Source organism: Astatotilapia calliptera, chromosome 11, assembly GCF_964374335.1.
Source record: "Astatotilapia calliptera chromosome 11, fAstCal68.1, whole genome shotgun sequence".
Taxonomy (NCBI): Eukaryota; Metazoa; Chordata; class Actinopteri; order Cichliformes; family Cichlidae; genus Astatotilapia; species Astatotilapia calliptera.
Genome location: NC_137432.1, coordinates 9,603,547 through 9,872,325, shown reverse-complemented (window position 1 = coordinate 9,872,325; position 268,779 = coordinate 9,603,547). Strand labels below are relative to the sequence as shown.

At 42.1% G+C, this 268,779-nt stretch overlaps 19 protein-coding genes and 2 long non-coding RNA genes across 33 annotated transcripts; 15 read left to right on the top strand and 6 right to left on the bottom strand.

The window, feature by feature from the left end:
* Window positions 1–35,387: 35,387 nt before the first annotated feature.
* Window positions 35,388–41,590, top strand: LOC113032256 (uncharacterized). The gene is made up of 8 exons (XM_026185052.2): window positions 35,388–35,545; window positions 37,611–37,823; window positions 37,919–38,281; window positions 38,941–39,153; window positions 39,249–39,611; window positions 39,718–40,086; window positions 40,782–40,857; window positions 40,961–41,590. Exons 1-8 carry the CDS (start codon window positions 35,476–35,478, stop codon window positions 41,394–41,396), a joined length of 2,103 nt encoding a protein of 700 aa, XP_026040837.2. The 5' UTR covers window positions 35,388–35,475; the 3' UTR covers window positions 41,397–41,590.
* A 4,181-nt stretch (window positions 41,591–45,771) lies between these two features.
* On the top strand, window positions 45,772–54,311 carry LOC113032255 (CUB domain-containing protein 1-like). The gene is made up of 9 exons (XM_026185051.2): window positions 45,772–46,054; window positions 46,507–46,722; window positions 46,818–47,180; window positions 47,287–47,655; window positions 48,549–48,740; window positions 49,557–49,916; window positions 50,016–50,372; window positions 52,040–52,127; window positions 52,327–54,311. The coding sequence occupies exons 1-9, from the start codon at window positions 45,985–45,987 to the stop codon at window positions 52,694–52,696; spliced, it is 2,385 nt and encodes a 794-aa protein (XP_026040836.2). The 5' UTR covers window positions 45,772–45,984; the 3' UTR covers window positions 52,697–54,311.
* clec3ba (C-type lectin domain family 3, member Ba) lies at window positions 53,965–55,741 on the bottom strand. The gene is made up of 3 exons (XM_026185053.2): window positions 55,341–55,741; window positions 55,133–55,231; window positions 53,965–54,938 (listed from the first exon to the last, which is right to left on the bottom strand). Exons 1-3 carry the CDS (start codon window positions 55,435–55,437, stop codon window positions 54,538–54,540), a joined length of 597 nt encoding a protein of 198 aa, XP_026040838.1. The 5' UTR covers window positions 55,438–55,741; the 3' UTR covers window positions 53,965–54,537.
* Window positions 55,742–57,347: 1,606 nt separating this feature from the next.
* fez2a (fasciculation and elongation protein zeta 2a) lies at window positions 57,348–64,315 on the bottom strand. 3 transcript variants are annotated; one of them, XM_080307770.1, is made up of 10 exons: window positions 63,850–64,308; window positions 62,484–62,592; window positions 62,182–62,298; window positions 61,886–62,018; window positions 61,533–61,792; window positions 61,307–61,387; window positions 60,844–60,919; window positions 60,707–60,772; window positions 58,849–58,874; window positions 57,348–58,428 (listed from the first exon to the last, which is right to left on the bottom strand). In XM_080307770.1, the coding sequence occupies exons 1-9, from the start codon at window positions 64,182–64,184 to the stop codon at window positions 58,864–58,866; spliced, it is 1,188 nt and encodes a 395-aa protein (XP_080163896.1). In that variant the 5' UTR covers window positions 64,185–64,308; the 3' UTR covers window positions 57,348–58,428; window positions 58,849–58,863. The 3 variants fall into 3 exon arrangements, with proteins under 3 accessions (XP_080163896.1, XP_026041525.2, XP_026041526.2); XM_026185740.2 differs by lacking the exon at window positions 58,849–58,874 and having other exon boundaries at window positions 63,850–64,315; XM_026185741.2 differs by lacking the exons at window positions 58,849–58,874; window positions 61,307–61,387 and having other exon boundaries at window positions 63,850–64,309.
* An 11,318-nt stretch (window positions 64,316–75,633) lies between these two features.
* Window positions 75,634–82,890, top strand: ubxn11 (UBX domain protein 11). Of its 4 annotated transcripts, XM_026184409.2 has the most exons (14): window positions 75,640–76,706; window positions 76,809–76,849; window positions 77,219–77,314; window positions 77,427–77,527; window positions 77,622–77,673; window positions 77,755–77,834; window positions 77,916–77,982; window positions 78,076–78,293; window positions 78,379–78,456; window positions 78,530–78,653; window positions 78,744–78,847; window positions 79,913–79,986; window positions 80,373–80,516; window positions 80,604–82,890. In XM_026184409.2, the coding sequence occupies exons 1-14, from the start codon at window positions 76,636–76,638 to the stop codon at window positions 80,773–80,775; spliced, it is 1,422 nt and encodes a 473-aa protein (XP_026040194.2). In that variant the 5' UTR covers window positions 75,640–76,635; the 3' UTR covers window positions 80,776–82,890. The 4 variants fall into 4 exon arrangements, with proteins under 4 accessions (XP_026040193.2, XP_026040192.2, XP_080163900.1 ...); XM_026184408.2 differs by having other exon boundaries at window positions 75,634–76,706; window positions 77,916–78,293; window positions 78,530–78,587; XM_026184407.2 differs by having other exon boundaries at window positions 75,636–76,706; window positions 77,916–78,293.
* On the bottom strand, window positions 81,627–94,233 carry cep85 (centrosomal protein 85). 3 transcript variants are annotated; one of them, XM_026184403.2, is made up of 14 exons: window positions 94,082–94,233; window positions 93,127–93,185; window positions 92,891–93,022; window positions 88,252–89,039; window positions 86,331–86,461; window positions 86,111–86,228; window positions 85,809–85,994; window positions 85,199–85,351; window positions 84,949–85,103; window positions 84,723–84,840; window positions 84,258–84,308; window positions 84,055–84,162; window positions 83,679–83,922; window positions 81,627–83,564 (listed from the first exon to the last, which is right to left on the bottom strand). In XM_026184403.2, exons 2-14 carry the CDS (start codon window positions 93,164–93,166, stop codon window positions 83,401–83,403), a joined length of 2,388 nt encoding a protein of 795 aa, XP_026040188.1. In that variant the 5' UTR covers window positions 93,167–93,185; window positions 94,082–94,233; the 3' UTR covers window positions 81,627–83,400. The 3 variants fall into 3 exon arrangements, with proteins under 3 accessions (XP_026040188.1, XP_026040190.1, XP_026040189.1); XM_026184405.2 differs by having other exon boundaries at window positions 83,679–83,817; XM_026184404.2 differs by having other exon boundaries at window positions 94,026–94,173.
* Window positions 94,234–99,473: 5,240 nt separating this feature from the next.
* On the top strand, window positions 99,474–109,339 carry wdtc1 (WD and tetratricopeptide repeats 1). The gene is made up of 16 exons (XM_026184135.2): window positions 99,474–99,614; window positions 100,122–100,264; window positions 100,346–100,429; window positions 100,528–100,574; window positions 101,681–101,792; window positions 103,492–103,679; window positions 104,637–104,819; window positions 104,964–105,058; window positions 105,161–105,276; window positions 105,368–105,443; window positions 105,522–105,618; window positions 105,712–105,882; window positions 105,980–106,215; window positions 106,455–106,620; window positions 107,505–107,697; window positions 107,856–109,339. Exons 2-16 carry the CDS (start codon window positions 100,199–100,201, stop codon window positions 108,051–108,053), a joined length of 2,028 nt encoding a protein of 675 aa, XP_026039920.1. The 5' UTR covers window positions 99,474–99,614; window positions 100,122–100,198; the 3' UTR covers window positions 108,054–109,339.
* Window positions 109,340–109,874: 535 nt separating this feature from the next.
* LOC113031761 (transmembrane protein 222-like) lies at window positions 109,875–116,256 on the top strand. The gene is made up of 6 exons (XM_026184140.2): window positions 109,875–110,059; window positions 110,232–110,316; window positions 110,626–110,657; window positions 110,759–110,855; window positions 111,127–111,257; window positions 114,649–116,256. The coding sequence occupies exons 1-6, from the start codon at window positions 109,941–109,943 to the stop codon at window positions 114,734–114,736; spliced, it is 552 nt and encodes a 183-aa protein (XP_026039925.2). The 5' UTR covers window positions 109,875–109,940; the 3' UTR covers window positions 114,737–116,256.
* Window positions 115,884–117,881, top strand: LOC113031759 (trophoblast glycoprotein-like). Its single transcript, XM_026184136.2, has 2 exons — window positions 115,884–116,143; window positions 116,390–117,881. Exons 1-2 carry the CDS (start codon window positions 115,884–115,886, stop codon window positions 117,351–117,353), a joined length of 1,224 nt encoding a protein of 407 aa, XP_026039921.1. The 3' UTR covers window positions 117,354–117,881.
* Window positions 117,882–119,786: 1,905 nt separating this feature from the next.
* On the top strand, window positions 119,787–123,446 carry kdf1a (keratinocyte differentiation factor 1a). Of its 2 annotated transcripts, none has more exons than XM_026184139.2 (4): window positions 119,787–119,902; window positions 120,484–121,514; window positions 121,918–121,992; window positions 122,695–123,446. In XM_026184139.2, the coding sequence occupies exons 2-4, from the start codon at window positions 120,503–120,505 to the stop codon at window positions 122,778–122,780; spliced, it is 1,173 nt and encodes a 390-aa protein (XP_026039924.1). In that variant the 5' UTR covers window positions 119,787–119,902; window positions 120,484–120,502; the 3' UTR covers window positions 122,781–123,446. The 2 variants fall into 2 exon arrangements, with proteins under 2 accessions (XP_026039924.1, XP_026039922.1); XM_026184137.2 differs by lacking the exon at window positions 119,787–119,902 and adding an exon at window positions 119,912–120,184.
* A 2,567-nt stretch (window positions 123,447–126,013) lies between these two features.
* On the bottom strand, window positions 126,014–127,345 carry nr0b2a (nuclear receptor subfamily 0, group B, member 2a). The gene is made up of 2 exons (XM_026184878.2): window positions 126,713–127,345; window positions 126,014–126,597 (listed from the first exon to the last, which is right to left on the bottom strand). The coding sequence occupies exons 1-2, from the start codon at window positions 127,245–127,247 to the stop codon at window positions 126,356–126,358; spliced, it is 777 nt and encodes a 258-aa protein (XP_026040663.1). The 5' UTR covers window positions 127,248–127,345; the 3' UTR covers window positions 126,014–126,355.
* A 3,803-nt stretch (window positions 127,346–131,148) lies between these two features.
* Window positions 131,149–131,977, top strand: LOC145431745 (uncharacterized). The gene is made up of 2 exons (XR_013912029.1): window positions 131,149–131,185; window positions 131,509–131,977. It is a non-coding gene; the product is annotated as an uncharacterized LOC145431745 (long non-coding RNA).
* A 6,015-nt stretch (window positions 131,978–137,992) lies between these two features.
* Window positions 137,993–142,971, top strand: gpatch3 (G patch domain containing 3). Its single transcript, XM_026185683.2, has 7 exons — window positions 137,993–138,441; window positions 139,930–140,390; window positions 140,549–140,723; window positions 141,933–141,992; window positions 142,074–142,195; window positions 142,285–142,412; window positions 142,754–142,971. Exons 1-7 carry the CDS (start codon window positions 138,027–138,029, stop codon window positions 142,944–142,946), a joined length of 1,554 nt encoding a protein of 517 aa, XP_026041468.1. The 5' UTR covers window positions 137,993–138,026; the 3' UTR covers window positions 142,947–142,971.
* Window positions 142,972–143,460: 489 nt separating this feature from the next.
* On the top strand, window positions 143,461–148,807 carry gpn2 (GPN-loop GTPase 2). Its single transcript, XM_026183749.2, has 5 exons — window positions 143,461–144,267; window positions 144,422–144,578; window positions 144,858–145,018; window positions 148,097–148,227; window positions 148,416–148,807. The coding sequence occupies exons 1-5, from the start codon at window positions 143,848–143,850 to the stop codon at window positions 148,486–148,488; spliced, it is 942 nt and encodes a 313-aa protein (XP_026039534.1). The 5' UTR covers window positions 143,461–143,847; the 3' UTR covers window positions 148,489–148,807.
* On the bottom strand, window positions 147,867–153,150 carry LOC145431744 (uncharacterized). Its single transcript, XR_013912028.1, has 2 exons — window positions 152,872–153,150; window positions 147,867–148,306 (listed from the first exon to the last, which is right to left on the bottom strand). It is a non-coding gene; the product is annotated as an uncharacterized LOC145431744 (long non-coding RNA).
* Window positions 151,162–168,349, top strand: arid1aa (AT-rich interaction domain 1Aa). 4 transcript variants are annotated; one of them, XM_026183746.2, is made up of 20 exons: window positions 151,162–152,404; window positions 154,761–154,979; window positions 155,069–155,668; window positions 155,775–155,870; window positions 157,564–157,804; window positions 158,769–158,858; window positions 158,944–159,114; window positions 159,674–160,007; window positions 160,150–160,295; window positions 160,406–160,491; window positions 160,609–160,818; window positions 160,929–161,133; window positions 161,312–161,438; window positions 161,535–161,704; window positions 161,792–162,002; window positions 162,824–162,949; window positions 163,629–163,722; window positions 163,946–164,789; window positions 164,952–165,082; window positions 165,170–168,349. In XM_026183746.2, the coding sequence occupies exons 1-20, from the start codon at window positions 151,490–151,492 to the stop codon at window positions 167,024–167,026; spliced, it is 6,873 nt and encodes a 2,290-aa protein (XP_026039531.1). In that variant the 5' UTR covers window positions 151,162–151,489; the 3' UTR covers window positions 167,027–168,349. The 4 variants fall into 4 exon arrangements, with proteins under 4 accessions (XP_026039531.1, XP_026039530.1, XP_080163898.1 ...); XM_026183745.2 differs by having other exon boundaries at window positions 161,294–161,438; XM_026183748.2 differs by lacking the exon at window positions 151,162–152,404 and adding an exon at window positions 152,478–152,729 and having other exon boundaries at window positions 161,294–161,438.
* Window positions 168,350–169,363: 1,014 nt separating this feature from the next.
* On the top strand, window positions 169,364–172,231 carry pigv (phosphatidylinositol glycan anchor biosynthesis, class V). The gene is made up of 3 exons (XM_026184443.2): window positions 169,364–169,726; window positions 169,890–171,056; window positions 171,147–172,231. Exons 1-3 carry the CDS (start codon window positions 169,664–169,666, stop codon window positions 171,426–171,428), a joined length of 1,512 nt encoding a protein of 503 aa, XP_026040228.1. The 5' UTR covers window positions 169,364–169,663; the 3' UTR covers window positions 171,429–172,231.
* Window positions 172,232–173,595: 1,364 nt separating this feature from the next.
* zdhhc18a (zDHHC palmitoyltransferase 18a) lies at window positions 173,596–181,983 on the top strand. Its single transcript, XM_026185293.2, has 9 exons — window positions 173,596–174,203; window positions 174,292–174,452; window positions 174,736–174,885; window positions 176,377–176,514; window positions 176,603–176,654; window positions 177,172–177,274; window positions 177,387–177,499; window positions 178,581–178,686; window positions 180,279–181,983. The coding sequence occupies exons 1-9, from the start codon at window positions 173,971–173,973 to the stop codon at window positions 180,615–180,617; spliced, it is 1,395 nt and encodes a 464-aa protein (XP_026041078.1). The 5' UTR covers window positions 173,596–173,970; the 3' UTR covers window positions 180,618–181,983.
* Window positions 181,984–194,446: 12,463 nt separating this feature from the next.
* Window positions 194,447–198,966, top strand: tent5ba (terminal nucleotidyltransferase 5ba). Its single transcript, XM_026185287.2, has 2 exons — window positions 194,447–194,845; window positions 197,165–198,966. Exons 1-2 carry the CDS (start codon window positions 194,696–194,698, stop codon window positions 198,191–198,193), a joined length of 1,179 nt encoding a protein of 392 aa, XP_026041072.1. The 5' UTR covers window positions 194,447–194,695; the 3' UTR covers window positions 198,194–198,966.
* Window positions 198,967–220,089: 21,123 nt separating this feature from the next.
* Window positions 220,090–222,383, bottom strand: LOC113018501 (uncharacterized). The gene is made up of 2 exons (XM_026161568.2): window positions 221,143–222,383; window positions 220,090–220,686 (listed from the first exon to the last, which is right to left on the bottom strand). The coding sequence occupies exons 1-2, from the start codon at window positions 222,305–222,307 to the stop codon at window positions 220,172–220,174; spliced, it is 1,680 nt and encodes a 559-aa protein (XP_026017353.2). The 5' UTR covers window positions 222,308–222,383; the 3' UTR covers window positions 220,090–220,171.
* Window positions 222,384–230,545: 8,162 nt separating this feature from the next.
* Window positions 230,546–241,290, top strand: tcea3 (transcription elongation factor A (SII), 3). Of its 2 annotated transcripts, none has more exons than XM_080307766.1 (21): window positions 230,546–230,779; window positions 231,514–231,576; window positions 231,663–231,768; window positions 231,900–232,005; window positions 235,655–236,143; window positions 236,226–236,336; window positions 236,539–236,640; window positions 236,742–236,813; window positions 236,923–237,030; window positions 237,135–237,200; window positions 237,359–237,418; window positions 237,571–237,642; window positions 237,760–237,816; window positions 237,913–237,975; window positions 238,097–238,171; window positions 239,172–239,332; window positions 239,441–239,502; window positions 239,664–239,813; window positions 239,922–240,068; window positions 240,708–240,779; window positions 240,890–241,290. In XM_080307766.1, the coding sequence occupies exons 1-21, from the start codon at window positions 230,711–230,713 to the stop codon at window positions 240,896–240,898; spliced, it is 2,220 nt and encodes a 739-aa protein (XP_080163892.1). In that variant the 5' UTR covers window positions 230,546–230,710; the 3' UTR covers window positions 240,899–241,290. The 2 variants fall into 2 exon arrangements, with proteins under 2 accessions (XP_080163892.1, XP_080163891.1); XM_080307765.1 differs by having other exon boundaries at window positions 237,132–237,200.
* The last annotated feature ends 27,489 nt before the right edge of the window (window positions 241,291–268,779 follow it).

The window sequence follows — 268,779 nt, the reverse complement described above, 5'->3', positions numbered from 1 at the left end:
AAATAAAATTAATTAAACACACCATTAAAAGAAGTTCACTATTCACTCCTTAACAGCGGCCTCCCATGGACGAACGTGATAGAGCCTGCCTGAAACTAGGAGAAAATTTGAAACGGGAGTGGCATTCAGGGAGGGAAACGTGGGTGTACGGGGCGCGGGAGCCAACCCTGATGCGCGGCCTGTGAAATGCGACTCAGGGGTACTCTGGGACCCCTGGGGTCTGGAGCTGCCCTGAAGGGGAGCACAAGGGTTAAGATTATTGGAAGTAAAAATAACTTGAACTCCAAGTTTGAAAACACAACTTTCTTTCTTTCTTTTTTTTTTTTTTTAAATAAAGCTCTGACTTGTATTATGAGTATGAGTCTGTGGTCTGGGAGAAAGTCCTGTAACTCTCTGTCTGCAAAATACAGTATATAATGACCAATCCTGGGCAATTAATTATATAGTTACTTCTTCAAACTCAGTTTGGCAAACAACAAAGTTTTTTTGCAGCTATTTGTTTTTAACTGCAGCCAATGCATTTTTAAATAAACATTTCAAACTATTTACAGAACAATCAGGTGTTCTGCATCAAATTTGATGCCACACAAATTATTTGTGCCACTCCAAAAAAATCATTTCTGTCCACTATGAGATAAAGGAGAACAAGAGCCTGATACCTGCAGGCCTGACAACAGGAGATGTATCACTCCTGTAACATTCAGCAGTCGCCTCATTGTTCTGACACACACAACAAAACTATTGACTACACTGCACACTAACTACACAAGATTTGCTCTAAACCAGGGGCGGAGCGTGGGGGTGGCTTACTGGGCTTAAGCCCGGGTTGTTTTGTCAGAAGCTCGGGGTCTTTTGGAGTGTAATTTTTTCATAGTTAGATGCCTGGCTGACAACTGTATAAAACAAAAAGTACACACAATATTCGAAGCACATAGTGCACACTGTGGGAATTTACGACTGTGCGTGAATCCCCCGATATTGGTATGATCCAAGCTCAGGCACTAAGCGACTGAGCGAGGGGGCGGGGCAGCTGCTGCTTGTGAGTGTGCTGTTGGAGAAACGGAGCCAGCCATACTAAGGAGAGCTTAAGTTTGACCAGGTACCAAAGCAAATCATTCGTACTGTACAAATAATGTAAATATGACGGTGCATCACGAAAGATTGATATCAAACTGATCACTTGACCAATATTACGTTGCTTGCTCTTCAAGTGAATCAACAAATGGCGAAATGAAAAGCCGAACAACAAAAATGCTGTTTCTTTAGAGAGTCTTAGCTTACGTGTGTTTATTTCATATTTTCAGTTCTTACCCTCCCCGACTAAATCGGTTTCAGTTATGTACTGAAATATAAGAATGGACATTAGAAGCTTCTTTCAAAGAAAAAACTCAGGTAAATGTTATTTTATATATTATGCTTTGTATGTTGTTCAGTATATTTCTATGCAAAACAAGAGGGATTTCAATACACAGCAGGATATTCACATTTGTAACCAGATATTTACATACACTTTAGGGAGAAAACATTTTTACTGTACAACATCAATTTAGAGTAAACTTTTGTTTTAGATAAATATTGAAATATATTTTGAATTAGTTAAATGTCAGAATAAAGAGAGAGAGATCTGTCTATTTATTATCACTTTCATCAAATTTAGGAGTACATATACACTAAGTTTATTGTTAATTAATAAGAAAACTCCAGACGATTCCATTCTGTCACGATCTGGTTGTAGGGACTCAAGCGCAGAGCGGTAGATGTCTCCAAAATACAGTTTATTTACAGTTCCAGTGCACAATATATATACAGTGAAGGGAATCCAAAACTCCAGGGAATCACAGGGTAGCTCTCTCACACTCGCTCACGTCTTCTTGCCCACACTCACACACGTTCACACGGCAGGGAGGTCGCAGGTCCGGGGGGGAGGTCTGAAGCAGAAGAGAAGGGAAGTCACAAACTAATCACAAATCACGAAGCACAAGTTCACAAGAGCTGTGAGAACACTAACGTCAGTAGTACAATCATCCAGCGACGAGAGGATCTGTGTTCCAGCCTCAAATAGTGCTCCCGGTGATGACAGGTGATTGTCGTCAGGTGTGTGGGCCAAGGGCGGGAGCCCACAGTGAGCTCCACCCAGGCAGAGAGGGAGAGACCAAAAGTATCACCGTATCATAGGTACTCATGTATCTCGTACCTAGTGTTTCTTTTTAGGTTTGCTATTTTTCAAATTCTACATTTATTAAGTTATGCAGGCTTGTTTGCTCAACAAGGCTAAATAATTATATAAACTTTTCTCGAACTAAATAGTGTACTTTGGTAGAATTAAAAAAATAAGTGTAGTGCAGGTCTATGATGATTTTTAGTGCTACTATCATCTAGTTCTGATTCTGGTTCTGTCTTGGTTAAATCCTAAGTAGTCCTGATTTTGAACTGTTGTAGTCCTGTTTTAATTCTGGATCAGTTCTGGGTCTGGTTGAATTGGGGTTTAATCCTCATGTCTTGATACAGCCCCGACTTTGTTCTGCCTTGCTGCCTAATTAAAAAACAACTTTAAGGTGTCCTGCACATGTGATATATATTTTTCCCTATATGAAGTCATTCTTTTTTGAACAAAACTCAAAACAGAGGCAATTAATCTTTCAGTCATTTCTACCCCCCCCCCAAAAAAAAAAAAAAAATCCCACATGCATACTACCCTTTAGGGCTAAGCCCCAGGTGTTTCAAATGTCTGGCTCCGCCTCTGCTCTAAACGTCTCAAATCTCTCGCATTTTAAAACACCACCGTAACTCCTAAAACTTCCCCCCGTTTCTTAACAACTAGATGCCACGTTGCCATATTATTTTTTGATTGGTCGACATGGTACTTTCTTGGACGAATAGGAAAGGGGGAGCGGGGTTTTTTGTTTTTGCTTACAGGTGGAGTGTGCTTTCGAGCCTTTTTTCTTATAAAACGCCGTTTTTACCATATAAACAACGATAGTATTCAGGAAGAAAACCAAACATTGCATATATTTTTATCACAACTCTGGTTTTACGTGGCCCATCAACACAATTTAAAAACTGGTATAAAGTCCACACTTTTTCCGTCACTATGGGATAAGGTGGCATCGTTCTAATCCCATACGGGAGCAGCCAGTCACTTACTGACTAACACTGCAAAACAGAATTGTTAAAGTTTTAATTTTAATTTCAATTCAGGTTCAATTTTTTTTTTGTGCGCAACGCAGATTTTCTGTGCGCAGAGACCGTGCCAGCAGTGCGCAATTGCGCACGTGCGCAGTTTAGAGGGAACATTGGCGGCAACAGGGAATGAGAAGGGGGCAAGCGGATCGTTGAGTGAAACTGATAAAACAGAATTGGTTTGTAAAAATGGTGCAACATCAGTGATGTGGAATTGGTTTGGTGTTTGCCCGTCAGATACCCACCAAAGCACATTTTTTTGTAGAACATGCAAGCGGGCAGTCATTATCCGGTCGTTAAGTCTAACGTCACTAGCCGTGTCTGGGCCAAAACTCCGCTGCAGGTCCATATATCAAACGATCACTATGGCATTACTGAGAGTTGAAAAACTGTCTAAAGTCTTTCATCTTTAATAAAATGATCAGCGTTCTGCTCTACCAGGTGTAATAATTCAGTTTAACATCCAGGCATCCATGAAAACGGAATTTATGACATTTAACGGAGTTAGAAGTTAGCAGGAAGTTAGCTCGCTAGCTTCTATCTAAATACAATATAGCATGTCCTGACTGCAGGGTTTTGGAAACAAATTAAAACGTACAGCTCTGTTATCACTTCCAACATAAATGAAGACAGAAAACTAAACAGCAGTGACGTTTGTAGGGTTATTGTAGTTGGGCTAGCTGGTATGTAGTGATGTGCTTCGTGATCGCTAGCGACACAGCTATGTTAGCATAACATAAACAGTGAAGCTGCAGGATGAATGCCAACAGTTTTCCAGGATGCTGTAAACGGACCAAACTTCAGTCAGGAGAACAACTGAGATAATCCATCCACAATACCAGGTTATCATTAATATACTGCAACAACATGGGAATAGAGCAGCTGTGACAGAATACAGCATTAATGAATCAATGGTACGGAAGTGGAGGAAGCAAGAAGAATGAGTTGAATAAAGTTTGATTTATCTGACTGCTTCGTTTTGTTAAATACCTTCTCCAGGAACAAAAGACAGTACACAGCTGTTTCACACCTTAAGGTTCACACTCCCTTGCTACCTACCAGAGTCCTCGAAGAGACAAAAGATTCTTCCTGTGAAGTTGTCTGCTTCCCCCAACTTCCCTACTAGACCCCCACCATTTGTCTTACTGTATGAGTATGAGACATGTTAAAAATCCAGTGGCACCAAGGTATCATACAATAAAATAATGTGATTAATACATAAGTAAAAGAAATTCCTATACATGCCCCTTCTTGATTTCTTGTTTTAACATGTTTGTTACACTTACATGTTTCCAATTTCAAATGTTAACACAGATGTTCAGTGTCAGGGTTTCTGGGTCATTGACCCAGTATTTTCAGTTCACGTTCACTGTTTATCTACTGCCTGTTCCACTTCCTGTTTTATTGTGTTAGCCTTGGTCTGTGTGCATTATGTTCAGTCCTCTTCCCATTTATCATTAGTTCATTATGTTCAGCTGTGTACTCACCGGTCTCTCATTATCATCATTATCATCAGTCTGTGTATTTAAGCCCTCTGTTTCTACTCGTTCACTGTCGTGTCGTTGATGTACATGTGATGTTCCTGTCGTCTCCCCGTATGTATGTTCAGTTAGTCAGCCAGCCATTCATCCAGTCTTTCAGTCAGCCAGTCCTTCGTTCCTGCTTTGTTCATTCACCCGCTCCAATAAATCCCCGTCATTTCTGTACCTGCGAGTCCTGCGTTTGGGTTCCTTCTTCCTTGCCTCCACACAACGCCTGACATTCAGAGTAAATACAGATTGTAGTTTTTAAATGTGCCTTATAATCCCGTGCACTTTATGGTCTGAAAAATACGTATTTGACTTTTTTATTTGGCACACTGCAGTTTAATTTTGCAAAGCACCTCTTTTTAACTTTAGTGGATATTATACATGGTTGTAAGCAAGGACTGTTAAATTTTTATATAGCTTTAATGCACATAAAAAACAGCTGCTTGTTTAAGTGAAAATAAATGGATGGTTTTTCTGTGCTAGTAAAGTTGTGGAGTTGTATTTTGTCTCACATCAATTATATCGTCAATTATGTCATTATCGCAAATTTTCAAATATATATCGTGGCCATATCTCCCTGCTCTACTGTACACCATGGAGCGAGATCAGCATATCCATGATATCTTCTGCTCCCAGAGTTTCCCAGTTGGGTCACACTAAAATGTCGGCAGCATCAAACTAATCTAACGGTCATCTACAGTAATTCACGGGTCATATCTATATGATTTTACAGAAAATCATCCTTATCACTGCCAACTATTCCAGAGACGTGAAAAACTACATTATAAAGAACAGAAAACTATAGCGGTCTAACGCAACACTGTTGTAATAGAGATAAACGTGTCAGTTTGTCACAGATCAAAGTGTAATGAATGTGATTGGTTGAACAGGTGTTCGTGATCTGTGTTATCTGCATTTTCATCTATTCTTTCCAGTGAAAGGGATTTCTTGTACCACCGTGTGTTTCAGGACTTTACATAATTTACATAATATAACGTACACGGTGTTTTTTTCTGTGCTTCTGCAACCTTTTCTTAGGTTTTCCTATAAGGTATTTGTTATTACTTCACTTTTTTTTTTGTCTTTTTTGTTTTTGTTTTAGTGGATTCCCACTCAGCTAACTCGGCCATTATGCACTACCCAGTAAACAAAATGGCGGAACAGTATCTTAAATGTTACTTAAATTACAAAGCTTAAATTAAAACAATTATTATTTATCAAACTTTAAGTTATTTATTAAACACTCCGTATGGCTAGTATCCCCAAATATTTAATAATCCTTTCTAAAAGTACACAAACTTTGTTCTTTTCAATTAAATAGTGCATGTTCAATGTATTCTTGAGCAGTTAAAAATTCCACTAAAGTAGTATTTGCATATTTTTAAGTATAATCAAATTTTTATAGTTTGCGGGTACTTTTAATTTGGAGATTTTGGCACTTGTTTTGAATTCACTCCTTGAAAGGAGTGAATTACTTCATTTTATGCTTTTTTTTTTACTGGTAATCAGTGTATATATATTTATTTAGGCACAGGAGGAAATGATCAATTTTAAAATTTAACATTTATTTAAATTTCATCTTTTATGTGAACTATAATGCCAACAGTGTTCTCTTCACTTCACACAACTCTGACAGTTTTGCTCCTCTGGCTATGACTGAAGAAGTCACTTGGATGAGTGACGAAACGTTTCTCCAACTGAAAATGTCCAGATGAAGAGAATCAACCTTTTGGGATTTACTTACCTGGATGATTAAGCACACATCAAGACATTATTTTATTAATATCTTTAAAATGATAGCAGCACAAAAAAATATTTTTGCAGGACAAACCAGCACAAACGTAGCACAAACATTTGACATCAAATTTATTTGATTTGGGTAATCCGGGGGGGGGGGGCTGGTTGACCTTTTGACCTTTACATTTTCATTAACATCTTTAAAACAGAAGCAGCACAAACAACAATTTTAGTAGCACAAACCAGCACAAATGTAGCACAGTTGATTGACACCAGTTTTGTTTGATTTAATTAATGTGGGTGGGCTGGTTGACCTCTGATGACCTCTAGAAATTTTTATTAATGTCTTTAAAATGATAGCAGCACAAACGAAAATTTTTGCAGCACAAACGTAGCACAAACGTTTGATACCACTTTTGTTGGATTTAAAGAAGGTGGGGTGCAACTTCACTCACATTGTGTTCACTAGGTGACTTTAATAAGCCGGTAACTTATTAAATCTATATTTTATAGGAAGTACATTATTGATAAATGTGGTAGTAAACAGTTAGATAATAAGTCTGTTAAATTGATTTTGTGGCTGTTTTCCTACATGGGCCCAACCCAGTGCCAGAAATTAGCTAATTCAAACAAGAAGTAAGATGCAACTTCAGAACCCACTGATAATGCCAACTTTTTAGCTCATGTTGTCCTCATGTTGTCCCCACTAAGAACTTGAAAAATGGAGCCCAGGTGGGTGTAGTGTACTTTGCCTTGTTGGGCCCCATTTAGTCTTATTAAATTGGGCCATTATGGAATCTGTGGACAATCCCACTTAAAACCCAATTTTTTGCCTATGTGGTACCCACCAGGGTTTTAATAGTTTTGCAATTTTCATTAGTTTTTATTTTTATTTAGTTTTGACTTCAGAATTTCAATTTTATATCAGTTTTAATTAGTTTTTACCAATTGTTTGCTAGTTTTGGTTTTTTTGGGGTTTTTTTGAAAATCCCTAGTTTCAGTTTAGTTTTTTATATAAAGCATAGAACTGAGGCACTTCAAATAATTCCATCCCAATAACACCCACCTTGAAATATGTCAAATACAGGAGTTTACAATAAAAAGATCTGGTTTCAAGCCACGGCAGAAGTCCTCCAGGATGCTCTTTATGTCACGGCGAAACAGGGAGGACTCAGGCACAGACTGAAATCACAGAGAACTGAACTTTATTTACACACTCCCGGTGCACTATATACAGGTGAGGAGGAAAGGGTCCAAGGTTCCCAGGGGTCCACGGAAAAATCAGGAAAACGTCCGCACAGCTCCACACGAACAGCACTATGGGCAGAAATCTGTGCCATCAGAAACTGAATTTGAATAAGTTAAATTTGAATTTGAATTGCTCAGATTGAATCTGAATTGTAACTTGAATAAATGCTTTTGAAAACTGAATTTGAATTAGTCTAATTTGAAATTGAATTTATGGTTTGAAAATGATCATCACTAAATTGAAATTGAATTTTATATTTTGAAAATGAATTGATTTGCTTTGAAACTGCATTTTATCCTTTAAAAATTCAGCTCTCGAATAATTTCAGTTTCACTTCTCACCATTCAGTTTCAGTTCTACAATTCAATTTCAGTTCCAAAATTCAGTTTTTTGGAACTTACATCCGGTTCCGGTTCAAGCGCAGATTAATAGAACTACGTTTTACTAGCGGACCGAAAGTGTTACTGACGGGAATCTACAGCATCTTGAGCTGAAGTAAGACTCTCAGGTTGGTAATAAATGTATTACATGTATAAGAACAAGCATCATGTTAACAAATGATAGCCGTAAGGTAACTTTTATGCTTATTGTAGCTGTTAGCTAAAAGCGCTAATTTAGCGGAGTTTGCCCTGAATTCAGCTTTGACAACAAATATGATCGACTGTTTCTAGTAGAATTCCAAAGTTGTCATCTTGGACCCTCTCAGAGTACCCCCTCTGTATGCTTGCAGACACCCCTACAGTAGGGAAACATGCAAAACGGTGTCCAAACCTTTTGTATTTTAGCTTTATTTATGTCTTACACAGCATCCCAACTCTTTAGCTAACTTAATAACTTTAGCTAAAGTGAATAGTTAGTCTAATTCATTAGTGCAGCATTACTGGATCACCTCTATTTGAAGTGATATAATATGATATACAACTATCACTGAAACAGCAAACTTTGTAAATAAGCAAACAACACTTCTCATTCTCTAAACGTTTGGCCACAGCTGTAGATTACACTATCAGCGCTTGTTCACTCTTGACAATAATTACATTTCAAAATTTACTTTGTGCATTTACAGGTAAACAATATCTAATATTTTATCTAAATGACTGCTTTGTCTTTGAAAAGGGTGAAGAGCCTGAGGCCGGTGACAGTCCAGTTCTACTCTAAGTACATCCTTACAGTGGCTCACAGGACAAGGCCACATTCTTGTCCTGCCAGAAGAGAAGAGAAGAGAAACTTCAGAGTCTTCATGCAGTTCAACCACACCTGTCATATTCCGTATGACAGGGGTCTCAAACTCCAGTCCTCAAGGGCCAGTGTCATGCAACTTTTCCATGCCCTCGAGGACTGGAGTTTGAGACACCTGCCGTATGGTGTTCATGCTGTTTTCTACCCCACAGTTACAGCATGTCTGACTGCCTGTTCAGCATATGCAAAAATATATGAGTTGAAGCATGTGATGACTAAGGCCTTCCATTATGGTGTTTGTCATCACATGTCACAGACATCTGGATGATCATTTGGAATAAACAACACTAAAAACTTGTTACTTCATCTTTTATCTTTATTATTATTGTTCTTATTTTACATTTTTCATTGTTAGGCATTGGGTTTATTTGTAGTAGTCCTTTCCAACTTCTTTCCCTCTTCCATGTTACTGTGTCAGCTTGTCAGCATCTATTTGGGTTTGGAAGTGGAACAGAAAGTAAGGAAATCCAAAGTGCCATTAAAACCAGGAGAGGTTCTTATATTTCAGAAGAAGGGATTAATTCAAAAGAAATGACCTCAATGCCATATTTTATTTAGGAACCCTAGAGAGCACTTTGCAAAATAACACATTCTTATAATTTCACCCTCAGATGAGCCAAGCTACAACTGTCAGGGAAGGTGATGTAGGTACAGAGCATGTGAGAGTGGTTAAGTTAATGTCTCTTGTCTAGATGAAGGCACAAGAGGGATCAATGGCAAGGCGTAGAGATTCAGTATCTTCAGTCTTCAGTGGACACTCCATTTCTGGCACAAAACACCTGTAAAAGATGGTCGATTTAGGAGGTGACCCGACAACTTCAGCCTGTCAAACATAGTAATGGAGCAGTATGCTTTAAAAAAAATCTAATTAAGCATGCACTCAGTACCCTAAGAATTATTATGGTAGTTAAACACAGTGATAGTTGTATATCATATTATATCACTTCAAATAGAGGTGACCCAGTAATGCTGCACTAATGAATTAGACTAACTATTCACTTTAGCTAAAGTTATTAAGTTAGCTAAAGAGTTGGGATGCTGTGTAAGACATAAATAAAGCTAAAATACAAAAGGTTTGGACACCGTTTTGCATGTTTCCCTACTGTAGGGGTGTCTGCAAGCATACAGAGGGGGTACTCTGAGAGGGTCCAAGATGACAACTTTGGAATTCTACTAGAAACAGTCGATCATATTTGTTGTCAAAGCTGAATTCAGGGCAAACTCCGCTAAATTAGCGCTTTTAGCTAACAGCTACAATAAGCATAAAAGTTACCTTACGGCTATCATTTGTTAACATGATGCTTGTTCTTATACATGTAATACATTTATTACCAACCTGAGAGTTTATCCGCTGGTCATTCGACATGACTAATGACTTCTGAAGTCTTACTTCAGCTCAAGATGCTGTAGATTCCCGTCGGTAACACTTTCGGTCCGCTAGTAAAACGTAGTTCTGTTAATCTGCGCTTGAACCGGAACCGGATGTAAGTTCCAAAAAACTGAATTTTGGAACTGAAATTGAATTGTAGAACTGAAACTGAATGGTGAGAAGTGAAACTGAAATTATTCGAGAGCTGAAATTTTAAAGGATAAAATGCAGTTTCAAAGCAAATCAATTCATTTTCAAAATATAAAATTCAATTTCAATTTAGTGATGATCATTTTCAAACCATAAATTCAATTTCAATTTAGTGATGATCATTTTCAAACCATAAATTCAATTTCAAATTAGACTAATTCAAATTCAGTTTTCAAAAGCATTTATTCAAGTTACAATTCAGATTCAATCTGAGCAATTCAAATTCAAATTTAACTTATTCAAATTCAGTTTCTGATGGCACAGATTTCTGCCCATACAGCACTCACTCGAAAAGGTCCTTTTCTCACACACGCCACTCTCACTGCCGCACTCACGAACAGGCTTCGGTGACCAAACTTCCAAAAAGGCCATGAAGGACCTGTACACAGAGATCAGGAATTAACACTGAGAAATAACACGATGAGTACTCAAAATTGGCTTAGGCTAAAGTAGCACTGACGAGCGTTACTCAATAGTCCAGCGACGAGGTGCTCTCAGTCACTGCCTTAAGTAGTGAGAGCAAACGAGGTGAGGAGCCACAGGTGATTGCTTGCAGGTTGTGAAAGCTAGGGGCGGGAGCCCACAATGAGCTTCGCCCAGGCAGCGTGTAGAGAGTGAAAGGAGAGAGAAAACCAAAACACACACACACAGGGCCAGCCGGGCAGACACGAGGACCATGACATATTATGCGCGTCACAAATTAAAAGCGGACCAGGTGGTGGCTGGACTCTGCGACTGGTGTATGTTTCCTCCATGCCTGACATGATAGCTGGAAGGTTCTCAGCTGAGGGCCGCAATCTTTTGATCAGGGTGACCCACTCATCTCTGCTCCTGGTATTCCCATCCTCTTGCCTGAGCTTCTTGTCTTCACCACGATCATCTGTCACTTTTCGCTTCCTATAACATCTGTGCCCCTGTTCAAAATTTTGTCTAAGGTTGCGCAGTTTAGTCTCTAGGAATCCATGTCAGTGAACAACACTTCGCATCTCTCCTAAGCGATATATACACACCTGGATGGGGGAAAAGGCACGGTCAGGATACTGTTTCTTGACTTTTCCAGTGCCTTTAATACCATCCGGCCCTGTATGCTTCAGGAAAAACTGAACAGGATGGAGGTGGACCCCTGCCTGGTGGCTTGGATCTCCGACTACCTCACCGACAGACCACAGTACGTCAGGCTGAAGGACATCACGTCTGACACTGTGGTCTGCAGCACAGGAGCACCACAGGGAACTGTGCTGTCCCCTCTTCTCTTCACCCTGTACACCTCTGACTTCTGCTACAACTCTGAATTATGCCATATTCAGAAGTTTGCAGATGACACGGCCATCATGGGGTGTATCTGGGATGATCAGGAAGAGGAGTACAGAAGTCTGGTGAGGAACTTTGTCGCATGGAGTCACACAAACCACCTGCAACTCAACACCTCAAAGACTAAGGAACTGGTTGTGGACTTCGGGAGGTCCAGAGAAGGTCCACTGCCGGTTCAGATAGAGGGGGAGGAGGTGGAGGTGGTCAACAAGTACAAGTACCTCGGGCTGTGGGTGGACAATAAACTGGACTGGTCATGCAACACAGAGCACCTGTATAAAAAAGCCCAAAGCCGACTGTACTTCCTCAGGAGGCTGAGGTCTTTTAACATCTGCAGGAAGCTCCTGAGGATGTTTTACCAGTCGGTGGTTGCTGGAGTACTTTTCTATGCTGTGGTGTGCTGGGGGAGCAGCACAGCAAAGAAGGACTCATCCAGGCTGGAGAAACTGATCAGGAAGGCTAGCTCTGTGGTCGGCATGAAGCTGGACACTCTGGTGACAGTGGCAGAGAAAAGGACATTAAAGAAACTGCTGGACATTATGGACAATGCCAGGCATCCTCTGCACACGGCCATAAACAACCAGAAGAGTCTGTTCAGTGACAGGTTGCTTCTCCCCAAGACAAGAACTAACAGACTTAAAAACTCCTTTGTCCCACACGCCATCAGACTGTTTAACTCCTCTCTGGAGGGGAGAGGGAGGGGAAACAGGAGGACAAAGGAGGGGGGAACAACTAAGCTGTAGTGCCTCTTCACCTCACTGTACAATACCTTGTGCAATACTTTTGTAAATAGTCAACAGTGCAATAGACTCAATACTTGAAATGTGCAATTCACTTGTATTTTTATCTTTTATTCCTATTTATTCTATTTATCCCCTTTGTATATTTTATTTATGTTTGTCTCTGTATTTATATGTGTGTGTGTGTGTGTGTGTATATATATATATATATATATATATATAACAATTCTGTAACTTCGGTCGTTGCTGTGCTTTTTTTTGGAAGTCGAATTTCCCAGAGGAACCCACCCGAGGGATTAATAAAGTTCTATCTTATCTTATCTTATCTTATATGGGTCACAGCTGAGCAATTTCAACTCAGAAAAAAAATGCTCCTAATAAATAATGAGATAAAAGTTAAAAGATACAAAATTATCAAGTAGGAGGGGATGAGTGTAATTATTATAGCACGCAGTGGAATTTATATTATTAAAATGCTCAATTTACTTACAAATCCTTCCCTCTTTCCTGCCACTCGGACACTCAGAGTTGGAAGTGTTGATGATGCTTTTTGCTACAGTCAGCTTCTCTGCACTAAGAGGGTAACTGGAAAACAAAGGTACCCTTTCTTACTTCTGTGCACTTCAACATTTTTAAAGAAAAACACTAATTGCAAAATTTGAAGTGCAGTAAGGTGCTATACTTACTAACCACACCTCTCCACCAAATCCCCTATGCATGTCTTGACAAGAAGCTTTCTCAGTGGCACTGACAGGGTACCTGTAGTCTCATACTCCTTAAGAATCGGTGGGGCTTTCCTCTTAAGTAGTGACTTTAGGGGTTGAGTTTGTTCTTCGGTGGCAGTGGTAGACTGTGTAAAGGCAACACCAGACACATTACCTCTCTGCAGTAATATTCAAAGTCATGACAGCAAATTACCACAGAAGGTTGAGTTTTTTTTATAAAAGCTGCAGCAGAAGAAGGTGGTTTCTTAATCACTGTGATTATGGTTCAATGACTAAAATAAATTCTGAATAATAATTAAATTGATTTCAGACTTGTAGTTGCTACTTGGCAAATAAATCTGATCCTGGCTAATTGTTAATGACTGTTGAAACACATTTTATGACTTAGCAAACGCGAAGTGTACCTGATTTTGACTAGTCTCCCCAAGAGAGGTTTCCATCTGTGGTCCTCTGGCCGACAGGAAGATATGGAATCTATCAAAGTCCTTAATGTCTACCTCACTGTCAACGTCAATCAATTCCATGAAATCAGTGTTATACTTCAGCAACCTATCAAGCACACAGCCCACGTGCTGAGCTTGGCCCTCAGCTGAGAACCTTCCAGCTATGGATAGCTTGCTGTATTTCTTGTGCTTCCCTTGTTGTACTACCCTTTCTTCACTTTTCTGGAGCCCTGACAGTTAGCTAACTTCCCTGCATGATGGGATTTCCGGCTCTTTTTAGAGAACTGGCTCTTTCGGCTCGGCTCACTAAAAAGAGCCGGCTCTTCAGATTGTTTTGTTGCTTTAATTAATTTATTATTAACAACAATATAAAATTATGCACACAAGGAATTACTACAGTTCAACTTTTAACTATTTAAATTTTCAGCTTTTTCCTTTTAAACAAATTTAAAATGAAACAACACAAAACAATGCAAACCACAACACAATTAAATATAAATTATAATATGAAAACAAAAAGAAGATGCACATTCTCTGTCATATGTCATATCCACCCCTCACAACTCATCAGGAAACTGACAGACCTGGGCATCAGTTCCCTCATCTGCAAATGGTTACTGGACTTCCTGACCAACCGCCCCCAACATGTCCGGCTGGATAACCGCTGCTCATCTACCATCACAATGAACACCGGTGTACCACAAGGCTGTGTGATGAGCCCTTTCCTCTACTCCCTCTTCACCCACGACTGCAGACCTGCTGATGGTTCCAACACCATCATTAAGTTTGCAGATGACACCACGGTGATTGGCCTCATCAGTGACAACGATGAGGCCGCCTACAGGGAGGAGGTGGATCGTCTGGCTGAGTGGGGCGACAGAAACAACCTGCTGCTTAACACCGAGAAGACCAAGGAGCTCATCGTGGACTACAGGAGGAATGCTGACCCACATCCACCCATCCACATTAAGGGGACGGCTGTGGAGCGTGTGAGCAGCTTCAAGTTCCTGGGAGTCCACATCTCCGAGGATCTCACCTGGACGACCAACTGCTCCAAGCTGGTCAAGAAGGCTCACCAGCGCCTCTTCTTCTTGAGGACTCTGAGGAAGAACCACCTGTCCTCAGACATCCTGGTGAACTTCTATCGTTGCACCATCGAGAGCATCCTGACCAACTGTATAACAGTCTGGTACGGGAACTGCTCTACCTCGGACCGGAAGGCGTTGCAGAGGGTCATGAAAACTGCCCAGCGCATCGCCGGAGCACCACTTCCTGCCATAAAAGACATCTACAGGAAGCGGTGTCTGAAAAGGGCTGGGAAAATCATCAAAGACCCCAGTCACCCATCACATGGACTCTTCACCCTGCCCTCTGGGAGGCGCTACAGGAGCCTCCGGACTAAGACCACCAGGTACCGGAACAGCTTCTTCCCCACAGCTGTCAGACTCCTGAACTCTGCCTCCTGACAACTGACCCACGTTAACACATGGACTGAACATACACACACCCACAATGGACAACTGTACCCTCAAACACACAATAATAACATGGACTGAACCACCACTCACAACCACTAGCACTTTATATAGCCTCTGTAGAAACTATCTACACCCTCACTTATCTTAACTGCACTACTGTATAGCTCTGTGTAAATAATCATTCTGTACATTCGATAATCTTTAATCCTACAACTTGCATAGTTCCCATTTCTGTATAGCTGTATATCTCAGATTCTGTAAAGTTATTTATTTCATATTCTGTATAGTTTTTCATATTTATATCCTGTTCATATCCTGTACATAGCTTGTACTCACTACAGCCTGTACATACTTATAGTTATAGAATATTCACAACATACTTCATACCGTGTACATTATAACATACCATAATAGACCCATTTCTGTAATATACTCACATATCTATATTATTGCTAATATATATTGTAATATATCTATATCACTGAAGCACTTCTGGATGGATGCAAACTGCATTTCGTTGCCCTGTACCTGTGCATGTGCAATGACAATAAAGTTGAATTCTATTCTATTCTATTCTATTCTATTCTATTCTATTCTATTCTATATGGGCCTGCATGAATAAACTTTCTGAATCCTTTATCATCTGCAACTGAAAATGATTACTATACCTTTCTGATGTGACGTTGTTGACCCTGGCTCTCTTTCTCCCTCCTGCTCTGTTCCTGTGCTACTGCGACTATAACTACCGCCCCTCCCCCCTCTGCCCAGTGCAAAGCACAAGGCTCGCATGCGGAGTGAAGCAGAAAAAAAATGCGAGACAGACGGGGGGAGAGAGGGGGGGGGGGGGGGACGACACGCCTCGCGATAAGGAGTTGGCTCGCGTTGTTCACGTCAAAGAACCGGCTCTAAGAGCCATTTCGTTCGCGACCGACACATGACTACTGCATGCTACCTTGATCTTGGCCTGTAGTCTCCTTCTACAGAAGGGCACAGCTGATCACAGCTTTCATGTTGTAGGTCAGCTGGTTTGTTTCTGTCTGTTTCCCCTGACGTTGCATTCAAATCTTCTAGTAGACCTTCAGATGGTACTTCACCTAATTGGTCATGGAGGGTCCAGGTTTTTAGCTTAGCCATTATACTATCTCTCAGGTCAGCTGCTCTAGCGCCTTCAACGCCTTCAATGTGCCAGTTGTACTTGGGGCTTGGTACCCAATCTTCGGTGGGGATGATGATATCCCCCCCTGACCTGACATGCTGGTTTCCCCTTGTCATAACAATTATGCTGTACCTCATCAATTTCTAGTTGTGATAGCAGTTGCTCTTTCCTAATGTTGGAACACTGAGCTACTAGTTCACTTTAAGTCTAGATGTTGGATACAGAAAACAACATAGGTCTCACAGCACCCTATTCTCATCCCTTCTTACCTTATCCCTTCTTGTTATAACAACAAGCTAACAGAACCCATGCTCTATGGAGGTTTTTAAAACTAACTTGAAGACACATTTATTAACCCTATCCTACATGTCTTAATTCTATGGCTTTTAGTTTTTAAATTTTTGCAGTTTTTAACTTGTATTGTGTCTTTTACCTGTATTGCTATGTATCACTTTTATTTTATTTATTTCTTTAGTTGTACAGCACTTTGTTTGAAAGTGCTTTATAAATAAAGTTATCATTATTATTATTATCAGTAAGCACAGAAAAGGAAAAAACAGTGTCTGAGACGTGAGAGCAATGTTTGCTGATTATATGCTATGCTGCCTGTAAACTCCAAACCTGAACTGAGGAGAATAAAGTTGCCAAAAGGAGAATGGAGTCATGTCTCTCTGAGGGTGCCACACTGGCCTTTGAAGTAATTAAATCATTGCACCGATTACTAATATATTTTAGTAATAAGTCACTTTCCAAATCTCATGTTATTTCATGCAAAAGCATTACCAACTATTACACTTTTAAAATACTAATCCGATCTTTTTTTTCTTCATCATTTTTTAGTCAGGTAGATTTTAACCCTGTCCATGAACTCCTGGGTTTGGGCTCATCGCATTGCCTGGTCTGCAGGGGTTGAGTCACTCTTTCCCACTCAGTGAGGACGCTTTCCAGGCCCCCTAAGACAGTACTGGTACAGTGTGCAGGGACCAAAGAGCACGTTCATTCCCAGCCTGAGATCAGTCAGCAGCATCCTTGGGATGTTGGGTTAAACTCCCACCAGCTCTGCTATTTCATCCATGTAACAGAGTCCACCTGGATGGTGTGTATCTGACTGGTGACATACCTGAAAATGAATTTAGGTCGAACATGTGCAGAACACAAAGTGGCGTGTTATAGAACCTATATATTTAAGCAACCACAAAATCAAGTAAATCTACTTTGTTACCTTTGAGTCATGGCTGCCGGCTTGCACTGTATAGCTTTTAGCATAACAACTACAGAAGGAAGCTTTATGCAGCCTGTTAAAGAACACAACAGTTTTCTTTAGTTTACTTTAGTAATAATGAAAACCTGTAAATGCCTGAGTTAAGAGAAGTATTTTAAATTAAACTCTGACCTTTGAAGACACGTGGTACCCACCTGGCCTGCAACTCGGAGATGGGCATAATAGCTCCCATTGGCTGCACTTTCCTCTGGAAACTTCCAATGCCTGAAGAAAATAAGACACAATCTTCCTTTCTGTTTCCATGACAGACATAGTGTCATGGCTGCAGCAGCAGTCGTGTTGTGTGTGGAAGAAAAGGACCCAAAATGCAGGCACTGGCTTGATGCGAGTGAGCATTTTATTTACATTGAGTGATGTACAAACAGAAACGTGGTGGTAAGGACAGCACTAAGACAACGACCTAAACTGGAGAAAACTTATAAACCCAGAACACTCAATATAGAGGGAGAAAGATGGGTTGAAGGCAGAGAGAAGCGGAGAAACACCAACTAACGCAGATGACCTGACATCGAGCACGCACTATAAATACACACAGAGGGGAATGGGGAATGGCAAAACAGGAGGGAGGTACAGCTGATCCTAATTGAAATGATGAGACAAGAGACACGGACCTATAAAGTAAAACAGGAAATATACGCAGACAGTGAACAGCGGAAACACATGGGCAGGGATTTGATGTTCCCAGGTAATTTAATGTTGCAAGGCAACATTCTTCCACAAAATGCTCTTGGGAGTAATGTGACTCAAAAATGCATATAACCTCTGCATTTGCTTTACTAATGATCTGCATTGTTAAATAATTTTGTTTGGTTGTGGAGACATGCATCGACAGACATTTAGTCAGGTGATAAGATCAACTCAAAATAACTCAAAAGGCAGCTTTATTGCTGAACACCAGAAATACAAAACTAACTAGCTAACTAACTAAACTGAGAATATACATTGAACTAAACAGGCAAGCAGACAGAACACATGGCCACCTCCTCCAACTTATCCAGGGAAACACCAAGGTGTCCCCAGGCCAGCCAAGAGATATAATCTCTCCAGCATGCCATGGGTCTGCCTCCCAGTGGGACATGCCCGAAACACCTCACTCAGGAGACTCCCAGGAGGCATCCTTGTCAGATGCCCAAACCACCTCAACTGGCTCCTTTCGATTTGGAGAAGTGAAGTTAAATTTGAGAGGTTCGACAGTTCCATGTATTGGTTTTTCTAACAGGAAACATGCCTACATTGTTCTGATAGTTTTTTTATTTTGCAACTACAGTTTTTTTCTCTGACAGAATTTATATTCCTTATTAATTATTATAAGTTAACATGTTTTTTTACTTTTAAAGGGTGTGATCATGATAAAAAAAAAAAAAATCCAGTACTGGTTTATGTTTCACAACCTTTTCACAGTAAAGAAAGGGGCTGGTTGACCTTGGATGACTCTAGAAACCTTTATTAACATCTTTAACATGATAGTAGCACAAACGTAACACAAACATTTGACATCAATTTTGTTTGAACTGAAAAACGTGGGGGGGCAACTTCACTCAGGTCACCGGTGTTTATATTAATTTGGGGATTTAAAAATGTATAAAATTTTGTTATTATACTTCTGCTGCTTAGTCTCTTCTACACTGCTAGAGTTGTAGTTATTAGAACAGAGGACACAGAGAATACCTGTTCAATCAATCAAATTTATTTCACTTTGATCTGCTGACAAATTGAAGCAATTTTCACATCTCCTTTGTTAGGCTGTGGGGCAGGAGACTTTATACTTAAATGTATCCAGTTTAAAGTTACAAAGCTCTAATGTGCAGCCATCACCTTAGATATAAACAACAGCACTAAAAGTGCACTCATTGATGAAAAAAATTTATCAACCAGAATAACAAATATCTGCAAATTAGTCTCGTGCACTTTTTATAACAGTGTCACATTTTGGGTTTTTAGTGAACTCTGATCACCATCATGTTGTCATTTAAAGTCTCTGATTGGGGTGGATGACACTCATAGGGATCATTTTCTGTGGAATGACACTCTACCATCTCTTTCATTCAGATTCCCGTGACTGACTATCTTGAGCGCCATTGTTAGGGTAAGTGAAGCCAGAAAATCGATCGATACCCTGGGTTTAGTGAACATGCTTTTTAGCGAGGGCCTGTGGTTTTGGCAGAATCCAACTAATGTAAAAAGGGGTGCTTCACAGTACGCTTTTCATACACAGTGCCACCTACACCAGAGATATTATGGCGAGTAAAAATCTGTAAAGAATATAGAAAACATAGCACTTAAATGCAACACTGTTGTAAATGGGAAGGTATAATTAATGCTGCAAATCTTGCGATTTAGTGCACAGAGCTTTAAATAACCACTTTAATTCCAGTTAATCATTTTATGCTGAGTGCCTCCTCACTGCTCTTGTTTATTTCTTAAGTGAAGGCTGCATATTAGACTCTTAAAACTGGATACATTTAAACTTTAAAGCTGATTGAACAGGCATTCTTGGTGCGTGTTAAAGAGCAATATAAAAGGGATTACAATCAAGTCTAACAACATTTTATGCACTTTCTAAATAACCAAATTAATACATACATTAATGCAATGCACAGTTTGGACTTCATTTAGTGGTTTTAGTAAGGTAGACTTAAGCTGCACATACAAGAAGTATTCCCCCAGCAGAGAACGTATGCTTAAATTACACTGTTGAGTGGACCAGTATCATCACATTAGGGGGCCCTGTGGAACCTTATTCTTTTAGATTTCTGGTATCACACATTTGATCTGACGATCTTTATATTTTGCAGTGGTCAATTTGAGAAAAGCACACAAAACTTGGAGGGGAGGAGTTATTTTGTAATTTGTAAAAGCTCAAACAATGTTTGTCATTAAAAAAATACACTTATTACTTACACACACCTGCTGAAAAGAGGTGCAGATACTGGCAACTATGAAGAAACATATCAACCTGTTTCAGGACACAGAGAATCCCAACATCCCACTGCTCTCATCACAGAAGGGTCCTCCACTTCCCAACAGGCCACCAAGCAAGATACGACCACCAGTGGACAATACGGTTTACCAGCCTAAGGATCAAAGTGAGGACGAACAGCGCCTGAATCTGGGGCTTCGACTGGAGCTAGAGGGAAGCAACGGAGCAGAAGACTGAACTTAGCTTTTTGATTTTTCTCTTGACCCATTTGAACTTTGGGATATTCATTCCCTCTGTGATTGATCGCTGTTCAGCCTCACAAAGCACCTTTTTTGTTGAGTGCAGCTTTTGCACTAAAGTGAGGCACACACAAACAGCCCCGTCCAAACCTCTCTGGAGCTGTTACAACATTTTGTCTCAGATTAAAGGCTCTTTTATTGCGAAAGTTGCAGGTAATCATTTCCTCCATACAGGTTTTAGTTATTATAAAGAGGTCTTCTGCTGCTTTCAGGCAATTAACATTTTCCATTTGTGATATTTTTAGATTAGTTAGTACAGAAGCTACGGTGTGCTTTTTTACATGGTAGGTGTCTCATTTTTGTGATTTTTAGTTAAAATATATAGAGGCTGCTATTACACATGCAGTATGCTGCATTTTATAGCCTTTTTAAAGTTGTTTTCAGTCATTTGTGTTACAGGAACAGATGCAAACTGAAATCAAGCATTTGATCTGACTGATGTGCTAGTAGTCAAAGATTTTTGTCTGTGTTCATACAGACATATTTCAGCGTTTGTTGTGAGGACAAAAAAACCCATTACCTTGGATCACAACAGCCTGTGTTGATCACAGCGAGGTGCAACAATAACTGCACACATTGACTTGCGTATATCAGGAGCTGAATTTGACAAAACATATTTATTTCTTAGTAAGGTCAAACATATTGCTTTTTTTGTCACGGCTCGTAGGATGAGCTGTATGAAATTATTTAAGGACCCAAAATGCAAGCACTTCAGATGTGAGGAAGCTTTATTAATGGAGGTGGAACAAATACACAATGCGAAAGTGGCGAAAAACAGAACTGAGTAACCTAAACTGGGAAAACTAAAGAGCAAACCTGAAACAATAACCAAACGGGGAGAGGGACAGAGATACACAGAGAAGCCACTCAGGATGACGGCACAGATGAACACAGACAAACCAGCAACAGCAGGAGAACACACAGGGCTTAAATACACACAGCTGTAATCAAGGGATGAGAGACAGGAGGCGAACACACCTGGGAGAAATCAGAGCTGACGGGACAGAGGAAACATAACCTGAACACACTCACATGAGACAGAGACCTTCAGAATAAAACAGGAAACTCACAGACACAGAGAACCAGACACTGAACTGAACAGACAGATTCACAAGCAGACAGCGTGACACCAAAGACAGACAGAGGGAACAAAGAGAAGTGGGAGCAGGCAGGCATAGAACAAAACCCTAACAAATGGCAAACCTTAACAAAAGATATAATAGACTAAACAAGCACATAGAATATTATAAAGAAACACAAAACACTGAGTCGTCAGACTCAGGACCATGACAGTTTTAATGTGTCGTGATGGGATGAGTCCCTCATCCTCATTAGAGACCAGGAATAATTCCCCTGTAATTAAACTGTATTTCAGTGTATTTTATTTAAAATTGCAGTTTAGTTATTTAACTACAATAACTTAAAAGCAGGTACACTGGAATAATGGGGTGACAAGTCAGGTTTTTACAGGAAATGGGAATTATTTTACACAAGTAATTTTAAAAAGTGCATGAGTAATTTTAAGTATTACAGAATATCAGGTATTTTAAAGGAAAGGGGAGAAATTAACTACATTTAAGTAGTGCATAAAAGTCCAAAAGTCATTTTAAGTATTCAATTTCATTGTAATTTTGCTGAATAAACAATATTTTACCCATTTTACCTCATAAATGGACTGGGTTTTGGGGCTATGGACCATATTATGGAGTCACTTGACCTTGTCTTACATGATATTTATTGTTTTAGTGTGCATGATGGAGAGTCCACTGTGAAACTATTCTTTCATATTTATTAATATAAAAATTATGTAGTAATTTAAACTGTTCTTCCTTTTCTACTTTTCAATATATTTATTCAAGCTTTCAATATATTTTCACAGCGTTGTCTCCTCTGAATAGGATAGAACACTAAAGCTTTCTCCTTCCAGCAGTACAGACAACAAATGCGGATAAAAGTTTTCAGTGGTCTTAAACTTGTTTCTCTTTCCTACAGCAGTTTTAATACGATCCACCCTCTCATAACTGTGAATTAATGGTATTAATGGCATTATTTTTGGTTGATGTCAAAAAGTTTGTCAAACTATAAAACAACAAGAAAGATTTTTGTTAAGTAAATATTAGGGCTTTACTTTCTTCTTTTTTTTTTTTTTGGCCTGTCCCGTTTGGCTCTTTTGCATCAGAATTATTGTCTAAAGGCAAAGAAAGATGCCCAACAGATTTACTTTACCAAATTGACCATCCCAGCCTTGCCGTAATGGTCCATTTGATTCACCTTTTATTGTTTATTTTATTTTCACTTACTGAATACGGGACAGACTTGACTGGGGGAAAGAAGGGGAGAAAGAAAGAGGGAAAGAGAAACAGCTGAGAAGAGGGACGGGGGAGAAGGGCAAAAAACATAAACCAACAGAATGAGCAGAAAAAAAAAAAAAGAAAAAAAATGCATATATCAATCACCTGGATCACCTGCTGAGAAAGAAAAAAGAAAACAAGCAGAAGAGAACAAGAGTAATAGAATAAACAACATCACAATGATATATGGGAATATGACAGTAAATACTAAATGTTAAACATTATTGTGCAGCACATAAGATCAACAGAACACAGTGTGCTTTGAAGTAGGAGCCAAAAAGGGTGTAGTTTGTGGGTGTGATCACCCGTGTGTACACCTGTGAGCATGGACGCGCTTGTTTTTTTAAAAAGGTTCCTTCATGTAATGATCTGCTAGATGGTGTGGGGGGGCCACAGCCCCGTCCTCCAGGGCATGAAGCAGGTATGGAGGAGATCAAAACTCCAGACATCCAGAGGCCCCCAGAACACAAGAGACCAAGGAAGACCAACAGAGGGGCAGCCGCGCCACTGTCCCAAAAAGAGCTGAGGAGAGTCCCAGATGAGGGCTCACTCAGCAGCCGCGGAGCAGAAGCCAGGGGGGGTTGCAGTGACACGCCCGTGAGCTCCGCCGGCAGCCAGCCGCGCCTGAGTGACCGAGCCCCAGGCCGAGAGGCCGGGGGCACCCCACCTCCGAAGTGGCCCGAGCGAGCCCCAGGCTCCAGGCCCCGATAAGCGGCCGCCAAGGAGTGAGCCGGTGTGTACCTGGACGCCCATCCCCGGACACAAAGAACCACCAATGCACCGATGTCTGAGGGAGTCCGCCACTGGCAGGGGAAGTGGTGGTGGGTGGAGATAGGCCTCCAAACCTTGGAGGGCCTGAGCTGTCCCCAGAGAGGTGGCGCCTGACACCCAACCTGACATATAGACACAGACATACAGGCACACACAGACACAAACATCCATTCCCACCCTCATGCTCTCATATGCACTTACTCCACACTCAACCAACGTGGAGACAGACATAAAGAGATGCTGTACACACGATCACACTCCCCAAGCGTGCTCTACAAACCGGGTCTAGGTACCCTTGCCCCTGGAGGGGGGAACTGCACCCAGACCCAGGTGGTGTTACCCTTTTCCCTGCGGTGGGGGGAGGCAGACCGCCCCGACTCCGCAGCAGCAGGAAGGCCCCACACTCCAGACCGCAGTCGGACGGCCAACTCCTCCTCCTAGCCCCCCCGCTCCAGCAGGTCGCAGAGAACGGGGGTGAGAGAAGACTCCAAACCTCCCTCCACCCGCTCATTGTAGTGTTGATGCATGTGTGTTCTAAGGTGCAATTAAAACCCAGGAGGGCATGGAGCTACCTGCCAGAGAGCAGCAGGTAAGCGCATAGTCCCTCCTGCTAGCCCTCAATGTCTACGTGTATTCAAAATTGAGAGGTGGGCAACGACGCCAGGGGTGAGGTGTACACCCTGATGGTAATTTGGATTCCGTGTATCGTGCCCACCCCCAAGATCCTATATGTATGTGTAATGAGAGTGTGAGTAATGTGAATGTCTAAGTTGTGGGATAAAATTGAGGCAGAGGCAGCCAGAAGGGGACAGGGGGGTAGCCTCCTCTGCACCCTGGTGACATACCCCTACTCCAAGGTCCTGCATGTGTGGGTGGTTGTGGTGGAGCGGGAAGAGGGAGGCAGCTGGAGATGGGGAGGGAAGGAAGGGAGGGGCAAGTGACCCCTCCCTGGGGCCAGCTCCCCCGCTGACCCCAGTAGGCACCCCCATACTCCGCGACCCGCCAGGGAAAGGGGGCCCAGGCCCATCCAGACCGGGGCCCAGCGCAGCAGCCCCTCCCGGCCCCACAGAGCCCGGGACAGTCCACCCAACCCCACCACAGAGAAAACTGCACCCACCCCACCATCCATTCTTCTTCCAGACTACATAAGACAATAAACACCCAGGCTGAGATCTTCCTCCACCTCTCCTGTATCTCCCCCTCCTGTAGAGAGAGCCCCTGAGGAGAGGAAAGCTCCTGCAAGATGTGACAATCTCCCCCACCAGTTGAAGAGCCCCCCAGGTGGCTCGATGCACCGGCGGCACCCTGCTCCAGGGCTGGGCCCCCATGCACCCACCCGCCCACAACCCCGGCAACACATCAACCAGGACCCAAGCCCCCGAGGCCCGGCCCGGGCCCCAGCCCAGAGATGGAGCGCCCCCAGAACCTCACGCCCATCCCAGACCCTCCCAGGGGCAGCCAGGCTACCAGGTCAGTAACCCACGTCCGTCAGCACAGACCCTCCCCTAGCCCCGCTGCACGACAGTCACCTGAGAGCCAACAGAGCCCCTAACCGGACATGACCGCTACCCCAGGTTGAGCCCCCCAAGGAAGATGCCTCCAGGGAACCCCCCGACGCCCTAAGCTTGTCCCTACCCCCACACCAATCACAACAGTGAAGGCGGGACCAAACTATGACCCCCCACCCCCACTAGGTGATGGAGCTGATCAAAGGAGCCCAGAGCAATTGATCTGATGTGGTGGCAGAGGCTGTATCAAGACTAATGTAATCTAATAGATAATTTCTATATTGGTTAGAATTAAGATTATTTTTATTTTTCCAGTTCATGAGGACAGTTTTCTTGGCTATGCATAGGGCAGTGAAAACCATATGGGCTATATTCTTTTCTGAAGTGACATTATCTAAGCTGCCCAACAAACACACTAAGGGGGAAGTTGGAATGTTACATTTAAGACACTTCGATAAGTCTTCACATATCTCGCGCCAAAACTTCTGAACTGGTGGACAGAACCAAAGAGCGTGGATATAATTGTCCGGTGAATTGGTTTGGCAGTGTGAGCAGTTGTTGGTAGACGTAAAGCCCATCTTGAACATCCGATGACCTGTATAGTGCACTCTATGTAATATTTTGTATTGAATTAATTGAAGACTGGGATTTCTAATTAGATGAAAGGTTTTTAAGCAAATCTGAGACCAGAAGTTTAGGTCTAAGTTAACTGATAAATCCGCTTCCCATTTTGCAATAGGAAGTGATATTTATTCATCTGTTTTAGAAAGCATTCTGTATATTTTGGATAGTAATTTGGGGGTTTTAAGAGTAAGAAATTGAACCACACTTGGTGGTGTTTGTAGTTCAACTTGACCCGGTTTAAATTTCTTTTTTACTATGGATTTAATTTGTTGATATTCTAAAAATCTTTTCTTGTTGATCCCATATTGTGTAACTAGTCCGTCAAATGAAATAAATTCTGTTCCTTCTAGTATATGTTCTAAATATTTGATTCCTTTACCACTCCAATCTGAAAAGTTTATCATATTATTGTTTTGTAATATGTCAGGGTTGTTCCAGATAGGTGTACGTTTGCATGGGATTAATGAAGATGCCGTCAATTTTAGAAACCACCATGCTGTCAGAGAAGAGCTGATGTTGATGCTTTTAAAGCATTCATGTCGTTGGATGTTTGAGCTGATAAATGGTAGGTCTGAGATCTCTAGATTATTGCAAAGTGCTTGTTCTACATCTAGCCAAGGTTCATCTAAGAGGGTATGTTTTAGCCATCCTGAGATAAACTGAAGCCTGTTGGCTAAGAAGTAGTGCTGAAAGTTAGGCAGTTCTAGTCCTCCTTTATCCTTGGTCTTTTGTAGTGTTTTTAAGCTTATACGTGGGGGTTTATTTTTCCAAAGGAATTTGGACATACATGAATCTAGAGATCTGAACCAATCTTGTGGCGGTTTAGTTGGGATCATTGAGAATAAATAATTTATTTTTGGTAAGACCATCATTTTTATAGCGGCAACCCTTCCCATGAGTGATATGGGTAGACATTTCCATCTAGCCAGATCATCTTCTACCTTCTTTAAAAGTGGGATATGGTTTAATTTAGTTAGATCTGCAAGCTTGGGAGAAACATTAATACCTAAATATTTTATATTTCCCGATTGCAGTGGTGTAGAAGAGGAATTATGGAGGGAGCAATTAATCGGTAGAACTGTAGATTTTGACCAGTTAATTGAGTAATCTGATATTCTTGCAAAAGAGTTTATCAATTCAATCACCCCAGAGATATTGGTTTGTGAATTTTGGAGAAAGAGTAACACATCATCCGCATAAAGGCTGATTTTATGTTCCACGTTCTTGCATTTTATGCCCTTAATTACTGAATTCTGTCTAATTGCTGCTGCTAGTGGTTCAATAAAAATTGCAAATAGTGAAGGGGAGAGTGGGCATCCCTGCCTGGTGCCCCTCAAGAGACAGAAGCTGGAGGATGTCTGGTCATTTGTTCTAACACAAGCTGTTGGGGAATTATATAATATTTTTAACCAGTTTATGAAAGAGGATCCAAAACCAAATTTGTGTAAAGTTGCAAATAGAAATTTCCAGTTAACTCTGTCAAATGCTTTTTCTGCGTCTAAAGAGAATATTGTAGTTTCTAGGTTTTTACTGTATGAGTAGTCTATCAAATTAAGTAATCTACGTGTATTTGTTGATGAGTGCCTACCTTTTATGAAACCAGTTTGGTCAGGATGAATTAAGAGGGGGGTTATTTTCTCCAGTCTCTTTGAGAGAGCTTTGCAGATTATTTTAAGGTCTACGTTTATAAGGGATATTGGACGATAGCTTGAGGGATATACAGGGTCTTTGCCTGGTTTTAGCAGGAGATTAATGTTTGCAGAATTCATATTTGATGGAAGTCTGCCCTTTTCTTTAATTTCCAACAACGTTCTGTAGAAAACTGGTGCTAGAATCGACCAGAATTCTTTGTAGAATTCTGCAGGAAAGCCGTCTGGACCTGGAGCCTTATTATTGGGCATACTTATCAGGGCTTCCTGGAGTTCACCTGGTGTCAGTGGTGAATCCAGTGCCATTGCTTGAGTGTCTAATAATTTTGGAAGAGTTATGTTGTCCAAAAACTGATCAATTTCTTTTTTAGATGGGTTTATTTGTGGTGAATACAACGTTTTATAGAAATCCCTGAAAATGTTGTTTATTTGTATCGGATCATATATTGTGTTCCCAGATGAATCTTGAACAGCACATATAGTTGTTTTTTCTTTATTTATTTTTAGCTGGTTTGCTAGAAATTGACCGGATTTATTACCATGTTCATAATTTTGTAGGCGTAGTCTTTGTACTAAGAATTTGGTTTTTTTTATCAATTATCTCATTTAATTCTAGTTTTGTTTTGCGTATTTTGTTCAATGTTTCCTGATCTTGGTGGGACGCGTAGGCTTCTTCTAGTGATTTGATGTTTTTTTCTAATTCCTGAATATTTTTGTTTTCTTTTTTCTTTTTATGTGATGAGAAAGAAATTATTTTACCTCTCATCACAGCTTTCCCTGCTTCCCATAGAACAGAAGCTGATGTTTCGGGAGTGTCATTATAGTCCAAATATGAAGTCCACTCTTTTTTAAAATATTTAATAAAGTCTTCATCTTTAAGTAGTGATATATTAAATCTCCAGTTTTTTCTTGGCGTAGTATTATTCTTGTGCATTAGTGTTAAAGATACAGGACCATGATCGCTGACAGCTATAGGATGAATCTCAGTGTCTGAAATGTTGTTCAGCAGTGAGCTGCTGACCAAAAAATAATCCAGACGAGAGTAGGAGTGATGGACATGTGAGAAAAAAGTATATTCCTTACTGGTGGGGTGAAGGGAGCGCCATGCATCGCAAAGACCAAAGTCGCTCATATACTGTTTGATTATATTTATGGACTGCCAATTACGCTGAGTTCCCGCTGTATTGAGCCTATCCATGTCTTCATTTAGTCCAAGGTTGAGGTCGCCTCCAAGAACAAGTGTGCCATCTAAGTGTTCAGAGAGTGCACTGAAAAAACCGTGAAAGAATGAGGGATCATCAACATTTGGACCATATACACTTGCAATACATAGCTTTTTATCAAGTATAGATAGTTTAATGATTAAGAATCTGCCCTCTGGATCTATAACTGTATCGAGTACAGTGAAATTAATATTTTTATGTATTAAAATTGCTACTCCCCTTTGTCTAGAATTATAACAAGCTGAGAACACATTGGGAAACTCAGGTGTTTTAAGTTCATTCGAACCTCTAAGAGGTCTGTGGGTCTCTTGTAATAGGACAACATCTGCCTGTAGTTTTTTGAGTTGGTTAAATATTTTTAACCTCTTTTCTCTGGAGCCAGCTCCATTTATATTCCATGTAATGAACCTCAGTGTACCCATAGATGTTTGTGTATAACTAGGGATGTATGCTGTGTGCGTTGCTTAGACAGGTGGAGAGAATACGTCACTTGTTCATAAATAAAGAGAAGGAGAGAGAGAAAAAATGTGTGGCGAGATGCTCCCTGAGTCTGATTTTTAATTCCCTGCCGCGGCTTTTCACATGTTGCTTTTGTTTGAAGTGGCCGAATTTGGCCACGATAGGACGTGGTCTCCCGGCCGTAGCCCGAATGGGGCCGAGGCGATGTACCCGATCGAAGACGATGTTCTTCACAGTGTCCTCCGGCAGCTTCAGGTGGGTTTTGATGAAGCTTTTTACCGTGGTCTCCGCGTCCTCTCCAGCGGCTTCTACCAGATTATCACGCATGCTACGAGCTTGTAGATCGATAACTGTTTCTTTTATTTTTTTTATTTTCTCTATTGAGCTGGGTAACATTATCTGTGAGACATTTCACCGACTCCCTTAGCGTGGCATTTTCAGCAGCAAGCGTTTCCACCTGCTGCTGGCTGTACTCCAGGGATTCTCGCAAGCATTTAAATTCTCGGTGAAGAATCTCCACCAAGGACAGCCTTGCGTCGAAACTGGACAATCGCTTGTCGATTGACTCCAGTATGTCGGCAATATCTTTGCCGGCTGGCGATGTTGAGCCGGGGGAATCTGCCGGGCGTTGTCTTTTCGATGACGGCGTCTCAGGTTTGGCCGGGGAAGCTGCACACTGGGTCTTCTTCATCACGAGATCCTGAAAGCACTGATCAATATAATCTTGGAGAGTCTCTAAACTCTCCTAGTTGTTCTCCAGGGTGTTGGAGATTATTTAGACAAATAGTGTTAGTTATAAGATAATTGATAAGTGTATTTGGTATTTGGGCTTTACTTTCTTACATTTTATTGTCAAATGTTTGGCTGATATCTGACCGTGTTCATCTCGGTCATTTATAATAAATTATTCATAATTTTAGAAGTCATAACACTTTGAGATGATCCACTAACAAGGTCCTCCTCCTCGACCTCTTCCTTTGCATGTCTTTGGATCCATTGTTTCAAAGCTGAATGAGCTGACTTTGGCTTTTTTGTCTATCCATCAAAGTTTCTGATTTGGTGTGTGATATATTTTGACTCCTAGTGTTTCCACTTTGTTAATTGTGTGTAATTGAGCTAAAGCTGAGCTGATGTGAGTTTATTGACTGTTAGTGCTTTCTGAGTGACCACATGGTGTCAGCACTGATAAATGTAGGAATTCGTGTGTAGAGTTTTGCAGTAAGTTCACTACATCTGACTCATGTGGTAAAGCAGGGGCATAGTGGGAGGGGCTTTGTCTGGGTGGGACACCATTTCAAAAGTGTGTGGCCTAAACTATTCTCTCCCACAAAACTTACAGTTCAGAGGAAAAAGCGTTCACACACCATACCCAAGCGTCAATATCAGTCAAACGTAGAGCACACTCTGATGACTTAGTGTCTCACATAAAACAACACGTCCCTCCAAATGAACACTGTCAAAGTCACTGTGGCTTTAGCATTAGCTTTAGCGCCGCTGATGTAAGAGTCCGAAATTTCTGCATTGGTAAGTAAGGGTTGTTGCACAGCGGATTCCCGATGGGGACTGTGCAGCGCAGCACTGATTAGTGTTCCAGTTTAAAAATAAAAGCTGCCAGAAAGCAAAACATGGTCCTTTTTAGTCTAAAATGTCAATGTTTCAAACCATATTCCAGGATTCTTAGTTCACCATTTATGAGGTTTCCCAAAAAAGGAAAAGACAGATCTGAATGTTTGAAAATGTTTTTGAAAAAGTCTGTAAAGATTAGATGAAAAATTCTCAAAGGATAAATTAAGTTAGTTCATTCTTTTGTCACATAAGTTGAAAAAAAAAAGGTTAAAGAAACAGTCAGGACTGGTTGGGGATGAAGGTGAAAAAAGAAAAAGGATGAAGAAGGAAGGGGAGAGGTGTTAGAAGATGCAGGGAGAGAGGGCAGAGGAGAGCTGAAAATTAAGATGGAACAGAGGTGGAGGAAGAAGAGGCTACATCAAGAGAGGAAGCAGCAGTGTCCCTCCTCCGGAAGAAACGGAAGCATTTTTTCTGCTTTTTCAGGCACTTTTCCATCAAACAATCATGGCTTCCATCATCTGGCTATGTGCGCTTTTTCCTCCAGGTTGAGGGTTTTTGAACTCATCGATTGTTTCGCAAGATTCAAGATTCAAAGTGTTCGTTGTCATGGGTACAGAAGAAATAGCATATTTCTGTGCAATGAAATTCTTGCTTTGCTGTCAATACACAAATGCCAGTTAAGTAAGGGTTAAAGGAACAAAATAAATAAGGATAAAAATAAGATAAGATATTAAGATAAATACAAATGTAAAAAAAATAAGGATAAAAAATAATGAAAGATAAATGAATAAGTACAAAAATAAGTAAGTGAAGACAAGTGAGGTATGCAGATGTCGATGTAGATGGATGTACAAAGTAGCTTAATGTGCAAAATGAACTTAGTGTGCAAAGTGTCCTGATATGCAAATTGCAGTTGAGGTAGGTCAGCTGTTCAGGAGTCTCCTGAACTCCTTCTTTGCAGTGGCAAAGAAGGAGTTGTTGAGTCTGGATGTTCTGGATTTCACACTTCTAAACCTTCGTCTCGAGGGCATACGTGTGAACAATCCGTGTTGAGGGTGTGTGGGGTCTTTAAGGATGGAGGCAGCTCTCCTCTGGACTGTGATGGTAGATGCTCTGCAGAGAGGGCAGTGGAGTCCTGATGATCTCCGCAGTTGTTATCACTCTCTGCAGGCGTTTGCGGTCCATAGCAGTAGTACTGGTGTACCATGCAGTGATGCAGCTGGTTAATGTGCTCTCCACAGTGCAGCTATAAAAGCTACTGAGGATCTTGGCCAACATACCAAATTTCCTCAGCCTCCTCGGGAAATACAGCCCCTGCTGAGCGTTTTTGACCAGCTGTGTGGTGTTCCGTGTCCAGGTGAGGTCCTCATTGATGTGGACGCCCAGGTACCTAAACCTGCTCACCCTCTCCAATTCACTCTCCCGGATACACATCGGCTGGTGAGGCCTCTTCTTCTTCCTCATGTCCACTATCATCTCCTTTGTTTTATTACGCTTAAGGGTAAGGTTGTTGTCCTCACACCATGACACCAGACCGGCCACCTCTCTCCTGTAAGCCGCCGCGTCCCCACCAGTGATGCGACCAATCACTGCAGTGTCATCCGTCAACTTCAGTAAGCTGTTGTCTTTGTTGGAGGCAACACAGTCGTGGGTGAACAGGGTGTAGAGGATGGGACTGAGGATGCAACCCTGTGGTACGCCAGTGTTTGTGATAATAATAACTGAGGTCCTGTTGCCGATCCTGACAGACAGAGGCCTGCCAGTCAAAAAGTCCTGTAGCCAGTCACAGAGGGTGGGGTGCAGGTCGAGTGTAGACAGTTTGTGGATGAGTTTGTGAGTGTGTTGAAGGTGGAGCTGTAGTCAACAAAGAGTACCCTGATGTAGGAGTCATTACTCTCCAGGTGGTAGAAGGAATAGTGAAGGGCAGCAGCAATGCCATCCGACACTAGCAGCACCCGAAGCAGGGCCGAAGTGTTTAAGTGTTCACCGGAGTTTGCACCCTTGGCAAGCGGACTGAGGTATGTGATGAGAGGTGATCTGTTGTTATATTTTATTTAACTGAACTGTGTAACCCCTGTTTGAAACCCCTTTTGTTTTATTTAATCTGTGACTGTATATCTCAGAATTACTTGTTTGAACTTACCTGAATTAACTTAAGCTCATTGTTGTTATTGCTCATTGTTATAGTTCAAAAGGACTGTACAGGTATAAATTTTTTCTTATTTTATAGTTTTCACGGTGCTCAACGTCCAGAGAATGAGTCGTGTGTGGTGAGGAAATAAATGGCTGCACCCGTTAGAGACTCTTCTGTCGTTCTTGATGCCAAGGGCTGCTACAGGGCCGGTAGGCATACTGCAGGGGATCCAGAGTGTGTGCAATATTGCTCTTAATGTAGGCCATCACCACTCTCTCAAAATCACTTTGCAATGATTGGAGTGAGTGTAACAGGTCTGTAGTCGTTTAGGCAGGTGGCTGGGCTATTCTTGGGGACAAGGATGATAGTTGTGGTCTTGAAGCATGTGGGAACAATGCTCTGGCTGAGGGAAAGGTTGAAGATGGAGGTGAGAACATCAGCCAGCTCGTTAGCACATGCTCTAAGGGCTCGTCCAGGGATGTTGTCTGGTCCTGCTGCCTTGCGGAGGTTGATCTTCCTCAGGACCTTGTGTACTTGGTCTATTGAGACCGCTGGCAGGAGAGAGGGTCAGGTGATCTGGGGGTTCTGGAAGGTCTTGGAGGTCTGGGAGATCTAGGAGGTCTGGTGGGTATGGGAGGACGGGAAGGTCTGGGAGGTCTGGGGGTCTCAAAGCTGGTGTAAAACACGTTGAGATCATCTGGCAGTTGGCATATATCACAGCATTCAGGGCCTTTATAAGAACAGACAAAATTACTAAACTGAATCAATTTCAGCTTTCATTTTTTATTATGTATATTTTAGTAATAATTACATTTCATTATCTATATCTTTACCAGACATTTGCCACACAGGTGTAGATACTGTAAGTGCAGCTCTTTTCACCTACCTAACACTGACAGTCACACACAAACACATTGTATTCAACTAGAAAATCACGAAAAACATAAACTTACAGCTTTCACAAAAATATCGTCAATGAATGTGGACAAAGCAGAAGCAATGGTTGACTCTGACATGTCGATTCTTACCAGTTTCTCTTTGCTTTCTCTCTCTTGTTGAACGAGGAGTTGGCTGAAGAAAACCCGCCAGTGAGGAGGTTAGGTTCAGACTCTGTTACCCTGGTAACTGACTCAGAGTTAAAGTTTAACTTAACTTTCTGGAACTGAAAACCCGAGTTTCCCTCATCTCGGGATTAACAAACTTGGACTTAGCTAAACCTGCTTCCTAGAATAACCCCAGTAATGAATCTACAATGAGCTTAAAACATGTTGTGGATGAGAGAAGCAGTGAAAACACAGCACTTCAAGCCGGAGAAACTCAGAACATAACAGGCTCTGTTTTAGTTTATAATCTGTCAGCTGTGGACTCTGTGAGAGTAAAGATTAACTATTAAAACATAATGTTTTATGAGCATACTTTAATGCATATATAACAATAACAATAAAATAATTCATTATTAAGTTGCATTTTAGAATCGAGACAAGCTGGGATACATTAACAATACTGGGAAATAGTCTGAAAGTTTTACACCAAACTTACAAATAAAATGCCATTTGCCACTCAAAGGTTTCCATTTGTCTCTGTGCCACTTGGAAATGGGTTGAGCAGCATGTACCGTATGTACGGTTACTGAGATACTGTAACACATCCTGACTAACCTGTTTGTCCTGTGAAGAGAAACTAAAAGTCAGGGTTTTTTCCTCACAGTTGAGCAACCACACAAGGCTGTTTATCGTTTGGGGGGGGGATTTCTTCATAATATAATTTTAGAAAGCTCAAAGATCGTTTATGTTTCCACATTGTAAATCTTTCCAGTTGGGAGTAACCATATTTATAGTTATCAATTTCTTATTCAGCAAATACCTCAATATATCCTTTGGGTTACTGTTTTGCACTCAACGATCTATTAAAAGATTAAAAAACTTCACAAGAAACAGAAGACAGTCACAGGTGTTAGGCGTCCTGCTCACATTAACTAAGGCTCTATAACAATGCGATCTTAAATCGTGACATCTTTATTGAAATGACGTGATTAAGGGTGAGTTGCCGTTTCAGGCAACAGTTCTCGTATATTAGCTTCTTTTTTAAAAATTCTCCATGATACTTTTCAGGATTTTATTTTTTACTGGGCTACAGGGCTGTCCTAACGCATCTGTGTCCTATACCTGCCAATATGGTCCTCCTGACCGCGCCTTTAATCTTTACCTTGCGTAAACACTCCCTCCTTGCTGGCACACTTTCACAATTAGGAGTCAACAACAACTAGCTGAGCTTCAGTTAACACCCCAGGATTGAAGGTTTCAGAGCGTCACTGTAGGGCAGCATGTCCGTATCAACAGGCGCGGCCCTTCTGTGGATTTTACTTCTTACATTCACTGTCTCCACCGTGTCAGGTAACCTGAAACTTAAATATGAACCAGTGGGAGAGATTTGGTGTGGTGGTGGATCTGTCCGTTAAATACTGACACTAATGTCACTCAGAAGCTGAAAACAGCTGAAGCAAGAAAATCCCTTTCAAGAAGCTCTCAGAGCGTGAGTGTCAGGTGATACTGAGTACGGCTGTTTTCGGTAAATCGCCACGCCATATAACGAGTCCACAGCGGAAGTGGTCAACGGGAGATCAGTGGGTATGAATCACCACTGACTGATTAGTTTTCGAGAAAATAGCGCAGCATTTCCCGGAAGATCTCTGAGACCTCTGAGTGTGGACATGAGACTTTTGTTTTTAATGGCTTCCAAAGTCTTTGTGTTTCCCTGATGAACAGCAGAAATATACAGATTCTAAAACGCAACTTAATAATGAAAAATTTTATTGTTATTGTTTTATACGCATTAAAGTATGATCCTAAATCATTGTGTTTTTATAGTTAATCTTTACTCTCACAGAGTCCGCAGCTGACAGATTAAAAACTAAAACACAGCCGGTTATGCCCCGAGTTTCTCTGGCTGAAAGCGACGTGTTTTCACTGCTTCTCTCATCTACAACATGTGTTAAGGTCGCGATTGTTTTATATATATATATATATATATATATATATATATATATACAATACTGGTTTATGTTTCACAACCTTTTCACAGTAAAGAAAGGGGCTGGTGGACCTTGGATGACCTCCAGAAACTTTTATTGATATATTTAAGATGATAGCAGCACTAATGAAACTTTTTGTTGTAATTATTAGAACAGAGGACACAGAGAATACCTGTTCAATCAATCAATTTAATTTCACCTTGATCTGCTGAGAAACTGAAGCAATTTTCACATCTCCTTTATTAGGCTGTGGGGAACGAGATGTGAATGCTTAAATGTATCCAGTTTAAAGTTTCAGAGCTCCAATGTGCAGCCATCACCTTAGGTATAAACAGCAGCACTAAGAGTGCACTCCTTGATAAGAGAGTTTTATTAACCAGAATAACGAATAGCTGCCAATTATTCTCATGAAGCTGATTGAACAGGCATTCTTGGTTCATGTTAAAGAGCAGTATAAAAGAGATTACAATCAAGTCTAACAACATTTTATACACATTCTAATTAACCAAAATAATACATGGCATAATACATACAGGCATTCCTATGACAATGCAATGCACAGTTTGCACTTCTTTTAGTAGTAAGGTAGACTTAAGCTGTTCCACATGTCCTGTGGATCCCTATTCAAATTGAATTCCTGGTATTGAATTCGGTTTATCAGTTGGAAAATCTTGCACCAAAAGTCTGTTTAAACAAATATACAGAACAACCTGCTTTTTCAAAATTACATCAATTCAAAATCATGGATGTGGAATCTGTCTTCAGTGTTTAGGTTGTTAAAGCACTGCAGATTTCTCATATATAATACATACATAATTCGTAGTAATTATCACTGGTTCAAATTCACAGCTTAAATACAAGGTTGTTGTTATTCTTTTTTAACTCACTTTTTCTTTTACTGAAACCCCGTTGATAACTACAGGGACAACCTACTCCATACCTTGTGACAATCAGCCCCGTAATAGATTTATTTTATTCTCTCAGGTGCAGACTCGGTGCATACACAGAAATTTGGTAAGAGGTCAGCAAATAAAGTGTAGGTGTCCTGTTTTATGATCATATAATGATGACTATAGAACAATAACAATTTGCTGCAATAACAAATTACTGATCCTCATTAGGGAAATACAAATACTTTAGATGCCATCCATTCTTCCCACGTAGATCCAAATGATCTTCCAGGAATGGTGAAGCTATTTACCGAAGTACTGCAGCGATTTTCTACCTCTTGATCTCTAATCTGGAATCTAACTTGTTCCACAATACAGAGCTGCTTGGTTATAGGAGAAATCATCTGTCACTGCAGTTAGTCATATTTGTGAATTTTATCTCATCGAAATGGTAATTTCACTCTGTTATTTCCAGATATAATACTGGACCCAACATGTTTATCCCTTTGCTCACTATAACTCTCTGTTTGCTTCCAGGGGCCCAGAAGTTGACTCTCACTGCTGAACCAGGAGCCACCATAAACATCAGAAATAATAATAAAGTCAAAGGTTGCCAAGTGTGTACAAGATCGATTATTAAAAAATGCAGTATTCAATCTCTGAACTCATTCAGTGGAAGTACTGTGTCAGTGGCGCTTGAATGCTCCAGACCTCAAGATGTATTCAGTATAGAAATTGTACGGCATATAAGTAAGTGTCTGTGTGATATCTGATTATTTTATCAGTGAGACTGAATGTCCTGAGTGGACTAACACAGCATGGGTGGATTCATTGTCTCTTTTCAGCTTGCACCACGGAGTCATGCAGTGGCCACATCATCCAGACTGACTTCAGCTCAATTGATGCGCTGCGTTTTAACCGCACGTTTACCTGGAATCTAGCGGCCGCAGCGCCAAAAGCTTTCCAAATAGATTTCACTAACACGGGTCTTAAACTGATTCATCCATCTGAGAAATGTCCAGACAGACACACCTACACCCTCCAGGCCTTCCAGTCTACGGGCAGTGCGGCTGTGGAGCAGTACTGCAGAAGTGGCACCATCAGCAGTGCTCAGATTTTGAAAAGCGGCAGCTTTTCTGTGGACGTCCCAGCAGAGCAGAAGCTGCAAAATGACAAGTTTGATGTGACTGTGCGGGAAAAAATCAAGTGTGAGTTTAGTTACAGTCACTTTTTTGTGTTTCTTTTAAAATGTAACAATTTTTGTTTTCATTTTAATTAAAATTTTTTTTTGTGTGTGTGTGTGTGTGTGTGTGTGTGTGTGTGTGTGTGTGTTTTATACCTTGTGACAATCAGCCCCATAATAGATTTTTTATTCTATCAGGTGCAGACTCTGTGTATACATAGAAATTTGGTGAGAGGTCAGCTAATACAGTGTAGGTGTCCTGTTTTATGATCATATAATCAATTTTGAAAAAATGTTTGCTGGCATAAAAAAATCTAAAGAGTAAAGCTGCATGTAATAATTTGTATTCATTACTGATGCTCATCAGGGAAACACAAAGACTTTAGATTTTAGATTCCAACGAATCTTCATTGAATGATGAAGCTATTCACTGGAGTACTGATTAGCTAGTACGCAGTGATTTTATACCTCTTGATCGCTAATCTGGATTCTAACTTGTTCCACAATACAGAGCTGCTTAGTTATAGGAGGAGACAAGCCGTAGGCTTCATCTGTCACTGCAGTTAGTTGTATTTGTGAATTTAATCTCATCTAAATGGTAATTTCACTCTGTTATTTCCAGATATAATACTGGACCCAACATGTTTATCCCTTTGCTCACTATAACTCTCTGTTTGCTTCCAGGGGCCCAGAAGTTGACTCTCACTGCTGAACCAGGAGCCACCATAAACATCAGAAATAATAATCAGGTCAAAGGTTGCCAAGTGTGTACAGGATCAATTATTAAAAAATGCAGTATTCAATCTCTGAACTCATTCAGTGGAAGTACTGTGTCAGTGGCGCTTGAATGCTCCAGACCTCAAGATGTATTCAGTATAGAAATTGTACGGCGTATAAGTAAGTGTCTGTGTGATATCTGATTATTTTATCAGTGAGACTGAATGTCCTGAGTGGACTAACACAGCATGGGTGGATTCATTGTCTCTTTTCAGCTTGCACCACGGAGTCATGCAGTGGCCACATCATCCAGACTGACTTCAGCTCGACTGATGTGCTGCGTTTTAACCGCACGTTTACCTGGAATCTAGCAGCCGCAGCGCCAAAAGCTTTCCAAATAGATTTCACTAACACGGGTCTTAAACAGATCAATCCATCTGAGAAATGTCCAGACAGACACACCTACACCCTCCAGGCCTTCCAGTCTACAGGCAATGTGGCTGTGGGGAAGTACTGCAGAAGTGGCACCATCAGCAGTGCTCAGATTTTGAAAAGCGGCAGCTTTTCTGTGGACGTCCCAGCAGAGCAGAAGCTGCAAAATGACAAGTTTGATGTGACTGTGCGGGAAAAAATCAAGTGTGAGTTTACATTCATTGTTTTGTGTTTCTTTCAAAATTACAGTGTCATTTAACAATTTTTGTTTTAATTTCAATTTATTTGGTGTGTTGTGTGTGTGTGTTGTAGCTCTTGCCCGAATTTCTCTGACTTTACCAAAAGGGACCTCTTCCTCAGAGCTGCTCTCGCCAGACTACCCAGAGAGCTTTCCTGATGACGACACCATGGAGTGGTACTTTCAGGTCCCAGACAAACACGGGGTTGATCTTCAGTTTCTAAACCTCACACAGCCAGATTGTGTGAAGAAGGAAGTAGCAGTGGAGTACCACCAGAAAGGCAGGGTGACATCGGTTCTGGGGCTAAATGACACACAGCCGCTCCAGAACCAGGGAGACTTTTTGCTCACGCTGAGGAACTGCGAGATGGAGAGAGCACCTGCTGATTCTCCTGGACTCACCTTCACCCTCAAGGTGTCTGCTTACCCACCCCGTTCAAAAGGTCTGAAAAAATAAAACGGCACTGACTTCAATGACAAAAAATATATATATATTGTGTCAATCCGAGATTAAGCACTCACTCATTCATAGTTTGTACTTTCATTAACAATAAATACATGAGATGTTATTCCGAGTTACTCCCGGGGAAAATATTTGCTTTTGGAAATCTAAAACTGCTTTAATCGATTTTTGCATAAAGCTCTGTCATTGCATAATGTAGAAGATGTTTGAAGTGATGACCACAGAGAGCGAAAACAAGGCCCCAAATGTTACGTTTTCTTCCACTTATGCAGTTCAGGGTACACCCTGGGGAGGTCACAACACTGTGTTTGAGCATGACTCCCCAGAGCAAACAGGTTAGGAAGGTATTTCAAACTTGCCCAACAGCTGGAGGCTCGATAGTCTGGGTAAAACCTCGTCATCACTAGGTCCAGATTTTTCCAAGACTTTGGTTTATGACAAAAAGAACTGCAGCACTGTGACCAGATCACATCAGCTTGATAACTTTAGCATTTGGTGTAAGGCACCACAGGAATATGAGGCTGTAGTGTAGCTTCACACTCGGGAGGATAAACGATAATTGAACGATTTTTCAGCTTCAGCAATTCTGTTTATTGTTGAATTCTTTTTTACAACCACTGCACAGTCGAAAATGTGATCCAAATGTTAACCAAGTTAATTGTTTCTCCTCTATAGCACCTTTAACCATCATCCTGGGTGTAGTGGCTACTCTGCTGGTCATTTCTGTCATAGTGCTAGTTGTAATGATTAGGTGAGTATTTCTATTATTTAGTGTGTTTTCAAAGGGGATGACCAATCAATAGCTGAATAAAACAGAAAATAATCCCAATCTTCTCTTTTTTCCCGCCAAACAGGAAGAACAAGAAGAAGAAGAAGGAGAAGAAGAAGAAGAAGAAAGGCAATTATGAAGTTGCTGTCTATAATCCTAATGGCATCAACTTCTTACCAGGATACGAATCCCCAGACGTGCTGGGGACTTGTAAAGATGATGAGTCCCATGTGTATGAAGAGATTGATGACACTCTCGTCTACACACACCTGCTGAAAAGGGGTGCAGAGACTGGCAACTATGAAGAAACATATAAACCTGTTTCAGGACACAGAGACTCTCAAAAGCCACTGCTCTCATCACAGCAGGGCCCTCCACGCCCCAACAAGCCACCAAGCAAAATCCTAACCCCGGTGGACAATACAATTTACCAGAATATGATTTACCAGCCTAAGGATCAAAGTGAGGACGAACAGCTCCCGAATCTGGGGCCTCGACTGGAGCTAGAGGGCGGCAACTGAGCAGAAGACTGGACTCAGCTTTTTGATTTTTCTCTTGACTCACTTGAACTTTGGGATATTCATTCCCTGTGTGATTGCCTCACAAAGCACCTTTTCTGAGTGCAGCTTTTGCACTAAAGTGAGGCACACACAAACAACCTGTCTGCAGCTGTTACAACGTTTTGTCCCAGATTAAAGGCTCTTCGATTGCAAAAGTTGCTCTCAATCATCCCCTGTAGCTGCATCTGACATAAAACATATTTATTTCATAGTAAGGTCAAATATATTGCTTTTTTAATGTGTCACGATGGGATGAGTCCTTTGTCCTCATCGGAGACTAGTGGCATAATTCCCCTGCAATTAAACTGCATTTCAGTGTATTTTATTTTTAATTTCAGTGTAGTTATTTGACTGCAATAACTTAAAGCAGGTACACTGGAATAATGGGGTGAGAAGTCAGGTTTTTACAGAAAACAGAAATTATTTTATTTAATTTTAAGTAGTGCACAAGTAATTTTATAAAGTTCATGACTTATTTATTAGTATTACAGAATATCAGGTATTTTAAAGGAAAGGGGAGAAATTAAGTACATTTAAGTAGTGCATAAAAATCCAAAAGTCTTTTTTTTCCTTTTTTGCCTGTCCCGTTTGGCTCTTTTGCATCAGAATTATTGTCTAAAGGCAAAGAAAGATGCCCAACAGATTTACTTTACCAAATTGACCATCCCAGCCTTGCCATAATGGTCCATTTGATTCACCTTTTATTGTTTATTTTATTTTCACTTGCTGAATACGGGACAGACTTGACTGGGGGAAAGAAGGGGAGAAAGAAAGAGGGAAAGAGAAACAGCTGAGAAGAGGGACGGGGGAGAAGGGCAAAAAACAAAAACCAACAGAACGGGCAGAGAAAAAAAAGGAAAAAAATGCATCTATCAATCACCTGGATCACCTGCTGAGAAAGAAAAAAGAAAACAAGCAGAAGAGAACAAGAGTAATAGAATAAACAACATCACAATGATATATGGGAATATGACAGTAAATACTAAATGTTAAACATTATTTTGCAGCACATAAGATCAACAGAACACAGTGTGCTTTGAGGTAGGAGCCAAAAAGGGTGTAGTTTGTGGGTGTGATCACCCGTGTGTACACCTGTGAGCATGGACGCGCTTGGGCTCACTCAGCAGCCGCGGAGCAGAAGCCAGGGGGGGTTGCAGTGACGCGCCCGTGAGCTCCGCCGGCAGCCAGCTGCGCCTGAGTGACCGAGCCCCAGGCCGAGAGGCCGGGGGCACCCCACCTCCGAAATGGCCGGAGCGAGCCCCAGGCTCCAGGCCCCGATAAGCGGCCGCCAAGGAGTGAGCCGGTGTGTACCTGGACGCCCATCCCCAGACACAAAGAACCACCAACGCACCGATGTCTGAGGGAGTCCACCACTGGCAGGGGAAGTGGTGGTGGGGGGAGATAGGCCTCCAAACCTTGGAGGGCCTGAGATGTCCCCAGAGAGGTGGCGCCTGACACCCAACCTGACATATAGACACAGACATACAGGCACACACAGACACAAACATCCATTCCCACCCTCATGCTCTCATATGCACTTACTCCACACTCAACCAACGTGGAGACAGACATAAAGAGACGCTGTACACACGATCACACTCCCCAAGCGTACTCTACGAACCGGGTCTAGGTACCCTTGACCCTGGAGGGGGGAACTGCACCCAGACCCAGGTGGTGTTACCCTTTTCCCTGCGGTGGGGAGAGGCAGACCGCCCCGACTCCGCAGCAGCAGGAAGGCCCCACACCCCAGACTGCAGTCGGACGGCCAACTCCTCCTCCTAGCCCCCCCGCTCCAGCAGGCCGCAGAGAACGGGGGTGAGAGAAGACTCCAAACCTCCCTCCACCCGCTCCTTGTAGTGTTGATGCATGTGTGTTCTAAGGTGCATTTAAAACCCAGGAGGGCATGGAGCTACCTGCCAGAGAGCAGCAGGTAAGCGCATAGTCCCTCCTGCTAGCCCTCAATGTCTACGTGTATTTAAAATTGAGAGGTGGGCAACGACGCCAGGGGTGAGGTGTACACCCTGATGGTAATTTGGACTCCGTGTATCGTGCCCACCCCCAAGATCCTATATGTATGTGTAATGAGAGTGTGAGTAATGTGAATGTCTAAGTTGTGGGATAAAATTGAGGCAGAGGCAGCCAGAAGGGGACAGAGGGGGGGGGGGGGGGGGGGGGGTAGCCTCCTCTGCACCATGGTGACATACCCCTACTCCAAGGCCCTGCATGTGTGGGTGGTTGTGGTGGAGCGGGAAGAGGGAGGCAGCTGGAGATGGGGAGGGAAGGAAGGGAGGGGCAAGTGACCCCTCCCTGGGGCCAGCTCCCCCGCTGACCCCAGTAGGCACCCCCATAATCCGCGACCCGCCAGGGAAAGGGGGCCCAGGCCCATCCAGACCGGGGCCCAGCGCAGCAGCCCCTCCCGGCCCCACAGAGCCCGGGACAGTCCACCCAACCCCACCACAGAGAAAACTGCACCCACCCCACCATCCACTCATCTTCCAGACTACATAAGACAATAGACGCCCAGGCTGAGATCTTCCTCCACCTCTCCTGTATCTCCCCCTCCTGCAGAGAGAGTTCCTGAAGACCGGAAAGCTCCTGCAAGATGAGTCATTTTAAGTATTCAATTTCATTGTAATTTTGCTGAATAAACAATATTTTCCCATCTTACCTCATAAATGGACTGGATTTTGGGTGTATGGACCATATTATGGAGTCACTTGACCTTGTCTTACATGATATTTATTGTTTTAGTGTGAATGATGGAGAGTCCACTGTGAAACTATTCTTTCATATTTATTTATATAAACATTATGTAGTAATTTAAACTGTTCTTCCTTTTCTACTTTTCAATATATTTATTCAAGCTTTCAATATATTTTCACAGCGTTGTCTCCTCTGAATAGGATAGAACACCAAAGCTTTCTCCTTCCAGAGCAACGTCCAGCAGACAACAAGTGCAGATAAAAGTTTTCAGTGGTCTTAAACAAACTTGTTTCTCTTTCCTGTGCCAATTTCAATACGATCCGCCCTCTTTTTTCTTTTCTTTTCTTTTTTTTTTTTTTTGGTTAAGTAAATATTACAGCTTCAAGCTTCCCATCCAAGAAGCTACTCTAAGCGAGCGGTGAGTAACGGGCAGAACAATTACATTCTTTTCCACTAGAGGGCAGTACAACTCCTTGCTCCAATTAAATGGGTTGCCAGAAGAAGACAAAGAAGAAATTACTACAAATGAGACCACGCAGCACGTGATCTGCTGGCCGGACTGACCAGTTTATCGTGAGGACAAAAATGAATTTTTCTTTAACTTAGTTTGTCACAGAAGGACGTTTGTAATCCAGAGGGGAAAATTATTATGATTAATGTTCCCAATTACTTCATCTTAATAAATAAATACAACACAACCTGCGTTTGCCTCTTTGATCCATTTCTTTGTTCATACTCAAATACCGTGAACTGGCTTTTGAGTATGCACAAAGAAATGAACACATCAAGCTGCTTGTGCCTTTATATGTTCTGCCAGTTCTTTCTCTATATGGTCGTCAAAGACTGGACAGGCAAGTGCAGTTCCTTTATATCCTTTAATGGCCTTGTTTCTTTTCCATCTATCTTTTTCTTCTCCATAGATCGTTTTAATGTCATCCTGCATATGTGCATCTTCTTCGCCACCTGAATGGACTTCCCCTTCTCCACCTTGCTCACTATAGTTCACAGCTCTGTTTACGTCCTCTAACGGAGTGGAAGCTCTGCCTGTCCTCCACATTATAACTCTGTGGCATAACTACAGGCGTATAGACTCAGTGTGGCTTACAAAAGGACTAACACATTTGTGAAATGTTTTCAAACTTGTTTAAAACAGACAAAATAATCAAAATACCTTGATCACAGAAATTTTACCTGGAAAGGCAAAAATCACTTGAACTTAAATGTGCTTAATTCTCATGCAACGAGGCGCTTCTTTGCAGGATGAGAAAAATGTCGGACTCTCCATAAATGTGCGGTCACATGATCAATTTCTTCCCTAGAAACAGGGTGTGGCACAACTCCCTCGATCTGTTCTGCTATTTTACACTCGATCATAAAGATTTTCACATGAAACAGAAGACAAGCACAGTTGTTACTAATCGCATTCCTTAAGTCTAAAAGCAGTGCAGGCTAAATCTAGATTTTATTGTCATGAGAGGACTGAGCCTGTTTTATCGTTTCCGGTAATATCATATATCAAACTCTGCATATTTTCCAGAAATTTCACTTTATTTTAGCACTTTTGTTCTACATCACGTGTCGTAACGCGTCAGCACGCCTACCTGCCAAGATGGCGATTCTAGCCACGCCTTTAAACATCACCTGGCCTCAACACTCCCTCCTTGCTGGCACACGTTCACATAGGGAGTGGACTCGTTGTGTCAACAACTGCTCCGTGAGCTTGATGTAACGCAGAGGAAAATGTGGCGTCCCAGCTCCAGACAAGAAGCGATGAAATGTGTCCGCTGATTTTATTTTTGTTTTTTCTCTCAGGATTGAAAGTTTCAGAGCTTCACTGTAGGGCAGCATGTCCGTATCAACAGGCGCGGCCCTTCTGTGGATTTTACTTCTTACGTTCATCGTGTCCACCGTGTCAGGTAATCCGAACCTTAAATATGAACCAGGGGGAGAGATTTAGTGTGAAATATTGGTGGGTTGGTGGATCTGTCCGTTAAATATTGACACTGTCTTCACTCAGAAGCTGAAAACAGCTGAAGCAAGAAAATCCCTTTCAAGAAGCTCCCAGAGTGTGTCATTTGATATGGGCTGTGCCGGTTTTGCCCCTGTGTAAATTTGAATAACAAACATTTCAGTGTAAACTAGGTTATGGCCGACCCAGAGACCTGACTGAAGCACCATATTATGTGCTGAGCTTGCTCAGGTTTGCTCAGTACAGACCTGCTTAGTCACAGGAACACTTAAGACAAGCTTCATCCATCACAGCAGTCAGTTTTATTTGTGAATGGAATTTCACTGTGTTATTTCCAGATATGACACAGGTCACACATGTTTATCCCTTTGCTCACTATAACTCTCTGTTTGCTTCCAGGGGCCCAGAAGTTGACTCTCACTGCTGAACCAGGAGCCACTATAAACATCAGAAATAATAATCAGGTCAAAGGTTGCCAAGTGTGTACAGGATCAGGGAACACACAACGTTGCAGTATTGAATCTCTGAACTCATTCAGTGGAAGTACTGTGTCAGTGGCGCTTGAATGCTCCACACCTCAAGATGTATTCAGTATAGAAATTGTACGGCGTATAAGTAAGTGTCTGTGTGATATCTGATTATTTTATCAGTGAGACTGAATGTCCTGAGTGGACTAACGCAGTATGAGTGGATTCATTTTCTCCTTTCAGATTGCACCACGAAGTCATGCAGTGGCCACATCATCCAGACTGACTTCAGCTCGACTGATGTGCTGCGTTTTAACCGCACGTTTACCTGGAATCTAGCAGCCGCAGCGCCAAAAGCTTTCCAAATAGATTTCACTAACACGGGTCTTAAACAGATCAATCCATCTGAGAAATGTCCAGACAGACACACCTACACCCTCCAGGCCTTCCAGTCTACAGGCAATGTGGCTGTGGGGAAGTACTGCAGAAGTGGCACCATCAGCAGTGCTCAGATTTTGAAAAGCGGCAGCTTTTCTGTGGACGTCCCAGCAGAGCAGAAGCTGCAAAATGACAAGTTTGATGTGACTGTGCGGGAAAAAATCAAGTGTGAGTTTACATTCATTGTTTTGTGTTTCTTTCAAAATTACAGTGTCATTTAACAATTTTTGTTTTAATTTCAATTTATTTGGTGTGTTGTGTGTGTGTGTTGTAGCTCTTGCCCGAATTTCTCTGACTTTACCAAAAGGGACCTCTTCCTCAGAGCTGCTCTCGCCAGACTACCCAGAGAGTTTTCCTGATGATGACATCATGGAGTGGTACTTTCAGGTCCCAGACAAACACGGGGTTAATGTTCAGTTTCTAAACCTCACACAGCCAGATTGTGTGAAGAAGGAAGTAGCAGTGGAGTACCACCAGAAAGGCAGGGTGACATCGGTTCTGGGGCTAAATGACACACAGCCGCTCCAGAACCAGGGAGACTTTTTGCTCACGCTGAGGAACTGCGAGATGGAGAGAGCACCTGCTGATTCTCCTGGACTCACCTTCACCCTCAAGGTGTCTGCTTCCAGCCCAGCGTCAACAGGTCTGTATCATATAAGCACTTTGTGGAGCATTTGGTAACAAAAGTGTGAGTTGGTAGAGACCAAAAATGGAGCTGAAAGAAGATTGCGTATTGGACTTGTAATTAATCAAAAGGCCCTAACAAGACTACAAGTGAATACTGAGGATGTCTTCATGTTTTGAAGGTGTGTTATTATGTGCAGTGACATGTCTATATGTCAAACTTTTTCTATGTTAGAGCAGCACAACTGTGTAAATACATACCAGACTTTACAGGTGTGTAGCTGATGAGTGCAGTCTGACCCACAAGTAAGCAACAAGCACCAGAAGCATGTTAGTCACAGGGGTTAAAAGCTCCATCACATTATGTCTTTAGCTATAGTATTATTAAAGAGGGTGAGCTCAGATAGTCTGGTCTGTGGTTTCTCCCACTGTAAGGTGTTGGGTGATGCTGATGCTTCGTCTGACTCCAAGTGTTTCAAACACGTAGTTACTAAGTGTAGCTCCATTTCCAAAACCGATTAATAATGTGTGGGTCCCACATGGCTAAATTTAGTACTGCAGTTTCTTTTGTACAGTGGTTTTGCTGTTGGGGAGATGTGTGCTGCCTGCTCTGCATGTGGCAGCATGTACTTGTATAAATAGTTTCTTTCTTTTTTCTTTTTCTGTCGTCTTAAAGGTTACAACAAAGGTGCAGTTTGATTAGTCAGTGGTATGACAATGTTCCCTTTCTTGTAATATTTGTGAATAGGAGGGACTTGGAAAGTGTGTGTTATGGCCTGTTTCTGAGCCCAGGCAAACTCTTAAATTGCCTAATCTCTTAGTCATGTATGACAGCACTGATAAATTTCCAGGAAAGTTTGAGGAATCACATTTGTTGTACGTGCTTTGTTTTGCTGCCCCCAACCCTTCCAGTGCCATGTAGAGTAGATCTCAGCAAAACTGAGGGCCTTTCTCTCAACATTTCCACGGTGACATCGACCCCTGACTGCGTGATGAAAATAAACTCGGCGAAAAAAGACAACATCACAGTCACATCAAGTGCTGATCTGTCTTTTGAGGACTGCTTTCCTGGCAACATGGAAGTCAGAGCCACGCAAGTCATAGGTAACTCAAGATTTACTTAAACTCTCGTTTCATCAGCTGTTTAAGCCTCACTGTGTAAAATCCACAGATGTATCATCAATAATTCATTATAATACTTTTGTCATTTAATCTAAATCATCTTAGATTTGGCTAAAAATTCTATGGTCCAAAGTTTGAACATATATTTAAAATGATTGCTGTGAATTTTTTACATAATATATTAAATAATTTTAAAAATATAATTTTTGAGAAATAGTCTGACTTCCACCGTGTTTCTCATTTTAAAATCGGAGGCAATATTTGAATATCTCAAAAGAAATTTTTACTGGTTTTTCTTATCATAATTCTGGAAAGTGAATGGTGGGATCTTTTTAAAAAAATAAATAAATATAAAGTGTTTCTTATACCAAGGCGAAGTTCATTATTTACTTTTAATCCATATAATTTTCAGGCAAATCAGAGTTGGTTCAGCTGAAAATATTCAAAATTTTGATTTTAAGACGGAATAATAATAATAATACTAATGAAGGCGTTTAAAATGCATTGTAATATAGTGTAATTTAAGGATAAATATTCACTGCTGTTTTAGATTTGTTACTAAGTTATATTTTATTATATTTTATTTTTCAGTTTATATACACGCCTCCTAATTTGGGTGCTCAAAGGAGATGTTACAGCTGTTGGCAAATACATTAGTACTCACATGTGCTTACAGGTTCATTAAAGTTAGTTCAGACCATGTGTTTAAAAACATCTGTACTACCTTCTACTAAAAGTGCTTCTCATTGTACTGTAAAGAACTTTATCAGTTTCATTTGAGAACCTCTTTCCGTTCAGATTGTAGTTCTGGTAAATGTCCTGATCCAGTCAGTCTGTCGGTGCCTCTGCTGCCATCATGCCTCCCTGCACCTCTGAGCTGTGTGACGTGGATACTGCGTCCCGGTCAGCACGGCACGGTAAAGCTGATTTCTCCCACCGGGCCCCTTAAGCAGTCCCTACCTGGACAGCTATGTGATGACAGCGTCACTATTAACGTGGCAGAAGAGAATGGAGCAACTATTGGGACCTTCTGCCCCAACGGAGCCATACAGACCGTCCACATTCACACAAGTGTGTCTGTCACATGGTGGTCCAGCATGAATGCTAAAGCACCAAGATCGGCTGTGTTGAATGCCAGTTTTGAAAAAGAGATTACAGGTAAAAACAAGCACACTTGAAGGGGATAAGCTGAATAAAATAAGAACATTAAATGACCATTAATATTTCACATTGTTTTCTTTTTGCAATAACCTTCAGAAAGATACATATTCACCGTTTCTCCAAAGAGAGACACCCCAGAACTTGTGGCTACTCCAGCTTGGCCAGCGGGAATGAAGGCCTACTCCACCGTCTCCTGGATTGTCTCAGTTCCTCCGAAGATGGAGGCGCAGCTGATTTTTACCAAGCTCAGCCAGCCCAAGTGCATCAACCGCCACACCAACATCCGGGTGCAAAGAATGGGCAGCCCCAAGGAGGACTACAGCCACAGGGAGGATGAGGTGGCCAATAGCGAGCTCACGGTCTCTGAGAGCTTCTACCTCAACATGTCCAACTGTTTGCCTGAAAGAGGAAACTTCAGCGTAATTACCAAGATCTCCCTGCAGAAGAGCAATGGTAAGAGGAAACTTTACAGTTACTTAATCTATATCATAATTTTCTGATTTTTAAAAAATAGATATATAATTCTCAAGAATATTTCAATGAATTTCCATGAAAATTTGTCCAGACACTCAAGGTCCTCTGGCTTTTGAAGACGAATGTGACAAACTTTAATTTTCAGCATGCATCAGCTTGTTTCTGTTGCCTTGATAAGGATGTTAGCCAGCTGAACATTTCGGTCAATACACTGTTGTGCATATGTAGATGAAAGATGCATCCTGGCGAGCATCATCAGTGATCTTTCCTAGATTCCTTGGGTGATTCGGATTGGCGACCCAGCCAGGGATTGATCAGGTCCTGACATTAAGCCTCAGATTTCCCCACTTAATCCACCTGGAGGCTCCATCAGCTGCTTCTTTTGCAGTCCTGATAGCTGTGTTTCTGTGTGGTCTCTTCACGCCTGGCAGGGTGAGGACTCTGCAGCCTACTTCAACAGGAAGATGACCTTTTTCCTGGCAGTCCTCCCGAAACAAGTCCTTAAAACTTGGCCAGCTTGCTTTCAAAAGCCTCCTCCATGTGATCCTACCAGTGCACAGTCAGTTCAGTCAGGGCAGGTTGTTTTAACGGCTCTGAAAGAATGACAGTATGTGTCATCGGTGATGTGTCACAGAAACATGACTTGCTTGCCCAGACTGAGCACTGGTTCCCAGTTGTGTGAAGTGAAGACTTTGCTCTGTTCTGTGCTTTTGGTTTCTCATTAAGAAATGAGATTCATACACAGACTTGCCGTACAGCTGGAGGTGTGATGGGCTGGTAAAATGTCATACGCAGCTTGTTGAGGAATTTAATTTGTTGGTGCTCTGCTCGCCAGATGTATTTACATAAAGTATCATCACTGACTGATTGGCTTTAGTATTTCGCCTAAAGAACTGCTGCAGCTGTAGCATACAGGAGTATGAAGCTGTAGTATGGCTTCAAAGTTGGGAGCGTGGAGGTCATGGATACTGAAACTGTTTTCTTTTTTTAACCTTAGTGCAAAGTTTTATTCTGCTTTGCTGATTTTTAATCAATGTTCTGTTTGGGGGAAAAGTTACTTACGCAGTTACTTTCCTTCTTTCTCTCTTGTGCAAGAAGAAAGCTCCAGTACCAGGATTGTATTTATCTATATTTTTATTAATTCTTCAGCTTCAGGAGGCAGCAGCCTAAGCAAGGACACCCAGAACCTCCCTCTTCCCAACTACCCCCTCCAGCTTATCTGGAGGAATACTGCTGCATTTCCAGGCCAGCTGAGAGATGTAATCTCCCAAGCATGTCCTGGGTGTGTCCTAGGGCATCATTCCAGTGGGAAATTCCGGAAACACTTCAGCCAAGAGGTTCCCAGAAGCCATCCTAGTCAGATTCCCGAACCACCTACCTCTCTCTAAGGGAGAGACCTCCCACCCTTCAGAGAAAACTCATTTCTTTTAATCACTGCCCAGAGTTTGTGACCATAGGTGAGGGTTTGATGGTAGATCAACCGGTAAATCGAGAGCCTTGCTGTCATACTCAGCTCTCATTACCACAACGGATTGATGCAGTGTCTGCATCACTGCAGGAGCGTCCACCATCCGTCTGTCAATGTCAGGGAAAAATGTGATAGAAAAAGCTGACTATGGTGTTTGTTGCCATTTTTTTCTTTCTAGGCCTTTTACTAATCAACATCCTGAGTGTGGTGGCTGCTCTGCTGGTCATTTTTGTAATGGTGCTGGTTGTGGTCTGTGTGGTGATTAGGTGAGTATTACTCTTTTATCCTTTGTTCTTTGAGTTTTATTATTTTTCTTTACAGTTAACATGGGTATTTTCACATTGTTTACTTATCTGCTCTCCTCAACCTGCTAGAAATTTTTGTCCTTCATCGAAAATCATAGCGAGCATAATTTATCAGTAAATTTAATTTAAAAAAGCTCCGATCTTCTTTTCTGCCAAATAGGAAGAAGAAGAAGAAGAAGAAGCTCAATCACGAAGTCTCTGTCTATAATCCAAATGGCATCAACTTCCTGCCAGGATACAACGGACCCCCGAAAACACACGAAGACGATGACGCTCACGTGTACACCTCCATCGACGACACACTCGTCTACACACACCTGCTGAAAAAGGGTGCAGATATTGGCATCTATGGAGAAACATACCAACATTTCACGGGACACACAGACTCTCAAAAGCCACTGCTCTCGTCACAGAAGGGTCCTCCACTTCCCAACAGGTCTCCGAGCCAAGACCAAACCCTGATGGACCAAAGTGAGGACGAACAGTCTTCAAATCTGGGGCCTCGACTGGAGCCAGAGGGCGGCAACTGAGCAGAAGATTGGACTCGACTTTTTGATTTTTCTCTTGACCCACTTGAACTTTGGGATATTTATTCCCCGTGTGTTTGCTCGCTGTTCAGACCCCCAAAAGACACTTTTTTTGTGTTGAGTGCAGCTTTTGCACTAAAGTGAGGCACACACAAACAGCTTCCAAACCTGTCTGCAGCTGTTACAGCGTTTTGTCTCAGGTTAAGGTTCTTCTTTTTCAAAAGCAGCACTTAATCATTCCTTCTACACAGGTTTTTAGTTTTTATAAAGAGGTCTTCTGTTGCTTTCAGGAAATGAACGTTTTCCATTTGTGATATTTTGTAAATACATTATATCGTTATCAGAACACAACGGTCTGGACTGCAGCAGCCGTATGTTGCAGCAGCATGTCCTTCTGTTGTTCATTGTTGCTTTTTGTTTTCTAGCTGTAGTGTCATTACACCATAAATGAGCCTTACATATAGGTCAGGCTCCCTTTAGAAATTAGTAAGGATCTTATAGTTGTTTTCAGTCATTTGTGTTACTGGGACGGTGCCAAACTGAAACCGAGCATTTGAGAAGCTCGAGCCTAAAGTGCTACTAGTTCATACTGAGACTGTATATCATGATCAGCACTGATCAGTAGTTAAAAAAACCTGTTTCACCATTTGTTATGAGGACAGACACAGCTTTGTTTGGATTACAATGAGGAAAAATATACATTTATTTGCATTATATCAGCAGCTGCATCTGCCATAAAATGTATTTATTTAGTAGTGAGCTGTAATATGTTGCTGTTTAAATGTCCCTTATTCTAGCATGAGCCTAAACATGAAAGAGAAAAGTTTTCTTTCAAGGCATGCATCTGTCCTCTTTGAGGAAAAGTGCTTCAGAAGGACTTTGGTCTTGAAAATTCCTCTTCCCCACGGAGTGTGGCCATAAATGTTTTACAGTCTCAGTGGCTCACAGTGAGTAAAGAAAGAGTGTGTGTGTGTGTGTGTGTGTGTGTGTGTGTGTGTGTGTGTGTGTTACGTGACTGTACTCATCATACTCTCATCATTCTCTCTTAGTGAATAGGCTGGATTTAGTTCCAGTATAAATTGGACAGGCGGGAGTCTTACGTTCATACTGAATCAGTTGCACAATACAATGAATCAGTCAACTTGGCACACCTATTTAAAAACCAAAACTAAACGAGAAACTACCCTATGCTCATGCTTTGTTTTTGTTTAGTTTATTCATGGAGGAAATGAATGTATGATCTTATGATGTGACCGTGAAAATGACAACAATCATAACCCAGGTTTTATTTATTACCTTTGGTTGTAATAGATTTGTTACAAAAGCTTTTTTCTGTATGAGGAGTAGTACATTCACATTATATCTGCTGCTGTTTGTTTGTTTGTTTGTTTGTTTGTTTGTTTTTTACATCAGAGAGAAGAATAAAATGGTAAACATGTTCATTAATATCCTGTAATAAAACATGAGAAGCATAACTTAACATTTAGAAATAAAGAAGGTGGCACAGAAAAGGCACTTTGTAAAAAGAACTTAGTAACTCAGTAAGAAAAGATTTTGTTATGTTAACTGGCGGCTAATAAGAGAAAAATAAAGACAAACCCTCCAGTGTTTACCTCAATGAATATTTAAAGCATTGTTTATGGAGTGTATGTACAAGTGGGTGTAGCTTATACAAAGAGCACCAAGTGAAATCTCTGTTCTGGACTGACATCTGGAAGGCTTGGCCGAGAAAATGCAGGCTGATTAAAGATGCAGCGCATTATTTTTCAGCGCATTTCATAATGTTGCACTTCATGCTTACAAAGCAATGTCAGAGACTGAAAAACGGAGCAACAGATGGTCTCTCAGACGATGTTGAACTCGCACACAGACGCCTTCTCAGCCCTGCAGTTCTCATCGAACCACTTCCCGTTGGCCGTGATGGAGAGGACGGCGCAGTTCTGGCTGGATCCCCCATCTGGCTGCTGGGTGATTTCAGTCTCCCAGTTTTTGAAGCGCACATTAGAGCCTGATTGGTCAACCCAGTGGCCATCGGTAACCATGTCATTAATGCCCAGCCAGATGTGCTCATCGGGGCCGATGCTCTGGCGTACGTAGCTGTAGAGATGGTCGTTTTCGTCTCCTGTTAGAGGAGTGCTTAGGCTGCCTCCTTTGGCGATGCAGTCTTCACTGGCGGCATGGAAGGATTGTTTCACCAGATTGGCCAGAAAACACTTTCTGTGGATCTTTGTGCCCTTTAGACAAACTGATAGAGAGGGAATTATGAGGAAGTGGTTCAAAAGCCCTGGATCTGTTTCAGCTCTCCATCTCTAGAAAGCTGTTTAACTAGAAAATGACATGCAGCCTGCAAACTGAAGCAAATACTTGAGTGGATTGTGCAACTTTGGGGCATTCTTTACAAAAAATCTAACTGCATGGTGTTTGTGAAGAAGTCTACACCTGTTTGTAAAGCTTGCTGCTCTTTCAGCACGGTCAGATCCCGAGTAATGTCATCAATTTGCCTCTGCAGATTCTCGATTGTAGAGTTGATGGCAGATTCTGCACAAAATTACCGAAACAAACAAACAAAAAAACAAGGTGAACTCTAACAATACTGTCCTGTAGAAGCCACTGATTTTATATTCAGCTGGTGAATATGAAGTCCTACCTTTTTTGCCATTTCTTTTCTTCGAGTTCTGCTGGGGTGAGCCGTGTGCCAACAAGAGAAGGCAGAGCACCATCCAAAGTCCTCTAGCATCCATCATACCTGGAAAAAATACCTTAAATCCAATGCAGGGAGCCTGTTTTGGTGCAGCACAGCTTCTGAGCGCTGGCCAGACTGTGGCGTTTTACACACTCGGGCTGGAGGCACAGAGCGGAGTGAGGAAATCTTATCTGAGAGAGAACAAATGTTTTACAGATGTTTGACAGAGGTTTGTGTTGCTTTTGAAAGGCTGAGGCGAGATGGATGGGGAGCAGCTTTTTGTATTTAACAGTGTTCAGACAAGCATGGCTGGTTTTTCCATATGTTTGTAAGACACCAATAAATTACAGATATCCTTTTGTCCTTTTGAGTGTGCAGTCATTTATTACATTAATAGAATTTAACAGGATCGGCATGTTGATGAAGCTATTTTGTCAATTACCTGCATCGGTTTTTGTTTAACGGCAACAACTATTAAAATGACGAACACATGAAAAGGCTTTTATCTTAGTTTTTTGAACTGTCGATCTAATCTCTTGTTTTCCTGTCACAGAGCCAGCTGTATTTCTTTTAAGGGCCAAAGGTTGGATTTTTTTTGGGGGGGGGGGTCCACAGCTTACATCTGGATCGCCTAAATGAGCTGGAGGGTGTGTAGCTGACATGTGGCAGAGACTTGTGTAATAAGTAATTTCACTATTGTGAAATTGACTTTAAAATGTTTCTGGAAGCCCATAGAGTTTTACTGACCATCAGCCAGCAATGAAAGGGAAGACTGGCCAAGACTCCAACCAGTCACTATCCACAGAGCCACATTTCACAGAGCCTGGCAAACGCAAGCAAACAGAATTATCATTCTCACGTGTACAGTCCTTAAAAATAATGAAAATGCAAACTCGGATGAACAGCAACACATGACATATTACACCAGAGGCAGTGTGGAAAAATCCCACGATTTAACCACCTCTGGCAACACTAACTTGAAGTAATTGTACTCTGTATGACTTAATCAGACTCTCAAGTTATGGAGGATTTTTTGTCCATTCTTCTTTACAGTGTTGCTTCAGTTCATTCAGGTTTACAAGCTCATTATTCAGGCTGAGGTCTGGAATTGGCTGGACCACTGCAACATGCTGATTCATTTCTCGTTCAGATAATCTGTTGTAGATTTGCTGATGTGCTGCGATCATTGTCCTGTTGTATGACTGTTCTATCCAAGCTTTAGGTGTCAGACAGACAGCTTAAGCTCATATTTGACAAGTTCTTTGGCATACCGACAAATTCATGGTTGACTCAATGACTGGAAGGTGCCCAGGTCCTGTAGCCACAAAACAAACCTAAATCCCCCGTTGTTGAAAATGGCAGCACATATGCTGGAGAGGCAACAAGTAGTCCTCCCCCAAAAAGGGAACAGTTTGCAGGCAGTGGAGAGAGAAATGCAGCCCATTCCTCCCTCCGTATCCCGGCTGACTGATTTTTCTCTACAGTTGCAGTTTGTTTGTTCTCCTCCAGCCAATTCAAGCTGCACAGCTGCAGCTTCTCCAGGATGGCATCAATTCAGTAGCAGGATGGGTATGTGTTCATTTGTGTGAGGTGGAACAGGATGAGCACTGCAGGTTATTTATGTGCATATTTTTGACAAAATTGTCAGACACAGACCCCTTAAGCATAGCAAGATATTAAATAAAGGGGATATGGGTGTTTAGGCCATCTATCTATAGTATTTTGTACATTTTACTTGCATTTTGTATTTTTGTTGCAAACCACTGACTGAAAAGCAAGGCGCATATATTTCTCGGTGATGCTGTTTGAGGTAGAAGTGCTGGTGCTTATTGTCACTATAGTGAGCATTCCCAAAAAGTTGATCCTGTCCTTATGAACGTAGCGTTTCACTGGGATTTCCTTACCTGGATAATTGAGCATGCATCAAGATATAGCGAGCATTGTTTGAAATTAAGAAACGACACGATGCGATTTTATCAATATCATCAATATTTTATCAAGAAAATATTTACAAAATAAATAAACATGGAAGCGAGTTCTGTGGTTTAGTAACATGACATTCAATGAAAATAAGTCATTTATAATGTACAAAAGTTCAGCCAAAGGCAAAGGCAGCTTGTATAAAGTAATACATAGAGAACAGCAATGCCCATTGGTAGTGTACGCCGCCCCATGCACAGAGGCAAGAGTACAGACAGTGCGTGGGTCACAATTCACTCAAATGCATAGTTAGTAAGTTAATCAGTAAATATCAGTCCAGACTAAATCACCTCAGCCATCAATACAGTACGTCATCTTCTATGAAATTATAACAATCATGTTTGCAGTGTGCTAAGATGAAAGCAGATGGCTCCCCTCTGTCTGCGGCTACATGGAAAACTGAACTATATGATAGTTTTGTGTTTATAAACACAGGTTTCAGATAATCTGAGTAATCTTCATCATTTTGTATTTAATTATTTGTATCTTGTTCCCTTAGAGCTCTCTCATCTGTTTCAGGTGCTACTGTAATAAATACTATCTTGTGGTTCACTCTCCTCTTTTTTAAAATTCTTAAGTTATTTTCTGTGTAAGCTTATCAGTTTAGAAGCTTGCTAACATTCACTATTACAATCCTCTATCACTGCAACATCTGTATCAGAGCGCTTTGTGCATCGCGTTCTCCGCTCCGTGTACAGCTCAGCACTTCCGATAAACACAAAGCCGACCGCGGTGCAGCTTTGCTCTAATCAATAAGCAAAGCTCAGTGCACGGCCAGTCTACATTTCTTATATAATTTACTAACTTAGGATACACTATCACCCTGCGAGACAATTAAAAACAAAAATTCACAAGAATACACACGCTTTGAAATCATAGTGCTTGTACAAAATAAATACAACTTAATGAAAATCCAGGGGAAAAAAATTGGACACACAAAGGTAAAAACATCCAGGAATAAATTAAGTGTGCTTCATGTTTGCAAAAAAACAAAACAATGAGTCCTCTTCTTCTTTTCATCACGCTTAACAATCTTTGCAGAGCCTCCCTCTCGTCTATGTCGGGCAAACCACTGGAACAACAGCAGAGATCAATATTAACAAAGCTGCGATGGAGCCGCTGACACAGCCTCAGTATAAGGCATTAATTACAATCCAGGAGATAAAGATGAGGAAAAACAAAAGGATGTACAAGAGCAACTAAACCTATTTCTGGTGCAGGTCGAGTGATTCAAATACAGCCTTAGCTGTGATTAATAACTATTAATCCTTATAGCAGTGTCTCATATATTAAGTGCTAGGTAAACAGATCTCTATGTGAGTGGTTGTGAGTCACAGTCTGCAGGTCTGGACACTAACAACCGTGCAGGAGAGAGGGGAAGTGCGAGGGAAAGCATCGGGGTCATTCTGCACTACAGTTCAGTGGTCAAGAGGAGGCGCTCTCTCATTATGAGTAACACCACCACAACATTCATAATCGAACTGTCACAAACCTCTCCATCCAGGGCTCACACCAGAGCTACGAGTGTGGGGCAGCGATTTGTTTTGAAGAATAGCACAAAAGAAATACAGGAAGAAAAAATAAAGACATGAAACAGAAAGTGAAATGTGGACGACACAGTCAAAAGGACAGACTGCAAATATTTAAAGATACTAAAGTTCTGTACTCGGTAAACATCATGTGCACAGTGTTTACAATTCAAGTAGCATTTTTAAAATATGACCCATTGCTAAGGGTGTAATTCACCAAAAATTAAATGGGATTTCAGTGTATTTTATTTGAAATTACAATGTAATTATATTTACCTACGAATCCTTATCCAGTACACAGTGCAGAATAAAAGGGTAACAGTTCAGGTTTTTACAGGAAAGGAGACTCAAATTATACTGAGAGCAATTTTAAATAGTGTGTAAGTAACTGTAAGCAGTGGTGCACTGAACTCGTCTTTTTGCTTTATGGATGTTCCACTATTCACCTGCCCTGTTATATAACATTACAAGAAAAAACAAACTCCACCAAACATCGCAGGACGTCCATCAAGGCCCGTGAAGTCGTATAGTGATGAGTCAGTGATTATTGCATTTACAGACTTCATGCCACCCACCCATCCACCGGGCAGGGTGAAGCAAGAAATAACTACTGTGGGTGGATGACATCAGCATTTAACCCCATTAGCCTTTTATGACTGAGGGGTAAAAAACCTGATTAATATGAGTGAAAAAAAGACTAATAGAATCATTTTAATGCATATCCACAACAAGAATAAACTGGGGTTTTTAGCTATGAATACTTTTAGGTTTGTTTTTCATTTGTACATTTCAGTCATATCTTTGGTTTATTTTGTGTTTTCTACACAAAAGCCACTACACTACACTCTTCCGCAAACTTACCTGGAAGTAACACACCTCTTACAATGAATTTTGCACTACTTCAAGTAATTCACGCACTACTTAAAATGAGTTACTATGTACTTACTATATAATTTTTCTTACTTCCTATATAATGTGTTTTCTCCTGTAAAATTACAATGAAATTACTTGCAGTAAAACATTTTTCCAGTAAAAACTTGACTACTTATACTCTGTTGATACACTCCTTATTGTAGTTCATTCACCCATAAGTATGTGTAGATTAACATAATCACACTGTAATTTCAGACTAAATTATATTAATTCCAGTAAATTCCGGTTGAATTACACCCTTAGTTCAGACCCTATTATAAAGTGGTACCAAAAGTAATTTTCCAAATTTATTGCTGATTTCATTACAGTCTGAAAGTGATTTTGAAGGATCTGCTGGTGTGTTCAAAATACTTAATGAAGATTTACCAGCAAGAAACCAGATGTTAAATTTGGACTTTTACACAATCAGGTTTTATTACGTCTCCGAAAAACTTTAAGCCAACTCCACAACAGGCATATCAAAAGGTGACACATAAGGGGACGATGCTTTAATGGGGTAATAGAGAAGACCCGTTTTCATCACTGTACACAGGCCAAAGTCACCCCCTAAAGGCTTGTTTAGATGCAGGAAAACTCTCACAGTCTAGCTTGGAGTTAAAAACTCACGTTGAAGCTTTCAGAGGATTTTGTAATGAACTGAAATCAAACGAATTTGAGCATCAATGATTTACAACATATGGTTGCAGCATATATAACCGCTGCCGCGTCCCTTTGAGCTTACATCATCAGCACAGTAATAATTGACTGCTATTGATCTTTTGGGTTATGTGGAACAAGGATGACATATGCAGACATACTGCCAACACGGGATTGTTGGGAGTCTCTCTGTGATGTTATTTTACTTCAAATGCAAAGCACCCTGTGTAACAACACAAGAGAAAAGCTCACCTTTGAGAATGTAGTCTGTTAGGAGGCTGGGCACCTTGTCACTATCATCTCTCATAGCTTGCAGAACTGGGAATTGAATGAATCAGAGTTAGTAAGTCAACTGCAACAAACTGCACAGTGCAGGTGAAGCAACTTACTCTTGGTCAATATCTGGAGGTCTTCAATCGAAGGAGGATGTCCCTTCTTCTCGTAAGGGATGACTGTGGTCAAATACTGTAAAACAATTGAGAAAACACACTGATATTAAAGAAAACAACACGTTAAGCCTGAACTGAAGTGTCTGATCTTACTAATAGTTTTGAGATTGCGGAGTAGAATGGACGTTTGTGTTTTAGGGTGGTTCCCAACGCTTATTTTTCTGACGTAGCACTTGTCAGATAAACTCAAGAACCCTTGTTCAACAACACCTCTCTTATTCAAACACGTTCCTTTGAGCTCATTTCAAACTGGATTTGAACTACTTTCACTAGAGCTATTCTGTCCACATACTTTATACCCAACGTAGGTACACCCAAAGATAAACTGCAGGTGGGAACCTAGGTTTGGCATCACCATTCGAGAGCAGATGGAAAGCACAGAGAAAAGGAAAAGCACAGTAACCTGTCTCTCACTGCACCCGCTCCCAAAAGTTTGACGGAAACTGTTTTGGATAACAGAGGAGATCCCCTCCATGCTGAAGCGCTGACAAGAAAGGAAGAAAAACAAAGGGGAAAAAAGATACAGTAAATGTAGCAGACACTAGAAAAGAAAGATCTCTTTCACTCTAGCAACACCTCAGGCCTGGTGAGAATTCCTTAAAACCTGGCTGTAAAGTTAAAGTACTCACAGATGTTTTCTCCGGAAGACCTTGCGATGTCCCAGCTCCACCTTTAAGCTTCTTCTTCTTCTTGAGCGCCTCGCGGTACTCCTTCTGCCGGTTCTGCACGTCGATGAGGGCTGAGATGAAACTGTTCTTCACCTCTTTCTCAAAGTCCAGCTCATCCCTGAGAGCCAGCTGCTGAACCAGCTCCTCTGAAAACCTCCTGATCTTCATTTCAGTCTCCTCCAGACGCTCATTCAGCTCTGCAATGCTCAAGGCTTTCATCCCTGGACCACCAAAGCATATTCCCATAAATTACTAATATAATATGCAACAAAATAACTCATCATAACACACTGTTCTGATCAGCAGACACTCACTCTCCTCGTAGTCAGGGCAGCTGTTGGGCTGCTGAACGTCCACAGAGAGCATCGACAGGTCCGACTGTGACGGATTATGCTCTGCCTCCATGTCAGGAGAGTCCTGCATCATTTCCTCTATCTCCTCAATAACCTGCATCAAAGAGCCAGCTCTTAAAATAACCCATCGAGCACGAGTTATTAAACATCTGTGGAAAAGATTTCAGCCATGTTAAGCTCTGCCTATACAGGCTTGACCCAGTGTGGCTGCTTCTGGGGTGAACTATGCTGGATTCTGACAGGGCTGTGTAACGTACCTGCTCTGCTGTGAAAAGGGGCTCCTCTGCGATGCAGGAAACAATGATGGAGTGCATGTCTAGCTGATCCCTGAGCTCCTCATCGTCAGACAGCTCCAACGCGACATCTGCCTTTCTCTAACCAGGAACAGAGCAGGAGGAGGGAATTTAATCAAAGCACTAAACCCTGGCACAATGAATATTTGAGATTTGCGAGATGACCGGAGGAGGGATTTGGCATTGGAGGGAGGGGAGCCGGGTGGTGGGATGAAGGGAAAAATGAGACAGAGATAGGATGGGCCGGAAGAAGTGGGATCACTCACAGGTTTCTCCTCCAGGTTGATTGTGGGAACGTGGAGGGAGCGCGTTCGAGAACGTTTCCAGTCCACCGGCATCACATGTCCGTAGTTAGCCGTCAGAGTGTTCCAGATTCTGAGGGGACACGAGACTTTCAACCACATAGTCTTTAAAAGGCTGTCCTGCAGATTTCATTTGCCTGAACATGTTTCCAATGGGATCTGATGACTGTAAATATCTTAGCATCTGTGTTACAAACTATGTCAAGGTTGAGATCAATCAAAATAAACAAATGAACTGCAAAAAGAATGAGGCTATTTATAGTTTGAGACTGAAACTATATCTTCTTGAGGTACATATCAGGATGGACTTCATCTTTTCTTTGCATTTTTAAAGATTATTTTCTCATTTTTAATCTTTACCAACAAAAGCAACAGTTCTCCTGTTTGCAGCACTTGAGATAATCACAGCATTCCTGGAATTCCCCTTTAGCGATACATTTTTTTTACTAAAAACCAAACCTACGTTATCAGCAAGGATGTTGGTACTGACTGTGTGCACCACAGAAATACTTTTTTTAATGCTGCATCTAAAAACATAACAATCAGATTAAGCAGGTCTGATGCTTAGGTTAAAAGTATAATCCCCTACACAGCTTATCAGGTTGAAAATACCACAGATGATGACGTTTAAAAAGCGCCACTTACACCCAGAGCTGAAGCATCATGCCTCCTGATGGAGCACTTAAGCCAAGTTTCATGTTTCCTATTTAGGATTTGTTGAGGATTTTTCCACCCTTGACCTCCCATTTCTTTTCAATTTAACACTTTAAGGCTCAGTTTCCCAGACATGGATTAAGTCTAGTGTGAAACTAAAAATGTTGATTTTTCCTTTCAGTTTGTGAATAGGTTGGGAAACTGTAAATGTTTTTGGAATGAACACTTTAAAACAATCCCCAACTTCTAAATGTGGTAAAAATGCCCAAGGTGACTTTTTAAACAACCAGCAGCCTACCCTGATATGAAATTATTATTATTACATAGGCTACTTAAAAAAATATTTTAACCAGCTTTAAATATAATATCGCAGTTATTTTGCAACAAATGTATCTCTTAAAAATATCACAAAGATGTTGATTTTAGAAATGGGTTAAAAATAAAACAACTGTGAGTATCGGCCAATATCGATCTTTAATATAGGGCACATAAGATTAATCTGAACTAAAGTTTACTCAGTTTGAATATCTTGATAACAGGTGATGTGTCGATGCCTTTACTTCCTATTTTAAATGTTCCCAACATGTCTTTCCGTGTTTTTTAAACTGTATTGGAGCCTCCACATGCACACTGGATGGGAAACACGCAGCCTGCCGTAGACAGGCCGTGGACTCACTCGTCTTTCTCCAGCAGCGTGTCCTCGGCGATCACGGCCACGGGAGCGATGCTCTCCGTCTTGGCGTCAAAATTTTGGAAGCACGTGGTTAACTTCTCATCGAAATCGTTCACCAGATCCTCCATGGACCGGAACCCCGCGTTCTCTCTAGGGGAGAAGCTGCTGTCGTGCAGATCATCATCATCATCACCGCCAAACAGGAGCGACTCGGGCGCCGCTTCGCTCGCGGCGGCGGCGACACGGCCTTTCTGCGGCAGCAGCCCTTCCTGTGACACCATGCTCGGATCACCCAGGTTCGGCCAGTCGTCGTCGAAATGTGCAATAGGTGCAGCCATAGCCCGGACCGGCCTAGTCGCCCCGGGTGGATGATAGATGTGTTGTTGTTGTGGGACTGGCAGGCCTCCGCATCCTCCCTGTCTGCCCGCTCTCTGCCCACAGCGAGCCTGCGCCGGGCCGCCTAGCGGCGAGACGCGGAATATAAACAGGTCACGGTGACGTGGGGTCTGAACAACAACGTGATTATTAAAAGCAATAAAAACGCATCGTGATCATTTATCACTACTGACCCGATACAATGGCGAGTTTATACCCTTTTTTGGGGTGTGTTAAAAAATCTCACACCGTGTTAGATTTTAACACATGTGCTGTATCTGCTCAGGGACAACACGTGTCAATTTTAACACAAAATAATGTGTCTGCTCCTTTAACACATCTTCTGTGTCAAGTAAGTCAACACAAAGACGTGTTATTTTGACACAAAGATAAAACATAGTAAAACATGTAAATTTCATTTTTTTTAAGAAATGAGAAAAAGATGTGTATATATAGTATACATTTATTGATCCATTTTATACTTGGCACATTATTATTTATTACAAACAGAATAAACGACAGTTTTCAGAATCTTTTAAATTAAAATCTATTAAAGTCAATTTTAACCAAGTCTATATTACTAAATTTATATATCAAAACAATTTCTATTCGACAGACTCATTAATATGTGGCTAACGTTCTAGCTCTCTAGATTATTAAAATGTCAAAAATAAACCTTTGAAATAGTGCAATTATCATATATATTCTGAAATAATCATGTCCAGACAATACATGAATGCAGTTTTTTTTAAAGGTAACAGTTGTAATCTTCAACAAATTGTCAACATTTAACAAATATGCAGCTGTGTGCAAACAAAAAAACATTTACATTTCGCCGAATATAGCATCCAAGGTATACAACGGTGTACCTTGGGTTCAAATACAGCTTAATGGTATCAAAGCTTGTCATTATATATAATTATATATATATATATAAAGTGATACACATGTTGAACCTGATCCACAGCACATGTCAGTCCATCATTCAGAGGAATGGTTACTTTGTCATTCTGGACTGAAACTGTCGGACCTCTTTGTAGTGTATGCCATTGTGCATTTGACCCAGACAGCCTCCTTTCATCAGGCAGTCCTGTTCGAAGCTCATCTCACTCTAAAGAAGTAGGTTACAACTAGGGCTGCCACGATTAGTCGACTAGTCACGATTATGTCGACTATCAAAATCGTCGACAACTAATTTAATAGTCGACGCATCGTTTGAAACTTTGTAACATCCCAAAAGACGCAGGAATAAGTAGTAGGATTTAAGAGTGTAATAACGGACTGAAACAGGAGATGGCAGCACTGCATGTACAAGGATGCCAGCTGCTGTTAAACCCTGAAGAAGAAGAAGGAACTGTGTCCCAGAATTCGTGGTGCAGCCCAGCGCAGCCCTGCTCAGTTTCCAACAATGGCGGCAGCTAGTTAGTTTTAATATTACTCTTATTATTCTTTCTGGGTCACAAAATAAACGTTTAACATATTTTCAGGCGAGAATGTAGCTGTGTAAACTAGAGATGGCACGATACCACTTTTTTATGTCCGATACCGATACCAATATCATAAATTTAGATATCTGCCGATACCGATATGAATTTAAATGAGAATAAGAAAGGAAAGTATGTCTTTGTGCCCCCTTTTCCCTGTTCATGCCCTATCGGCCCCCCTGGCTAAACTTTGCTAGATCCGCCCCTGCACAGTTACCAGCAGTCAGCTACATAGAAAAAGATCCTGGTCTAGAAAGTAATATTAAATAAATTCTAACAACAGCTTATCAAGCTTAAACGTGCTGCTGTTGTTCAGCTGCTGGTTTCCTCTTTCTGGCGCGAAGTGGGCGATAAACAAAAGCCGATCAGCTGATCATTGATCAGTATCACGATTGAAGTAGCAGCAGGAGAGGGAGAGGCAGTCGCTCCATATATCGGTTGTTAAGCTTAACGTGGAAATGCTTTACAAACATTCAGAGATGAACTTACACACTTGCTTTACTTCTCTCTGGGATCACTTCCTCGGAGATGAAATGCCGGATTGGTAGCGAGGCGACAAATACACACAGCCGCTCTATCACGTGACACATATTGCGCCAATGTGCTATGGTTATGAGCTGAGTTACGCCATGTCGCCATGTTTGTGAGGTGCTTTTTTGATATTTAATGGATCGGATTACATTTTTTATTTCTCTCCAATCCAGTAATTTACGTCAGTATTGGACCGATACCGATACGTAATATCGGATCGGTCCATCTCTAGTGTAAACCTTAAATATTTGCACAGTTTATCAAGACACCACATATTCAAAAGCACTCTGATGTTTTCGGCGGTGTCTGTTACCCACCAGCTCGATAGTTAACTGGGGTTCAAGGCTCACTAGAGTCCGTGAGAACACCGGACTCCCGGCAAATCGTTTTCAAACCCACCGCCGTCTTTCGCTACTCAGGTTAAACATATATAAGTCACTTAGATAACTTAAAATGTTATTGTTTGGCCTTTTTCAGTATTTTCTTGGTTCCTGAGTAAATCGGTTTGGCTGAGATTAAAGTTATAGTTTTTACACAGCTGAATAAACGTCAAGCAGACAGCTGATTATGAGAAGTGTGAGATGCTCAAGAATATACTCCGGTTTCCCGTTATATTATAGATAGCAAGGAGTTTACTAAACCTCACCGAAACAATCTGCAGATTTCATTAAAATTTAATAAACTATCATCTTGTCTTTATCTTTAGTTAGCACATACCTTAAACACTTAAAGCTGTAAGCTAAAGATAGTTATATAAGAGCAGATGCGTGCTGGTGCAATAAGCTGTACGGATGCATGATCTGATTAGTCGACTAATTGCAAAAATAATCGGTGACTAGTCGACTATGAAAATAATCGTTTGTGGCAGGCCTAGTTACAAGTGTGAGGACCACACAAACAAGGAGGTGAACAGATACAAAGCACGACATTCAAATGAGACAAATTTCTATTTGTGCAACAATATTACACCCATTTTTTTTTTTACATTGCAATTGAAATGACACCAGTGGAATGATTGTAACATTTATAATACAGTTTTTCTCAGTCGCTTTGGTGCGTTTCTCAGATCAGAATTGAAATTCTCATAACTATTAGTTCAACCTCCACAACACTCAGTCATTTGTGCACATCATAGTAGCAATTTCTCCTCTCTCTGAACAAACTGCAAATGATCTTGGACATGAATCAGTTGCTTCCATACATTTCCCTGCTGCTTTCTGACATTTCCATTTGCTTATGTCATGTCAGTCAAAAGTAATCATACCTATGGATGCTGAATAGTCGTTCCCAATAAAACTAATAGTCATACATCCATTGCTTGAGTCATCACACACAAAATTGTTGAACTAGTTATCACATGCCAAATATTGGCCATCTGTCAAGCAAATCCTATACCTTTCTGTATCATTGTTCCTGGAAATGTCTCCGAAATTGAACAGTTGATCTCAGGTGAATTACAGCTGTCACTCATGAGGAGGCGTGTGAAAGTTTAGTCGTAACCAATGACAAACAACTTGTTCACTGTCAATTATGGATGAATCCTGTGAATCCCCAATTGGCAAGCATATATAAACTGCGCAGGAGCTAGTGTGTACCATTTCTACACTTCTGTGACACAAAATGGAAGGTCAGCACCGTGGAAGAGGGGTGAGGATGCGGGGAGGAAGGGGAGGGGGAAGAGGGAGAAGAGGCAGATATAGGCGGATTCCTAATGAAATAAGGGCTACAATTGTGGACCATGTTGTCAATCACGGCCTCACCATGGAGGAGGCTGGTCGAAGGGTGCAACCCAATATTGGAAGAACTACTGCCAGTTCAATCATTCAAACATTCCGTAGGGAAAACAGGTATGCAAACAGTAATACACTGTACTGTACTGTGCCATCTCAGACACATCACATGTTACTGTACTGTATTTGCAATTTCACAAAAAGTTCACTCTGCACCACATAGGATTGTAAGACAACCTCGCGGAGGCGGAAGAGGGCCCCTTTTTACCCCACAGCAAGAAGAAGCCATTTGTGCAATGGTCATTGCAAACAATGCAATAAAGCTGAGAGAAATACAAAGCGCTGTCATAGAGAATTACACGGTATTTGGCAATATTGAATCTGTTTCAATTTCAACAATTGACAGAGTACTCAAGAAAAATGAAATCCACATGAAGCAATTGTATAAAGTGCCATTTGAACGAAACAGTGACAGGGTGAAGGAGATCCGTCACCAGTATGTGCAGGTAAAGCTGGTCTTCTATGTTCTGCACTGCAAACTGTTTTACAGTACTTCGTAGTTTCATGCAGTACACTTGCAATTCCACAGCACATACTCTACAATGTGTTTTACCAAATGCATGCATTACTGTTTGTTACTGTACACAGGCATATTGTGACATTGCATTTCTGTCTCTCTCTAAAGCGTGTACTGGAGCTGGAAGCCAGGGAAACACTGCACACATTCATATACAGTTTTTCTCAGTTGCTTTGGTGCATTTCTCACAACAGAATTGATCTCTGCACCACTACTAAGGCTCTTCTCAAAACAATTAGTGCAAACTGCAAAACATGGTGGATAACTTGCAAAAGTGAGTCACTTCATCAAAAAGAAAAGTCAGTTGTTCAAAATAAGTAGTCAATGCTTCAAAAGCAAGTCCCTTAATCAAAACAGATAATATATTCATCAAAAGCAAGTACTTATATCAAAGTGTCAGGGCTGTCACAATTACAAGTCATTACACCAGCACCTTTGGTCACAAAATCAAATGGTTTGAACATGTTCTCATTGTGACGGATTTCTTTGTAGGTGCTCCCCAATGACATGTCAAGTCTGGACAGCATCCATGGCATGTTGAAAACCATAAATTGTAAAGGAAAATCAAGACACTTCATATGCACTCTTGATAATATTTAATTGAAACTGTTCACAGCATTGTGCAACTGGGGAAATACAGCAAATCAAACATTTTACAGCAAACATAAACTCACTTAGACAGTAAACCTTACTGCAGTAGTTATGAAACAAAACCCTGAAAAACAGACACTGCTGCATATCAATCATTGATATCTAGACACTCCCGTCTGTCTGCCCACATATTTGCATCAACATCACAGCGAATGTCAGCTCTATCGATGCATCAGGGAAAGTATCTTCTGGAGTGTCGAATCCACCCTCTGCAGGACGCTGCTGTGATGTCATCACAAGCTGCATCCATAGCTGCTAGCAGGGTCATTTGGGTATGTGGATGCCTGTCATATACCTTCCACCTCCAGGAAGAGAAAAACTCCTCAATTGGATTTAGGAATGGAGTGTAAGGAGGAAGAAACTCCATAAGCATCCTGTCGTGTGCTGCAAACCACTGCCTGACTACAGCAGAGTGATGGAAGCTAACATTATCCCAAACCACTACATACATTGTCCGATTGTCACCAGGATCATCCCTTTCATTTTGTGGGATTAGGTCCCTATAAAGAGCGTCCAGAAAAGCCAACAGGTGTTGTGTATTGTATGCACCAATACGAGGAATATGGGTGTGAACGCCATTTTCTGAGATTGCTGCACACATTGTAATATTTCCTCCTCGTTGGCCTGGGACATCAATGGTGGCTCTTTCTCCAATGTGATTTCGTCCACGCCATCTGCCTTTTGCGAGATTGAATCCCGCTTTGTCAAGATATACAAACGTGTGCAGGGGTTCCCTGGCTTCCAATTCCAGGATACGCTATACAAAGGATGAGAATGAAAAAGTCTGTAATGGTGCATTTCGCACAACAGATTGTACAGTTTGAATTGTTAATAGGATTACAGTAACATGCATAAATGTAAGTGCAGGACATGGCCTAAACTTTTACAGTAAACAGAGGTACATATGCAAACATGTTTTACCTGTACATACTGGTGACGGAGCTCCTTCACTCGTCACCTGTGACTGGGTAGAAGAGGCTTTTCATTGGTTGCAAGTAAGAGTAACACACACCAATTTTCATTAGTGTGAGATAAGGTTCACCTGAGAAAAGTAATTGCATGGGGGCCCGGCCCTGGAGCAGGGTGCCGCCGGTGCATCGAGCCGCCTGGGGGGCTCTTCAACTGGTGGGGGGGATGGTCACATCTTGCAGGAGCTTTCTTCTCTCAGGAACTCTCTGCAGGAGGGGGAGATACAGGAGAGGTGGAGGAAGATCTCAGCCTGGGCGTTTACCGTCTTATGTAGTCTGGAAGATGTGTGGTTGGTGGGGTGGGTACAGTTTTCTCTGTGGTGGGGTTGGGTGGACTGTCCAGGGCTCTGTGGAGCCGGGGGGCGCTACTGCACTGGGCCCCGGTCTGATGGGCCTGGGCCCCCCTTCCCTGGCGGGTCGCGGAGGGTGGGAGTGCCTACTGGGGTCAGCGGGGGAGCTGGCCCCAGGGAGGGGTTACCTGCCCCTCCCTTCCTTCCCTCCCCATCTCCAGCTGCCTCCCTCTTCCCGCTCCTCCACAACCACCCACACATGCAGGGCCTTGGAGTGGGGGTATGTCACCAGGGTGCAGAGGAGGCTACCCCCCCCCCCTGTCCCCTTCTGGCTGCCTCTGCCTCAATTTTATCCCACAACTTAGACATTCACATTATTCACACTCTCATTACACATACATATAGGATCTTGGGGGTGGGCACAATCACGGAGTCCAAATCACCATCAGGGTGTACACCTCACCCCTGACGTCGTTGCCCACCTCTCAATTTTAAATACACTTAGTCATTGAGGGTTAGCAGGAGGGACTATGCGCTTACCTGCTGCTCCTTGGCAGGTAGCTCCATGCCCTCCTGGGTTTTAATTGCACCTTAGAACACATATGCATCAACACTACAACGAGCGAGTGGAGGGAGGTTTGGAGTCTTCTCCCACCCCCATTCTCTGCGGCCTGCTGGAGCGGGAGGGCTAGTAGGAGGAGTTGGCCGTCCGACTGCGGTCTGGGGTGTGGGGCCTCCCTGCTGCTGCGGAGTCGGGGTGGTCTGCCTCTCCCCACCGCAGGGAAAAGGGTAACACCACCTGGGTCTGGGTGCAATTCCCCCCTCCAGGGGCAAGGGTACCTAGACCCGGTTTGTAGAGTACGCTTGGGGAGTGTGATTGTGTGTACAGCGTCTCTTTATGTCTGTCTCCACGTTGGTTGAGTGTGGAGTAAGTGTATATGAGAGCATGAGGGTGGGAATGGATGTTTGTGTCTGTGTGTGCCTGTATGTCTGTGCCTATATGTCAGGTTGGGTATCAGACGCCACCTCTCTGGGGACACCTCAGGCCCTCCAAGGATTGGAGGCCTATCTCCACCCACCACCACTTCCCCTGCCGGTGGCGGACTCCCTCAGGTGTCGGTGTGTTGGTGGTTCTTTGTGTCTGGGGGTGGGCGTCCGGGTACACACCGGCTCACTCCTTGGCGGCCGCTTGTCGGGGCCTGGGGCCTGGGGCTCGCTCGGGCCCCTTTGGAGGTGGGGTGCCCCCGGCCTCTCGGCCTAGGGCTCGGTCACTCAGGCGCAGCTGGGGGCCGGCGGAGCTCACGGGCGCGTCACTGCAACTCCCCCTGACTTCTGCTCCGCGGCTGCTGAGTGAGCCCTCATCTGGGACTCTCCTCAGCTCTTTCTGGGACAGTGGCGCAGCTGCCCCTCTGTTGGTCTTCCATGGTCTCTTGTGTTCTGGGGGCCTCTGGATGTCTGGAGTTTTGATCTCCTCCATACCCGCTTCACACCCTGGAGGACGGGGCTGTGGCCCCCCCACACTCCCTAGCAGATCATTACATGGAGAAACCTTTGGAATGCAAGCATGCTGATCCACACAGGTATGCACACATGGGTATTCACAGACGCGGACTAAAGCTTTCTTGGCTGCTGCCTCAAAGCACACTGTGCGCTGTCTATCTTGCGTGCTGCACAATATCGTTTATTACTTAGTAAATACTGATATCTATGACTAGCTAGTTTATTGTGATGGTGCTTTGTTTTCTCTATTATTATGTTGCTCTTTGTTGTTTGCTGTCTCCTCTGTTTGTTTTTGTTTGTTTGTTTGTTTGTTTGTTTTTCTCCATACAGGTGACCCAGGAGTTTTTTTTTTTTCTCTCTCTCCCCCCCCCCTTCTCACCGTCTCTTCTCCCCTTTGGTTTTCTTTCTTTCTCTCCCCCTCTCTCTCTCATTCATTCCCCCTGTCCTATTTATTAAAAAAAAAAAAAAAAAAAAAAAAAGACAAAGGATGAACTGAAGCTCTGCCATCACGTAATGTCGCATACTGCTGTTTCTGATGTCATTTAGAAAAAAAAAAAAAAAAAAGAGAAAAGTAATTTATGGAGATTTTCATGGAAACTCCTTAAAAATAGGGTTTTCAAAATGGGTGTACAAATTGTTTGACAAGATGTTCAACAATTTTGAGTGCACTGACACAAGCAATGAAATGAAGACTATTAGTTGTGAGGACAATGACTATTAAGCCGGTACAAGTATAAATAATTGTGACATTCATGATAAAAGCAAGGAGATAGTGATGAATAGCAAGTCAAAAGTGACCATTCTTTAGATATTTGTACTTACTCAACTGCTTCATGTCCAAAGGCATTTGCACAAGGTTGTGCCAAAACAACTACATGTTGTGGAGGTTGAACTAACTATTGTGCAAAGTTTAATTCTGTTGTGAGAAATGCACCAAAGCAACTGAGAAAAACTGTATGTTGATGAGGCAGGTTTCAATCTGGCCAAAGGCAGAAGGCGTGGAAGAAATCGCATTGGACAGAGGGCAACCACTGAAGTCCCTGGTCAGCGCGGAGGGAATATTACCATGTGTGCAGCCATCTCAGACAACGGCGTCCTCACCCATATCCCCCTTCTTGGTCCATACAATACCCAACATCTCCTGACATTTTTAGACACTCTTTACAGGGACCTAGTCCCTGAGAATGAGAGAGGTGGAGGCCAACTCAGCAAGTATGTTGTTGTCTGGGATAATGTCCGTTTTCACCACTCCCATCTGGTCAGAGAGTGGTTTGCAGCACATGACAGAATTCTGGTTGAATATCTCCCTCCATATTCCCTATTCCTTAATCCAATAGAGGAGTTTTTCTCTGCCTGGAGGTGGAAAGTTTATGACCGGCATCCACATGAGCAAATGGCCCTGCTAGCAGCCATGGATGCAGCATGTGACGACATCACAGCAGGGTCCTGCAGAGGATGGATTCGCCACTCCAGGAGATACTTTCCTCGCTGCATTGCGAGGGATAACATCTGTTGTGATGTAGATGAAAATATGTGGCCAGACAGACAGGAACGTCTGGATGTGCCAGAATGATTTACTGTACTGTTACATGTGCTGTTTATTGTTCACATTAGTGCACAGCTCTACCAAATGGGTGATTTTAAGTTTACATGTATTCTACAGTGAACAAGTGACTGTAGCATATTTTTCTTTTGCACAATTCTGTAGGATTACAAACACTTCTACACAATGGAAATGTGAAACGTACGTATTCAGTGTCTCAGTTACTCCCAAGACTCCCATAACATCTACAGTGACTTTACTGCACATTTCAGATGGCTGTACAGGTAGGCCATAGTGCTGTCGTCAGCATTTTCAGGTGTCACCAATTGTTTTTGCAATGGGAAACACTGAAATTATAAACTGTCATAGTGGAAACATGACAATGCCATTTGACTATCTTGTTCATAAAGATGGTGTCAAGACTTTTCATTTTGATGGCACTGACAGTTTCATTGACATGGATACTTGCTTTTGAGGTATGGATAATCAATTCTGTGCATGTGACGTGCTTTTGCAGGCTATCCACTAGGTTTTGCAGTTTGCACTAATTGTTTTGGGAAATGCACTAACTGCTGTGCAAATGTTAATGGTGTTCTGAGGAACGCACCAAAGCAACTGAGAAAAACTGTAAATAAGTTGGCTGAGGTTTTTGCTGGTAGCACATGATTATACACCCTTTTTTCTCTTTCTGTATCAACAGAACCAGATCCTTACATACAGATTGCTGAACTGAGGAAGAATATATATATATATTTGTTCGACTACTCCGCCTAGGCTCGACAGTGCAGCCTAGGCGGAGTAGTCGAACGCAGATTCACTGAGCGCTCAACACAGACAGCATCGTCAGAAGGAAAGTTGATAAAATAAATTACAAATTTTGTATTGTTCGATACATATGCGTACCGAACCGAAAGCACTGTATCGAACGGTTCAATATCGATACGAGTATCGTTGCACCCCTAATAGATAGATAGATAGATAGATAGATAGATAGATAGATAGATAGATAGATAGATAGATAGATAGATAGATAGATAGATAGATAGATAGATAGATAGATAGATAGATAGAAAGGCAATAAAGTGATACTGCCTGGTTGCACTCTTTAGATCACCGATGCATATCCCCTGGGGTTGGTGTGTTGTGGATGATGCTTCAGGATCACTGCAAAGTGATGCAATACTTGTTCCAGTCTTGGAGACAGGGAAGATAAAGATAGATTTTTAGAGAGACTAAAATAAATTCTGAATAATAATTCAATTGATTTCATCCTTGTAGTTGCTACTTGGCAAATAAATCTGATCCTGACTAATTGTTAATAACTGTTGAAACACATTTTATGACTTAGGAAGCGCGAAGTGTACCTGATTTTGACTAGTCTCCTCAAGAGAGGTTTCCATCTGTGGTCCTCTGGCTGACAGGAAGATATGGAATCTATCAAAGTCCTTAATGTCTTAATGTCGTAACACTACCTCACTGTCAATGTCAATAAATTCCATGAAATCAGTGTTATACTTCAGCAACCTATCAAGCACACAGCCCTCGTGTGTTACACGTGGGCTGTATGTCATGCAAATTCGTCTTGGAAATATGTAATTATGGAAGCATATTACCCTGCTGCTGCTGAGGCGCTACAGCATGAAATCTGTATTCTGTATTATCTATCCTGTTTTTAATTGCTTAATATAACATGGACAGCATTTATGTAGTTAAGAGACTGAAACAATGGTGTAAACAATACTGAAACAAACTTACTTTGGAGGATTCTGGTCAACATGATTAAGCCTTTGGCTCAGGTTTCATAATTAAAGCGTAAACTGGTGTATTAAACTGAAAACTGTGGTTATTAATTCTGAATTATTCTTAGACACTGAATTATTCTTAGGTTATACAAGTAATTAGATTGCTTCTGAAGGTACTATTTTATTGTGTATCCAGTTGAATATGTGCTTTAAATATGACTAATAATGTGTATTAAACGCACAGATGATCACTAAACCACTAATTACTTTCCACAGTAATTTGTTTGCACAACAAAACCTTTTATTTTGGAGATCTGTGACGTAAATGTGCCTGTCTCTAAAGGGCTTTGGACCAACTTCTGTACTATCGGTTATAAATACAATAAATGTGACAGTCAACAGAAAATGTGTTTTTATTTTTTATTTTCTCCCAAAAAATTGAATACAATTCAGTGGGCTCCATACTGAACTTAGAGGATAGGGCAAAAAAGTATCAATCTAATGCGCTAGTGTTGATCTGATACCAATACAAGCTTTGGTATCGATATTTTGATCAATCTGCCCACCTCTACCATAAATGGTAAATGGACTGGTTCTTATATAGCGCTTTTCTACTCTTCTGAGCACTCAAAGCGCTTTACACAACTTGTGCATTCACCCATTCACACCCATTCGCACAAGCTTATTGTTCTAAGTGCTTTCTAAGTAACTTTCACACACATTCACACTCCGATGGATGCATCGGAGAGCAATTTGGGGTTAATATCTTGCCCAAGGATATTTGGCATGCAGACTAGGGGACGCCAGGAATCGAACCACCAACCTTCCAATCAGTAGATGACCTGCTCTACCGCCTGAGCGGTATGTCTGTATGTCAAAGTTGGGAAGAAAAAATGTTATGGCAAAGATTAGTTGCTGCCGTCATAATTTCTGAGTATCCATGGTTAACGGCATCTAAATAGTAAAGGCAAATTTAGGAAACACCACTCATCAATGTTTGTTTATCTTTCATGAAAAAAAGGCTTTTTTGTTTTGTTTTTCTGTCTCATTAGTTTCCCAACATGACATCACCAGTGCTTACATTTCATAATACATCTTATTATGATGAATAAAACATTAAATATTTATGACTTCTCACATTAAAAAAAACTACAATCACTTAGTTTGGAAATGAATTAATAATTTTAAAGTGAGGACAGAAAGAGCGACCTCCTCTGGATGAAACGGGCACTTCTGCAGACTTCACTTAATACGTTACATTGTTGCTATTGGAAACGGACTCCACACAAACTGAGAAAACACCGGAAATCCCTCTGAACCTCTGTTATAGTTCATTCTCTGAACAGAAAGAAGTCCAAAGAAGAAATAAGTGTGGGATATTCAGGCTTTGGATTTAAAATGAGCTCTCCTTTGTCGATGCTAAAGAAAACCAAACGCACTCCTCTGCAGGGCGCTCACAAAGACCAAGGGTAGGTGATTAACTCCACACAGGTAGAAACTGGACTGTAGTTTTATTGTGCAGGATAAACGTATCAATCATGTCGCCACACTTAATTTTCTTCGACCTGCAGGAGCAAATCAAAAGTTCCTTTCAGGAGGAATCTGCTGAAAGGTAACGATGCACTCACAGATCACCAGCAGCGCTGCAAATTCAGTAAAGTACAAGTACAGAATAAATAAATACATCCCAGCTAGAACTAGAACTACTTTCCTTTTAAACCCTTCAAATTAAAGCTCAAAGTCTGCACTTTAGACACACTGTGATTGTTTGATTTAAAGTGTGTGGAGATCTAACAGTATTCATGTGTCCACAACATAAATAACTTAAACTGTGATGAGCAAAATGCAGCAAATCCTCACATTTGACGAATAATAACAATTATATCTTACTGGAGAAACTGATCATAAGTTTATCAGGTAACTTTTCCAGTTGAAAAAATAGCAAAACATCTTTTATAACCATGATACTTTTTGTTTTTAGAATTTGAGGCTGAATTGGCCGATGAGTCTTCTGATTACTCTCACACTACAACCAACGAAGCCTCCACCTCAAATACGGGAGCTCCATTAAAGAAAGGTAGGCTTTAACACAATGCTTCATATTCCAGTGTCAATATATCTTCTTTTATTTATCACATACAAAATGATTATACGTTTTATTTTTCCAATACTTAATTGCTGGTTTCCAGGGTGTCCTCCGACCAACTTTGACCTCATGTCTGCCATGATGCAGCGAGTGACCCTCCTGGAGAAAACAGTGAGGAGCCATGCAAAGGAGATAGAGCGCAAAGTGAGCATGCAACCCCTTCAACGAATACCAAAACTGCCAGCCATCCTTTAAACATATTTAAACCTCACTTTATGGTTTCATCATTCCTCCCAAGGATAAACAGATTTCAGATTTAGAGGAGAAGCTGAGGGTTCAGGAGAAGTCAGGTAATTACCTACAGCAGGCACAGACTTGAGTTTGATTTATGTTAAGTCGATCAAAGCGTTTTCATGATTGTGTGGATTTAGGAAGCATGCATGACCCGAGGAGCAGAGATGATCTCGAAAGCCGGTGCCAACAACTGCAAAATCAAGTGCATGAGATGGAGGTGAGTAAGGTGTGTTCATAAAGTATGAGATCGTGATTTTATCAGTGTGGAGGTTTCACTGAGCTGCTGTCGTTGTTGCAGGACTTTCTGAATGATTATGGTTTGATCTGGGTGGGAGATACAGACTCTGGTGATCCTGCAGAGCGAGGTAGATCCACCAGTCCTGCAGACCTGCAATCCCTCCGTGTCTTTTGTATGTTAAAGCTGTGCTGTTTTTGTTTTGTTTTGTTGTCTTCTGCAGAGACTTCTGGTGGCAGAGGCGTCCACATAAACTTTGATCTCGTGCTGCAGAGGATCAGAGAACTGAACGTCCTCCTAGGGGAAGGAGAGTCTTTTGTGCAAATGACAGCGACAGGAGCACAGCTGGCAAAAAAGGATCCCATTCCACTGAGGCTCTACAGGAATGGCATTGTAATGTTTGATGGTCCTTTCCGCTCATATCAGGAGCACAGCACGCAGGTTAGCTACACTAAAAAAGGAAAATCAAAGTCTATATTAAACTGGAATCTTTCCTTGGTTAAAAGTAAACTCTTGGTCCCTGCAGCAGTGCATGCAAGATCTAATGGATGGCTATTTTCCATCTGAGCTTCAAGAAAGATTTCCGGATGGTGTACCTTTTGAGGTGAGTCTCAGTTTCCTTTTCTTATTTTGTTTTTGGGAACAATCGACTGTCTTCACAAAAATTCTCTTTGCAGCTTCATGACAGGCGATACGAGGAATTCAACTCTAGGCTCCCGTGGGAAACGTTTCCTGGTAAAGGACAGGCTGTTTGTGGGGACAAAGATGAATCAGCAAGCTCGCTGAGTTCTCACTTCCCCGGTCTGTTCTGCAAACGTCACCCTGATCAAAGCCGCGGTGCAGATCCTCAGAGACTTTGCTGTCATTCTCATGTTTTCTTCTGATTCAAAGGCAAGAAGCTGACCACAGATCAGTTCCTGAACAAGTTGCCGAAGTTGGTGGTGAAGGCCGGCCGAGTGATTGATATCAGGAACTCGCTGAGGGCAAAGCTGCAGGTGAGTCGTAGAGAAGCAGCAATTATCTGTTTGTACAAATATACAGATGAGGACAAAATTACCAGCCACCCTACAAAGTTTAAAAGCTTCGTCAACATTTTTCCGAGTGCTTTTTTAAACAGACCAAGGACTTTTAAACATAACATTTGTAAACATTGTAGTTTTCTTTATAAAGCATCAACTATTATTACCATTTCAGAAAAAAGCAAAAATTACCAGGATCAGTATTATTAGTTCCCTGAAAAACCATAGCAGGCACTACTGCTGTGCAATGATGAGCTTTAACATTGTAATGCTCGAAGCTAAGTTGAAACTGAGAGTTAGCTTCCAATTTTCTCACATTATAAAAACTTCAAGCTGCCACCTGAGAAAGCATGCTACCAAAAACAAAAGAAATCCGTTCAGACTTACTCGAGTCGTGAATTATAGTCTCAAAGAAGATAATCACTAGAATCCAGCACAGGAATGGACTGCAAAGCTGCAGAACAAGAAAAACTCCACTTCTGCAGAACAGATAACTTCATGCCAAACTCACTGAAGGACAACCTGGAGAAAGATTTTAGATACTAGTAGCACATGCTTTGATCAGATGAGACAAAACTAGAGCTCTTTGGCCAAAGAGATGCTTTTTATGTTTGGAGAAAGAAGTGAGAGACATATAAAGCAAAGAACAACGTCCCCACATTGAAACACAGTGGTGGCAGTATTATGTTGTGTCTGGAACTGGGAATCTCTTCAAGGTGGAAGAAATCAAAATAAAAGGATATGTGAAGATTTGGGAGCAAAATCTCAAGCAGTCACCAGTAAACCTGTGTCTGGGTTGTTGCTTTGTCTTTAATCACGACAGTGCCCCAAAACATAGTCACCCCTGGTGAAGACCAGGCTCCAGAAGGCCAAAATCAACATTAATTGTCATTAGTGTCATTAAAGGCCTGCACAAATCTCTGATTTCAGTTCCACTGTTTCTCTGTTTAGCAACACTTGGGAAAATCTTTATAGAGGGCCTAATGGTTAAGTCCTCATGTATATATAAGACAGCACTGATAATCAGTGTGCTTCTACCAGGGTACATCTGATGTGGACAGCAGCAGTTCAGTGATACTGATAGATACACCGTCACTGCAAGCGAGTACTGAGAGGTAAACCAAATGTTCTCTTTTATTTTTTATGTGTATAGCATAAATATTTGTCTCTGCCAGTTAACAGACTTACCAGAGGGTGTCAGTCATCACAAACTCATGCTGTGCAAATAAGCATGGCTTAAAAACATTTGCCATACCAAATGAATACCACATGAAAAAAATGACAAGTACAAAGTGGGTTAAAGGAATTTAAGAACACCACACTTGATGTAAGACCTGCTTAAATCCCGATTTGGCCACTGATCGTCCAGATTGTAGAGATTACTGTATGTGCTGATCTGAAAATGAGGGCAGCCATCAGCTGGTGACCGTGTTTGTGATGCAACGCTCCAGTTTTCACCCACATTTTTCTAACAACCATAATGCGTCATGGCTGCCACCAGACTGCAGGCTTTCAGCGCCTACCAGCCTGCCTGTAATGTCATCACTCTCAAGGTGAAGTCAGAAGACGGGAGCCACACTTACATAGTGAAAATGTCCCCGTCGGAAACAGTCGGTGACCTGCGGAGGTTCCTGGACAAACACAGGTGAGGACACATCTCAATGCACTGACCGCACCGCTGCTTTTACAATCACGTGACCCAGCCTGCTGTTTGTTTGTCGCTGCACTACAGAAGGGGCGGTGTGCCCAGTTATGACATCATCAGCGCATTCCCACAGCGCAACTATGATGATGATGGTCAGACGCTCCAGTCGCGTGGAATCGTGACAAACGCCACTCTACTGCTGCGACAGAGGAAGCCCGATCCTTCACTGGCCGACGTCAACAAAGCTGTTAAAGATTAAAGAATTACTTTTATCTTGTTACATCAGTGCTGTTCACAGCAGAGCGGAGCGTGAGCAGAAGTAAAGGTGTTGCTGATGTTATTAATGACGACTGTGTTCTGTGACAGTGAGGCCAAAAGCATTCACAAACCCATGACACTGAAATAAAATCCCAATGAGCCATTATTCCTTTTGTTTCTTATACCTTTGCTCTTATCTTAACAGGGACACAGATCATTAACACCAATATCTAATCAGATAATCACATGGCAGCAATTCAGTGCATGTAGACATGCTCAAGCTGACCTGCTAAAGTTCAAACAGATCATCAGAACGGTTAGTGCCAGATGGGCTGGTCTGCTGGGATTTTCCACGCAACCATCTCTAAAGTTCAGAGACAACGTTCAGTGAGCAGCAGTTCTCTGGGTGAAATAGGAGAAACAGAATGACTGCTTAGAGCTTATGGGAAAGGAGCAGTAACTTGTTACATCCACAATATGCAGAAGAGCATCTCTTAGCACACAACACACAGAACCTTTAAGCAGGTGGGCTACAGCAGGTGAGGACCACACCGGCTGCTGTCAGTTGAGACCAGGACGCTGAAGTTACGATTAAGACTGGAAGAATGTTGCATGGTCTGATGAGTCTGTTTCTGCTGCAATACTTGGATGATACGTTCAGAATTCTGAGTAAACATAAAAGTAAGGTTCAGGCTGCTGGTGGTAGGACATAATCTCCTAATTTGTGTCTTTTAAAGGACAATCTCTTCCCTGGACTCATTATGAATGTGCAGCTGACACATCTGCAGGAACAGTCTGGTCTTTTCATCCTTTCTCTGCAAAGTTAAACAAATAAAAGCAATCTGAGACCAATTAAAACAAAACCAAGTGTCGAAAATCTTTATTTCTAAAATATGCAAATACAAACAAGGACAAAAGTATGAAAATATAAACATATTTTTTCCCTTTTGCAAAACATTTGAGATGTTAAGGCATGCGGAGCCCGACTTTTCAAAGAGAAATCTTGTGCTACTCAAGTTTAAAGGTCCCATGAAATGAAAAATGGCTTGTGTGTCCCTGGGTGGTGTTCAGAATAATAAAAGTCATTGTTGCATATTTTTATGTTAAAATCCCTTTCTCTTCCCATAAAGTGTCATGCTTTTTCGTTTTTGTTTTCCCCTTTTAAATGGCTTATCTCACCGTCAGGACAAATACAAAAACTCCATTCACTTCGATGTGACCCGTGATTATGGGGTGATCCAGCCAACCCCTCCACAGTCACCTCCACAGTCAAAACGCCTGAAGGAACATCCCATCCCATCTCATCACACCTCAAACCACAAAGAAATAATACAATCTAACAGACACTTCATGGGACCTTTGCACACTGTGGATGCTTGCTGAGACACGTTAGCACATTATTACAGCAACAACACGTTAGGAAGACCCAGAAAACTTTCACACCGAGTTTTCAATGCAAACAAAAAAACCCTAAAATAACAATAAATAATACTGAAGATTAATACTGTTTCTCATTCATACATTTACTCAAACAGTTCACCGCTCGGCTTGAATGCGAGTCTGCTGTCATCGACATGAAATCTACGCTATATCTACGCTCAGACTTTCACCGTGTTTTAATCATCTACCAGGGCCAACTCGAGCTTTGCAACACGTTTTTTTTTTTTCCTACTACATTCAGTGTCAGAGGGAATGTATTGACTGTCCTACTGGTTGACACACTGAGTGAACGGTTATACTGGAAGAGTCAGCTGCAATCAGCCCTTTGTGGTTGGTCTGGGATGAAATTAGCATTGAAGTTGCAAACGCGACAGAAAGGCACATGTTGGTAATTCATTCAGGAGGAAGCCTGCAGCAGCGAGGAGTGCTCGCACACCTGCACGACTGCTTCCACCGGTGTTTCTTTGGTATACGGTAGGCCTGTTGGTGTGAGAAGCTGATTTGGTATTAAACCTCTTTTAGTTATTATGCCTCATACCTCACAGCAGAGTCCAGTATTACAGTGTTCACCATTTCAAATGGCGCATTAGTAACATTTCCTTGCAAAGTCGTTAAAAAAAGGAAGAAAAAAAAAAAAGCAAAAGTAAAAAGCAAAGGTTAAATATTTTCAGTTGATTGTCAACTACTTCTCAGATAATTCCCCTTTGGAGGGAAATTAAATTTTAAATAAGTTAATATTTGCAGGACCTCTACACAAAGAGTTTTCCACCAAAGTGGAATAAAAAGTATAAGACTGTTTTGGTAACTGACAGCATCATGTCGTCATCATTATAAAAACAAAAAAAACCCCACACGTGCGCACACAAACACACAGACACACAATGCTTAAGGATCAAGTATTAGAGGTAAGTTATATTCTGTTAGCCCTTGGACTGAAATAGATGAACTCAATGGGATGGGGGCGGGGAGGTGGGGGCTCTGAGCTACAGGCAGGCTTGAGACTCGACATGCAGTCAGTCGAGAAGTAGAAGCTAAACCATATGGGCTTTCCTTTGTCCTCGTTTCAAGGAAATTATAGTCCAGTCCTCTGACATTCAGGAACAAAGCGTGGAAGAAAAGCCTGTTAAGAGTCCTCCGAGATGAAGAGGTTCCCGCAAGTTTCCTCCATCGTGGCTGGTTGTCGAGGTTACTGAGTTATGCAGTTTTCTCCCATGTCCTGAGCGTAACGGTCCAGTATTACGTTACGCAGCTCCTCGACATCGCGCCGGAGCTGCTGGACTTCGACCAGCTTCTTCTGCAGCACCTCAGGATTCATCCAGTCCTCGCCGTGCTCCGCCACGGATGGGGGTGCTGGAAAAACAATGCATAATTGGTTCTCATTCGATTACATTTAATTTAAACATCAAATTCAACACTACAGTGAAAAAGATGAAGGTCAGAAATAAAAACTCGAGTAGTGCTTACAAGTGAGGCCAAGGAGCAGGGACAGGTTGGGGTCTTGTCCCTGGGCTCGCTGGGTTAGGATGCTGCACAGTGAGCGCAGGTCACTGAGGCAGGAAGCAATCTCAGCATGCAGTCTCTTTGTGAGATTAGCCCCAGCTGGCTGCAGGACAGAGGAAGCCTGGTTAGTGCACTTTTGCTCTGGATCGCTCATCTGCTCCTGCAGCGTCAAATTCTGCTCCATTAGTTCCTGGTTCTGGGTCGACAGCTACAACACAATGATCGGCATCGGTGTTAGGAGCTGTCGAGCTTTATTGAGGACTCAGAGGTCTGATTTCTAAATTAAACAGAAACTGAGAAAGTTGGTGCTTTTTTGGAGATGGTGGTTAATATAGCTCACCTCCTTCATGGCTGTGTGGAGCTCTAACACGTTCTGCTCTTTGGCCAGCACCTCCTCTCTGAGAGCCTGAGAGCTGCTTTCTTCCTGAGATATCTGCTCCTCCAAAGCCTGCAAAAGAAAAAAAAAAAAAGATTTAAAAATGTTGCGCGCTACAGAAACAGCAAACACGCACTCATTCAGATTCCCTGTGAAGAGATAAACACCTGGATCTGTGATCCAAGCTGTTCCATCATCCTGTGTTGCTTCTCAATAACCTGCAAAGAGAAGAAATGAGCATTAAAACAACACCAACTTAAGCACCAATGAGGCGTTACCGACCAGCGTGTGCTGGATATTTTCCATGTTATTGATCTAACTTGCACACATGAGCACAGCAAATTCAGTACACACTGCAGAGAACATGCTGTAAACCACATAATACAGTCATTTCCCAGAGAAATACTCACTTCTCTGTAAATCTAACTCATCTGAACATGAACTTCCTCTAAGCTCAGGAGTCATCTGAGGTCAATGCACAAAGTGGGTTCTTTCTGCATCTTTACTTTGGGATAGAAATTACTTTTTAATAAACCTACATACAAATAGTCCTTAGTAATCCTGTCTTTGTGTTCTGTCCTGATCTGAAAAGGTGAACCTTCTTTGCACATGTAAGACCACACCAAGCAGACCTTTTTGAGTCTCTGCTGCTCCTCTTTCAAACTGTTGTTCTCTCCTCTAAGCTTCTCAAAATCCAGAGAAGGGAGTCTGGCTCCATCCTCCAGGCCCTGCTGTACCCGCTGCTGCATACTGATGAAGACAAAAATAACGCAGAACACTCATTATGCACAGTTATTAGGTTTTCTTTTTACACAGAGCGAGGAGAAATAACATGCCTACAGAGAGGAGTACACATACTCAGTAATGGTGGTCAGCAGGTCCCTCTCCCTGCGTTTCTGCTCCTCCAGGTATGAGTCTTTCTCCTTCAGCTGCGAGTTTGTCGTCGCCAGACAGTCGTCCAGTTCTTTTACTTTCCTTTCTAGCTCTGCTACCTGATGTTCAGCTTCCAACAGCTTATTTTAAAAAAGCAAACAAACATGAGCAGGTTTAATGATTAACACATGTGCACCTGAGCAAACGAAAAGGAGTTAAAGTTTAGTGTCCTAACCTGTTTGTTCTGGTTCTGGTAGTCCTCCAAGGTGGGCAGGTCAGCGAGGTAGCGCTCAAGAGTCTCAATACGCTGCTGGTTCTCCCTCTTCAGTTCCGACTCCTTCTGACACTTTTTCTTCAGGTTGCTGATGTGCTTGTCTCGACTGCGGATCTGCAAACATAAACACACGTTAATCTGATAACATTACGGTACCCAAATGTGCCGCTCAATACTGATTACAGCCCTTCTCAATCATCTGATGATGAATAAAGGAAAATGACAAACCCATTGTTACTTTTTAGTTTCAAAGAAGTTTGTTTAATGAAAAGAGGAAGCGTGTGATTAACCCTGACCGATTTTTATCTACACCATATTGTTTCTTGTGTGGGAGACAACAACTTCCCACTTGATGTCCTTGGGCTCAAGGACGTCAAGTGTTTTGCTCTGCTGTTAGCTAATATCAAATACTGGGACATGCTAGAGCAAAGTATTGGGCAGGGTTTTTATTTATATATAAAAAAAAACAACCATTGCATTGGCCATCATTAGGGTTTAAAGGTTTTCAGTCTCGATATTGTGGTTCTCGTGTGCATGACTCTTAATAAGGACGTGTTGGGTAAGCACAAACCCTTTCTTCCTGTTTCTTCATCTCCTCCGTGTGCCTCTCGCAGGCTTCCTTCAGATTCTCGGTCAGTCGCCGCATCTCAGCCTCAACTGCCGCGAGTCTGCGCTCTGCCTCTGCTTTCTCCAGAACAACAGAGTCTGTGCGCTCTGCAAACTGCGCCCTCAAGAACGCGTTCTCCCTCTGAGCCTCCTGCAAGTCAACATCAAAGACTCAGCTGAGTAAGATATGGGTGCAGTTAGTCAACATGACAGCAGTATAGTAGTCCTAAGCGTTGCTTTCTGGAGGCTGAGCATGTTTTTACTAACCTGTAGACGCAGCATATACATATCTCCATAAGAAGCTCCTCTGCCCAGGAGGGCTCCGTGAACCTGCAGCTCGCTTTCCCTCAGACGCTGCTCCAGCTGGGCCATGTGCTGCTTTTGTCTGCGATCACAACCAAGTCCAACCATCAACAACAACACAAACATTCACAAAGCTTTGTTTTGGTAATTTAATAAAAGCAGTGAACCCATTACAAACACTTACCTCTCAATGATAAGCTCCTTCTCCTTTAGCAGGCTCTCACTGGCTTTGACCAGCGCGTCCCACTTGCCCGACTCAGAGTGAACCGGTGTTGAGTATAGAGGTGGGTACTGACCCATTCCTCCACCCATTAGCTGTAACAAGAGAGGGAGAAATGTATTACGTGTCAGTGTTAACTGACAGTGGCGGACAAGTGATGAGACACACCTGCATACTTTCCACTTTTTCACACAATTCAGGGGTTAGCAACAACAGATCTAGTGCTTTAAAGTACCGAGTACTGCAAACGCCTCATGAATAACCTCCAATTATTCATATGCAACACGAAAGTAACAACTACTTTTTTGTCAAATCACATGGTCATGGGTCACTGTGCTATGAAATAATTAGCAGTGCCAGCAGTGTTTGTTTTCCAGTAAAACTTTAGATGACTAATGTTAAGGTTGTAATGGTACTACTAGTCTTATCAACACTACTTGGTGATTTGTGCTTTCACTGTTGATGTTGTATAAGAAACAAATTAACAGGATTCAGGACAAAGACAATGATAGTGATGCTCGTCATGCATGTGTGCACTCAGGACAAAACGGTTACTTTTAATCATTAACCCTTCAAGCTACCGGCAGACTGCTGGAATTTCTGCCTTTATATGCAAAAGACTTGTACTTATGACTTTAGGAACCATAATTCATTGTGTAGCTTTGTACGTGCTACACTGTGCTGCAGCTGCCAATGGCCTTCACGCACATATAGAAACAGGGAAGATGAACTTCTGATTCTAAACCCCAAATTATAAAGTTTGAAATACAAACTGGACAATATATTATTAATAAAACAATAGTAAAGGACACCAAGTTTCTTTATTTGTTCACTGCCAATAGTACAACTGGTAACATTGGAGCTGATCAGTATTCTTATGATCAATAAATAAGCTCTGGTACCTGTTTGATTTCTGCTTTAGTGCCAACATCTTTACATTAAATACTTATAATTTTAGAGCCACACACGCCACATTTATGCTGACAACATAACAGGTTTAAATCTGCACACAGCTAGCCACCTGACAGTGACAGAACAAATAAACTGGCATAACAAATATATTCCCAAGAAACATGAACACGAGCCTGTCATCTACTTCTTTTGTTAATGTCAAATAGGCTATGTATGTTGAGGACAAAAACGCTTATTGGGAAAGGACACAAAAATTATATCTAAGCATTTAAAATACAATAAATAACGTTATGTATTAGAAATGACTGAATGCAGCTCATCGATCTCGGCTTTGAATCAGCAAGAGGTTGTACAGCCTGTTCATATAGTATAATTACCTCTCAATACGATCAGGTTTAGCTTGTTTTTGTTCAGTGTTAGTTCCAGAAAAACTGCATTAGTGTACTTAAGTGTTCATTTGTAAGCAAAAATTTGATAAACTGCTAAAAGTCACACTTCAAAGTGGCACTCGGTCAGCATCTGCTCCCAAACATAACAAAAGTCAGTGTTAACAAAAGATCGAATAATTAAATATATCTGCAGACAGCATATAATTGATTGAAGTAGTTGAATTTTAAATTTTGGTTATTGATCTGTTTAAAATCCTGTTTTAAAATAAACTTAAATGTGTATTAGACCACATTTTATATGTAATTAATAAAGAAATGGGAAAATCTATACATTGTGTATAGAAGCTATTCTTTTTCCAAGTTTTAATCTTTACAAACAAACAGCTACTCCACAAATCTTCAGTTTTTTACATTTTCCCAGATACATCTGAACCCATTTAAAGCTGCCTTTTTTGTTTTGCCACCTAGCAAAATATATTGTGTGGAAAAAGTGTCACAAGATACACTTGAAATCCAAACTTGTTGGTCTCACTTTCTTTACCAACAATCTTGCAGCAGTAGATGTTTTATATTGAGATACATACCTGCATTTGTTCCATTTGCAAGCGTAAGCTTTCCAGTTGTTTATGCTGCTGTTGCTGCTGCCAGCTTGGAAGTTCACTGCATCTGTCCTGCCGCAGCGGCTCATAACCTTTGGAGCCTGCGTGCTCTCTCAACAGAGCCTGCGTCTGAAGGCTAAGAGGACTCGTATAAACTCCAGCAGATCCGGCCACACCAGGCTGTCCGCCCCTTTGATTAGAGGCTTCTGCAGTACCAGGAACGCCAGGCCTAGCTTCAGGCAGAACTTTATAGCTGTGCTCCAAACTTCCTCTGTAGGCCTCAGACACGTAGTCTGGAGTGTCTCTAATCCCGGTCTGTAACCGGAGTCTCATGTCAGGGCATAACCCACCCAGAATGGCTGACTGATTCAGTGTAGGTTCCACCGCAGGAGTATCAAACCTGTGGCCCTCGTCCAATCGCGTATGGTCTGTTGGGAAAAGCGAGTGGTCCAGCCCATTCACCAGACTACGGTATCGACTCAGGCAGTCGGGCTTTACCCCGACGGGATCTCCTCCCACGCCAACTTCAGCATCCAAGTTGGGCGAAGATGCTGATTTGGAGAGAGAGGAGGACTTTGACGTGGTGCCGCTTGGGGTTCTGGAGCCAGAGGAAGATCTGTGACCTGCAGCTGAGGACAGGCAGTCCTCCTGGACACATGACTGGGGCTTTGAGGCCGGGGCTCCGGCCGTGGATGGCATGACATGTGCAGTGGGTATGGGGATCTGACTGCGGATGGGCTGGAAAGAGGGGCTGCTGCTGGAACTGCAGAAATCTTAAAAAAAATAATAAAAGAAGACAAACATTAGAAACAACATTAAGAGGATTTCTCTCACACTACAAATGTTCCCTGTTAAACCAGTGCAGAATATCTGGAGCGCTACCGCAGGCCATTTTCTCTATTTTCAGTCAGCAGTGTAAAGTAGATGCAGCAGGGTTTACTGGTGGCCTACTTTGATGATGAGGTGTCACCGCTGAAAGAATTAAATGGCTTTGACTGACTCAACTCAGGGAATAGGCTTATAATAGACTTAAAGCACTGCACAGAATTAGAGCTCCGTGTTACATGACAAACATTTCCTGTGTTCACTGTGTTAATAAACCTGCTGATACCTGCCTGAAACATGTACAATTATAACCCACTATAAAAATATGTTACTGCAGAAGGGCAGACAAAAAGTTCAGCCCTATAATTAGCAAAATTTTGACAACACACATGGGGTACTACAGCTTCAGTAAACACAGAGTCCACTTTACTAAGCAAGCAGATACAGCAATGTTAATCTGGAAGCTTCAGAGATGATAAATGACTTTAGGAACACAGGAAAACCCAACACCAGCCATCTCCACAATCCTCAACACACGTTACACAACTGTTTTACCAGCACTACAAACCTCAGAGAAGTGTTGAAGTCTGAAAATTGGGCAGTCACTCGAACACAGCAAACGTGTTAGAGGCTGTGGCATGTTTTCTAACAACGAGCGGAAGTGAGCAGAGCGGCAGAACGCTTTAAATCAAAACACAGAACAGTCTTCTGCATTTCCTGAGAGCAACAGAACAACCTGTGAAGCCAAGACTGACAGCCGCCCGACGAACAAGCCCAAAGCCGTATTGTCCTCCAACAGAAGACCTCGCCTTTACCGAGCCCTGAACGAACGCATACAAACAGGCACACGCAGGAAAGGTTAGGGGGTATTTATAGCCCACCTCTCAAGTTACAGAGCAATCTGTGGGTGCCGCTTATTTAAGCACCTTGCCTCCTCCCACTGAACCACACATCACACGTGTACCTCCAAAGTCAAATACTGAATGGGATACTTCTACCTCTTACCAGCTTAAACCAGAACTGATTTAAATTAAGACACCCTGAATAATCACTGCACACAAAAATAAACAGCAAACATGGCAAAATAGGGTGGGGGGAAAAAAAGAACAAACTTTTTTTTTTTTTTTTAAAAACATAACACATCTGATATAAAAGACGCCTCAAGGCTCCACTGAATCATGACTGGCTAGAACATGTCTGAACTCCTCAGCAAGAACAACCTTTGTTAGATGTTTGCTCAACACACATTCCTACCCAAAGACATAAAAACCCAAAACTTGTTCATTTGTATACCAAATCGAGTGTATTTCCCACTTCACGGTGACTCTAAAAACTCATTATCGTAGCTTTTAGTGAAAGACACTGATAAGATATCATTGTTAACAATGTCATTATCTCTTCTGCCTGCTGGTCTGATTCTTTATCAATACCCTCATTGATTCATGATCAATCATCCAAGTACATAGTTTTTCAGCTTAGACACAGAGGTTTTACTATACCTGAATCTGAACACAGTTTAGAAACAGAGTTTTGTTTTTTTAGAAGGCCTGTGTGTGACTATGATGTGCAAAAACCTTTTTCCTTGAGTTTGATGTCCCTCTATAAAATATGCAAAAGTCAGGAAATCATGAAGGCCCCGATTAAAAGGCACTGATCAGCTTGGAGCCACAAGAATGCAATGGACTGGACAATTTGATACTGGTGCTAAACTGGAAGCAGTTTAATTCCAAACTCTAATTATCTGCTATATTTATAGGCACTGCCATCAGTCTAGGTGGTTGGAAAAAAGCCTAATAGCTGCATTACTGGATATATTAAAGCCAGTTTCCCACATGCACTATAGCCTGAAACGTTTCTAGATATCATCCAATGAAAAGTCTCTCAGCTCCAAGTTTGCCTATGTGAGAACAGAGTGGACAACTGTCTGTTGAAGGAGAGCACAAAACTGTAGACAATGTCTGGAGACTTCTGTTTTGTATTTTAATTTCACCTTTATTCAACGTATCAAACTGACATCTTGAGAATATGATATGAGCCAAGGCAGGAAACCAAAACTTCCAGAGAAAAATCCAGAAAAGCACTCAAACTACTCAGGATTGTACAGTGGGTCAGTGCTGCTAGTTTAGCTCTGTAATAGCTTACAACTATTGCTATAAACGAAATTTGCTCAGGGAACACAACTCAATACATGAACATGTGGAGGGTTGGACAAAATAATGCAAAACTAGCAATTAGTGTATCTAATAACAAGCCTGCCAACCATTCGCTTGAATACAGCTCTGACCGTTATAGGAATATTGTCTTACAAGCGCCGAGCTCAGCGATTAACATGTTCAGGAGGTGTAAGATAACCCTGGCCACCTCAATGGCATCTGCTTTCATTTATTTCAAAGACAGAACGCATGCATCTACTAACACTAATAACTGGTATTTACTGGAAGTTTGAAAGTTTTGGTTGTTTCTTATTGTATCTCTGCTTGTGTGTTATTTGTTTTATGCTCCACTGACTGTACTGTTGTCTTTCTTGGCCAGGACACTCTGAAGACATTTTTTCCTGGTTAAATAATTAAAAAAAAAAAAAAAAAAAAAAAAAGAACTCCACAGGTTCACACAATGTTGGATAACACCTCCCACCCACTCCATGACATGTTGGTCAGTCACAGGAGCACGTTCAGTGAGAGACTGAGATTACCGAAAAGCACCACTGAATGACACAGGAAATCATTCCTGCCTGTGGCCATCTCCCTGTACAACGCATCCACTTAACACACTGGTTACTGCTACAACTACACATGTTTCTTTTCCAAATATTTATTTATAAGTGACTTATGTATGTATGTATGTATATATATGTATATATTGTACTATTCTTAGTTAGCGTATTGTCTGTCTTGTCTTAATGTTGGTTTAAAATGGAGCACTGTAACAAAAAATAATTTCCCCCAGGGATCAATAAAGTATTCTGATTCTGATTCTGATTCTCTTAAAGCTAACTGATAAAAAGGCAGGAGCAGAGATTGTTTAATTCACCATAGTGACAGGGAGAGCACCAAAATAACCATCAGTTTACTCAGTGTGCTGGGACACCATCACCTCACTAATATTTTTCCTTGTCCTTGACAATTGCCTGGCAATCCACCCATAAATACCAGCCCAAAGCCTACAGTGCTGCTACTCTGCAGCCTATTATTTTGTAATGTTTCCTTTGGAAACAGGGACCACCCATCCCAGCTGGCCATCCATTAAACACAGCCTTTCAGTCCATTATTTTTTCCACTAGTGCATGCACACACAAGCTATCAAACCATTGGGAGATTCCCATTTTAAACAGAACAATGTGAAAGCAGTGATATTCCCGCCACAGGCAAGGTACAGCCTTGGCATTCAAACATCTCCTCTCACTTAACCTCAACTCTGGAGCAGTACAAGCTGCACCTTGGGTCAGTTTTGGCTGGGGAGTATCTCTGTAAATGTCCCAGGCATCAGCGGTGAATCATGAACATTTTATCACCCTATAAATAGACCTAGAAACAACACCATGGACAACACAGTGTGTTCCAGCTTCATCTCCCCAAAATTGCTAAGTGCCAAGCATTACCTAATTTAAATATTTCATGACTGCGCTCAACTTTCTAGTGAGCAATTTTAAAGAACAGAGGTTTAAGGGTGCACAACCATTAGAAAAACAAACCCAACACTGTTTAATGGATGTGTTCAGGTCACTGCAGTGAGACAGTCTTCAAAACAATGTTACACAACAGGCACTACAGGCAGAGGAAGAACAAGCAAAAGTCATCACCTTCTGCACTGTCAGATGCTGATGTGCCAAGACCAGTGTCCCCGCTGTCTGATGTTCCGGGCCGGCGGCCAAAACGGCTTTGGAACTTCTCTGACACAGCTGGCGTCTGCCACTCCATGTCAGCAAACCGGGCTAATGCACATTTGTGAAAAGGGACAACGACAGCAGAGCAGAACATCAACACATGTGGAAATGATGCAGGGCTTATGCATGGTGACAGCAGCGTGTCAACTTACCCGCTGGTTTGGATTCAATATATCTCTGCGAGGTGGTCATTCCATAAAAGACCAGTTACCTGTGGAGACAAGGAATTAGCATTATTGTATGGTACGGGACACTGAACAGGTGATCAAACTCATGGAATAGCTTTAAATTGGAACATGTGTAAATTTGTTTACTTTGCCTCACTTAAACAAACAGCTGAACAACTAACGATCTATTTTAAACAATAATTTGACAGAGGCTGGCAGACTTTTGTGCCCACCGTAGAAAGCCTGTCTGCACATAGTAATTATGAACTGGACGGTCACGGGCTAGGACACAGCAGCTGTTAGCTACTGACTGATCTGCTCGCCTATCAAATTCATCTGCCCATCAACAACCACCACACACACTTTTCTGGGTAGCAACAAAAATAACAACACGAGCACATGTCTTCTCGTTACATAATGTCTTACACAAACATCTCTATCCCTACGGGAACCCTATAGGAACTTCCAAATCAATGGTGAGAAAAGAATGTAATGATGGTGGGCACCAAAAGGCTAAGACAGCCCCCACTGTTGTTCAAACTAATCATTTTCTGTAGCTAATTCTTAAAGGAAACTACTGATGCCAGGGAACGCTTTAAGCTAAACACGAGTACACGCTTAACTGAATGTACTAAAAGTATTTTTGTTAGTCAGCCGAATGAGCCAATTACTGCTATCCCAATCTACCTATTTTGTTACAAAGAAAAACACACACACAAACAACTCGTTTAAGATTTGAGCAGCGATGCCCTACACCGTTAAGCATTTTAGCTAATCCACGACAAATCCGTTTCCGCCGAACAAGCTAGCTAACAGCTAACACCGCTACGGTTTTCTTAGACTCCTGAGTTCACATCCACGATACATATCTGACTTCAGCCTACCGTGCACATTATCGTAGATAAGCCGGTTCTTCACGCTGAAAGAAAGGCTACTTTACCTTCGGTTTCAGATAAGGACTGAATACAGTGATAAATCTCGGTCTCGGGCTCTGAATCTGAACCCTTCGCTGCTGCTGCTGCTGTTGTTCCGCTAGCCAACTGATCTCCTCTGATGGCAGACAACCCCGCAAAGACACGGTGGAAGCTTGTTTAATATTACAGCGCCGCCCGCTAAATTCGGGGAGTGGGTGCTGCTTCACAAACCGCTGCGGAGTTTTCTGCATACACCTTGTTACACCTCCACTGATGGTACACACCGACTTCAAAACTATGGGTGCTGGTGTAATATCGTGAAATATTAACCTCTGAGCCAGATTAATTCACAGAATTTTTATCTTGTCATGTGGCCAAAAAACCACTACAGCAACACACAACGAACGCATCTAACCAAGTTGCACAGAGAAGGCAAGAATAACCTAGAAGAAGACTTTCGCAAGGGTTAAAATGTGTTGAAGCCATATTTAAAATACCTTAAATTGGACTACAAAATGTTGATTGGCACTGATGTGAACACTGTAAACTTAAACACAAGAGGTCAATGTCAATGAATTGTCAAGGAATTGTATTTGTAGAGCACATTTTAGTACACGTAAACTCAATGTTCTTCCTATAAAAGATAGACATCAAAATTACACGGATCTGTACGTAGGGCAATAAAAACAACAAAAGAAAACGTTACAAAAACATTAAATTCAAGCGAACACGCACACACAAACACATACAGTGTAAGTCTATGAAAGTAAAAAGGGTTTTGAGTCTGCTTTTGAATGTAAACACACTTATAATTGACCTCAGGTCAGCGGACAAATCGTTCCAAAACTTGTGTCAAGCCAGCCTCCAATTCGAGACTTGCAGTCAAGCCAGCCTCCAGTTGATTTTACGTTCCCTGTGTATTCAAAGTATTACGGGAATGGATGTGGAAACCGGATTTCAAAATAAAAGCCAACTTCGAGTGAATTAACAGATATGTTAAGAACATAATAACATATAATTTAGGCTTTTTCTTTTTTTTTAGAAACTCTAATGTTACATCTACATGACACAGCCTTGTACCCTAATTGTGCCCTGTCACTATCAAGGCCATCTTATTTTGGATTTCAAAGTAAAAGCCCTGTGAATCTTCATTTTTGAACTACTCTTTCAATGAATTCATAATGCTCTTAAAAGCAAAAGTCGTATTTCCAAATACTATTTGAACTTTGTATCAACACTTTCCAACCGCAGTCTTTTTCACAGTAATACCATATCAAATAAATTCTTTCTGATTTTGCTTTTCATAGTAATGGCCCTTTGAAATTGCCGATATTTGACTTAATCTCCTAACGATTCAAAATGCTCTAAAATGAAAAATTCTTGTTTCCACAGGGTAATTCCACTTTAGATCAACAGTATACAACCCCGCAGTGATACCATATCAATATCAAGTCATTCTGATTTTGCTTTCAAAAATAAAAGCCTTTTCAAATTGTCCATAATTGACCTACCTTTCAGTGATTTCAAAATGCTCTAAAATGGAAAATTCCTGTTTCCACAGGGTAATTCCACTTTAGATCAACAGTATACAACCTCACGATGTTACCATATCAATATCAAGACATTCTGATTTTGCTTTCAAAAATAAAAGCCCTTTCAAATTGTCCATAATTGACCTAACTTTCAGTGATTTCAAAATGCTCTAAAATGAAAAATTCCTGTTTCCACAGGGTAATTCCACCTTAGATCAACAGTATACAACCCCACAGTGACACCATATCAATATCAAGTCATTCTGATTATGCCTTCCAAAATAAAAGACTTTTCAAATTGTCCATAGTTGACCTACCTTTCAGTGATTTCAAAATGCTCTAAAATGGAAAATTCCTGTTTCCACAGGGTAATTCCACTTTAGATCAACAGTATACAACCCCACGGTGATACCATATCAATATCAAGTCATTCTGATTTTGCTTTCAAAAATAAAAGCCTTTTCAAATTGTCCATAATTGACCTAACTTTCAGTGATTTCAAAATGCTCTTAAATAGAATTTTGCTGTTTCCACAGGGTAATTCCACTTAAGATCAACAGTATACAACCTCACAGTGATACCATATCAATATCAAGTCATTCTGATTTTGCTTTCAAAAATAAAAGCCTTTTCAAATTGTCCATAATTGACCTACCTTTCAGTGATTTCAAAATGCTCTAAAATGGAAAATTCCTGTTTCCACAGGGTAATTCCACTTTAGATCAACAGTATACAACCCCACAGTGATACCATATCAATATCAAGTCATTCTGATTTTGTTTTCAAAAATAAAAGCCCTTTCAAATTGTCCACAATTGACCTAACTTTCAGTGATTTCAAACAGGACCACAGTTTCTGAAAGCACACTTTGCTGTGTGGTTAGGAGTAGTTAAAAGATCTGCGCCTGATGACATGAGAGGTCTCGCTGGGTTAAATAGAAGGAAGTTAAAGATAATTCAGTGTTGAACTGAGAGCCAATTAAGTTATTTCAATAGATGTTCAAGTTTCCATGTGCGGTTAAGGACTCTGGTAGTGGCTCAATCCAATGATCCTTTGGATAATCTGGTTAACAGAGTGTTAATGATTAACCTGCTTGACATAAATGCATAGAGCAATCTGTCAGAGTCAGTTTGATATAAAAATGTTCTTATGTTTTATTTTATTTATTTATTTATTTAATTTTTCAGTAGTTGAAAGCAGTTCTGGTGACCTTATTGATATTATTGTTGTTATTGTTTCTTTTTTATATACACTACTGTACAAAGGTTTTAGGCAGATGTGAAAATTGCTGTAAACAAAAAATGCTTTCAGAAATATAAATGATTATTTATTGGCCCCAAATGTATTCTGCAGCAAGACAATGACCCCAAACATACAACCAAAGTCATTAAGAACTATCTTCAGCGTGAAGAAGAGCAAGAAGTACTGGAAGTGATGGTATAGCCCCAACAGAGCCCTGATCTCAACATCATCAAATGTGTCTGGGATTACATTAAGAGACAGAAGGAAAATAAATGATTAACACTTCCATTTTTGAAAGCATTCTTTGTTTCCAGCATTTTTCCTCACCTGGCTAAAACAATTGCACAGTACTATAGATACAAAAGTAAGAATAATATACTATACCACATACTGCTAGCACGTGAAATTGTCAGCTGACAATCGTGCCAAAACTCTGATTTCTCAAGTGTCAAATTTCAAAAAGAAAATCCTAATTTGCTGCACATGTTACCCTATGATGGCAGATGTTGAGTATTACAAATGTCAGTTTCTCAACTTCCTGCAATAAAGCAACAAACAAACTCAGCATATGTCACACTTTCACTTCCATTTTTTGAGCCAAGTTTGGTAAGAACTGAAAAAAGAACCATAGAATTGTAGAGTATAGCAGAATCGAGTATTACTGACCCCTGAAAAAGTACAAGTAATCATTACAAACTTTAAAGACACTATTATTACAGCGGACAACTTTTATGTTTTTTTAGAGTTTCGAAAGTTTCTGAAGAACTCTAATATCTGAATATTAAACTTACTACTTTGCTGCATCTTTATTTAAGGGTTGTAAAAACACATGCAATGAGATTCAGGTTTAACAATCTTACTGTTAAAGAAAAACTAAAAGTTGAAACTATTATCTTTTTTTAAAAGTAGTTCAGAAAAGACAGACCTAAAAATAAAATAAAGCCAAATAATAATAATAATAAAATATTATTATTATCATTATTATTTTTTATATATATATATATATAAACTTTTAACACCCAGCACGCCCCTGCGGGCGGTTTATCCTTCAAGCTCGGGTCCTCTACCAGAGGCCTGGGAGCTTGAGGGTCCTGCGCAGTATCTTAGCTGTTCCCAGGACTGCGCTCTTCTGGACAGAGATCTCCGATGTTGTTCCCGGGATCTGCTGGAGCCACTCGCCTAGCTTGGGAGTCACCGCACCTAGTGCTCCGATTACCACGGGGACCACCGTTACCTTCACCCTCCACATCCTCTCGAGCTCTTCTCTGAGCCCTTGGTATTTCTCCAGCTTCTCGTGTTCCTTCTTCCTGATATTGCTGTCATTCGGAACCGCTACATCGATCACTACGGCCGTCTTCTTCTGTTTGTCTACCACCACTATGTCCGGTTGGTTAGCCACCACCATTTTGTCCGTCTGTATCTGGAAGTCCCACAGGATCTTAGCTCGGTCATTCTCCACCACCCTTGGGGGCATCTCCCATTTTGACCTCGGGACTTCCAGGTTATACTCGGCACAGATGTTCCTGTACACTATGCCGGCCACTTGGTTATGGCGTTCCATGTATGCCTTGCCTGCTAGCATCTTGCACCCTGCTGTTATGTGCTGGATATATATATATATATATATATATATATATATATATATATATATATATATATATATATATATATATATATATATATATCCGAGATGAGAGAGTTTGTATTGTATTGTATTCATACCATAATTCACAAAGTCAGATACTTTATCACTCAGTGGGTTGTAAATATCCCAGGTTGTTTTAATTGAACTCAGACTGTTCCACTCATAAACACATAGGTCTGCTTGGTCACTTACAAACTCTGCCCGCCCTCTTAATTTGACTGCTTTTTTACATAAGGAAACTCTCCTTCCTCATTCACTGTGTGAAGTACATAAAATTACTCTTGTTGTTTTCACTCATTCATTTACAAAATCTTCTTTTTTGATGCTGCCTTTAAGGGTCGTCACAGCAGACCATCTGGCTCCATCTCACCCTACCCCCAGCATCCTCCTCTGTTAGCCTGACCTTCTGCGTGACCTCCTTCACTACATCTATAACCTCCTCTGGGGATTTTCTATTTTTCTCCTTCCTGGCAGATTTATATTCACTATCCCACTATCCCTCTTCTGCTAACCATCTGAGCCTTGCCTCTCTAACTTTGCCTCCACCCCGAGCTGTTCCACTGATATACGTGTTTTTTAATCCTGCCCATCCTGGTCTCTACCAATGAAAACGTTAACATCCTTAACTCTGCCACCTCCAGCGCCACCTTCTGTCTTTATGTTAGTGTCACCATCTCCAAATCACGCATCACAGCATCATAGCAGGTCTCACTACCTCGTGTACACCATCCCTATTTTCAAAGTCAGGATCCTTACTTACACATGATTCACCCGCACAACACTATTCACAAATTCTTCCTTCAAGATTACCATCAAATTACAAAATAATACTATGTATTGCTTAAACATTTGGTAAATATATGTTACATTCTTTGTTGTAGTGCTCCTTTATTAAACGTTACTTGAAAATGCTTTTATTCTGGAATGCTTTTATTGTGATGTCCAAACAGACCGGAAGAGTTTGGTGTATTTTCAGCTGGCGGAACAAAGTTGCGTGCTTATGTGCAGTGGAGGAGGGTTGTGTTCAGGTCTGCGAAGGTATTAGCGAGTATCCTGTCAACAAAGTCACACGGAGTGCAATTTGTGACTTTTACTAAATGGACATTTCTTGACAGAGGCTTGCTTAGCTCGAGGGAAACGGTGAGTTTTGTTTAACAGTTGTAAATTATCACCAAAGCGCTGCAAATGTTAACGTTATATAAAGTAGATGTTTTGTTTAGCTAGCAAGGTAACGCCAGTACGCTAACGCCAGCTTCTTGATGAACGACAGGTCTCTCAAAGGCCCTGTGCACGGATCGTTAACCATTCTCGTAGGCTAATGGGGCTTTAGATTTTAAATAATTGTTAGTTTTTTGCAAAACTGTCAGTTGTTGTATTCCCAGAGCTACGTTGCTAACATTAGCCTGGTTAGCTAATGAAGTCGCTTTGTAGGTAACGGGAGCAAATACTATCTGTAGACCAGCTAGCGGTATGTTTTGTGCCTATGTCAGATGAGCAACAAAAAATCTCTGAATAAATCACATGCCTGAGTTTAATGTCGACTTTTTCCTTTTTCTGTTTAAAGCTGATATTGACGCTATACCGGTGTAAAGTCTCTGTCTTCTAACAAGTCTCTGCTCTGCCTTAATCCATTCTGCGTTTTTACAGCTTGGTCACAAGGAAAAAAAGAGTAAATGAAACCTGATCTCTGACCCTTGGAAACCTCCAGCCTCGAAACCTAATTTATGTTTTGCGGTGAGGCCATGACTACTGCCAACATCTCCAGAGATATCCTGCACAGGCAGATCAGGGTATGTAAGAACAGTCCAGAGCCAGTGTGATCATCCCCGTCTGATGGAGAGTCTGATGGAGATGTGCTCTTTTGTCTTTAGGACAAGAGAGCTGCAAGCTTCCAAAGGTTCTACCATGTGACTGACCCCTTCATCAAGAGACTTGGACTGGAGGCTGAGCTTCAGGTCACTAATAACATGACATATTTTTCTGTAAACACATTGGGACACTTTTTTTTCTTTTGTTCTCTTCGTCTGACCCTCAATGTCATTTATTTCAACAGGGCCACACAGGCTGTGTGAACTGTTTGGAGTGGAACGAACGTGGAGAGTAAGTGATCAAACCCTGTATGTACAGTGAATTTCTGTTGTATCTGTCCAGATAAGGTTTGCATCCTGTTCACTTCCTGCTTGGATTTTAAATGTCACAGTTTTACTATCAGTGTTGGGTCTAACGTGTTGCAAAGTAATAATATAATCACATTATATCTTATTTTAGTAATTTAATGCGTTACTCACTAATTACAATACAGTTACAGTTATGTTGTTATTTGAATTACAAAGGCTCTTCAGTTATCTGAGCAACTGGCTGCTAGAAAGAAGAAAACTTTTTTTAATGCTTTTAAAGAGCAGAAATATGGTTATTACTTTTATTTTTATTGCACCAAAGGACAAGAGTGCCATGATGACAAACTGCATGTAGGACAGAAACATCTGCATTATACACAAAGCTAGACAAGAAACCCAGAATAATGTCAAAGTTTATTGTATGGCGATCCCAGCCCAGCAGCCAAAGCCTGAACTTTAAAAGGCAGTGATGTGTAGTCAGGCTTGCAGACTCCATTTCTACCTGTACATATTTTTGCAGTAGAATCACTGTGGCGATAGCTTTGAAGACCCTTTCAACTTTGTTTTGTGTTGTTGACTTTGTTTTCATATGTGAAAACTAAAAGAAAGATTGTATTTGTGTCCTCATTAGGGTGGGGTTTTGTGTTGGTGTGTGGAACTGTAACCTCAGTTTTATATTAGTTGCCTGGTAATTAAGTATGTGACAGTGTGTTTCAGTAATTTTATGTACTACATACATTTTAAGAAAAGTAACCAGTAATGTTTAATACATTACTTTTTTCCTAGTAACAACCCCAACATTGTCTACTAGTTAGTAAAAGTAGTCTCACTCGCCATGTTTATCAGTGGTGTGAGTCTGCTTCTTTCGTAATCTTACACCTTCAGCACACCAGGAGGGATCAGTTTAACATAAAGATATTGCATCCATTCTAAAGTGAATCTAGCAACACAGGTCCAACTGCTTATTAGTTAGTTCTAATACCTGTAATATAACGTGTAAATGTAATAAATCAACAAAAAAAAGGTGCATACCTTAAAGAAATGCTGCTTGGCTTCTTTGAATTGTTATTATTTTTTCCTCGTACTCAGTCTGCTGGCTTCAGGCTCGGATGATCAACATGCCATCATCTGGGATCCATTCAGGCACAAGAAGCTAACAACTATGCACACAGGTCATGCGGCTAACATATTCTCTGTAAAGGTAAGGAGAACACATTCTACAGTGTACTGGATGGTGCCTGAGCTTAGAAACATATTAATACTGCAGTCATTGCACAATTGAGGCTGCCTTGTTGCTCTTCCTCAAGGTTAATTACGAAAATATGGCAGAGAATAATTTTCGCTGTGATGTGCAGTAGGGCTGGGCCTTATCATACCGTTCACGGTAATACCGGTACAATGTTAGGCAATGATAAGAAAATGAAGTATCGCGATAGAATATGGGTAAAATGCGCATACGCAGTGCCTTTGTTTTCATACGCACATGGTGGGAAAAGCATGGCGGTGACGGAGAATGAGAAGAATCGTTGAATGAAACAGATGAACCAGAATTGGTTTGTAAAAATGCTGCAACTTCAGTGGTGTGGAACTGGTTTAGCTTTCGTCCGTCAGATACACACCACGTCGTTATTACTATTATTACTATTATTACCGAACCGATTTTATGTGGTACACGGCGCTCAAAAATCTGTCAAAAATGTTTTAGTACGACTTTGCTAAGCTGTGAAGCCGCACCGCTTTATGGATTGTCGGAGCATTATGGCTACCGTAGTTGGGAACCTCGCAGAGTAATACGTACTGTGCTTCAACATAATATTACTGTATTGTGTGTGTATAACCTCCTTTTAAGTTTTGTGGATATTATACATGTTATGCTCAGGATCTGTCGGCCAATTTCCACTGGAAATGCCTTTTGGTTAAACTGTCAGAAAGGAATTGGCAGCTGCGAGAGAAATCAGCATTAATGAATCAATGTTACGGAAGTGGAGGAAGCGCAGTTTTTGGCTTTCCCCATATTTCAAAAGTGCTTCATCTCTTTGCTATGACTGTCGCCCGGCATAATTTGCAGATGATAATGGTTGCAGCCGCTACGACGCTTTCGGTCAAAACAGGCGCAGCTTGATGACATCATCAACATGCGCTATCGTGGTATAGTCAAAATCTCTAACGTTGGCCAAATTTATATCGTTTCTATCGTATATCGTTTATATCGCCCACCCCTACATATATATATATTTATTTTATGATGTCTTATTTCCTTTTCTTCCTCCTCGTGATGAACTCCACTGGTGTTCTCTTTCCTGTTCATTTTGCACACTTTTGTGGAGAACTGCAGCAAGTGTGCCTCTGCACCCTCAGTGTTGGTTGAATTCCCATAATCCTCTTCTCTGTGTAGCCATACAGCTATGTAAATGGATACAAACATTGGACTATGAATTCAGCTTAAGAAGTCTTTGTAAATGTCATAACAATGTCCTGTGTGTGACTATTGACATTTATATCACCATTTATTTCAAAGCTAAGCCTTTCTCAAACATTGTGTGTGTATACTTAGTGGGGATGCGCTGTTTGTAAGATTTTGGGTCAGTGCCAGTGTTTACAGCTCAGGTTTTCAAACGGCAGTGTAACAAATTGATCTTCATTATTATTATTAATTACCTCCTATTATAAAGTATATTATTTGGTACTTTTAAGTGAGTACAGAATCAAACACAGTCCTCATATCTGTCTCAGATGTGAGGACTATTAAACCGAACATGCCCTACAGATGATCGTTGGACTCTGTCAGCTTATTTACTAATCAGCTGGTCGCCTGATGTCAACAGTGCCAATATGAGCCAATAAAGTGTTGCATCTCAGTTCTTATCAGTTCACTTTGGTATTTTTATTTGTCCATGCAGTTCTTGCCTCACTCCGGGGACAGAATTTTGGTAACGGGTGCAGCCGACACAAAAGTCCACGTGCATGACCTGACAGTGAAGGAAACCATCCATATGTTTTCTGATCATACAAACAGAGTTAAACGCATAGCCACAGCACCCATGTGGCCCAACACCTTCTGGAGTGCTGCGGAGGACGGCATCATCAGGTTAGACCAAAGAGATCAATAATGTATTAAAGTCAAATGTTATGTTGGTAGTGGGTGTCTGTGAAGGTTCTCAGTCATCCAGGTCATCGTAGTCTAAGGAGCTTGGAAAGAAAAGCGTCTGGACTTCTTTAAGTTGCTTGAAGACATTTCACCTCTCATCCGAGAAGCTTCTTCAGTTCTAAGAGTCAAAAGGTGGAGAGTCCCAGATTTAAACCCAGTGGGAGTGTCCCCCCCCCAAAGAGGGACAAAGGACCCCCTGATGATCCTCTACCTAATCACATGAGCCAAAGTGTGAAAACAGGTGTGGGTCACAATCAGCCAGGGTTACGGGTGAGCTCATTGTGGGGCCAAACTGTCAGCAAGGAATTTGCATTTACACTGTTAAATTTTTATATAGCTTTAATGCACATAAAAACCGCTGCTTGTTTAAGTCAAAATGCATTGATGGGGGTTCTTTTTCCACTAATAAAGTTGTGGAGTTGTAAAGTATTTTGTCTCCCGTCAATTATATCTTCAGTTATATCGTTATCGCAAATTTTCAAATATATATCGTGATAAATATTTTTGGCCATATTGCCCAGCCTTAATCTGCAGTGTGATCAAAGCTCACAGCATGTTGGTGCATTCGTAGCCTGCAGGTTTGTAGACCCACATCTACATGTTGTAGCTGTTTACTGTCACTTGGGGTCAGTGTTAGAAATATGTGGGACAATGAGTGTGTTGTGTGGATCAATCTTGTTTGTTTCTGCTTTTCTTTTTTAGCTTAGTACCTGCTGTGAAGAAAAAAAAATCTTTGTAATGGTGTAAAAACCTCTTTTTAAAAACTTCTCGGATGGGAGGTGAAACGTCTTCAAGCAACGTAAAGAAGTCCAGACGCTTTTCTTTCCAAGCTCCTTAGACTTGGTAGTGGGTGGTTTTGCCAAGGTAATATGTGCATGTTGTCCTTGTTCACTGCAGACAATACGACCTGAGGGAGAACAGTAAACACTCGGAGGTGCTGATCGATCTCACAGAGTTCTGTGGTCAGCTCGTCGAGGCCAAATGTTTAGCTGTTAACCCACGGGACAACAACTACCTGGCTGTGGGAGCCAATGGGCCTTTTGTACGTCTGTACGACATCAGGATGATACACAACTACAGGTGAGTTTGGCTTTTTCATGCTATTCTGTGGTAGTGAGTACTCGGCAAACTGTCAAATAAAGCGCTTTGTAGTTACTCTGTGGTGCGTTCCAAGTTTTGACAAGGAAGTTCCGAACTTTTTTTTTTTTTTTCTTCCTCACACAGGAAATCTCTGAGTCAAAGCACATCGGCAGCTGTGCACACATTCTGTGAAAGGCAGAAGCCCATCCCAGATGGAGCTGGGCAGTATTATGTTGCAGGTGTGTATACAGATAAATTGTCTGGAATGAAATTCTTTTAATGGGTGCATTTATATTCTGGACTGTGGTTTAATACCATTACCATCTGACTGAATGTTTCAGGTCACCTGCCGGTGAAACTCCCTGACTACAATAACCGCCTGAGGGTCCTGGTTGCCACCTATGTTACTTTCAGTCCTGATGGCACCGAGCTGCTTGTTAACATGGGCGGGGAACAGGTAATGCATCACCAAACAGAGAGGGAACCATGTGAGAATCGCAGAGGCATTCTTATGGGATCCTTTTACTATCTCTTTATGGTTCTTGCAGGTGTATCTGTTTGACTTGACGTTCAAACAGAGGCCATATACATTCTTGCTTCCAAAGAAATGCCAATCGTCAACAGGTAGATAATAAACACTGAGTTTCACACTAACTCCAAAGTACATGAAGAATGCCGATTATTGAATCTCTCGCTTTCCAGGAGATGTGCAGAATGGAAAGACGACAAACGGCGTCTCCAATGGAATTCACCTGCCAGCTGGCCACATTCACTTTACTGGGAGCAAAATGCAGTCTAGGTAAACGTCGGCTCTTTCCACTACACGTCAATTGACTGAGGTTATACATTTGAATTTATGTCAAAATATCTGCTTTTCCCTTTTGTCTTTCAGTTCTAATGACCTCCCTCCTCACCTGGAGAAGATAAAACAACAAGCTAATGATGCTTTTGCACGGCAGCAGTGGACACAGGCCATCCAGCTGTACAGTTTAGGCATTCATCAGGCGAGCAGCAACGCCATGTTGTACGGGAACAGAGCTGCGGCCTATATGAAACGCAAGTGGTACGCGGCGTTGCTTTAGTGCAGAGGAATGATGCTTTTTTTAATTCTAAAACCTTTGGAAACCCTGAGTCTTTATGTTTTTCTATGTGATTCTTAGGGATGGAGACCATTATGATGCCCTCAGGGACTGTCTGAAGGCTCTGAGTCTAAACCCCGGTCATCTGAAAGCACATTTCAGGCTGGCACGGTGTCTGTTTGAGCTAAAATATGTGGCTGAGGCTCTGGAGTGTCTGGACGATTTCAAAGGGAAGTTTCCAGAGCAGGCGCACAGCAGTGCCTGTGATGCCTTAGATAAAGACATCAAGGCTGCTCTTTACTCCAAGTCAGAATCAGGTGGGAAAGAAAGAAATAGCTCTTGGCTAATTTTCAGTAACTCTCAGAGAATTTACACAGATCTAGAAAAAAACATTTATATCACACTTCATTGGATAATTGCCATTATTTACAATGATTGTATGCTCACTAAAAAACCTGCTTTGTAGTACACATGTCGTTTCTTTGTGTATATTTTAGTTTTAAAATCTGTGTGAATTACAGTAAAAAAAAAAAAAAAGTTTTTTCTATAACTGCAGAAGACAAAAAGGCCAACAGCTCCATCCGATTCCACTCGTTCAGTCGGAAAGAGTCCATTCCTGAAGATGAGCTGGAGCTGAGAGAGCGCAGCTTTGACTACAAACACAGATACTGCGGTCACTGTAACACCACCACTGACATCAAAGAAGCCAACTTTTTTGGAAGGTGGGTTAATCTCGTTGCCAGGCCGCTATGTCATCACTAGGGGGCAGTCGTGAGCTTTGAAATGTAACGTGATCTTTATCTAAATGACACACTGTGCTCAAGCGATTATAAATAAAGCCGAGCCTTTACACATTAACACTGTTGCACTCAGTAACTAGTCAAACCTCTTTTGCAGCAAAATGCTCAAACAGCTTTGAAAGTAGCTGCACAGGAGTAAAGTGTTCTTTATTACAAAGCTGTGGAATCTCAGCCATATTTTTAGCATGTGTGAGCAGCTTTTGGGGGCTGATTAACAGCTTTGTTTGATTACTATTTGGCCTTTTTTATTTTAACATAATTTTGTTCTATTAGTTTTACACAATCAACAGTTCCTCAATCTAAACAAGTAGTTTAGTTTCTTTAGAGTCGGTCGTACTTTTAGATGTTGGCCTATGAAGCAGTTGTTTGTTTTTGCTGTTCAAAAGTGTGACTAAATCGTCTACTTCCCATGACGTTATAACAGTCAGAATATATTCTAATCAACACCAACTCACGCTGTGGCTCATTTAGTTTACCTTTTAAATAAACACAAATCTTTATGATGTGTTTGATTAGTGAGTGCAGTTCCAACAGCTTAACGAGACTGGTTTTTGATACCATGGGCCAAAGGAGGTACTGTATGCTGAGTGACGGTAGAAAATGGCACGCTGCTGTTGCTTAACCTTCACCTCAGCTGTTCTCAGTACTGTACACATCTGCGCAGTGAAGTTGACATTCTATGAAAGAAGTTCAATGTAAAACGATTGCACAATTTTCCGAGTAAATATTTAAATTCCCCGTAAAAGGTTTGTGTCCCAGGAACATGGCTCATCAGGCAGGTCTGAATGGATTCTTTTTCTCCACAGCAAAGGCCAGTATATTGTAAGCGGCTCAGACGATGGCTCTTTCTTTATCTGGGAAAAAGAAACAACCAATCTTGTGAGGATCCTGCAGGGGGATGAGTCCATAGTCAACTGCCTACAGCCGCACCCCAGCTACTGCTTCCTGGCTACTAGCGGTATCGACCCTGTCGTTCGGTTATGGAACCCCAGGCCAGAGGTAAACAGAGGAAACTCCTCTATGCGCAGACTTGGCAGACTTGGTCTTGACATGCTTTGGGAGTGTGTTAAGGAGATGCCATTCATTAAAAAGATGTGTCATGCTGTTGGAATTATATTTGATCACTTCTTTTGTTTTTTTCTTTTTAAATACCACAGACAGACAGCGAAAACGGGCGTGTGGTGGAAGACATGGAGGGAGCTGCTCAGGCTAATCAGCGGCGCATGAACGCGGATCCGCTGGAGGTCATGCTGCTTAACATGGGCTATCGCATCACAGGCCTGCGCGGTGTCGGTCCAGATGGTTCAGACGATGAAGAAAGCTCAGAGGGACAAGTACAGTGCAGGCCCAGCTAAGCAAATAGTCATCTGTTCTGCAGAATGGATTTTAGGAAGCAAAGCACTCTACTAGCTCCTGTTTGAATCTGAAATCCCCTCGCCCTCCTCCCCAGCCCCGTCTGACAGAACATTGAGTGAATGTCGTGTCACATCTCTGCACTATGCATCACCCTCCCCTGTCCTGTGAGAGGACTGGTGGAGACCACTTTTGGGGGGAGAGGAATTCATGGAGGGTTGCGACAGCACCCTTCCACCCCTTCGAAGCACCTACAACACCTCAGCCCGTCCCTCCCTCCACCCTGCGGTGGCAGTGGGATGACTTTGAGGAGAGCACCTTCAAACTTCACTCCCCCACTTTCTCACAAAGAAGGAGGAGTTCAGCACGCATCGCTCCTCAGGTTTATGTTGGAGAGGCGCGTATCTGGTGGCCTATTTTTCAGGTCGGCGTGTGGCCGCGCGGTCAGAATAAGATCTCTGACCCGAAAACGGTGTATTTGTTACAACTCCTGTCTGCTCGGCGGACGGAGCAAAGCGTCACAGTACCCACTCATCTCGGAAAGGCTGCACACCCAAGTTATTTAAGTTAGCCTCAATCCTATTTTCCGTTGGAGTTTTGGCCACTGGAAGGCTAGAATTAACTCGCTCTTTAAGTTGTGAACGCTGCCAGAGTTGCTCTAATGAAATGTATTTATATGCTTTTTTAGTTTACAACTGTCAGGAGGAAGAAGGAAAAAAAAACAAGGGGTTCTTCTGCCAAAGGTTGCCATCTGTCACGTAAACAGCCAAGGATTAATGTTAGACTTCTTTGTTTCATTGAAACATAACTTTGGCTCCTTTTAGTTAAGAGGTTTTTCTTACAATAGATTATTGACAGGTCAAAGAAAGCAGCTTTCTAATACAGTTTTTTTTTCTTCTAGTCCTGTTGATTACACATCATTTGAGATGAAGTGTCAATGCCATTTTTTGGGGGGAGGGGGCAGCTTTAGGGTTCCTGCCTACTAGCTGCGTGGCTCTAGCATTAGTCCTCTGCTGCAGCCAGGTGTTCAGTCCTGCTTGCATGAGGCATCTCTGAGCATAGATGCAGGGCAATAAAACAGCACAGCCACAAGCCATCCAGTGCTCGCTGGGTCTTCTTTACCCTTAGATAGGGTAAATGTTCATGAATGGAGTCCTCAGCTACATGCATCACTAAGGCTTCCATTCGTTTTCATTTGTTCATTAATTTGAGATGCTCTGTTTTCTTTGAGGAATCCTGTAAGACCTTTGTGGCAAACAGAACAAAGAATAAAAATTATTGAACACCACCTTACTATCCTTTTGATTCATTGTTTGTTTCATCTGTTTGCCCTTTTTAGCTTGGCGGTTACACAACGCGTACAGTAGCACTTAGTTTTATCTAGGTTAGGAGGATCCCCGTTCGTCAGTGTCCGCACTTTTTGCTGACTGTCGGGCAACAAATGCGAGCACGGTACATCACAAGCAAGTTAAATGAGCATCTCATCTAATGAGGTGACCCATCTGTGGGAGAAGTTACTGCAGGTAACTCTGTAGCAACAACGCTGGGCTGGAAAAGCAAGTGTTTTGCAGATGTTTCATTGATGTGGTGAATTAATTGCAGAACCACAAAGCAGTCAGTTTTACAGTGAAATGAGACCATTATGCATGTATTTAGAGACTATCGCAATACATGAAAACGACAAAAAAAAATTATTTTTTAGATTTGTTATAGAGGTAAAGTGCTAGGGCGCTGCAGCTAACATTAAATCCCTCCTCGCTGACCGTAAAGGCCTTAATCGACGAACAGATGGCCCGTGCTGCGTTCACGGACCGACGGTTGGAGGAGGTGGCTGCGTACCTCCGCTGTGCGTCACTGCCGTTCATCTCCTTCTGTCACTCCAGGCTGTGATGGCGGAGGCGAACGATACCGACGTAATGATGAGCTACCACGGTGATTTCCCAAAAAACGACAGAAAAAGCAGCCGCTACCCTTTCTGCATTGTCTGGACACCCATTCCCATTTTAACGTAAGAGGCTACTGCAGTATTGATGCTCCTGTGCTGTGGCAGCAGATGAAACGAAGCTATGTTTATCTTATCCGCTAATACTGTTTCCTTGTAATGGTATTGCGTTAGCTGTTTTGCTGGACATTAGGACGTACAGTAATTGCCTCGTGTGTTATTTGCGTGCGTCCTGCAGGTGGATGCTCCCCTTCATCGGTCACATGGGCATATGCACTTCTGCTGGAGTCATACGAGATTTCGCAGGGTCATATTTTGTCTCGGTGAGCACTGCTTTTGCATCGAGTTTATCACATCACCGCATAGAGACTGATGTTAAAGTGCTAGACCTTCTCAATGGGAGTCTCAAGGATAGATTCGCATTAGCGGTGGGAAGCAATTTGAATATGGTACTGGTATTGGATCAGTACTACTGTGTTATAAACTGTGTTCAGATTTAGTCTTTTTCTACCTTTATAAGTTTAAAGTATCAGTGTCGGTGTTGGTGTTGTCAATACTGACCCTGTATTTACTTGGTATTGGATCATGATCGTACAGCACTAATTCACATGCATGATTTCCGCTCTTTGCAGGAGGATAACATGGGGTTTGGTGGACCCACAAAGTAAGTTTATTGATGATATTATTGTCTTTTAACAAGTAGGGGGGGAGCAGAGATAACGCATTAAAGGTAACTCACTGTTTTCTTTTAAAATAATACTTCAGGTATTGGAAGCTTGATGTGGATAAAGTGTGTGGTAATGGTGCAGCTACATGGGACAAAGCTGTGCACGATGCATCAGAGGAGTATAAATGCAGGCCGGTAAGATTGTTGTATTTAGCATTCTCTTATGAATTAATTAACACATTTCTGGATTGTGTTTATGGAAGGCCTTCAGTGCCAAAATGAATTAAGTGTTTGATTAATTACTTACAATTAAAATATATTTTTAAATATGTAATAATATTTAATTATAGTTTTCATTAATTAATTATATAATGATGTATTTAATTAATTCATTTTGACACTAGTGACCCTCCTTGCACATTAGTGATTTAATAATAAATACTTATTTATTTACTTTTTGTTGAAGCACAATCTGTGCTTTGATAACTGCCATTCCCACGTTGCCATGGCCCTCAACCTGATGCGCTACGACAACAGCACATCCTGGAACATGGTGAACCTGTGTGTGCTGTCTCTCACTCACGGGAAACACGTAAGGTAAATATTTTGGCCACTTATTCCAGCACTGCAGGAATAAAACACATGTATGAATGATAAGAGCGGCTAGAGACAGATCACTCTTCACACTCTCATTCCTGCTACAGCCTAACCCAACATGCATGTCTTCGGACTGTGGGAGGGAGTCTGAGTACCCAGAGAGAACATGTGAACTCTACAAAGAAAGGCCCCTGTTGGTGGGTGGAGCAACAGTGCTAAACACTGCCCCGCCCTCCCGCCACTAATACCACATGCTACCATTTAGAGTCATCCAAGGAAACCTGGAAACCAAAAACGAACAGGCGTGATCTTTTGGCTTGGTTAACTTTCACATTTGTCAAGCTATTATTAATGCTGAAATATTTATACAGGTTATGTTTTTTAGTAACATTGTGCAATACAGAAGACACTCTGCACATGCTGCAACAGCATCGCTTCGCAGTAAAAGAACCCAGCTGCGAAACTCGTCTGCCTGCAGTCCAAACATGCCACCCTGCAGACAATATTTAGTGTATTTTTAGGGCCCTTAACTGTTGCACAGGTGAAATCCTCTATAAAACTTTCAAAAGTTATCAGCTGATCTCCTCAGCTCCCAAACCCTTACACAGTGTTGCTAAAAGAAGAAATGAGGCAACACGGAGGGAATCATACCCCTATCCCACCTCCTTTGAAACATCTAGTTAGAATCAAATTGATTGATTTATATTGTAAGTTTTATTTATATTTTACACAATGTCTCATCTTTTCTGGAAACGGGTTGTATAAAATTAATGATTAATTTGCTAGTGTTTATATCTCAAGCTATGCTTCACATTCACTGGGCAAATCTTTCAGTTTGGTTTTTCTCCCTGGTTTTGTACATCAGGAGCAATTCTGGCTTTCAAATGTGTGAGTCAAGGGCACTTAAACCTTTTAACACAAGCTCTTTGCCTACCCACTCTACCACTTGACATGTAGTAGCCACACCGGTACTTATCTGCAATAAATCCTCTATTGTAAACAGGAAAATTTAAGTTCAAGTCATACTGGTTTTGTTTGAGCCAATTGGTTTAGGTTGTGAAGTTTATTTAGTCAGTTACGACTGTGTAGAATGCATTCACCAACTACTTTGGTAGGTACACCTGTTCAAAACAAGCTGCTGAAGTTCAAACAGTACTTCAGGACAGGAAAAACAGGTGACTTAAGTGAATGTGGTGCAGTTCTTAGTGCTGGACAGGCTGCTTCTAAGTATTTCAGAAACTGCTGATCTACACAGTCATCTCTTTACAGCGTTTACAGAGAATAATCTAGCAAAGAGAAACTACCCAGTAAGAGGCATGTTCTTTGAAGCCAGAGGTCAGAGGACAATGGCTGGACCGCTTTGAGTTTATATAAAGGCAACATACCTTCGTTGTAACTCATGACAGCCAAAGTCTGCAAAAGAGCATCTCTGAATGCACAACATGGTAAATGGTAAATGGCCTGCATTTGTATAGCGCTTTTCTAGTCCATAGGACCCCAAAGCGCTTTACACTACATTCAGTCATTCACCCATTCACACACTGGCGATAGCAAGCTACATTGTAGCCACAGCTGCCCTGGGGCGCACTGACAGAGGCGAGGCTGCCGGACACAGGCGCCACCGGGCCCTCTGACCACCACCAGTAGGCAAACACGGGGTTAGTATCTTGCCCAAGGACATTTGGCATGCAGCCAGGATGCAGCCTGGGATCGAACCACCGACCTTCTGATTAGTGGCTGACCTGCTCTGCCACCTGAGCTACAGCCACCCCATAACATGACAAATCATGAAGCAGATGGGCTACAAGAAGCAGAAGATCACACTGTGTCCCACTCCTACCAGCTAAAAACAGGAAACAGATGCTCCAATTCACACGAGCTCACCAAATTTGGACAATGGAAGATTGGAAAAATGTTGCCTGGTCTGATGAGTCTCAGTTTCTACTGTGAGATTGGATAGTAAGGTCAGAATTTAGGGTAAACAACATGAAAGCGTGCCTGGTATCAGTGTTCAGGCTGCTGCCTCTTAGTACCAGCTGAGCATCATTTCTACACCACAGCCTACCTGAATATTGTTGCTCCTATTAGGACCACAGTATGTCCCTCTGCTACTAGCAGGGTAACATGCCATGTCTAAAAGCTAGAATCACGTCAAACCAGTTTCTTAACCCTTGTGTGGTGTTCGTATTTTTGTTACTCAGCCAGTGTTCATGGGTCTGGTGGACCCGCTAGAGTTTTGGCTTTCCAAATTAACACTATCAAACAATTTTATGTTAAATTACTCAACAGATGTTTACTTCATCCCAATTACAAGACATATGAACAGCAAACATGGTTAATTTTTTCCCTTTACCTTTGTTAGATCACATTTATGAATTAATGTGCTTCTCGTTTTTCTTTTATATAAAATGTTATAAATAAATCAGTTATAATCAAGTGGAGTGAGTGGAAAGACACAACACATTTACACGTGAAAAAATAATTAATTGTTTAATTTTTCTTTTGAAAAAAACTGAACACGGGTCTCACAGACCCGAACACCATACAAGGGTTAAGCATGACAATGAGTCCACTGTGCTCAAAAGACCTCCACAATCACCAGATCTTAATCCAGTAGAGCACCTTTGGGATGTGGCGGAACTGGAGTGTCACACCACGGGTGTGCAGTTTACAGATCTGCAGCAGCTGTGCAGTCACATCAACATGGACCAAAATATCTGAGGAATGTTTCCAGCACCTTGTTGAATCTTTGCTGTGACGAATTAAGGCGGCTCTGAAGGCAAAAGGGGTTTCAACCCAATACTACCAAGGTGTGCCTAATAAAGTGTCCTGTGAGTGTACTAAACCCTCTATCATGGCAGGTTTCACTCTTTCAGACATAGGTGCTACAAAGGGTGATACGAGTAGCTGTGCTAGTATTACAGTTTAACTGAAGGAGAACATTACTGTGCAGCACACCTGAAGCATCTTCATCACCACAGTCTGAACAGTCTGTTAAATAGCTCCGCTGCTGGATGCTGGAAAGCATCAAGAGACATATGGCTCAGAGATCCTCCCTCATTATTCTCTGCTGACCCACATAGAGATTGCTGGCGTCACAGCTTGTGCTGCCTCTGCTCGTACGATCCTGTGGCACAGGAGTCTTTTAAACAGAAGGGGAGTCGCGCAATTAATCACAGACGGCAGCGCTTCCCCTCTGTGTAACAACTGGAGGTCAGTCCTCCGCTGGGGCTCCCCGCACACCGGCTGGGTGGACGGGGACAGTAGGACACAAGCTGGGGCTGTAGACACTATGTTAGATTGCACCATGTGACACTCCGGCACACCTCACGTCCTTGTCACATCCAGGTGTTGAGAAGTACTCTAATTACTGTGTTTTTCCATCCTCCAGCTGGGCTGCTTTCCTCAAGACCTGGCTGCCCTTCGTCATGCTCAGCGGAGTCCTCGCCACCTTCATCCTCACGTTTAACCTACAGTAGTGCGGCGAGCAGTAGAACGAGCTGCCTCAGGCTTTTTGGTTATACTTTATACACAGTCATTGGTGTGAGTGGTGCGTTCTGATGGAACGTTTGTTTGCGCACAAACTGAGTGACTGCCTCTTCATCTGTTGTGATGCATGTTCTAAGAGTATTAAAGGGCAAAGCTAAATGTTTTGGTTTTTTTTGGGGGGGGGCAGTTGAAATGAACAATTTGTCCTTCAGTTATTGATATTTTGATTATTTCTCATTGGTTATTATGCTAGCAAGGCAAGCTACAGTGTCTGCATTTGTGTTTTTGCTTTATTTCCCCTTGTTAATATTATCATGAAGGAGACGACGTCCAGATTAGACCCCAGTAGAGTAATGCATTTCAGTTGCAGAGATGTATTTTTGATGAACGGCAGTGATGAATGTGTTTCCAGGCGGGCTAATATATATTTCAGTGACGAATCCATAGAAAACGGATTGCAAAATCTTCAAGCTGGAAGTATTCATCAATTATTTGTCTTAGAAATATGAGCAGCTAGACCAAAGATAGAATGATGGAAACCCGCATGTTAATAATTAGGGTATTGCGCTCCCTCGGATACATTTTCCTCCTTAATAAGACGCTTCTATGTTAAGTGACTTCTTTTTTGTTTGTTTTGGCTTTTTTGCAGTAAGATTTGTATGATTTCCTTTTGTGCATCCTCACACTTGATCCTGCCAAGTTATATGAGCAATATTTGATCACTTGTTTATGCATTATGTTATTTTATTGGATGTTTTTGGTACTTGAATAAGTATTATTTATTATTGTATGTCTGTAACCGTTTAATATTTCCATTTTTGTACCTGCATTTTGGATTTGCTGTGTGCAGAGCTCTTTTGTTGTCTCCCCTGGCAGACTGGGATAAAGGTGACCGGCTGTGGGTCGTCCTCTGTACCTTTAAGGGGACTGCGTTTTCATCCAGCAGACTCTGTGTGATATGAACTACCATCACTTTACGGGAACCTTTATTCCCACAGTGCAGCAGACGACGACTGAGCGAGCAGTCTTTGCCACCTCTGCAGTGTCCGATCACTTTTAGAGAACAAAGGATAACAGCTAAAGTTTGATTTATGAATACACGTCTGTAGTTTAAACTCTTTCAGCTGTTATTTAGAGATGTGTTTTTCTGCTGTTTTTGTGTTTTTGGGGATTCTTTTCTGCGCTCTGTGCCGCTGCTTGGAGTGTCCTTTTGGCTGTGAGTGTTTCGCTGTGATCCGCACGGTAAAATGTGTTTCTAAAGATCTGCTCACAGCACCAGAAAATATTCCAGGATATGCCAGGACCGTCATTATCACAGGGAATAATATACACCAAATTGGACCCAGTTCGTTTACGGAGCTGGAGAACGTCACTAACATCATTTTAACCAATAACAGGTGAGAATGTCAGTGTTTTTTATTTGTTTCTTTTTCAGTTTCAACCATGTATGTATTAAGCCGTATTTGAATAGTTTATTTCTTTATGTTTACACAATAAATAAATAAATAAAGATCTGTTTCTGTGAGTTTTTCTTTTTTTAACCTTGATAGTACAGTGAGGTTTCCCAGCATTTCTTGTTTCCAAGCAGGAGGATATAATCAGATGTCTAAAACCTGATGTTAAAGTGTTAGTCGTCTCCTCAGGTTAACAGAGATGGCGTCCCACACCTTCTCCTCCCTGGTCAACCTGCGCTTCCTGGACCTCAGTGGAAACCAGCTGGCACTCATCCATCCAGAGGCTCTCAGCATACCTGGTAGTCCCCTTCAGGAGCTCAACCTGAGCCAGTCACTCTACAACTTTACTGCCCTTACAGACCTGACCACAGCTCTGCGCTGGGGGGGCCTCGCGGGGCTCCTCCGCCTCGACCTCTCGGGGAACAAGCTTGCGCTGCTTCCCCCGGGCATGTTCTCTCACCTTCCCAATCTGCAGCAGCTTTTCCTCTCCAACAACTCTTTGGTGGCAGTCTACAGTGGGACCTTCTCTGGCATGAATTACCTGGAGATGCTTGACCTGACGCACAACACCTTCAGCACATTCGGAACCGATGCTCTGGTGGAGTTGGACAAGCTTGGGGACATCAGAATCCTGCTTGGTAACAACCCCTACACCTGCTCCTGCGAGATCAATGAGTTTGTCGCGTGGCTGAATAAATCGAGAGCTAAGGTTGATGTGGATGCTGTGAGATGTGCCTCACCTGGCGCATTAACTGACGCCCGCCTAAGAGGGCTCAGCATCCAGGATATCGGGTGTGTTGTTCCAGTCCTGGCAGAGGTCGCTGATCTCACCCTGCAGACCTCTTATGTCTTCCTGGGACTGGTTCTGGGGCTTGTTGGCATGGTTTTTCTCTTTGTGCTCTACCTGAATCGCAAAGGTATGAAGAAGTGGATCAATGAAATGAGAGACGCTTGTCGGGATGTCCTGGAGGGCTATCACTACCGATACGAGATTGACTCGGACCCTCGGCTGGGGCACATTTCTGCAGACAGCAGAAGGGCGCAAAGGCAGTTAGGAATATCTCTGCCCCAGCAGCTGCCCAGTGACACCTCTGTTGCCCCCACAAAAACACAAGTCAAACAGCTGACAACCTCCCCACCTCTAAACTTATGATAAACTAACTGATGATTTGACATATTATGGTGTAGCTGTAAATAGTTTTAGGAGGAAATTTGCAATTTTGTCTCGAGCATTCTGTACATATCGGAGTTACATCCTAGAAACCTAAAAAAAAAAGTGCCTTTGTGTTGTAGATACTCTAGATTCTTGTATTTGTAAGTTAGTAAGTGTATGTTTTTCTTCTAGATTTTTATAAGGACCTTACACATAGGCTACTTTGGAAATGGATGTTAGCTTTTTCAGTGTGCTTTCTTTACTTTTATATTAGCTGAAATATCTTTCCAGTAAGCAGAAGATAAAGAAAAACATAAATAACATAAATTATAGATGACCAGTGAATGGTAGGGTAGGTCTATTCTACTGTGTTCTTCAGTAAAAAAAAGCAAAACCTTTAAATTTACTCAGCCCTATATCTGTATAGGAGCGGTAATAATGCGATTTGTATTTGAATGAATATGTCTTGGTATGATATAAAAACCTGTGTTTACATTAATTAGAAATAAAAAGAAATGATGTAATTAATTTCTTGTGCTGTTTTATTGTAAGTGTAGTGAGGAAGGCACTGCTACACAAGCTCATGTATATCTCCACGTGAGATTGCCATACTATTTCAATTCAAAGAGTGGGTGATTAAGTGTTTCTATACAAGGAAAAAGTAGGGCAGAATGAATGATATCACCGGGAAACACACCTGCTGGCTCTGCAGCTGTGCACCTCTGTGTCCCTGCTGGAGCTCTCTACCCATTGTATGTGCACGTTAAAGAGGATTTATATAGAGAAATTAGAAAAGTGCACTGCTGCAATTTAAAACACAAAAATTCTCTGCTATCCTGCATCACATGGCTGTTTATCAGGGGTGTCAAGCACACAGCCTAAAGGGCAGAACTGGCCACCAAGGGTCCACCGGACAGCTTTGGAAAATGTGAAAGCTGCAAAGACGCTCTCATTTGATTTATCCTTAAGAATGATCTGAATCATCTGCACTTTTACGGCCTTCTAGCCAACAAACACGTTGCCTACAATCTGCCCTACAACACCAAATAAAGAAAGTGATAGAAACACTGTCAAAAGATAGAAAATGATTCCCCCCCCCCTCCCCCCCCCCATAACATTTCTACTTCATTAAATATCAGACAGGTATCTGTTTTCATTGTAGAAACCACTCATGTGAAGTTTTGCTGGGACTTTCTTTTATTTATTTCTGCAAAATGCCCCCTGAATCTCTGCCTTAAGGCATTGTAAACCTACACAGGCGTTTATGCTTTTATGTTTAGTCTTAAGCACATTCAGTTTGAGTAAAGCAGCATATATTAAATAAATAAACTTGCCTTTTATTTTTATTGTTTTAATTTTGTTCCCATATTCCTTTCTCCATTATACTTTTTAAGGAGGCTAATGAAATATTCTTCATCAAGCTTCACTCGCTTTTTCTACTCACTATGTGTTTATACACCACTCTGCATTTAATCATTAGTTATTATGAACCTTTGGCTCTCCTCCACAGTGTGTCTGTTATCCTGTCTTCCTTCCCTCATCCCCAACTGGCCACCCTCCCTGAGCCTCATTCTGCCAGACGTTTCTTCCTGTTAAAAGGGAGTTTTTTATTTCCACTTTCACCAAGTGCTTCCTCATACAGGAGTTTTCTGTCTATTATTCTAGGGTATTTACTTTAGAGTATAACGCACGTTATAAAATTTTACTGAATAATGATTTCTTGTTGTAATGAATGAACTTTAAACTGAGCTACATGTGTAATGTTCAAGCTGTTCAATGCAGACTACAGATACCATGGCAGTGCCAGGATTGTGAGTGATTGCTGAAAATGTTGAAATGTACTCACTCACTTTTTATTATTATTTGTAAATATGTGTACAAATGGTTGGTTTGTTGTACTGTTTTTATCAACAAATCTCAGCAACAAAGGAAATACACCCATGTGTGTTGATTTCTCCCTAAGATGGCAAACTGAAACACTCCAAGTTGGTGACTTTTGGAGATTTATTTCCCTGGATGATTGAGAATGCATCAAGACGAACACAAAAGGAAGTTCACAGCTTTTAGCAGCTCCCCCACCCCCTCATTCACACACCCCCACTCCCCTCCAGAATTCTCAGGTAACAACCTAATTTACATATGAATGACCAGCCAATTTAGCTTCCACTTGGCTGAAGCTAAAGCCTAGCTAAACACCTACCAGCCATTTGGCTGGAAGGCGGGTTTTAAAGGTAGAAAAGCCAAATGGCTGCTCTCGGGGGACACTAAGTGTTAAATTCCTGTTCTTTAAGAACTCTTTAATAATTCACGAAATGCGTATTTAAACATTTTTAAACTGAAAGAAATCCGACACATTTTTATGGAATTTTTAAAAAACAAACAAACAAACATACACGTTATTATGCAATAGTTTCCCCTCGTATCACCCCCCGCCCCCTCTTTCCTCCCCACATCTCTCGTTCCGTCCCCTGCACGTTCAAATCCGCCTCGTGTGACGTCACGACTCACCTGTGGGTGGGTGTAGGATCTGGGATTAGCTGTAGCCGCAGGTAATAGCCAAACATTGGGAGACTCTCGGCAACGCAAGACTGTAAACTTCTTTTCACTGAAAGACAAACGACCTCGATGAGCTGAGCTGTGTTTTTCCCCTCGGACTGCGGGACTCTGTTTTGGGTTTGCAAACTTTGCTTAAGTACACAAACCTAAAAATCTGTAGGCGGTTTTGTTTTCTCCGTTTGGAGCGTTAGCGTAGTTTTTTTTTTTCTCTCTAAGACTTCCGCACTTTGCTCGTTGAACAAGTTGTCTGGGATAAAAGTGTTTCCTCTTATGCGGTAAGTGGACGATTTGCAAGTAAAATGGAAAAACAGTTGGATGTTGAATGAGGTTTGGTCTCACCTTTTCTCCTCCGCGCGCACTATTAGGCAAGAAAAAAAAAACCAAGGGTGCGACGAAAGTTATTGTTAAGATAGAAATCAGAGCACTCAGCTTTATTTACACTCTCCGAGCTTCATGTTAGGTTACTTTACTGAAAGCTATGTTTTTCCTGCTTCAGCTTTAAATGCAGCTTAGTTCAATGTGTTTTGGGGGTTTTATGGAGGTTGTACTAATCTGTCCTCTCCTCCTCCTCCAGGTCCCAGGCTTTTTGAGCCATGCCTGGCCACAGCACAGGGGCTCCCCGCCACAAGTACCCCAACTCTTGCTCTAGGGCGGACAACCATCGACCCAACCGGACTATATCCAGGGACAGCACGACCAGCCAAGACTCCTACAAGGATCCTCATGAGGAGCAACTACGAGACCACTCCCGCTATTCAGAGGGCAGGTATGGTCGAGGAAGAAGCCACCCTCGAAACGGCACAGGAAGGGGTTCAGAGACAATAGGATTTATTCCGGGGTCGGCAGACAGCGTGCCGAGCAGCAGGCAGTCCTGTGGCTCCTGTGCCTCTATGGGCTGGAGTAGCTGTAAGGCTCTTATCTGTTGTGTTCTCACCTGTGGATTTTATGGCACCCGGGAGCCCTGCCTCCCCGTTAACGAGAGCTCCACAGACCATACCCCCAAAACGGTCGGTGACCCTCGACCTCCTAACGGCATAGCTATGAAAACCCCTGGCATGTCTTTGGAGCCCAATAATAAGCAGCCCAAGACCCCCAGATTGCCCCTGAATGACAGTTTCCGTTACCCAGATGTGCACATAGCAGGTCAGAAGGTAAAGTACCCAGTTGCTGACCCCAAACGGGGTCGCGCATCAGGTAAAGGGGATAACCAGCGGCCGGTCAGCAACACCAGCCTTATATCCTACGAGGACTACGACTTGGATGAGCAGAGCGACAAAGACATTGACTCTCTGATCACCAAGAAGCTGCTGGAGCTTTACGCCCTGCATCAGATTGACCAGCTGGCCAAGTGCACCTCTGATTCCTCCTTCTCCCGCAAGACCAACGAGATCAGCGAGCTCATCTACAGCATCGCTCAGGACTACAACCTGGAGGAGCAAGAGGCCGAGTGCAAGCTGGTGCACGGGGTCATCCGCATCAGCACGCGGAAGGGCAAAAGGAACAAGGGCTACCTGTCGACCGGGCAGCATCATAACAGCAGGAGGGACGGGACCCTCCCCGACAGTGGCAACGAGACCATGACAAACACCTTCATGAGCAGTGATTGTAAGAATCTTTTCTTTTTTTCTTGCTAGAGCTGTGTAAATATTTATAATGCACAAGACAACCTTGCTCACCAGCACCTTGCAGCAACATACCAAATATACCAATCATCTGACCCATCTTTTCTTAATGACTCATAGAGTCTGTTGGAACACCGGCTGAAGCTCTTTTGTTTGCCTCGTAGCTGCGAGCTCTAAAACTCCAGGTATTTTACATGCAGTAGCCTCATAACAATCGCTTAATCTGAGGCAAGTCGATGCAGGTGCGGTGTCTGCTAAACTCAAGCACGATAACAGAGATGACCGGATGAATTATAACGTTTGCTGGATCTCTGTTTGTTTTCTCTTGCCTGCGTTCATTTTGTCTTGTCTTTGTTTTTGCTTTGTTTTTTTGCCTTTCGCTACAGTTCCAGAGGTGAAAGTGTCGGAGCAGACGCCATCAGACGAGCTGGCGAGAAAGATGAGAAATTACAGCGGGCGAAGTGAGTGCATGCGCGGGGGTGGTGTGTGTGGGGATTTCCCATGAGTCTGTCTGTCTTTTGGTTTCGTGTGGAATTAAGATACTCGGGAGTAAATAAAGTAATTCTGCTTGACTTTGGCAGTCCATCCTGGGCATTTGGGTGTAATAACCAGCCTGCTCTGTGTGTGTGTGCTGTAGCTGTGCAGCTGTAGGCGTTTTCTCACCTCCTCCACCTTTCAGTCACATCCCACTCTCCTAGCAGTGAAAGCACCGCATTCCTGCCCTTTTTCCATTCCCTGCATATTCTTTCACCTAACACCTACCTATCTGCCTGACCTCCGGCTCCATGGTAATGCTACACCACCTGCTAGATGAGCAGATCAAGTCACATTAAATATATGTCACATAATGTTCCCAGATCTGCTAAGTAATTTCACCAACTTGGGTTACAGATGGATTACGTAAACTAGGCTCCTCTTTTCTCTCTCTCTCTCTTGTTGTTCGGTGAAGAGGTTGGTAAAAGGACGGGTGTCCTGTTACATGTCTGTGAATGAGGGTACGCCACACCGTGTTTTCACAACTTTAACTCTGTGTTCGGGGAACGTGTCCGGGTCCTGGGTTTGTCCAGGTTTTTTCGCTTAAGGATAAATGAAACTAGAGCTATGCTTTTTAACCTCACTGCATTAAACAATCCTTCCTTTTTTCCCTTTTTGTCTTTTTGCAGCATATTCCTCCAGCACTACTACGGCCTACTCGGCGTACCACCACGACGCTGAAACCTACTCCTCAGGCGCTCCTCTGATTCTCTAAAAGTCAAACAAAAACAATGAGATGTAGCCAGTTACATGGGCTATTTCATCCTCCTGCTGTTACCAAGTTGAGCACCTTTTACCCCGGGTGGTTGTACTTCTGCCTTTAAGTGGTCCAGCTACTACCTGCTGTTTACAAGCATCTTTATGTTTCAAGCAAAAGACCCACTGAGGAGACTCTCCCCCCCTATTTCCCCTCCACACACACACACACACACACACACACACACACACACACACACACACACACACACACACACACACACACACACGTTAGGAGATATAGGTTTTTATGTATTTTTTCTGTGCAGTGTTTAAAGATGAAAAAAGTGACTCCACTCAACAGGATGCCATAGGAAAGAGGCAGACGTTTGAACAGAGCCGTCCTCGTTCTTGTTTTTATCTTCATTTTTTTTGCTAGCTGTTGTGCATGTGCCGTATGTGTGTATGAGCTTGTCGACCTCCTGCCATTTCCCCACAACCCTAAGACGTGAGTTTTTTACCTGAAATTTGTATTAGCCATATTTTGTAAATACCCTTCTGTCGATGTTACTTTGTGGTTTTTTTAAAACCATATGTGGTGTTTGTCCACATTTTTATTTTATTTTATGTTGTTAGCTACTAAGTCATATTTTTAACAAAATAATAAAAAAAACAACAACTTCCATTCCTCTTTATGCTTGTGTTTATTCAAAAGTCCTTTCTCTCTCTGTGTATAAAGCAGCTCCATTTGTTTGGCAGCAAATGATTTTGCTCATGTATATCAACAAGTCTTTACCATCACGAGCTTCTCTGGCACTCTCTCTTCAGCCTATTTTTTTCCTCTTTATCTCTGGGATTATTGTTGTCAGGCTCATCTCCCCGAGGTCACTGTGTTACAGCAGGCAGGCTTTTTCCGCCCTCAGCAAAAGAAGGAACTCGTTTGGCTGGTTCTTACAGAAAGGAAATAAAATCCACGGCTTTGTCTTTGTCATTTATGGCAAAGGCGAAGGAACAGTGCAGAAAGTCAGCCTAATTTTCTTGAAGCGGTTCAAATTTGGGTTAAACAGATGAAGCTGCATCTGTCAATAATCATTATCTTTTGTTTATTTTAGGAGCCTGTACAGTTGTTTCCAGCTGTGACTTACTGCTTTAAAACGAGGGGCGGGGGGTTAAACCGGTAGCCAAAATTGCACCGAGAAAACGCACAAACAAAGTTACTGAAACTATTTTGTTTTTATTCAAAACCCAGTAAAATCTTGCATGAAGACAATTACACTTCCTAACTATCTGTTCTTCAGCACCACACACACAGCTTTTTTGTTTTAGGCAAGTTGTTTCTGTGTGTGTTGCATTTGGCCTGTGTAACCCCATTTCCTCTGGCTCACTCCCCCACCAGCACATTCCTGTTTTACCTGTATGTAGGTGTCATGTAAAGGCTCACAGTTTCACAACTAACATACCACAGGACAAGACCAATCGTGAGCTTGCTCCATAAGTGATGCAGCCTGCAGATCTCCAAGAACCAGTCAAGAGTTTCCCGTCGCAGCTGATTTAGCCTTTTAAGTTTTTCCTCGGCTGCTTTCAGGTGCTGAACCTTTAAAATCACTCCGAGTGAGGCTTTTGCACTCATAAGGGTTTGCAAACGTAATAAAGTTCAGGCTCAATTTTTATGATTCTCTCTGTTGGGAAAATGTGTGACTTCCACAGTTTTCCATGAGAGGGGGACAGAGAACCATTAGAGAAAAAAGAAAGCATTACGTAGACTGCGTATAAAACTGTGCTGCCACATTTAAACATAGTGTCTCCATCCTCAGGTCAAGATACATAACTAATAATAACATGGATATATTTATGACCCCTGATAAATCCTTTCTAAGCTGTCATTCCCCCACCTATTCTATAATGAATAAATAAATAACTGTGTTATATCCCCTAAAAGCTCTTTTTTTGATTTCCTCCCACCAATAGAATCATTTTCATGCTCTCCAGAGATTCATGCAGCAATCTAAACTCAGTGATTTTGGTCCACACTGACATAATAAGATCACATAGTTGCTGCACATTTGTCAGCTGCACATTCACGATGGAAATCTCCCATTCCACCATATCTCAAAGACGCTCAATATGATTGAGATCTGGTGACTATGGAGGGGATTTGACTGCGGTGAACTCATTTTCATGTTAAAGAAAGCCGTTTGAAATGATGTGAGCTTTGTCACATGGTGTGTTAACCTGCTGGAAGCAGCCGACAGAAGACGGGCATACTGTGGTCAAAAAGGGATGGCTGCGCTCAGCAACAACGGGTAAGCTGTGGTTTTTTAAACGATGCTCACTGGTATGGGTCCAAAGTGTGCCAAGAGAGTATTCTCCAGACCATCACACCACCAGCAGCCTCAGCTCAAAGCTGAATGTCGTTTCTGACATTACCACCTGATTATTGGAGCAAAAATTAAAACCCATCAGACCAGACAACATTTTCTAGTTTTCTATTGTCCAGCTTTGGTGTAGCTTTATTTTCCTGTTCTTAGCAGACAGAAGTGGCACTCAGTGTGGTCTTTCTGCATCTTCTTCTTCTGCTGCTTTTAGTGCTGTCAGGAAAGCTCTTCTGCACAGCTTGGCTGTAATAACTGATTATTTGACTTGCTGTTGCCTTCCTGTCAGATCGAAGGTCATTCTCCTCTGACCTTTGTTATCAACAGGACATTTTCACACAGAGAACTGAGATATTCTTTGTAAATGCTTTTTTTCTTCTATTTTTTTGGCTTCGTTAAGATCTTAATTTGTTAAAGCAGTGTAAAATTCTTTATTCCTATTATTTTAATATGTTCAGATACTATTTGTTTTTCTGTAATACAGTTATCTAAACCTATTTTCAAGAAAGTCTACTAGCTGTTAATTTATTTAAAATCAATAAGCACTCATGTTAAATGTAACATGTAAAACATTTCCTGACATTTTAATGCAGAGGTTATTTAGGTAAAAATGACCTTCTGCTCTGCCACCTGAGCTACAGCCACCCCATCACCCCAAAATCATCCTTTTACTCCCATTTTCAAGGTATTTGCTTTTTAAGAGCTCTGGCAACAACAAGAATTTAATGTGTCATGTTGTCCTGCACATATCACTGATGGGCCTGCCAATGGAGTGCAGGGGTCAAATGTTCAAACCAGACTGTTAGTACCAGATGTTCCAGCTGGTACATATATTACAAACTTCCCTTTTCAGGTGACCGACACACAATTTCACTCTTCATTTGTGTAAAAAAATAGATTTATTTGAAAAGTTTTGTAAATGCAAACAATAATTATTTACAACAGAGAGCTCCCGTCATGAGATCACGCAAATACATGGGCAGTAGGTACTCTGTCCTAATGTAGAAAGTCAAATCCAGTTCAGTTGGACGAAATCTTGTCAGACTGGGCTTCAGTGACCTCGGCATCATTTTCAGTGTAAGCAGTTCATAACCCCATCTTCAACAATTCACAGTTTTTGTTTTCTTTGAGTTTTGTTTAATAGTAAATGTGTTTTAGAGCAACCCACCATCAGGCAATCCTTCATTTCACAAAGACGGAAAAGCTCTAAAATCCACTGCTCCTATCTGCAGAAGAGCATGTCCACCAGCAGCTCCAGCAGGTTCGCCTGTCCTATCACAGGCCGGAAGAAGAGTTCAGTGATGAGGCTGGGGGTGATGCTCTGCAACACGGAGGCTGTGAGGAGGATTTGAGCAAAGCGGTCCCCGTCCCCTGGGTGGAGGAGCTGAACCACCTTGCTTAAGGCCTGCTGAGCTTCCTGTTGCAAGCCTTCCACAAACAGGGCTGCCTTCAAATCTGGTACGTCTGTCGGTGGAAAAACAAAACTGTAAAGTTACATGAATGCTTAATATTGCACACCATTATTAAACCACTGAAAACTGACCAGAGAAAGCTGAAGCTGAACACTTCGAATACATACCTGGATTAAATATCGTGGTCCCTTTGAGGTATGCGTACTCCTTGGGGCTCAAATCCAAACTCCAAAACTTTTTGAGGCAAGACACGAGTTTGCTGACACCGGCCATAGTGGGCTGCTCCCTTTCCACCTCAGGGTTCTCAGGTCTGTTCAGGAGGATCTTTTTCAGCATGCTATCAGTGGGGATGTCCATCACCTCAAAGTCCACGTGCTCTTGGGCCAGACCCAGAATGAAGAGTGGCGCCCAGGAGCTTTTCAGAAGGGCGAACTGGTCGTTTGGAGGCAGCTGGTTAAAGGCGGGCAAGTTTTTCATGAAATTTAGGGTTTTTACCAGAACCGCCGAAGCTTCTTTGCAAATCTCCGACGGCCTTTTCAAGCACACTGTCCGTCGCGCCTCACATTTGCATCTGTGACGCACTGAATTGTAGCTGAAGTTGCCTTGGCTTGGTCTGCTGCCATCCATTTGGCTCAGGATGTTGTACAGGATAGGATTTGAAGTCCTATCACTGCTGGTTGAACAACAACACGCGCTGTCCATTTTAACCGAGTCACAGATTGTGTGGGCAGTTAAATGAATCCTCTCGCAGGATGGCCTCTTCACGCGCTTGTGAGCACAGCTGCTGCTGCTGCTTGGAGTCTCCCTCTATTTATAAGGCCAGCCCAACCTGCTTTAGTGGACTTTGACTTGTCAATACGTTCCATATGAAAAACAACTGTGTGTTCTGCCAGGTGACTGGAACAACCCTGGGAAACTGATAAGCTTTTCTCAATGAAAAGGAGCTGCTGATGTAAAGTCTGGCTATCAAGAGGGCTGGGTCTTATCTTGTAACCGGTGTCATTAACCCAGGCAGTACCAAGCTACCAAGGACTGCAAAAGTAATCAGCCCCACAGTGAGCCCCTGCTTGCTGCTAGCTCACACCTGTAATACTGGAAACAGGCCAAAGTAGACTTGGGTCACTGACCTGCGAGATAACTTCAAATAAAAGAGTAAAATCCCAGAAGACAATTTTATTTGAATACTCTAATTTAGTGGAAACTGGTTGTAAACAGCCACCTTGGTGTTATTGTCTTTACCTGACAATGTAAAACACCCTGAGGCGACTGTTGCTGCGATCTGGCACTATATAAATAAAACCGAATTATTTGGCAAGGAATCTTGACTTTTAAACAAGCTGAGTTATTACTATTTATATTGTGATTTTAACCAGAGGAAGCTTTATATAAGAGAAGTGTAATTCAGCCTCCTCCAGCTCACAAGGGTTGAAAAGTTGGACATGTATTTGATAGAGCAGACATTTATTTTCACTGCCACATTGCAATGTAAAGACTACAAGCATCCAGTGAAAACGCAAATTCTGCACAAACCTGTGAAGAAGAGCTAGAAAACCTTCTTGTGTGCCACAGGACAACCTTGAATATGGTTCTATTTATGGTACAGAAATAGCGTTTCAGCACTATCACACACTGGTAAATGGACTTTTACTCGCATAGATCAGTTGAAATCAAATTCAAACTGCTTTCTACAGTCTCACACATCCACACAGCACTATTATCTGTGCCTAAAACACCCACTCACACTCTAATGGATACATCAGGGAGGACTCAGGATTCAGTATATCACCCAGGAGTACTTTGACACCCAGACTGGTGGATCTGCAGCTGCCCAGTGGTTTTTATTGTATTTCATGTTTTGTATTTGTAACGGATGTTCCAATGAAAAGACCGACGCCACTAAAAGTCCAGATCTCTGGCAGTCTCGAGAATCCCTCCCTCCTGTAAAGATTAATCTGTAGTTTGGGAACAGGCAGAGATAACTGGTTAGTAGATCACAGGTCAAGCTTTGTGAAACACGGGGACTTACTATTAAAGCAGGGTCAGGTGATTATGATGATTCTGAGGCGACTGGAGTGGGTGCGTAGCCGTTTATCTATTAGCTGGAGAATCCACAGCATCTGTGCAAAATGACCGCTGAGATATTTCAGCCTGCACCCAAGAAGTAGACTGCACCGTACCTGCAGCCCTCCAGCTCTGCCCCATCCACTCAATAAGAAAACAAGAAACGAATGTGTGAGAAACCGCTCTACTGACACAACTGCTACACACGTTTTTTTTCTCCCACCACCCCCAAAACAATTATTTTTCACAATTAAACACAAAACCACCTGCATAAAACTGTTATTTATTGTTTGTTATTGGTTTTACCTTTGTGAGTTTTATTTTTGGGGGATTTGGTTTATAATTTGAGGCTTAAGTGTTTTGTTTTTTTCAGATGTATGTAGGGATTTACTTAAAATTGACCTTGGAAGTTATTCATTTCATTTCAAGTGTTCTTTATCATTGTGTGTTGAGATAAAATTGGAAATTGTGTGTCTTATATCTTCACAAATACACACACACAACTATTTAAAAAATATTCTCAAGTCAATATAAAAGAAATCCAGATCAGTCTCCTGTGTACTGTGAAGGGAATTTCCAGCCCTGGCTGTGGTGTGCAGACTTTACGCTGATTGCCCTGATACGTGCTGTACTACTGTACTGCAAAAAAAATCTAGTAAACATTTGTACTGGCCATGGCAAATTATTGTCCCCATGAGGTTGATCTTACTTCAGTCTGTGACATTCGTATATCTCTTCATATATCAAACTAACTTTTATGAATTTTCTTTTCAAGTTTCTGAAACTTGAAATGAGCACAACAAACTCCTGTACGTGGAGTTCATGGTGTCCGTAACATGTTGTACACTTTTCCACTTGTCATTTAAATGCATTTATCCTATTTTGTTATCTACCCCGTACCTGGCACCGAGCTTTGGGGCCGATAAGAAAATGATTTTATTATCGTAAGAAATAAACAAACAACCCAATGTGGAAGACCTCTGGTTTGAACATCCAGTGCCATGAACTATAGACAGTAAAACATTTATGATAGTCAGTGATCCCGGGTGCCACCATTTATGATGTACCATCCTCGTTATTTATTGTTATTTAGTGACACATTTGCCAAAAAGCCTGACAAACCCAGAAGCTTGAAACTGGAAGTTTAAGAGGAGGATCTGAACTGCAGGGTACCTGTGTCAAGGTCAGTCCATAAAGTGAATGACCGCAATAAAGAGATTACACACCAGACACAACTGGCAGCGCCAGTCACCGAATATTTGTTTTATGTTATCAATGCCTTTACTCATTCCTTGAAAGAATACATGAAAAATGTTTAACAGCCCTGTTTTTTCCCCAGGGTGATCTCATTATGATGGACAGTATCATATCAATCATATGGGACACGATGTCCGTACTCACAGAAGCCTAATCGAAATTGACCACAGCTTCAAAACACGATAAGATGCACGGGGTTATCTTCAAGAGCGCGCTCCCTTCAGGGAAGTGACCTATAATGCACTCAGCAGCCCTCAGGCTTCATCAAGCATGCTGACAGTTGTAAATGGTTTTGATAAGGCCCGTGTTTATAGAGGTTTGGAGCAGGCACAGACGGGCACGGAGAACAGACGTTTATCTCTGCCAGGACAGTAAAACGAAACGTCCTTCATACTATAAGTAGAACAACCACTGTGTTCGGAGTAAAGGGAAGCAAGATGGTGATGATGTCATAGACAGGAGCTGAAGACTGTTTTCCTAATATCTTCAATATTCATGCACCTTAAAAGAATTTATTAGGACACTTTACTGTAATTGCATTACTGGATTTGTGGGAATATGAGTCGCTCAGACTCATCTTCACAGTTTTCCCAAAACACTGACTGACTGAACTTCCACTGCTTCCAGTTTTTTCAGGCCACTGAACTTTCCGTGCTACCACGTGGGTGCATGATGGACGTCATGTGTTGAACATGACTTTTGGCCTTGACCTACTGCTAATACAGAGGTTCATTTGCCTGGTTCCATTTTAATAAGGTCATCAACCCAAAGATGATTCACACAGGGTGGCCTCATGGGAACACGTACTCAGGAGACGAAAAAGACACCCAGAATCACTCAATTAAAATTCAGATTGAAATTGCATTTATATACTGTCATGAATCAAGCAGCCAGGAACACACAGGCACAAATGTAATCTTAAAAAAAAAAGAAAAAAAAAAGGGTTTTATTATACCCCCAAAAAGGACAAGATGACTACAAAAATTCAAAATAACAAAAATAAAGTTTTTAAGAACCAAGTGGGCCCATAAAAGACTTTAACTTAACGCTACTCAAAAGTCACTTAACAAAAACATACCTCAACAACCTGATCTGCCCAAATGAGAAACAGCTCCAGTTATATAGCAAATGAATAAACCATTATATACACCAAAGGTGAAAACTAAAGAGATAACAGCTAACCATCATTCAAGAAGAACCCCATTCCCCCTGCATGATCACAATAGATGGTCCAGTCCACTTTATTGGCTTCTGCATTTAAACCAGCTCCACCCTCAGCCTCCTCTTTCAGCCAAACCAGGAAGGACTGGAGCGGAGGTCAGGTAACTCAGAAAGAGCAGAAATATAATCAATATAACATACCTATATAAAATAACAAACAATGCAAAGCAAAGTCTATGCCACCATTTGGGCTATAGCTTAGTGCTGTCATGCATTACAGGTAAACTCAAAATATCAAATTAGTTAACTTATGATCACAGAAGCTTTAGAGCATAACATAAACATAAGACAAAAGACCAAATGAATATTACCTAAGTATCTCAGTTGTGTGGTTGCATGCATCCATCACATATACACACTGAACTTTAAATTGCAGTGAAATAAAAATTTTTAAAGATGTTTTTGATGTTTTTTGTTTTTGAAGCCCTTCAGTCTCAGATGCCATCTGATGTTTATGGGTCTGCGGTTGGCACCAGTAACGGCCTTAATTTGGGTGGAGGATCATCCAGCGTCTTGATGGACAGTCAACTGGATCCTCTGGCTGAGTGCTTGTGAAATTTTTTTGGGTCTTCCACTTGACGTTTTTGGTCCATAACGTTCAGGATCATTTAAGAAATGACTGTCTTATTGCATCCCACCTCAGCAGCCATGGCACACTGCGAGAGACCCCGCTTGTGCAGTTCAACAACCCGACCACGTTCAAAAAGAGAACGTTTTTTTGCCTTTGCCGTCAGAACGTTATGACAGTGTGACTACCTGACAGAAAATGTCAATGAATCCACATTTCTGCACAGATTTGGCCTTTTAAAGGCACGTGGTCCTAAACTTTCATCAGCTGTAAAACCGCTTGTTTCAGTTTAAGCGTTGTTTTCAATAAACATGTTTTGTCTCACTCCCATTTCTTCTTGTTGCATGAAGAAAGACCAACGCAAAGTGGTGCACACGTGAGAAGTGGAATGAAAATCATACATGATCCCAAACATTTTTTACAAATAAAAAACTGAAAAGTGGGGTTGCCCATAGACATTGCCTGATGAGTGCTAATGACTAAATAGAGAGCACCTGTGTGTAATCTAATGTCAGTACAAATACAGCTGCTCTGTGACGGCCTCAGAGGTTGTCTAAGAGAATATTGGCAGCAGCAACAACAAGTCCAAAGAACACACCAGACAGGTCAGGGATAAAGTTATTGAGAAACTTAAAGCAGGCTTAGACTACAAAAAGATTTCCCAAGCCTTGAACATCCCACGGAGCACTGTTCAAGCGATCATTCAGAAATGGAAGGAGTATGGCACAACTGTAAACCTACCACGACAAGGACGTCCACCTAAACTCACAGGCCGAACAAGGAGAGCGCTGATCAGAAATGCAGCCAAGAGGCCCATGGTGACTCTGGACGAGCTGCAGAGATCTACAGCTCAGGTGGGGGAATCTGTCCATAGGACAACTATTAGTCGTGCGCTGCACAAAGTTGGCCTTTATGGAAGAGTGGCAAGAAGAAAGCCATCGTTAACAGAAAACCATAAGAAGTCCCATTTGCAGTTTGCCACAAGCCATGTGGGGGACACAGCAAACATGTGGAAGAAGCTGCTCTGGTCAGATGAGACCAAAATGGAACTTTTTGGCCAAAATGCAAAACACTATGTGTGGCGGAAAACTAACACTGCACATGACTCTGAACACACCATCCCCACTGTCAGATATGGTGGCGGCAGCATCATGCTCTGTGGGTGCTCCTCTTCAGCAGGGACAGGGAAGCTGGTCAGAGTTGATGGGAAGATGGATGGAGCCAAATACAGGGTAGTCTTGTAAGAAAACCTCTTTGAGTCTGCAAAAGACTTGAGACTGGGGCGGAGGTTCACCTTCCAGCAGGACAACAACCCTAAACATAAAGCCAGGGCAACAATGGAACGGTTTAAAACAAAACATATCCATGTGTTAGAACGGCCCAGTCAAAGTCCAGATCTAAATCCAATCCAGAATCTGTGGCAAGAAAACTGCTGTTCATTAATGCTGTCCATCTAATCTGACTGAGCTGGAGCTGTTTTGCAAAGAAGAATGGGCAAAGATTTCAGTCTGTAGATGTGCAAAGCTGGTAGAGACAGACCCTAAAAGACTGGCAGCTGTAATTGCAGCAAAAGGTGGTTAAGATAAGATAAGATAAGATAGAACTTTATTAATCCCTCGGGTGGGTTCCTCTGGGAAATTCGATTTCCAAAAAATGCACAGCAACGACCGAAGTTACAGTTACAGAATTGTTATATATATATACACACACACACACACACACACACACACACACACACACACACACACACACACACACACACACACACACACACATATAAATACAGAGACAAATATAAATAAAATATACAAAGGGGATAAATAGAATAAATAGGAATAAAAAATAAAAATACAAGTGAATTGCACATTTCAAGTATTGAGTCTGTTGACTATTTACAAAAAGTATTGCACAAGGTATTGTACAGTGAGGTGCAGAGGCACTACAGCTTAGTTGTTCCCCCCTCCTTTGTCCTCCTGTTTCCCCTCCCTCTCCCCTCCAGAGAGGAGTTAAACAGTCTGATGGTGTGTGGGACAAAGGAGTTTTTAAGTCTGTTAGTTCTTGTCTTGGGGAGAAGCAACCTGTCACTGAACAGACTCTTCTGATTGTTTATGGCCGTGTGCAGAGGATGCCTGGCATTGTCCATAATGTCCATCAGTTTCTTTAATGTCCTTTTCTCTGCCACTGTCACCAGAGTGTCCAGCTTCATGCCGACCACAGAGCTAGCCCTCCTGATCAGTTTCTCCAGCCTGGATGAGTCCCTCTTTGCTGTGCTGCTCCCCCAGCACACCACAGCATAGAAAAGTACTCCAGCAACCACCGACTGGTAAAACATCCTCAGGAGCTTCCTGCAGATGTTAAAAGACCTCAGCCTCCTGAGGAAGTACAGTCGGCTTTGGGCTTTTTTATACAGGTGCTCTGTGTTGCATGACCAGTCCAGTTTATTGTCCACCCACAGCCCGAGGTACTTGTACTTGTTGACCACCTCCACCTCCTCCCCCTCTATCTGAACCGGCAGTGGACCTTCTCTGGACCTCCCGAAGTCCACAACCAGTTCCTTAGTCTTTGAGGTGTTGAGTTGCAGGTGGTTTGTGTGACTCCATGCGACAAAGTTCCTCACCAGACTTCTGTACTCCTCTTCCTGATCATCCCAGATACACCCCATGATGGCCGTGTCACCTGCAAACTTCTGAATATGGCATAATTCAGAGTTGTAGCAGAAGTCAGAGGTGTACAGGGTGAAGAGAAGAGGGGACAGCACAGTTCCCTGTGGTGCTCCTGTGCTGCTGACCACAGTGTCAGACGTGATGTCCTTCAGCCTGACGTACTGTGGTCTGTCGGTGAGGTAGTCGGAGATCCAAGCCACCAGGCAGGGGTCCACCTCCATCCTGTTCAGTTTTTCCTGAAGCATACAGGGCCGGATGGTATTAAAGGCACTGGAAAAGTCAAGAAACAGGATCCTGACCGTGCCTTTTCCCCCATCCAGGTGTGAGTGGGCTCTGTGTAGGAGGTACAGGATGGCATCCTCCACTCCGACACCCGCCTTGTATGCAAACTGTAGTGGGTCCTGGGCATGTTGTACCTGTGGTCGGAGGAGGTTGAGGAAGAGCCGCTCTAGAGTCTTCATAAGATGTGACGTCAGTGCCACCGGTCGGAAGTCATTCAGCTCATTGGGCCGGTTCCTTTTGGGGACCGGGACGATGCAGGATGTCTTCCATAGGGCGGGCACTCTCCCCAGTCGCAGACTGAGGTTGAAGACTCGTTGTAGCGACTCCCCAAGTTCAGCAGCACACGCCTACAAAGACTCAGGGGGCTGAATAATTACACACACCCCACTTTGCAGTTATTTATTTGTAAAAAATGTTTGGAATCATGTATGAATGTTGTTCCACTTCTCATGTGTGCACCACTTTGTGTTGGTCTTTCACGTGGAATTCCAATAAAATTGATTCATGTTTGTGGCTGTGATGTGACAAAATGTGGAAAAGTTCAAGGGGGCCGAATACTTTTGCAAGCCACTGTATGTGCCAAAGCTTTTATTGCACTGGCAGTGTGTTTGGGATCATTGTCACGCTGAAAAATGAAGCTACTGCCAATCAGATGCTTTTCACGTGTTATTGAATGGTCGTTCAAAATCTGACTGTTCATAATTTCACCAATTGTGAAAAGATCCCCAACACCACTGAAATTTTAAGGACACACTGCACACCATGCTGAGATACGCCAAGTTTTGAATGACCTTGTTGGTGTGAAAATACTATTTTATGTATTTCAAATTGTGTTATCTTTGGCATTTTGCACAAGTTTGACTAAACAAGTGGGAACTAATCATGTTTTCTTTGCCACTTAAAATTGGTTCTTTGCTTAGCTGTCTGCTATGTGTACACACAACACAGGTTCATCTCTTGAGTTAGGTGGCTGTTTTATGATCTAATCACATATTAACCACATCTACTGTTGTTTAATTTTAATTTTATTTTTACATCACACACGTTCACACATGCACATTCTCAAGAATTTGTTTGAACTTCCACTAATCAGGAGGGTGATGACTAATGCACGGTGTGTGTGTGTGTAATATGATGTGTGACATAATGTCAGAGTCCAGACACCCGAGTCTAGTTTTACTGCCCATTACTATAAAAATACAACAATAAAAGCTGAGGTGAAGGACAAAGCAAGGGTTAACTTTGGGTTAATGAACTCTGACTAGATATATTTCTCAGCTGCCTCTTTCTCTTTTATCCTTTTACTAGTCATGCTAAGTTAAACAGTTTTGAACAACTCTTGGTGTATTTCTAATGAAATGAAGGTTTTACTGTGACCATTATTAAAGAGGCGGAATTGGCAACTTATAGTCAGTGTGAAAAGAAATATACCTGTGCAACCAAGTGAGACATGATTAAACATGTTGTCTATCAAAGCACATCGATGCCACTTTGATGTGACCTCTTATAATATATACTGTATGAAAACATTAAGACAGTGCTTAAGCAGTTCTATTAATCCAATGGTCTATTTACTGAGCTATCGGTATTGGCATGTATAATGGCAGATAAAAGAACATTTTAAAACTAAAGGAAAAATTGGAGAAAGACCAATCAACTATGTAAAGAGTGTTAATTTTAGCAGCATTGGAAGGAATCTGAATGCAACTTCTGTGTTCATAACTTACCTGTTTGGGATGCCACAAACACAGCAACCAGCTGACCTGTGTAGAATCGAGCGGACGGTAAACAACTTAATATAAAATATCATATAACAAGTTTGGAATGTCAGACTTTTAAAAAACAATAAAGACAAATGAACTTTGTCCTTATGTCAAATGTCAGTATCAGTATGGGTTGGGCTCTAATTTTTTAACTTGATGTTTATGATTCTGGATTTTCCTGACCAATCTTGCATCACTTTGTTTTCCACAAATTACACAGCACATTTATATACAGACTTTAAACACCAAAAATCCAACCATTAAGACCCAATATGTGATTTTAAGCAATCTGATTATATATTTTGAGCAGCACTGGTTACTGGTTGTGTGGATGTCAGGGGGGATTTCACAGTGAAAATATAAAAAGGATCAAGACTGGTGATTGTTTGGATATGGTCTGGATTTTTGTGATGATTGTATTTTGGGTCACTGCATTAGTTTTATTATTATATTGCTGCTTTTCTTTCTTTAAGGTTTATTTGTATTTCTGTTAGTTCCTGTTTTGGACTTTGAATTCAAGCTGATTATGAAAAATGTTTTTTATTTTTTTCTTTCTGTCTGTAGTCAGGTGTTGGGGTCCTGAAAACTGTGACTGGCAGACACACACACAAGCCGGTACATGTGAATGTCCACTGTATCTACATTGTACACTAAATAAATAAATGTTTAAATACTGACATTCAATGTTGAGCTAACCGTTTCTGTACTCCTTCCTTTACTCCACTGCATTTGTCTGACAGCCACTTATTAAATTTTGAGATTACAGTGAAAAACTGTGGATCTCTGGATTCTGTGATTTTTAATTTGATATTTTCTGCTAAACTGAATGAGGACGTGTTCCTTTATGGGTTGAGAGCCTTCTCCTTCTGATATATAAAGAGTTAAAAACGGTCTTGGCTGTAACAAGCTATGTTCAAAGGTAAACAGGGCTGTTTTCTGAGTCCATAAAAAAGGCTGACTTTTAAGAGCTACCTTAAAAGTCAGCCTTTGACAGGCTTTGACAGGTCAGGGACGCTATAAACGCAACACTCATATATATTATGATGTGTTGATGTATATTAAACTGTACGCACATTATAAAAAAGCAAGCTTAAATGAGCTCAACATTAAACATTTACATCCGTAAAACATGCATAAACAATATAATGCAGCAGTCTCATAAAACCAAAAACAGCATATGCAATAGTAGAAAGAGAAAAAGTACTTTCAGAAAAGACGTTAGGACGAGAGATGTGCTCTCCAGATATCCTAGATTTAATTATGATGGAGAATTCAGCAAAAGGGAATAAAAAGGAGGGATTTCCCGGACTGTTTTTATTTAATCGGATTTGATTAATTAAAATTTTTTTGCTCATAACACATAAAAATTGTGCAGGAAAAAATATTAGTGCTCACTTTGAGATTAAAATCGAATTAAATATTTCGACCTTTTAGAAAAAAGGTCGAAATATTATTTTCAGATAATTCTTTCAAATAACTCCCTGAAAAGGTTTCTGCAGGTTTTGCCAAGATGTCTTCTTGCGTTTAAGTTTAATACTTAATGATTTTTTTTTTGGACATGGTTAATAATTGTTATGAACGTTTATGAGTCGATGAGCTTTACTTCTGTAACGTCTGCGGAAGCGGATATGACGTCATTTACAAACGTTCCTGAAGATAAACAATCATGGCGGACGCTAAAGCTGACCCTCCGGTGTATTTTGCAATAACCAACATTCCTGTCGCGTTTCGCTCAGCAGACCTGAGGAATTATTTCAGTCAGTTCATAGAAAGCGGAGGTTTTCATTGTTTTCACTACCGACACAGGCCGGAGGTTCTCAGGGAGTCCGGGGCGCCTGAGAGCTCGGTGTCTGGAGATGACTCGGAGCCCCGTTCCTCATCTTCGGAGTCCGCTGAGCTAACAAAGATCCCAGCCGAGTCAAAGCCGGCGGTGAGGTCGTGCTGCTGCATCGTCTCAGTTCGCGCTAAGGACGCTGAGAGGTTCGTGAGGATGTATGCGGGGAACCACTGGATCGACGCGAAGGGAAACTGGCTGGCAAGACGATGTGTTATCAAGAGAGTCAAAGTTTCCTACGACAAAGGTGAATTATGTCATATGCGACGTATTAATGTGGCACATGACACATTAGTCATTGACAGGTCAAGGTGAGGAGTATTAGTTATCATCCAGTGATAAAAGCTGTAGTTCCTGTGCCTCTGTTGTGAGCCTTAGAAAATCACAGCCAGAATTATAAAAATAAGAAATTTTTTATTTATCTTATATTTGGGGAAATGCTTTTAAATCAACAAAGCAAAACTGAATTTTAAAAGATGTGGAGGATTATTAAAACGGCTGAGCAGCTGAAAGAAGAAGACAGACATTACAATTGGCTGGGTCTTATATACTTTAACCCTTTTCTTCTACCTGAACACTTGCTGTGCTTCCTACAGCTTGTCTCCTTCACCAATTCATAGAAGCACTTTTTAAATTGCTTTCTGTCTAACACTGACACTCTGATGGATGAGAGAAACTTGGTTAGTTGCTGAAGCTGCTCAAAATACAACTCAATATTATAACACTTCTCCAGTCTGTATGCCAGGGATCAAACCTCCAAGCTTCTGATTAGTAGATGACCTGCTCTACCTCTCGAGTTACAGTCACCCCACAGTGTTGGAGAGAGATTCCAAAAGATCCGCCGTGGGCAGCATTTATTGGAGAGAAGACAGGAAAGCTGGGACAAAGAGCATGGGCAAGACACACAGTAAATGGCTGTAGGGAAGATTTGAATTTAGGCCTCTCTTAGGCAATAGCGTTACGGCACACGGGTCTCCTATACTGGTGTCTGAAAGAACTTGATTTTATTTGGAAGAGACCTCCAGCTGAAAAAGGCTCAGGCTGGAGCATATAGACAACAAGCAGGACTAAAAGAAAAGTTAAGATCATGCGGTAGTGGCATATTAAACATATGGGGGGTGAAAAGATGGGAATGGAGACTATATGCTCAGTGCATCATGGGAAGCCTCAGCCCAGCACCTTGAGCCTGTAGCAAAAAAAATTATGACTATGATGTTAACTATAAGCTTTATCAATAAGGAACGTTTAAATCCTAACCTTCAACGTAGAAGAGGTGTCTGTCTCCTGAATCCAAACTGGGAGCTGGATCCACTGGGGAGGACCTGACAGCTAAAGGCTCTGACTCCCATTCTACTTTTGGAAACTCCATAAATCATAAGCCTGCTGAGAGTGCTACTGGGATGATATTAAACTGTAAGGTCTTTAAGATAAGATGGAGGCTTTGTATGTGAGGAAAAGGATTTAAAATTCAGTTCTGGTTTTAACAAGAAGCCAGTGATGAGAAGCCAGTATGGGGAAAAATATGATCTCTCTTTCTAGTGCCTGTCTGCACTCTCGTTGCGGCATTTTGTTTTGTTTTGTTTTTCACTGAAGGCTTTATGGGAAGTTTTTAGGAGAACCTGACAGTAAGGAATTACAATGACCCAGCCTAGAAGTAAGAGGTGCACGAACCTTTCACATCGTGTGGTTTTTGTCACTCTTTGTACATGTATTATTATTTTTTCCTTTCTTTCAGATGACGGATCTTTCCCCTATAAAACAAAGTATGAACAGCGGCACCGTGTTTCCTTAACAGAGCGATTCACAGAGGCCGACCTCAGAAGCCTCTCCGAACTGAATCCACCTGCTCTGATGCAGAACGGGAATGTGGGCACATCCGTAAAAGTGTTTCTCCAGCTCATCCAAGCCTGTCGCCTGCCTCCACGCCTCATTCGGAAACTGGGGCTCACTTTCCCCAAGACCAGTTCCAACCGTCGCTATGGGAACGTGCCCTTCCAGTACCATGACACTTGCACACTTCCAGCCACAGAAGAGACTGTATTAACAGCTGCTGGACATGAAATATCAGGACCAGGTACTTTGCCTGGTTCATCCTTAGGATCGAGGCAGCTGGGTGATAACACAGAAACCACTGAGGCTGATGAAGCACAGAAGGAAGACGCAGAGGAAGAGGATGCGCAGTCGAATGCTGATGATGTAGGTTCAGTTCAGTCCTATCAACCAGCTGTCTGTCAGCGTGTTGGATAAATGTGTTGGTTTTAGTTTGTGTCGGCTGTCCATTAGGTGCAGCCTAACTAAAACCATCATCATCCCTTTATTGTAGTTTGCTAATTTCTTCATGTGATTGATTGTAGGATGATGACTGCTGTGAGGAGTGGGAACGCCACGAGGCTTTGCATGATGATGTAACAAGCCAGGAGCGAACCAAAGAGAGACTGTTTGAAGAAGAGATTGAGCTGAAGTGGGAAAAAGGAGGCTCAGGTCTGGTGTTCTACACTGATGCTCAGTACTGGCAAGAGGAAGAAGGAGGTAGGCACCAAAAACACTAATGCACTTTGAAGAAAAAAGCTTGCATACTATACTGTGTTAATAAACGAGCAATGGGGTGTGCAGGTTATTAAGCAAACTTTAGGTAAATAGGTGTGGAAAGGCAAACTGAACGTGTCTGTATGTGTTAATTAGTATAAGAAATCAATTCAGTGGAGATGCTGACAAACAAATTCCGCTCTACAATAACATACATTAAAAGATAATTGCAAATATACTCACACTGGCCGCTTTGTTAGATACACCTCTTCAGTAGCTTGCTAATTCAAAAATTCGATCAGCCAATCACATGCCAGCAACTGAATGAGTTTAGACATGCGAACGTGGTGAGGACGACCTGCTGAAGCTTAAACCAAGCATCAGAATAGGGAAGAAAGCTGGTTTAAATAACTTGAAACATAGTTGTTGCTGTCAGACAGTTTGGTCTGAGTATTTCAGAAACTGCTGATCTTCCGGCGTTTTTTGCACACAAGCATCTGTCGGGTTTTACAGAAAACGGTCCAAAAACAAGCAAATATAAAGTGAGCAGCAAATTGTGGGTGAAAATGCCTCGTTTGGTGTCAGAGGAGAACAGCCAGACTTCTTTATGAGTGAAAGCAACAGTAGCTCAAATAATCACTCGTTAAAAAAAGGGGGCGCAGAACAGCATATCTGAATATGTTAAACCTTGAAGCACATGGGCTACAGCAGCAGATGTCTGCTAAGAACTGGAAACTGATGTTCACAAAAGTTCAACAACTCCAGACAAAAGAAGACTGGAAAAGAATGTTGGAAACACTGGAACATCAGAATTAGGAGTAACCAACATGGAAGCATGGATTCATCCTGCCTTGTGTCAACTGCTGGGGTGTGGAATATTTTCTTAGCACACTTTGGGGTTCTTAGTACCAACTGACCATCATTTAAATGTCACAATCTACTTTTGTGTTGCTACTCGCCATGAACATCCATCTTTATGACAACAGTGTACCCATTTCCAACAGGATAACAAGCCACGTGAAAACACTGAGATCATCATAAACTGGTTTCTTGAACATGACAATGAGTTCACTGTTCTCAAATGGCACAGTCACCAGATCTCAATTCAATAGAGGGATGTGATGTAACCAGAGATTTACATCATGAACAAATAGCTAACAAAACAACAGCGACTGTGTGATTACATTCATGTGTGTTTCTCTCGTTTTTCAGACTTTGATGAAGAAACAGCCGATGACTGGGATGTTGACATGAGTGTTTACTATGATAAAGGTAAAAATTTTTTACCCTAATTAACTAAACTGTGTTCTATTAATGCAGAGTCAGATTTCCTATAACCAAGTCCTTTTACAGATGGAGGTGACATGGATGCTCGAGATTACGTCACAATGCGGTATGAAAAGAGGCTGAGGGAGGGTCATGAAGATGGATCGGGGCACAATCAGTCTATTGGCCGCTTTGAGAGGTTCACTAAGGTGAGGAGGTTGCCATCACATATAACTTAATCTAATCTTTCCTCTTGTTACACATCAGATAACTGCACATATATTTTTTCTCTGATTAGGGCTTTGGGCGTCGTGTGATGGAGAAACACGGCTGGAGGGAAGGTGAAGGCCTAGGAAACAGCCAGATTGGAATTTCTGAAGCACTTGAAAATGAGGGGCAACATCCCAACTGTAAAAGAGGCTTTGGGTGAGCATGAGCACAATCAGCGGAAGATTTTGATCGACTTTGCTCTCAAGCTGACGGCAGGTCGCTTGTTCCAGGCTCAGGTGTCAATCAATACTGCTATTCTTCACTCTCATTGGTAGTTGTTTCGATCCTATGGAGGAAGTTAAAAGAAGTTAATTTTACATCCAACCCACTTCCCAAACGCCAGCAGTTATTCCGCCCTTAGTCACTTGAAATTGCAGGATGTCACTCAATTTGCTTCCAGTGTGGACGCAGCTTAACAGCTAATATAATTTTAAGCTTTGGTATGTGAGGTAGGTGATGCTGATGCTGTGTTGTTTTTTTCCTTTTCTTTTTTGCAGGTATCATGGAGAGAAATTGGTCTTACATCCTATAAAAAAGGCCAGAACAGATTATCATATAACTACAGTGTATGATAAACCCAAAGACATAGACAGAGGCGATACCTTGCTGAGACGGCAGCCGAACACAAGTATGAAGTACAGAGGGTGGCAACCAGGTGGCAGCATTGGCCCACAAAGATCACAAAGATGACTTTAATAAAATTTAATTAAAACCATTTTAACATCATGGAACTCTTTTTTTTTTTTTTTTTTTTTAAACACACACATGCTTATATCTCTCTCTCTCTCTCTCTCTCTCTCTCTCTCTCTCTCCCTATATATATATATATATATATATATATATATATATATATATATATATATATATATATATATATATATATATATACATATATTTATTTATTTATATATATATATATATATATATATATATATATATATATATATATATATATATATATATATATATATGTAATGTTGAAATCCTTTTTTCATGTGATTAGTGTCTCTAATTTTTAATCTCACACAAAATCTAGTTTTCCTATATTAACTATACACATGTGTATGAATTGTACCAAGCTATTAATGACGGAATAATGTGGTGTTTGAGCAAGGATGAGATGATTTAGAAAAAAATGTAGTCTGAAATTAGTCCTGCACGTTGCGCCATGTTAACAACCGGCTTTTATTTTGACACGCCAGTTACGTAACTTAGATATACTTCCGAGTAGCGTTAGCATGTGTTAGCGACTTCCATACGCATGTAAATATAGCATCAGCAAACGGTAAATATCAGTCAGTATTGCTGTAATTTACAGTAAAAGTCAACATTATATTAAGGACCTGCACATATGTTTTGAGTAGACTTACGATTTATCGTACATAAACATTTAAATAGCTACTTTGTACAAGTCTTGTCTGACCGGAGTGGATGGCAGGTCCAGGTTTATTTAGTGTTTAAAGAGTTTTTAATGTAGTTGGTGGAAGAAAAACTGAACTCTTGATACCAAATCCTGTGACACTGCCAGCCAACACCCCAGTTGGTACCCTGCACAGGACATCCTAGCACCATCTAATGCGAGTCTGAAGCCATGTCCAAGCAGACACAAGCGAAGCCCTCCCTGCGTTTCGGTCAGGTGGTTATTGGGCCCCCGGGTTCGGGGAAAACCACCTACTGCCAAGGGATGCAAGAGTTTCTGACTCACCTGGGACGCAAGGTGGTGGTTGTGAATATGGATCCAGCCAATGAAGGGATACCTTATTCCTGTGCGGTAGATATCTCAGAGCTGGTGACTTTGGACGATGTCATGGAAGGTTTAAAGCTGGGGCCCAATGGTGGACTTCTCTACTGCATGGAATACGTCGAAGCAAATCTGGACTGGTTGGAGGAGAAGCTGAAACAGTACAGTGACTGCTACTTCTTGTTTGACTGTCCTGGACAGGTGGAGCTCTACACCCACCAGAACTCAGTGAAGAATATCTTCTCACAGCTGGCCAAGTGGAATTTCAGGGTGAGCTTCATCATTAGATAATTATTGTATGTCTGCTGAGCCTTCACAGCTCCTACCTTACCCACACTGCCATCATGTATACACAGCTTTAACACAAGGTGAATTTATATTAACACCATAAGATGAATTTTAGGGCTGATGTCCTCTCTTTTAGCTCACAGCGGTGCACCTCGTGGACTCTCATTACTGTGCTGATCCAGCCAAGTTCATTTCAGTGCTGTGCACCTCGCTGTCTACGATGCTGCATGTCGAGCTTCCCCATGTCAACGTTCTCTCCAAGATGGACTTGATGGAGCAGTATGGCAAGCTGGGTGAGTTAATAAGGGTTTGCTTTAAACAGATTTTACAGGCTGTAGTCAGAGATTATCTGATGAATCGCATTGATTTGTGCTGGATAAATGTTCTAAGACAGTGAGATTAAGACATTAAAGGTCTTTTTAGAAATCATATTTCTTTGTTTCCCTTCTAAGAAAGTAGGATGAAAGAAAAAAAACTATACCGGCATTGATTGCCAGCTGAGTTGTTGAATTTCACAACTGGTTGCTTTTCATCATCATCCTTGGTAACATTTGTCTTGTACTCTTTTCCAGCCTTCAACCTTGACTTCTACACAGAGGTCATGGACCTGACCTATCTTCTCGATCACTTGGCTGCAGACCCCTTCTTTAAAAAATTCCGCCACCTAAATGAAAAGTTGGCAGAGGTCGTACAAGATTACAGCCTTGTGTCCTTTGTCCCTCTCAATGTACAGGTACCAGCGCTGCTTCTTGGTATTAACTGCAAAAGAAGAGCCAGTAATGTCTGTTTAACTCCCAGTAAATTAGAATATGCTTTGGTGAATTAAATAAATAAAATAAGCTGCTTTCACACATGAAGTTCTGGCAGTTTGGGGAGAATCTAGTAGTGATAATTTCCACAGGTGTCCTTTCTCAGAGTCTCAGTCTGCTCAGATGTGCTTGCCTGCTTTATTCACACATGCCAACATCACACGGGCTTTGCACTGGGGAGTTTGTTGGTTAAGGACCAGTGGAATGTATAATACGTTGCTCTAATGTTGAGTGACTAACAGGGGGGTGGCACTGTCGCCTCACAGCAAAAAGGCTCCTGGTTCCAACCTGACGGCCAGCTGGAGCCTTTCAGTGTGCAGTTTGCATGTTCTCTTTGTGCTCACGTGGGCTCTCTCTGGGTACTCCAGCTTCCTCCCACAGTCCAAAGATCTACACGTTAGGTTAAACTGGCTATATAGTGTGAGTGATTGTCTGTCTCTGTGTCAGGGACTGGGGACCTGTCCGGGATGTACCCCATCCAGTGATAGCTGGGATACGTGCCAGCCCTGACACAACCCTGAATTGGATTAGTGGTTAAGAGAGTGTGTGGATGGATGGATGGGTTCAGTTTGTGTGGACCACTAACAGGTCTAGAGAGTACACATACAGTGGGGCAAAAAAGTATTTAGTCAGCCACCGATTGTGCAAGTTCCCCCACCTAAAATGATGACAGAGGTCAGTAATTTGCACCAGAGGTACACTTCAACTGTGAGAGACAGAATGTGAAAAAAAAAAAAAAAAAAAAAAATCCATGAATCCACATGGTAGGATTTGTAAAGAATTTATTCGTAAATCAGGGTGGAAAATAAGTATTTGGTCAATAACAAAAATACAACTCAGTACTTTGTAACATAACCTTTGTTGGCAATAACAGAGGTCAAACGTTTACTATAGGTCTTTACCAGGTTTGCACACACAGTAGCTGGTATTTTGGCCCATTCCTCCATGCAGATCTTCTCGAGAGCAGTGATGTTTTGGGGCTGTCGCCGAGCAACACGGACTTTCAACTCCCGCCACAGATTTTCTATGGGGTTGAGGTCTGGAGACTGGCTAGGCCACTCCAGGACTTTCAAATGCTTCTTACGGAGCCACTCCTTTGTTGCCCAGGCGGTGTGTTTTGGATCATTGTCATGTTGGAAGACCCAGCCTCGTTTCATCTTCAAAGTTCTCACTGATGGAAGGAGGTTTTGGCTCAAAATCTCACCATACATGGCCCCATTCATTCTGTCCTTAACACGGATCAGTCATCCTGTCCCCTTGGCAGAAAAACAGCCCCATAGCATGATGTTTCCACCCCCATGCTTCACAGTAGGTATGGTGTTCTTGGGATGCAACTCAGTATTCTTCTTCCTCCAAACACGACGAGTTGAGTTTATACCAAAAAGTTCTACTTTGGTTTCATCTGACCACATGACATTCTCCCAATCCTCTGCTGTATCATCCATGTGCTCTCTGGCAAACTTCAGACGGGCCTGGACATGCACTGGCTTCAGCAGCGGAACACGTCTGGCACTGCGGGATTTGATTCCCTGCCGTTGTAGTGTGTTACTGATGGTGACCTTTGTTACTTTGGTCCCAGCTCTCTGCAGGTCATTCACCAGGTCCCCCCGTGTGGTTCTGGGATCTTTGCTCACCGTTCTCATGATCATTTTAACCCCACGGGATGAGATCTTGCGTGGAGCCCCAGATCGAGGGAGATTATCAGTGGTCTTGTATGTCTTCCATTTTCTGATGATTGCTCCCACAGTTGATTTTTTCACACCAAGCTGCTTGCCTATTGTAGATTCACTCTTCCCAGTCTGGTGCAGGTCTACAATACTTTTCCTGGTGTCCTTCGAAAGCTCTTTGGTCTTGGCCATGGCGGAGTTTGGAGTCTGACTGTTTGAGGCTGTGGACAGGTGTCTTTTATACAGATGATGAGTTCAAACAGGTGCCATTCATACAGGTAACGAGTGGGGGACAGAAAAGCTTCTTACAGAAGACGTTACAGGTCTGTGAGAGCCAGAGATTTTCCTTGTTTGAGGTGACCAAATACTTATTTTCCACCCTGATTTACGAATAAATTCTTTACAAATCCTACCATGTGGATTCATGGATTTTTTTTTTCACATTCTCTCTCTCACAGTTGAAGTGTACCTCTGGTGCAAATTACTGACCTCTGTCATCATTTTAAGTGGGGGAACTTGCACAATCGGTGGCTGACTAAATACTTTTTTGCCCCACTGTAAAAACAAATGCCATGTCTTGCCAGTGAACTCGACAAATTTTCATTGTTATTACTTAATTAATGTATCTGCATCATGCTTCTGTGAGATGTTGAGTGCAAAATAAGAGTTCTTTACTTTCTTCTGAAGTAGTCATAAAGCATCCATACTGACCAGACGTCACGGTTCGTTTCCCTTAAAAAGTCACATGCCTCGTATTTCATTATTTGAACCGTTAAATCATAAATCGCTTTTAGCGTTTCAAATTGAAGGTTGGATCAATTTTGTGCAGATGGATTGGGGGAGAGGGCTGTCTGCACTCTGCACTCGTTCCCTGACATCGCTTCTTTATAAAGAGTGATTTGATCCTGTGTGTGCAGAGACAGGAGTCTAGACCATGTGCCATCACTGCATGTGGCACCAGCAAGTTGTGCGTGAGGCAGGTTGGCACACATGCTTTGTACATGTTCTTAGTTTAAGCAGCCATTAGTTACCTTGGTTACCCACTTATGGTGCCTAAAGCAGCCAAAAATAAAAGCTTTCGACTTTGAGAAAGAGCTGCAAAGTGTTAGAGGTCAGTGAAGTTTGAGGATTTATTGCTTTGCATGTGCGTGCTGCTTATGTCATTATGACAACACCTTATAACACACAAAGAAGAATCTGAAAAATCTGTGCTCACACATTTTCAAAAAGGCTTTGTCATCCTCTTTCTAAAGTGAATCTCACTTGAGGGGATCAGTGGGTAGTTTCTCTTTGTGGGAAAGCCCCGGATCAAGCACTTCTCTTTTCGGTTTCCAGGACAAAGAGAGCATGATTCAGGTCTTACGAGCAGTGGACAAGGCCAACGGCTACTGCTTTGGAGACCTGGAGGAGAGGAATCTGCAGGCCATGATGTCAGCTGCTGTGGGGGCAGACTTCCAGTTCAACTCGTATCCTTTCCTGATCGTCGTGGTGACTCACAGTGACTCATCTGGTTTGATGCCAAATATAAAGATTTACAGGAGGTGTCTGAAAAGCATAAGTGTTTACAGTTTTATTGAGAGGATTTCTTACGCCAAGAAATAACAGCCAATTTATGTGTAGTTTGTCAGGTTTTCCTTAACATTTAACCAACCAGTACTCTCGGGGTGCAAGAGAGGTATGTTGAAACCAGTGGAAAGACTGTGGAAGAGGAAATGATGGAGCTGTAAATGGAAAAGCTCAAATAACAGGACGAAAGCGGTCACCCCTTCAGCAGCAGTATACGAAGGGGGTCCTGGGAACATCCATCTCACTTGGCCTGAATTCTTCTCAGCCTCTCTGCAGAAGCAGTGGAGACATAAGAACTAAATGTGGGTGCTGTAGATGCTTCACGGTCGCACCACACCTCATGAAAGAATCACAGTGACGAAGACTAAAGGGAGCAAATGTGTGGGCTGAGTAATCTTTTTTTTTTTTTTTTAATGTTTTGTAGGCAAAAAAGAAATGTCTTCTTTACAAACGGATAAAAAATAAAGTCATTCAGTTTCATTTTTGTTTGAGTTTGATACATGCTTGGGAGCCCATGTTTTGCCTTGTAGCCCTGATATGATCGTTGAGCTGAAACAACAACGTGACTGTAATGAATATGGCCATTTATTCTTATTATGGGTGCAAAAATGAAATGTTTTGCGTGAATAATGGCAGATACACACAAACTGGAATGACGAGGAAGATGTCTGATAAAGCCTGCATGCATAAAAACATGACACGCAGTGGAATATAATCTCCAGAGCCTCAGTTGCCTCCTAACAGTTGCACGATTTTCTGGTGAAAAGGGAAGTTTTGAGCAGTGTTTTAGGGTAAAGGAAAAGGTGGATAATCCTATAAACATTTATAAGACAACTGCATATTATCCAGAGATGATTCTTTTATGACAAAGACTGAAATGGTTCAATAAAGCCCTTAAGTAAGGCATCATAAGTAGTTGAGTCCTTGTATATATGGATCTGCTGTTTCACCAGCAGATGGCACATGTGCTCGCAAATGCTTCTCCCTGATCCACAAAAGTCTGCTCCAAGTCTTTCAACCAGCCAGAGCCGAAAAAATTAAGTCAGGCGGGGAGAGGAAGCCACATTAAATCTGTGTTTCTGCACAACTGGCCCTGTGTCTGGTCTCTAGGATGGAAGATCCTCTTGTCTTTCGAAATACAACTAAAACTTCTCCCTATTGACTGCCCCTGACTTTACTGTCCTACTCCCAGTTCACTCTCCCCAGCTCAACATCCCACATTAAAAAAAAAAAATCGTAACCCTGCCAACTTAAAAAGGAGCCCATAGACGCTGGTTTTAACACGGGGGGCCTCGGTGTGCCAGCGCTTTCGTGCAAAGTTGGAAGTCAGACTGAAATAAAGCGTGATCCACTTTGAGAGCTCGCGCTGGTGTGGGAAATCGCATTAACCCTGTGTGGTGTGACGTGGCTATGAAATTATATGTGTACAGTCCTTCCTTGCAAAGCTCTGTGTCTAAGTGTACGTGTGTGTGCATTAGGGGGTGTGTCAGGCAGAATGTTAAATTGTGTTTCGATGTTTGTACATGTGATCAAGTATGCCGTCTCAGTGGTACTTCCTGTGCCCCCCCCTCTCTAAGCCCCCTAGAGGTAGATGCGTGTGTGTTTGTGTGAAAGAGAGAGAGAGAGCAAGAGACAGTTTGCGTGTGTGTCGAGAGTGAGAACAGAAACCGAAAGGCAATGTCGTCCCATTTACAGCACGATTCTGAACTGTAATCAATACACAGTCCGAACTATTAAATGCCTCGTAAACCGTCTAATAAATTCGCATTTAATTATTACTACCAAAAAAAAAACAAAAAAACAACAACCCCAAAACCACAAAAACTCCCTCAGCCTCGCACACACTCTTTTCATTACCATCCTACCCCTGCTCAACACTGTGCGCAAACACCCTGTGTGTGCCAAAAAAAACATGTCTGCTTCATTTGACTGAGCAGAGGACGAACGTTTTTCTAACGCTCGTTTTTCTAACTGTTTGGGAGACTTTGAAACTGTCCATGCATCCTCTTTCTGATAGATAAGGTCTGCCTGATTTTTTCCCCCTTCCTCCCTCCTCTGAACGGTGTAGTTCAATGTTAGTGGGGTGAGAGAGGGAAGCTGGAGCCTGCGCGCCCATCCCCCCACACTCGGCAGAGAGTGTTTCTGCTGGAGTGAGAGACAGACAGAGAGGAGAGAGGGGGTGGTAGAAGAGAGCAGAGCAAAGCAGGCAGGGGAGGGAATAAGGGAATGTGCATTGGTAGTCTCGTTTGCTGCAAGGCTTCCTCCTTCTGCTGTGGAAAAACCTGTGCGTGCGTTGCCTTTCTCGCCTAAATACCACTCAGAAACACTGTTCGGGGGGAACACAATAACGCCAAGAGCACAAAGGCGCATTTAAACGAGCTGAATGTTACAGCTTTTTGCTTTTAAAGTCTAAAAATATAACTGGGTGTGTGGAAGGCAGTCTAAATGAATGCAGTGCAAAGTTTGCAGCATTTATGTATCCTGCTGTGCGTAATAACGACCTTTACGCGCGCAGCTGTGGCACCCACATATATGCAAATACTTGGAAAAATTATATATATATTTTTTACGCATTAATTAGTTTTCCCGGGTACTGATGAGTCCACAAAACCCTCAAACGTATTCACCAAGCCTACAGCCCGTGATCTATATACAGCCTCTTGATTGGCGGCTGGTTTAAAGTGCATTGTTTATGAGTTTGGGCGACTCTCGTCGTGTGCAGAAAATATTCCACCTATGGTGGGGAGAAGGGAAAAAAGATAGAGAGACAACGTGAGGTTTTCTGAAGACAAAAAAATCCAGTCCGCGCTGTGACAGCTCCACTCCGCGTTTTGCGGCCATCTGTGCGGCTCAGTAAAATGGCTGTATCTAGCGGAGCCTCGTGTTGGTTGGGTTCGCTCCCTGCCTCTACCCGGGCTCAGTAACACAACTCCCACAACAATTTCTGTCGCTTTTTTTACGCATTGTATGGAGCCTCCATCATTTCTCTAACCCATTTACGGAACCGGAACCGGGAGGATGGAGGCCGGATTCGGTCCGGTATGAGGGGCGGGAATGCATCGGCAAAAGGATAAATGGTTCTAAACAATTATTTATATTCAATGCTAGCTTTTGATTGTGACTGACTCGCCGAGAGAGGGAGAGAGAGGTGGGGGGTATATCATGGCCGCTCAGGTCGCCAGCGCCGCCACTCTTAACACTAGTCCGCCGTCCGAACTCAAAAAGCCGGATCGAGACGCCAAGGACGAGTCGGGTCCGGGAGAGAAGCAGCCAGACAAAAAGCAACCGGGCTTGGACGGCGGATCGCCGGGAAGGGGGGATCTGCAGGACGGGGCCGACGGTGGAAATGTAGGGGGAGGAGGAGAACCTGAGATGAAGAACGGGAATGGGAACCCGCCCAGGGCTAACAATAATACCCAGAATGACTCTGCCGGACCGGAGGGAAATAACCACCCCGGTTTGGTGCATCACCACGGCGCGGCTTTTCCTCCACCTTCGTACGGATACAGTCAGCACTACGGTCGGGCCCCTTTTCATCAACATGGCGGACAACAAAGCCCTGGCATGGCAGCTGCTGCGGGTCCGGTCGTGCAGTCGAGCAACATGATGGACCCTTATCAACATAATTCACACGACCATGGCTTTTCAAACCACCAGTTCAACAATTATAACCCATTCCCGAACAGGACTCCGTATCCCAGCCAAGCGTACGCCATGAACTCCCCTCGCAGCGCCCAGGCGCCGACAGCTGGGGGGCAACCAGCTAAGCAGCAGCCACCAGCGGGAGGACCCACGGCAATGGCTGGATCTTACAGTAATCAGAGATATAACATTGGAAACCCTCAACCTACATCCACACCGACACTCAACAAGCTCCTAACCTCCCCCAGCTCAACGCGGGGATATCCAAACTATCCGTCTAGCGACTATAGTAGCCAAGAAGGAGCTAGCAAGGGACCAGCAGACATGGGCAGTAGCGGTCAGTATGGAGGGAGCAATCCGGCTTGGCAACAAAGGAGCCATCACCCATCGCCTATGAGCCCTGGAAGTGCTGGGCAGCCGTTAGCAAGAACCCAGGTAAAAGCCATTTTAACAGGAACAAGGCACGAGCTTTAGCACGTCTCCTTCCCTTCTCCTAGCTAGTTCACAACGTAGCAGGCCAGCCATTGTCTGATACTAGTTCGCAAAGACTCTAAAATGGCTGCCTCTTGTGTGTAATTTTTTTCTTTTCACCACACCATTAAATAAGAGTTGTTTTAACGTATTTATAAAGCTGGCTAGCAACAAAGAAGCGTCGCTCGAGGCGGATATAAGTTGTTGAAACGTTGTAAAGGACGGTTCAGGGGAAGCCAAGAAGGCCCGACTTTGAAAAGGGGGCGAAAATAGTCGCTGAAGAGCAACGGTTCGTTTTTTCTCTCATAGCTTTGCTTCTCCTTTTACGTGCTGAATTTACAATGAATTTTTGCTGCGAACACATCCGTGTGATGGTGCACAGCTACAGTAACGTGTTCTTATACGTGTGAGTTTGTGGCGGTTGCTCATACCTTCGTGTTTGTGTTGTTTTCTTGTGCGATAAACTGTATTTCGGTGGCCATGACGGAAGGAATGCGTTTCGTGTCGAGCGAGTCTCGCACAGTTGGTTAAAATGGCTCATGTTGGTCTTGTTTAAATTGCGTAAATATCACAGTTTGCTCGCTGGGGAAAGGTTAAACTGTTAGTTTGGGTCATATATTGATTAAAAAAGAATTTCCCCGTGCTGAAAAGCCGCTCGGCTTCCCCGCATGCACGCCGCCTGTAAACAATCATCCCTGCTTTTTATGAGTGACTTGAATGCAGTCAGCAGATTGCAGTTTGCACTGGGATTTGAATTGTGGAGGTAAAATCCTACTGTCAAAGCCAGGAGATAGTTGGTCTTGGGTTGACATGCTAGCTGAAATCTGATTGGCTCCTCATCCGCTGCTCATGGCCATTTATAATTACATGTGATGCAAGGCAACAGTTGCTGATAAGAGCACATAGCATTAACTCATCACAGGGTCACCAGAGATTTTATTTTTTTGCTGCTTCTCTCCTCCTCTAAGCTCCACTTCTTACTTGCAAAATAAATCCACGGTTGGAGCAGCTCGCACCTGAATGATGTGTGGATTTGTAGTTTTGCTCCCATCATTTGCTAATATTGACCAAAAATGCGAAATGTGTTGCTGTGGGCTCTGGGTGCAGCTTGTTACACCAAAAAGGGGTGTAAGTAGTTTGTTTTAGTGTTTGAATATACACCAGACACTATTAACACAGTAAAGTTCACATCATGGGTAAATGGGCTCTTATTTACTGATATACCATATTTTTTAAAATTCTCGAGCTAATGCAATAAACACATGGCTGTTTTTTGGTTGTTTTTTTAATACACACACAGTAGAATAAAAGACAAATTTGAGCTTTCCCCACGAGGGTGTGTGTGTGCGCATGTGTGTATGCGCTCTTTGCTGCTGTGTCTGGCATGCCACACAAGTTTAACTGCAGAAAATTTCCCCCCAATCCTCCCCCGAAGCCAATCAGAAGGCAGTCCAGCATCTCTCACCCGCCAAGGGAGTTTCCTCTCTGTCTTATGCAGATTAGCCATGTGCTACTCTTATTCACTTGATTATCTTAGATGTGCAAAGGGTCACGCTTTTTATTTTTGTTTATTATTTGGACAGAGGAGTTACCATTGAGTTGAGGATGCTCTTTTCGGCAAGGTGCACTTGTGGGGATTCACCCAAAGTAGCTCATGGGTCTACATGTATTTGTTTAAGCAGATCATCTTGGGGTGCCTAATTTTTATCATGTGACACAGTTTTGATGGAGCGTGAGTAAAGATCCAGAATGTGACCTTTATTTCCAGCTTTTTTTTAAAAACTGAATGTGCCAGGTTATAGACTATGTACAGCTATACACAGTTTTTACTCTCCACAGCTGTTGTGAAGTTACTTCCTTCATTTCTTGTGTCATTCATCCAGAGCCAAACTGCCTTCAATGAAGGGTGGAAGGGGGGGCTACTTGGAACAGACTCAAAACAGCAGCACAGCTGGGATATGTTTAAGATTGGGCAGACTGCCCTCCATTCGAAAGTGTATATATATTCTGTTGACTTCCGAAACTATGGCAAAGCGAGGTGAAAAAAAATCAGGGTAATGACCGTGGGAAATAAGGTGGGGGGAAAAACACAGCTTGCCTGTTTGCTGGAGTTTCTTTTTCTTTTCTTTTTTCTTTTCAGGTATGGAAATGTAAGACTCTGCAGTCAAGTATTTTACAGCTGTAATAGTACAATTATCTGTGTGAGGACACTTGCTTGAAACTTGTAGGATTTGATGACTTGATTTCCTGTGTTGTGCTGTTATCATCTGATTTATTTTTTTATTTTTTTTATTTTGCTCTCTGTTCTTGCCATGTCCAGCCTCCTGGTTCCATGGACCCGATGGGAAAAATGAGGGGTCAGCCATATGGAACAAGCGGCCCATACAGTCAGCAGTCACAGCAAGGACCTTCAGCCGGTCCACAACCAGGGCCTGGTTACCCTGGACAGGGTTATGCCCCGCCAGGTCCCCAGAGATATCCAGTGGGAATGCAAGGCCGGACCTCTGGAGGCATGGGGGCCATGCCGTATGGTCCACAGGTATTATCTTTCATTCTGGATCTTCAGTTCAGATCTCTCATTACTGTTGGTGTGTTTGAGGCCTTAGTGTGTTTGTATATTCTGTTTAGATGGGATCTTATGGCCAGCAGGGAGCAGGAGGCTATGGCTCTCAGGGCCAGGCACCCTATTATGGCCAACCAAGCCAGGCTCCTCACCCAAGTCAGCAACAAACCTCATATTCACAGCCTCCACCTGGACAACCCGGCGGCCAGTCACCATACCCAGGTCAACCCCATCCTCCTCAGACTTCTACTCCACACACCCAGGGAGGGCCACCTTATCAGCAGCCCCACATGCCCCCACAGTCCCAGGGGCCACTGCCAGGCCCATCCCAAGGGCCCCCACAGTCACAGCCCCCTTATTCTCAAGCTTCAGCCCCACAGTCTGGCCAGTCTCCCTACGCCCAGCAGCAGGGTCCTCCCAGTCAGGCCCAGCAGCAGCCCAACTCCCAGTCTAACCCTGGATCGCAAGGCCAGTCCAGCTACCCAGGATCAATACAGGGGCCCCAGCAGCCACCCTCACAGCAACAGCAATCACAGTCTCATCCACAGCAGCCACCAGGACACAGCCAGCACCCACAAGGGCAGCCTGCAGGTTACCCCCAGAACCCTCAACAGCAGCAAGCACAACAGTCACCTTATCAGCGCTTTCCTCCTCCTCCTCCGCAGGTACCAATCTCAGTCTTGGCTCATATTCATCTTGGTTAATGAGTTTTCTCTATGTGGTTCTGTATCTCTGGCAGTATACTTAAGCGCACGTTCTTTTGTTTATCAGGAGGTATCCCAGGACTCATTTCAGTCCAATGCGCCTCCATCCACTCAGCCTAAATCTGGTCCAGAGGACGGTCAAGGCCGGCCCTCCAGCCTTCCGGTCAGTTATGCTTCTTATAACACCGCCGGGGCATTGCTTTTTCACAGTTTTCCATCAGATATTTTTTCCTTGCCGCTTTATTATATTTATCATGCTAGTTTTCAAAAACACGGCAGTTTATGGCACATTGCATTTAAAATTCATTTCGTATTATTGATGATAATGTAAAAATTTTCCTTTGCTCTGGCTGCTGCGCGTGCTGCTGTTCTTCAGTTGTTGAGACACAGCTCCATGGCTGATGCTTTTTGGAAAAGGGTGCTGTGCAAATGAGACGAGAAATCTGACAATCGAGCACTTGCACAGATGAAATGGCTGAACCGAGACAATTCGAAAACATGTTTTCAGTCTGCTTCCATGCGTATTCTGTTTTTGTTTGGGCTGTGAAGGCAAATGGACCAAACCCACTGGTTTTTTTTTTTTTGTTTGTTTTTTTAGTGCGAATTCAAAAGTTATGTAAAAAACCCACCTGTGATGGTTCTTGAACTGTTAAGACCGCTTTCTAATCGATGCATTTCCATCTAAAACTGAAAACATTTCAGTACTGGACCTTTTTTTGCGTGCAGTCCTCTTCTTTGCACACGATCGATTTCCAGCCTATAGTAACAACCTCTGGATGGTATTCCCGTTATTTCTTTTGAGCTCTTTTGTGCAACCAGAGAGCATTAAAGTGCACACTGACCTGCTGCCATTCAGCAGAATTTGATTTACCTTTGCGAGCCCTGATGATGCAGGATGACGTCACCTAAACGATGCAGTGAGTGAGTTACCAGTCTGAAAGACTTGATGTTATGCAGACTTGTCCTGTGTTAAAAAACAAAAACAAAAAAACTGTGAATACGAACCTGACTGTAACTAAAATGCAGCTCTCCGGTCATCCGTCCGGATCAAACTTCCAGGTTTGTAAATGCCCTTCATCTGAACTGAATCTTGGCTGTTTGTTTGTGTATTGAAATCACATGGCAGAGCTGGCGCTGCACGCTGACTCGGCTTGCATCCTACAAACCTTGGTAACCATGACAACCCCCGGCACTAATGCGCACTCACTTTTTCTTTGAAAAAGATAAATAAGGACAAAGGCCTCCGGGTGTGTGTGTGTGTATTTGTATCTCTGCCACTCATGTCTTAACAGCAGAAGGATGAAATTGCAGCGTACTGATACTACAGCTAATGTACAAAGTAAACATTACAATACTGTAAACCAGAGGCTCCGTTGACTTGGCTTAAATAAGCATAGGGACACACATTGGATAACAATTAAACATGCTTGCAGGACGCAATGAAAATATTAGCGTAAAGAGAAATCACTTCAGTTCTTTATCAGCATTTAATCTAGTCTAAGCTTGCAGAGTGTCTGATATGTGCCTATATATGTGCCATACGTCACTGACTGAAAACACATTGCGCTGGAATCGATTTAAATAGCAGCACAGACCCATTACAGTCATTCGCCTCTAGATTCCTTAGTGCTCTTATTAAATTTTTGTGGGTTGTTTTGATTCTTTTTAGGACGCTGTAGGCCGGATGTGGCGGTATTTTGCCCAAAAGTTGAGAGGAATCAAGAGAAAGGAGCATCTGTGTCAAAATGCACAAACTGTCATATTTTTTTATTTTTGCCCTGCTAAATTTTCCTGTCTCTCTGCAGTGCAGTTCTTTTACTCCTTGTTCTTTCTTTTCTCCCTGTATGTGTTCTCAGGACCTGTCGGGGTCCATCGATGACCTGCCTACCGGTACAGAGGGCGCCCTGAGTCCCGGCGTGAGCACGTCAGGGGTGTCGAGTAGCCAGGGCGAGCAGAGCAACCCTGCTCAGTCGCCCTTCTCTCCTCACACATCTCCACACCTGCCAGGCATCCGAGGGCCTTCACCTTCCCCGGCCGGTTCCCCTGCCAGCGCCAGCACATCCCGCACAGGACCGCTGTCACCTGCCAACATGCCAGGTGGGCCTTCACAGTGAAATTGGGCATATGATTATTAGCAGGCTTCTTACATGTCTGATCGTGACAGCAATGCCAGATTACTGACCAGTGCTGCTTAAATTATTAGAGAAGCTGTTGGTTTTTGCATATTTTTGGGAGATTACATTTACCTTTTTGGTGAATTTTGTTTGAAACCCTCTTTGCCATTTTTGGAAATGTTTTCCAAGCCTCGCTGAAGCTATATGTCCTATATTTGGACCCGACAGTAAATGGAAACATTATCGATGGCCTGCAATTGCACATTTCCTCAAAACTCAGCCTGCTGTGTTTAGTTTCCTCGGACACCTCAGGATCTTTGCTGCACACTAAAATATTATTTTTGTTTGGTTGTTCACGAAGCATAAATGTGTGTGTGTGTGTGTGTGTGTGTGTGTGTGTGTGTGTGTGTGTGTGTGTGTGTGTGTGTGTGTGTGTGGCATGGTCTGCATATTTAGAATTGTGCACCTTCTAAAGTTTAGCCTGTAAATATGCTCTCTGCTGTTCTGTGAGGGCTGATTTTTGTCTCAGAGTTTGACAAATTTTTTGCTGAAAGTGTAAAGTCCCCCCCCCCCCCCCCCCCCCCCCCCCCCCCGTTAAGAGGTTGAATGGATTTATAACCTCAGAACTAGATCAGAAGGCTTTTCTGGGCCCATAATGGGCAACAAGCAGTGTAGAATCTTGAAGCAGTGGGAGACATTTTTGTATTCTGTGGTTCGACCCAAATACATCAATGTTATTTTCTCTTACGATCCAGCTCTGAATCTCTGTGGTGGAAGAGGTGTTAATGCCATTTTTAAGAATGTCTAGTAGTGCAAAAGAGTTTTATAGTTTTATGCATCTTTAAGAATGGATATCACCCTTTGTCCTCAAATTGGAATAAACTTAGCAACTACTCGTTGCTCCTTCCCTGAGCTCTCACCAATTTAACTTAATTATTACTGTTTAGGGACCCAAATGCCTCCCAGACCGTCAAGTGTGCAGTCAGATGGGAGCCTACACCCTACAATGAGCCAGTCTCCCATGGCCCAGGACAGAGGTATGTTGCCATCTGAAGTCTGCTTTGAGATTAACATGTTGAGTGTTTGCCGTGGCATCTGAGCCTTTGTCTTTGTCTCTTTTAGGGTTTATGCAGAGAAACCCTCAGATGCCCCCTTATGGCTCCCCCCAGTCAGCCTCTGCACTGTCACCACGCCAGTCCTCTGGGGGACAGATGCACCCTGGGATGGGCCCATATCAGCAGAACAACTCTATGGGAGGCTACGGGCAGCAGGGAGGACAATATGGCCCTCAAGGTTTAAACTTTTGGATTGGGTTATCTTTAAGAGAGGCTTTTTTTTTTTTTTAAATTCTTTGAAATACTGCTAAGACAACTGTCTTCTAAAAATTGATTATATTAAGCCTAAATATTGCTTAATAAAGGCTTTCCACTCCATTTACAACCTGTCTAAAAAGTTTGCTGTTTACAATGTATCAGAAAATCCTTAGGAATATATCTCCCTGCCTCATGAATACCATGCTATCGCTGGTCCCTCCCTCTGACTGTGTTGCAGCTATTTATAGCTGTGAAGCAGAGAGTCAGCTGACGTAGCAGAGCCTCCTGTCAGTAGAGCTGAAACTGTGACAAAGGCTTGTTGCTCAGGCTGCATAGTGCACTCTCTCTCTCTCTGTACTAGCAGTCTGTAAGGAAAAGTCTGCCTCACGCACTCTTTAACAAAAGACTACTTTGAATTATAAAAACCAAGAAACATCTGGGTGCTGCAGTGAGATTTTTGTTTTTTCAGAGTTCTGTTCAGTTGCAACCATGTGATTTACTTGAGCCTTTTTTTTTCCATCTTATCATTCCCATCTTAGGTTATCCTCGGCAACCTAGCTATGGCAACATGCCTAATGCCAGCTACCCTGGGACTGGCATGGGCTCAATAAATCCCATGGCAAGCCAGGGTGGAGGTCCTCCATATGCTGGCATGCCTCCAGGAAGGATGCCTCCTAATCAAATGGGGGCACGGCCCTATGGCCCCAACATGGGTCCCAATATGGGGCCTAGCATGGGTCCAAACATGCCTCCCAACATGGGCAATATGCCGCCCCAGGTGAGCTCAGGAATGTGTCCTCCACCAGGAATGAACAGAAAGCCCCCGGATCCCTCAGCCATGCAACACCCTGCCACAAACTCCATGCACAACAGGTTGGTTACCAGTGGATCCTCAACTACCTGCATTTATTCACCAGGCACAAGTCTGCTGGTTATCACTCATGTCTAAATATGAAGTAGCTGCACAGTGCCTCATCCCACTTGCACATAAGATGACATATTCCTCTCTCTCCAGGATGTCTGGGTACCCCAACATGTCTCCAGGCATGATGGGCTCTGGCCCGCCTTACGGCCCTCCAATGAACAGTATGCCTGGAATGATGAACACTCCAGGTGGATCACCCTACCCTATGGGGCCAAACATGGCCAATAACACAAGTGGTAAGTTGTACTGGCATAACCTCATAACTTAATGTTGTTCTTTTTTTTCCTGTTTGTTTTCTCTTACGTGGATGCTTCATAGCGAATTCATTCCCCACCATTGTTTCTAGGCATGGCCTCTAGTCCAGAAATGAACAATAAGATGAATAACAAGGTAGATGGGAGTGTGACGCCCAAGCCAGAATCCAAATCGAAGGTAACCCCTCTATTAAATATAATTACTATTTTTACAAGTCTTTTAAAATCTGTGCACCTCACCTCATGTCCTTTGTCATTTTGAAAATTGGTTTCTTCCTCCTCTCACACTAAACAGAAGTCCAACTCTTCCACCACAACCAGTGAAAAGATAACGCATCTGTACGACTTAGGACCAGAGCCAGAGAGGAAGATGTGGGTGGACCGTTATTTGGCCTTTATTGAAGAGAAGGCTATGGGCATGACCAACCTGCCTGCTGTAGGACGCAAACCTCTCGACCTCTTTCGGCTGTACATGTCTGTTAAAGAGATCGGAGGCATGATGCAGGTTAATATGGAAGTTTTAAACAACATGAATCCCAGAGTAAATGTTTTGCTTTGTCTTTGTTGAATCCTTTCCTAATATCCCTGTATTTTGTGTATGTGTGTGTATCTCAGGTGAATAAGAATAAGAAATGGCGTGATCTGGCCACTTCCTTGAATGTGGGTACATCCAGCAGTGCTGCTAGTTCTTTAAAGAAACAGTACATCCAGTGTCTGTATGCCTTTGAGTGCAAAATTGAGCGTGGTGAAGACCCCCCACCTGAGATCTTTACAGACAACAAAAAGAACCAAGCTGCTAAGGTCCAGCCCCCCTCTCCAGGTGAGAGCTGTGCTCATGTAACCTTTTCTGATGAGCGTACCTTTTCAATAATCAACCCCTTTGAACTTTAAAACTGACAAAAATGCCCGACTTGCTCTTTTGCAGTGTTATTAAAGCCATGTACCATATCTATCTGTTCCTCTCTTATTTCAAACTGAAGCGTCCCTCTGCTCCACAGCTGGGTCAGGCTCTCTGCAGGGTCCTCAGACTCCTCAGTCTACCAGCAGCTCCATGGCTGAGGGGGGAGACTTAAAACCCCCTACTCCGGCCTCTACTCCTCATGCCCAAATGCCGCCCGGGTCCAGGTGACTCTTGTTTAAGATTTTAACTGAAGAATCTTTGCTTTCAAGAGTCATTAACATTAGTTATACTAATCCTTCTTCCTTTTGCCTCTTTCCTAGGAGCAGCGTTAACCTGCAGGACCCCTTCTCTGACGGAAGCGATCCTGCATTTCCCCGGAAGAACATGACTCCCAACTCCAACTATCAGTCTGGCATGAACACGCCTGACATGCAAGGTCGAATGGGCCCGTACGAACCAAACAAAGACCCCTTTAGTAACATGCGGAAAGGTGGGCACACTGAATAGTGTTGTTAGTCTCAGCTAATTAACCAGTTACACATTTCTAAATGCTTTGTAACTCTAAATATATTTCCAGTTGGGGAGCAGTTTCTACCTGCTAACCAGGGTCCCAACAGCGGGATGGGTGATCAATCACAGCAGCCGCCACAACAACAACAACCACCACCACAACAACCGCAACAGCAGCAGCAGCAACCTCCATTCAACAGGGGACCGCCTGGGGCCATGGGCACAATGCCAATGGGGCCCAGACAGCAGTATCCTTATGGACCAGGCTACGACAGGAGGTAAGGCAGAATTTTAATGGTCCTTCAACACAGCTGGTAAAACCAAGTACTTTCATGATTAATCAAACCACAAATGTCCCCATTCACCTCAAAGAAATTGTCTAATGACTGAGTTGAATACATTTGATATTTAAGAAACTGGCTAGCTTCTTACACACTTAATTAAGCTCTTAGGTTATTTTAATGCTGCCGTTGATTCACATGTTCATATGGTGACAAGAATGAAATGTATCCCTAAAACAAGTGTAATACGAGTAAACACGAGACGTTGTAGTCTCCACGGGCAATCCTTTCCCCCCATGATTGTATTAGATTTTGAATTTTTTATTTTAAATTAGTGATACTGCACACTTGCATGGTGGGACCAATATTTTTTATTTATGCAGTAGCTACTTTGACAGTGACGGTAGTAGTTCATCTTCTGCCTGGAGAAACATTTTAGCGCTAATGTGGGTATACAGGTGTCATAACCTATTGTAGTAACAGCAAAACACTTTCCACCAGCAGTGTCTCACTTTCCTTCCCTGGGAATTTTCCTGGTTTGTTAGTTCTTGTATGTGGAGTACTGGCATTTTTGGATTACAGTGTTCCGTCTGAGCCTTTTTTAGTTGCTGTTGTCACTTTTGTTACCATTTTCCTATCAAACTGGATGTTTAAAGTAGGCTATTCAGGATATACTTCCTCACTGTTAGCAGTCATACACTGAGAGCCACTTATAAAATGTCTTGACCTTGTGCTTTGTAACATTTCCTATGAGTTTTTTCTTTTCTTTTTTGGATGATCTAGCATAATCTCTACGTGTATTGTTCCACTTTTCCCAGGTCGGAGCAAGGAATGGGCCCAGAAGGCAACATGGGATCTGGTGTTCCTCAGCCAAACCCGATGATGCCTGCCAACGCCGACACGGGGATGTATTCGCCAAATCGCTTCCCACCACAGCAGCCACGGTCAGTTCACAAAGCACTTCGTGGCTGGCAGCCTTTTAGATTTTCAAACTACTGTCAATTGGAAGTCATTCTTCATATATAACAAATCTACGGTTTTAGTAAAACTTGAATAACCTTCAACTCTTCAGTCTCGTTACAAAGCCAGTCCACAGCGTCATGAGACACTGTATTTTGATGTAACTTCTATATTTGTCATTTTGACAGCGGTATTGCTTCATTAATGTAAATTTTTTTTTCCATCTTTGAGTAAATATTCACTTGGCATTTACTGCTCTTTAGTTTAAGCTTTATCTTGTGTGAATATGAATGTTATACAGTTGCATTGATTTAAATGTATTTTGTCTTAATCCAACACAAATTCTCTGCTGGCTGGTATTTTTCACCAAGTAGTGAGCCATGCAGTTAACAAACACATGCTTGACATAATAATACAGTAAATGTTTTATAGAAAAATGGATCACGTTGAAGCACCAAAGAGGAGTATAAAGGATATTAAGTATAATGTAATTCACTGTGACACGATTAGAGGAATCTACAGCTAAATGCCCTTTGGGTGTGCATTCATCGACGTATGCTGACACATATCAGTGGGGCTTGTTGTAACTTGGTGAGAGATGCATAAGATTTTCATGGTCAAACTGAACAGGCACTTGTTTTTTTTTATTTTTTATTTTTGCAGGCATGATTCCTATGGTAATCAGTATCCTGGACAGGGAACGCCCCCTACTGGCTCTTACCCAAATCAGCAGCCTGGAATGTACACACAGCAACCGGTAAATGATCCATCTGCACTACACCAACTCCCAGTGTTCTTAGTGTGTATAGGTCAAACAATGTGAAGGTTATAACTTTTACTTGTGTATTTTTTTTTTTTTTTGTCCTTGATGGCGCTCCTGTCATTTTTTTACATTTTTGTGAATGACTTTATTCTTTTTGCAGTTTGCTTTAAATGGTAAATGATAAATGTGTCTGTCTGCACTTTTGTATTTTCTGTAGAGTTACAAGCGTCCAGGGGAAGGCGGTTACCCACCATCAAAACGTCACGAGACTGACTACAGTGGACCCTTCCCTGGCGGACAGCAGCCACCGCAGCAACCGCAACAGCAAGGAGGCGCCTCTGCACCCTCTTCAGGACAGCAGGAGCCATACAATCAGTACAGCAGCAGCGGGCCCTACCCTGGCGCCGATCGCCGTCCACCCGGCCCCAGCAGTCAGTTCCCGTTTCCCTTTGGTCGTGAACGGATGCAGGGGACAACTGGGCCCAATTCGCAACCTAACATGCCCCCTCAGATGATGCAGTCAGGCCCTCCTGAGGGTCCTCAGGGAGGCATGTGGCAGGGACCTCGAGATATGAACTATCAGAACTACCCCAGCCGACAGGGTGGCCCTGGGGGTCCTCCCCAGGGACCTGGTTACCCCGGCATGAACCGGGCAGAGGAGATGATGCCGTCAGAACAACGCATGAATCACGATGGCCAGTGGGGGGGTCAGATGGGCCCTCGGCAGCCTCCTTACGGTCCAGCCGGGCCTGGCACACCTATGCCTCGCTCGGTACAGTCCAACTACCAGCCCCCTCAGGGGGTGCAGAACCACATTCCACAGGTGCCGAGCCCAGCATCCATGCCCCGCCCCATAGAGAGCAGGACATCGCCTAGCAAGTCTCCCTTTATGCATGGAATGAAGATGCAGAAGGCTGGTCCCCCAGTGCCTGCATCCCACATAGTGCCCCCTCCAGTGCAGTCACCTCTAATAAGGCGAGACATGCCTTTTCCGCCAGGCTCTGTAGAAGCTACCCTTCCTGTCCTGAAGCCACGTCGAAAACTCACCATGAAAGATATTGGTATGAAAAGAAATTCTAGAACTTAAAAGCAGCTTATTACCCTTTATTGTTCACAGTACTGTTTAATACTGCAGCTGTCCTCAGTTGTAAGTTATTGATCAGAGAGTAGTGGTATTCATTAATTTCTCTATTTTTTTTTTCTTCTTGATTTTTCTCTTTTAGGAACCCCAGAGGCCTGGAGAGTTATGATGTCATTAAAGTCCGGTTTATTGGCTGAAAGCACGTGGGCCTTAGATACTATCAATATACTTCTCTATGACGACAATAGTATTTCCACCTTCGATCTCAACACGGTGAGATTCAGTATTGAGCCCTAATAATGTTTGTAGCAGTTTGCATGGTGATCATTTCTAATATTTTCCTTTATATTGTTTCTTCAGTTGCCTGGTCTATTAGAGTTGGTGGTTGAGTATTTCCGACGCTGCCTCATTGAAATCTTTGGCATCCTGCGGGAGTATGAGGTCGGCGACCCTGGCCAGAGAACACTACTTGATCCTGAGACCTTGAAACGAGACTGGAATGGCACAGAGGAAGAGGAACCACGGGTGGATGATATGGAACAAGAGGATGAAGATGACGATGAAGAGGAAGAACGAGAAACGGAGGGGTCATCTCATGTCAAAGAGGAGGAAGATCAAAAGCAGTGCTCTCAAGGTCAGGACGAGAAGAGCAAGGGTTCATCATCTGAGCAGACGGGCTCGTTGCACACCCCAACTGCCCACGAGAGACCCAAGCAGGCGAGCAAGTTTGACAAGTTTCCCCTGAAGTTGGTACGAAAGAAAGACCCATTTGCTGCAGCCCAGGCAAATAATCATGGCAAAATTCAAGAGTTTGACAGTGGCTTACTTCACTGGAGCGCAGGAGGGGGAGACTCAACAGAACACATCCAGACCCACTTTGAGCCACGAAAAGACTTCTTGGAACCACGCGAACGAATACCTGTGCCACCGGTTTTACTAAGGCGGAGAGTCCTAGAAGAAGAGATACGGGAAAATGGTTTGCCTGCCGAGGAGGAGAGAAGGAAGCCTCAAGACGAAGAAGAAATGCCAAAAGAGACCTCCTCTTCAGAAAGATCAGCAGTCTCAGAGAAGTCCAGCTCCTTGCTTGGCAGCGAGGAGGAGAGGAAGACAGATTGTGACTCCAAGACGGTTGAGAAAGGCTCGAAAAGTCACCTAGAGAATAATAGACCCATTCCCTCCTCTGGCAGTTTCTTTACCCAGCAGGCACAGCAGAACGGCACCATCCTGGAGGACGAGCCTCACAGTAAGGATGAGGGGCCGCTCGTTGCACTGACTAACTGGCAGGATTCTTTAGCCCGGCGCTGCATTTGCGTCTCAAATATTGTCCGCAGCCTCTCCTTCGTTCCAGGCAATGACCACGAGATGTCCAAGCATTCGGGGCTGCTGCTTATACTGGGTCGACTAATCCTGCTCCACCACCGGCACCCGGAGCGCAAACAGGCCCCGCTCACCTACGAAAAGGACGAGGATTCGGATGAGGGCATGGGCCAAAGGGACGAATGGTGGTGGGACTGCTTGGAGCTGCTGAGGGAGAACACACTGGTCACTTTGGCAAATATTTCAGGCCAGCTGGACCTCTCCATCTACTCCGAAAGCATCTGCTTGCCTCTGTTGGACGGCCTCCTTCACTGGGCTGTGTGCCCCTCAGCAGAAGCCCAGGACCCTTTCCCCACTCTGGGACCCCACGGTTCTTTGTCACCTCAGAGACTTGTCCTGGAAACGCTCAGTAAACTAAGCATCCAAGACAACAATGTGGACCTCATCTTGGCCACTCCACCATTCAGTCGGTTGGAGAAGCTTTATGGGAACCTGGTGCGGCTAATTGGAGACAGGAAGGTTGCGGTCTGTAGGGAGATGGCCGTAGTTCTACTAGCCAACCTGGCCCAGGGTGACACTCTGGCAGCCCGAGCAATCGCTGTTCAGAAGGGCAGCGTGGGCAACCTGCTGGGCTTTCTGGAGGACAGTCTGGCTGCCACACAGCTGCAACAGAGCCAGAGCTCTCTGCTACACCTACAAGGGATGCCCTTTGAACCCACAAGCCCGGACATGATGCGGCGAGCAGCCCGGGCCCTGCACGCCTTAGCTAAGGTGGAGGAGAACCACTCAGAGTTCACACTACACGAGTCCCGACTCCTCGACCTTTCAGTGTCTCCCCTCATGAACTCGCTGGTTTCTCATGTTATCTGTGATGTACTCTTTCTGATCGGCCAGTCATGACAGCTGGAGGGAGCCGTGGCTCCACTTCTTGGGGGTTTTGTCCCCAGTCCCCCTCCTTCCTGGTAACCTTGGCTTATGTGTGTGTAACAGGGCAAAGAAAGTTCAAGTGACTGTCTGTATTTTAATTTATGAAAATCCTTCAGATTCCATTTTCCGTGCCTCCCCATCCTGGGCCAGCCTCACTCGAGGAGACGGAGGGGCAGGGCGGGGGTTAATCACGGAGCGGTGGTGGATCTACAAAGCGGAGAGATGCCGACAAAGTGACACTACTTGCAAAGCAAATGCCCACTGGATGACACAGAGCAAAGCACCACGGTTGGGAGACTGTGCTGCACTCGGGTGGGGCGGGCAGGGGGGGAAAGTACTTTTTAATAAATAATAAATAGCTGAAAAAACAAAAACTGTAACCAAAGTTGCTGTCTCGTTTACAGTGAGTTTGGGAGACACAGTGTGCCCTAGCTCTCCCCTCGAGGGCACAATGAGTCTGTGACTGGTTGATGTTCAGAGGTGAAGCAGACTGATTAAGTGGCCTACTGGTTATAGTTGCTGTAGTTGGATTCTCACCAGTCAGCCCGACAGTAGACAAAGTGCTGTCAATAGACACCTTCACCGGGGAGGCCTGTGCAGTGTGCAGTAGATTGTAGGACATTTTCTGTACCGTACTGCTCTTGAGTGTAAGCATTCTGTAACACACGTTTCCACACAGAAGCTGGCGATGCAGCTCCTCAAGAGTTTCGAGGTCAATTTAGTTTGGTGTTAAAACAGAAAATGGCTTTCTTCCCCAAAGTATCAAGAACCTACAACACCCTTACCTCCTCTTATCCCTTGATTGTATGAATACCCTTATGAAAAGAAATCACCTCTTAGGACTGGTTTTCAACTTCAGATACAGCTTTGCTGTGGTGTATATATAATGTTGTACATTATACTTCCTTTCTGTGTCTGTCTCTCTCGCTCTCTCTCTGTGTCACTATTCTCACACTTGTTTATTGGCGCGGGACGGAGGCTGACGTGAGTTTGGTCCGTGACCTTCGGTCCTCTCCGATAAGACCCACATCTCTGGTCTCTTCACAGCTCCGTAGTATGGCAGACATGGCTCAGACCTGTTATCTCCTGGTACAATGAAAATAAACTAGATGAAGAACACGTTTGACAAATTTTCTCCAGTCATGGATTCTGCATATTTGTATTTCAGACTATGTAGCTAAGACATCGTGTAAATTCCTCCCTTTCCCTTTTTTGGCTCAATGAATATCATTTATTCAGTATGAAATCTTTATACTATATGTTCCACGTGGTAAGAATAAATGTACATTAAATCTTCGTAAGCTGTTTGATGGTTTTGTTCTTTTGCAATAACGACCTTCTTTTGGGGGGGGGGGGATGAATGAATTCACACAGCACTGTTTAGAGATGTTCTTTAAACCACATGTTCAAGATTACCTGCTCAATAAATGCTTCACTTATATTTAAAGACTCCTAAAACTCCTTAAAAAGGTGTTACACTATGAATGTCAAACTCACTTTACATACACACAGCTCACTTTTATCTGAAGTGGGGAAGATGAGTTAAACATTTTGTCAGAAAGATTTTTACTAAACATTTAGTCTCTGGGATATCTTAATATGAGATTAAGACGTCACATCTCAGTTTTTCTACATGATGAATTTATACAATTACAAAAAGTTCTGGTAGCTCACTGTCCTGTATTCAGTTTTTGTTTAATCACAGAAAACTTTTTTTGTTTTTAAACTGAAATTTCTATAGTAGAGAGTGAAAAACAAGAACTTTTTGTTATCTAGTAACTATTTTCGTATAATACAAATGGCTGTGAGGGAGGTCTTTATCAGCAGGAAAAGCTGTAAAACATGAAAATACAGCTGAAGGTCACAAGATGCATTCCTTTATATTTTTTTTATTTTATAGTCTTTTGGTGGGCCGGATTAGATTCTTTGCAGGCCACCTTTGGCTCCCAGGCCTTCTGTTTGACACCCCTGTGTTACTAGATTGTCTCATTGTACTTTATGAGGCTGCAAAACACAAAGGGCTTTCTTTTACATGAACTTAATCAAAATAGTTTCAGGCCATCAAACCCAAATATCAGTGCAGTAAAACAAAATATTCAGGAATGTGTATATCAATAAAAATCTTCTAAATCCTTATAATTCTATTTATGAAATGAAATGAAAGGGGGGGGGGGAACTGCGTTTGTGGGCATAAACCAGTCCATGGGGCAGTATCGAGCGCCGCCTGCTGGAGCGGACATGTATGGCGTGTTAGCGATATTACCGCAACGATGCGAACTTTTATTTTGAAATAACGTTTGCCCTTACGCCGGAAGAGAAAAGTGCCATTCGAAAAGAACCTGCAGGATGAGGATATGAGGACAAAGAGTTCAGCCGAGCGACAAACAAACGCCGCTCGAAGACCATAAAATATCATTTGTGTTTACTCTTTTCGTTTCCTAACTTCAACGCCAAACTTCTAAAAACTAATTCACCGACTACTTATTTTTCCGTTGTAGCTATGTTTTATAGAAAATATGCCGACTCCAGCAGTGAGAGTGTCGTATTGGCGGCAGAGCTGATGCCTGTCGTAACCGGCTTTCTCGGCTTTTGTGTGTCGCATCAGTGACTATGGATGTGAGAGCAGTTTTGGAGTTTGCCACAGTAACCAGGGGCCTCTCTCTGGTTCTGCAGGTAAGTTTGGCATCCTTAAAAGTCTCGAATGAACGAGTCATATTTTACAACAGGACGTTTCTACCTACAGGCTGTAGTGAAAGTCACTGTATACTTTAAAAGCATACAGCTGACATGTGTATCACGAATGTGTATTTTAATAATGATAAATGTTTCTTTTCAGGCTGTCTTGAACGCTGCTATCCCTGACCATGACGCCGATGCGTTCAGGCCCCCTCGGACAGAGGACTACCTGTACTTGGACTCGATGGTGGAGTGGTTGTTTGGCGGCCTCTCTCACTGGGATGCTGAGCACTTCCTCTTCATTGCCGAGAGAGGATATCTTTACGAGCACAACTTTGCGTTTTTCCCCCTCTTCCCCGTCATCCTCCGGGGCCTGGCAGAGACGCTGCTGTGGCCCCTGAGCAGCTGGCTGAGTGTGCGGGGGCGGCTGCTGATTGCTGTGGCCCTGGGAAACAGCGCCCTCTTCCTGTTGAGCGCCGTCGCCTTGCATGCCCTCAGTAGAATAGTTCTCCAGGACAGGCGTCTTGCTCTGCTCTCCAGCCTGCTCTACTGCATCACACCCGCCAATGTTTTCATGACTGCTGGGTACTCGGAGAGCCTGTTTGCTGCTCTCACTTTCGGTGGTCTTTATCTCTTGGAGAAAGGATTCATCTTCCGAGCCTGCCTTGCCCTCAGCATAGCTACCGCAGCACGATCAAATGGCCTTGTCAACATAGGGTTTCTGCTGTATCTTCCATCACTGCATGCCATCTCCCAGATTCGTTTGTATCGCGCCACAACAAAAGGCCACAGTAAAGTCTTCCACTACATCTGGGTCATCATCTGTCTGCTGCTGACCTCTGTCTTGGGAACTGCAATTATTGCCCTACCCTTCTGTGCTTTCCAATACTATGGTTATAGGACGTTTTGCACACCATCCACCTCCTTGGAGAGCATTCCTCCTGCTCTCCTGTCAATAGCTGAACGGAAGGGCTACCGGGTTCCGGATGAAAACGGTCCACCACCCCTCTGGTGTATGAGACCCCTGCCCCTGCTTTATTCTCACATCCAGGATGTATATTGGGATGTGGGCTTCCTCCGTTATTTTGAGCTGAAGCAGATACCCAACTTTCTTCTGGCTCTTCCTATGGCCACCCTTGGAATAATTGCCTGTTATGCATACTTTCAAGCTAATCCAGAGCTGTGTGTGAGACTCGGCCTTTGGGACACAAGTGCAAACAAAGGGCTTGACAAACCCACGCCTGGATTCTTCAACCCTCGAGTGTTCGTGTATGTGGTGCATTCTGCAGTGCTGCTGGTTTTCGGGACATTGTGCATGCATGTGCAGGTAAGGAAGTTGTATAATGAGTGTCTTGCAAAATGTCTTGTTTGAAGCTATTCAAAGCTTCACCCCTCCTCTCTTAATCTGCCTTTGTAGGTACTAACCCGATTCATGGCCTCCTCGTCTCCTGTACCATTCTGGATAAGTGCTCACCTGCTCCTCCTCAATGAGCCACTCCTTCATCGAAGGAAAACATCAAACCCCAACGTGCAGCTGCATTCTAGAAATAGCTGCAAGCACACACCTCAGAATCCTATTGTTGCGCTCCTGCCACACTTAAAAGCCTGTTCTTCTACCACACAGAGCATCCTGGGATACTTCCTCTCTTACTGGCTACTGGGCCTTGCACTGCATTGCAATTTCTTGCCGTGGACTTGACTTAAGACATTGTTTCAAGCTCTTAATGCTAAAGTTCTGTGCAGGACTAGGCTGTAAAGTCAGTGCTTCAGCAGGGATCCTTTGGTATTTCAATAATAACCATTAATTGCAATAAAAGGACAGTGATTTTGTCAAAGAGATAATTGTACATATAATGCTACATTTTACATAATTAAACTCACACTTGACAAAAAACACAAAGCCAGCACAAAGTCCAAAAAGTTGTGTCTTACTGGAGTGACCTTGCCCGGTCCTGCACAGAGCTTTCTGTGACAAGATTACATTTTTAATGCCAGTTCTTGATCATGATACAGTTGCCAGGTTTCATTTGCACATTTTAGTCAAATGTGTTTTTGTGTTCTTTGAGAACAAATGTAGAAAATAACTGAAATCTTAATGGACTCTAGTTGGGTGTAAATATTGGGAGACTACGGTTGTACGTGGGAGGGGAACACTTTTTATTTCATGTCCAGTTCTTCCTGAAGTCACTGCTCTTTGAATCCTCCAGCTTGTGTCTCGGGACTTGAGTGAGAATAAAAACAAAACAAAACAGGAACCTTAATTTTTTTTCTTCATCTTCTATGTATTTATTTATTGTGGTAATGGTTCTTTCACGAGGCATTGATGTAAAATGTCCATAATGTGCAATTTTATTTTAAAGAACATTGTTGCCAAAGTTGTGTTAACATGTCAGATAACACGCGATAAATCTAAAGAAGGATGACATTTGTGCTGAAGACCTTTTCTTTCATGTAAAAGTTTTAAATTCTTTACTGTCGTGCAAAGTAAACTCATGAAACGACTTGGTGCAGAACTGCTACACTTATTTTTATGGAAAAATCTTTACTAACACCACCAACTCAACTGAACCCTGACAGTTCTCTTTATATAGTTTCCAAACTAGTGTCCATTCAGTGCAGCTTGACAGCTATTATTCAGCATATGCCACAAGTGAACAATGGATTTGTTATTTTAGGCCACTGATACTGTGATACACACCTAGAATCACTGTCTAGCTGTGGTGTAAAGAGACTAATTCAAAAGTAAAGGAAATATAAGTGCACAGGTGAGAGTCTTGCCAGATTACATTACCCCACTACTGTAGTAAAGCTAAAGGACGTGGATGAGGAACATCAGTTTTCATGTAATGCTGTAGAGCTGTAGCGAGTGGAGCTACGATTTCTTGTTGTTTAAACAGAATTGAATACGAGCTATAAATGTGACTGATCATGCTGACCTCTTTCTGAGGAAAGATGACAGAATATGACATGAGAGCTAAAAGAAGACGAAAAAATGGAAACACTCTGAATGACATCACAGCTGAAATGACAGAGCAGGTGTACAACTATTTGAAGCAATATGTTTTTTAATCTGTCAACTATCACAACATCCTGTTGACAACTGCAATCAGGTGAGATACTAAAATAGGCTATAACCTATTTTCTCCAGAAAATATGAGGTCAGGCAGAAGTGTTCATGGACTATGATCACAGATGACATTGTGACCTGTAGTGAGAGTAGGGAGCAAGTGGAGGAGAGCCTGGAGAGGTAGAGGTATGCTCTGGAGAGGGGAGAAATTAAAGTCAGTAGAAGCAAGACAGAATATGTGTGTGTGAATGAGAAGGAGAGATATAAAGAGTAGAGATAACGAAAGCAGTTAGACAAAGTTAGAGAGGCAGGGCAGAGAAAGGATAGTAGGGGTGGTGGATATACTGGACAAAGGATGTTGAAGATGGAGCTGCTAGGCAGAAGGGCATGAGGAAGACCACAGAGAAGATTTGTGGATCTAGAAGGGCATAATGAGGTGATTAGAGGGTGTTAAGGATAAGACAGGGTGAAATGGAGGCACTAAAGGAAGATGATTTGCTTTTTTTTGTTAAATACAATTTTTCTTTCATTAACCTAATCACAAACACACTGAAACAAAAGTGTCATATTTTAAACAAATGTTTGTTTAAACAAATTATGCAACATTTTTTAATGTTATTTTCGGCACGGGTATAAATTAGTATAGAGAAAACACAGCCTGTGTCAATAAAAACAGATTATCATCGCGCCTGCCACTGATCTTCCTGTCATCTCCGTGCAGAGTAGACGCGTTTTCCCCATTATAGATCATCAGGACGTACGTGATGACGTTACGATGACGCCATGACGTACGGTAGCTGACTGTGAAAGAAAAAGGAACTCCCGTGAAGACGTTGGAGTGGAAGCTCCTCTGTGAGGGTTGAATTTTTAATTGAGGCTAGTTAATTTGACAGCATGGGCAGTCATATTTCTGTTTGGCTTTAATTTAACTACCAAACATGGTAGTTAACCCCGCGCCAACCTGGGGGTTGATTCAGACTGTGAACTACGGAGAAGAATGCCTTTGTTGGTACGCTAGCTAGTGTTAGCTTTCATGATGGGAAAGTAAGAAGCAAAATATAAAGTTACACTGACTGACCCTTGAGAGGACTGTCGTTTTTTAAAAGAAGAAACACGACGAGAAAAGAGAGGTCTATCTGTGTGTGCCTTTAGCTACCTCCGAACCGCTTACACGATGAAGAACTGCGAGTACCAGCAGATAGATCCACAGGCACTGTCGGTGACCCCGCTGTCGGCGCAGAATCTCGGGGAGAAGAAGGCGCAGTCGCCCCGGAGGAAATGGGAAGTGTTCCCCGGGAAGAACAGGTTTTTCTGCGACGGGCGACTCATTCTTTCCCGACAGAGCGGTATCCTTCCTCTGACAATGGGCCTTATTGTTGTCACCTGTGGCCTTTTCTTTGCATTTGAGTGAGTCGAAATGTACGTGTTTATTTTCGAGGGTGTCTTGTGACGTCTGAGTTTATACCCCCCTTTTTATGTGAATATACATTTATAGTTGCCCGTTCCTGGTGAAGCACCTGACCATCTTCATACCTGTGATCGGCGGGGTGCTTTTTGTGTTTGTGGCCATCTCCCTGTTGAGAACCAGCTTTACCGATCCAGGCATTTTACCCAGAGCCACTCCAGATGAAGCTGCAGACATAGAGCGGCAGATAGGTGAGGCATATGTAGTTCCAGCTTACTCACTGTGGGACAGATGGAATGAAAGAGCTTTTCCATCTGTGTGTGTGTGTGTGTGTGTGTGGGGTGTCTGAGGGACATGTTGCTGAGCTGCAAACCTAAGCTGATTACTCTGGGTCATGGTTGAAGAGCACAAAGGCCTGGTATAGTCTGATTTCTACTGACTTCCCCATTTTTATGAAGTTACTTGGTTGAGCTGTTTTGCTGAAATGCAAACACCTTAAAGAAGTGTCTCCCCCTTGTACATGTCTATTTTAAGATACCTCAGGATCCTCTACATACCGCCCTCCTCCGCGGACAAAGGAGATCCTCATCAACCAGCAGGTGGTAAAGCTCAAATACTGCTTCACCTGTAAGATGTTCCGCCCTCCTCGCACCTCCCACTGCAGCCTGTGCGACAACTGTGTAGGTGAGAATAAACTTACACATGGAATCCCAAATCCATCTACCTTAAGTGCAAAGTGCAATATTGCTATTATATCCAGTGCCTACCTATGTCATTCTTAAAGCTGCTTTTATTAGGATTATTACTCATTTATTTATGATTGAATAGAACATTATTTTTTTTATGACTGTTTCATTCTAATAGTATGACTGTTTATGTTTGCCTCTATGCTTGTGCTTACAATGATAATGAAGCTTATCTTAGTGGGGAACACTAATGTTTAAATATCAGAATGATAATACATTTCCTTGAGCATGTTCCAACATTATACTTACAATAGCCTGAAACCTCAAATTTACCAAGAGCCTACAAAAAAAAGAAGTGAAACCCATAAACACATGACCTGACATTTGTTTTTTAAAGTAGCCAAATCAGTTTAGCCATATATGCAGGATCTGTGTAGTTGAAAGTGGGTGGTTAGCATTTGGTCATTATTTTAGTAAAATAAAGAGTTTGATAGTAACAACTGTTACTTCTCCATGTATGCCATAAAGAAAAGCTCATAAATCTGCCTCATGAGCTGTAGGTTTTTGGCAGGCAGTGGTTTTAAATCAGAATTTATTCCTAACAAACTCTCAGGGAGTACATAATTAAATAATAATTTTTGTTTCTACAAAGGTTACTGAATTTTCAGTCCTAAATTTCAGTACCTTCCCCTCACATTGCTCCCTGTGAAGGGATTGTACCACTACGATGGCGCTTTATTGTGAAAGGTTGGAAAGATTATTAGTTTGATTGGGTTTTCTACAATTTTACTTAAACTTTTGAAATCACTTATGCACACATTGAGGAAGTTGGGAGTTTTGTTCCTCATTTCTTAGGATACAACCTAAATGAATGACTTTTTCTGTGTTATGCCTTCTATGTTTCCGTACAGATCTGCTGGGAAACACTGCTGACACCACTTTTCTTGGAAAACCCTTTTTTTTTTCTTTTTTTTTCTTTTAGTTTGAAAATGATAAAGCTCAGACAGCCAAGATTGCTGCCTGATTAAGTTTTATCAGTCATTAAATTAGGGTAAATGTAACACTTAGGCTCATACAGCTTTTATCACTTTACTGTTCTTTTCCATAATGCTCCTGGTTTGCTCTTATGTTGCTGTATTTGCTCTGAGATGAGTCCAGGTTTGCGTTTTCTGCTGCTGTGAATGCTTCGTGGTGACGTTTTACCTTTAGTAACAAGTCCACCCTTTTCTCTGTCCCAGCTAAGAAACCTCTGGTGTTACTTTTTGCCACTGTGTTGATCATTTTGTAGTTTTTTTTCTTTTTTGTTTTTTTTTTTTTTAACCAGCCCTCTCGCTCTCTGCTTCCACTTTACATGAATGGGCGTGTGATGTGTCAATGCAGATAGAAATTTTGTAAAAGATCCACTAGATTGATCCACAGAGATTTGTAGTTTGTCACTGAAATTAATGACTGTAACTTTATGCTTTCTTTGCTTTCTTTTCCCCTCCAGAACGATTTGATCACCACTGTCCATGGGTGGGAAACTGTGTGGGAAAACGCAATTACCGCTTTTTCTACAGCTTCATCATCTCCCTGTCTTTTCTCACGTCTTTTATATTTGGCTGTGTCATCACACACATCACCCTGCGTAAGTACTTAAACACATTTAGTATCTGTCACGTTACCAGCAAAGACTTTAACATGCCTCTGTCTCTGATGTTGATGTTTCTCTCCAGTTTCTCAAGAAGGTAAAAGCCTCGTTCAAGCCATTGAAGAGAGCCCTGCAAGATATCCTTTGTCTGTCACTCTGCTGTGTTAGACAGTCGAAGCACTTCCCGCTGCTCCTCAGCTTATGCCCACCCTTAATAGGATAAGAGTGTTAGAGGTGCTTTTAGTGTGATTGCTGTCTATTAGTAAGTTTGCTGCCTCATGTCTCATGAGACAATTATAGCCGTAACCATTAGTCACAGTCACAGATGACTGTGGATTGATTTCCACATGCTGTGTATTACATATAAGACATTATGTTATTGCCCGAAACATTTCTGTGTCTAAATAAGAGACATACCTAGCATGTTTTTTTTTTTTCTGTAAAGACTGACTTATATACTTATAGTAGCTAAGGTATTTGGGATATTTAGATTATTTTGAAGGGAAAAATGCTCAACACAGATTTGAATGTAGCAGTGGGGAGATATTTTCAATTTACAGACATGCATGAATGACAGTTGTTTATCTTTAAACATCATGGATCTTTGGTTACCATTTCAACAACTGATATTATACCTTGACTTTCTTTGTGCACTGTGGTGGAGTTGGTGATTTGTTTCTTCTCCATCTGGTCTATTTTGGGCCTCTCAGGCTTTCACACCTACTTAGTAGCTTCTAATCTCACCACAAATGAAGATGTGAGTAGTGCTATTCTGACGTGGCAAAGCTGAATTCACGATTGTTTGATTTTTGTTAAAATACACATAAAATGCTGAAAACGGTGGAGCTCACAGCTTACTTGTCATGCAGATAAAGGGATCCTGGTCAAGTAAAAGGGGTGCAGAGGAGTCTGAAAACCCATACACTTATAACAGCATTATAACTAACTGCTGCGTAACGTTATGCGGCCCCATGCCTCCGAGGTGAGTAAAGACGTCCTCCTCATCACTTCACACATTTTCATCAAGTTCACCCTTGTGTCTCACTAATCACCTTAACAACTCGCAGTCTAGAAACACAAAGCGGCCTCTGAGCTTTTTGATGCTTTAGGTCATATTAAGATTTGGTACCCCGCCGTTGGCTGCATGGATAACCCTCCAAACTTGCCCTCTGATTAGCAGATGTCTTGTTGTATTCCAGGGAACATGTTCATTCACATCTCGTTTAATATCTGTATGTGCTGATTTAGAGCAGCTTCTGCTACTATAAAATGTGTTTTCATCTTGACATGACTACCTCTTGCTGTGTTTTGGTAGATGGAGAGTTCACCGGACACACTGTTTGTTTAGCCTGTTGATGCAAATGTCTAACAGTCTGTATGGTTTACAGAGAATGGTCCCAAAAAAGAGAAAATATACAGTGAGCGGCAGTCTTGTGGGTGAAAATGCCTCGGTGATGCTAGCGGAGAATAGCCAGACTGCTTAAAGCTAGGAAAGCAATAGTAACTCAAATAGTCACGGAGTTTAAGCAGAAGGGCGTCTCTGAACACATAAAACGTTGAACCTGACACAGCAGCAAAAAACCACACGGGTTGCTGCTTCTGTCAGCTAAAAACAGGAAGCTGAAGTTCACAGAAGTTCAATATTGAACAATAAAAGACTGGAAAAATGTAATCTGCTCCGATGAGTCTTGAATTCTGTTGCAACATTTAGATGGGAGGGTCAGAATTTGGTGTAAACAGCACGAATGCATGGATCCATCCTGCCAACCATTACACCAGTGGCATCGAGGCTTCATCCTGCCAATGGTGTAATGGTTTAAAGCAGATTCAGCAGTGACTCTATGACTGAGTGTTCCAAGTCACTGTAAAGATTGGGATTCACTCTTAGGTTCTGACCATAAGTCATTGTATTAGTTCAGGCCATTTTTGTATACAGTGGCAGCATGGTGTCATGTAGTTGTGCATTGTTGCAGCTGTATCATTGCAGAGACTTGAATGGTGTTAAAGTACACATGCAGTTTACACCCTGGTGGATCATAACAATCTTGTGTTCTGGTTTCCAGTCTGATCGACAGAAGAGGTTTCCTTCCTCCGGATGAGCCGATCCCTGCTGCGTCTGCCTCAGATATAGAGCTGCCCCCCTTCAGGGCCAAGAATGATGCAAACATGGTAGGGATTAAAAACCTTGTGATCCCTCCCAAATACTGACTGTCCCATAGTTCCCAATGTGTTGCTCCTCCATCTTTTAAACTTCCAGCTATGGTTCCTCAAATGCAAAGTGGCCAGAGCTGCTCTTTTTATTGTTGCCAGAGAGAAGCTGTATCTATTTAGTTTTTTTTATTTGAACCGTTACAGGGCTTTTAACGGCAGCTTCACTAGAGCTGAGTTTTAATGGTTCAGAACTGACCCACAACACAGAGCCAGACAGTCACTGCAGAACTGATTAAGGAAACTAAGAAGAAACTAAATCGAAAACTCACCAGTGAAGTTTCTTTTAACTGTTTGGCATCATGACCAGTTAACTATGCGTTAAAATCACCACTGAGTCCTGCAGATGTACATAACGGTTAATTTGTGCTGTTTACACTAAACACCTTAATATGTGGTTATTTTTGCCAGAGAATTCAACATGTTGTTTTGTCTGCTGCAAGTCTGGTTTTATGCTGTAATGACAGTTGATGGACAGAATTGCTGCTTTCCTTTAGTGTGTTTGGTAAATCATGCCTTGAATATATTTGTGTATTATTTTATCAAATGCAGGTTATTAGCCATAATCTTAAAAGAATTTCTATTTTTTGCACTCGTACAATAACAGTTTTGTTTTTTGTGTATTTAAATAAACAGTATTTTTGTATTTTGAGATTTGTTTACTTTTTATTTTGTGCCTGTCTGAGTTTTTTTTTCTTTGGGAATGAGGGGGTTGTGTTGTCCTTCTGAATGAACACGTGTGTATATACACCTGTAACTTTGCTGTCTATATAAAAGTGTTAACACTCAGTGTTGTACTGTATCCACCCTGCCAGGAGGAGAACTGTCAGGACTTTTCTTTGTCCTGCACAGCCTGAAGGTCACTGCTGCATATAGATGGTCGATGGTAAGACTAGGGTTGAACCTTAAACCACTCCCATCATCTCTTCACTTGCCTCCGCTGTGTGCCTCCGTCCTTCACATTACAGTTGCAGTTCTGTTTGCTGTAGCTGCCATCTCTGTGGTTTTGAATATAAAGCTAAACAGGAGCAGATATTGTTACTGGTTTGTGGTGATGGTGTGAATAATATTTGTGAATATGCATGCTTCACTACCATTCATTAACATTTGCTTGACTCACCCACCTCTTAACAGTTGATTTTCTTTCCTCTTTGCCATGAGATGCACGGAGACGCAGTCGAATACAAGTCTGCATAATCTTTACCCTCCTTTTTGCTCCCAATTCAAGCCAGAAGAAAAGACAGGAAGCAGCTTCTCCGTGCACATCTGTAAACCTTTTGCCATATTTGGCTGCCTTCTAATTGCATTTTCTGCATCGAACTCACGTCCTCCAAGCTTCTCCATCTTATCACAGCGCTGCCATCAGAGCTCCCATTGCTTTCACTTTTCTTATGACTTCCAAACTAATTCCTTAAATCAGATTGCAGAATTTTGTGTACACGCCTGTCCTGTTTTTACTCTCATGCCATTCGCAGCTTGGCTTCTTTTTTTAACACATTTTGCTCCTGCCTTTCCTGATTTTGCTCTTTTTTTTCTTCTTCTTCTTCACGCAGTGCACTCAGAGCACAAAGGATGTGCTGGAGAGGGTGGTCCACTCCTCAGACTTTCCTGTCCTTTGCTCCCCCGGGACCCCAAAGACTACCCCTCAGGTCCTGAATGTTTCTAGCCGCGCAGCCCCAACCTCAGAGCCTTCGCCGTCTGTTGGCTGCACACAGCAGCAAGCTCGCCAGTCAGCGGCCACTGCATGCCCCCCGTTCAGCCGAAGCAACAAGAGGGACTCACTGCACTCGATCAATCCAGCCTTCCGTCTGGCTTCTCCTTCACCCACGCTTAGCCACACCACACTGATATTAGGGGATGCACCCGACACTGGCTTTAATCCACTGCACTGAGCGGACTTGTCCGGCTGCGCTGCTCATCGCTGGTCTGGCTATAACCTCTTTCATTGTGGAGGTCATGCATGTTGCGATTTGTTTCGTCAAGACGTCATTGTGAGGAGTTGTGGATTAAGTTGCACCACCAGTGTCACACTGTATGTGTCCTTCAGAATTTAAGTAACACTTGGAAGCACAATATAGAGATATTTTTTTAAACACCTTTTTTTAAGACGCCCAGAACATGCCTCCACAACCTCAGCAGAACCTCAGTGTTTAAGTTCCTGCTATTATCTTATGCAAACAGGTATGAAAATCTGGGTTTACGTACATTTCAACTGTGGATGCAAGAAGTTTGGACTTGCCGACCTGGTATGCTCTGGATAGCGAGCCATTTCAGGATTATTTATTAACTATATCAGGATTATCAACTCAAGAGTTGGCCTTATGTCTGATTCGGTTATGTCCTGTCATTTCCTGTTTAGATGTACATGATCGCAGTGTAATCAGGCGGTTTAGCAGTTTGGAGATACATTAATAATCCGAGCGTGAAGGATGGGCAAGGTACAATTTAGTTTTTTGGTTTTTTTTTAATGTCTTTATTTCAGGGGTTTTGTTGTATTTATTATTTACTTCTGCATGTCTTGCATATCAGAAATGACATTTTTCTGGAAGTTTGTCATGTTTATATGGACAGCTAAATTCAACCTGGGCAAGGTGGGGTAGGTTTGTTTGGGTTTTACCAGGAAATAGCTTCCACATATTATTTTTTTATTCTTCAGTCTGTTACTCATACTTTAGACATCAAAGTATTTAAATCAAATTTGCTGCTTCCTACCAGGATATGGATAGTGCTATTTATCACTCTTTTTAGTGTTACTGTGATCTGCTGGGCTGCTTTAGGGACGGGTGAGCATCTGTTCAGTCTTTGCCTAAGAGCAGGAAGACTGTGTATTACTGCAGGCACTATTTTAGCAGAACGATGTATGGGTGGATGAGACCTCTTTCGTGTCTGACCTTCGTCCACATTGACAGCATGAAACCTGCTCCCCTTTCTGTGACGGTGGAGAACAATTTATTTAAAAGAAGGCGGCAGGAGCTTTGTGCCACTAGAGGGCACCACATGAGTACAACAGTTTGAGTGAAACGGTTAGGGAGGGGAAAGGCTTTTCTGTGTGTTATTTAATCATTTTGTAACTGAGTAGGTTGTGAGTTTGTGAAGAACTACATCGCCATAGTGGGTCATTCATTTATCAAATATCAGTATCAAGACTCATAGGTAGAGTAGACGACTACAAGCAGCGCTTGTATGAACAAACGTTTGTATTTTGTATGGTGTAGCAGTGAAACTGTAACATTTGATCAATAAATATCATCAGACTTAGTGATTGGGACTCTTTTCTTTCTTCTTTTTCTTTTTCTTTTTCCCGTCTTCAGTTAAAAAGAAAACCTTCTACACAATGACATTACAATAGCTTTAAACAAGCTAATGTCAAAATCTAATCTAAAAGCAGGTTCATTCTTTCATTCACTCTGTTAGTGTGATCAGACAGCCAGATATGCAGTAATAAAAAGCATGTGTGAGGTGTGTTTATCAGAAACACAGCATGTACAACAGCTGACACAGTTCTGCAGTGAAAGACGGATTGGGGTTGTTTTTTTTTTGCGTTGGTTTATTTTTTTATTGCTCGTATGATAACAGAGTTATAGAGATGTGATAACACAAAGGTTAATGTACTGGTTAAATGAGGAGAAAAATCAGACACGCATAACATACTACACTGTCTGGGGAAACAAACATGATGTCTGTACTCAGTCTATCTGAGCTAAAACTCACTCCCACCAAATCTATATCAAATATTTAAACTGCAGCCACGAAGTGGACTGTCATAAAATCCCCCAAGTGCTAAGAAGAAAGTTTTTGTTTGTTTCAGTTTTTCATGCATTTAAAGAAACTATTTTGTCTGCAATTATTAAAACCGAAATATAAAAGTTAAGAAAAATTTCTTGATGGCTATAAATGTATTCACAATGGATTGACAGTGACAGCCGAGGCCAGAGACTGACAGCACTCAGCTGCCACTGCTGTGCAGATGAGTGCAAATGTTGCTCTGTATACACATGCACATATATTTATATACATACGTATGTGTGTGTGTATAAATATATGTATATACAGTGTGTGTGACAATTAGTGTTTTCCTGTTTAACCCTTTATGTAGCAAGGAACTGCACGCGCTAAGTTGACTTAGAGACTAATGAGACTTTTTGTCACAAAGTAAAAAACAAAAGCTTGTAATATTTGCTGGTAACATCCTCAGGCAGAAAATTTGAATTTCCAATCAGCGATCGCCCTGCAAAGACTTTGGGGTGAAGTAGAAGTGACGAGTTTTAAAAAAGTAATTTCATTTAGGTTTGGGTAAAATTTCAGTGTTTAACAAAGAGAAAAGCATGAAATAATGGGGAGAAATAACAGACTCAATGCATAAAATCATGCTAAAGCACTTGCTGGATCGAGATAAAGGATTTTATACAAATTACAGACTGTTCCAAAACTGAACAACATATTTGGGGTGAAATATGATAGTTTATATGGATTTCTTGGGTTGTTTATATACAGTTGAAATATTACCTCATTTGACTTGAAGGGAATTTGGCATGGCAGTACAACAACCTGTATCTTAAGTGGACTTAAAGCAGATGGTCAGACTTGTGGCTCAGTGTCATGCGGATGGAGAAAGTTAAGGAATCACAGCCTCAGCAGCTGGGTTGCATTTTGACCACAGACCTCGTGGCGTAGAGGACTGAAAATTGTTTGCAGAAGATGAAAAAATTAAATCAGCATTTGGAAATAATGTTTAACAAATCTAATGAGGGTACCAGGTCATCAAAGTGTAGCTGGTTTATGTGAGTCCTTGCTGGCTGCAGGTGATTATTCGCTTGCTGGGGTTTATCACGCTCTTTAACCCCAGCTGGTGTGGCACAGAGGCAGGCCACCCAGTTAGCAGGGGTGAATTCCCGATTTTCAGAATAAGAGCATGTGTTTTATTATTTTGTTTTTTAAAATTGTGCTTTTTGTTTTACTTTATAGAGATATTAAACTTGTCCTTTTACAACAGTGAGCTGAGATCTGAAGGCTCGACTTTTTCTTAGTTTCCATGAGCAACACCAGGGAAAGTTCGCTCCTTCACTTAAAACTAATAAATTCCAGTTTTTTTTAAAAAGAATTTGTCCACCATGATTTATCTCTGGATGTCCTCCACTACATGATTCACTGTGCCTTGTTCCTCTTCCCCGAGCCAACTTTGGTCCTGTTGTCATGTGCACAGCTGTGTGTCACCCTCTCACAAGCCTTTTTCTCATCGCTCACCGACCTGACCGAAGCAGAAGTGAAGTACCTCTGTGAACACAACAGGTGATTCACAGTCAGGACTGCTGTCAGCATCACCGCTGAGCTAAAAGTGCATCTCCGCGCTGGGCAGTGAAGCTGGATATAATTAACCCTGCGCTGAGCAGAATAAACCAGGAACGTGCAGCTGCCAGCGAGAATAGTTTGTTGCCACTGCAAGTGAAACATGAAACAACCGTATCCAGAGAGTAACAGGCACACGGTGGTTAACATTTCTGAATGCTGGATGTATGCTGTGAAAATGTCTCAAGAAAACTAGGAGCTGTACTACGTCCTAACACATGTTCCAACCATGTGAAGATTTTCCAACTCATGTGTCCTGGCTGACACTAAGTGCTTCGCACATACCTTACATGAGCAGTTTGTTCAGTACTTATTTGTTTACTGGGACTTCCTTTGGGTGTAACAGTGGTGTGTTTGATAATCTGAAGCTTTAGTCTGCTTCACTTAGAAGCTATGCTCACAGAGTGGAGATGGGTCAAATGGTCAGTACAGGGCTACAGGTATGAATGTACAGTTAGGAGGAGGCCTTTATGTCCACTTCACGCTGACCAATGCTTGTTATAGACTGGGCCACATATACAAAAAACAAAGTGTCATTGTCCCAAAACCAATGTTAATTTTTCTCAAATGAAATGATTGGGACGTGATTTTAGTGCAGACTTGGACAGACCTCATGCACATCGCCAAACGCTGTGTTTTCTCCCTTAAGTTGCTCTGCCAGGCCTTTTCTTCCACCGCTCACAGATAGTGCTTGTTTGTGGGTCTCTCTGCCTTCAGCTTTGACCTCAATAATTGGAAACCTGCTCTGCCGGCTCGAGATCAGGCATGTGACTGAAGAATATAACACTTTTTTGCCTCGAGAAACTGATCAGTCTGATCAGTTTTGCAGCATTTGGATGAACCTGAGCAGAGTGCATAGCTCCGCATACTTAAAAATTCACCCTGCTTCTTCTAACAGCAGTTAAATCATCAATAAACACAGGCAGCTCATGACATAACACCGCCTCCACCATGTTTGACAGATGTGATATGCATTGGATCATGAGTTGTTTCTCTCCGTCCCCAAACTTTCCTCTTTTCAACATTCTGACAAAAATTAATCTTGCATTCATCTGTAAACACTTGACCTTGTGTTTCTTTGTTCTTTGTTTTTTTTTTTCAGAGTTGTGCTGAGATCTTTTCTGGCAAAGTCTAATCTGCACTTCTTGTTCTTGTGCGTAAACAGAGGTTTGCACTTGGTTGTAAAGCCTCTGTATTTCCATTCAGGAGGGTGTCTCTCGATCGACCTTGACATTTACCATTTATATTTACCTCCCTGAGAATGTTTTTAAATTGGTTATATATTGTGAGGTTGTTTCTCGTAACTATGGAAAATAATCCTGTCATTGTGCACTTTAGTTGTGTTTTATGTTATCTGAATTTGCCATTGAATAACCAGGATACAGACCTCACCTGGCCAATGATTCTCTTTGGCAGTCAATGGACTGAGCCTCTGAGAGTAGGGGGACTGTGTATATTAATGTCCAAAAAACCCTTTGAATTAAACCAGAAAGTCAGCACTACAGTCACATCTTGATTGTTTGATTTAAAATTCACTGTGATGATGTACAGAAGCTAAATTACATAAAAACACCCCAAAACTATCAGACTATAGCTCTTGATTAACCTCCTAAGACCCGAACTCTTCCACGACATGCATTTTTAATTTCTCTTTGATATTTGGGCTGATTGGGAGCTGATTAATGTAAAAACAAAGAATTAATAGATTTTTTAAAACCTAATCTTTGTTTCTAAGAAAAATAAGAGCCACATATGAGGATATTCGTTTAAAATTTAGATAGGACAGTAGCAGTATAATGTCCTCGTAAGTGGATATCAGGCCCTTGTAGAGCAAAATTGAGTATTTTGGTCTAAATAACCCAAAATGTGATGTCCACATATGCGGACGCCAGGTCCTCGGAGGTTAAATGCTTCTGTTATCATATCTCACAAAAACCCCTCATCTTTTTCTACCAGGTCTTTTCAATCTTAACATCTGATATTTTATTCTGTGTACAGATTGAAGAAGTGAATAAGTAAAAACACAGGAGACATCACTGCAGAGGAAAAACATCAGCTCTGTGTTGTGAAGTGGAAAAAGCTTCGGCATGGAAACCTGAATATGTGCCATGGAGGTGGATTAGTGTACCAGGGTACCATAGGGTCAGACCTTATCACAGCAGCTCTTATCATAAGGACTGTTTGATATGGCCTCAATCATTGTTGAGAAACGCTTCGGTTGCTTAGTCTTTTTCTTTTTTCTTCTCACAACATTAAGGCTCACCAAGCAGTTAAACTGGAGGCCAAACTGTTTCTGTAGATAATGTTTGGATGATCTCACTTCATGTCCACACGTCAATAACACAGAAAGACATATTGCAGTTTTTGCATGCCTTTATTGTTTGGAGTTACCTGCTACCTGAAGATAATTACAATATTTACTTAAACTTGAGTACTTTTCCTCAACTACTGTAATTTCCATGAGATACTTCTTGTGTGTAATATAACATGTAACCGTGCGTTGCCTTTCACAGTTTAACACTGAGAACATTTTCCTGGTTGAAGTCAAATTCTCAGTGCAGGATTTGTTATTGTATCACATAGTAAAAGAGCTGCCATGCTGTAGAAATGCACTGGGGTCACGTAGAGATGCGGGTTGCACAACAACAACAACTGGTAAAGGGGAGCTGAACTTAACACTCTTGTTCATGGCCCAGGTTTGTGGAGCAGTGACAATAAAGTGACACTGTAGAAAAGGTGGGTCAAGGTGACAGATGGATAGATAGTCACTCAGACAACATGTCCCGATGTAGTCCAGCACAGCTTAGAAACACCTTCCATGCTTCATATTCCTTATCATGTTTGCCGGTGTAACTTTGAAAGTTATGTAACAAAGGAAAGATTACAAAAGGATATATGTATGTATATATATATATATATATATATATATATATATATATATATATATATATATATATATATATATATATGAATCGCCCAGAAAACCTCACGCGGAGCTTTAAAACCAACAAACGAACAAGCCAGGTTTGTTTTCATTCAGACGCTTGTTTTTTTCTCGATATCCATAAACACTTCATAATCTACCAAGCGTACTTTGGCCTTTTGGTCATAAAAGTTCTCGAAACATCCAGCTTGGCCCTCTCTGACCCGAAGAGCAACTCCTTCAAAAGCTTCACTAAGTCAGATCTAGCCTGACAATCTAAGAAACTGCTGCCGACATCATTTTTTATTCCTTTGGGTAACTATATCGACCGTTCGGGTAAAGCTGTGCTGCTGTATCCATATACTGTATCTCCGCTTTGCTTAACCCCACAGATGAACAGTATGCTGACACAAATTGTCTCTGGCGCGCTGTTTTTAAAAAAACAATTAAAAAAAGTCTCCCCTCAACCAGAGTTTGAGTCTGTCAGCTACTGGATAGGGACACGAGGAGCAGGATTTCTGGGAATGAAATCAGAGCTTGCTGCTAAATAGGGGTTCCCTCTTCCTTCTGGTAAATGCAACCGGGAGCGTAGGCAGCCAGCTCTTTTCCCCTGGTGGCTTTTAATATAAAGCCAGGCACATGTGCTGAGAAAATAACAGAACATGTTTATTTTATATGCTTTTATGGTTTGGGATTTGTTGACTCAGCAGTGGATGTGCATTCTTGGCAGCTGTCGAGTTGCTTCTACGTCCTTCCAGTATAGTTGCTTGTGTTTGATCAGTGGAGAATGATACCAGCCATTCACCATCAGAGAAACTGGAAAGTGAAGTTAAGCAATGTTTTTTTTTTCTTTTTCTTTTCTTTTGTAAGGAAAGCTGCATGTGATGAGGACATTTGTAACATTTAGGGACCCAGTCTGTGTGCTGAGGTTGGGGCAGAGTCATGGCGATTTAAGTTTCGGTGAAGCTATTTGCACGTCCAAGACACTCGTACATTCCTGCATTTCCACGTGGGCTCCTGCCCGTTCCTACAGTTAACTAGGAATCCATACAAAGCCATCCATATGCTTTTCTCAGACTTTATTACATCACGTAAAGAAGGAAGTTGATTTCCTGGAAAGATTTCAAGTTAAAGGAGTTTCCTGTCTGGCTCTGTTGCTAGCCTCCATGCACCTAATGTTTCCAAACATTGGATGCTGTTTGATTTAGATTTCCCTTTTTTTTCTTTTATATAAGCGCCTGAACCTTCCAACCACTTTATCAGGCTTACCTCGCTTTATCAGAGAGTAACGTGAGACAAGGCTTACATAACACATAGTCCAAGAATATTTCTGACCTCTGATCTTCAGAGCACTTAAACTATGCAATAACCGCTCTACCAAGTTACATCCTGGACTGTGACCAGACAGGACCCATGTGTCAAAGCTGGCTTAAGAGGGTTGTGCCCTTTGCAACTTCAAAAGCAAGACATATTCTTGGCAAATGTGATTGTAGATGATTGTGAATCATTGGGAGCCCTCTTGTTTTTAAAAAGAAGGTTTTTATTTACTTTATCAACATGTGTAAAATACAGTCAGAATGTCTTTAAATAGTTAAAATGCTGTAAAAATGTAAATAAACTTGAAAGCAAAGATTTTTAAAACTCACAAACCCAAATATTTATTCACAATAGAAAAAGAAAACATATCAAAAAAATGTACAATTTCAAGAAAAAAATTGACATTTTGATTGATGGCAACAATGTGTCTCAGAAAAGTTGGTATAGGGCCATGTTTGCTACTGCGTAGCATCCTGTAAACATCTGGAAACTGAGGAATGTTGTCCCATCCTTGTCTTTTATGTGATTTTAGCTGCTCAACAGTCCTGGGTCTGCTTCATTTCACTCCAAATGTTTTTGCTTGGTCAAAGGTCTGGACTCCAGGCAGGTCAATTCAGCACCAGGACTCTTCTACCATGAAGCCATGCTGTATGCAGTTTAGCCTTGTTTTTCTGAAATATAAAAGGCCTTCACTAAGAAAGATGTCATCTGGATCGAAGCATATGTCGATCTAAATCCTGATTGGTCCGACCACAGAACAGTTTTTCTACTTCCAGCCCATTTTTCTTAAAAAAATAGTAAATCATAACTCAATGAACCTAATTAGTTGAAAAATATTCCTCCAGCTGTTTCTTTTTAGAACCACTTGCTTTTTTAACCCTGGTAACACCTTTTCATCAAATTTAAAATGAGATAATATTTTTCCTGAAATAGTAAAATTACTTAGTTTAAACTTTTTATATGTTTTCTGTCTTTTATAGGGAATTAAATATTGTTTTTTTTTTAGGTTTCATGCCAAAATATTTACCCTAATTCACGAGTCCTCACTGTAAACACAGACGTAGCCCAAATGTAAATCTTATCTCCAAAAAGGAAAAAAACAGCCTGATCTTTGCTTCATTTTAACATTTCCTGCTGTGATTATCATTCACAAGTGAAATACTTTGACGGTTTAAATAGTGTATGCAATAAATAGAGTAATTTACATTTTTGTTTTAGCAAATAGTGGAAGTTTCTCTGGTCACTTTGCACTATAGGTAAACATTCGCACATTCTGACACATGAAAAATCTAAAATATTTATTGATTACTTATCGAGCAGCTATTCAGTGTATGGTGGATAAAGACTTTCAGATAAGGAGACAACATTAGCCACAAAAATAACTGATTATCACATGGTTGAGAAAAGTGTGGCTTTTTGTTAGCATTACTGCTGGTAGAGGCCATGAGTGCTCCACAGAGCTGCCACGTTAAGCTTGTAAACTGAAGCTTGATAAGTAAAAGTAACAAAAATTGGACTGTACTCTCCCTGCAGTGATTGGAGCCCTGCTACTCCATGGTCATTCGTCACAAGTAGTGTTAGGAGTGGGATCCACGCAGCAGAGAAAGAATATGATGACGAGATGGTGAAAGAAGCAGAGTCAAGAGGAAGAACCTGATGATGGAGTAGAGATACCAGCTAACCAGGGTGCCATGGCAGCAGGTAGTCCTCAAGACACGCTGGTGGAGCCTTGCTGCTCGATGGCCTATAAAATTTACGTCTGAGAACTGGTTTCACTCCTGTGTTGATCTCACAGGATCGGTGTGTTGTTCACCGTACAGTGTTTGTAGTCCTGACTTATTAAGTACACCAGTGGGAAGACAAGCCTGGTTACAACGAGGCAGTGTAGGTCTGCCACAACAGAAGGTGTAGAGTAAAAGGATGTGTTTACTTTTTCAAAGTTTCGCTTTTTCCCTATCTGACAGGTGCGTGTGTGCACAGAGCAGAGAGTGCATGTGCGGCACAAAGCTCCTTGAATGTGTTTTGGCGTGTCTTTATTTTTTCCAGGTGCACTAGAGTTCACTTTAGTACTACTGTAATCAATCAAGCAGGCAACAGAGGGAGCCTGACGTCAGCCGCACAGCCGCTTGCGTAACCTCACTCCGCAGTGCCATAGATTTTTTCATATGGAGCAATCTGGAAAAGTAAACTTGCTCTTATCACACATTCCCTCTATCTCAGGTAGGTCCCGGTGTCCGGCTTGACTGGTCAGCTCAACCAGGTTGTATAGGCAGGTTATCTGCCACTGTGGCAGGTTGATCTTAGAGGAAAACCTAAACGGAAACTGGGTGAATTCATTTGCAACAATCCAAGCAGATTTTGATTCAAAATCACACTTGCAGTGTCCTGTCACACACGCAACAGCTGCATGGCTGTTTTTAGCCACACTGTCCAAAGTTACATGTGACGCCCTCTCTAATAATAGCAGACACTTGGTGATCTTGTATAACACGTCTGAATGTGCTCAGTGTTAAATGAGAAAAAGAAATCTCCTATGGGGGAAATAATTCACTTGGACTTTGGGGGCCCTGACAGACACAATTCATCCACTGTGACAGGCACGCTGTTATCTGTGCTCACACACAACTGATCACTGTGGCAACATCAGTTTCCAGCCGCTTCTTACGACATCCTGTGACGTCCAAACGTGTCCCATTCACTTGAGACGAGCTCACTCCGCTGCACTGTTCATCTTCTACTCGCTGAGGCGTCTGACAACAACAGCGGCCGCTATCTGATGCCTCTTAGGATGGAAGTAATTAAAGATTAAAAAAATCACAAATATCTTGAATAGAGTTTCATTTAAATTCTAATAATGTGCACTCATGGCTGCCAGATTTCCTAGTAATGTTTGATTGTGGTTTAAAGTGGGAAATACAGCTGTCTTATGTGTCATTTGTTTAAGGTGTGTTTAAATACAGGCTATCTCACCACGCCTACAAGACTCACAGTCTCAGTTGCTGTAGTTCCACCAGGATGTCAAACTTGTGTGTAAATGGAGGCTACAATAACAAAGACATGAATTAACAAAAGGTGAGGTAGGAAATAAAAGCTGCTGTACAGATACAGGCGGTTTGTGTAAGATGTCCTTTTGTTCCACTGCATTAAAGTCTTTTCTTCTCATCCAGAAAAGGCTCCCCCCGCTGACACAGGGCTGTGAGGGAACCTGAGAATGTCAGGTGAACTGACATTTATCTGCCTTCATTGTTCACTCGTCGCCAAGTGTTTCACATTCAGGGGGGATGCTGGCTCCGCTCCCAGGATGCACAGCTGCCACACGGTGGGCTATTTATAGATGCATGACGCAGTTTTCTCACCTCAGTACCCGGCAAACACCCTCAGCTGGGGACGCTTCTGCCCAGATGTCGACATCACGATGTCTTAAATGAATGAGCCCGACTCCCGCTTTGACCTCTGGGAGCTTTTGTGAGGCAGGGTTATGCATCTACTTCCGGCTGTGCATCTGCTGGCAACACCCGAGTAGTGGTCGAACCCGAACACAGGTACACATACGTCTTGGGAAGACGTTTTAATGTGCGTGCCTGCCTGCGCGTGTTCCCAGCCATCCTGTTTTTACTGCTTCATTACTAAAAACACATTCAGGTCGATCCTGAAATGAACTTTACTCTCTTGTAAACATTTTACAGGTGCACAAACAACCCGAGTTGACAGACAATGTGACGTGTGGGATTTTATAAATGATGATATATCTTAAAAAGAGGAAATTGCAAAACTTATTGCCTGTATTGTTCACTGACAAATTATATACCCAGAAAATCTGAGGGCCTTCACTGAGAGAGTAACGTCTGCTATTGTGCGTAATGTCTACATTTGCGTGAGGACTCTCATTAAGGGCTATTTAGTGCATTTAAACACATAATAGGCTGCATGCAAAACAGGATATACAGTTAAAGGCAACAATAATGTGGCAGTTGTCCACACCAGTAAAAAGCGGAAGAGTTTGTGGATGGTCTTGACTAGCGCAGAGAGTATTAGGCATGAAAGACTGCAAATGTTCTGCTGAGATCAGTGGAATGACTCTGTATCTGCACCAAATCACATAAAAACCCAATCAGCTCAGCATGGAAGGAGACTATAGTAGAAAGCAATGGAACTGAAAAGTCTAATCTAAAAAGATCATTATCTGAGTCTTTTCATAAACACCAGCACAGCCATGAGCAAATTAAATCGGTGAATGAATAAATGACTCTCATATCAAGTTTCCACTTTAAACTTTCTCTAACAGCGATAACAGCAATAAATAAATCAACAAATTCTTGGATGGAAAAAAGTATTTTTGTTGGCTATAACAGAGGCCTGGGTGAGGAAGACTCACAACTATTTGAGAAGACTGTAATATGTCAGAAACAAAATCTATAAAATGGGTTACAGTCTTTTGTCTTGTCTTCCTCGCCTCAATAACAAGCCGGTTGCGCACATAGCTGGCCTTCCCTGAGCCTGGCTCTGCTGGAGGTTCCTTCCTTTTAAAAGGGAGTTTTTCCTTGCCACTGTTACCAAGTGCGTGCTCATATGGGGCTTGGCTGATTGGTGAGGTTTTCTCTGTATTACTGTATAATGCCTGGAGTTGTTGGGATTTGACCCTATATAAATAAACTTGAATTGAATTGAACTGAATTGAACTCTTAGGAATTAGGAGGGTAAGCAGCAACCAGGTGGTGCAGATTAAATGAACTCTGTTAACGGATCATCAGCAAGTGTGTTCACAGTTTTCTGGTCTGGAACATTCATGTTTGCGTTAACACAGTCTTCCCAGTTGTGGACGACTCAGAATAGGTCAGAGAAACCTCAAAAAAATCCATAAGCTCATCTCAGACTCTACGGGCCTCAACTAGCAAGTTAAATGTCAACGTTCATGACAGCACAATGACAAAAAACCTAAAAAAATTATGGTTGTTTGGAAGGGTTGCTAGGGGTGGTGGAGGGGCGATAATTTGGGCTTGTTTTGTGTCCACAGGATCTGGGCACCTTGCAGTCACTAAGTTGACCAGCTCCTCTATAAACCAAAGTACTCTGGAGTCAAATGTGAGGCTGATGCTGTGTCACACAGCATGACAATGAACTTAAGCACAGCAGCAATTCCACAACAGAATGGCTGAAAAGGGAAAATATTCAAGGTGTGATTATGACCCAGTCAGATTTCAGATCTTAACCTGAATGAAATGATGTGGCAGACCTTAAGAGAAAGCAAATGTCTGCTAACCTCAATGAACTGAAGCTATGTTGTGAAGAACAGTTTGCAAAGATGATGCAAGAAACTGATAAAGTCACACAGAAAATGACTATTTTTAAGTTGTTGCTGATAAATGCGCCTCTACAAGCTGCTGAATAATGGATGTAGTTTGTCACGTATTCCCCAAATTGGGAACTGAAAGTAAGAATTTGCAACATAAAAATTAATTTTGCGCTCCTTCTATTGTTTGTAAATTACTACTTTTTTTTTGTTTAGACAAAGCAAAAAAACAGAGCTCGAGTAAGAGCTACTAGAAGATATACAACTGCTGACAGCTAGACTGTTTTAAAGAGCCACAAGCCAAGAAGGAATGGGTATGAGAGTGCTTTTATCACTGCAAAGATACAAAGCTGAGTCCGCAGAGCTTCCAGGAAAATCTCAGACTTCGTTCGGTTTTTTTTATGATTGCTCTTAAGGCTTGCATGATCATTAATTGCATGATCAATTGGACAATATAGACGCAAGCATACAGCAAAAACATCCTGTATGCTCTGCAAATATTTCCCCATGAAGAAATTTGAAAAGGTTGCAAGGTGAAATGCGTGTGTCGTGTTTGCACAACTGTAATCTAATCTATGACATATCACTAATAGCTAATATTTCTAGCAGCACCGGAGCTGAAGCGATGCAGATCCCAGGAGTGTTGGTTTGAAGGAAAACCCTGATGGTATGCGGGGTTGCACCGCAGATGGAGCAGAACTCACCGAGCTGTCAAGTACGTCACATGAAGGGTGTTCCCTGCGGGCAGGGCAGGGCATCCATAATCAATGACCAAACACAGCAGCCAATCACAGGGCTCATGCTAATGAGGAGCCTTTAAACCCTCTGGACCTTCGCAGACTGACCGGATTTCAGCAGCACGCACAGAGAAAGGAGGAAACTGCGGCTCCCACTGAAACATCCACATCTGAGAAGAAACTTTTTTCCCCTTCTTTCTTCCTCTCCGGTCTTTTGCCTCCAGTAATAATATCCGGATCTGCTCACACAGGAATTATCGCACTTTGAAGACACCGAGCTGAGCTGGGAGGAAGCGCTGATTCACACTCTGCTGATTTCTTTCTCGGGGTGGGGGGGACTTAAAAGTTCACAACGCCATGTCTGGTGAGTCGGATCACAGTCGGCGGTTCTGCGTGCTGTCTTGGGATCAGGTGCAGCGCTTGGACTCGATCCTGGGCGAGGCTATCCCCATCCACGGCCGAGGAAACTTCCCCACGCTCTCCGTACAGCCCCGCCAGATTGTCCAGGTACCAAGAGAGAATTAAGAAAAAATAAAATGATAAAATGTTTCACTTTTATATTGACAGCTCAATTTGAGCCAAATTCATGATATTTAAATTATTAATATCAATCAGGACCTCTCAGTCAAGCAACGTCTTTTTTTAAATTAAAAAATCGTATTTTCTTCTTTCTAGTTTCATGTGAAATACTAATGGCACAATAAACTACCACAAAACAAACAGTGCTGTACTCTGTTGAACACTGGAAACCCCTCACCGTCCTCTGGTGGCCTACTGATCCATTCAGGATGTAACCCTCTCGGTTCCTTGGCTCCCTCCTTGCTTAATTGTATTTCCATAACATAATTTTGTTTGCTTTGTTTCCTCATTCTGGGGCTAACTTTGCGTTGCTATTTGGAGCAGTGCTGTTTATTCCTTAGCAGATTACTGTGTCAAACGTTCTAAAAGTTTCCTGCATGTCTGCTTACTTCATCCTTTTGCTTTGTAGCATTTAATGTTGATTTACTGGCACATAAAAAGTCAAAATGAAGCGTTGGTTTCCGTCATATTCAAACAGCAGACAGAGGGAAACCTGTTATATGCTGGCTTTAGCGTGGCCCTGAACGGCTTCCACATTTCCAGCCTCTAATGCATTGTGGCTGGATCACGTTTCACTTCCCCTGTGGTGTATCTGAGTTCGTTGGCAATGCATTAAAGTGCTGAGAAAATCCCATGCTAGAGTTTCAAAATGTGCATACAGCTGTTAAAGAATCCCCCCCCCTTCTGTAATTTACTCACTGACATATTCAAGATGAGCTCAGCAAACATGCGAGCCCAGGAGCTTGATGCTTGTGGTTGTGGAAAAGATGAATGCTCCATTTAACATGCAGAAAGGCCTAAATGCAGGTTTGAGACCCAGATGAGGGGCCTCTCAGGCTTGCTCTGGACTCATGGAAACCCCGTAGAATGCATCTATGATTCATGTAGGGAAAGCTAATGAACCTCCTGGCAAGATGTATAAAGTAAGGCTATTTATCCTTGTCTTTTGAATTGATCTAGGTGAGTACCTTTTATGCTATGCATCACACAAGGCATGAGTGAGTGTGGGGCTTTGTCTAGCTGCGGGATTGGAGGTATAAACATGCTGTGTCCGATACAGCATCATGAAGCCCTGCAGGAGTAAGAGTCCCGCATCAATTAGGATAACAGCATATGCTCTGCTCAGGGTTTATGAATGAACAACACACATTTTCACATGCCCTTTCTTCATTATTATTTAAAGAAAGACTGACTAGTTCAGATGGAGCTGGAGTCTTTCTGGAAGGATTTGATCCTAAGCCAGCAGAATAATACCTGGGCTTCCAGGGGAAGCGAGGGGATCTTAACTACTCACCTGCATCCAAGCATGTAGGAGCAAAGGAAGGAGTTCAGTGTGGGGCTGAGTGAATTTTACTGTGATTGGCAGATCAGGTTGGTCACAGAAGAAACTAGAAACATTATCATTGCTTCTAAATGGAATTTGAACCCAATTGGAGCTTCTTTATGGCCAAACAACTGCAACGCTTCTAGGTTTCAGTTATAATTTTGTTCCTCCGCCGTGTGATGGGATGACTTGTCTTCAAGTGTCTGTCAGTCTGTAGCCTGACCCAGTATGTATAAATAGCACTGTCATGTTATCTGATCACCATGGGAGGGATTGTCAACAGACACTAATCTGACAGGTTAGTGCCGGTAGGAAGATTTAGGATTGCATGCGAGGCGTAACAACTAATTTGTGTAGCAGGTTCGGCTGTTTCAGTTCCCAAAATGCTGTGACGTCAAAGTGCCGCTAACACATTTAGTCAGCTAAGCACATATTTACACTCTTATCCTAATCATCTCTAGCGTCTGCTGTGCATATGCCTAATTAAAGTGACAAACTTCCCAAATAGACTGACGGATAGAACAAGGAAGCTGCAGCTCTTACCACTCGACTCTTTAAATATTTCCAAATGTTTGAGAACAGAATGTTTTATGGCGCATGTGGGGTATCATTTCCCTTTGGGCATGTAAGCGCAATCAATCTTTGATGACTTATTTGAGGACTCCGACCCTTCCCTTCGCACCTAATAGCGATGATGTAGATGATCCTTTTCAGATGTGGCTACACAAAGAGAAGACTCCTGTGTTTAAATATGTGCTGATCACTGGAGCAAAGGAAAGGCTATTGACCCTTAATGCCAGCTATTGATTTGACTTGAGTCTTTTTAAATGCCATTTTTGATCCTATGAAGCAATTACCTTCGCCTCCTGTTCAAGGAAACTGTATGTTATTAATAAGATTGTATTTGTCTCGTCCCTGTCCAGGTTGTGCGAGCGAGGCTGGAGGAAAGAGGTGTGCATGTTAAGGATGTGAGGTTGAACGGCTCGGCTGCCAGCCACGTGCTCCATCAGGACACGGGACTAGGCTACAAGGACCTCGACCTGATCTTTGGCGTGTCGCTGAAAGATGACCAGGCCTTCCGTCTGGTGAAAGACGTCGTGCTGGACTGCCTGTTGGACTTCTTGCCAGCCGGGGTCTCTAAGGAGCGCATCACAGCACTGACCCTTAAAGAGGCCTATGTGCAGAAACTTGTGAAAGTCTGCAATGACACGGACCGTTGGAGCCTCATCTCGCTGTCCAACAACACAGGCAAGAACGTGGAGCTTAAGTTTGTGGACTCTTTACGGCGGCAGTTTGAATTCAGTGTAGACTCCTTCCAGATTTGCCTTGATTCTCTGCTCTTGTTTGACCGCTGCTCTGAGACGCCCATGTCTGAGAGCTTTCACCCCACCGTAATTGGCGAAAGCGTGTACGGGGACTTCAAAGAAGCTATGGAACATCTGTGTCAGAGGACCATAGCTACTCGCACCCCTGAAGAAATCAGAGGGGGTGGCTTGTTGAAGTACTGCCACTTGCTCGTGCGAGGCTTCAGACCCTCGTCAGAGGCGGACATGAAACAGATGCAGCGCTACATGTGCTCGCGCTTCTTCATTGACTTCCCCGACATAGGTGAGCAGCAGAGAAAGCTCGAGGCTTATCTGCAGAACCACTTCGCCGGGATGGAGCACAAGCGGTACGAGTGCCTCACGACTCTGCACCAAGTAGTGAACGAGAGCACAGTGTGTCTGATGGGCCACGAGCGGCGCCAGACGCTCAGCCTCATCTCCATGCTGGCGCTGAAGGTGCTGGCTGAGCAGAATGCTATCCCCACGGTAACCAATGTGACCTGTTACTACCAGCCAGCGCCGTATGTGCAGGACATAAACTTCAGCAACTATTATATTGCACACGTGCAGCCGCCACAGGTCGCCGCGTGCAGTGCTTCATATCAGACGTGGCTGCCCTGCAGTTGAGCTGGTGTCAGGGCGCGGAGGTCACTGTGTCTCCACTGCATCGCTCTGTCCAGGATGTGGACTGAAAACAAACAATAATGAAACCCATTTGCCAAATGTGACTTTATAAAAACAATCCTGTACTGCTGTACATCTGATTGAGCCGACAAGTTTTTTTGTTTTTTTTCATTTTTTTTTTCTTCATTTTTTAATTTTTTTTTTTTCCACTTGTTTTCTCTTGCAAGAGAAGAATCTGTAAGATTGCTGGTCATTTCTGAGATGTAGCGATAATATCTTTAAGTATTAAAAACAACTTTGTCAGGTGTGCATTTTTGAGGAAGCAGACAATGAAGCTGGTGGTGTTTTCATACCCTGGCTTTTATTTTGTTTTTTTTTTAATTTCATACGGACCAAAGATATGTAGTTTTTCTTTTTTGTTCTTTGTTCTGAAAGGGAATGTAATCACACTCCCAAGTGCCTTAAAAAAAAAACGACAAACAAAAATCCCACAATGTTCTGAAAACATCTGTAAAGTGAGAATTGTGCATCCAGTGTTTTCTAGATTACTCGATTTCTCTGCATTCATTTTTGAGGGTGTGGTTTTTTTTTTTTTTTTTTCTCCCCCCCCCTCCTTTGGTATTGTGGTTATTTTCTGCTGGCCTGTAATGATTGTTGATATTTTAATCTTTGGTTTTTAGGACTGGTCATTGTCTGAGCTGCTTCAAAATTCACACAGTTGAGTTTTTATATTGTTACGTGTCCACAATAAACAATGTGCTTTGGCCAAGACGTGACACACAGTGACTCAAAAGTCTGTCCTCTTTTCCTCTCGGTGTTTGGTCCCACGCTTGATCAACTGATGAGTTGGTTCGTTTGCAGTAACCAGGACCATTGAAATGCATACACTGTTGGCCGGAGTCACTTGCATTTGTTAAACTGGGGCTGAGGATCCATTACAATCTGAGGACATGAACCATAAGGAGGCTTTTCTAAAGCACAATGGCTGCTCTCTGTGATACTAAAGCTTTATAACAAAGGCTGGCTTGTTCTCCCAACCCATGTTACTGCTGGAAACGCAGCCCAGTTTGCTTGACTGATACTATATCCATGTCATTTTGTCTGAGTCAAAATCAAAAATCCTTAAACACATAGGTCTTTCTCTTTTTAAACACTGAGTGACTGAGCCCGTATGGATTCATAGCAGACCACAGATCTTCTTATTTGGGCCAATAATTACATCTACTCAGAAAACTGAGAACAAAAACATCATTTTTGCCATACCGGGTATGTGACTCTCACGCATGTGTTCTTGTTTTTTAAACAGAGCTACTCACGCTGATGCTGAAAGGCAGAATTAGACATGTGGTATTATTAAAGCGATGCACAGCCCTGTCTTTGCATAAATCTGTTAAATGCAGGGTATTGGTCTTGGTCACAGAGTCAGGTCGCTGTGGAGTAACAGTGCTGGAGCCAAGATAAAGTACAGTTAGCCTGATCATTTTTGCAATATGAAATTATTTTACTTGTGTCTTATCTTTCACACATGGCCAGAATAGCCTGTTTAGAGACTGTGGACTCCCAGTGCCTTCAAATCCTTAGAAAGTCTTGACGTTCTATTCCACTCTGCATTTAATCATTAGTTATTTATCTCTAAATCTTTTTTTTTTTTTTTTTTTTTTGGTACAGTCTTCCTTCCATCATCCCAAACTGGTTGCGGTAGAGGTCATCATCACACACTGGTTTGTGGTCTCGCAACTATGGTGGTCCTGAGAGGTCAAACACTCCATTGAAAGCAAGAAATGACAAATGAGAAGTTAGAAACAGACTTTCGATCACAATGCAGAAAAATCTGTTTAATGGTACATTTGACTCTAAAATATTATTTTCCACAAGATTTATTTATTTATTTTTTAGCTCTGAGTGACTTGAGCGTAAAATCACTTACAAAATGTTTCCTGGTGTAATAAAGTTTGACATTTAGGGGTTAAAAAAGTCTCCTTATTTAAAATTATGATGCTACTTAAAGGACAAAATATAACATTAAAGGTTCTCACAGATCTGATCTGTTTATAGTTAAACACCGCCAACCAGATTTCTTCCTGTTAAACGGGAGTTTTTCCTTCTCACTGTTGACAAGTGCTCGCTCAGAGGTGGTCGTCTGATTGTTGGGGTTTCTCTCTATTATTGTAGGGTCTTTACCTTACAATGTCACACACCTTGACTGTTGTTGTGACTATATAAATAAAATGGAATTTAATTGAGTTCAGTCATTTTACAATAAGGGCAGGGGTAATGCAGTCATGTTTCCTTGATTTTCATTGGTAGATGAAGCATTTAAGAGTTGAGTAAGAGATGAAGGTTACAGGGGAAACATGATGTTATGGTTCGCACTATGCCTCAATGCAAAAAGACCCTGGGTTTGAATGCACCAGTCTGCTGAAAGCTTTGTGTGTGGAATTTGCATATAGGTACTCTAGCTTCATCCCACACTCTGAAGACATGCATGTCAGGTTGCTTGTGGTCCTTGTTAGCCCTGCAACAGACTGACTCCAGTGCAGCCGCCACCCTGAATAGAATAAGTGTTTACCATCGCAGGTTGCGAGAGGGTTGCGTCCTCTTAAAGGTGCACATAAATAAAGTGTTTTTAAAAACCTACACTCTTCATTCATTGTCTTTTCTGCATTCAACCCTGAACATGATCATCTTTTCTTACGCTCTATAAAATGAGAGCTTCAGGAACATTGAAATTTAAGAGCCACAGAGTTACGTTTGGTGTAAATAGCAACAAGCTGACTGGAAATGATTTCTTGCTGGTTTGAACTCCTCTCCAATGACAATCCCCATTAATCTGTCATGATCACTGGCCCTGCTTGCTCTGGAACACTGTGTGCTCTCTTTTCTTTTTTTTCATTTTTTTTTTACCCGCGATATATTCACCACACGTCCCAAAGTGTGCGTTCATTTCCCATTCCTATAATGTTTGCACACTAGTCAAGCGGCAACACAATGGTTTCAGTGGTTCTAAGGTCAACATTAATCCTTGTGTGAAGATATTGTCAATGGCTTCTAGCTAAAATTCTGACCTGTTATGGTATTATCATATGAAACATTAGATTATATGAAAGAAAGGAAAAGTGAGCTATGTTGCTGATAGATTTATAATAATAGTGGCAGTGGTTGAAATGAAACATTTTATCATAGAGATAACAAAGCAATTTCTGTGAGAGATTTAATTCAGGCTTTAATTAGGAGTTTGTGTGCGGGCTGAGGTTCTGCACACGCCTGTGCAAAACCAGGGTGAGGACAGGACAGAGACGCAGTAATGACAGAGATTTCGCAAATTTCTTGCCACAACACAAATCAAACTCACCCTGTCCTGGTATGTGTGCTATTATCTCGCCCAAGAAAGGGTTTATTCGCCCAAGGGAGCGATTATGAAGTCCCACTAACCCATTATCCGCAGGAAGTTTCTCACTCTGTACCTCTTTCTGTTGTTGTTGTGTACTTTTGCCTTCATGTTAGCTCTGTGATGTAAAACAAAAATTTAAAAGCGGGTCACACTGATCTGACTCAGGGATGTGGATATGTTTTAAATTAGGCTGTACTTGGGGAGCACATGACTCTGTGGATGTGACATCATCCTCAGGGTGCAAAAGGGAAACACATGTCTCAGTTGAACTGGATGATTGGAGCACACTGACAGTGCAGCTTCAGCTGGTGGAGATATGTGTTGCGGTCTGTGTGTTGCTGGTTGCTGGGGTACAGTGCTGAGAAATCCATGAGCTCAACAAAAGTTCTGCACGAGGTGAATTTGTCCGAGCGGCTCTGATCTCTGCATCCCGTTTAATGCACTTTAAAGTGTCACCCGGTTAGGACTTTAAGCATGTTGCTACCAAAATGACAAGTTTCAGAGGGGTGGTTTACTCTCTGCTTAGAAAGTGTTTTATGAGCATATTTCAGAAAAGCCGGGATGCTGTGTAAAGTGTAAATAAAAACAGAATGCACTTTCAAATCTCATGAAGACCCCGTATTATGTTCACAGCAGAACATAGAAAGCACATCAAAGGTTTAAGCTGAGAAAATGTATCACATTAAGAAAAATACTAGCTCATTTTCTATTTGATGGCAGCCACATGTAACAAAAAGTTACGACATTATCATGGTACATCTGTGCACCCTGTCAGTAAACATCTGGGAACTGAGGAGAACAGCTGCTGGACGTCTGGAGAGAAATGCCGTTCCATTCTGGTCCTATGAAGGATTCTTAGCTGCTCAACAGTGCTGGGTCTGCTTTCTCACGTTTTTCATCTCCATTGTTTTTATTGGGTAAAAGTTGTCAACTGCAGGCCAGTTCAGCACCCTGACTCCTCTAACATGAAGCCATGCTGTTGCAATAAATGCATAAAGCATTATCTTGCTGAAATATGCAAGGCCATACCTGAAAAAGACATAGCCTGGATAGGAAACCTGTATTTGCCTTTCAGCATTGATGGTGCCTCTTCAGATGTGCAAGCTGCCAGTTCCATCGGCACTGACGCACCCCAATACCTTCAGAGATTGAGTCGTTTGAAGTGCTCATAAAAAGCTGGATGGTTCTTCTGCTCTGTAGTCCAGATGACACGGCATCTGTGCTTTCCAAAAATACCGACAAATTTTGATTCATCCGACCACAGAACAGTTTCCTGCTTTGCCTCAGTCCATTTTAAAGCTAATGAGCGACGTAGCAGAAACGGCAGCATTGCTGGATCATGTTCACATACAGCTTCTTTGCAATGGCAGAGCTTTAATCTGCATTTGTGGATGGCACGGTGTTCACAGGAAGTTATCTTCCATGCAGTGATTTACATCACAGAATCATTGCTGTTTATAACGCTGTGCTGCCAGGCGGCCTCAAGGCTGATTTTTGACATTATCCCTATGGCGCAGCAATTTCTCCAGATTCTCTGAGTCTTTTGATGATATTTGAATGCAGATGATTATATATTCATTCTTGACAATTTTTTGTTGTTGAATGTTATTTTGAAATTGTTCCACATTTTAAAGATGCAGCCTTTTTTTTTTTTTACAGATCTGCCTATCTTTACTTCTGAGAAACTCTCTCTAAGATGCTCTCGAGCCAATCATGTTACTGACCTGCTGCCAATTAACCTAATCAGCTGCATAATGTTCCTCCAGCTGTTTCTTTTATTTGTTGCCCTCATCCTTTGGGGTCTTTTTTTTTTTTGACATGTTGCTGGCATCAAAATCAAAATGAGCTAATATTTATCATGAAATAGTTTAAACATTTCAAATGTTTTTATGGTCTAATGTGACTAAAATATGGGGTTATTAGCAAATATCTTCTTTTTATTTTCATTTTACACAGCGTTCCAACTTTTTTGTTTGTGGATTTAGTTTCTTTTTTAGATTTTACGCCAGAATGAATGAATAAATAAATAAATGAATAAATAGCAAGCCTGCAATTATTAAGTTGCCAGATCTGGAAACACAAGGTTTTCACAATAAGAAGATGAAGAAATGACAGTCTGCCCTGACTTTTTAGCCCAGACTAAAGTTTTTCACAGCTGACCAGGTATCTTTAATAACTTCAACTTGCTCTTAAACTCCCCAACACATTTCGAAGGAGAGAAGCAAGATGTGGATTCAGGACACTACTTCGACCAAAGCTGTGAATCATCAGAGTGGCCTGAATGATCGTGTACATCTGTATGTGCATTTGTTTAGAGAGTGATGTCATTATGGGCTGGTGGAACAAACTAGAAAAGCCAACGCAGAGTTTAAAGTGAACAGTCTGGGTTAGCCGGCTAAAGGACGGGGTAATCTGAAGGAGCGTGTCGAGGTACAAAGATAGCTCACAGGAGAGGAATAGACTCTATGATTTCACCTCAGGGTTCAGGGAGCATGAGTTGTCACCACAGCTGCTGGAGAGGCAGAAGTGTGAGAGACACTCACACACACAGGGGGAGGCAGCCCTGAGCATTCCTGGCATTACAGCCCACTGACAAACAATCCTAACTTTATCCAGTGAGCCGGTCCAACTGAATGGCTACAGTGTGTAGAGTTTACCCACTGAGAGGGCCACTCTGTCCCCATCCAAACATTATGATGTCTCAGGTGGGACTGTCAACTCATTTTATTATCAGCAATTGATAAGCATTTAGTCAGCTAAATTACTACAATCACTGCTAAAATCCTCTTTCAAAATTGCATTTAATTTTTGCAAATAAATCTCCCGTGTCCTGAGATTTAGTGCATAAATCTCTTTAAAGATTTGTGCACTAAAGCACATTCATAAATCCTAAGAGAAACAAATAAGTGTCTATAAAAATAATATTATAATAAAAAAAGTTCTGTCAGCAGGAATTTAAAAGATTTGAGAGCAAACGTTACCACTTGTTTCAGTCAGCTATAAAAATGATTTTATGAGAACACAACGACACAACACCCTTCAGTATGAGGCAAACTATCGCCTGCTATTTTGCAACCACACGCCCAGTCACGCACACGAAAAAATCCACACTACAAGGATGCCGCATAATTTATACTGTTGTTGGGATAAAATGTTACATGTTACTAGTAAAATAAGCAAATACTGTAAGATTATCTGCATTTTTTTACTAATATTTGGAATATTATATTTGGAACAAAGGGTCTGAAGGCCAAAGACTACACACAAAAAAACAAAGTGATCTCACAGGACCTCGCACTGAGGAGTGGTAATTTGAATCAGCCTGCAACAGGCTACAAAGTAATAGTGTAGAAATAGTTCAGATGAAATCAGTGTTTCACAACAAACTGTGATGTGCCAAAAGACAAAACTTTTGCTGGGTTTTGGTAATGTTTACCTGCTTCAGTAGCTCATCTTTGAACCATCATCAATGTCCCATTTCCTCTACCTTTTATAAGTATGCACCACCTACTGCTCTTACTGGACTAAAAAGGATGACACATTTGTTGTAATTCGAGTTATGGCTGATACTTAATGGCACAGGATCATTGATGTGTTTGTCACAGCCAACTTTCAAACCTGACAGTTTTTTAAGCAGAGGTAAAAATGTTAATTTTGTGATTTTCTCCAGTGTCTGTTAAATAACGGACCAAAGATGACTAACACGGGGCGTGTTAGTCATCTTTGGTCTGTTCAGTCTTACTGGATGAATTTGGAGGCTTTTTAAGATGGAAATGTTCAGCCTGGGAAATGGTCTATAATCTCAGAAATAATATTAATTTTGACAACTACTATTTAAAAGCAACTGGGCGAACTTCCATCTTCTGTGGAAGTTCACATGATGAGATCAACAGCTCTAGACGAGCCACCAAATGGAGCTTGTGGTGGCAGTTTTTCTAAAATTTATATTTCCAAGATTTTTCATGTGAGAGCCCATCAAGAAAGCTCCTTTCACTGGTGTCCTCCTTCCCGTCGCACTCTTCATCAACGCTAGCCGAACATCCTCGCAGGAGGGGGTTTCCAGGAGGAGAGGCGGGTGACGCATGCGTACCTGGTTCCAAACTGTTGTGGATTTGTTTACCCACAGCCCAATAAAAGTCATTGTTCCACATTTCAAGTTTTCCACGTCTCAAAGCAGATCTGTATTCCCAACCACCGCCGCTGTCTGGCTGCTCAACCCCCACAATCTGCCTCCTGCTGCGAGTGGCTGGAGTTTTTTGGCTACCAGTTTGCTGAGCACATCAGGCTGATCTGGTTATAATAATTCCATGGCTTTGTGTTGATATTAATGCGAGCAAAATCATTAAACGCTCCACGTCTTGGTGTTGCTCCAAGGTCATTGGAGAACGTCTGAGGATGGCAGTTTCCTCACTCAAAACCAACATTTCTATCAAACTGCGTTTCTTCTCCATCTAAAGCTGAGATCAGATGGAAAACGAGGCCTCGTCAAAACACATGAATCAGACATTTGCTTTGGCAATGCGCATTTTACTTTTACTTTTTTTTGTTCCAACCATGTCCATCTGTAACACGGATCAACATCAGTATCGGGACTCTCAAAGAAATCATTTGAGTTTAAAAAAAACTTTTTTAAATTGTAAGTTTTCTTTGAGTTGACATGTGAATGACAATGTTTTGAAATCTAGTGGAACATTGGTTTTCACTGATTTAGATCAGATTTGGAAACGTTGCTTGACAAACCGTATTTCTTTCAATTAAAAAATAAAACTCAATCCATCTTCACTTATCCGAGTATAAATTTCATAAATGGCAGAGGCTGTCAGAGGAAGAAATGATTCCAGATGCATGTAAGAAATCACACAATTCACTTGAATTAATTTTAAGAAAACAATATGAAATGAGTTTGAATGAGACATTTAATGCTGAGAAATCTGTTCCTGGTGACACAGAGTGATGACTCCCAAGATAAAACTTTTCTGGTCCCTGGGATGAACACGACAGATTTTCCATTTTATTACTTGAACGCCTTTCGAAACATCCAGCCACACTTGTTAAACAGTCAAAGGGGAGTGAGTTATGAGCATGTAATAGCCATTGTGTGTTCCAGCTATTTTGTTGATAATTTTAATTCTTGTACTGTCGAGCAGTTTTTACAGTGAGACATAAAACTGAGCAGTTCTCTTTCTCATGAAATCATTTTGTCTCGCCACCAAAAAGGTTTAAAGTTCATTGTTAAAAGCTGTGACATGAGCAGGAGAACCCCAAGAAAAATAACTATTCGAAAACACAATTTTCCTTTATGCCACAGAGTCTGTAACTCATCATTAGCTGCTTTTTCAAATACCCAGCTGACACAGTGTTTCCTTATTCATAAGAGGATTTAATATTTGAGTTATCCAGTATGCTCTGTTGACTTTGGTCAGTCTGTTGAGTGCTTTGGACGCTGTGTTTTCCAGTGCTTAGATATTTATCTCCCTGGCAGGAAGTGAGGACCAGAACACATAGATATGAAAACAACTTTCTTCATTCATTGGTATCAGGCTCATTGGACACAAGACTGTAGAGACTAATACCATCAGATCTGGACAAAGTAAGGACAGGGGGCACATGAGGATTCAGTCGTGCTTTCGCTGGATAGTATTAGCATGGCTTTATTTTAAAGGCTCTCCTCCACAGTATGTTGTTTGTTCTATCTCTCTCCCATCACCCCCAGCAGGTTGCAGCACAGGGGTAGGCAACCTTTCTGATGATGAGTGCCATCTAAAATTTCCTCAGAAGTCAATGTGCCATATGATTGCATTAGCAATAAATCATAACGCTCTATATGAACAGTTACACACTATATAGAACAACTTTATAGAATTATTTGTTCGCAGATGTTGGCAGCTATCAGCGAATAGCTATCAGCTATTTTGAAACCAAAAAAAAAGACACTTTTTATCCATAACAGCAAATTAACTGTACAACAGAAAATGCAAATGTCATTTATGGTCTCTTTGCTAGATCCGCCCCTGCACAGTTACCAGCTGTCAGCTACATAGAAAAGGATCCTGGTGTTACTTGTCTCTCAGAAACAGTTCATAACTTCCCTTCAACTCATTCATGTGACCTAAAAGGTAAACCTGTTTCTCCATCACCTGTTCAGCTCTGATGATCCAGTAAGGACATCTCCTGGTTTCATCTTCATGTTTCCCTCTCATCAGACATCCAAACCGATATCATGACCAGCAGCTTTTACAGCTGTGGCTCCAGCAAACATCAGCTGATACTGTCACGGATTGCCGGGGCAAGCCGTGTGGAATGTAGGAAGGACCCAAAAGGCAGCAGCTCTGGTGCAGGTGAGTGTTTATTAACAGGGGTGGGTAAGTACAAACAGCGGTGGCGACAAAACATGAAACTGGAAATCTAAACTGGGTAAACTAATAAGACAAACCAGAACGAGGATGCAGGGAGGTCCGGAGAAATACATATGGGAAGACGCAGGGAGACCAAGGGGAAACAACACAGACGAACCAGCAATTACTAAGACAGAAAATACAACTTAAATACACTCAGAGAACACAGGGAGATTACACACAGGTGGGAAACACAGCTGGGAGTGATTAACATAACGAGACTAGGGAGGCAAACTGAAAACACTCACATAAGACGCAGACCTTCACAATAAAACAGGAACACACGGGCAGAACAGAGTAAACACTAAACAAAGGAAGAACAGAACCAAAATCGAAGAGAAAACACAAAATGCTGGGTCAAAAGGACCCAGGATCATGACAGATACTAGAAATTAATATTAAATAAATTCTAACAACAGCTGATCAAGCTTAAACGTGCTGCTGTTGTTTAGCACGACATCCGCTGGTTTCCTGTTTCTGGCGCAAAGTGGGCGATAAACAAGCAGGAGAGAAAAGCCGATCAGCTGATCATTGATCAGTTTCATGACTGAAGTAGAAACAGGAGAGGGAGGGAGAGAATGAGAGAAGAAGAGGCAGCTGACAGCGTAACGACAGAATAACTCCAGCTTTGTGTCTTTTTCCATTCTAGCTGAAGTCCCTGACAAACTGTTCCTTTGCGGCTCAAAACGAAACGCGTAATATTTTCTCTGAATGAGGGACGATTCCGTTTTTTACGGGACAGTTGGCAACTCTACTAACTAACCTTATGAATAAAATAAAGTTCACTATCAGTAACATCATAGCACCCACCCAGCTTTAATATAAACTCCGTCATGCTAGCTAGTACGCAGTACAAGTTATTGTAACTGACGGTAAAAAGTCAGCACAACGAAAATAAACTACATCTAAACTTGGTTTATATACTTATATACTTATACTTCTTACCTGAAGTTCAGTTCACCTGACACTCGGACCGGCGGCCACCTCGGGTCTCTGCTCCTCCTGCCTCCCCTTCCCTCATCCACCTGCTGACCTCTGTGGAAGCTCCCCCATAGCCACCACCAAACAACTGAACAAGTTATTTTTACACATGTGCCAGCATCTGGCCAATGCACCACCTTTCGTTGTTTATACCGTTACACACACACACAAAAAAAACATCGGCCCATAAAAATGAAAAATCACCATCGGCCCACTGGGAAAATACCTGGTTTCCTAAGGAAGGGGACACATAAATGTTAGAGATTTTCTGTCAGTCACTTGTGGTGAGCTGTGGTCCACTCAGGGAGCAGCATCAGATATGGTGACACCAGGAAACCAGTGAAAGTGATTAGGAAGGTTAGCTCTGTGATTGGCTGTGATTAGTATTATAAATATTTCATAATAATTCAAAATATCATCAGAAGTATTTCCCAAATATGGGCTAAATGAAATATTTCACATCTCATTATCATCATGTACCATAGTTAACAAGCTTCTATCTTTTCTTAGATAGTGTAGACATTACATTACATGGATTTGTTTAAAACTTTAAAGCAACTTAAATGTTTGTTGCAGTTCAGACATTGAATCCTTACTGGTACAATTAACTGACCTGAAATGAGGTTTGTCCACCAGTTAGTGGTGAAACTGATGTGATTCTCCTACAATTTATTTTTGTTTTCATTGTATTTAACAGTCTTCTCTTAAACAGATAAGTAACAAATAACTACATTTTCAACGTCATTTAAAGTTTCAGGGCGAGTAACACAGCCCTGCTAAAGCATGCTGTGGCAGACTTATGGTATCCTCTGGCCTTCAGCCAAGTGATGTAACCCAATAACCTGGTTTCCCCAGCTCTGCAGACACAGATTGGATAACATTGCTTTTCCTTGTCTTAATAATCTTTTTGTTTTCCTGTTGCTTCACTGTGTCCTCCTGAGGACAAACAGATATCCTGTATCTGTCTTCATGCATTCTTAATAATCCAAGATAGATAGATAGACCCCAGGTTAACCTTGGGGTGACCTCTAAATAATAATAATAATAATAATGGATTGCATTTATATAGCACTTTTCGGGACCCCTCAAAGCGCTTTACAATACCACTATTCCTTCACTCTCACATTCATACACAGCTACAGTTGTAGCCACAGCTGCCCTGGGGCAGACTGACAGAAGCGAGGCTGCCATATAGCGCCATCGGCCCCTCTGGCCATCACCAGTAGGCGGTAGGTTAAGGCCATTAAGAGGATATTTATTTCCTCAATAGAAGTTCATTGGACAAAATTCCTTTTCCTCTGGGCAGCTGAGTCTCATGTGGAAACATTAAATCCACCACAGACTTGAAATAAGCTAAGCCAAAAGATGTTTGGATAACTAAGCTCATTTTCTTCATCTTTTTCTTTTCCATATCATATCCTGATTTTCTTGCTTTTGGATGTTAGTTTTTGTCCTGTTAGTTTTTTCTCTCCACAAAGCAGTGGAGAGAAGAAGTTCACGTTAAATAGTCAGTTTAGAAAATATACTGTGACATGTCAGTATGCTGCATTTACTAAGCTACCGTGTAATGTTTCAATTAAGAAGACAGAGAAAAAAGTTTTAAAACAGTTTTCATTTTAAGACAAAGCAACCTGGCAGATGAAGCAATGAAGCTAAAAGAACAAATAACGTAATAAGAGACCAGATAAACCCCCAAAGAGAGAAAAAAAACCTCTCATACCCTGAGATCAAATATAAAATACAAAGTTTAAGGGGTAATTGGTTTAAATAATGTTGTCACAACTGTTAATGATATCATTAATCAGTGTTTTGTTTCAGCCAGTCTCAGAGTGAAGCTGTTCATTATCTTTTGATCAAATGTTTTTTTTCATCATTTTCACACATCTTTTCCCCCAGTTAAGCACAAAAGGCCTACTGACGAAACCACTGTCTTTTTTTTGGTTGCTTTTAGTCATTTTTGCATTTCTTTCCTTAACGCTTGGAGAATCTTATATGTTTCACAAACATGCAGGAGCACAAAGTTCTTGCTGTAGCAGCTTCTTTCCATGTAGCAGATCCTGAAGATCCATTAGGGTTAAGTAATTGGAGACAACTCTTCTGGACATTATGTATGATTTTCCAAAGGTTTACCTGTACTCACTCTGACCTGCTAACTGACATAAGAATAAACGTGGATTTCTGTAAATGGGCATATTCAGTAAGAGAGCACATGTATGCTAACTGTGTCAGAAAATTGATTCTTCTTGTTCTTCTGGCTATTATTCAATTTCAATTCAGTTTTAAATATATAGTAACAAATCACAACAGCAGTTGTCTCTAGGCGCTTTATATTGTAAGACAAAGACTATACAATATTACAGAGAAGACAGAACCAACCCCAACAATCAGACGACACCCTTATGAGCAAGTGCTTTGGCGACAGTGGGAAGGAAAAACTCCCTTTCAACAGGAAGAAACCTCCAACAGAACCCAGCTCAGGAAAGACAGCCATCTGCTGTGACTGGTTGTGGGTGAGGCGAAGAAGACAAGACAAATGCTCTGGAAGATGAAGAGGTAATGATGATGAGGGACATCACAGCAGATGACCTGCTCCCTCTCATCTTAACCCTTGCACCCTCTTCACTCATACCAACATCCATGAACTTTCTCTGTGGTCCTGTTTTCCCTCCTACCTGGCAGCTTCAGCTATGGCAGCGATGAAGCCACAAACCTCCCCCCCCACCCACCACTCGTGGCTTCATAAACCAGTGTGCTCTTATTGCCTGTCCTAAGCCTGGATAAATGGGGAAGGTTGTGTCAGGAAGGGCATCCGGAGTAAAATCATTGCCAAATAAAAACATCAGCTGCTTGATTAGGCTGCTGGAAAAAACGACATCCTCTCTCAGATCTGTTAACTCTCAGTCACAAATGAGGAAGTCCAGTCCAGACATCAGCAACTGCACTTATGTTATGGGAAACTTTTTAAAAATTTGTATCTAGTTGCATTAATCAGCTGATAAAGGTCTGCCTTACAGCTCTGCTGATAACTTACGCTACGATGTTTAAACAAAGCCAGATGTGCTATTGTGTATGGCAGGAAGAGATACTACACAAAGTTTCCATTCCAGCTTCTCTTAAAACACAGTAGAAGGAGAGTTCAACAGAAAGCTCGGCAATAGCTGCAAATGCAGAGGAAAGGTGTAATAGATTTTGTAGCTTTTGAAATATGGTGCAGTAACTGGATTAGTGAGCATTTGAAAAGGAAATGAGACTAAGAAGGGATTTACACACTAACACAATTCAGCCTGCTAGCATGGGAACTCAGCTTTGTCAGTTTCACAGGTTCATCTAAAGGGCTCATGCACTGGGATGTTTGCAAACAGCCAGGTTCTCCAGCACAGACAGCGGGGATTGAATCCCACCCTCCCATCCAAAAACTGCAGCATCCGTCTAAGCTGCGCTTCCATTCACGACTAACTGATTTGTTTCTGTGTTTTGAAGGACTTTCCCCATCCCTCTTTCAGTCTGCAGTGAGAGGCTTTATGAACTTGTTTGTCAGCATAAAGCAGAAGCTCAAACACAAACGAAAAAGAGCTCAGAGATCAAATCGCAGCCTTTGGAAGAACCACAGGATCTTTTTGCAGACACACTATACAAATGACTCAGTGTCTGTCCAGAGTGCCAGTGTGTAATTGATGGTTCTGGATAAGTTATAGTACATATTTTACATATCCCTTTCCAGTTTTTTTCTGTCTTTGAAGGCATATTTGGAGTATTGACCCTACTTCAATTGCAGACTGAAAGATTTCTTTATAATCTGCACATAAAATAATGCTACATTTTGTTCTCAGAAATTGGGTCAGTCATCTCCTTCTCCTTCTAGTTTATTCACTCATTTGGTTATTTTGGCTGGATTGTGTCTAGCAGTGGCACCACCAGTTATTTTGGTCAAAGGTAGCCTGAAACTGCGGCACCTGCCAAAATAGTGTTGGATATGGCAGATTTGGTGTGTGTGTGTGTGGCGGTAAATAGAGACTTACACACAGCTGAAGGTACAAGGATGTTCTTAAAGTCTTTGGGTGGTCCAACCTCTCAGGGAGCTCGAGCCTACTCTTTGCGAGTGCCGCCACTGAACACTGGTCATTATTAACAGACAAACCAGCCCCACCAGCCTGGGATTACCTTCCAGCCAACTACAGATGTGAACGCCTAAACATTTCTGCCACTTTGTTTTGACATGCTCTATTATAGGTTCTGCATCCTACAGCAGATCCAGAAAAAAAATTGACAGCTAAATGAAATCATTCATTTTCTGGTCTGATGTCATCCAAAAATTGCCATAATTGCCCAGGCCTGGCGTCTCTGGTCTGTGACTGGCAAAGACACCAGTGCTGGGCGAGGTGCACGGAGAGGAAAGCAGACTGTTGGATGTTCCCTGTTGGATCTGTGGTGACTCTTTGTCTATTTAAACTCAAGTGCAGTTATACACTGCACTTTCTTCCATCTGCTCGAAAACTGACATCTCACTTGTCTCCACCAGCTCCTTTGGGTGGGTGGGGGTTCCAACGTGTACCTAAGCCTAAGGGATGTAATCTCTCCAGTGTGTCCTGCATCTGCTCCAGGGCAACCCCCCCATCCCTAAACGCAGTCAGTAACAACTCCACAACTGGAAGACTAAGCTGAACAACACAGGGCCCTATGGATAAGAATAACTCTCCTCACCTGGCCACAGTTTTCATTTTTGCTTCCACCACATTGAAAACTGTACATTAGAAGCTTGATTAAAGGCTCACAACAACAAACCAGAAACCACTTTTGGTAAATATTGTCAGATTTAACCCAGAACAAAATTTCCCTCATATCAAATTTTGAAATACAGATCTATTTAGAATATATAAGTAGGTATACAGTGATGAGAAGAAAGGGTATATTTACTGGGTTTTGGAGAAAAATGTCTTCTTTTGAACAACACAATGTTCTTTTTTACGTAAGACATGAAAATATGCAGGCATAATGATTTCATTATATTTTATTAAGAGGGGAAATGAAAAGCACATTCTGGAACTGCTGGGATTTATTATATGACCACATATAACCACTAAAACCATTTAACACTATCCTCATTCATGTATCATAATTGTTAATTTAATATTCATCAACACTTAGAGAACAAACAATACCTATTCCAGGCTAGTCTGTGCATTCAAAGCACTGATAGGAAATGTCTGTGAAGGTTCTCAGTCATCCAGGTCATCGTAGTCAAAGGAGCTTGCAAAGAAAAGCGTCTGGACTTCTTTAAGTTGCTTGAAGACGTTTCACCTCTCATCCGAGAAGCTTCTTCAGTTCTAAGGTCAAATGGTGGAGAGTCCCAGATATAAACCTAGTGGGAGTGACCCCCCACAGAGGGACAAAAGGACCCCCTGATGATCCTCTAATCGCCTGAGCCAAGGTGGGAAACTGGGCGTGGGTCCCAATCAGCCAGAGTTTCGGGTGTGTTCATTGTGAAACCTGGCCCCACCTTATCATGCGAATTCCTGAGGTCAGATGGCCCAGGATGTGAGTGGGCGTTAAGGCGTCTGTGAAGGGATCTCAAAACTGGATTATAGATGGCAGAGAGTTGGTGTCGTAAACCCCCGCCTCTGTTCAAAGATGGTCGCTCACAGTGGACATAGATGGCTTCTTTCACTCCTCTTTCAAACCATCTGTCCTCTCTGTCCAAAATGTGAACATTGGCATCCTCGAAAGAGTGTCCTTTATCCTTAAGATGCAGATGGACTGCTGAGTCTTGTCCTGTGGAGGTGGCTCTTCTATGTTGTGCCATGCGCTTGTGAAGTGGCTGTTTGGTCTCTCCGATGTAGAGGTCTGAGCATTCCTCGCTGCACTGTACAGCATACACCACATTGCTAAGTTTGTGTTTTGGCGTTTTGTCTTTCGGGTGAACCAGTTTCTGTCTGAGCGTGTTGCTGGGTCTGAAATATACTGGGATGTCATGCTTGGAGAAAACTCTCCTGAGTTTCTCTGATACACCGGCTACATAGGGGATGACAATGTTGTTGCGTCTGTCCTTCTTATCCTCCCTCGCTGGTGTCTGGTCTTCTTTTCTGTGCCTCTTTGCTGACTTTAAGAACGCCCATTTAGGATAGCCGCACGTTTAGAGTGCTTCCTTTACATGTGTGTGTTCCTTCTTTTTCCCTTCAGGCTTAGAGGGAACATGTTCTGCCCGGTGGTGTAGGGTCCTAATTACTCCAAGTTTGTGTTCCAAAGGGTGATGGGAGTCAAACAGGAGGTACTGGTCCGTGTGTGTGGGCTTCCGGTAAACGTCGATGTTGAGTTTGCCGTTCTCTTCAATGTGCACAGCGCAGTCCAGGAAAGGCAAACAGTTGTCCTTTGTGTCTTCCCTGGTGAACTTGATGTTTTTATCCACAGCGTTGATGTGCGCAGTGAAGGATTCCACTTCTTGTGTCTTGATTTTGACCCAGGTGTCGTCCACACATCTGTACCAGTGGCTGGGTACTCTTCCTTTGAAAGAGCCAAGAGCCTTCCTTTCCACTTCCTCCATGTAAAGGTTGGCTACAATAGGTGACACGGGGGAGCCCATGGCACAGCCATGTTTTTGTCTGTAAAAGCCTTCATTGTACTTGAAATATGTAGTGGTGAGGCAGAGGTCTAACAGTGTGCAGATCTGATCGGGTGTGAAGTTGGTCCTGTCCTCTGTTTTCTGACAGTCTCCACGGCCTCCGTGGTGGGTATGCAAGTGAAGAGAGAGACTACATCAAAGGACACCATGGTTTCCTCTGGATCCAGGGTAAGTTTCTGGACCTTGTCGGTGAAGTCAGTGGAGTTCTTGATGCTTTCTTTGCTTTCTTTTTGCTTTCTTTGCAAGCTCCTTTGACTGATAGGAAATGTTGCTTGTGTGGGATTTGCATGTTTCCCGCAATCACTGAAATGGCAGCACAGGTGCCGTTATAATATTAGGACTTCTCTAACCATTCCTTTGATCTAATTTTTTATTCTCAGTTGGATCAGAATAAATAAACAATTAAATTGCAAATAATTTGTTCATTGTTAGAATATTTTCTTGCACAGTGGATTCTTGTACTTGTAATGTATTTGCATTTATAGAGCATCATTTTAGTCCTACCGACTACTCAAAACACTTTTAACTGCAAGTTACTTTTTAATCATACATTCATGCAGCAGCACCTCACAAGTGTGGCAGTTAACCTGACACATTGCTCCAGACTGTGGGGGAACCCCAAATACCTGTAGGAGACCCACTCCAGGCACTCTAGCATGCGTTAAACTTGCAAATTCCACACAGAAAGGTCCCACTCATGATTTGTTAGTGCCACCATGCCACCCTTTTTCAGATGTCATGTTTCTTATGTGTGCCATAAACCATCGCTCCTGTGCTGTTTTACTGTTAAGCTGTTTGGATATTCCCCCATGATCCTTTAAAGAGCAGCAGGTGCCTGTGGGAACCTGGGCTAATGTGGTGGGAACACAAACATTTACCTTGACAGTAACAAGGTTCTCCTTGAACTCTATCACTATTGTCCCATAAAAAAGCACACACACACACACACACACACACACACACACACACACACGTACAGTTTTACAGTTTCAAATTCTCTGAAATCATCATTTTTTCCTTGACCCACACTGGTGGATTTAAAATACATCTGAATAGATACGGGATAAAATTTGACCTAGAACGGCTTAAGTGTATAAACATCTGTAACAGCTGCACATCAAGGGTCTTAATTAAAAAAAAAAAAAAGTTTTCATGTTTATAAATTTTGGGTATATTTAAGAAAAAACATCAAATTTCCAGGTAAAAAGAAATAAATTTAGGGTATTTTTTACAGATTTGAACTGAACAGTATGTAAGGGTTAAAATAGATGAGTTTAAAGTTTATTGGTTGAAGTTTAAAATTTGCCTGTTTTATAAAGATTTAAATCCAAAACTGCAACACCTCGATGTTATTTGCTACAGATGAAGAGAAAATGCATGCAGCATGCTGCAATACTTCTAATGCATGTTTGTGGAGGCAGAAGGGCTGTCCACGGTTAAAATGATTATAACTTATTATACTTCTTATAACGGTTTCAGCCTATTTTCAACCTGTCTGGTATTCATTAATTTCCCATCAACACCTCCTCATTACTGCCCTCACTTGTTTTTGGTCCTGCTTGTGTCAATTCACTTTGCATTTTCACAAATTTATCATAGGTGCACAGAAAAGCAAACAACAGAAGATCTGAAACACGGCTTAACCTTAACTCTAGCGTTCAATTTGCTGCTGGAGACCAGGCGGATGTTAAGAAGGTAATATTTAGCACATTTGCCTAATTTAAGGTTTAAGAAAAAGGCTAAAGAAACAAGGAGAACGTTGGACTTTTCCTAAGAATGAAGAGATCAGAAAGTTCATTTAAGTCATTTAAGTTCATTTAAATAATTTCCCCCAGGGATCAATAAAGTATTCTGATTCTGATTCTGATTCTGATTAAGTCAACCATCTGAGAAAGGGGTCAGCACATCACCTTTCCTTTCCACCACCCCAAAAGTGAACTGTTTAGTGCTTGGATTTAAAGGATGTTGCTTGATCACTGCTTCTTCCTCTTGGCCTGCTTCCTCTGTTACCTCACAGTGAGCTGTCCCACTTCTCGACTTGGCTGCCTCGGTCGTTACCTGCCAGACAGATTGCTGTCTTGAGGCACGGAGGCAGGGGTGGGTTGTACTCTCAGCCTGTTGTGTAAGAGCTCTGTAAGGAGATAATGAGCTCTTAGTCTGCACTTTCACCTGCGGTCATTAACACAGTTATCTTAAAATCCCTGCTCTACAAACAAGACCGTCACACTTTGCTTCTGGATTAATGGGCCCTTCATATTTTATACTTCATATACTTGATATTTGAAAACATAAAAACCCCCAACAACCCCCGACTGGTTAGACTTTATCTTTAGGCAGGCATTTCAGTTTTCCAACCATTGCTGTTCTGTAATGATATACAATTAAGTCGGCACTGGTGTCTACATAAACTGTGTCCCTATAAACTGCTGGCTATGAATATATTTTGGATGAGAGTGTTATGGTTCAAAAATATTGGAGATGGACACCAGAGGAAAAACCCACAATAACAACACTGGTCCGGTCGGGTTGAGTCAAACGATGATCTAATGATCACACACGTGGGAGATGGACACTGTATGCAGACAGTCTCAGATCTCATCTCAAAAAACACATTTCCATAGTTTTATGAAATCAGGGTATTAGAACGCCCCCTCATGCGTAGTGACAGGTGTAATACAATCAATGTTGACAATTTTATTTAACACAAAGAATAACATTGTCTCCTTCCCGAGGGCAGACGCTAACTGCCCCCCTTCTCCTGGAACCGTCTGTACCCTGCTGAGACACAACATGGCAACTACAAGGACTCTTTCATTTATTAAGACCATCAGTGTGTATTGCTCTAAATCAAGTATATAATATTAAATGAATATTGCTGGATCAGCTACTTCTACTTAAAACATATTAAAACATGACTAAGCACAAAATCACCAAGAATGACATCTTATAAGTGCTGTGTAAGCGCGTGCGGCCTTCCAAGCTCAAAGCCTTTGCCCTCCATAGATCAGCCAGACTCGCGCTGGCTGTAGCTTTTAACCTTTAATTACCTTGAGCACAACTCTAGAATGAGCAACAAACTGCAATGTGTATGGAATGATCATGGTTACATCTGCAATGGAAAATCATGTTATTATTCTGGTACCTGTAAGAAAAGATCAAATTAAAGTTATCACCATCACTGTAATGCAAAGAATAATGTAAGATCAAAAACTTCAATTCATGCTTAATGCAAAGCTGGTTATATACTTCTAATGAACTAATAATGACATATTAAAATATTAAATGATAATGAGAAAAACATCCCCTCCTAATTCTACAATTCCCTCTGTTGACCTCTGGAGAATCCAGAGGTCACAAACAGTTGTGTCCCTCCTTGGCCTACACATTCAGCTCCACATGCATCATTGGCATCATGGACATTGGAGTAATGACTCCAGGGTCCACTGCCCTCACAGACATACTTTTGAACATTCTTCTGGCACAAGGGATGAGACAACAACAAATAACCATAATACCCACCACAATAGACAAAGAAAACATGACCGCAGCGATGACCCCCTTCCACCGTCCGAACACTGAGGTCAGCCAGCCTTCTAACGGATTACCAACACCGGAGTGATCATGCATAGTTTCAGAAAGGCTCTAACAACATGTCAAGGGCCATTCTATTCTGCACTCCCATTAACGAGGTCGGACCCACCTGCTCCGCTAGCCCCTCGAATCCGTCTCTGGTCAGGTTAGAGAGCCTCAGTACATTGTAATGAACATAATTAATCCTATCTACATTCTTATTCGGAGTCACTGGAAAGAAAGCAGAACGATTAGTTTTTCTAGGAAATTAACTTTAATTAACCCTTTTGGATCAACCCCCGCTATTTCCACCCCCAAAATTAAATAATACATAGATTGTTTGCGATGCCAATTCCCCAATGATAAAGTTAACGCGTTTCCAGAGGGGCTAAAATCCCTCTGTAGTTTAAGCCCGTTTTCTGATCCTGATTCTAACGGTTCCCAATTTTGCCCAGTGTAACCCCTTACCTGGTCCCAATTACGGCACCAGCTGTCATAAGGACGATTTCCCCTCTCGCAGTGCGTACTCACTGAATAATCCCAACAGACCCACACATTGTATCCCCTCCAAGCACTGCCGACGTCCCTGCAATTAACAACATCACACAGATCAAACGTAAAGGAAGTTGTGGAACCAATAACATAATCTAATTCTAAACCACCATATGTGCTGAGACACTCATCCTTTTTACCAGAGACCTCGCGCTTCACTCTTGCCCGCAACCTTAAATCACTATGGACCACGTGTGATGTACTTGGTGTATCAAACAACGCCGGACTGGCATGGCCTCCGTGCTCAGACTGGTTTCCCGGGTCGGTCTGCAACAAACAAATCAAAAAACAAATAGCCATGATTAGCAACATAGTTAACATCAAACTCATAATAATTTTGAACATCGTGATGGCTTTTGAGACTCTTTTTTCATCACCAGTGTCTAATTGTTGTGATGGCATGGTGGTATGTGAATGTTATGGTGTAGTAAAAAGTTCAAAGCCCTTTATCAGAGCCTCTCTCTTGTTTTAGGTGTTCAGTGTGATACCGCTCCTTTTCGTTGGCGCGGCGATCTCCTCCTTGGCTGCTCCTCTTTCTTTGACCTTCCGGGTAGACTACCGGTCGGTCCGTTGCACAGGTGTGAGGGATTATTGTGCCGCTCAATTTCACCTGCGTCGGGTTGAGATTGATCCTTCCTCACCAAGCCCTCGTGCGCAGCTGCGCACTGCGTCCAGTGATACCAGGTGTCGCCTTTCCCCTTCAGTTGGACCGCTGTCGCCGTCCGAGCCGATACCTCATATGGACCAGTCCAGCGGGGCTCCTTCCACTTTCGTTTGATGACTCTCAGCCACACTGTTTTCGCGTCCGGGACCTCTCCTTCTCCTGTGGGCCCCTTACAAGCCGCCTGTTTCGTGAAACTGGACACTAGCGCCTTTAGCTCGTTCCAGTAGTCTGCGTGGGACCGGTTCCCCTTTTTGTCCCGTTCACCCGAGCCCACCGTCCAAGGTGCCGGAAACTGTCTCCCGGTTTGCAGCTCGTATGGTGTAAAACCTGTGGATTGATTAACAGAACATCTTATGGTCATCAACGCAACCGGCAGGGCTGCGACCCAATTTAGCCCTGTTTGCGCGCAGATTTTTGCCAATTTGTTTTTCAAATTTAGGTTCATTCTTTCTACTTTCCCCTGAGACTGAGGATGATAGACCGTTCCAAATTTATGCTGGACGCCCAACATTTTTTCTACTTTTTCCAAATCTTGATTTTTAAAATGGGTTCCATTATCTGATCTAATTCTTTTCGGGAACCCATGACGGGGAATGTAATGATTGATTAAACACTTAATGACAGTCTTAGCATCCTCCTTTTTTGTAGCCCAGGCCTCTGGCCAGCCGGTCAAAGCGTCAACACACACTAGCAAATATCTTACACCGCCCGGCCCGGAATCAATCATATCAGTGAAATCAATAACAATCTCCTCTCCCGGCCTCTCAGGGGGCCGAAACTTACCCACTTCCGGTTTTACTGCTGGCTTAGGATTGTGTGCCCCACAGATTAAGCACATCCTGGCCTTCTCCCTTATCATTCCTCGCAGCTCAGGATGCCACCAATGACACAAATTTCTTTCCATCTGGGCTCTCCCCACGTGGGCAAGTCCGTGGGCTTCATCCACCTTCTGTTCTGCCATTTTGGCTGTCAGCACGGGGCGCCCGTCTGGCCCCCTCCACAAATGTCCATCCTGCCAGGCTCCTTTGTTTTTCCACACCCCCTTTTCCTCTGGGGATGCCTCCTCCTGGGCCCGTTTAACTTCCTCAATCAGGTCAACAGGTATCTCTTCTTCTGATGTTACCTGTATCATTTGTCTCTGTCCTTTGTAACCTGCGGCCTCCTTTGCGGCTTCGTCTGCTCTCTGGTTTCCTTTTTCCACCATACTGGTTCCTTGGGAGTGAGCTTTGCATTTTATAATGCTCACCTCCTCTGGGTCAGCCAAGGCCTTTTCCAGTTCCTCCATTTCATGTTTGTGGGAGATAGGTGCATTGGTTGCTGTTCTGAATCCTGCTCTTTTCCACTGAGGCAGCTCCACATGCGCTGCTCCAAACGCATATGCCGAATCGGTGTAGATGTTCACTCTCCTGTTCTTGGCTAGTCTCAAAGCTCGAGCTAAGGCTATCACTTCAGCTCTCTGGGCCGACTGCTTTCCCTCAATCCTTCCTGACTCTCTGACCTGATAATCTCCTCCTACTCTGCAGACCACCGCATACCCTGCTTTCAGTCCTCCTTCGTCTCGGTGACAACATCCATCGGTGAACCAGTCCTCAGCTCCCGGTATGGGTTCGGCCTTCAGGTCCTCTCTAATCTTTTCCTCGATCTGTGCTCTTTTGGCGCAGTCATGTGGTTCCCCTACACCCATTAAATCTGCCATGTTAATTCCTTCATGTGTGAATGTCAAATTTGGGGCCTCTAAGACTTTGCTCAGTCTCTGTTGTGCCCGTGGTGACATACAAAATGCTTGTGAATTTACGTATGCCACTATGCTATGTGTAGTGAGTATTTTTAGTGGGTGTTCTCTCACTACATGTGCTGTTTTTTGGATAATTCTAGCAACCCCTGCTGCATGTTGTGTACATGTAGGATGCTTTGCTTCTGTTGGATGTAGTTTTACACTAACATACATGAGCACTTCTCTACCCCCCCCTTTTTTCTGAAACAACACTCCATTTACAATTGAGTTTGTTTCAGAAACATCTAAATAGAATGGCTCGTCATAATTGGGTGTGGCTAAATCTGAGGCCCTTGACAAATCCTGTTTTACCCTAATAAATGCGGCTTCAGCTTCAGGCGTCCAAGGCAACTCAGCCTTAAAGTTTCGAACACCAACTTGCTTCATTAGGGCCCTTAAAGGGGCAGTTTTTCCTGCATAATCCGGAATGAACTGCCTGCTGTAACCTGTTAAACCAAGAAAAGAAAGCATTTCTCTCACAGTTCGCGGTTTTGGGTGTGTCAAAATTTGGTCTCTGTGTGTGTTCATCAAACCCACTGATTTGTGTGCGATTACCCGGCCCAAAAAGGTCACTTCAGGGCGAACTAACTGCAGCTTGTCTTTACTTACTTTAAAGCCACATTCCGCCAACCTATTCAACACAACGAACGATGCCGCTGTACAATCCGCTGCTGACGGGGCTGCAATGAGAAGATCATCAACATATTGTATTAATGTACAATCATTAGGCAAATTACATGACGACAGGGCTTCTTTAAGCACCTGATTGAAAATGCCTGGAGAAAGTGCAAAGCCTTGTGGCAAACGTGTGTATCTGAGTTGTTGGCCTCTGTATGTGAATGAAAAAATGTCTCTGAGTGACTCATGCAGAGGAAGACAAAAGAATGCATTTGCCAGGTCAATGCATGTGAACCACTTTTGGTCACATGTGATAGCTGATAAAGCTGTGTACGGATTTGGTACCGGTGCAGTAGTAGAGAGCAATATTTCATTAATGGCTCTCAAATCATGTGCCATACGGTATTTTCCTGTTCCATGTTTCTCCACTGGTAGAATTGGTGTGTTCCACAGTGAGTGAGAGGGCTCTAACACCCCGGCCCTTAGCAGGCCTTCTATTGTTTCTGTAATTCCTGCCTCTGCTTCAGGCTTGTGTTTATACTGTGGTCTATTAATTGGTGTGTGTGACTTGAGCTGGAACAAGACAGGAGGACACTTAGCTAGGCCAACATCCGTGGGCCCTTTTGACCATAGACTGTCAGGCAGATTCGACAGTCCAGCAACTGCGTGAGGATGATCTACACACTCCTCACCATGTGTTTTTGAAATTTCTTTATGTTCCAAGATCACTATATCCTCACAGGCACAAGTTATGCGATAGGTTTTACAATTTGGAGCATAAGATAAGTTAGGAATTTGGGTTCTTTGCCACCCTGTGTCGTCCAGTGCTCGCCTGACCATTGGACCTAGATCACCTGCACCATGACCTTGGTGGACCGCCAATGTAATGTGAGGGGTTGAATTTTCTTCCACATTGTACCAAGGCAGTTGTTCATCAGTTAATTTCACAGCCGCGGCTACACCTTCTGGTCCGATGTAGATGTCATGTGTTTGCACATTCCACGTCTGACCTTCAAGATCAGATTGAAATAATTCACGATAGGTGTCATCATTCTCTTTATCATAAAACAGGGTAACGTGGTAAGGGTCGCGCGGAGGGGAGTAAACTGCCAAGCTCATTATCCAGGGTCTCCACAGCTGAAATTGCCTCAGAACATCCTCTTCCACTAGTCTCCCCCAGTAGATATTGACTTTTGCTCTTTCACAGTCTTGAAGCAGATATTGAGTCTTTGAACTTGTTCCCAGGCACGGAAAATGCTGGCCCCCTGGCAGAGTCACAGATAATCCATCTGCTGAACATGTGATTGTGGCGCCCAACTTCACGAGCAGGTCCCTGCCCATAAGATTTACTGGCGCTTGCGATGACACCACATAGTTATGTTTCAAAGTCTGCTTGCCCAGCTTTGTCAAAGCTGGGTCAGTCACTGGCAGAGTTGTCGGGATCCCGGAAAAACCCACCACGTTCACTGTGTGGCAGGACAACGTTGCACTGTCTGGTGCAGCTCTCAAGGTTGAATATGTTGCTCCAGTGTCTACCAAGAAGGGCAATTCTGTCCCTTCTATAGTCATTAACAGCATGGGATCTGCCATCACCATACTGTTTGGTCCCTCCGGGTCCCTTCAGTACTGGTCCTCCCTCCAGTCAGCCACTGGATACTGCGTGGCTGGTGCTGCGCTCGGGTTTGGGGCCTGATATGCTCCCCACGAGCCATCTCTTGCTCTCGGAGCTCCACGTGCCTGGGATTGGTAGCCTCGTCTTTGATTGTTCTGACGACGTTCTGGGCAATCTCTGCTCCAATGACCCTCTGCTCCACACCTCCAACAGACATTCCAAGGCACACTGCTGAGATTCCCCGTGTCACGAGCTCTTTGTACTCCCCCCGCTGAGCCACCACGCCCTCTGTACGATCCACCGGTTCCCCAATTCCCTGTGGGTTGGTTCTGCCTTGGTGCATTGGCGGGCCATCCGTCATTAGTGCAGGGACCCGGGCCACTATCTGGCCATTCAGGCCCAGGACCAGGCTGGGTCGCAACTTATCATAATTTTTTCTGTTTTTTCTTTTTCCTCTTTTTTCTTTTCGCTGGCTTTGTTTCTGGCCTCCACCAACTGTAGTTTGAGTAGAGACGCTTGTGCCTCCTCCAACTCTTTTTTCTGCTTGTTCGCCCTGTCCTGCTCCAGCTGCAAACGATGTGAGACGTGTCTTTCCCACTGCACCGAATCTGCTACGGCAAAATCTGGGTTTTTCTGTAAATCTTCTGTGACCTGGTTTGGCAGCCCTGCCAGCACCGCTGAGCGAAACCATGCCCGATGTTCACCTTCTCTACCCGGATGGGTACCTGTTTCTAACAACCACTGATCTCTGGCTTTTTCTAAAAACTCTCTAGGTGTGTTTTGGGGGTCCCAGTGTGTCAAGACTTAACCAAGCCTCTTTCATTATTCACTTTTAATAATTACTTTTCACTCTGTAACATAAATGTTATAAACTCATACACACTGCATGTTAACTTTGGGGCACAAAACAATAACACAGCTCAAATGCATTCACACAGCCTTAAATTTTTCACAGAAAATTGCTCCAAAGCAATATCATGTTTGCTCACAAACTAACAAATTCACTGTGTTGTTTACCGAGCGAGGGAGCAATGGACCAATTAAATCCAAACTCCTCAATAATTAGCTGTATAGCTCGCTCTACTTCAATGCCAAACCATAGTACTGTGATTAGCTTTATTCAAATCAAATCTATGTTTCAAAGCCTTTCAAACGCACACCCACACACACAATTTCAACCACGCACTCTCAAGCACACATTTGTCTCCTTTAAATCTACTAATCGCTTGGAGACATCTCCACAGATAATTACATTATTTCCCAAGCAAGCATATCAAAATCAAAACCGTCTAGTACCGACTCTATCATAGCCTGAGCAAAGTGGGCGGCCTCTGTGGGCTCCCAATTTGGATCATTTTCATGCTCAGTCATCTCCTTTAAGCCTTGAAATAAAAATAGGCAACGTTGTATATAGGCATTTAGCTCATGCAGCTCAATCACGGACCACACTGTCATCTCATAAGGTGAAACACCTTCCTCAGTCACTATGTGACATTTACAGGTCACCTCCAATTGGCCCTCCTCCTCTGCTATTTGTATGTTACAGGTTGCAAAATAAAGCACAGGCATGTTTGCTTATTCTATTTAAACAACGATTTAACAGTATTAAATGGGACTGTTTAGTGCATGGGACACAATATAATCATTTATTGTTGAAGGGACAAATGTCAAAAGGGGTTCTAACAGGTCCACTTTATTGCGTGCTCATAAATTATTGTTATCTGGGTCACTCACCCAATGTGCTTTATTGTTTGAAATTATTAATTATGTCACGCTTATTAGTGGCTCATATTTATTTAAGGCCTATGTTTGAACTTGACAACAAAGGCAGAGCATCATTTCATCCTTTCAGGGTGAAACACTCCACTTTCTCTGTGTCATGGCAGCTCAGAAAACTTCATGAACTTTACTTATTTAAAGATATGGATTAAAATCAGTTGTGTTATCAGTATAAAATATTTAAGATTTAATTAAATTGTTTTCAATTGACTTACAGCAGCTTACTCTGATCTAGGAACACTCTCTTATGCTCCTCAAAAACTGAAGTTACTCAGTCTTAAATGCTTTTTACATTACATAAATCAACTGTGATTAACAAATAACGTTCTAGTGATTCCCACTTGGTTTAAAACATTCAAAAGCCTTCTAGGGACCTATTCTGATCATAACCTATGTGTTTGTAAGCTTGTTTGCATTTAACCCTCTGCACTCAAAGCATTTACTACACTTTATCAATCCGGACAGTCACGCCGAACGAAGCTTCTGACCTTCAAAGGCCGAGTGCCAACTCATTATAAGCACATTTGCAAGGTATGTCTGAAAATTATTTAAACCACTCTCTTTAAATCAGAAACTATTTACATTGTTATAACATCAAAACCAGCAGCTTCTTTACAGGCTTTCAGCAATAAAAGGCCTTCTGCTTCTAAGGCTCACACACACTCTGGGCAGGAAGTGAAAAGCTCTGTTCTCCTCCCAGCCACACACTCATTTGCATGTTCACACACCGTCTAAAAATAGCTCTCAGCGCTGCAGCTGCGCTCTCATCACACGCAGGGTCACACAAAACTCAGACAAAACTCTATTTTATATCACAAAGACGTCTTATATTTACAACCACTGACAGACATGACAAATTCAGCACCTAACAAATTTCGACAAATTTAAATTAACGGGTCCAACCGAAGAAAGTTTCACTTTTTTGTAATCAATCAAACAGTATCTGTCACTTCTGGGAACAGTTTCTGACCTAACTTCTAAATCCCTAACTCAATTTAACTTTGTCCAAACAAGCACATGACACCGTTTCAAACGATGAGGAGTCTCGGTAACTCCTAGCTTATTTCGGGATGCCCTGTACCCCACAGTTAAACCAAAACTGAACTACCCCTGTTCGCCGACAGGTCAAGACCGCGCGTCCACGGCCAGGAGGGGGCGTAACCCCCGGGCTATGTGCTTCTTAGCAACTTCTGGTGCCGTCCTATAATAATTTCAACCTAACCGATTTTGTAAAATTTTACCATAACGGGTCCTACCGAAGAAAGATAACTTTTTTACGACCAATTAAACAGTCTCTGTTACTTCTGGAACAGTTTCTGTCCTGATTTGTAAAACTATTAAACAGTATCTGTTACTTCTGGAACAGTTTCTGTCCTAATTTCCCTACCAAACTACCTGAGCCTTCAGCTCAATATCCAGGGACTCAAACCCAACATTCTCTGTTACTTCTGGAACAGTTTCATATTTCTTCAACTTCATTAAATACTCTTAAACAACTTTAACTGCATAACACACGGTGATTCTCATCAAAATCAAAACAGACACCCACCAGCAACGTCAGTGAGCAGGCTTTTAATTTAATGCAGCCCAATTTGGCACAATTTGGGAATCAACTCAACAGGCAGTGCCTTACCTTTTAGATGCACCCGGGAAGCTCACTCACATCAGATCCCTGGTCCGTGCCTGTCCGCTCGACAACCTCAGACCGTCCACACCTCGCACGTCCACCCCAATACCACAGGACGAGCCCCCAAAATGTTATGGTTCAAAAATATTGGAGATGGACACCAGAGGAAAAACCCACAATAACAACACTGGTCCGGTCGGGTTGAGTCAAACGATGATCTAATGATCACACACGTGGGAGATGGACACTGTATGCAGACAGTCTCAGATCTCATCTCAAAAAACACATTTCCATAGTTTTATGAAATCAGGGTATTAGAACGCCCCCTCATGCGTAGTGACAGGTGTAATACAATCAATGTTGACAATTTTATTTAACACAAAGAATAACATTGTCTCCTTCCCGAGGGCAGACGCTAACTGCCCCCCTTCTCCTGGAACCGTCTGTACCCTGCTGAGACACAACATGGCAACTACAAGGACTCTTTCATTTATTAAGACCATCAGTGTGTATTGCTCTAAATCAAGTATATAATATTAAATGAATATTGCTGGATCAGCTACTTCTACTTAAAACATATTAAAACATGACTAAGCACAAAATCACCAAGAATGACATCTTATAAGTGCTGTGTAAGCGCGTGCGGCCTTCCAAGCTCAAAGCCTTTGCCCTCCATAGATCAGCCAGACTCGCGCTGGCTGTAGCTTTTAACCTTTAATTACCTTGAGCACAACTCTAGAATGAGCAACAAACTGCAATGTGTATGGAATGATCATGGTTACATCTGCAATGGAAAATCATGTTATTATTCTGGTACCTGTAAGAAAAGATCAAATTAAAGTTATCACCATCACTGTAATGCAAAGAATAATGTAAGATCAAAAACTTCAATTCATGCTTAATGCAAAGCTGGTTATATACTTCTAATGAACTAATAATGACATATTAAAATATTAAATGATAATGAGAAAAACATCCCCTCCTAATTCTACAAGAGGCAGAGAGATCTAAACTATCTGGCTTTCTTCATCCCTCTGACATTTAATCTAACTTCTAAAACTAACTGATGCATGCATATTGTGTGTCATGCCTTTGTTTCCCACAGTGGAGGGGGGACACATCTCTAGGATCTTAATTGTATCTGGTCTCAGTGTCTGTTGGACTGTGGGAGTATCTGGCTATTCTATTTCCCTCTGAAAGAAATGTTGATTGCTATCACAAGCTGTCACAGCAGGAGATACAAACACAAGGATATAAAGAAATCCCTCGATCAAGTAATTTCTTCGACTTCAACAATATAAATTTAGATGAATATTGTGCTAATATAATTTCACTAATTGTGTCTGTGGAGTTCTTGGAAAATGTATTCGGCATTCACCCTTTAAATCAGGGGTGTCAAACATAAGGCCAGGGTCCCAGAATCGGCCGGGCATAGACATAAAATATCCCTCCGGACAGCTTTGGAAAATGTGAAGGAGGGCATAAACTTTGGAAACATTTTTTTCACTGCTATCAAATCTAACATAATGAAATGTAATTTTACACATTTAGATTTTTGTGATGACAGATTTCTTACAGTTACCGCAGCAGCATTTCTTCATCGTGTAGAAAAACTGAGATGCACTGTTGAAAGTTTTTAAAAATTGTTCTTCATTTATGTGTTTTATTCTATTGTTAGTGTCCCTGGGTGTCTTGAAAGGTGCTTTTAAAAAATTTATTTTTCTGCTTCTTCTTCTTATTATTATAAATTTGCACTTATCTTTCTTATATTACTGTAAATGGCCTTAAATTTGTAGTTAAACACCTTCAGACTGACAGAAAGTTTCTCTGGTTCTATGCAATAAGATCAAAGTAAAGGTCAAAGGAGTAAAATGAGACATCCCTGCTAACGTCCACAAATGTTTTCTCATAAGAAAAAAAAAAGGATGAAAACCTTCATTTTTCTCATAAGATTGATTTGCCTTATTCACTATTTTTTTTAACACAATATAACTATAGAAAGTCAGTACTTATCGAATAAGCATTATTTCTTTAAAGGAGAGCACGCAGTGTGAGACATCGGCTGTTACTTTTATAAAACATGTATGAATGTAAAGGCTGACTATTCGGTTCAATTGGAACCGAACTGGAAGCTTTTCTGTTTCTTTCTCGTTTCCTCGAGAAGACGAAGAAGAAAACTATCAGATCTTAATGTTAGGTCCACTGCAAGACAAACAGAAGCAAACACGAAGGTTCGTGGCTTTCAGTGCAAAACGAAAGTTAATTCTCATGTCGACTTATATCACACCACCCCCTGGTGGCCGTGACATAGACACACTTTTCAGGACGTGTTTTTTCCCCATTTTGTGAGAGAAAGTGAAATTGTTGTCTGATTTAGTGTTCGAGGTGCCTTTGTTCCGTGTTACAAAAAATGAAGTAACTAACAAAGAAAGAAACAGGCTGTAAACGGTGACTTAGTGTCGGGCTGCTCTTTGGCACAGCAGCAGCTGCCCGAGTTCTGCCTTCAGTGTAGGAAAGATTAATCATTACACAGTGACCTCGTTTTTGCTGGAAAATCTTAAAGAGAGATCATTTTGTGATATAATCCGTCCAGGGTGTAGAGAAGTCTAAGGAGCCACAGGAGAGCAAAGCATGATAAGACAAAATAAAGTTGATTTAAAAAAAAAAAGTATTTAAAAAAAGTCAAATCTCTCACACTAAACTTCAGTCATCCCTGTTGTCCACGGGTCTACAACTGTGTCTATATTTAGTTTGTCATTTGTGGAGCAGGTCAGCTGGGACCCCTCCGCAGGACACGCCTCTCGGCTGAATGGAGTGCGTCGCGCGTAAAGTCCGACCTGTAGCAGATACAAACTTTTCTGTTTCTCGGGAGTTTTTTTCTTTTTTAAAATAAGTATCCATTTGGCGCAACCGATCGGTGTTTAGACGACTAAATGCAGCGATGACTCGAGAGGAAGATCTCATCCGGATTGCAAAAAAACTGGACAAGATGGTGTCTAGAAATAACACGGTGAGACTATATTTTGACACCCACAGGTGGCGCGTTGTCCCGCCACCTCGCGCTGCGCAGAAGGCCTGCAGTAGACTTTTCCATAAATTAAAATGGGGTCCTCTTCTTTTCTGTTAAACACGAGTTTGGTTCCTGCTGACTCGGTGTGTTTGGAAAGTGTGCAGAAGTGAAGCGCGAGCTTGACCGTAACAAACGATCAACAGGTGTTCGTGGGTTTGCGTGTATTTCTCTTGCAGGACCGTTTCAGTGCCAGTGTGCAGCTCTGCTGTGTAGCCCAGCTCTTTTGTGTTTGTCAAAAGCTTTTTTTCTCTCTCTTTCTGAAAATGCTTAGCGAGTTTAACTGACATAGAAGTGCGCAGAACAGAAAGTAAACACCGCGGCCTGTGGGCGTAAGGCCGTGCTCGTGTTGTGACTGAATCTGCAAACACGACATTGTTCGCGTCGCTCCTGCACAGTTAGGGGGCTGCACAAGATAATGCCACCAGCTGTAATCGGAGTAAACAGCCGTGCAAAACAGTGGATGTTGTAAAAATGCCATCGAGTGCAAATGAAAAAATAATAATAAAGAAGTGAAACTGTTCTTGTTTGCTAACCACATTGCGCTTTCTTTTTTGAAAGGTTAACGCATTCTTGTTGCCAGATCTGTGCGTTACACTGTTATTACGCATTTCTAAATGAACCGTTTCAAGAGTTAGGGGGTTGCAAGTAACGATGTCACTGTTTGGTGAATACAGGAGGGCGCCATTGACCTGCTGAAGGAGCTGAAAGGCGTCAATATGACTCTCAAACTTCTACAGGTGGGTTAAATTTAAATTTTGCTGATCATCCTGGGGAAATGTGGAAAAAAGAAAACAATTAACCCGTGTGTCTATGTTGGCTTCAGGAAACGAGAATTGGAATGTCTGTTAATGGTATCAGGAAGCACTGCACAGATGAAGAAGTGATTGCTTTGGCAAAAGTCCTCATTAAAGACTGGAAAAGACTTCTGGGTACACACACTGATTTACATGCATACTACAGTGTTTCCACAGCGGTGAAATGGTTGCTTGTGCAGTCAATACATCAGCACGGAGTCTGATTTGCTGATATGATTTCTCCTCCAAAACACGCACTCATGCAGACTCTGGCCGCTCTCATCCCGAGAAATCGTCTGAGACCAAGAATGGTTTGAACTCCAGCAAAACGGCAGCTTCTCCAAACAGCTCTCCCTCGGAGACGCAGAGCAGGTCAGTGGTTTCACAGCGGTTACACAGATACTACACAGGTACACTTAACGTGACTTTTAATACAAAGAGCACACACATTATGAAGTGAAGTTCTGGTTAATGTCCGCATACCTGCTGTGCCTGCCTGCTGTCAGGTCCGTAATGATGTGTGTGTGGGGCTTTGCAGTGCACTGGAACAAAAGTATTTTCTTCGCATTCATAAAAACACCTTAAAAAATAACTCTCTGCTAAAAGTGACAACAGCTTTGTAAAAAAAAGGCATTGAAATGTTTAAAGTTCAAATAAAATTTCAAGGTAATCTACTGCCTGGCTGATCTACATTCAGACGATTTAATTCAGTTCAGTTGTATTTGCATAGTGCTGAATCACAACTGGAGCTGCCTCAAAACCCTACAATAAGACAACAGTCAAATGACCCCTTTGACAAGCACTTGGCAATTGTGGGAAAGAAAAACTCCCTTTTAACAGGAAGAAACCTCCAGCAGAACCAGGCTCAGTGAGGGGCAGCTATTTGCTGCAAACAGTTTGGGGTGTTTAATGACATTAAGGACAGAACAGACTTGTGAGCCACTGTAATGTTACATTTTATCCTTTAGGTAGCATCATAACTTTAAATAGGGAGACTTCTTTTAATGATAAACTGCACATAAAAGTGTTAAACCTTCTGATAGAACAGTTCTCGTAAGAAGTGAAACACACAGAGTAGTGAGCTCCAACGTGTTCATTTTACTTGCAAGGAAGCAAAAGCAGGGCAGAGTTTCATTTATACACTTTTTCCAATGTTATCCACTTTTTTTATTGTTAACAGTTACTTGGCATCCTTGTACTGAACATGATTCTGTCTGCTTTGGATAACAGATAGCAGAGTAGCCACAACAAAGCCTGAGAAGAGCACAGATGGAGAGAGACATTGAGAGATACACTCTTCAGCTTACTGCAAAGCGTGTTACATAACTTTAATAATTTTTCTATCACCGTCATTCTTCCTAACAGCCAGCAGGGCGCGACTCCAGAAGTCTGTGGGACGATTTATTACCCCAGGATATATTTTCCAAATTATTTTATGTTCTCAGTAACAAGTTAAAATCTCATGAATTGGACTCGGCCTTTCTCTTTTTTTGGACTGTCTCTCTCCCCCATCACCCCCAGCAGGTCCCTCTTACTTTTTCCTTCCCACTGTTGGCAAGTGCTTACTCATAGGAGATGATTTGATTGTTGGGATTTTCCATGCATTATTGTAGGTTCTTTACCTTACCATATAAAGTGCACTGGGGTGTCAGTTGTTGTGAATAGACACGACTGAATCAGGTTATTCTGCATTGTGACTGACAGATTGATAGCATATTAGCGTGCAGACTCACCAACAAGAAAGAAAGATGGGTATGGTGCTCCTGAGAGTTCCAACGAACAAATTAAGAAAACAACAGCTAATAAAAAAATGTTTCGAAAGCACACAAAACACAACAGCAAATATGTATCTAAAGTATTACATGAATAATGTGATTAAAACACACATTACCTGCATCTTTTTCTCCCTCACAACAGCGATGAATCCTCTACTTCTTTAAGCGTGTCTCACTGAGATCCTTCACACGTTTTGGTTTCTACTTCTGCAGCTGGTCCGTGATGTTATTGTGCCCCCAGAAACACTTCAATTGTGGATTTTTTTCCCAATTCTGCTGTGTTTTGTCTGCTTTTCCAACATTTTTCTGTTAGCTGGTGTTTTCTTAAGTTTCGGTGGGTTTGACCTCTCGGAGCCACCGTAGATGGGAGACCACAAATCAGTGGATGATGATGATGTCTTAAGGGCTACATGTCAGACTCGTTGTTTTTTTTTCTATTTCGTAATTCAGTTTAGTGTCAGGTAGGTTCTTGTTTGGTTTTGCTTGTTTCACTTTCACTGAAGATGTTTTAATCCTGGGTTATCGTCAGTGTATTTAAATATCACAATATGGTGGGTCCATGGTGTAGTGGTTACGTGTGAAGGATCCCTGTTTTGAGACCCAGTCTCAGGCAAACACAGGCTAGCGTGCTCGTTGTACCAGTCTAAAAGCCTGGATAGATGGCAGGGTTGTGTCAGGAAGGATATCTGGTGTAAAAACGTTGTGCTAAATTAAACAAGGGAAATCAGCCAAAAGCACCTGCTGCCAGTGGATATTTGTTAGAGTCCAAATTTAGAAAGTTCTGAACAGGTATATAATACAAACCTTGCTCTTTGTGAGGGCAGGTGACTCACAGTTATGCAGACATCCTGTGTCTAAGTAAACGTGTCCCTGAAAGCCTCTCTTGATGTTAATAATGATCAGTAATGTCTGTGTCTGACGTCTGTGTTAGGTAAAGCTTCAGCGTTGCTCAGACGTCCTTATTAGACTGAAGAATCTCAGTTCAGGAGTGACTAAGACTCAAGATTTTACCCTTAATGTTTCTGTTGAGCTAATTGACTTCATGCTTAACAAGTCCCGGGCTCCTGATGCTGCTTAGGGCCTAACATTGAACCAAGTTCACCATGTAAAAAGCATCAAATTTTCTTTAAAAACAGGTTTTGGTAATATTGTCTGTGTGGACAAGACGTCACAATCACGTACTAACCAAATGAGTTGTTGTTAAAGAGAAAACAAAGACAGATGTATTAATCGGATCTATATATGTTTTACTTTGTAAGAGATGGTCGGACCTGTATTGTACTTGTGAACAACATCAACATCCACCTGCTTGCTGTTCAGTTTTTGGTGTCATGATTAATTTTGAGAAGGGAGATGACGCTGGGGTGTCAATCATGTTTGCTGGGATGTGACCCGACTGAATAAAACTAAAAATATTTCCTTCTTTGTTTCTCTTTAGTTAGTTTTTTTTTTTTTTGACATCGGGCAGGATGATGGTCCGGTGGTTAGCACTATTGCCACACAGCAAGAAGGTCCTGGGTTCGACTCCACTGTGTGGTCCGACCTAACTGTGTGGAGTTTGCATGTTCTCACTGTGTTTGGGTGGGTTCTCTCTTATTTCCTCCCACAGTGATTTCCCCAATTTTAGTGATTTACTCATAGGTGTGAATGGTTGTTTGTCTCTTTGTGTTAGTCCTGTGGTCGGCTAGTGACCTGTCCCTTTGCCTTTCACCGTGTGACGGCTGGAATAGGCACAAGCCTGACCGTGAGACCCCACCTGCTCACCCTGGTGACCCCGAATTGAATAAGAAGATGGATAGTTTCCCAAGTACACTATAGCAAATCAGCTAGTTTCTTTTTCTTTTTCAAGAGTCTACTTTTAATTAATTTAATTAAATTTTATAGTTTTTAGTTTACCTCTATAATAACCTTGCTACATATATCTTTTAAAGTCTATGCTTAAAGCTATTTTTCCATGTTAGATGGGATAGATTATAGAATATAGAAGTCAGCACAGTGATGTTGTTTTGTTCTGCAAGGCAGCACTGTTTACAAGTGCATATGTAGGGTAAAAGCTGAGACGCTATGAAGTGTCCTTCACTGTTTAACTGCATGAAAGCACTGACTTCTTCAGTGCTTGTCAGTGATTTAAATCATGTTCGTGTTAATATATTTGCCATTTTTTTCAACCCACTTCCACCTCTAACACTCACTGTGGTAATTCTTGCATAGAGGTAAAAACAGTGCTTCTCTTTTTTCTCTCTTAGTCACAGCGAGCAGGAAGTCAAACTAAAACAAGACTCCGATCATGACAAAAAACACGCTAATACAATCAGGAAAGACAAACACAATGATGGCCATGAAATCAAAAAGAGACATGCTGACGACCTCGTGGAAGAAAAGCACCTGGAGGACCTTGGAAATGCAAAACATCTGCAGGAAATCAGGAAAGAGAAACAAGCACCCCCAGAAAATCCCAACGTGGAGGTCGATAACAAGAAGCCGAAGCCTGCGCAAGACCCACGGGGTGAGAAGCACAAGTCGGAGCCGAGAAGAGGGAGACCATTAGAGGAACCAAAAAAGACGAGGCACGTGGAAGAGCTCAAAAAGGAGAAACCCCCCACGGAGCTCAAGAAGTGCAGCTCTGCAGATGAGATGAGGAAGGACAAACAGAGAGAAGAAAACAACCACGAGAGGCTCACCAGCACACCTCAGAGAGAGAGACCCACTGACCCCCACAAGCCCTTGTTTGAAAGGTGAGAACGTAGAGGCTCAGAAAAACGCACGACACTTCCCAGTAAGATCCAGCAGAGCTTCAGACTCTGTTGTATATTTCAGGAGAGGTGTGCTGGACAGCAGTGTGCTCTATCCCACCCGTTTCCCCTCTCCTCCTCGTCCCGCTCGGCCTCCTCCCATCAAACGCCCCGCCATGGATTTTCTGAAAGACAGGTTTGGACTCTCGTGCTGCCTGAGCTGCAGAGCGCGCGGTTGCTGCTAATGACTTAACATGCATCAGTGTGTTCCACGTGGCCTAACAGGATTCCTGCTGTGCATGGTGCATGCTGACAAGAGTCACTCAGGTGTGTTTTGTGAACAGCATGCCGCATCGTCAGGTGGCCTTTTGACCTCTGCTGTTGTGACATATGTCCAGGAAGGATGGCAAAGACTCTTCCTCCCGACCTCCTCGCCCTCACGCTCCCCGACCTCCTTCTCCACCGACTAAACGACCTCCCGTGGAAGTAAAGAAGGAGAGGTCAGATGTGGTTTGGTGCATGTTTCTGAAGTTCTTGAGTGACGTTAGACAGAAAACAACGAGAGAGTTTTAAAAAATCTCAAACAAGTGCTGATTTTCAGGAAAGTTCCTTTGGATCCAAACGCTCCGATTGCTCCTCTTCCTCTTCACCTACATCCTCCTCCTCCCTTAAGGTCAGGCTCTGCATGCCTACTTTCTTTGCAGTGCCGTAACGATTTTCTGTCATTATTCACTCTGTTTATGAAGTGATTCATCTGAGCTCAGAGGTGTCTTTTCATTTAGAAAAGAGCCTCCTGACCCCAACGCTCCTCTTCCTCCGCTTCCTCTTCACCTTCACCCTCCTCCTCCTACGAAGCGGCCCTCTCTAGATGGAATGAAGGAGAAAGACAGGTCTGAATCAGACGAGTTACAGACGGGAAAATATTTTTTGGAAAAAAAACAAACAATTTTATTTGGACTCAGAATTTGAATCTGTTTTTTATTTGCTAAAGCAGGAAGGAGTCAGACTCTAAGCTGCTTCCTCCACAGAAAAAGACGTCAGATCATGTGAAGAAAGACAGGTCTGGGATCTGGGAATGGTTCTGTTTCTCATTCATGTAAAAAAAAACAAGTTGGCTGCAGTCTCTGGATGATCAGTGGCCTTAAGAAATCTGTTTCTTTGGTTTTACATAAAACACTGGTGTTCAGTGTTGGTACCAAAGCTGTGTTCTTTTTGCAGGAAAGACTCAGTGGATACCAAATTGTCTAGAAAACATTCAGATGAAACCAAAAGAGAAAGGTTTGCAAGTCATCTGCATGAAAATATCTGTTCATTCCCTGTGTGAAGACTGTTGGATTTTAGAGCAAAGGGAGATGGATGCATTCTCGTTTTATTGTTCACAGACGGGTTTGGTTAAAAAAAAATCACACACAAACTCTTCCTCTTGTCAGGAAAGATTCATCAGACTCTAAATCCCCCCCTCCCAAAAAGCCCACCCTGGAGGCCAAAAAAGACAAACACAGGTGTGCAGGAGCCAGGAAATAAGTTTGAGAATACAACATAAGCGTGTGTGTGTGTGTGTGTGTGTGCACTTATCTTATATGAAATGTGATGCTAGTGATGCTAATCCTTTGTTGCAGAAAGGACTCCTGTGAGTCAAAGCCTGGCCAACCTGTGAAACGTCATTCAGCTGACAGGTATCAGTTCTGTGCACCAGTTTAAATCTCACCAGTACTTAAATGTGAAATCCAAATGATTAAACCCAGACTGACTGAAAGTGTTTCACTGCTTAGACGGGAATCGACTGACTCAAAGACGAGCAGCTCGCCAGCAGCAAAGAAGCTAACAGGAGAAAGGTAAATAACAGCGACCGGTGCTGATTAAATACAAGCTCACCAAACTGTCAACCCTCAGGTGTTAAAGTTTTGTGTACTTCTGCACGTGAAAAACATAAATGACCTTGAGTTTGAATTACAGGAGAGAGTCTCAGGGCTCGAAGGCTCCTCAGCTTGGACCTCTACAGAGGAAGCCCTCTACTGACAGCATCGAAAGGTATTTAATTATGTTTCTCAGGTTCTTAGGATGATTTTATCTTGCAGGGTACAAAATAAGGTAAGGATGGCTATTCACTGTAGATTTACAGTACTGTGCAAAAGTCTTGTGCCACCCCTCAATTATTTATATTGGTAGGAAAATGGAAAATTCAAACATTCATAGAACTACAGCATATAAAGAATATAGGATTCTATATGATTCTAGCTAGCTTGAAAGTAAATATTTGGTCTGATCACCTTTATTCTTGAACACAGCAGGAACTCTCTGAGGCAGCATTCTTCTCACTTCTTTAACTAGTCTTCAGAGTTGTTCTTCAGGCTTCTTGAAGGACATTGAAAGCTCTTTTTTGGATGTTAAGTGCCTTTTGTTCTGTTTTCTGCTAAGATGATCCCACACTGCTTTAGTAATGTTGAGGCTCGTGCTCTGGGGAGGCCTTGTGTGTTTTTCTGTCTACATATGTTTCAACATTGTGCTTGGGGTCATTGTCATGCTGGAAAATGAAGCCGTAGGTATGGTATCGCACAGTGGATCAAAATGTGATATAGTCTAAAATTGGTCCACAACAACGGTTCATCTCTTGAGTTAGGTGCATTTTTAAATGCTTGAATGATTCATTGGTCAGTGTTGAGTAGCTTAACAAACAAAAAAAGTTGAGTATAGTGGCTCAAGACTTTTGCACAGCACTGTATGCTTATTATTTTGCACTCCTATTTCACAAGCTGCCAGTTCGTGGGAGGACTCAGTGGGTGGCAACAAGCGACTCCAAATAGCCTCTTTATCAGTGTTGACATTCATCATTCTTTAATATTTTTTCAAGGACTGATGAGTCAGAGCGTTTCAGGATGGGTTCTTTACATGATGGATGTTAGTAAATGAATTATTGCTAAAGGTTAAAGCTGCACTTGTGTGGCTGGTGTGCAGCACCAACAACGTTTTGATCCGTATTTAATGAATTTGACACTAAAAATCTTTGTTTTGTTTTTTTTTTTTTTTACAGAAAGAGTAAATCCGAGGCTCCCAAAACTCCCACTACCCCGACCAGCCCCATGTCACCCAGCTTCAGTTCTCCTGGGGGTCCGCTGTCCCCTCACCTGGCCACTGGAGACTCCATCAGAGACAAGTGCATTGAGATGCTGGCAGCTGCCCTGCGCACAGATAGTGAGGCTTAGGCTGCACGTTATCATTGCTGCAGTTTTAATATTCACATTAAGACGCGCTGCAGACTGCCTGCTGACTTACATGAAATGTAATTTCTGAACTTCACAGATGATTACAGGGAATTTGGAGCTAACTGTGAGGGCATGGCAGCAGAGATTGAAGATCATATCCTTCAGAGTTGATAATTCTCCACTATGCACTATGATTAATTAAACTGTAGTTCTTTCAGTGTTGAACCAAAGGGAAAGCATCTTGTTTCAACATTATAGCTGTTATCAAGCATGCTACTCGGAGGAATTAGTTTGCCCTTGACAGTGTGATCGCACATATCTACCAGGAGATAAAAGCCACTGATATGAAGTATAAGAACCGAGTGAGGAGCCGCATCAGCAACTTGAAGGACCCGAAGAACCCAGGCCTTCGCAAAAATGTGCTCGCAGGAAGCATCGAGTTACGCCGCATCGCCACCATGTCTGCTGAGGTACAACAGCCCTGCAAGTTCACCTCTCCTCAGCAATGAGCAACACTTTGCACATTCCTGCCTTTTCTTTAATCTTTCGTTATCACACATCATGTCGTCTTTATTAAGGAAATGGCCAGCGACGAGCTGAAACAGCTGAGGAACGTGCTCACCCAGGAGGCCATCAGGGAACACCAGATGGCTAAAACTGGTGGCACCACCACCGACCTGCTGCAGTGCGGCAAGTGCAAGAAGAAAAACTGCACCTATAACCAGGTACACACATGTGTCAGAGCAAAGCAGATAACAGGACTAATAGGGCTCTAATGGTGGCATTAAGGCGAGTGAGCGTGTGAAAGCGATGTGTTTCCAGAGTGAAGCAGGCTGTGATGTTTGTGCCTTTTTCACAGAGAGAGGTGGTGTTGTAATAGGGCAGTTATTTCTCCAGCTGTTTGCTTTTAGTTATCACATAATAATGAGAAATTTTTTGCTGTTTCACACGATGTGACCGCACTGAGTCGGCTATTTACTGCTGTTGTTTGTGATGTTCTGAAAAGCCTGTAGAGTAACTGTTTCTCTTTTGAATGCCACAGAAAAACAAGAAAGCTGTGGGGCTGTATTAGAGCTGGGGCTTAAATCAGCTTCAGCGATGCTATTTGATAATTTGAGGAGTTGTATATGGCTCAAATAAATATAATGAGATTGATGTATTTCAGTCACAGAGTGGGGGATATACACTGTACTAGTGAGGAAGGAGTGTTTCAGCTTCACTGTAGGTCGTACAAACCGCTTCCTTTCAGTTTGGTGTTTTGTTTACAGTTAAACCTGCTGTGTGTGTGTGTGTGTGTGTGTGTGTGTGTGTGTGTGTGTGTGTGTGTGTGTGTGTGTGTGTGTGTGTGTGTGTGTGTGTTTTAGGTGCAGACACGCAGTGCTGATGAGCCAATGACCACATTTGTTCTGTGCAATGAGTGTGGCAACCGCTGGAAGGTAAGACTTTGCCTGAACCTGAACAGCTCTGCTCTGACACTATTTCATGCTCTGTTAAATAACTTTAAAGAGATTTTTAATGCTTTTTATTGTTCTTCTCTAAATTTCAGTTCTGCTGATGCCATCAAAGGTCACCCCTCATTTTTTTTCCTGAGCAAACTGAGAAGCTTATTTTCTATAATGGGATGGGAATGGAGTTTATAAACTGTTGCAGCTAGTGATTTAAAGTGATGATGTTGTTCTTAAGATTTCCATTTTATCTTTTTTTTTTTTTTTTTTTTAGATTTATAAGCATGTGCTAATAATCAGAGTTTGCTTTATGCAGCTTTGAGAACTAAGAGTGTACGGTATGACAGTTTGATGACTGAGTCATTAAATAAATCTAGCTGTAACTTAACAATAATCATGGTGCTGTCATGATGGAGAGAATCATAATCCATTTAATAAGCTGTGACATATTACGACTGCTCACTTTGTACATATCTAAAGCCAATAAAACTGCATCAATCAACGTTATGGTTGCTTTAAAAACTGTTAAGATGTTCTATAGTCTTCCTCTTCTGGTCCGCCCTGCCGCCCTATTCATAGCATCTACTTGTGTCGCACCCACTGCATGTCCTCCTTCACTACATCAGCATCATTCAACATCCTTTGTCCAACATATCCACATGCCCAAACTCTCTCAGCTTCCATATCTGTCTCCATACATTGTATAAGATTATTATGTATGTGACCATCATTCATCCACCCGTCCGTCCGTCCATCCATCCAGCACCAAATATCGTGTAAGGGAAAGACCCCACATAAATACAGAGAAAACCTCGACAATCACATGATCCCCTTTGAGCGAGCACTTGGCGATAATGGGAAGGAAAAACTCCCCTTTAACAGGAAGAGACCTTCATCAGATCCAGGTTTAGGGAGGGGCAACCATCTGCACTGACTGATTGGGGGGTGAGGGGAGAGAAACAGGACAAAAGACTTGCTGTGGAAGAGAGCAAGGGATTCATCCACCTCTTGATTCATCTTCTGCCACTTATTCCTTTCAGGGTTGTGGGCGGGGGCCGGAGCCTGCCCCAGGGCTTGTGATTTATACATTAAATTATATTCATACGTATTACAAATGTATTAAGACTCATAATGTTGGGCAAAAAGTTGCAGTGCATGTGCAATTTGCTAATATTCAAGAAGGTTAAGATGTAACAGACAAATGATTCGCCTTCGTTCATGAGTACATCCAACATTTGAATGGTAATGGTGCAATGGTAGTTTTCCTGTTGCACATCTAAAAGCAAACAGTAGAGGGCAACAATTCACCAAAACACATTCAGCAGCAGTTCCCAGATTTCCATTGTTCTATTCAGAGGTTACTGACATTAGGTTAGAGGCTTGCAGGTTAGTGTCAGTTTGACAGGCTGCTAAAGCTGGAGGAAGTTGCTGCTGAGTTCTTAATGGGATCATATTTAAAGCCATTCAGCACCATTTCTGATCAGGAAACAAGCCTATGATGAATAATAAATAACAGGCTGCATTTGTGCCTGGAGCGATGACATCCCATCATTCCCCCCTGAAGGTGTGTGTTGTTATTGTTGGAGATGCAGTCTGTTTTCAGCAGAAAAGAACCACAGGAACAGCTTTCTGGCTACCCTCGGCTGAGTATGGACCATCTGATTTTCCTAATTCATTTACTTCTTCTGCATCAGTTGCACCATTAAAGTCTCCTCTAATGTGCAGGCAGAGATGGGAAAGCATAACCACTCACCACTCACCTTTTTATTCTGTCACACTACACTTGTGTTGATGTTGCTTTGTGAGCTTAGAATCTACACCTGGCCATGAAATGTTACTTGGACATAATCCTGAAATAAGCCTAAATTAAAAACACTCATGAGGCATTATATTGTGTTCTGGAAATACTCTCACTGGCAAATACAACTAATAATCAGTGCAAAGCCCCCAATTTTTCTCTGTAATAATTTGTTAATGGATTCTGCGACATCATTCCCATCTTTTCATTTAATGACAGCTGCTCAGCTCTGTGACCTCTGTGTCTCTGACAGCTGGTGTGGAAAAACCCCAAACAGAAAACAGTTGAAATCATCTCTAAACTCTGTTCCAAACACCTAAATGCTTTGCAAGGAAGGGCTAATTGTTATCATGCAAATAGAAAAGCAAAAAAACAGCCTTTTGACTTAAGTGGACGCTTTTATCATTAGCAGTTCTAGACTTTTCTAAAGCCTTATAAGCTTTTCCTGCAGTAATAATACACAGCAGTTGTTTTATGTCAGTTTTGGTCACTACATTCATTGACCTTTAATTTACATCCACATAGAAAAGTCTTCACACTGATTTAAAAGTGTTCAGTTTTTAATCTAGATATTGAGTCCTTTGTGCTTTAGATGTGATACACTGAGCAGCAAACAGATGCTCTGAGCCATTTCTCAAAATAAAGGCAATTTTTACATTTTAAATTCACCTGATATAGATCATAAAATCCTGCAAAATCATAAATTCCTTCAGATCATCTGCGTGTTTAATTTTCTTGCAGGCTTAATTTAAACGAATAACTGTTGGTATCCATCAGTCTTCCTATCGTTTTTCAACTGTTTATCGGGGTCCAAGCCATGGGGCTCTACAGCAGCTGTGACTGGAGCTCCTACCACATCTCTGAGGGTGAGCCCCAGAGGAAACTCAGTCCTGCTGCTAGAACCTCTGATCGTATTCTTTCGGTCACTGCCCACAGCTCAATACCATAGCTGAGTGTAGCAAACGTAGATCGACCAGTAAATCGACAGCTTCACCTTTACGCTGAGCTTTCTATTTACCACAACGGAGCAGTGCAGTGTCCGCCAGTTTGCCTTTCAGTCTCCCGCTCTGCTCTTACCCCGCTCACGAACAAGACCCTGAGATACTTGAACTCCTCCACTTGAGGCAGCAGCTCATCTCGGAGTGGGCACTTCACCGTTTTGTCTCTGGGAAACAATGGCCTTGCTTCTGTAAACACTCAATAGCCAAAACCCCATAATGAAAAACTGAATGTTTATGCAAATTCACAACTTGACAAGAGATTTAATCTGCTGTGATGCTGTTTGCTTTAATTATTCTTGAGATAAATCTAGAGCTTGATTGTGATACGTGCATGCAATGCACCTGTTCACATAAAGTCCCACAAATCACACTGAATGCCAGGCAGAACTCAAGAAATTAGGTTTCAGTAACTCTCTGCAGACCTCACAGAGCAAAGGTGGTGGCACAGTGGCTTTCACAAAGAAGACTGATCAGGACTTGAAGGGTTGAACAAAGCTCCCTGACCAAGAATCAGTTTAGAAATTGTTTGCAGAGGTGGGGGAAGCTGTTAAAAGCATCACTTCATCAGTCAGTACTTTAAGGTCGAGAAGCTATGTGGGAGGCACGTTAAAGATAAGACATGAGACAGTCCACTTTGAGTTTTTCAGATAGCATTTAACTCTGAGACCGTGACCATAAAGATTCTTTCATATAATGAGATGGAAAATGGAGCTTTTTGGGTCAGAACTCCAAGCTGTGCTCATATGTCACTAGGCTACGTTCACACTGCAGGTCTTAATGCTCAATTCCGATTTTTTGATCAAATCCGATTTTTTTGTCTGCTCGTTCACACTACAAATAAAATGCGACAGCAAACACGCTCTAGTGTGAACGCTCAAAGCGGCCCGCATGCGCAAAAGAAGACGTCACACACAACGCGCTCTGTTTAGACCCAGAGCAAACAATATTGTTTGACTGATGGCCCTTAATATAAAGACTTCGGACTTTACGTTTCCCAATTTTTGCTTTAAGTTATTTTGTTATTTACATAATAAAGTAAATAACCTAATAATGATCCTTATTGCTGTTTTAGAGGAGCAGTGCTTCAAAGGATAGCTGCAGATTCCTGTCAGAATCTGCAGATTATACAGTATAAATAAAATGTTCATGTTTCTCCAACGATGTCTTCCCAACAGTTTCACTGACATCTACACTGGAAGGCCAGGAAGTGTTTGCGATGTCTTATCGGGCGCTTCTCCGGAGCTGATAATTGGCGTCTGTCTTGTGTCAGTGACGTAAAAGACGGATATAATGCGACATGACCGTTCAAACAGCAGTCGCTTTCTAAAACATCGGATATGTATCGGATTCAGTACCACATACGAAAGTGACCCAGATCGGGTTTGTGCCGTTCACACTGTCATAGCATGATCGGATATGGGTCGCATAGGGTCAAAAAAATCGGATTTGATGCGCTTTCGCCTGCAGTGTGAACGTAGCCTGCTGACTGATATGACAACAGACAAATCTGTCCTTCAGTTGTTAGATCAGTATTTTCATTCTTTTCATTATGGCTTATCAAGTGCAGATTTGATGACCCCAATGGGAACACTGGGCTCACTTTGAAAGGTTTATGCAGTGACCTGCTCATTTATTGTTCACGTGGTTTGTGGTGTGATTTTTAGTTGACTTCAATTATGCTGCACACAGCTACTTTGTGTCTTTCCTTCTGACGTGACCCATAATGCAAGTCTTTGCACATGTGACATGAAACGCATGTCAGGTAAATTAAAGACCCACTGTGATGTACACGCAGTATTAATGTCAAAGTTGCTCCTGGGAGCATTTCTGCCAATTCCACTCCTGTCCAATCAGATGAGTCCCTGTGCATCGTAAGAGCCAGACCTCAGGGGGTCAAGTGGCTGTCATTTGGAATGAGTTTATTTCACCACTCGGTGGAACATTTTTGTCATAATTGCATCTCTGTCAGAGGAAAACAAGCATTACAGGAATGTCTGGGACCTTCTTCTTCTTCTTTTTTTTTTTTTTACCAGCCTTGTTAATAGCCGATAAAAAGCTGCATAATTCAGTCTGCTTTGTCTTGAGGAGCTCAAAATTGAACTCTTATGAGAGTCACTGATCCTGTTAATATATTCACACCTCCTGTTATCATGTTGCATACATGGTTCATAGTGGCTGTGGCCCATTTTTGAAAGCTTTTTCTTCTGACTCTGTCTGAAATTTTTCTCAGGAGTGAAGTGATGAATTTGTAACACTGCCCTTTGTTGTTGCTGCATGCAGCCTCTCTATAAATGGAATCAGATGAGACTTGGTAGGCACGCAGTTTCCCCCACATAACATAATCATGCAGGCAATTAAAGATTGTACTGAACACTGAACCTATGGTGGTATGAATGTGTTGAACAGTATCTTTACGATTCAGCAACTGATAATTCTGACATGATATTATAGTCATTAGTGTGTTTATGTGAGTTTAGTGAGTTTAGTGTGTTTTAGTTACGTTCACCGAGTGCAGATGTGTCTCAGCCGACAGACAGCATTGTCATCAGAGTTATTATGCCGCTGGTGGGGCTAAAAAAAGTGAAAAAACTGGTGCAAACATTATATAACAGCAGAATAACAGCTCAGTATATCTGCCTTCATGTGTACCTGCAGCTACTACCGGTTTAACTTTTAACTTTTAGCCTATCCCCGGTCTCAGAGGGCAAGAGTCACACTCTCAAATCAAAACGCTCTGGTCAACTTAGAAGCAGAACCTTCATTTCGTTTTTTTTCTTAAACAAATCCATTCAAAAGTGGACTTGCTTGTGTGTTTCAGATTATGGTCATGCTGCATAACCCAAGATTTTCTGGTATAGAGCTGAATTCATGGTTTCATCAATTACAGCAAATCCTCCATGTCATGACCCACTGGCCAGCTGCAGACACACTGCTGGCCCTGTGCTGGCCCAGAACAGTTTCAGCTCTGGCCCCAGATGTCAGCCTAATGTGTACCGTAATCAAACCATGTAATAACAACATGTGCTGGAACACATAGTGCAAAAGAAACATGATGAAACTGTTCAGACTGATTCTTATACAGCGCTTTTCTACTCTCCCAGATTACTCAAAGTACTCAACATGCCACATTCACACACTTTCTCTAAACTGAGTGCTTCCTAACTACACTCACACTCTCGACATGTAGACTGGAGGAGTCAGGGATCAAACCACTAACCTTCCGATCAGTAAGTGACCTGCTCTACCTTCTGAGCTACAGCCACCCGGTGGTACACATGAGTAAACCCTCACTAGGTTTTGGATCAAGTGTACACTCACAAACCTGTCAAACCTGCATTTAAAACGCTGGCTACCATAGCAGTATAGTATTGCAACATGACATTTGGGTCTTCTAACAAAAATAGGAAAATAGGAACATAAATAGTGCCATCATTGCTGGTTGACATACACCAGTCAGTCAGAAGTGCCAGGTTGATGCTGGATCCGGGCCAGACCTATGAACCTGGGCCACATAAACCAAACCACAATCGGGCCAGATGTGGAGTGCTATCACATAAACAGTGCCATCTACTCCAGGCCTGGCCCATATCTGGATGACATACCACTTACCATGCCAGAAGTCAGCCAGCAGTGCTTGACACCAGATCCAGGCCAGACCTGTCTGCTATGTAGGGAGGTGGAAAAGCAGCTCCAGACCATCACACTACCACCACCATGTTTGACTGTTGCTATGATATCCCTTTTCTGAAATGCTTTTAGTTTTACTTTAGATGTAATGGGACTTAAACCTTCCAAAAACTTCAGCTTCTGTCTTGTCAGTCCACAGAATATTTTCCCAAAACATCTTGAAGATCATCAAGATGTTTTTTGTTTGTTTTTTTTCCACAAATGTGAGATTTGTGTTCTTTTTAGTAGTGGTTCTCACCTTGGCACTGTACCTAACAAACTGACAGGAACAAATTAAATCCAGATGCAGATGAAAGAAAAGACAGGATTACAGCTGTTACACACAGATGTTGGAAGTATCTTAGGGCTGGGTATCGATTTCAATTTCTATAACTGATTCGATTCAATTCAATTTTTAGTCAGTCAGAAATATTATAAATCTGATCATTTATCAGTGCATATCTATATTTTTATATCTATGAATAAAAACAAAACTGACACTTGTGAGACTTCATCAGAGGTGGGAGCATCCCAGCAGATGCCTTTGTGTCAAAGTAACTGAGGATAAAACAGAAAAATATGAAGGAGATTTTCTTGGCCTCGCTTTTTATAGCAATTAACCTTAAAAATATTCTGCAGTAAAACAATAACAGAAGAAAAGCATGAATCAACATATGAACATTACCTGATGCTGCTGAAGTGACACAGAGCAAAGTTACAGAGGTTTTATAAGAGTCCCAGCTAAGACTGCAATTTGGCATAATTTTGAAACGTTTACATATCTTTGGTATTGAACAGCAGACATGAGGCTTTCTTGTTGGAGGTCAAAAGGTGAGAGATGAAAAACAAACAAACAAACAAACAAACAAAAACAACCGCTGACATCACTGCACACAACGGTAGACTGGTGTGTAATAAGCAAGCAAATAATAAAGAAAACAGAGATTTTTCTTGGGAAACTGTTCTCTCACTGAGAGAGAGAAAGAGCTGTACAGGAAGTGTGATTTCATTGTGGTGGAAGCAAAATTGCCAAAGTAAGTTTATCAAATGTGAAGCGTAGTTTTCATCTTCTTTTGGTCAGAGTGACAAAACTTGCTGCTTCAGAATCTGTGATATGTCGGCTTCCAGCACGCGGTGGCATGTCTGTGTACGAATCCATCCTCCTCTCATTTGCTGTTTTAGCTGGAAAGGGGGAATCCCAAGGTATCTGAAGGAAACCCACAAGTTCAATGTTAGAAAGGGAAGTTAAATAAAAGGCAAAAGGTGAAACCGAGACTTGACTAAACTGGGCAAACTAAAGCAAACCTAAGACATCAAAACACAGGGAAACCGGAACATGAGACCTGGACGAGGGAACTGGAACATGATGCGAGGAACACAGACAACCCGACAAAGGACAAAAGAAAACCGACACACTGGCTGTATCCCAATTCAGGGTCTGCAGCCTTAAAGGCCGCATTTTAAGGCCGATTACGTCACAGCGACACGACGAAGGCTGTCCCAATTCAAAGGCTGCTCGAAATGCGGCCCTCAAATGCATCCTTCATTTCCCTGAATTTTAAGGACGTGGCGGTGTAGACTTCATGGCCCAACATATCCCAGAATGCATAGTGCGGCGGTGGGTGTGGATAATTTTGCCGAAAAAAATGGCGGATGAGGGGCGCCCGAAGAGTAAACTTTAAGTAAGTACTGAATATTATGTCACTTATTTATGTGCAAATGTTTAATAACGAAGAACATTAAAACATTACTGTTGCCACATGTCGGCAAAGTTATGTGACGTTAGTGACGTTTGTACTAACTTGGTTTTAAAGCCTTTACTTTAAAATATACGCCGTTCAATAGCTGAGCTTAATCTTACAGAGAATGATCAAAGCTCATGTAGAAACAAACAAACAAATGAACAAAAGATTTTCTCCTTCATTTCTGTCACACAATGCTTTATGAAACGTTTCTAGCTGTTAGTATCATGGTTGCTAGGCAACCTGGGCAGCGCAACGGAGGCTAGACCGTCCCATTTCACAAGCCTCGCACTTCCGGCCTTAGCGGTCTTTAAGTACGCGGCCCTTGAGGATCGTTGAGACTGCGTACTTAAAGGCTGCAGACCCTGAATTGGGATACAGCCAATATAAGCACATGAGGGTCATTAGGGAGAGAGGAAACACATGGGAACACTGCTGGGATGAATAGACCTAACGACACAGAGGAAGCAAAATTAAACACACTGAACACAGGACCGACACTGTCAAAGTAAAACAGGAAACACTAAGATGCAGACTAATACACTCAACTTGACGCAGGAGCCAGGAGGAAAGAACGCTCAGGGAAACTAGACTAGACTAGTCACAAAGAGTGGAAACGCAGAAACAGTTAGGGGAGATGATACACAGTGAGAGGGGGAGCGAGGGACACGGAGAAAGAGAGAGAGACATGACGTGCTGGGGACAACATACGTGCAAGCACGGACAGAAGACATGGAGTGATAACACGAGGGGAATATGTAAATGGGAAAGGGAGGTGAGACATGAAGGAGACATTGTATAACTTAAGAGACATACACAGAGGACAGACTAACACAGGAAATCGACAAGAAAACACAGATCATAAAATTAACTAAACTTAACACTTAAACATTTCCCCAAAACACCAAAAGGAAATCTAAATGACAGAAGACAGTCCAAATGATTGGTCAACAACCCAGCACCCTGACAAAAATCATCCTTTGGAAGCAATATTGACTTATAAAATGTTACAAACACAGTTAAACGCGCAAAAATAATGTAATAATCGATCCGCCATCTTTTGTCCTTTTGTTTAGTAAGGCCTGAAGTTTATTACGCAAAATATCTTTTATTTTAAAACACCCAGTGGGAACTTCTGTTATTCTCCTATTTTATTGTACATTTCACGTGTTGTTAGTGCACATGTTCAGGAACTGAAAATGAATTCCCATGTTCAGAAGAATTACATATCAAATGCTGTAAACTCACAAGAGGCACCATCTGTATTGTGAAGTGCTATTTTCTGTAGCATAGTTTTGAAAAGAGTAAGTGACTCAATTTTTGCCTAGAAGAGACAAGTGTTCAGGAAAGCAACGGCCTTGAGTTTGAGTCCCTGCAATATCTGTTTTCCTCCTGCCTCTAATGCATCTTGAAAGTGATGTTATACCAACCTGCTGCCAGGAAACATTATCTCTCTTTGAAACTTTTCAATTTGGAACATCTGCAGTTTCTAAAGCATCCAAACTGTCTTCACACTTTGAAACGGTGCCATTAATGCACTCCAGCACCCTGCTGATCTCTCACAAGCTCTGCAACTGTTTCATCTGCTGAGAAGCCTGTGATGCTCTAAAATTACACTTCCAAACCTACTGAGATTTTTTCATGTTGCTGCCTCAGGTATTGTGTATTTGGATTTTGGACTAGTCAAACAGCAGGCCGGCACAAGCTGTCACTGCGTCACCTGAGTCACTGCTAACTAAAATTAAAGGAAAATGCACTTGCAGAAGTAGAAGCAGGGATGTTTCAGCAAGCTTTATGCCTCGTGTTTTGAATCTTCCTTGTTAAACCTGAGCATAAAGTTTTCAGTGTTCACCTTTATGACTGTTGTGTCTGAGAGAAGACTCTTTGAACTGCACAGACTCAATGATCTATAACTCTGTACTCCGACTGCCTCGTCTTCCAGCTCTTGAGTGCCGTTTTGCTACCTTTGCTCATGAGTTGTTAAATGAAATGCATTTGATGTTGAGAGCTGTCAGACCCTGGTGTGATATTCATGTCTTGGATATACACCTGCCTCTTTGATATAGAATCCATTTAATTAGGAATTGCAAAGCAAACTTCACCTCGACCAACTGCCTTCTGATGGGTAAATAATCACGTAGCTCATACAGTTCAGAGGAAGGGAAGCCTGGAGCCGTGGCTGTTCTTAAATCTGGTGAAAACTCGTCACCTGTGTCCTTCCATTGCCGCTACCATAATAAATACCACTGCTTTCATTTTAAGGTTACTTGCTCAAACAGATGCTTACACAAAAGACCTATGAGGCTGCTTTCCACTCTCACTTGATTACATACAACTTAGCAGATGTTTGGAAAAAGTCGTGTTTGTCAGAAAAGGGAGCCAGGGGAACGGCATTCAGACAGTACCAGATATTACATGCATGGTTGCTTATGTCTATGTGAAATGACCCAGACCAAAAAGAGACACAGTAGTGTGCTTGAGAGCACTGGAGGACAGAATACAGGATTCTGTTTGGATCTTAAAAAGCTATTTCAGAGCTGCTCCTAAAAGACAGTTTGATAAACTACTGCAAACAAATGTAGTAACAAAAGTACCCACTGTATAAACTTTATAATGGTCGCTTAAACCAATATATCTTTTCAGCTTTGCTATTTCTCTCAAGCTATTAAGGTGGGATGTTGGGAAAAATGAATTTGTCTTTATGCAAGCTGTCTGCAGTGGTCTATAAACAGAAATGTGCAAACTGCAGACCTCATAGTTCATACAAAGATGTCCGATCAAAGGAGATTTAAAACAAAAACGCAATAATGACACAGCAGGAAGATTTGTTACAAATCAAAACCAGCAGGATGACTTTGCTGGAGTCAGGAGTGCTGAATAATAGCTCCAAAAGCTTTTTAATAATAATGATAATAATAATAATGATACTATTACTACTACTACTACTACTACTACTACTACTAATAATAATAATAATAATAATAATAATAATAATAATAATGAATATTCACATGTTCCTCTTTAAATGGTGGCCAAAGTGTCTCCTCCATTTCAGACAGTCCTCACAAACAAAATTATCAAGTGTAATGAGGCTGAAGCCATTCTCATGGAAATTTAGCTCTCCTTGCCTCTTCTATTCAATGAGCCTTGTGGGAACTTAGTGGAAAAACTCAGACTTTTCACCAAAGCAGGAGGAGGGAACTTAAAAAACACCAGCTTTTATTAAAAATATGTAAAAAGAGAAAAAAATGCACAAATGTTTAACAAAAGCACTTCTACGGAATAATGCATGTCTTTTATCCTGTCTTCCTTCTCTCACCCTAACTGGTTGCGGCAGATGGCCTTACCGAGCCTGGTTCTGTCGGAGGTTTCTTCCTGTTAAAAGGGAGTTTTTCCTTCCCGCTGTTGCCAAAGTGCTTGCTCACAGGGGGTCACATGATAGTTGAGGTTTTCTCTGTATGTATTATTGTAGGGTCTACCTAACCATCTGAGGACCTTGAGGTGACTGTTGTTGTGATTTGGCGTTATATAAATGAAATTGAATTGAATTAATGAAGCTCTCGCTCACTATTTCTCCTTGTTTGTATATCTATAATTTCTCAGTGGCCTTGTAGGACATGATATACAGTCAGACATAAAATATACCTGCAGGTATATGTGGTAAACATTATATATAATATATAATACATAACGTGATATAATGTTTTTTTAAATGCTTTAAAAACACAATTTCAGGTCTCTTCAAAAGCTCACACCTTTAGTCACTCCACCCTCACAAGTAAAAAAGGCCTTGCCTTCTTTACCTTTCAGAATAAAATGAACCAGATGTTCTTTCTAATGACACAAGAACTATTACTGTGTACCCTCTCAAACATCGCTGATAGGATCTTGTTTATGGCTCTATTTCCACAATCAGATAACACATCTCAGTTGCACTGAGCCAACAAAACCGTGATCCATTTGGAGGTCGATGAGAGCCGGCTGCTATTAGGAAGGCACTGTTCCTCACTGTCTTCTGATGGGTGAGAGGAGGGAGCTACAGTATTCACCGTCACATCTGTTTTCTTGGATGACTAATCTCGCTACAGGGTTTCTGAGTAACTCTGTCCAGCACGCCGTTTCTCAATAAGGACCTAATGAGGACTTTGGTTTGCAGTCGGCCTTTTCCTATCGAGCTCCTTTGAAGGAAAACAGGAAGCTCGCAATTAGCTGTTCAATTGCCTGCTTTTTAAATCTTCATTCATTCAGCAACTCATTCCATTTTGTGGTTACAATACGGTTATTTTCTAGGTAGAATTAAAAATGTAAAATGTTTGAAGGAGCCTCTGCAACCCTGTCTTCATTGTAAGTTCATTTATTCATTTCTTCTATTTGCTGCTAATGCAGAATTTATGTTTTGGTATATTTTCAAGCCAGAAATGATTAATGTCTTCTTGCCCACATTGTGCTGCTGACATTTCTGAGATAAAACTTTAATTCAAACAAGTTTCTGTTTATAATTTAACAAATCCATAATAAGAGTTTGTTATTATCATCATTGTATAACATTCTGTCAGTCCTACACTTACAGAACCTTGACCACATAATCCTCCTCATTAATACAGTCCTGGGAAAGGGTTCCCACATTGGGTCCCATCCTGCTTTAAGCCGTTGGTCATAATCCTACAGACCACATGTTTGAGCCACAGAGGACTCTTAACCTATTCCTTTTAGTTCAAATAATCTTTGGAAGAAACCCTGGGCTGCTGAGGGGCCAGTGATGCAACGATGTCAAACACTTTAGATGAACAGAAACGATACAGCACAGGATCACTCAGTGTACAGGAATTAGCCATGCTGTGTTTCAGGGAGACAAGGTTAAGGTGGAATGATGCCATTGCCTTTAGCCAGCTGTAAATGTCAGTGGCGATCAGGAGCTACTAACACAAATGCAACCATGCAGCGAGAACCATAAACAAGTCCTCCGCTTCCAGAGGGTGAAGGTCTGAATGGCAACAAGTTGTTGAGTTGATGTAATGTCTTCAACCCCTGTTCAGAAAACCAAACACATCATCTGTCTTGTATGTATGGTATTTATAATATTTATATTTCTGTTTTTTCTCCCACTGTTGATGATTATGCTTGTCTGGGTTTATAGACTGTGTTATGGAAAGATATGAAAAATAATATTGCTTTTCTGTTTATCTTTTGCTATTGACATTCCTCACTGGTTATGGTCACCTTCTGCTCAGCTACTTTATCACAGCTGTGAGCAGTGACAGCTCTTTTCTTCCTTTAATAACATTCGAAAACATTGTTTAAACATTGTTTAGATGGGCTGCAGACGCCTCCTTCTGCCCTGCCAGCGCCACAGTGGCTCTCTCTCTCTCTCTCACTGACAAATTATAACTTATAGCTGCACCATATTCACAATGATGAGTGAATTGGAGAAGCCAAACCATTTTTGTCCTATAATAACATCTTCCTTCAGTCAGCTGAGTGATTTGGTTCCCGTGGGTTCTGTTTTCATCTGTTGAAGGAATAATTTCACATTTTTGAGGTAAATTTACTTTCTTTCATACCAACAGTTACCAAAGATGACTTTTACCTATATTGTTATTAAGGAAGGCTAAATATGAAACTACTGCAATGCTGAAATCATACCCAGTGTGTCCTTGAGCTTAATAGAAACTCCCACTCGTCAAATGGACGTCCTATCTTTTTACACTTTGGCTGATTTTTACTGATTATACAAATATAAACAGGCAGAGAGAACAAGTTTAGCTACCTTGACATTCCTTCTTTCTACTTAGCTAAGGCTTGAGTCACACAGGCCAACTCGTGAGGCCGTTCGGTGACTCCCTGGTTGGTGAGTGGCTGAAGGTTGTTGGCAGTTGCTGGATGAATACCAGTTCCAATACTGGCATATGGTACTGGCATTCAATGGGCCGGACTGGAGTCATCACTGATTCTGGCCCCCGGGCCTTATGTTTGTCACCCCTGCTCTAGTGTGGCTGAGCCAGATGACCATCATTAGCATAAAGCCGTGAGAGTAGTCGAATGTTTACAATTGAAAACTTGGATTTCAAACAACTTTCAATAGTTACAATTACAGACATTTAAGTTGCCCATTACAAGCTTACAGACCTCTGACCCCATATTAATGACCTCATTACTCAAAAGCAGTTCTTAATAATGACAATGGACAGACCTTTGACTGAGTGATTTGTTAACATTTCATAACAAGAACAACATTAGCTATAACTTGTAAACACTTTATAAAGGGTCATTGTAATTGGAGCAACTCTGAAGTGCAGGTTCAACCCCAGCTCTAAGCCGCCGACTGCACAATCAAAGGGAACTATAAAGGAGAACCATAGACTACATAAAGATGCCTGTTTATCATGTTTATATATGTATGGGTTTTTATACATACATAGATTTTGGAGAACATACAGTTCTCCACAACTAGGAGCTAATCCGACCCTCCCCCTTCTCTTGGGATTGCACTGCCATCTGCAAACACTGTTGAGCCATATGAGTAGGGATGGGTACCGGTGTCCGGTGCCATGATGGCACCGGTTCTGACATAAACGGTAGTAACCAGACCGAAAAGCCGCGCACATTTCGGTGCTTTATTTCGGTGCTTTTTTTTCCTGAGCTGTGATACACTTTAGATTCTAGCCAATCATTTTACGTTTCCGAGGATAGTAGGCGGGGCCAGGTACGTACGTTCTGTTAGAGCAGAGCTACAGATTAAAAATGTCCAAGGCGAAGCGGTTAAAAGTCTGGCTGTACTTCATAGCAAAATATGCAAACTCAGCAGCCTGCAACAAGTGCTTTAAGCTGATACTGTGATACTGTCAAAGGAGGTAACACCAAGAATCCGATGAAACACCTGGCGACGCATAGCGTTTTTTTTAAAAGCCCAGAAATGCGCCGTATTTGATAGCTTGCTGCGAGACCTCACACCGAGCACATCTACTGCGGGTGGGTTGCCTGTTATGCGACATCCCCCAAAAACACGAAGAGGAGAGTCCTGGCCCCTAGCCCTGCCAGTGTAGCAGAAATGATGACGGATGATGATGCAGCAGCCGTTCTTCTCTGCGTGAGTAGCTAATTTACGTTGAGTAGGCTAACCACGTTATTACATTAATGCAGGTAAGGTGAACTAGCAAACATCATCATAGCTACATGCTGCTGTCTTCTTGTTTGATGGCAGATACTCCCTTCACCCTGGCTAAAAAGGCTAAAATGACCAAAGAAAAAGTGGAAAACAGTTAAACATGAGAGGTTTAGGACAAAGTTTGTGTTTTTTCCATTGTTTAAGCACTGCTTCCAGCCAAGAGTGATACCATATATGCCCCATAGCTGCAGAAAAGGCTAACATTGTTATATTTTTACAAAAAACAGCTGAACATGAGAGGTTTTTGGACCAATTTTGTGTTCTCCATTCTTTAAGCACCGGTTTGAGCACCATTTGAGCACCGGCACCGTTTCAAAAGTACCGATTTGGCACCGGTATCGGATAAAACCTAAACGATACCCATCCCTACATATGAGCGTCTGAAGGGAACGAACGCAGTCTGGTGGTGCTTCCACAGCTGTCGAAAACACAAGTCTCAACCACTGCAGCAGAACTGAAAAGCTCCAAGTCATCAAAAAAAAGATAAAAATACACCATAAATGCCTTTGAACGATAAGTCTTAACAAACACAGGAGTGTGGTTTCTCAGACTCACTGGTCTCAGGGGTTTTCAGCCAGTGCTCATGTTTATAAATTTGGACCAAAAACTAAATATCACCAGCATTGCTGTGTGTCATCACGGTGCCGTAATATCACTTAGTAAACAGCTTTTTAAAAATGCCCAGAAGTGTGGAGAACCTCTGTAACCGTCACCCTCTAATAGCTACAGCTGCCAGTGGGAAAACTGGCAGGTTATATTTGCAAAGCTGCTTCTGTAAAACAACCAAAATGTGCTATTGATTTGCAGATAGAAACTAAGCACTGAAAAGCAATTTTCAGCAAGTAAACCTTATGCATTTCACCTAAAAAAAATCAGTGAGAAATTTCATAGAGACCAGGTAATTACATGAAATTGCAGGAAATGTGCAAAATAAGCTTCCTCAATGAATGCTTTTGTAATCTAATTTATGGGAGAGAGCAGAAATCGGAGTAAGGATGATTTAAGCTGTCAATAGTTACATTTAAAATGGATTTGGCTTTATAGTCTGGATCTTATCTCTTTCCACTTACAGGACAAAGTAACCTTTCACTCACTTGTCAGCTAAAATTAACGTCTAACACCGTGGATCCACTCGACAGCTTTTTTTTACTACTCCACAGAAATTATCCTTGTTTGCTATTTTCTAATTACTTTCCTTTAAAAGCTTTCATTTTTTTCATTGTTTTCCTTTATGCAGCTCTCAGTTGGTTTTCAGCTAAACCTCAGTTTCCATTTCCGCATATTCATCACTCAGCGTCCTTTCTGGCCTAATGCAGATATAAACTTCTCAGTATGTGTCACTGCCCTCGAATGTCGCAGGGAGGTTAGCGGGGCTTCCAGAGGACAGCAAAAGGCAGAATTGTAGAAGCGCTCTCTCGTTCTCTTTCAGGGAGAATACATATGGAGATAGTGCCACTGTTTCCCTGACAACTGCATTTTACCGTCGAGGGGGGGGGGCAGTGCTCACTAAAGTCCTCCAAATCAGACTTTCTCTTCTCTCATTTCACCCAATATAAATGCATACTTTTCTGTCACTCTTCTTTTTTTTTCTTTGCTCCTAAATTCGCCTCTCAGGGCTGTTTTTTTGTAAAATCTCTTCACTTCATCTCATTCTGTAATTTCCCCCCCTCTCATCCTGAGCCAGTTTGGTATATTTTTCTGTTTCTGTCACCCTTGGATTATCTATGGTGGCCCTGAGAGCTCAATGAACTGCAGATGAAGAAAAACAAGCAAAAAAAAAAAGGAAAGCAGTAGCTGCGAGTCACACTGACTGTCTTTGCTTCCAGGGAACACAATAAAGTGATGGACTCAGCTGGGACATGCTTGTTGTTTATTGCTTTTGTAACCTTGGAAGTCATTTAATGTCTGTGATGCTTTATTTTGACATTACATTGGTTACATGATTCATGCATCCATGATTCATACAGCCTTTTCCTTATTCGCCAGCTTACGTATTTCAAATACTCTGAAAGAACAAACACTGTTAAGTGTAAACTGCTGTATTCATTTTTATAATATCTTGCAGATGAACTAAGACCAGTCCTAGAGATTTGTTTTAAGTTTAATTAAATTCAACTCCTGAGATCTAGTGGCACCACTTCACTCATACATCATAAACACTTTAAAATTATTGTTTACATATTTGGAGCTGTGCCTTTGTTTTGCATGACAAAAGCCAAAAAACATTGCTGTAGAACTTGACCTCAGCTTCTACAGATGGATGTACTCTGTGGTATCAAGGGACATAACAGTCAAATGCTTTTCTCAACCTTTTAGCAGGTTTCCTTTTAACAGAGAAAGCTGACGATCCCCTGCCACAGAAACAGTCATGTGTATAATAAAATTCTGTCTCATCCAGCTGTTAGATAAGCCTTTTCCTCTCTCCCCTCATGTAATTTTTGATTTTTCTAATAACAGTTTTTGTACAGTTTTGCAAGCTCTGTGTCTGTGCCTTACACTCCTGCGATTGCTAGAGAAGTACCTCCTGCTTTCTTCCATCTCATTTCCCAACTGACACCTATTTTCATACTGCACCGTCACTGCAAATTAGCGCAGATATCCAGCGACCCTCAAGGAAATTGTCCAGTGAGAGCAGGAGTAAGGATAGTCAATGAAAGAAAATAACGTGTGTGTGTGCGTATAAACATAATTAGTGTAAAAACCTTCAGGTAAAGAGGCATTAAAGATTTATTGCTGAAATATTGCAGGCCATTTGGCGTGTGTGTTACAGACATGCTCCATTAAACAAACACTTGTCAATTAACAAAAGAGCAGTTCAATTACAAAACCATTTATTATTCCTTTTTTCAAACCATTACTCAGGCATATGTTAACAGCCCAGAACCACCATCTCTGCTGCAGAAGTCAGAAGTGCCTTAATGTGCTGGTAAAGGACCTAAATGCATGATTTAAAAGGATTTTATTCAGATTGTGGAGGAGTCGAATGAGAAACACAAAGCAGCGATTCTAATTCCATAATTCTTCAAAAGTGGCCCAAAAGTGTCAAATAAACCACAGGGAGGAAAGCAAAGGGAAACAAACAGGTATATAAGGAGCTTCCAAAGCAAAAGACAAAAGGGAAACTAAAAGAAACAAACAGGATTTATTGAAGTACAGAGTTTGAGTAATAAACCATTTGTTGTTTAGACTGTGAGGAAGCTACATAGCAGAGCAGAGTCCAGGAGCAGAGCAGGATGGGAAGTAGGACAGAGCAATTCTGCCAAGAGGAGTGCTCAAATATGCAGCCAGAGGTGTAACAGGTGAGGCAGGACTTACTCAGACGGTTCAGTGACTTATTCACAGTGCCAAAACTGTTCAAACAGAAGATAAACTCTAGGGAAGATCCAGGGCTTCCATACAACAGGGATAATCCACAAATCCACACAGATCCAAAGCTTCAGTCACAAGAACACAAAACAGCTCACTGCTCTTTAGTCAGGGTGTCTCCAGAATCTGCTGACAAGGAAACAGGTAAGCACCAACACAGAGATAAAAGCACCAGATCACACCAGCTGCTCTCTTTACACCAAAGACTGAAGGTCTTCCACCGCATTAACTAGTGGCCACGGACGAGGACAGCAGGAACAGGTGTGTGACTGCATCGTGTTTGTGGAAGCAAAAGGTGGGAAGTTTAGGAAGGCCCCGTTTCAGCATCAAAACCAAAACACACACACACGAGCGAGAGGAAATGGACAAAAGGTGGTGAGCCAGCATGGCGAGGACAGAGGGATCGTGACAAGAAGATTGTTGGTGGCTACTAAGTCATTAAAGGTGTATCCTGTACAATTATTCAATCTGTGAACAAAAACAGTTCAAAGGAATCATTAAAAGTCCAAAAAACACCACGACGTTCATGCCCGTGACGAATTTATGCAAACTTTTGCAACGACTTGATACGACAGATGCCCAAGGCCAGTGGGGAGGAGTCAACACAACAGGGGTGAATACAGAGAGCAACAGGAGCTGAAACTATTTTAAACCAACATCGTATTGTCAACATAAATTTCACTGAATCAATATTATTTTACTAATACACTTACCACTTCAAAATCAAATCTGTCATTGATTATTGATTGATTAATACTGAAGCAGATACATCACAAAAGAAGATTAACAGAGCCTCAGTGGTATTTCAGCAAAGTACCAAAGTAACATTAGGCCTGATGTAACATGTAAATGACAACAGACAACTTCAAGTCAGTTCAAAACACAAGTCTATTTCATCTTTTTAACGTCACATTTGGTGAATTCGCTCCTACATCTTGTCCTGCCTCCACCCGGTCTGGATCGAAGCTGTGAACTGCCAGGGGAAACGGCCAGTTTGCTGAGTCAGAAGACATAAAGGAAAAAAACTGAATAAGCACGTGAAAAAAATATGATAGGACCAGACTTTGCTTAGATTTTCCAATTTGTATATATCTTTTTCCCTAATTCATCCTAGCAAACATAGTCATTCTAGGTTCTATCAGTTTCGTTACCAAGGAAACTTCACTAAATGACATTTTAGAAGTATCTGATAGTGAGCACTCTGACAGCCATAAATATAATGAGTGTTTTAAATACACATACAAAATAAGATAAGATAAGCTTTGCTGTCATTAAACACAAGCATACAATTAAATTACTGCTATAGTTGGTGCATATAAACAAATATCAACAGTCAGACCATTAGAATAAAAGGGCAATAAAAAACAATATGTCCTGTTCTATTATAGATAAAAACAAGAGATATGTGGGTAATAATCCTGACGATAGCAGCTTTAATGGCATAAGCAGGCAGTGATGTATATTACTGATTAAATAAATACATTATTAACTCTGATGTATTCACAGAGGAGATTTATGGAGTATGGTAATATTGTCTACCACGAGATCATCTCCCGGGCAACTATAAATCAGTGACTTGTCAATCTCATCATTGTCACCTGATCCGCTGTCACTTATGAGCAGTACTATGAATCAATGTCATTCCTGTCACACTGCCAGGTTTCATCAGTATTTTAATGTTGAGCCGACATTAATTTAGCAGTGAGATTTCAATCTCAGCCATGATAACGATTCAGATGAGAACAATTTTTCGTGCTGTCTTCCTATCTGTGAGTGTTTAACAGGCGAGGTCAATAGGATCAAGAAGACTAATGGAAGTGAACAGGTAACTGGATAAACACAGAAAAGAAAACACAAATTAAAAGACACGGAGCAGACAAATCCAGGATAAAAGCCCAAAAGCACTCAAGGAACTAAGTAAACAACATATAACAGGAAATAGCTAAATAAACACTTGTCACATAACCCTGAGTGAATAATGTTTTTCCAGAAGGAGAGCTGCTCCAGAATTTGAACCTTTAAAAAAAGATATATTAAAAAAAATGCCTGACTTCCCAATTGAAGGCTGTTTCTGCCTCCTCTTTGGTTTGCTGTGTTGCCTCTGGTCACGCAGCATTACAACAAATCATGTCCCCCTAAATAAAAACTGTGATTTTAGGCTCTCATCGCTCTCACCATAAAAGCTTGACTACAAAGCTCACGTTAACGGCTGACACAACGAGTGCTGAAAGCATTTTAAATTAGCACATGCTGCCTGGGTCTTGTCAAATCCACATTGTGCGGGCTGTCTCTTCCCGGTGGAAATCAGAAAAGCTCATCAAGTCCTAGACCCAAACAAATCACTGTTGCATAATTATCAACAGAAACTGCTGAAACTCATTATCCATTATTACTAAATATGGCTGTGAATGGAAAAACACACACACACACACTCAGAAGAAAAAAGCATCTTGTGGATTTTCATTTAGCTCGTCCATAATCAGACAGAAGATTGTCAGTCACAGCTATCATGTCAGGGGAGACGTTCTCTTTACATAAGAAAATATTATTACCTCAATATTGTTAAGAAAGGGGGAAAACACTGAATGGATTTGGCACCAATGCTTTCATTATTGTTTGAAGTGATAGCTTGAATTAGTCCGAATAATTAATTTTGTGCACACCAGTCGACCAAGTAAAACTCTGTATTCATAAGACACGAGGTTGGAATTTAATAATGGAGGGAAATATATTTGACTGTGTGTTCTCTGAGTGTATTTATGCCCACTATTTATCAAGTTATGAAGGAAAAGACCACAGACATAAAACGAAGGAGAAGACTAAACCTCTCCAAGGACGCTATAGCACAAATAATATTCTTCAATATCCTGAAAATGACTACCAGGCTGAGCTGACAGCTCAGTAGTTTACAGGCTCATGAAAATCGTGAGCAGCTAACTTCTGCGGTAGTTCACTTCAAATTTGACTGTCAAATTATAATCATAAAATCGTTGTGGAAGAAGGCGAAAGAACATTCAAATTAATATAGCAGTAAGTGAGGCTGAATTTTACATACTGTATTTGGAAAACTGACAATTGACAGCATTATTAATATTTTCACTCATTGTCATTGTTGAAAACAAATAGTTTGAGATTATTTGAGTTTAGAGAAATGTTATACTGCAGAAAGCAGCCATCCATAGATGACTGTGGTCATAAGGGATGGATATCATCAGCAACAACACTCAACCAGGCTGTGGTGCTTAAACGATGCTTAGTTGGTATTAAACAGTCCAGAGTGTGCCAAGAAAACATCCCTCTCAACAGAGTTGACAAAAGTACAGACAAAAGTCCAACAGCTAGCAACACACTGTGTGACAGGCTGCCCACAAACACTTTGTGTGTTTGCTGATATTTGTTGAGCTGATAGAAACGCTGAAATTACCTGAAACTCAAAAAATGTTACTCCCTTTATGCACCTGCAGTCCTTCTGGTGTTGTGACAAAAACAAAGCAAACAAAAAAAATTAATCTTTTAAATCCTGACTCATCCTGTTTTATGCAACATCCTCTGGTGATTAATAAACGAACAGGTCTGCCTTTCCTGTGGTTCTGTTTAGGCTCAAGTCTGTTTGATGTTTGGAGGTGAAATAATAACTCCCCTCAAATACATTAAACCAAAACTAAGTTTTTGAAAACGTACTGAAGAAAAGTACCCAAAAATTGTACTTTATTACAGTAACAAACTATTGGTACTTCTTTGCTTCCCAACTCTGCCCCCCACCCATTACACCACCATCACTATCCTGAACTCATACAGTGAGGTCCATATAAATCTGTTTACTGAAACGTGTTCTAATTGTAGTTTATAATGAACATGGACATAATGTGTGGACTGTCAGCTTTTATTTGAGGGTGTCCACTTTTAAATTGGATGAAGAGTTTAGGAATTTCTGCTCCTTAACATGTGCCACCCTCTCTTTAAAGGGGCCAGAAGTAATTGACTCAAAGTGTCTTTCATGGCAAGTGTGGGCAGTTCCTTCGTTATGTCATCAATTAAGCAGATAAAAGGCCTGGAGTTGGTTTGAGGTGTGGTGCTTCCATTTGGAAGACTTTGCAGTGAACAGACAACATGTGGTCAAAGGATCGCTCTGTGTAGGTGAAACAAGCCGTCCTTAAACTGCGAAAACAGAAAAGAAACTGCTACATATGGCAGAGCATTAAAAAGAAGGAAAGCAGCGTCTGCTGATGTCCATGAGTTCAAGACTTCAGGCTGTCAGTGCCAGCAAAGGGTTTTCAACCAAGTATTAGCATTTTTCCTCCCCACTGCATTCAATTAAATATATTGAAACACTTTCTGTTTAAATGCAAAAAACTGAGCAAATACACCCCTTTCTAAGCTCCTCGCCTTCATCAATTATTTCTCACACCCCAAATCATAAATATTAAAACTACAAACCTCCGACTTGCCCTACCTTCATTAGCACCATCAACTATTATTAATCTGTGTTCAGTATAATATGATATAAATATGTTGCGCTTATCCAAATCTTTCTCAAACGTGATTTAAAGATGTTCTGTTTAGTTTTAAACTCTGGTGCTAAAGCAGAATAAACAGGTGTGAGATGATTTGTAGACCAGAGCAGCTTTGTTGTGCACCATGACTGAATGAAAGCACAGCAGGGTGTCTGTGTACTTCCCTGCAAATTAAAAACGTTGGCCATAAGCACTGTCACTGCAACGAGGGAAATGCATTTTTAGCTGGCACATGTAAAAGATAAAAAGTGTGTATTCCTGTTCAATTCTGCACAGCAGTTAATGATGCTGTTCTGGTTGCATTTAAGACACGCTCACACACAGTTTTCATTTGCCACACTATATCAGGCTTAAAGTTTTGACTTTATTACAAAGTCGTAAATTTACCAGGCTGCTGACTGCTGTGAATGAAATCTGCTCCTATCTTTTTCTTGAAATGATTGAGTTGTTTTTGTCACTGCTCATCCATTAAAAAGCATACTAAGAGGACATGTTGATCATGCAATAACTTTCTGACAGAACATGAAGTGCAGATAGTACAAGAAATAAAGTCTAATAGATGTGCATCAATAACACTACAAGCATGGATTCATATCGGAACTTGCCATAATTTAGGTGAAGTATTATTTTATATAGACAATGTTTTACCTTCAGTCTGTTTACACAGTTTTGTTATGTGCACTTGTTCGGTTGCCCATTTATGCAAATGTCTCCTCTGGCAGCAACTCATTGCATTTCGGTATGTAGACATGATAAAGATAACCTGCTGAAGTTTGAACTGTGCTTGAGAATGGGGGTGCCGCCGGTGCGTCGAGCCACCTGGGGGGCTCTTCAACTGGTGAGGGAGGTTGTCACATCTTGCAGGAGCTTTCCTCTCTTCAGGAACTCTCTCTGCAGGAGGGGGAGATACAGGAGAGGTGGAGGAAGATCTCAGCCTGGGCGTCTATTGTCTTATGTAGTCTGGAAGATGAGTGGATGGTGGGGTGGGTGCAGTTTTCTCTGTGGTGGGGTTGGGTGGACTGTCCCGGGCTCTGTGGGGCCGGGCGGCGCTGGGAGTGTGATCGTGTGTACAGCGTCTCTTTATGTCTGTCTCCACGTTGGTTGAGTGTGGAGTAAGTGCATATGAGAGCATGAGGGTGGGAATGGATGTTTGTGTCTGTGTGTGCCTGTATGTCTGTGTCTATATGTCAGGTTGGGTGTCAGGCGCCACCTCTCTGGGGACATCTCAGGCCCTCCAAGGTTTGGAGGCCTATCTCCCCCCACCACCACTTCCCCTGCCAGTGGCGGACTCCCTCAGACATCGGTGCGTTGGTGGTTCTTTGTGTCTGGGGATGGGCGTCCAGGTACACACCGGCTCACTCCTTGGCGGCCGCTTATCGGGGCCTGGAGCCTGGGGCTCGCTCGGGCCATTCCGGAGGTGGGGTGCCCCCGGCCTCTCGGCCTGGGGCTCGGTCACTCAGGCGCGGCTGGCTGCCGGCGGAGCTCACGGGCACGTCACTGCAACCCCCCCTGGCTTCTGCTCCGCGGCTGCTGAGTGAACCCTCATCTGGGACTCTCCTCAGCTCTTTCTGGGACAGTGGCGCGGCTGCCCCTCTGTTGGTCTTCCTTGGTCTCTTGTGTTCTGGGGGCCTCTGGATGTCTGGAGTTTTGATCTCCTCCATACCTGCTTCATGCCCTGGAGGACGGGGCTGTGGCCCCCCCACACCCTCTAGCAGATCATTACATGAAGGAACCTTTTAAAAAAAACAAGCGCGTCCATGCTCACAGGTGTACACACGGGTGATCACACCCACAAACTACACCCTTTTTGGCTCCTACCTCAAAGCACACTGTGTTCTGTTGATCTTATGTGCTGCACAATAATGTTTAATATTTAGTATTTACTGTCATATTCCCATATATCATTGTGATGTTGTTTATTCTATTACTCTTGTTCTCTTCTGCTTGTTTTCTTTTTTCTTTCTCAACAGGTGACCCAGGTGATCGATATATGCATTTTTTTTCCTGCTCATTCTGTTGGTTTTTGTCTTTTGCCCTTCTCCCCCGTCCCTCTTCTCAGCTGTTTCTCTTTCACTCTTTCTTTCTCCCCTTTCTTTCCCCCAGTCAAGTCTGTCCCGTATTCAGCAAGTGAAAATAAAATAAACAATAAAAGGTGAATCAAATGGACCATTATGGCAAGGCTGGGATGGTCAATTTGGTAAAGTAAATCCGTTGGGCATCTTTCTTTGCCTTTAGACAATAATTCTGATGGCAAAAGAGCCAAACGGGACAGGCAAAAAAAAAGAAAAAAAAAAAAGAGAATGGGGAAGAAAAGCGATTTCAGTCACTTTGAACACGGCTTCTTGGATATGAAAATGAGTTCACTATGCACAAATTACCTCCACAGTCACCAGAAATCAATCCAACAGACTACCTTTGGGATGATTTGAGAGATTCCAAGATAACAACTCTGCAGCAGGTGTCGGATGCTATCCCGGCAATATGGACCAATGTTGTTGCTGAGCAATGTTTCCAGAACCCTGTAATTAAAACAGGTCTAAAGGCAAAAGGAGGTTTAATCAGGTAGTAACACAAGGTGTAACTAACAAAATGTCCTTTAATCTTACAGCTAAGACAGAGCACGAGTAATTGCTTCCACTGTCCTTCAGCTCTGACAGATTCAGAACGTACAGCTAAATGATAATATTATTTAAAAAAGCCTCCATATATTTTCATTTTAGTTTCTCATCCATGTAATAACAGAAGAGAGACTCACAACGTGAGGAAATAAAATGTCAAGCCATGTACTTTATTCTCTGACCTTTAAGAAGTTAAAGTATTCTGGCTCACATCAGAACTGCTGTTGCGTGCACGAAACAGGGGACTAATTCCACACAATACAATGTGAAAATGCAATGTATAGACACTGAAAAGTTAATCTATTTAAAATTATTCATTAAAACTAAACAATCTGTTGGGAGCTGGCAGGAGTCTGCCTGTCTTATGCAATCATTATGAAATCAAATATGCAACATCATCGTTGTATGTTTATGCAAAAACCCAACAACGAGTTCACTTTCATTTGCCCGTACTCTGTATTCCCTGCTATGAATGGGTTCAGGAAAGCAGCATAATGTTTCCCAAGGTTTCCATTGGGCTGATGAGTGATGCGGGTAATCACACTGCCTGTACACACTAATCATGAGTGATTCTCCCCGAGGAGCGAGGAGAATATAAACAAGAGCAACAGCAGCATTTTGTTCCTGCTGGTGACTCTATGTCCAGACCCAATTCTGTCTCCTTTGCAGCATATTTCCACCAGTTATAACAACTGTCTACAGAGAAACATGCATCTCAACGTGCACACTCTTTGATTATAGGAAGCACCTGCACAGAACTAACACACTACAGTATTTTTAGTCCTATTCATTAACAGAGTAGATAGTCCTCCAACGTAAGCTCTGTGGCATACATTGTTCTCCCACCCAGAAATTAAATGGAGTGAGTTTTGTTTCTGAACTGCTGAGTAAGTCATTTAATGCTGGTGGGATGTGCTGTCCCACTTGAACTATTGTTTTGAGATTGATTGCTGTGATCATGGCCGCCAGAAGTGTGTAAGTATATAAGCTAGATATACACAGAGCCCTCAGCAGAGTTTGTGGGCTGAATTTAATGAAATGTTTGAAGGAAAATGTCTGTGTGACAGTAACTGTGACCTCTCCACCTACGCGCCTCCTTCCTATCAGCTTACGCTCACTTTTGAGGCACTTTTATATCAGCACATGACACTTTAGCACGGTACTCTGTTGAGAATGACAAAGCTGTAGTGCTTTCAAACTTGTTTATACGAGCCATTTAGTCATAAAGGTTGGGCATGAAAATAAAGATTGTGCAGAATTACTCATTTTTAATATACAGCACAAAAATACCACAAGATAACTATCCCACAATGCAATTCTCTTCATTGACGTTAAAATAGTCATTACAGCCACCAAGAAAAGGAGGAGGCCTAGTTATGGTGCAGGTGCCACTGGCAGTGCAGAACCAAGCCAACGAGATGGTTGACCCTCCCTGAGCCTGGAACTGCCAGAGGTGTCTTCCTGTTAAAAGGGAGTTTTTCCTTCCCACTGTTGCCAAGTGGTTGCTCATAGGGGTTTGTCTGATTGTTGGTGTTTTCTCTGCATGATTGTGGGGTCTTTACCTTATAATAATAAGCACCTTGAGGCAACTGTTGTTGTGAATTGGTTCCATGTAAATTGAACTGAATTGGAATGCAGTAGTGTGAGTCTTAGCATATATCAGCATATATCTGTGACAGCATTTTGTGTTAATATTTCCCAGTTAGCATCTTTCTGCTTCTGCTCAATTATACTTTGGATGCAAATATTTTACTTTCTGTTTGTTTAAAACCTTAAGTTACTTTTCATATTTTAATATATTAGTCTAATAATCATTTTTCCACATTATTATAGATAAAGTTGCACCACATAATAAAGATTATTCAAATGATCTGTAACAGCAACATATATTTTAAAAATCCCAGAAAAGCACCTGTTCGATACTCTCAGCTTACATTTTCCAGGGTTTGAGAACTGAATGTTTTTTAGCCTTATGTTGCAGGAATTGGTTCAAGTTTCATGGGAAGGAATGAAAATAGTGAGGAAGCCTTAGTGTGACTCTTGTGTCAGAAGCCTAACTTTGGTCCCAGCAGTTTTTGTTTTTGCCACCTGCACCACTAAATTGAATTGTGCAGCTGTGTT

What these genes read in the sequence shown, in the direction of transcription:
- LOC113032256 (XM_026185052.2), top strand. Translation starts at nt 35,476, where the DNA reads ATGTCCGTATCAACAGGCGCGGCCCTTCTGTGGATTTTACTTCTTACA. An exon ending in CACTGTCTCCACCGTGTCAG is followed by an intron (nt 35,546 to 37,610) that starts GTAACCTGAAAC and finishes GTTTGCTTCCAG; the next exon opens with GGGCCCAGAAGTTGACTCTC. An exon ending in AGAAATTGTACGGCATATAA is followed by an intron (nt 37,824 to 37,918) that starts GTAAGTGTCTGT and finishes GTCTCTTTTCAG; the next exon opens with CTTGCACCACGGAGTCATGC.
- LOC113032255 (XM_026185051.2), top strand. Translation starts at nt 45,985, where the DNA reads ATGTCCGTATCAACAGGCGCGGCCCTTCTGTGGATTTTACTTCTTACG. An exon ending in AGAAATTGTACGGCGTATAA is followed by an intron (nt 46,723 to 46,817) that starts GTAAGTGTCTGT and finishes TTCTCCTTTCAG; the next exon opens with ATTGCACCACGAAGTCATGC. An exon ending in CTCCCTGCAGAAGAGCAATG is followed by an intron (nt 50,373 to 52,039) that starts GTAAGAGGAAAC and finishes TTTTCTTTCTAG; the next exon opens with GCCTTTTACTAATCAACATC.
- clec3ba (XM_026185053.2), bottom strand. Translation starts at nt 55,437, where the DNA reads ATGATGGATGCTAGAGGACTTTGGATGGTGCTCTGCCTTCTCTTGTTG. An exon ending in GAAAAGAAATGGCAAAAAAG is followed by an intron (nt 55,232 to 55,340) that starts GTAGGACTTCAT and finishes AATTTTGTGCAG; the next exon opens with AATCTGCCATCAACTCTACA. An exon ending in GCAGCAAGCTTTACAAACAG is followed by an intron (nt 54,939 to 55,132) that starts GTGTAGACTTCT and finishes CCTCTCTATCAG; the next exon opens with TTTGTCTAAAGGGCACAAAG.
- fez2a (XM_026185740.2), bottom strand. Translation starts at nt 64,184, where the DNA reads ATGGCTGCACCTATTGCACATTTCGACGACGACTGGCCGAACCTGGGT. An exon ending in ACGCTGCTGGAGAAAGACGA is followed by an intron (nt 62,593 to 63,849) that starts GTGAGTCCACGG and finishes GTGTCCCCTCAG; the next exon opens with AATCTGGAACACTCTGACGG. An exon ending in CTGCCCTGACTACGAGGAGA is followed by an intron (nt 61,793 to 61,885) that starts GTGAGTGTCTGC and finishes TTGGTGGTCCAG; the next exon opens with GGATGAAAGCCTTGAGCATT.
- ubxn11 (XM_026184407.2), top strand. Translation starts at nt 76,636, where the DNA reads ATGAGCTCTCCTTTGTCGATGCTAAAGAAAACCAAACGCACTCCTCTG. An exon ending in GGGAGCTCCATTAAAGAAAG is followed by an intron (nt 77,315 to 77,426) that starts GTAGGCTTTAAC and finishes GCTGGTTTCCAG; the next exon opens with GGTGTCCTCCGACCAACTTT. An exon ending in CAAAGGAGATAGAGCGCAAA is followed by an intron (nt 77,528 to 77,621) that starts GTGAGCATGCAA and finishes ATTCCTCCCAAG; the next exon opens with GATAAACAGATTTCAGATTT.
- cep85 (XM_026184403.2), bottom strand. Translation starts at nt 93,166, where the DNA reads ATGACCACCTCGCAGAGATATATTGAATCCAAACCAGCGG. An exon ending in TGTATATGCTGCGTCTACAG is followed by an intron (nt 85,995 to 86,110) that starts GTTAGTAAAAAC and finishes GTTGACTTGCAG; the next exon opens with GAGGCTCAGAGGGAGAACGC. An exon ending in TCCACACAGCCATGAAGGAG is followed by an intron (nt 83,923 to 84,054) that starts GTGAGCTATATT and finishes ATTGTGTTGTAG; the next exon opens with CTGTCGACCCAGAACCAGGA.
- wdtc1 (XM_026184135.2), top strand. Translation starts at nt 100,199, where the DNA reads ATGTTTTGCGGTGAGGCCATGACTACTGCCAACATCTCCAGAGATATC. An exon ending in TTAACATGGGCGGGGAACAG is followed by an intron (nt 105,277 to 105,367) that starts GTAATGCATCAC and finishes TGGTTCTTGCAG; the next exon opens with GTGTATCTGTTTGACTTGAC. An exon ending in GGGAGCAAAATGCAGTCTAG is followed by an intron (nt 105,619 to 105,711) that starts GTAAACGTCGGC and finishes TTTGTCTTTCAG; the next exon opens with TTCTAATGACCTCCCTCCTC.
- LOC113031761 (XM_026184140.2), top strand. Translation starts at nt 109,941, where the DNA reads ATGGCGGAGGCGAACGATACCGACGTAATGATGAGCTACCACGGTGAT. An exon ending in GGGTTTGGTGGACCCACAAA is followed by an intron (nt 110,658 to 110,758) that starts GTAAGTTTATTG and finishes ATAATACTTCAG; the next exon opens with GTATTGGAAGCTTGATGTGG. An exon ending in AGGAGTATAAATGCAGGCCG is followed by an intron (nt 110,856 to 111,126) that starts GTAAGATTGTTG and finishes TTTTTGTTGAAG; the next exon opens with CACAATCTGTGCTTTGATAA.
- LOC113031759 (XM_026184136.2), top strand. Translation starts at nt 115,884, where the DNA reads ATGTGTTTTTCTGCTGTTTTTGTGTTTTTGGGGATTCTTTTCTGCGCT. An exon ending in ATCATTTTAACCAATAACAG is followed by an intron (nt 116,144 to 116,389) that starts GTGAGAATGTCA and finishes TCGTCTCCTCAG; the next exon opens with GTTAACAGAGATGGCGTCCC.
- kdf1a (XM_026184139.2), top strand. Translation starts at nt 120,503, where the DNA reads ATGCCTGGCCACAGCACAGGGGCTCCCCGCCACAAGTACCCCAACTCT. An exon ending in CACCTTCATGAGCAGTGATT is followed by an intron (nt 121,515 to 121,917) that starts GTAAGAATCTTT and finishes CTTTCGCTACAG; the next exon opens with TTCCAGAGGTGAAAGTGTCG. An exon ending in GAGAAATTACAGCGGGCGAA is followed by an intron (nt 121,993 to 122,694) that starts GTGAGTGCATGC and finishes GTCTTTTTGCAG; the next exon opens with CATATTCCTCCAGCACTACT.
- nr0b2a (XM_026184878.2), bottom strand. Translation starts at nt 127,247, where the DNA reads ATGGACAGCGCGTGTTGTTGTTCAACCAGCAGTGATAGGACTTCAAAT. An exon ending in GACCACGATATTTAATCCAG is followed by an intron (nt 126,598 to 126,712) that starts GTATGTATTCGA and finishes TTCCACCGACAG; the next exon opens with ACGTACCAGATTTGAAGGCA.
- gpatch3 (XM_026185683.2), top strand. Translation starts at nt 138,027, where the DNA reads ATGGCGGACGCTAAAGCTGACCCTCCGGTGTATTTTGCAATAACCAAC. An exon ending in CAAAGTTTCCTACGACAAAG is followed by an intron (nt 138,442 to 139,929) that starts GTGAATTATGTC and finishes CCTTTCTTTCAG; the next exon opens with ATGACGGATCTTTCCCCTAT. An exon ending in CGCAGTCGAATGCTGATGAT is followed by an intron (nt 140,391 to 140,548) that starts GTAGGTTCAGTT and finishes GATTGATTGTAG; the next exon opens with GATGATGACTGCTGTGAGGA.
- gpn2 (XM_026183749.2), top strand. Translation starts at nt 143,848, where the DNA reads ATGTCCAAGCAGACACAAGCGAAGCCCTCCCTGCGTTTCGGTCAGGTG. An exon ending in TGGCCAAGTGGAATTTCAGG is followed by an intron (nt 144,268 to 144,421) that starts GTGAGCTTCATC and finishes CCTCTCTTTTAG; the next exon opens with CTCACAGCGGTGCACCTCGT. An exon ending in GGAGCAGTATGGCAAGCTGG is followed by an intron (nt 144,579 to 144,857) that starts GTGAGTTAATAA and finishes ACTCTTTTCCAG; the next exon opens with CCTTCAACCTTGACTTCTAC.
- arid1aa (XM_026183745.2), top strand. Translation starts at nt 151,490, where the DNA reads ATGGCCGCTCAGGTCGCCAGCGCCGCCACTCTTAACACTAGTCCGCCG. An exon ending in AGCCGTTAGCAAGAACCCAG is followed by an intron (nt 152,405 to 154,760) that starts GTAAAAGCCATT and finishes TGCCATGTCCAG; the next exon opens with CCTCCTGGTTCCATGGACCC. An exon ending in CTTTAGTAACATGCGGAAAG is followed by an intron (nt 161,705 to 161,791) that starts GTGGGCACACTG and finishes ATATATTTCCAG; the next exon opens with TTGGGGAGCAGTTTCTACCT.
- pigv (XM_026184443.2), top strand. Translation starts at nt 169,664, where the DNA reads ATGGATGTGAGAGCAGTTTTGGAGTTTGCCACAGTAACCAGGGGCCTC. An exon ending in GCCTCTCTCTGGTTCTGCAG is followed by an intron (nt 169,727 to 169,889) that starts GTAAGTTTGGCA and finishes GTTTCTTTTCAG; the next exon opens with GCTGTCTTGAACGCTGCTAT. An exon ending in CATTGTGCATGCATGTGCAG is followed by an intron (nt 171,057 to 171,146) that starts GTAAGGAAGTTG and finishes CTGCCTTTGTAG; the next exon opens with GTACTAACCCGATTCATGGC.
- zdhhc18a (XM_026185293.2), top strand. Translation starts at nt 173,971, where the DNA reads ATGAAGAACTGCGAGTACCAGCAGATAGATCCACAGGCACTGTCGGTG. An exon ending in CATCACACACATCACCCTGC is followed by an intron (nt 176,515 to 176,602) that starts GTAAGTACTTAA and finishes GTTTCTCTCCAG; the next exon opens with TTTCTCAAGAAGGTAAAAGC. An exon ending in CCAAGAATGATGCAAACATG is followed by an intron (nt 178,687 to 180,278) that starts GTAGGGATTAAA and finishes TTCTTCACGCAG; the next exon opens with TGCACTCAGAGCACAAAGGA.
- tent5ba (XM_026185287.2), top strand. Translation starts at nt 194,696, where the DNA reads ATGTCTGGTGAGTCGGATCACAGTCGGCGGTTCTGCGTGCTGTCTTGG. An exon ending in AGCCCCGCCAGATTGTCCAG is followed by an intron (nt 194,846 to 197,164) that starts GTACCAAGAGAG and finishes GTCCCTGTCCAG; the next exon opens with GTTGTGCGAGCGAGGCTGGA.
- LOC113018501 (XM_026161568.2), bottom strand. Translation starts at nt 222,307, where the DNA reads ATGTATGTTAGTGTAAAACTACATCCAACAGAAGCAAAGCATCCTACA. An exon ending in AGCAGTAAAACCGGAAGTGG is followed by an intron (nt 220,687 to 221,142) that starts GTAAGTTTCGGC and finishes ATCAATCCACAG; the next exon opens with GTTTTACACCATACGAGCTG.
- tcea3 (XM_080307765.1), top strand. Translation starts at nt 230,711, where the DNA reads ATGACTCGAGAGGAAGATCTCATCCGGATTGCAAAAAAACTGGACAAG. An exon ending in GCCAAAAAAGACAAACACAG is followed by an intron (nt 237,643 to 237,759) that starts GTGTGCAGGAGC and finishes CCTTTGTTGCAG; the next exon opens with AAAGGACTCCTGTGAGTCAA. An exon ending in AGCTGCCCTGCGCACAGATA is followed by an intron (nt 239,333 to 239,440) that starts GTGAGGCTTAGG and finishes TGAACTTCACAG; the next exon opens with ATGATTACAGGGAATTTGGA.